At 46.7% G+C, this 288,358-nt stretch overlaps 1 protein-coding gene and 2 pseudogenes across 1 annotated transcript; all 3 read right to left on the reverse strand.

The window, feature by feature from the left end:
• Positions 1 to 236: 236 nt before the first annotated feature.
• LOC117193904 lies at positions 237 to 29,186 on the reverse strand (annotated as a pseudogene).
• Positions 29,187 to 29,274: 88 nt separating this feature from the next.
• LOC117193905 lies at positions 29,275 to 162,304 on the reverse strand (annotated as a pseudogene).
• LOC117192239 lies at positions 82,192 to 97,160 on the reverse strand. Its single transcript, XM_033396904.1, has 2 exons — positions 96,287 to 97,160; positions 82,192 to 82,779 (listed from the first exon to the last, which is right to left on the reverse strand). Exons 1-2 carry the CDS (start codon positions 97,118 to 97,120, stop codon positions 82,381 to 82,383), a joined length of 1,233 nt encoding a protein of 410 aa, XP_033252795.1. The 5' UTR covers positions 97,121 to 97,160; the 3' UTR covers positions 82,192 to 82,380.
• Positions 162,305 to 288,358: the final 126,054 nt, after the last annotated feature.

The raw sequence follows: 288,358 nt of genomic DNA on the forward strand, positions 1-288,358 counted from the left end.
GGGGCGCTGCTGCATTCCCCAGCACAACTGTACCCTTACATCTCTCTATATATCATTATATAATCCTGGTTTAAATTCACTTTTAAGGTAGAGCTTATCCGCTAAGATACTATCTAGAGTATTCGAATGCTGAATGCCATTAACTATGAGAGAGGGAGACAGCGAGAGACAGATAGTGAAAAAAGAGCTAAATTGTGTTTGGATATCCATTTCCATTTCGATATCCAAATCCTGGCCACGCCCACGTCATACGTAGACGACATGCGGCTTGCCAGCGGATGCCACAGCCTGTGGCACTGGAGAGCCACCGGCTGAGGAGAGAGCCGCCGCCTGCTTGAGCTGGCTCATGGTCTGAGTATCGGGATACTCCTAGTGATCGAACCGCTCGTACAGGTGCTCCGGCTCGTCGTCCGCCTCCTTGACGGGCAGCTCCCAGGGCTTCAGGGCCCGGTACTCGTTGGCAATCGTCTGGGCCGCCAGATACCGTTCCAGCTCCAGTTTGTCCAGCTGCGGCAGCGTCGTCTGCTGGTACTCGTGGACCCCGTGCCCGCCGTGCCCGCCGGCGCCATGGGCCTGCAGCGGCATCGCCTGGTGGTAGTGGTGGTGCGCCTGCAGGGTCTGCGCGTGGTGTGGATAGTTGAGGGCCATGCCCATGCCCCCGTTGCTGCCGCCGAGGGTCATGCTCATGCCCAGGCCCAGGCCCATGCCCAGCGGCTGGTGGCCCTGCAGGATGCGGTCGCGGACATTGATGATGCTCTTGCTGGTGCGCAGGGGCCCGCGCTCGTTCAGCAGCTTCCTGCGGCGCTTCACGAAGCGCAGGTAGTAGAGGACGCTCACCCCGATCATGGCCACCAGGAGGCACGTGATGACGGCGCACACCACCGTCACGATGTGGGCGGGGCAGGTGATCTCGCCCTCGCTCATGGAGAGCAGCTGCCGCCGGGTGCGCCGGTGCAGCCGATCTGCTGCCGGTCCATCCGCAGATACCCAGATCTGCGGCTCGAGGACGAGGCGGAGGTCGCCAGCTCGTAGGCACTCGGCTCGGTGGTGTGCAGGGCATTGGCGATGTGCTGCTCGGCTATGTAGGCGGCCAAAGCGGCCACTCCGTCTTCCGCCACAGCCGCCGTGCTGGCATCGTCCTCCTCCGCCTCCGCGTCCCTGTCGCCGGCCTCCTTGGCCAGAGCGGCCACGGCACCGCCCGCCGCATGCTCCAGCGGTGGATCGACGCCCTCGAAGTTGCCGGTGACGAGGCGCCAGAGCCACAGCAGCGAGCAGTTGCACTTCAGCGGATTGTCCCCCAGATAGAGATTCTGCAGCTGGTCCACCGGGAACTGGGCGGAGAAGAGCGTCTGCAGCCTATTGCTCTGCATGTAGACCTCCAGGATGTTGGGATTGCCCTGGAACAGGCGCATCGGTATGTCGCCCAGCTGCGGATTGTAGTTCAAATGCAACGTCTGCAGGTGGGTGTTGTCCACAAACGCCCTGCAAGAGATTGGGATTTAATTAGCGACAGTTTTGTAATCCCCCCCCTGCCAGGGTCCTGCCACCTAATTATGCATTCAATGTAGGAGCTTAAAACTATCCTCCAGGCATCAGGCAGCCCTCGTTGCACACATGACAACGTCAGCTTACAACTTACGAGTAAGCGTAAGTATTTTCAACTTAATAAAAAGATAGTGTGAGAGAGGGGAGGGCAGGATGAATGAAAGGGAATAAAAAACGAGGACTAAGACGAAGACGAAGGAGTAAAGTCTGCAGCTCTCCATGTTATTCGAGCTCCATGGAGCGTTGTCGTAAATCCCTGAGAAGTTAAGTCAACGCCGGGGCTTGCATGTGTGTGTGTACCCCGGTCCCCAGTCCCCAGTCGCAGACAGTCTCCGATGTTGAATGAAATAAGTGCAACGTGGCGTATGAGCAATACTGCGACTCCAACTCCATCTCCGACTTCTCCGCTGTGACACAAAGCGAATTTGTCGCTCTTTAGCGTTCCCTGCTCTGGAGAGAGTTGCATTCGCTGTTAAATGAACGTATTTATTTCCAGGACCAGCTTCAGGACTCTGCAGAGGGGCTGCGCCCTGCATTGATTTGATAAGTGGCTGCCACATTTTGTGGAACCCCTCTTCGAGCAGAGGCCAGGCAGGCAGTCATCTTGTGATGAATTCGAATTGAAATGGCAACGAGAGCCCGGCTTTTGTTTGTCATTTATTATGTTGAAGGACGAGTCCTTTTGAGGCGGAACAACGCTCAGAAGTAATTTTTGTGCAATTCATTTGTGTAACAAATGGAGGGACTCTAGAAGGCACCTCTTTTGCCCCTCTATCAGTCCATAGCTCAGCCCCCCAGCCCCCAACGTAGATTCCCAGCACACACACACATGTTGAGCTGGGAGCTGAGAGGAGACGACGCTGGTGATCAGCTTCCTCCTTGCTTGCCTTGGCCCCCTGTTGTTGAGCAGGATTCGCGAGAGTGCTCGGCAAGTCTGTGCGGCCTTTGTGTTGGCGTACTCCAAGTGCTCTCTAAATGAAAGCCTAGTGTCCAGCATTACTCCTAGGTATTTAAGAGCCCTTTGCGAAGTAATGTCGTGTCCGCCGACCGACACTCGGGCCGTCTCCACCTTCTTCCTGCTGCTAATCAGAACAGCCTCGGTCTTGTGGGCCGCCAGCTGTAATCCCGCTATGGCGAGCCACGTCTCCACGGCACGGATTGCCCCGTTTGCAGCTGTTTCAACTGCTGCAAGGTCCTTGGCTACCACTACGATGGCGACGTCATCGGCAAACCCGTCGACCGTCGTGCCCTCGGGAAGGCTCAGTCGCAGAACTCCATCGTACATCGTATTCCACAGGAGCGGCCCTGGCACCGACCCCTGCGGGACTCCAGCAGTCACTCTATATGATATTATCCCTTCGCTCGTCTCGTACAGCAGCACCCTCTCATTGAGGTAGCTGTCCACTATTCTCAGGAGGTATTCCGGGATCCGTAGCCTCCGTATGGCTTCCATCGTTTTACCCCAGTCCGCAGAGTTGAAAGCGTTTTTTATATCCAGGGTAACCAGCAGGCAGTACTGCTTTTGGCCCGCTCTCCAGCGAGTCCCACTTATTGCATTCTCCGCTATGTTGGTGACTATGCCAATGGCATCCAGGGTTGATCTGCCTTTCCGGAAGCCATACTGGTTGGGCGACAAGCCGCCGGCATCTTCAATGGCACGGCTGAGCCTACGTGCAATGAGCTTTTCGCATACCTTCCCCGCGTTGTCCAGGAGACAAATTGGTCTGTACGAGGAAGGCTCGCCTGGGGGTTTCCCTGGCTTGTTGAGCAGCAGTAGCTTTTGAATCTTCCACCTATCGGGGAAGGTACCTTCTAGCAGACACTTATTGAAGACCTCGGCGAAGGCGGATGGCTGTAGTGCCTGGGGCTTTTTTGCTGGGCAGGCTCCTACCGGCTTCCAGGATCTCCGCTTCCGTGATCATTTCGATGCCCGTGATCTCCTGTGTTGCTCGTTGGGGAACAGGGTGTGCACTATGTCCTCGAGGGTGCTGGGGTCCGTTGGCGCCTTGCTCCCGGCACTTAGCCGCTTCATAACGATGTTGTAAGCCCTGCCCCAGGGGTCTTGTTCCGCTGTGTCGCAGAGCTGTAGAAAGCATTCCCGCTTGCTGCTCCGAATTGCATGCTTCAGTGCCTTCCTGGCGGTCCTATACTCCTCATGCGATGTGACGAACCGAGTCGTGCGTCGCGCTCTCTGCATAGCTCGTCTGGCCCTTAGACACGTTGTCCGGAGCCTGTCGATGTCGGCGTTCCACCACACGATTGGCTCGTGGTGCCGCATGAATGGCTTCCGCTGTCTCATGCTCCTGTCACAGGCCTCCTCCATTCGCAAGGCGAGCTGATTGGCCGATTCGTTGGCACTTGTGTCCCCGAGGGCCTCCCACGTCTCGAGGCTACTAGCCAGAGCGCTGGTGTTGAGCGTGTCCACGATGTAGGCTTTGCTCCTCGCGCTTGATCTGCTGGGTCTGGGGCGTTCGCCAATGGTGCATACTATGGCTTCGTGGTCGCTACCGGTGTACACGTCTCCTATTCGCCACCTTGCATTGCGCAGCTGCGAAGGGCTCGCGAACGTTAGGTCAATGATTGACCCAGCGCTACCCCTGCAGAAGGTTTGCTGTGAGCCCTCGTTCAGCAGAGCTAGGTCTAGCGATGCTAAAGTTTCTAGCAGGATTCGGCCTCTTGCGTTGGTGACTTGACAGCCCCACTCGTGTGCCCACGCGTTGAAGTCCCCGGCGATTAGGACTGCCCCGCGGTTTCTTGCGTCTTAAGCTAGTTCCTCAATGATTCGGGCGAAGGACTCGAGGGGTAGACTGGGCGCTAGGTAGCAGGCAACCCATAGGTTGCCAGCTCTCGCGCGCACAAATCCGTCTCCTGCCAGCACATTGCTGAGTTTGCAGGGATCGCCTCCACATGCCCACAGGGATGCCTTCCCTGTTCTGTCGGTCGCCCAGGATTCGTTGTCACCTGATTTGCCAGTCTCGCTGAGTATGGCCAGGTCCGATTTGAGTTCTCTCACCGTCTGCAGGAGCAGGTCCTGTGCGGCCCTACAGTGATTCAGATTGAGCTATCCAGCTTCCCCCTATCCACTGCCGGCTTCCCGATTGATGGCCTCTGTCCTCTCAGCCTCTCCCAGCGCAGACGAAGCAGGTTGCCTTGTTTGGACAGTCTGCTATCTTGTGCCCATTGACGCCGCAGCGAATGCAGCACCCAGTTCGGTCCACCGCACTATGGCAGTTTGGCGCAATGTGCCCAATCTCCAAGCACTTGTAGCACCTAGGCTGCGAGTCCTTCTCCTTGATCTTACATACCGTCCATCCCACCTTGACCTTGCCCTTGCCGAGGACCACTTGAGCATCCTTGCTCGGCAGTCCAATTACGGCAGTCTGGGTGTCCCGGTATGATGGGCGTAGGCTTCTCACATTCACCGAGTCGGCTTTGATGGCAAATTGTTCCGCTAAGGACTTGACAAGGTCCTCCGCGGTTACTAGCGGGTCCAGGTCGCTGATCGATAGCACCCTCGTCCTCGTGTCTTCGGAAAGGGCTCGTACCTCCGCTACTCCATCCAGTACCGATTCGAGGCTCTCCTTAATCCTTGTTGCGCTTTCTTTATCGCCTCTGTTCAGCTCAAGGAGCAGGTTACCATTTGCGGTACGGCGGACCTTGTTGACGCTCGTACTCAGGTCCTGAAGCTGACCGTCTTCTCTCCGGGTAACCAGGGCCAGCACCTCGCTGTAGGTTTTTCCTTTCGCCTAGACGACCACGGCGTCCGGGCGGTGAGGTTTCCTAGCCGGCTTCTTGGCTGCCCTCGTCTTCTTGGCCACCTCCCTCCATCCGCTGACCGGAATCTCGGGGCTCTTAGTCTGGCTCATAACGCTGGGCGTCGCCACCTCTTCTTGTGGCGGCAACGGGGCTTTCTTCTGCGGCCTCCTGGTTGCGTTGGCGCCTTTTGACTGCCTTGATCGCGTGGGGGGAGGGGGGGACCCGGATCCACCAGTGGCTGGCTTAGCTTACGCCACGGCTCCGTTTGCGCCGCGGCATCCTTCTTCCAGACTGTCGTTGTCTGCTGCTCTTTGTCCATGCTCATGCTCTTGGTGCTCTGTGAGCATTTTGAGCACAGGACTGCGGCGTTGAGGCCTTCCTGCCTGGCGCTTCTGCCCGCTGCTGATGCTTGGCTTGCTTCATTGATGCTCGTGTGAAGCTCCTTCATTCGCACGAACATGTTTCTCGTCGCCATGTTGATGTGGCGCGTATTCTTATCCATCATTCTGCTATGGACTTCATCCAAGATATTTCCCAGCTCTTGGAGGTTTTCGAGGCAGGTTGCCTCCTGGCAGGCCTTACTTCTCTTAGGCGGCGTTTTTCTTTGCAAACTCTCTGGGCTGGCTGGGTCCCGTACCCTCTTGGGGGTCTCCCGGGCGTCCGGGTGCATGCTCTGTAACTCTGCTCCTGGAGCTGACGCAGCTGCTGGCGATCGGGCGAGCTTGCTGCCCTTCATGAAAGCCAGGTTTTCGTCCTCTTCCATTCCTTTGCTCGATGTTCCAGTTAATTCTGGGTCGATTTTAATTTGAAATTTCAAATTTCGTTTGGCGCGTAACTCTGCTCCGGCACTCCGGCAGCCCTGTTCCGTACGAGGCTGTCCGGCAACACCGTCCGAGCTGCCACCCTGCGCGATCACCTGACTGGCAGCTCAGTGATCAGCTGCTGAGGGGGAGGCTCCCGGCGAGAACCGTAAACAGAAAAAGAAAGAAAAATTTTAGTGAGAAAATTGTTTTGCTACAACTCCACCAACAATGTGTATAGCGGAAGGCGCCAAACAAGAGTTCACCCCTCTCCCCCTCCTGCACGGAGCGCACTGGATATGCCCCTGCAACAGAACGGGTGGTCGGCGAGGGCCGATTTCATAAGCAGTACGTACCGGTGCTTCAGTGACCTGCTCTTAACAGCTTTCCTTTCAGTTGCCAGGCGTGGCTCGGATTTTTTTGCCGGAAAACTTGGAGCTCGTGATAAACACAACCGCACTTGGAAAACACTCAATGGATGGACCTCTTGTGTGTGTGTGTGTGGCTTTAAATGCAACAAAAGAACGGATGGGCCCAACCTTTTTGCTGTTTTGGGGTCCTTCATTTTGCATGTCTCATGTTCCCCCCCCCCCCCCCCCCCCCACCCCAACCCCTTTCGGAGGCGGGTGTGGAGAACCGATCGATCTGTAAGGGGTATGGGCCCCTCTTCCCCTTTTGTTTTTTCCCGTTTGCTCTTAATTATACCCGATACTCAAAATGAGTATTGGGGTATATTAGATTTGTGGTAAAAGTGGATGTGTGTAACGTCCAGAAGGAATCGTTTCCGACCCCATAAAGTATATATATTCTTGATCAGCATCAATAGCCGAGTCGATTTAGCCATGTCTGTCTGTCCGTCCGTCCGTTTGTCCGTCCGTCCGTCTGTCCGTCTGTCCGTCCCCTTCAGCGCCTAGTGCTCAAAGACTATAAGAGCTTGAGCAACGATGTTTTGGATCCAGACTTCTGGATCTGGATGCCCAGATTGGCAATTTATTAATTATTTACATTAATGTTGGGGAGGGGACGGGGGGACCTCTGGTATATATTTACAAATTCTTTCAACTTTGAGTTTGTTAAGCTATTAAGCGTTTTTAACAACTGTTGCAATTTGAAGTTAATGAAACTCGAGAGGCTGTTTATAATTCACAATTTATTTGCATATGTAAACCAAATTATCGCGTATGTACATATGGGGATGATTGGGGCGAACGATTGATGCGAGGATGTTAGTCTAATAGCTGCGACGATTAGCTCAAGACTGCCCATGCAAGGGCTGACGGGCCAAATTGCCGGGCCCTATTCAGCAAGCTTAGACGCGAGCGAGAGCGTATGATAGCCCGAGAGCGTTAGAGCTGCTCGGGGACGCTGTTAAGCCGAGTCTGAGAGATTGCGACATAAGGAGACGAAAGAATTCCGCTGCATGCGCATATGCGGTAGCAAATGATCTTTGCAGTGGGGGCATTGGAAACGACAACACCAAAATGCATTTCCTTTGGGCCGCACCACTGGCAATAATGTAAAATATTTAAGCTGCTTGCCCCGACATACTCCCCCCGTTGGAAGCCTGACTTTCAACAGCATCTTTAAGGGGCAGCAGGCACAGCTTGTTGACGGCGCGCTTGGTGATTCCAGATGACGTCTTCAGCACAGCAACTCGGGCAACGCCATCTCGTCCAGGCAAAAGCTCGACCACTCTCGCCAGTGGCCACTTCATGGGAGGAAGATTCTCATCCTTGACAAGAACCAAATCTGCGACTGCTAAACTAGGCTTCGCAGTGCGCCTCTTTGAGCGCTGCTGCAGTGACGTTATGTACTCCTCCTTCCACCGGGACCAAAAGAGCTGCTGCAGGTACGAAACGCGCTGCCAGCCGTCCAGGCGATCGAAGTTTAGCTGCGTGACGTCAGGCTCAGCGAACGAAGCAGGAGGGCCACCATTCAAGAAATACGCTGGAGTTAGAACATCTAGATCGGCAGGGCTCTCTGAAATTGAAACTAAAGGTCTTGAATTAATCACTGCCGTGATGCGGCACAACAGCGTCCGCAGCTCGTCAAATCCAAGAACCGAGTTGCCTATCGCACGGTAGAAGTGGTACTTGGCCGTCTTCACTGCAGCCTCCCATAGACCACCAAAATGAGGGGAGCGCGGAGGAATGAAATACCAGTCTATAGCCTCGACCAAGCAAAAATCCAGCAGCGCCTTCTGATGGTCATCGCTGGGGACCAGGCGCTTTAATTCCATCAGCTCATTCTTAGCGCCGACAAAATTGGTTGCGTTGTCTGACCAAATTTGCCGCGGCTTCCGTCTGGTACATATGAAGCGCTTTAGTCCATGTAGAAAAGCAACTGTGGATAAGTCCTTTATAAGCTCCAGATGAACAGTCTTGGTAGCGAAACAAATGAAGACGCAGACGTAGCACTTGATTGGAGCCTTGTTGCGTGCCTCCGGTTTGTAGAAAAACGGCACACAGAAGTCCACGCCTGTGATCTCAAAGGCATGAGAACTATCGAGCCGCTCCTTTGGAAGATCCGCCATAATATGCTCCAATACCCTGGGCTTCAGTCGAACGCATCTTACGCACTTGTTTACTGCCTTGTTTACCGTCTTCCTCCCCCAATAGGCCAATATTGGGATCGAATTAGTCCAAGCAAAGCTCGAGGACCAGCGTGCAGATTCCGCTCATGAAAATGGGAGATTATTGCCAGAGTCAGTGGATGGCTGCTGGGCAAGATGATGGGATGACGGCCATCAAAATCCAACGAAGAGTTTTTCAGTCGACCATCTACCCTGAGAAGTCCAAACTAATCCATGAATGGCGATAACGATGCGATTGAGCTCGATGAGGAGACTGCTCCCCTTGGCCGCAGTGACTTCATGTCCTCCCATAGCTGAGTACGCTGGACTAGTCGTAGCAATACCTGGGTTCCATGTTCAATGTCTGAGACAGTGAGTCCGGGGCGCCGAATTCGGTTGCAAAACTTGTGAATGTATCCGAAAACGCGTTGCAAAGAAGCAAACGAATTCGCATACTTGGAATCAGCAATAATGTCCATGTAGGGCGATTTGACCAGAAGAGCCTTCCGACGAAGTTCAAGGGCTGGCTTATCAGGTAGCACAGTGGGTGGCCAGTCATCTGAGGAGCCGCAAAGAAATGGAGGACCATGAGCCCAATGAGGTGACTCATTCAGCTCAGTCGGATGAGCCCCTCGAGACAGAATGTCGGCTGGGCTTAAAGCTGTGGGAACATAGCGCCATTCCATTTTTTCGGTCATTTCCTGAATCGTTGACACTCTATTTGCAACAAAAATATTAAATCTTGACGGCTCGTCCCGAATCCAAGAGAGCGCAACGGCAGAATCACACCAACAGTAACACCTTCCCTTGAATACATTCATTCCAGCTATCTCAGATATGAGCCTAGCCAGCAACTCCGCTCCACAAAGCTCCAACTTTGGTACTGTAAGTGTCTTCAAAGGAGCCACACGAGATTTGGCACAAAGTAAGTGACTGCTGAAATGCTGACCCTTGGACACGACATAAATGCATGCACCATAAGCCTCGATGCTGGCATCGCAAATTCCGTGAATTTCCAGCGTAGAGTCTGGAAGGAGCACAAGCCGGGGAAATTCAAGTCGACGAATCTGACCAAAATTGGTGCATATTTCCTGCCACTCGGTGTTCAGTGCGACTGGAAGGCTTTCATCCCAGGACAACATCTCTTGGCACAAACGCTGGAGAAAGATTTTGGATTTAGGAATTACGGGACCAGCTAGTCCGAGAGGATCGTAGAATCGCGCTATGGATGACAAAACAGAGCGCCTGCAGGAATTCAAAGAAGATTGAAGGGCCGAGAACGAAAATAATAGTAGATCAGAAACCGGATCCCACGCAAGTCCTAAAGTTTTAGTCACATGGCTGCTGTTCGGAGCAGAACCCAGCCGATTAGCTGCTTGCCAAATAGCACCTAATTCTTGGCCCTCAGCCGCTTATTTTGTTTGTTACTTATGTCTATGTCACTCATTTGTTTGTTAAAGCTTTGCGCTTGCTTGCCCTGCTAAACGCTCTCTGCCAGCTCGCTCTTCGCTATCTCCGCTTTGCGTCTGCCTACCGACGTCGGCCGAGCGAAGCTGCGCTTAGCGATCGGAGCGGCAATGTAAAGGCCAGGCAAGCCACACTTGCAATTTGGATGTCACGCATTAAAGAACATATCGTAATTTTATTTCTGCGCCGAGTTTTGTTTAATTCGAAATAATTAGTCGGCCGATTGGGGATAAAAAACATTATCTCCACATAAAATTTGGTGACCCCGACGTGATCTCTGAGTTGCAGTGTCAATTAATAATCATTCGCGATCGACATTCGTTAGCCCTAGCAAATTTTCGGCGGTTAAGCACAATTCGGTGCTAAAACACACTTACATACACCTACATACACGCATTGCTGGCTATTAATTTCTCTGTCGCGACAATTCGGTCAGTGCAGTGCGGTAGGCAGGGCAGCGAACTCACAAATACACACAAGCGGAGTACAAAGCGGAATCGGACAGCTCGCACAGCCGCCCAGCTAAAGGCATTAGCTGTAATCCCTTTGCTTTCGGTTCCCACGTTTATACGTATACAGGGTGTGTTTTTCGGTCGTGCTGAGAGACTCTTTTAAAACCTCAACATGGCAGCACCTGAGACTACCAATGTCGCGAACGCAGCAATGCCGAGTGATGTAGATTTCTACAAGCACAAGGCCGAGTGCATCGCGCGCCAACTAAAGGCCATGGATCGCTTTCTTACCAAGGAAGAGCTTGCCGAGTTAGATGAGGCAGAACTTCAAGCTCGCTTAGAGCAAATCGGCTCGGCATACTCTCGAGGGGAATTCGTCGTTGTTCGCCTATAATAGTATAGGCCGTTCTCGAATGCCCGAGTTGCAGCTTCCGCGATTCGGTGGGAACTACATGGATTGGCCAGAATTCCACTCGATGTTCTCGACAATGGTGCACAAAGACCATCGTATACCAATCATCGAAAAATTCCAATATCTTCGTGGATGTCTAGATGGTGCTGCGCTGGATACGATTCGTTCCTTGGAACTTTCTGAGGAGAATTACGACAAGGCGTTGAATTTACTAATGTTGCGATTCGATAATAAACTGTTACATTTTCAGGCACACGTCAAGGCTATTTTCGGGCTGCAAGGGGTGGAGAAGGGCTCAGCTATCGGCTTGCGCGCGCTCAGCGACAAAATCAATTCGCACTTGCGTGCACTTCAGACCTTGGCGACCCCGCAGGAGATTTCGGATGGGTTGCTGATTTTCATCATAGGCACGAAACTGGACCACAAAACAAAGGAGAAATGGGAAGAGAACTTGCCGACGTCAGGATTGCCTCGGTGGTCAAGCATGGCCTCATTTTTGGAAGCGAGATGTCGGATGCTGGAGAATTTGGGATCAGCCATGGCAACAAGTCCTAGTCAACAGGTGGGAGAAGACAAACCTGTCACCCTTATCACCTCCAGTAACGACCATCCTAACCCCATATGTAACCATTGCAATTCCTCCGAGCATTACATATCTAGATGTCAGGCATTCCTGAATCTCTCTGCGTTTGAACGATACAAAGAAGCAATGAAGAGCCGCTTGTGCTTGAACTGCCTCAACAAAGGCCATGAATTGCAGAGGTGCAGGTCAGGACTTTGCAGGCATTGCCAGGCCAAACATCACACGCTACTCCACATTCCATCGGGAACTGGTGCTTCATCTTCCTCTTCACCGGCCGAGGAATCGATCCAGCAAGAGGCCGCGACTGTGCTTCTAGCAAGCGGGTGTTCTAGCCCTCCCCCCTCGATCCAGAAATCTCAGCCTAGCCAGAACGTGTTGCTACCTACTGCCCTCGTCCATGTAACAGATCGTTATGGAGCACTTATCCTATGTCGTGCCATTTTGGATTCTGCATCACAGGCAAACTTTGTAACATCTAGACTTGCTGATCAGTTGCAGTTGGATCATCGCTCGTCTTATGTTCACATCTCTGGAATCGGAGATTCCATTCTACATTCGAGCAAGTCTGTACATATAGTTGTACAATCCCAGGACGCAAGCTATCGAGCTTCCTTCGCTGCAATTGTCACCAACTCAATTACGGAAATGCAGCCTAACTTCGGCGTAGACGCAAAGGATTGGCCAATGCCGAATAATCTAAAACTAGCTGATCCTAATTTCTCCAAGCCCCAACGTATCGATCTGTTGATAGGTTCTGGTTTGTTCTTCGATTTAATGTGCGTCGGACAGATTCGACTATCAGCCCAATTGCCAACATTGCAGGAGACAAAACTTGGTTGGATAGTATCAGGAAGCATTGATAGCTCGGAGAATAAGCGTGCAGCTTTAACCGCTTTTGAAAATTCCTCGTGCATCTCTATTGACGATTTTCGACCCACAACGCTGGAGTACCAAAACTTAGAGCAGCAATGCAGGAAGCAGCTGCTCGAGTGCCAGGTGCAAGTGGAAAAACTGCGATCGGAGAATCAGGAACTGCAGCGCGAACTTTTCCATATATTAAAAACCTACATATCCACGCTAAATGAAATTCAACTTTCAACAATTTCTACATTGCCAAATTTCCTGCCATTCTATACAATTACAGAGGTTCCCGATGATCAAGACGTAATCACGACAAGCCGCCTTCGTAAAGAAGCGCCGATTGCTGCGTTCGACGATCATCCCAGCGTAGCCGCCAGCTGCGCCCAAGCAAGCATCTTCAAGAGGGCCGTTGGAAAAATAGCGGTTCTGCCCCTTCAGGATGGAGCTGTTGAAAGCCTGTGCCTTCCAACGGGGGGTGAATGTTCGGAGCAGAACCCAGCCGATTAGCTGCTTGCCAAATAGCACCTAATTCTTGGCCCTCAGCCGCTTAGTTTGTTTGTTACTTATGTCTATGTCACTCATTTGTTTGTTAAAGCTTTGCGCTTGCTTGCCCTGCTAAACGCTCTCTGCCAGCTCGCTCTTCGCTATCTCCGCTTTGCGTCTGCCTACCGACGTCGGCCGAGCGAAGCTGCGCTTAGCGATCGGAGCGGCAATGTAAAGGGCAGGCAAGCCACACTTGCAATTTGGATGTCACGCATTAAAGAACATATCGTAATTTTATTTCTGCGCCGAGTTTTGTTTAATTCGAAATAATTAGTCGGCCGATTGGGGATAAAAAACATTATCTCCACAGCTGCCATCGTCGAACTTCAAAAATGTTTCCTTGTCCTCTTCCGGAACTCCATCCAGCACAGCAGGGACGTTCGAACACCATTTCCTCAATCTGAACTGACCTCTAGACAAAATTCCAGTAGTTTGCTCCCTAATCCGGATAGCCTCCTCCTGCGAGCTGGCTCCAGATATCAAGTCATCCACGTAGAAGTCACGGCGAAGGATTTCAGCTCCAACTGGAAATGCCATCTGCTCGTCTATTGCCAACTGATTCATCGCTCGCACAGACAGATAGCAGGCAGGCTTCGTCCCATAAGTAACGGTGTCCAATTGAAACACACGCAAGTCTTCTTCCCTGGAGTTTCTCCACAGAATACACTGCAAGTTGCTATCCTCGGTCGAGACTCTTACACAACGATACATCTTACAGATATCTCCCGTAATCGCAACGGCGTATGACCGAAATCGAGCAAGAATATGAAACAGTTTGGGTTGGATTACGGGACCAGCCATTAAAACGTCGTTCAGGGAATATCCAGATGAGGTTAAAGCGGATCCATCAAAAACGACGCGAAGCTTGGTCGTAGAACTATCTTCCTTCATGACGCAATGGTGAGGCAAAAAATATCGGCAGTTGCTGATTGACTGGGTAGGAACCTGAGACATATGGCCTAAATCAAGGTAATCCTTTATAAATGCTGCATACTGAGATTTAACATCAGGGCGACGATCTAACTTTCTCTCAAGGGTCAGGAATCTACGAAGCGCTTGATTGTAAGATTCTCCAAGGAGATCCAAATTATATTTTGCTGGCAGCCAAACACAATAATCGCCTTTATGTAGTCGACGGAAATGCTGCACAAAGTGTGCTTCACAATCTAGCTCTTCTTTTGGTAGACTTTATTATTGGTTCAATGCAATTTTCTACCTCCCAAAACCTCCGAAGAAGCACCTCAAGCCGATCCTCTGGACTATTATCCTCAGCAGCTACGGCCCGAGCGCGAGAGACCATCAACGAGGAACCTTTTAATTGCGAACAACTTCCAGACACGACCCATCCCAAGCGCGTTTTCTGAATTTAAGGCAATCCTGGCAGTAGCTTGACCTGACCAACACACAGGAGCTCGAAAAACAGACTTGCGCCAATTAGCAGATCGACGCGCTGCGGCTTATAAAACTCCGGATCAGCTAGTGGTATGTTAGATGGAATGTTCCAGTTTTGAGTGTCAATTCCAAAGCTTGGCTGTCGATCGGTTATGCTAGAGGCTACAATGGCAGTGATGAGAGTTGAGTAATCCGATGAGCGAGAGTGCAGGCTAACGTTGACCGAAAATCCATCCGTGACGAAGCTAGAGTCGCCTATTCCCGAGACTGCAGTAGATGATTTCATTTTTCGAAGCTGAAGCTGATTCGCGAAACGAGAAGTTATTAGATGCAACTGGGAGCCGGAATCCAGCAACGCTCGGCAGGGAACTAAAGCTCCGGAACGATTTTTGACTAAGACCGTGGCCGTGGCAAGTAAAACAACACCATTCCTGAGATCTTGGGCAATAAGGGCAGACGAGGTAGCCGCTGAAGTAGAGGGCGCAGTGGTATGCTCAGACGGCGTAGACTCAGACAGTGCAGACTGAGATGGAGTATACGGCGCTGATTTCCCTTGGACTGCGGTATCTTCAGGGCTACCAAAATGAAGGAGGGTATGGTGTCTACCCCCGCAGGTACGACAGTTGCTCGAGGTGCACTGAGACAATTTATACACAACGTAAGCCGCTTGGCTTCTTTATGGCGATTTGGGGGGGACAGCGCTTTAAACTTCTGGCAGTGCTGGACCTCGTGAGCACCATCGTTGCACAGCGCGCAGCGTGCTACGGTTTGGTTCGTTGTAACCAATGTGGACCTAGAATTATTATGCTTTCTACTTCTGCCCACCTGATTGCTCAACGCATAGCTTGCCATAGAAAAGTCCATCGTCTCCAATGATCTGCATCGCTGCTCCAAGAACGAGGCCATAGATTCCCACGACGGAATTAAGTTTGCGAATGCGGGGTCGTTGAATCGTTCCTCCCACTTCTCTTGGCTCGCTGGATCCAGTTTTCGGAGAATTTCCTGCACGACGATGCATCCTGCGATCTGCTCAGTGGTGCCCAAACCCTGGAGCGCGCGCATATGTGAATTGAACTTGTCTGAAAGCTGCCGAAGCATGACCACTGACCCAGGTTCCACAGCCTGGAGCGCCAAGATCTCATTGATGTGTGCCTGAAAGACCAATCGCCGATTATTGAATCTGTTTTCCAACAAATCTAATGCCACAGCATAATTGCCATCTGAGATTTCCAGCGACCGAACAGTCTCCAATGCCGAATCCCGCAGACAGGAACGCAAATGCTGGAGCTTTTCTATGTTTGTTAAGTCCGGATGGCTGTCGATGATGGTGGCAAACATTGAATAAAAGTCCGTCCAGTTCGCATACCCGCCGCTAAACGTCGGCAATTGTATAGGAGGCAGGGATGGTACTTGTCTACGGTGAGGTAGAAATTGCGAGCCGGCAAACTCAACCGTAGTATTTCCTCCAGCCAAGGTAGAATGAAACGGCATGCGGCCGCTACTCTTAGCCATTTCCCTCATATTCGCCGCCTTCAGCGAGCTTGCAAGTGACTCAAAAATGTCACACAAACCACTGTGAATTTCGCTTCGATCCAATTCCTCAAGCTCGCCGTGAAACATCTCAAATTTGCTGATCAACTTCTCGACTTGCTCTTGCTTTACCACGAGCATGTAGTAGTCACAGTCTGACGACTCATTCTGCCAAGCGGTAGCTAACCCTTTCATTTTCTCGCATAATTCCGTTGACTTAAGCTTCAAAAAAGACACCCTGTTTTGCTCACTGGTCATTGGAACTTCGTTAGCAGCATTAATTTCCATGGTAGCGGCAGCGTTAGCAGAAAGACCAACGTCTCTAGCGGGAAGATGATCGCAAAGAGTAACACGAGAAATACACGACAAGAACCGAGCCCAGCAAGCGAACAGCTATGTACGAACTGTATATACTGTAACGAGTAACGAAGAGAATCTTCGCACGATGAAGCTGGTGGTCGGCTAACTGAGAAGGAGTACGCGCTCGCTTCCACGGCTGATCTCTGGTCGGAAATGGGGATGGGTTCTTTGGGGTAACCCTCCAGTTAGGTTGCTTCGCTCCTGCTGGTATTATTTTATTAAAATTCGCGTACTCTTTTTGGTAATGGAAGGGGGACAGACAAGGAAAGGATCGTTAGGGGTACGGAAAGTATAGTGGGGCAAAGATAGTGCAGAGAAGGAGTAGGGATCCACCACCGCGGCGGACATCTCTTTTTTGCTGCCCCGGAGTTGTGCCACGCCCACCCTACCATGATCCTGAAAGAGCCAATAATAATATCAGGATCCCTGGAGTGTCCGGTATTGGTCATCCTATTTCGCTCACGAGCGGCATGGTTCCCCCAAATGCGGTAACGTCTAGCACATATTCATCTTAACAATCATTTTATTAGAAACTATATTCAGATACTATATTCATGTTACAAGAAAAAAGAAACACTAACCGAGAACTCCAAGACAAGGATAAATGGACAAAAGGAGGAACGAAAAGCGTCACAAGAGATATAGCTATTATTACTAGGGAATATTTAGATAAATAAATACGATAAGTGTAAATAGTTATAAGTGCATATACGATATTTTATAGTGCGATATAAACTAATGATTTTTCCTTAGATAGAAAGATAATACTATAGCGCAATATAGGTACACATGTCCCAGCACATCGGCTTCAGGGAGTAGTTGGACATACTATTCGTTCTACCAAGCGTATTGTAAAGGCAGAAGGCCAATCAGCTGTGACTACTTTAAAAGTGTGAGGTCAACGACCGACAAACAGCTCTAGCAAAAAAGAACGAAGCTTTTGCCACGCTCGCGGAATTTTGGGAGGCAATAAAATGTAATGTTGTTGGTATATTATAAAGCTCACTCAGTTTTTGTTTGTGTTCCCGCGGCGAAAGATCTTTCGTAGCTGGGCGTGGGGCTGTGTGTGGGTGCATTAAACTTTTACCTGCAAACCAAAAACAAAATCGTACAGCGCGTGCTGCATGGCATAAGCTCGCGGAGGGGACACGGCCGAGCGGACGCTTTTAAGCTCAAACTTTTAAGCTTTTATCAAATGCATTTTCAAACTTTCCATGTGTTGGGGGGTTTTTTTTCTGGTTTTTTTTATGTTACAATTAACACTAAGTATATCCAACTACACAAAAACAGACATATCAACGGACTGCGAGGTTCAAGGGAATGCGAGTCACGGTGGGATCTTACTGGCCTCAGTGGCTTTCAGTGGGCGGTGTATACATATGTATGTGAGCACATCTCTTACAGTTTTCATTCAGCCTACATAATGACACTAACGTGCACATAAGACAAACGCTGGCCTCCACTGCACTTTAAATAAACGTTTGGAACAGTAAGGCCGAATCCCGAGAAGAACAAGAGAGGCGATACCACTAGGGGTCGCCGGGAGGTTATGTACACACGTGGTGCACTATTTTTTCCCGCCCGGTAGGAACATTTAAGCTTAAAGCTCGGGATGCAGCTTTTGGATAATTCCCAAACTAAGTGCCGATTCTAATGTGGAATTTGAAAATACTGATCAGGCTACTTTTTCTAACAGTTACTCCATGCACATATTTACCCGGTTGGAACTGGCACTGCGAAAATAGGGGGATGGGGTTGAGGTGCTAATTCCTTCTTTCTCCAGGTGTTTTTTTTTTTTTTTGTGTTGGTGCTGCTCACCTCCAAGCGGAAACTACAGAAAAAGTCGGAAAATCTAACTTCGAGGCTCCTAGCACTGTCGAAGGCCGGTACTCACGTTTTCGATTAGAGCCCAATCTGCTTTCTTGGGTTCTTTTTTCCCGATCGAGTGCACTTTGGTTTCACACCACGGTTATTTACGGCGGTTTAATTTTATTTTTATTATTTTTTTTTCTCACCGCGCAACTGAATGCTTGTACGGCCACGAGGAGAAAGAAAGATTTGGGCGGATCTACTGACCAACAAAAATTTTGTTCTCCGGATCTGCCTTTGCACGATCCTTCGCCATTCACCTTGAATGGTTATGGACATGGTGGGGAGATTTTTTGTTCGTTTTTAAGCATATTCTTAATGTCAACCCTAGATGGCGCTAGCCCTCACACGACCATTTAACATGTAACACCACAACAAGAAATTAAGCCAACCTAACTATACACTAACTATGGGGACTAAACTTAATAATTAATAAGTATCTCGGTGAGGTGTGATATATACTTGTATAAATAATACAATATATATAAATATATTTATATATATATTATATACATAAATATATAAATTGTACAAATACCATCGGGCATACTTTCAGGCGAAGAACACAAATATGCTTTCCTATCCGCCCGACAAGCGACCACTACAAATCCCCCCGGCCAAGATCACACTTTGGTGTTAATCACATCAAAGGGTGATAGACGCTTGGAGGAAAACCGTTAACCTGTATTAGGATGGTCACTGCTTTATGTCTTTAGCGTGGTATTTTCCGATAAGTCTACCTTGGGGATCTTCCAACTCGTAATAACTGTGACCAAGCCTACGTTTTATTCTAGCTTTTACAAAAGTAGGAGCTAGTTTTGCGCTGAAACCTTTAACGAAATTGCTCTGCTGAAAGTTGCGTCTGTAGACCTCCTGGCCAACTTTGAACGCCACTTCACGACTTCGAAGGTTGTACTGCTGTTCGTTTCGTTGGTGTTGTTTTTGTATTGTTCGTTGGGCTGTTTTTCGAATCACATCAAACGAATCTTCCCGGCCAAAACTCACGGTACGATCTTCTAAAACCTGCAAATTTCGTAAGAGCTGATAGGTGTCTCCATTGGTGATCATGTGCTGTCCAAATGCAACCCGATAGGGGCTGTCGTTTAGGGCTGAATGCAGACTAGATCGTAAGGCACAACTAATAGAACTAAGCTGCTCATCCCAATTAGTTTGATCTGGCTTGATGTAAGCTTTAATGGCGGCAATAACGGATCTGTTAACGCGTTCCGATGCGTTGGCTTGAGGTGCGTACACAGCCGTATAAAAATGCTGCACATTGTACTTTTTCAACAGCGAATTGAAGTGATGGGACTTAAATTGTACTCCATTGTCGGACACAACCACTTCGGGTACCCCGAAGCAATGGAATAGGTCCTCTTCCATGAATCGAGTTATCGCCTCCGCTGTAAATTTCTTTACGGGTTTTAAAAACGGATATTTTGAAAGATGGTCCAAAACAACGAAGATACCGATATTTCCGGATTTGCTTCGTGGATACGGACCCAGGAAATCCACAAACAACTTCTGAAACACTCGTTGAGTTTCCTTCACTGGAGCTAATGGGGGTCGTAACGAACGATTCGGGTACTTGGTGCACTTGCAGACCGAACAGCTGTTTATGAACGCTCTCACATCGGTTACTAAACTTGGCCAATAATAATAACGTCGAACTCTCTCCAACGTTTTATTAATGCCGCTATGAGCTGCTAGCGACTGTTCGTGACTCTGTTTTAGTACATCGGACACCAGCTCCGTTGGAACCCACAGCTTCCAACACAGGTCGTCAGCGATCTGATCAGCAGCCGCGTGTTCTGCTCGCCGATATATGAGATTATCGATCACCTTAATGTCTGGCATCTGTGTCTGGTTGCCTTTAGTTTTTCGAATTAGTTCCAAATATTCTGCCGACTTGAAGCAATCAGATTGCAAGACTACCAATCCATCGCAGCTGAATGCCGATAGATCTTCAGTGTGCACCCGCGACAGAGCATCTGGGACAACATTTTGGCTACCTTTGCGGTGGAAAATTTTGAAGATGGACCCCTGCAATTTGAGAGCCCATCTTGCCAATCTAGAACTTAGGTCCGATTGTGATATTAGCCACTTCAATGATGCATGGTCGGTATGGATGGAGAACTCGTGTCCTTCCACATAAGCTCGAAACTTCTTCACACACATTATGGCTGCCAAACACTCTTTCTCCGTGACTGAATAGTTTCGCTGACACTGATTCAGCTTGCGAGACATGAATGCGATTGGGATGTCATTACCATCGCTATCCGTTTGCATTAACACGCCGCCAACTCCGGTGTGGCTGGCATCGCAATGAATGGCAAATGGAATGGTAAAGTCGGGGCTATGTAGGACTGGTGCCTCGCACATTTGGTCTTTTAAACTTTCAAACGCCCTTTGCGCTTCGTTGGTCCATACAAACGATCGACGTTGCTTTAGTGTATCTGATATTGGGGCAGCAATTCCGGCATAGTTTTTAATAAATTTATGGTACCATCCAGTGGTTCCCAAAAATCGTCGCACTTGCTTCACCGATCGTGGCACTGGAAACTCCCGAATAGCAGCAACTTTTTCGGGATCCGTTTGTATCATCCCATACCCTATCACGTGGCCCAGGTATTTCACTTCCTTCAGGCAAAATTTGCTCTTCTCTACGTTTATCGTCAGTCCAGCTTGAGACAGTCGGTCGGCCAGCGCTTTCAACACGGACATGTGCTTCTCGAAAGACTCCGAAATCACCAATAAGTCGTCGAGATAAATGAAAATCTCATTTCGCAAAGATGGTGGGATAACTTTATCCATCAGTTTGGACATGGTCTGTGGGGCATTGCATAAACCAAACGGCATCACCGTGAATTGATATAGCGGCCTCCCAGGCACAGCAAAAGCCGTCTTCTCCCGAGCCCTTGGAGTAAGCGGAATCTGCCAGTAAGCATCTTTAAGATCGATGCTTGAAATGAACTGCGCTTTTGGAAGTCTACTTAAAATGCCATCAATGAGGGGCATAGGGTAAGCATTTTTGACTGTTACTCCGTTAACTTTCCGGCTATCAAGGCAAAGGCGAACCTTACCTGGCTTACGCACAATTACTACCGGGGAAGACCACGGGCTATCTGATTCTTCAATCACCCCAAGGCCTAACATTCGGTCCAACTCTTCGTATATACATTTTTCGACTGCAGGCGACACTGCGTAGTGGCGTTGTTTTATGGGCCGAGTCTCGGAAATTTCTATGTCATGTGTAAGCCAGTTTGTCTTTCCTAATCCTTTTTCGGCAAACGAAGGGAACATCTGTACTATCGCTACTAGTTCCTTCTGCTGTAATTCCGACAAAGGTATTTGCATCGGGTTGTCAAAGTTTATAGCCGCCAAACTGTTGTTATTCGCTTTGCTCATTAAGAATAACGGCAGTAGATTAAAGCTTCTCCAAAAGTCTATTCCTAGATATAACTCCTGCGATAACGATGGTACAAGATAAAGGCATATTCGTTTGGCATTTCCACGAAAGCAAATGAGTGTGGAGATCCTACCTAGAATAACTTGCTTTTTCCCATCTGCGGTTCGCACGGCTGACTTCATCGGCTTGACTTCAGGGTTTGTTCGAGATAACTCTTCTGCAAATTTACCCCCAAGGCAGCTGATTGAGGCGCCTGTGTCCATTAATCCACTTATCGTCTTGCCAAACAGAGTGACATTGGCGTAGGGTCGTAGGTCAGTGATATTACTAATAACAGAGGCTAATAATGCTCTGCGCGCATTTTTACTCTGCGTGCGGAACAGCTTCCTACGCTTACGGTCTCGAGTTTTGCTAGGCGCAGGGGTCGTTTCCTGATCGTCGTGCTGTACTGGTATCATAGTGGTCGTTATCATGTCAGGAGGTAGGGGGAGTGAGCTTGACGTAGCCCCGGTTACTCCGTGTTCGTTGCCTTCGACACTAACTTGCGTGCACTCGATATCGGTGCACGAGCCAACTCGTTTTTTGACGAGCTACATTTTTGGCACGATGGTTTATATGTGTCCCGCTTACCACATCCATAACAGAATACTTTACGCTCTGCTTCGCACTCTTGATATCGGTGGCCTTGCAATTCCAGCAAGAAAGCGTCATCGCGTCGATATCAAAAGCGTCAGCTTCTTCCGAATCGGCTTCTGCCAGACCTTCTGTCTGGATGGACATTTCGTTCACCTGATTGCGAGGAACAAATCGTCGAGTAGCCCGGATTGGCTTAGCAGTATTTTCGATGAACCTTTCACGCTTGCGGACCACTTGTCGCAACTGCACAATGTTCGGTATGGGCACATATAAAATCTCATGTTGTATCTCATTGAGCAGATTTGCTCGCAACACCTCTAACAAGGACTGCTCGGTCATCGGCTGCACGAGCTTGTCTGCAAGCGCCACTATGGCCGGATTGGCTTAGCAGTATTTTCGATGAACCTTTCACGCTTGCGGACCACTTGTCGCAACTGCACAATGTTCGGTATGGGCACATATAAAATCTCATGTTGTATCTCATTGAGCAGATTTGCTCGCAACACCTCTAACAAGGACTGCTCGGTCATCGGCTGCACGAGCTTGTCTGCAAGCGCCACTATGGCCTCATAAAAACTGTCAAACGGTTCGTTGACTTTCTGCTTCCTCTGGGTGATCGCGGTTCTGATTTCTAAATCTGTTCTGCCGTCCGAAAACTGCGATCTCAAAGCAATACAGAGATCAATCCAGCGCACTCTTGGTACGCTTTTATGATACCTCCAGTACCATTCACCCGCGCTTCCTTCGAACAGGTTGCTCGCGTAGCGAGCAATTCAAAATTGCTATCTAATGTCTGGCTGGTCAGAGCTTCGACGCGATACAAAAAATCATCTATTGACATAGAGGAGCGCCCTGAGAATCTCAACTTCCAGTTCGCGATTATCTGGCTAATCCGATCCGCGCGCAACTGATGTGATTGCTGCGACTCGGGTGGGGCTGACAAGTTAGTCGGTCGCTCGGACGCTGAGTTTGGAAATGCTGCGTTTTCCCTGGCGGATAACCTAAAGAGTTGCTCAAAGGATTGATTTGACCTAACGGGAGAGGACTGCCTATGGGCTGGGTGTACCCTTTCCGTTGGAACTGGAGCTGCATTCTGGAGCGACAATCTTTGAAACCCCGCTTCAATAGCGTTAGCTAGCATTTGAGTGTGCTGTGCTAGTGCGGCTGTGACTGCGTCCGCAATGGTCTGTTGCAAGCTACCATCCGTGGCTGGCAGACCCGTTCGAGCTGCTGAAGCTGACACCACTGCTGCCGCAGAATTTGGCGGTTGGCCTCTAGGACGATCTGGAGCGGCCATTGGACCGGACACACTAGGCCCTTCGGGTTGGCTAACACTTCGGACCCCACTCTGCATATTGGCTGCGGATAATTGGTTTTGCTGTGATTTAAGTGTTTTCGAACGGGATCTGGTCACTGCAACTGCCCCTGGTTGGCTGCCTGAGGCTTGAGCTGCTTCTAGTTCTTCTGCCAAATTAAGGGTCGATTTGCTCAGCGCAGTTCTGCACACTGGACAGACTTTCTTATTTCCTGAACGTGCACTAAAGCAGGTGTGATGGAAATAATGGTTACAGCTGGTAGCTAATAGTTGGCCTGGGTATTCGACTTCTTGCGTGCATACACAGCAAACGGTTTCGCTCTCTTTTGGCTGAATCCTATAATCCGGGCTTCGGTCTACCGGCATTGTAAAGTTATCCTATATATTAACTAGCTTTAAGCACGTTCCTATAAATCTAGTTCAGACAAATATTAACAAAAAAAACAATAATAACGGGGAAAGCAAAAAAAACGATCTTTGATAGAGAGATTTTTGGGGAAACCATGCAACCCTTTCCCTCCGAAAGGTTGCCAATAACTATGCGTGGTAGAGCGAAAAAGGGGGAAATAAAGAAAAGGTATCTTCGGCAATCGTGACCCAAGTAGTAGCTCTAGGCCCCTTCCTGTCTGCGGCGAACGCCTAAACATAGGGACGGACGACGTTCTTGCCCGCGTGCCCATACCAGGATCACGACGGTGTTCGTCAGCCGCCCATCGAGGAAACATTACCGAAGCGGTTACGGGGAGTTTGTAATAGTCTCTGCGTGCTACGACCTATACCTTTTTCGCAGCCATTATCGGTCCGGGCCGGAAGCGTAGCACGAAGAAACGCACCAGCACCAGGGGTACCACGTTCGGCCGGCGATAACCTGCTGTATAAATCGGCGCACGAATAGACCAATCACTAGAAAGTAGAGAGAGAAACAAAAGACGGAGGCAACCTAATAACCCCGATTCGAGTTGAGCGGCAACAAAAAATAATTTTGATTCTTCTAGCTGACTCCGGCGACAACTGAACCAAAGCTACCCAAGGTACCTGTCAATTTCCAAGGGATACGGGCGAATGTATTCACTAATATGCTTCTGTATAGCGGCAGGTCGTAGATTTACTCCACTAATAACCCTGTGTCCAGCCAACTTCCACATACCAGTGAATCCATCTAGATTTCACTGCTATGGCATATACTGCTCGGCAATAAAGCTATGGTGAAGCTATTATCGATTCCAGAGCAGCTTACCATCGAGCAAGGGTTAGGGATCATACTCCGATGCGGGCTAACCGTTATCGGAAACTAATAAGCATCCACCATCACAGGATCCAATTCCAGGACAAAAGGAAGGCTTTAAGGAAGGGGGGTGGGAAACAGGGAACAAAAGTCTTAAGCCAGTGCATGACTATGCACTGCTCGCAGGTGTTATGGACTTTCTCAACAATTTTTCTGCTTCGGGGTCAAGTTTGGCTGGGGTCACACACAACCATATAAGTTGATGTAACTCCGCTTTGTAACGCTTACAATTACGTCAACCCTGACCTTCAGGCCTTTCGGCCCCACGTTGGGCGCCAAATAAAATAATTATTACTGTAACGAGTAACGAAGAGAATCTTCGCACGATGAAGCTGGTGGTCGGCTAACTGAGAAGGAGTACGCGCTCGCTTCCACGGCTGATCTCTGGTCGCAAATGGGATGGGTTCTTTGGGGTAACCCTCCAGTTAGGTTGCTTCGCTCCTGCTGGTATTATTTTATTAAAATTCGCGTACTCTTTTTGGTAATGGAAGGGGGACAGACAAGGAAAGGATCGTTAGGGGTACGGAAAGTATAGTGGGGCAAAGATAGTGCAGAGAAGGAGTAGGGATCTACCACCGCGGCGGACATCTCTGTTTTGCTGGCACGGAGTCGTGCCACGCCCACCCTACCATGATCCTGAAAGAGCCAATAATAATATCAGGATCCCTGGAGTGTCCGGTATTGGTCATCCTATTTCGCTCACGAGCGGCATGGTTCCACCAAATGCGGTAACGTCTAGCACATATTCATCTTAACAATCATTTTATTAGAAACTATATTCAGATACTATATTCATGTTACAAGAAAAAAGAAACACTAACCGAGAACTCCAAGACAAGGATAAATGGACAAAAGGAGGAACGAAAAGCGTCACAAGAGACATAGCTATTATTACTAGGGAATATTTAGATAAATAAATACGATAAGTGTAAATAGTTATAAGTGCATATACGATATTTTATAGTGCGATATAAACTAATGATTTTTCCTTAGATAGAAAGATAATACTATAGCGCAATATAGGTACACATGTCCCAGCACATCGGCTTCAGGGAGTAGTTGGACATACTATTCGTTCTACCAAGCGTATTGTAAAGGCAGAAGGCCAATCAGCTGTGACTACTTTAAAAGTGTGAGGTCAACGACCGACAAACAGCTCTAGCAAAAAAGAACGAAGCTTTTGCCACGATCGCGGAATTTTGGGAGGCAATAAAATGTAATGTTGTTGGTATATTATAAAGCTCACTCAGTTTTTGTTTGTGTTCCCGCGGCGAAAGATCTTTCGTAGCTGGGCGTGTGGCTGTGTGTGGGTGCATTAAACTTTTACCTGCAAACCAAAAACAAAATCGTACAGCGCGTGCTGCATGGCATAAGCTCGCGGAGGGGACACGGCCGAGCGGACGCTTTTAAGCTCAATCTTTTAAGCTTTTATCAAATGCATTTTCAAACTTTCCATGTGTTGGTGGGTTTTTTTTCTGGTTTTTTTTTCTGTTACAATTAACACTAAGTATATCCAACTACACAAAAACAGACATATCAACGGACTGCGAGGTTCAAGGGAATGCGAGTCACGGTGGGATCTTACTGGCCTCAGTGGCTTTCAGTGGGCGGTGTATACATATGTATGTGAGCACATCTCTTACAGTTTTCATTCAGCCTACATAATGACACTAACGTGCACATAAGACAAACGCTGGCCTCCACTGCACTTTAAATAAACGTTTGGAACAGTAAGGCCGAATCACGAGAAGAACAAGAGAGGCGATACCACTAGGGGTCGCCGGGAGGTTATGTACACACGTGGTGCACTATTTTTTCCCGCCCGGTAGGAACATTTAAGCGGCTTCGGGCCTACGCTGACTGCCAGCACAGAATTCCTTTTCTTGGCCCGGTTTTGAATGCGAAACGGTTACGCCACTTCGCCGCACTAAGCCCGTTCAGACGGCTGTCCTCGTCTCGCGCAGCCAAAGTTCACTGCCCGCGACTTGGTGGATCAGCTGGTTCGTAGTGCGGGGGCTTAAAGCTCGGGCTGCAGCTTTTGGATAATTCCCAAACTAAGTGCCGATTCTAATGTGGAATTTGAAAATACTGATCAGGCTACTTTTTCTAACAGTTACTCCATGCACATATTTACCCGGTTGGAACTGGCACTGCGAAAATAGGGGGATGGGGTTGAGGTGCTAATTCCTTCTTTCTCCAGGTGTTTTTTTTTTTTTTTTTGTGTTGGGGCTGCTCACCTCCAAGCGGAAACTACAGAAAAAGTCGGAAAATCTAACTTCGAGGCTCCTAGCACTGTCGAAGGCCGGTACTCACGTTTTCGATTAGAGCCCAATCTGCTTTCTTGGGTTCTTTTTTCCCGATCGAGTGCACTTTGGTTTCACACCACGGTTATTTACGGCGGTTTAATTTTATTTTTATTATTTTTTTTTCTCACCGCGCAACTGAATGCTTGTACGGCCACGAGGAGAAAGAAAGATTTGGGCGGATCTACTGACCAACAAAAATTTTGTTCTCCGGATCTGCCTTTGCACGATCCTTCGCCATTCACCTTGAATGGTTATGGACATGGTGGGGAGATTTTTTGTTCGTTTTTAAGCATATTCTTAATGTCAACCCTAGATGGCGCTAGCCCTCACACGACCAGGAACATTTAACATGTAACACCACAACAAGAAATTAAGCCAACCTAACTATACACTAACTATGGGGACTAAACTTAATAATTAATAAGTATCTCGGTGAGGTGTGATATATACTTGTATAAATAATACAATATATATAAATATATTTATATATATATTATAAACATAAATATATAAATTGTACAAATACCATCGGGCATACTTTCAGGCGAAGAACACAAATATGCTTTCCTATCCGCCCGACAAGCGACCACTACAATACAAAGGCGACCGGTGTAAGAAACGTTTCTTGCGGGAAGATGACCGAAAAGAGAAGCGCAAGCCAACAGCTCCGTGCACTACCGAATATGCAGGGGAGGCCGGTGTATATATGTATGGATAACTTATGTGGTCGATGACACTGGTTGAGATGGCAATTAGTTAAGATCTTTGAATGCTATATTAGTTTGTGATTGCACTGATGGATTATTTATTGCACAATCACGTCGGGGTCACCAAATGTTAAGCTATTAAGCGTTTTTAACAGCTGTTGCAATTTGAAGTTAATGAAACTCGAGAGGCTGTTTATAATTCACAATTTATTTGCATATGTAAACCAACTTATCGCGTATGTACATATGGGGATGATTGGGGCGAACGATTGATGCGAGGATGTTAGTCTAATAGCTGCGACGATTAGCTCAAGACTGCCCATGCAAGGGCTGACGGGCCAAATTGCCGGGCCCTATTCAGCAAGCTTAGACGCGAGCGAGAGCGTATGATAGCCCGAGAGCGTTAGAGCTGCTCGGGGACGCTGTTAAGCCGAGTCTGAGAGATTGCGACATAAGGAGACGAAAGAATTCCGCTGCATGCGCATATGCGGTAGCAAATGATCTTTGCAGTGGGGGCATTGGAAACGACAACACCAAAATTCATTTCCTTTGAGCAGCACCACTGGCAATAATTTAAAATATTTAAGCTGCTTGACCCGACAGAGTTTATTACATTTATTCCATATAATACGCGTACATCTAGAATTATCATCATTTTCCTTTGTTTTATATTTTATTTTTAATGCTTTATATTTTATGTATTTGTATATAGTCACTTTAGATTTTTATTCTTTTGTTTTTTACTGAAGGAAAGATACATGGAGAGTGGCTCGATCTGGCTTATGGACAGGACAGGACTGGACTGGACTGGACTATTTGGTCCCCATTTGGGTTGTTTTCAATGCCACAATATGCTCCCCATGCATCTCTCCGAGTGGGGGTACAGTTGTGTCTGTTGCCAACCGAGGGGCGCTGCTGCATTCCCCAGCGCAACTGTACCCTTACATCTCTCTATATATCATTATATAATCCTGGTTTAAATTCACTTTTAAGGTAGAGCTTATCCGCTAAGATGCTATCTAGAGTATTCGAATGCTGAATGCCATTAACTATGAGAGAGGGAGACAGCACGAGACAGATAGTGAAAAAAGAGCTAAATTGTGTTTGTGTGTGTGTGTTATAGCCTATCGATTAGTATGTATCTGTATCTTTTAGTCGTATTCGTAGACATGTATATCCCTTGTTTCATTTGACGCTTGTTAAACTCTGTTGCCCTTTTAAACAAACCATAACCTCACATTCCCTGTTTCCATGACGTCGTTTCCACTCTGTTGCCCTTTTAAACAAACCATAACCTCACATTCCCTGTTTCCATGGCGTCGACGTCATCGCCGTCGTCGTCGTCGTCGTCGTCTTCGTCGTTGTGGGATCCGAGAGATCCCTCATTTCAGAACTGGCTCTGCACATAGCTCCGATAGTTGTTGTTGGTGAGACTGGGGCCCACCATATCCATTTCCATTTCGATATCCAAATCCTGGCCACGCCCACGTCATACGTAGACGACATGCGGCTTGCCAGCGGATGCCACAGCCTGTGGCACTGGAGAGCCCCCGGCTGAGGAGAGAGCCGCCGCCTGCTTGAGCTGGCTCATGGTCTGAGTATCGGGATACTCCTAGTGATCGAACCGCTCGTACAGGTGCTCCGGCTCGTCGTCCGCCTCCTTGACGGGCAGCTCCCAGGGCTTCAGGGCCCGGTACTCGTTGGCAATCGTCTGGGCCGCCAGATACCGTTCCAGCTCCAGTTTGTCCAGCTGCGGCAGCGTCGTCTGCTGGTACTCGTGGACCCCGTGCCCGCCGTGCCCGCCGGCGCCATGGGCCTGCAGCGGCATCGCCTTGATGATGCTCTTGCTGGTGCGCAGGGGCCCGCGCTCGTTCAGCAGCTTCCTGCGGCGCTTCACGAAGCGCAGGTAGTAGAGGACGCTCACCCCGATCATGGCCACCAGGAGGCACGTGATGACGGCGCACACCACCGTCACGATGTGGGCGGGGCAGGTGATCTCGCCCTCGCTCATGGAGAGCAGCTGCCGCCGGGTGCGCCGGTGCAGCCGATCTGCTGCCGGTCCATCCGCAGATACCCAGAGCTGCGGCTCGAGGACGAGGCGGAGGTCGCCAGCTCGTAGGCACTCGGCTCGGTGGTGTGCAGGGCATTGGCGATGTGCTGCTCGGCTATGTAGGCGGCCAAAGCGGCCACTCCGTCCTCCGCCACAGCCGCCGTGCTGGCATCGTCCTCCTCCGCCTCCGCGTCCCTGTCGCCGGCCTCCTTGGCCAGAGCGGCCACGGATCCGCCACATGCTCCAGCGGTGGATCGACGCCCTCGAAGTTGCCGGGGACGAGGCGCCAGAGCCACAGCAGCGAGCAGTTGCACTTCAGCGGATTGTCCCCCAGATAGAGATTCTGCAGCTGGTCCACCGGGAACTGGGCGGAGAAGAGCGTCTGCAGGCTATTGCTCTGCATGTAGACCTCCAGGATGTTGGGATTGCCCTGGAACAGGCGCATCGGTATGTCGCCCAGCTGCGGATTGTAGTTCAAATGCAGCGTCTGCAGGTGGGTGTTGTCCACGAATGCCCTGCAAGGGATTGGGAATTAATTAGCGACAGTTTTGTAATCCCCCCCACCCCCCCCCCCCTGCCAGGGTCCTGCCACCTAATTATGCATTCAATGTAGGAGCTTAAAACTATCCTCCAGGCATCAGGCAGCCCTCGTTGCACACATGACAACGTCAGCTTACGACTTACGAGTAAGCGACATGGATTTATTTAGCCTGCGTCTATTTTCAACTTAATAAAAAGAGAGTGGGAGAGAGGGGAGGGCAGGATGAATGAAAGGGAATAAAAAACGAGGACTAAGACGAAGACGAAGGAGTAAAGTCTGCAGCTCTCCATGTTATTCGAGCTCCATGGAGCGTTGTCGTAAATCCCTGGCAAGTTAAGTCAACGCCGGGGCTTGCATGTGTGTGTGTACCCCGGTCCCCAGTCCCCAGTCCCAGACAGTCTCCGATGTTGAATGAAATAAGTGCAACGTGGCGTATGAGCAATACTGCGACTCCAACTCCATCTCCGACTTCTCCGCTGTGACACAAAGTGAATTTGTCGCTCTTAAGCGTTCCCTGCTCTGGAGAGAGTTGCATTCGCTTTTAAATGAACGCATTTATTTCCAGGACCAGCTGCAGGACTCTGCAGAGGGGCTGCGCCCTGCATTGATTTGATAAGTGGCTGCCACATTTTGTGGAACCCCTCTTCGAGCAGAGGCCAGGCAGGCAGTCATCTTGTCATGAATTAAAATTAAAATGGCAACGAGAGCCCGGCTTTTGTTTGTCATTTATTATGTTGAAGGACGAGTCCTTTTGAGGCGGAACAACGCTCAGAAGTAATTTTTGTGCAATTCATTTGTGTAACAAATGGAGGGACTCTAGAAGGCACCTCTTGTGCCCCTCTATCAGTCCAGAGCTCAGCCCCCCAGCCCCCAAGGTAGATTCCCAGCACACACACACATGTTGCCCCCACTCGAATGTGCAATATTGTGGATGCAACAGATTTTCGTCTTTTGTGTGGGCGGAAGGGGGTGGGCCGAAATTTTGAGATATACGTTTTATAGTGAGATCTAACAGGAGTGCGGATACCAAATTTGGTTACTCTAGCGTTAATAGTCTCTGAGATTTGTGAATATCCCCAGATTTTCGTCCTTTGCGGGGGCGGAAGGGGTTGTGGCGAAATTTTGAAACAAACTTGTCTCGGTCCGATATGTTAGGAGTGTGGATACCAAATTTGGTTGCTCTAGCTTTTATAGTCTCTGAGATCTAGGCGCTAATGTTTTACTCTAAGCATAGCCACCTATGCTACGTGGGTGTTAGAGAGAGACAGGGCGAGAAAAAATGAAATTGTTTTCTTGATGCTGGCTATAATAATAATACGATCCAATTCAGATTCTGCAGTCTAAAAGATATGGTCATTCTCTACGATTCTACGTTTTTGGTTTATTTATATTTTTAAAAATGTGGATGCCACAGATTTTCGTCTTTTGTGGGGGCGGAAGTGGGCGGGGCGAAGTTTTGAAATATTTTTGTAGCAGTGACATATCACAGAAGTCTGGATCCAAAACATCGTTGCTCTAGCTCTTATAGTCTTTGAGCACTAGGCGCTGAAGGGGACGGACAGACGGACGGACGGACAGACGGACAGACGGACAGACAGACAGACAGACAGGGCCCAATCGACTCCGCTATTGATGCTGATCAAGAATATATATACTTTATGGGGTCGGAAACGATAACGTATCTTATCATCACTGGTAAATAATATTGGGGTAGCCAAACCTAATGCTAAATGCGAGAGGACTTACAAAAAATATAATATTATAATATTGGGAGGGAAACTTAGAGTTGGCCAATAGTTTTGGCAAAACCCAATCTCTTCAACCGCCTCAAAGGCCTGGCAGGTAGTAATCCTCTGGCGAGCATACTATGGTGTCTAATTAGCCTGTTACTGTATCTGCTGGTGTGCCTTCCAATCTGCTCCTCTACTGTATGCAGATTCAAATCCCGATGTAGGGTGGAGCCGCGCACGTACCAAGGGCAGTTCGTTATTTGCCTCATGGCGCGATTCTGCAAGACCTGTATCCGTTTATAGTTCGATTTGGCAGCTATACCCCAAATCTGCACACCGTAGAGCCAGATCGGGGCTACACAGTGTACATAAACTGCTCTTTTGGCTCTCAGTGACATGGTGCTTCTTCTGTTAATCAGCCACCCCAATTGCTGCATTCTTTGCCCACATTTACGAGCCGTAGCTTTCAAGTGTGGACCAAAAGTAAGACGCTTATCAAGGGTGATACCGAGATACTTTGCTTGCTCTGGTTGGTCCAAAGTTACGCCTTCAAACTTTATGGGTGGGGTGTGGTCTATGAGCGCTTTCAGGGTGAAGAATGGATTGGTGGTCTTCAGTGGGTTGACTTTTAAATTCCATCTTTTGCACCAAGCTGCCAAAGAGTAGAGGTACTCTTGGAGACCATCTGCTGCCTCAAGGCGGCACTTGGAGCTGTAGAGCAGTGCTATATCGTCCGCGTAGGTAGCAAGCAGAGCCTTACGGGGGGCCTCCATATGTTGCTCGCTGGGGGAGGGTAGATCTGCAGTATAGATAGAGTAAAGCAGCGGGCCAAGGACGCTGCCCTGTGGAACTCCAGCTCTCATTTGTCAAGGTGTTGAATGTGTGTTCCTGAACCTGACCATAAACTGACGTCCTTCCAAGTATGATCGTAGGACACCGTAGTATGGTGCTGGGAACAGTTTTTTAATTTTGCTCAGTAGGCCGATATGCCAAACTCTATCGAAGGCTTGCTGCATATCAATGAAGACTGCATTGCAGTATTCTAGATCATCATAGGCCTGTAGGATGTGTCCTGCCAATCTGTGGACTTGCTCCACTGTGCCGTGTCCCTCCCGAAAGCCAAACTTGTGATCCTGCAAGATACGGCATTCCTTGATTATACTACCAAGACGATTGGCAAGAAGCCTCTCCCATACCTTACATAAGGAAGACAAAAGACTTATTGGCCGATACGACTCAGGGTCGTCCTCCGGTTTTCCAGACTTATGGATCATCAGGATTGTTGCTATCTTCCACTGCTTAGGGAAAAACTGCATCCTTAACATGGCGTTAAAAATGAGCACTATGTAGAGTATCGCCCGAGTAGGCAATGATTTCAGTGTGGAATTGCACACTCTGTCAATGCCAGGAGCCTTCTTCCTCGGTAGGGACTTGATGACTTCAACAATCTCCTCAGCCCTGGCTGGTTTAATGGGTAAGGCCATTTGTAGAGGTGTTTGCAGACTATCTTTTGTCTCTTTGTACTGCGCCTCCGTGGCGAATTGGTAATGGGTGAACCTGTCCCCCAAATGATGTGCAAACGAATTGGCCTGCTCTTCTTCGTTTCTAGCAAGTTCACCGTTGGGACACCGGATGTGAATCTGTCTGAACGGTTGTCTCTTAAGAGTCTTAGTGGTCTTCCAAAGCGAATATCCAGCATCCACGGTGTAATCCATGGAAGCAAGCTTTTGTTCAAAGAAGTTGCTTCGAAGTTCTCTCAGGGTGTTTCGAAGTTGCTTGGCAGCCCGGTTCCATAGAATTCGGTCCCATGGGTCTTGAGATCGGATTGCGCGTCTGCGAAGTCTCCTTTTTTGTGACAAAAGCTCTCTGGCCTCTCTTGTAAGAACTATTCCATAGGCGGCGCTTGTCGGAGGATGCGAGGGCGTTGAGGCAGCAGCAGCCATGTGTATACTCTCTGTGATGTTATCTACAGCCATCTCGATATCTTCCTCAGAGTTTAGCGTGACGTTCAGTTGAATCGACCTCTCCAAATGTTGCCTAAACGCGAGCAGATCAGTGTGCTTGGTGACTAGATGAGGGCTTGGATTTTCTATAATGCCATCTGTTTTAATGCTGATGACTAAGGCCAGATGGTCGGAGTCCAGATCCCAGCTCTGACTTATTGTTGCTCGAGAATCCGGAATACCATGATGTACTGCGAAGTCTATGCAGGACGGCGTGTGATTGAGTACATATGGGTACCTGGTTGGTGATCCAGTTGCAAGGATCTTAGCGCCAGTAGCAGAGATGGCTTCCGCTAGCTCTCGCCCCCTAGGGGAATTGTAAGTGTCTCCCCACAGCCAGTGTCGGGCATTCCAGTCACCACCAACCAAATACCTTTGCCCGCAAGCACGGAGTGCATCGATGTAATGTCTTTCCTCAATCCTGACTCTGGGAGGGCAGTAAATGGCGCTGAACTCCACATCGCCCAGTCCTGTGGCTACTTTTACTGCTGACATTTGCATGCTGCGTGTCTCAATGACCCTTTGTGGAAAATGACGAAGCGAAGTCTTAACTAAAACCGCAACTCCACCAACGCTATTATTATTCCGCGATGGCTTGAAGGCTGGATAGAAGGCATATCCATATATTTTTACAGCTGCCCCTCTTTTAATTCTGATCTCCGTCAAAAGAAGAATGTCAACGCTATTCTTGTGCGCGAAGAGCTCAACTTCTTTTGCTTTCCCTGAAATGCCGTTAGCATTCCAGATGAGATCCTTTAGTGGGTTCATTGAGATGCTGAAACGTTGTTCTGGAGCTGAAGATTAGATCCAGCCCATTGCTTAATCGTGTTGGCCAATTCAAAAACCATTTTTTCAAGTTTTTCAAGGCGTTGATTGGCTTGACTATTATGCTGCTGCTGTTCTTGCTGCTGTTGCTGTAGCCACATAAGAAACTGCTGCTGCTGCTGCTGTTGGAGCTGTTGTTGCCATTGTTGAAATTTTGTCTGCTGTTGTTGTAGCAGTGCATAGACTTCATATGAATTCTGTTGCTGGTTATTCAATCCTTGTGGCTGATGCGCTTGTAGACTATGAAAACGACGCTGAGCAGGTGTAGCAGGTATTGCATTTGAATTACCATTTGCTACGGCAGCATAGGAGGCTCCTGTATTACTTCTAGTGCCTACCAAAGGTTGGTGCTGAACAATATTTCGCTGGTGCTGCTGTATTGTTGGTCTATTAGCCCCCTTTTTGTGACTAGACTGCAAGGTAGGAAACTGTTGCTGGTCTCCAAGAAGTGTGGTAGAGTAAGCATATGCCACTTGATTATTTAAGCGGACATGACCCGTCCTGTTCGTATTAATTGCCTTCTTTGCGGAGCCCATTGATCGGCGTAGAAACTCCTGATACCATTGGCATCCTTTGTAACTGGCCATATGGCTTCCAGAGTAGTGAATGCAGGTTGGCTGTGCATCTAGGGGGCGTGTGCATTGTGAGGTTTGGTGATTTTCACCGCATCTGGCACAGTTGTGATGTCGGCGGCAGTATTTGGCTGTGTGGCCGAAATCCTGGCATCGACGACATTGAGCAATCTCTGTGGATTTTCGCATCCTTTCAATCCTTATTTTTTGGCGGCAAAGGGTCTTGACTTGGTAAATTTCGTTAATTTTTGCACAAGGCTTAATATTAATAAAAAAAATAATAAGTTTTTCGTCCTTGTTAGTCCTTGAGCTTGGATTATGGATGTGAAGGACCTCGAAGCCCAACATTTTAAAATCGGCGGTAATATCATTGTTTAGGGTGCTATGATGTAGGTCTCTTACAACAATTCTATGAGGCTTTTCAGTCTGCAATTGGTATGTGGGGAATTCTATTCCAATTGCATCGAAACAATCCACAATTGCTCTATAGGTATCACTGTCTTTGGGAGGATTCTGACCGTTTCCCCCTGGTTAGCTTTGACGACAACGTTATTCAAATTTGCAACGTCCTTTATGACATCAAATAAGTCATTTAAGTTGCTAATATTGACAACTATTTGCGGTGGTTTTGGAGGGCCTTTAAGCTGATTACCAGAGCTCGTTGATTCTCCTTGAAGGCACTGGTCTGTATTAACTGCTTAATAAAAGTGTTCATCCAGTTGGTCAATTCCAGCGTCTGCATCTACATTCATCCGAACTTCCTCATTATTACTATCACTTGGGATGTTCGTGTCAAGAATGGAAAATCTGTTGTTGGTGTTTGCCTGTTGGCTTGTAGTGGGGGGCAAGCCCAGGTCCCGGCCGCCGCTCCCTCGTTTAGATTTAGATGACAAAGTCTGATCGTTTTTTCTTTTGCCCGTTCTCCGTTTTTGAGCATCCAGAAGTCGTTCGGCAGCAGTGCGAAGTGTTTTTGCCTCAGTGTCGTCGGGGCATGTGGATATGGAGTTTTCTTGGCTATCAAAGCTTAGTGCAGGGCAGATACTGCTTATTGTAGCAGTTGCCATGGTGTAGGTGGCGTTGTTGGTGGCACTAGTGAATGTTACTGTTGTTGTGGTTTCTGTGCATGTAGAGCGTTCAGCCTCTGAACGGTACTCAGAACGAATCTCAGAAGGTAATTTGTCTGATATTAGAAGCATTCTCTCATGATCAGTCCGCTTATTTCTAAGCCGAGAGTCAGATGAACTATTCGCATTCATTACACCGTAGCTGGTAAGCGAAGTTTTTATTGCCCCTCTTGTGCGGCTGTGCGCAGACTGAGGGGTATGTCTTGCCCGAAGGGCATTGAATACAGTTGTAAAAACGTTCACAAATGTGTTTTTTGTTTTTGTCCAATTGCCGACACCGCACAAAGCAGCACCCGAATTTACGATGTATGCTATTTTTAGCACACAAGAGAATGCTCCGCTAAAGCAGAATAAAGAAAACAACTTTGCACAAGCGCGACACAACCGATCTCTATGAAAGTTGATTCGAGACTTGTGTGTGTGTGTGTTTTTATACCCGATACTCAAAATGAGTATTGGGGTATATTAGATTTGTGGTAAAAGTGGATGTGTGTAACGTCCAGAAGGAATCGTTTCCGACCCCATAACCTATATATATTCTTGATCAGCATCAATAGCCGAGTCGATTGAGCCCTGTCTGTCTGTCCGTCTGTCCGTCCGTCCGTCTGTCCGTCTGTCCGTCCCCTTCAGCGCCTAGTGCTCAAAGACGATAAGAGCTAGATTAACGATGTTTTGGATCCAGACTTCTGTGATATGTCACTGCTCCAAGAATATTTCAAAACTTTGCCCCGCCCACTTCCGCCCCCACAAAGGGCGAAAATCTGTGGCATCCACAATTTCGACGATACGAGAAAACTAAAAACGTAGAATTTTAGAGAATGACCATATCTTTAAGACTGCGGAATCTGAATTGGATCGTATTTTTATTATAGCCAGCATCAAGAAAACAATTTCATTTTTTCTCGCCCTGTCTCTCTCTAACACACACGTAGCATAGGCGGCTTTGCTTAGAGTAAAACATTAGCGCCTAGACCTCAGAGACTACAAAAGCTAGAGCAACCAAATTTGGTATCCACACTCCTAATATATCGGACCGAGACGAGTTTGTTTCAAAATTTTGCCACACCCCCTGCCGCCCCCGCAAAGGACGAAAATCTGGGGATATTCAAAAATCTCAGAGACTATTTAAGCTAGAGTAACCAAATTTGGTATCCGCACTCCTGTTAAATCTTACTATAAAACGTGTATCTTAAAATTTCGCCCCACCCCCTTCCGCCCACACAAAGGACGAAAATCTGTTGCATCCACAATATTGCACATTCGAGAAAACTAAAAACGCAGAATCATAGATAATGACCATATCTATCAGATTGCTGAATCTGGATCAGATCAGATCATTTTTAAAGCCAATAGGAACAAATCAATTTGCAGTGGCTACGCAGCGCCCGACGTCACGCTCAGACTGATTTTCTGTCTCTCTCGCACGCACTCTTTGTCGTGTCGTTTAATATTAGCGGCGTCTGCCGGAGGAGAGCCATACTGACTTAGTATCGGGTATAACCATAGAGTTGCGGTGTCCGCAGCAACTCACAACGTTCCCCCTCGTTTTTTTTTATACCCGATACTCAAAATGAGTATTGGGATATATTAGATTTGTGGTAAAAGTGGATGTGTGTAACGTCCAAAAGAAATCGTTTCCGACCCCATAAAGTATATATATTCTTGATCAGCATCAATAGCCGAGTCGATTGAGCCATGTCTGACTGTCCGTCTGTCCGTCCGTCCGTCTGTCCGTCTGTCCGTCCCCTTCAGCGCCTAGTGCTCAAAGACTATAAGAGCGAGAGCAACGATGTTTTCGATCCAGACTTCTGTGATATGTCACTGCTCCAAGAATATTTCAAAACTTTGCCCCGCCCACTTCCGCCCCCACAAAGGGCGAAAATCTGTGGCATCCACAATTTCGACGATACGAGAAAACTAAAAACGTAGAATTTTAGAGAATGACCATATCTTTAAGACTGCGGAATCTGAATTGGACCGTATTTTTATTATAGCCAGCATCAAGAAAACAATTTCATTTTTTCTCGCCCTGTCTCTCTCTAACACACACGTAGCATAGGCGGCTTTGCTTAGAGTAAAACATTAGCGCCTAGATCTCAGAGACTACAAAAGCTAGAGCAACCAAATTTGGTATCCACACTCCTAATATATCGGACCGAGACGAGTTTGTTTCAAAATTTCGCCACACCCCCTTCCGCCCCCGCAAAGGACGAAAATCTGGGGATATTTAAAAATCTCAGAGACTATTAAGGCTTTAGTAACCAAATTTGGTATCCGCACTCCTGTTAGATCTTACTATAAAACGTGTATCTCAAAATTTCGCCCCACCCCCTTCCACCCACACAAAGGACGAAAATCTGTTGCATCCACAATATTGCACATTCGAGAAAACTAAAAACGCAGAATCATAGATAATGACCATATCTATCAGATCGCTTAATCTGGATCAGATCAGATCATTTTTATAGCCAATAGGAACAAATCAATTTGCAGTGGCTACGCAGCGCCCGACGTCACGCTCAGACTGATTTTCTGTCTCTCTCGCACGCACTCTTTGTCGAGTCGTTTAATATTAGCGGCGTCTGCCGGAGGAGATCCATACTGACTTAGTATCGGGTATAACTGTAGAGTTGCGGTGTCCGCAGCAACTCACAACGTTCCACCTCGTTTTTTTTTTTTTTTTTTTTGTTTTGTGACTACAGGAAAGCTTCATGCCGACTCAGCCGAAGCCGAAGTGAGGGACTCTAACCGCTCTAAAACCAACCACACCTATCCCGGATCCCGGCGGTACTGTCGCGAGATATTACTTCGCCGGGGGGAGATGCCCGTAGGGCTCTTCTCTTAATAATCTCCTTTATCCTTTATCTCCTTGCATTGCGTTCTCTTTCTTCGCGACGCAGTTTGGTAGCCATAGTTACGGCCATGAATCTAATCGAGGCCCAGTTTCCTTCCGACTCCAGCAGGCATTCTGCCAGGTTTGACACCGCTGGCATTCTTCCAAGCTTGTTGCTTAGATCCTCTCGTTCTTGCCGAAATCTTGGCCATTCGAAGAAGCAGTGCTCTGCGTCTTCGATGACCCCTGCGCAGACCACGCAGAAGGGGTCGTCCTCGTGCTTAAACCTATGCAGGTAGGCTTTAAAGCAACCGTGTGCTGTCAGCAGTTGTGTCAGGTGATACTCCACTTGTCCATGGCTACGGTTCAGCCAACTCTTCAGGTCTGGGATTAGCCTATGGGTCCATCGCCTTTTGCTGCTGTTATCCCACGAATCTTGCCATTGCAGGATTGTGCGCTGCCTTAAGGCACCTCTGGTGTCCTGGTCCGTAGTCCCCAGGGTTCGCTGTGCCCTGATTCCTGCGGATTCTCTTGCCAGCAGATGGATGGGAATCATTCCTGCTACCACAAGTGCGGCGTCTTGGGATACCGTTCTGAATGCGCAACACACCCTCAGGGCACACAGCCTGTGGACTGCGTTGCATTCTCGGGCATATGTTTTATGCTTCATTGCATCAACCCATATTGGTGCAGCGTACATTAGCGTTGAGCCAACTACGCTCGCTAGTAGCTTTCGCCTTGGCTGTTTCGGGCCTCCGGTGTTGGCCATGATGCGGGATAGGGCCACTGCCGTCTTTCCTGCTTTGCTGCTTGCATACGCCATGTGATGCTTGAAGCTGAGTCTGTGGACATTTATGACCCCCAGGTACTTCAGGCTTGGACTGGAGCTAATAGTGCAGTCTCCTACTCGGATCGTGGCCGTCTCCACTACTTTCCTGCTGCTTATGAGCACCGCCTCCGTTTTGTGGGTGGCTAATGAGAGATCCCTCCCTGATAGCCATGTTCTGGCTCTCTCTACCGCGTCGTTGCAGATTTCTTCCGCCGCTTCTTTCTGTTTTGCCACTACGACTATTGCTATGTCGTCGGCAAAGCCTATCACCGTGGCGCCCATTGGCATATCCATCTTGAGGATTCCATCATACATGATGTTCCACAGCAGCGGGCCGAGGACCGATCCTTGGGGAACTCCTCCAGTGATTTGGTGCTCACGTGTCCCCTTATCCGTCTCATATATGAGCACTCGGTCTCTTATGTAGTCCGCGATGATATTCTGCAGATACGGCGGTACATGAAAGTTTCTCAATTCTTCTAGTATGTGATCCCAATTGGCAGAGTTGAATGCATTTTGGACATCGAGTGTTGCCACTATGCAATACTCTTTGGTCCCGTACATCCATAGGGTGCCATCGATAGCTCGCTTTGCTATCTCACATACTTCGCCGATTGCGTCCACCGTGGACCTGCCTTTGCGAAACCCGTGCTGTCTCGGTGAGAGCTGACGCGTTACTGCCTTCTCCAGCCTGGTGTGGATTATGCGCTCGAGGATCTTACCCACTGCGTCGAGCATGCAGAGTGGTCTATAGGATAATGGCTCCTCGGTCGGCTGGTTCCCCTTGGGTAAGAGGACTAGCCGCTGTCGCTTCCATGGTCTGGGGAAGGTCCCTTCGGACATGCACGCATTGAATTAATCCACGTACATTTGTGGATTGGTCTCAATAGCCGTGCGCAGAACGGCATTTGGGACCCCATCAGGTCCTGGTGCTTTGCCGTTCTTGATCCGTTGTAGAGCTTCGAGGACTTCTGCTCCCGTGGTGGCTTCTATTTCAGGTGGCGGTATTCTATCCATCACCCTCTGGGCTGCCACTTTCTCTGGAAATAGGGTTTCTACTATGTTAACCAGCAGATCTGCACACATTGGCGGCGGGGGACTGAACACTCGCAGTCTCTTCATTACCAGCCTGTATGCGTAGCCCCAAGGGTTCGCATCTGCGTCATCGCAGAGCTTTTCGAAGCATTTGCGCTTGGCATCCTTGATCTGCCTCTTCAAGCAGCGTCTGCTTTCCTTATATTCTCCTTGGAGCCTCTCGAATTCCGGGGAACCTCTCGAACGCTGGTATAGTCGTCTTTTCCGCTGGCACTCCTGCTTGCATCACATGCTTCCAGCGTATGTATAGCCAGTTGGCTTGCTCTCTCTTCAGCCGTACCGTTGGTCTTGTAGTCCTCAAACATGGCCCGGACCATATCCGGCTCTAGCGTTTCGGTCTTATAACGGATCTGCTTGCCAATGAACGGGTTAGGTGCGCCCGCTTCCTGGATTTCACATATGAGGGCTTGGTGGTCACTCCCGGTGTATAAGCCACTAACTCTTCCCACGTTGTCCTGCGGCTGAGGCTGCTGCTCACGAACGTAAGGTCTATTATAGACCCCGTTCCAGCTCTGCCGAACGTCTGCTGTGTGCCTGTGTTCAGCAGTACGGCATCCAACGTCGCAAAGCATTCTAAGAGCGCCTGTCCCCTTGGGTTCGTTCTCGGGCATCCCCACTCCGTCGCCCAAGCGTTGAAATCGCCGGCTATGAGCGTAGGGTGTTTCTCCCGCGCATCTTCAGCAATCCTTTCCAGTGCCTGCGTCGCCTGCTGTAGGCTGAGGCTCGGCGGCAGGTAGCAGCTATATATGTGCACTCCATTTATCCGGGCTCTGGCGAATCCGTCTCCGACGCATGTTTGCAGTAGTTGCTGTGTGGGACTCGCACAGCTCCATATCGCTGCCTTCTTGCTCGAGTCAGCAATCCACTCTCCCGAGTTGCGATTCCGGTATTGCTCGCTTATGACTGCTACATCAATACGGTGCTCCCTTATGGTCTGGTTTAGCAGCTGCTGTGCCATCTCGCAGTGGTTGAGGTTTAGTTGGATGATTTTCATCTATCCTTCATTTGCTGCATCGCCTTTTGGAACTGCGGGCACCTCGAACTCGTCGTTTGGTGCTTCGGGTCCTTCACCCGGTGTGTGTGTGTGTGTGTGTGTGTGTGTGTGTGTGTGTGTGTGGCTTTAAATGCAACAAAAGAACGGATGGGCCCAACCTTTTTGCTGTTTTGGGGGTCCTTCATTTTGCATGTCTCATGTCCCCCCCCACCGCCCCCTCCCCCCCCCCCCTTTCGGAAGCGGGTGTGGAGAACCGATCGATCTGTAAGGGGTATGGGCCCCTCTTCCCCTTTTGTTTTTCCCCGTTTGCTCTTAATTATACCCGATACTCAAAATAAGTATTGGGGTATATTAGATTTGTGGTAAAAGTGGATGTGTGTAACGTCCAGAAGGAATCGTTTCCGACCCCATAAAGTATATATATTCTTGATCAGCATCAATAGCCGAGTCGATTTAGCCATGTCTGTCTGTCCGTGCGTCCGTCTGTCCGTCTGTCCGTCCGTCCGTCTGTCCGTCCCCTTCAGCGCCTAGTGCTCAAAGACTATAAGAGCTTGAGCAACGATGTTTTGGATCCAGACTTCTGTGATACGTCACTGCTACAAGTATATCTCAAAACTTTGCCCCGCCTATATCTTCTAGAGTGCAAAATCTGATCCAGATCGTATAATTATTATAGCCAGAATCAAGAAAACAATTTCATTTTTTCTCGCTCTGTCTCTCTCTAACACACAGGTTTCATGGTCGGTTTTGCCTATTGCAAAATATGAGTTCAAGGATCTCAGAACCTATAAGAGCCAGAGCAACCAAATTTGGTATCCACACTCCTGTGATATCGGACCTTGACCGTTTCGTGTCCAAATTTCGCCACACCCCCTTCCGCCCCCACAAAGGACGAAAATCTGTTGCATCCACAATATTGCACATTCGAGAAAACTAAAAACGCAGAATCATAGATAACGACCATATCTATCAGATTGCTGAATCTGGTTTAGATCAGATAATTTTTATAGCCAAAAGGAACAAATCAATTTGCAGTGGCTACGCAGCGCCCGACGTCCCGCTCAGACTGATTTTCTGTCTCTCTCGCACGCACTCTTTGTCGTGTCGTTTAATATTAGCGGCGTCTGCCGGAGGAGAGCCATACTGACTTAGTATCGGGTATAACTGTAGAGTTGCGGTGTCCGCAGCAACTCACAACGTTCCCCCTCGTTAGTGGTAAATTCAGCAGCATCCTGGATAGCGCTCCCGCGGTCCCACCGGCCTTCGTGTGGACGTATTCCAGATGCTCTTTGAAGGACAGGCGCGTGTCGATGAGGACTCCTAAGTACTTGATGGACCTCTGCGATTGGATCGCGGTCCCACCAAACTGCACGCTGGCGGTCTGTGTGTGTGTGTGTGTTTTTTTTTTTTTATTTTTATTCATAGTAAAAATAGGATATATATATATATAAAATATAAGAATATAAAAGTTAAAAATAAAAATATATAGCATATACATATATATATGGACCAGACTTGCGGGACTGCCGTGAAGCATTGCTTCGCAAGGCTGGCTAGCCTATTACGGCCGCTCGTTTCGTGTGCGTTCAAGCCGCCTCAATTCCGAAGCGATTTCTGATGCAAGACTGCATATCGCCGTCCAATTTGCTTGGTTTTCCAGCATCCTAGGTACCAAACTTTCCACTGTAATGGGCACCCCTAGGGTGCCTTCTGCTCGCCTGCGGGCCTCTGAGAATCTGGCGCATGCGGTCAGGACATGCTCAGCGTTTTCTATTTTTCCGCAGCAGCTGCACAGCCCATCTTCCTCGTGGCCAAAGCGGTGGAGGTACTCTTTAAAGCACCCGTGGCTGCTGAGAACTTATGTCAGCGAGAACGTAAGTTCTCCATGCCGCCGATTCATCCATGCTGCAATGTTGGGGATTAGTCGGTGGGTCCAACGGCCGGTTTCAGCATTATCCCATCTGAGTTGCCAGCTCTCAAGACATTCAGCCCTCGCCCTGGTCTTAACCGTTCTAGCGTCTGCCTGTGTGTTGGCGGCCTTTCTTCCCTTGTGGATTTCGCTGGCTTCCCTCGCTGCGAGCTCTACTGGTGGTATGCCGCTTATTACCATTATTGCCTCTGTGGAGACAGTACGGAACGCCGAGCTCACCCGCAGGGCTCCGATTCTGAAGTCCGACTCAATGCCCTTAGTGTAGCTCCTGGTCCTCGTGGCCTGGGCCCATATTGGCGCTGCGTATAGTATGGATGACTTGGCCACGTTAAATAACAGTCACCCTGTGTGTGTTTTTTTGTATTCTATTGCTTTTATTATGCTTTAATACTAGATCTTATATAGGGTTAGCAACTAGTTGTGGGGGTCTGGGACTGTGGTTTGTTGGTGGGGTAATGGGGCGTAGCTATGCGGTACGGCCGCAAAGCATTGCTTCGCACAGCCGTTCCTCCTTACTCCTCCGACACTTTCCTTTCCCTCTCCGCTCACCGTAGTTCCCGCATTATAGTGGCGGCGAACCTAGTGGTGGCATCCCACGCCTTGGGATTCGCTACCATGAGCGGCACGATCCCTCCGACGCTAATGCTGGTGGCTAGCTCATCCTCTAGCTGGCGCCTCTCGTACTCGAAACGGTGGCATTCAAAGAAGACGTGGTGAGCGTCCTCCACGATACCTCGACCAGTCCTCCGTTTCGTGCCCAAACCGCTTCAGGTACGATCTGAAGCATCCGTGGCCGCTCAGCATCTGAGTGAGGTGGAAGTCCACCTGTCCGTGCTTCCTCTCCAACCACAGCTTGATTTCCGGAATCAGCTGGTGGGTCCAGCGTCCTTTAGTCGAGGAATCCCACTTCATCTGCCACCTCCTGACGGTCTCGTGCCTGGGTGATTCTCTCTCGACTCCGGTGGGAGGATTGTGGGTGTCCCTGCGAGATAGCTCTTTCCCTCGCTTGCTCTGCTATTGGGACTAGTCCCACGATGACCAGTGCTGCGTCGTCAGATATGGTTCTAAACGCGCAGGCGATCCTGATGGCACATAAGCGGTGCGTTGCTTCGACTCCTCGCATATAGCTCGGCACCTTCGTCGCCTTGGACCACACTGCGGCAGCATACAGGAGCTGAGAGGAGACGACGCTGGTGATCAGCTTCCTCCTTGCTTGCTTTGGCCCCCTGGTGTTGAGCAGGATTCGCGAGAGTGCTCGGCAAGTCTGTGCGGCCTTTGTGTTGGCGTACTCCAAGTGCTCTCTAAATGAAAGCCTAGTGTCCAGCATTACTCCTAGGGATTTAAGAGCCCTTTGCGAAGTAATGTCGTGTCCGCCGACCGACACTCGGGCCGTCTCCACCTTCTTCCTGCTGCTAATCAGAACAGCCTCGGTCTTGTGGGCCGCCAGCTGTAATCCCGCTATGGCGAGCCACGTCTCCACGGCACGGATTGCCCCGTTTGCAGCTCTTTCAACTGCTGCAAGGTCCTTGGCTACCACTATGATGGCGACGTCATCGGCAAACCCGACGACCGTCGTGCCCTCGGGAAGATTCAGTCGCAGAACTCCATCATACATCGTATTCCACAGGAGCGGCCCCAGCACCGACCCCTGCGGGACTCCAGCAGTCACTCTATATGATCTTATCCCTTTGCTCGTCTCATACAGCAGCACCCTCTCACTGAGGTAGCTGTCCACTATTCTCAGGAGGTATTCCGGGATCCGTAGCCTCCGTAGGGCTTCCATCGTTTTACCCCAGTCCGCAGAGTTGAAAGCGTTTTTTATATCCAGGGTAACCAGCAGGCAGTACTGCTTTTGGCCCGCTCTCCAGCGGGTCCCACTTATTGCATTCTCCGCTATGTTGGTGACTATGCCAATGGCATCCAGGGTTGATCTGCCTTTCCGGAAGCCATACTGGTTGGGCGACAAGCCGCCGGCATCTTCAATGGCACGGCTGAGCCTACGTGCAATGAGCTGTTCGCATACCTTCCCCGCGTTGTCCAGGAGACAAATTGGTCTGTACGAGGAAGGCTCGCCTGGTGGTTTCCCTGGCTTGTTGAGCAGCAGTAGCTTTTGAATCTTCCCCCTATCGGGGAAGGTACCTTCTAGCAGACACTTATTGAAGACCTCGGCGAAGGCGGATGGCTGTAGTGCCAATGCCAGTTTTAAAGCCCTATTTGGGATTGCATCCGGGCCTGGGGCTTTTTTGCTGGGCAGGCTCCTACCGGCTTCCAGGATCTCCGCTTCCGTGATCATTTCGATGCCCGTGATCGGTGCGTCGCTTTCTAAGGGGCCTGGACGCCTCTGTTGCTCGCTGGGGAACAGGGTGTGCACTATGTCCTCGAGGGTGCTGGGGTCCGTTGGCGCCTTGCTCCCGGCACTTAGCCGCTTCATAACGATGTTGTAAGCCCTGCCCCAGGGGTTTTGTTCCGCTGTGTCGCAGAGCTGGAGAAAGCATTCCCGCTTGCTGCTCCGAATTGCATGCTTCAGTGCCTTCCTGGCGGTCCTATACTCCTCATGCGATGTGACGAACCGAGTCGTGCGTCGCGCTCTCTGCATAGCTCGTCTGGCCCTTAGACACGTTGTCCGGAGCCTGTCGATGTCGGCGTTCCACCACACGATGGGCTCGTGGTGCCGCATGAATGGCTTCCGCTGTCTCATGCTCCTGTCACAGGCCTCCTCCATTCGCAAGGCGAGCTGGTTGGCCGATTCGTTGGCACTTGTGTCCCCGAGGGCCTCCCACGTCTCGAGGCTTCTAGCCAGAGCGCTGGTGTTGAGCGTGTCCACGATGTAGGCTTTGCTCCTCGCGCTTGATCTGCTGGGTCTGGGGCGTTCGCCAATGGTGCATACTATGGCTTCGTGGACGCTTCCGGTGTACACGTCTCCTATTCGCCACCTTGCATTGCGCAGCTGCGAAGAGCTCGCGAACGTTAGGTCAATGATTGACCCAGCGCTACCCCTGCAGAAGGTTTGCTGGGAGCCCTCGTTCAGCAGCGCTAGGTCTAGCGATGCTAAAGTTTCTAGCAGGATTCGGCCTCTTGCGTTGGTGACTTGCCAGCCCCACTCGTGTGCCCACGCGTTGCAGTCCCCGGCGATTAGGACTGCCCCGCGGTTTCTTGCGTCTTCAGCTAGTTCCTCAATGATTCGGGCGAAGGACTCGAGGGGTAGACTGGGCGCTAGGTAGCAGGCAACCCATAGGTTGCCAGCTCTCGCGCGCACAAATCCGTCTCCTGCCAGCACATTGCTGAGTTTGCAGGGATCGCCTCCACATGCCCACAGGGATGCCTTCCCTGTTCTGTCGGTCGCCCAGGATTCGTTGTCACCTGATTTGTACGGCTCGCTGAGTATGGCCAGGTCCGATTTGAGTTCTCTCACCGTCTGCAGGAGCAGGTCCTGTGCGGCCCTACAGTGATTCAGATTGAGCTGGATCACTTCCATCCTCTTGTTCCGGCTACCTCTCCTAGCTTCGAGAAGGGACACTGCCGGCTTCCCGATTGATGGCCTCTGTCCTCTCGGCCTCTCCCGGCGCAGTCGAAGCAGGTTGCCTTGTTTGGACAGTCTGCTATCTTGTGCCCATTGACGCCGCAGCGAATGCAGCACCCAGTTCGGTCCACCGCACTATGGCAGTTTGGCGCAATGTGCCCAATCTCCAAGCACTTGTAGCACCTAGGCTGCGAGTCCTTCTCCTTGATCTTACATACCGTCCATCCCACCTTGACCTTGCCCTTGCCGAGGACCACTTGAGCATCCTTGCTCGGCAGTCCAATTACGGCAGTCTGGGTGTCCCGGTATGCGGGGTGCAGGCTTCTCACATTCACCGAGTCGGCTTTGATGGCAAATTGTTCCGCTAAGGCCTTGACAAGGTCCTCCGCGGTTATTAGCGGGTCCAGGTCGCTGATCGCTAGCACCCTCGTCCTCGTGTCTTCGGAAAGGGCTCGTACCTCCGCTACTCCATCCAGTACCGATTCGAGGCTCTCCTTAATCCTTGTTGCGCTTTCTTTATCGCCTCTGTTCAGCTCAAGGAGCAGGTTACCATTTGCGGTACGGCGGACCTTGTTGACGCTCGTGCTCAGGTCCTGAAGCTGACCGTCTTCTCTCCGGGTAACCAGGGCCAGCACCTCGCTGTAGTTTTTTCCTTTCGCCTCGACGACCACGGCGTCCGGGCGGTGAGGTTTCCTAGCCGGCTTCTTGGCTGCCCTCGTCTTCTTGGACACCTCCCTCCATCCGCTGACCGGAATCTCGGGGCTCTTAGTCTGGCTCATAACGCTGGGCGTCGCCACCTCTTCTTGTGGCGGCAACGGGGCTTTCTTCTGCGGCCTCCTTGTTGCGTTGGCGCCTTTTGACTGCCTTGGTCGCGTGGGGGAGGGGGGGGGGGACCCGGATCCACCAGTGGCTGGCTTAGCTTACGCCACGGCTCCGTTTGCGCCGCGGCATCCTTCTTCCAGACTGTCGTTGTCTGCTGCTCTTTGTCCATGCTCATGCTCTTGGTGCTCTGTGAGCATTTTGAGCACAGGACTGCGGCGTCGAGGCCTACCTGCCTGGCGCTTCTGCCCGCTGCTGATGTTTGGCTTGCTTCATTGATGCTCGTGTGAAGCTCCTTCATTCGCACGAACATGTTTCTCGTCGCCATGTTGATGTGGCGCGTATTCTTATCCATCATTCTGCTATGGACTTCATCCAAGATATTTCCCAGCTCTTGGAGGTTTTCGAGGCAGGTTGCCTCCTGGCAGGCCTTACTTCTCTTAGGCGGCGTTTTTCTTTGCAAACTCTCTGGGCTGGCTGGGTCCCGTACCCTCTTGGGGGTCTCCCGGGCGTCCGGGTCCATGCTCTGTAACTCTGCTCCTGGAGCTGACGCAGCTACTGGCGATCGGGCGAGCTTGCTGCCCTTCATGAAAGCCAGGTTTTCGCCCTCTTCCATTCCTTTGATCGATGTTCCAGTTAATTCTGGGTCGATTTTAATTTAAAATTTCAAATTTCGTTTGGCGCGTAACTCTGCTCCGGCACTCCGGCAGCCCTGTTCCGTACGAGGCTGTCCGGCAACACCGTCCGAGTTGCCACCCTGCGCGATCACCTGACTGGCAGCTCAGTGATCAGCTGCTGAGGGGGAGGCTCCCAGCGGGAACCGTAAACAGAAAAAGAAAGAAAAATTTGAGTGAGAAAATTGTTTTGCTACAACTCCACCAACAAAGTGTATAGCGGAAGGCGCCAAACAAGAGTTCATATATGTACTTATTTATTTGCTCTATAAAAATACTGTACAATTTATATTTAACTAAATTTAACGGACAAGAGTATGTTGGGACTAGGGGCCCCGCGGACTGCGGTACTGCCGCAAAGCATTGCTTCGCAGTGGCGTGGACACCTACTCCGTCTGCTCCTTCCGCCTTCTCTACAAGGATCTAAGCGTTCGCATCACGCTAGAGGCGAACTCCGCGGCCGCTTCCCACACCTTCGGGTCTGCCAGCATCAGCGGCACCAGAGTCTCGGTGCTGACCCTAGACCCTGCTGCTGTCTCCAATGTCTGACGCTCGAGGTCAAACCTGTGGCAGTCGAAGAGGACGTGGCGAGCGTCCTCCTCTATGCCTGTGCCACACTCGGGGCACCAGTCCTCTGTCTCGTGGCCGAAGCGCTTGAGGTAGCCGCGGAAGCAGCCATGTACGCTCAGTGCCTGGGTAAGGTAGAAATCCACCTGGCCGTGCTTCCTTTCAACCCAGCATGCTATGCTTGGGATGAGGGTGTGGGTCCATCGGCCTTTGGGTGAGTGGTCCCATCGAGTCTGCCATCTGTCTATGCTGGTCCTTCTGGCGGCGTCCTTAATTTCTGCTTTGGAGCGTACCTCGGCTGCACTGTCCGTCATGGCATCATGGATCTCCTTCCTCTCCCTTATCAGCTCCCTGAGCGGAACTTGCCCGTCAATGACTAACGCGGCTTCGTCTGAGATGGTCCGGAACGAGCACGCGATCCTAATGGCGCACAGTCTGTACGTTGCCTCCACTCCTCGCATGTAGCTCCTCACCTTCGCGGTTTCTGCCCACACCGGTGCGGCGTAGAGCATCTGCGACGTCACGACGCTCGTCAGCAGTTTCCTCGTTGCCTGCTTTGGCCCTCTGGTGTTTAGCAGCATCCTGGATAGCGCTCCCGCGGTCCCACCGGCCTTCGTGTGGACGTATTCCATATGCTCTTTGAAGGACAGGCGCGTGTCGATGAGGACTCCAAGGTACTTGATGGACCTCTGCGATTCGATCGCGGTCCCACCAACCTGCACTCTGGCGGTCTCGACCACTTTACGGCTGGATATCAGGACCGCCTCCGTTTTTTGGGCCGCCAGTTCCAGCCCCGCGGCGGCTAGCCACGCCTCGACTGCTTGTATGGCGACTCCAAGCTCCTCCACTGCGACAAGTTCCTTCGCTACCGCCACTATTGCGACGTCGTCAGCGAAACCCACCAGGTTATTGTTGGCTGGCATCGGGAGCCGTAGGACCCCGTCGTACATGGCGTTCCAGAGCAGAGGTCCCAAAACGGAGCCCTGCGGGACTCCGGCTGAGACTTCGTATGCCCTAGAGCCCTGACATGTGTCCATTGTCAACACCCTATTGCTGAAATAGCTGCGCGCTATATTCAGTAGGTAGCCCGGGATGTTGAAGGACCTCAGTGCCTCCAGCGTCCGGGTCCAGTCGGCCGAGTTGAAGGCGTTCCTTATGTCCAGTGTCACCACCAGACAATAGGACTTGGTTCCGCCTCTCCACCTAGTCCCAGCAATGGCTTCCTCCGCCGTTTGTACGAGCCTCAAGATGGCGTCCAGCGTCGACATCCCTTTCCTGAACCCGTATTGGTTCTGGGAGAGACCGCCTGCTGCTTCGATGGCTGCGCTCAGCCTCGCACCGATCACCCTTTCGAAGACTTTTCCCATGGAGTCCAGAAGGCAGATGGGCCTGTAGGAAGAGGCCACCCCTGGCGGCTTGCCCGGCTTGGTTAATAGTAGCAGCCGTTGCCTTTTCCACCTCTCGGGGAACGTCCCCTCCTGGAGGCATTTGTTGAAAAGGCCCGCATCTTCCCTCGGGAGTAGAAGAAGTGCCAGCTTCAACGCGCTGTTGGGGATCGCATCCGGACCCGGAGCCTTCCTAGGTATTAGGTTTCTGCCTGCCTGCAACACCTCGGCTTCCGTAACCTCGCAGATGTCGCTCGGGCTATGCTCGAACCGCAGGGAGCTAGGGATCTGCCGTCCACGAGGAAACAGTGCCCTGACTATACCCTCCAGTGCCTCTGGATCTGTTGGAGCTTTGCTGCCCGCGCTCAGCCTCTTCACCACCATCCTGTACGCGCCTCCCCAGGGGTCCTCTTCGGCGGCATCACACAGCTTAAGGAAGCATTCCCTCTTGCTGTTCCTTATGGCGGTCTTCAGATCCTTCCTCGCCGCTTTGTAGGTCTCGCTGCATCGGGATTGCGCGGTGTGCCTCTGGCTCGCTGGAGCAGCCTTCTGGCCCGGTGGCAGGTTTTACGGAGAACCGCAATCGCTTCGCTCCACCAGAAAACTGGATCCTTGTTCTTTCGGAACGTCCCTCTCGGTAGCATGCTCTGGTCGCAGGCGCCTTCAAGTGCGTCCGCCAATTTGGTCGCCATATCGTTGGCTCCGTCTGCTTCGTTTGCAGAGTAGCTCTCAAGGGCGCTTGCGAAGGCTTGGGCCCTCAGCGTGTCCTGGCGGTACGCCTTCCTATGCTGGAACGGGGTACCTCTCGATCGGGCAAGGGTGCCCAGGGTGCATAGTATGGCCTCGTGGTCGCTGGCAGTATATACGTCGCTGATCCTCCATCGGGCGTGCCGGGCCAGCGTGCTGCTGGCATAGGTGAGATCGATGATCTACACCTGCCCTGCTGAAAGTTTGTTGGGACCCTTCGTTCAGAAGGACGACGTCCAGAGAGGCAAAAGCCTCCATCACCGTGCGGCCTCTGGCGTTTGTACGGGAGGACCCCCATTCCAGGGCCCAGGCGTTGAAGTCGCCTCCGACTACGACGTTGTTCCGTCCTCGCAGATCGCAGCTCAGCTCGTCCATAATGCGGCTGAAGGTCTCCAATGAGAGGCTGGGTGCCAGGTAGCAGCTGTAGAACCATATGCCGCCTACATACCCTCGGACGAACCCGTCTGCCGACTTGGTGTCGCGCAATTGTGGCGCGTCGACGCCACAGAGCCACAGGGCCGCTTTGCCAGTAAGGTCCGTGGCCCAATCGCTGCTGCTGCCCACCTTATGTGGTTCGCTAAGGAGTGCCACCTCAGAGCCAAGCTCGTGCACCGTCTGCGTCAGGAGATCCTGTGCGGCCCTGCAGTGATTCAGGTTGAGTTGAATCAACTGCATGTCGTCCTGGTTTTGCCGACCCCGCTTCGCGTGGCTGGGCAGTTTTTAGTGCCTGCCTGGTGCGTGACCTCCTTCTTTCCAGCTGCTGAGCAGATGAAGCACGCAGGCTCTTTTTTGCATTCGGCAGCTTTGTGCCCTTTCTCCCCGCATTTGATGCAGCAGCCACTCCTGTCCACTGTACTCTTGCAGTTCCGTGCGATATGCCCGGGTTCCAGGCATCGGTAGCACCTTGGGAGTCCATCTCTTTCCCGGATCCTACATATGGTCCAGCCGATCCTCACGTTGCCGCCTTTCAGGACCGCTTGGCCCAGGGAGAAGGGCAAGCTGACCACCGCCAGCTGGGACTCCGCGTATCCGCGGCGCAGACTGCGGACTCTTACTCGAGCCTCGTCAATGTTGAATTGGCGAGTTAGAGCGGCACAGATCTTCTGCTCCGTCGCGAGGGAGTCGATGTCCCGTATCTCCAATATAACCACCTTCGAGTCTTCCGTCATTGCGCGCACAGACGCTCCATCGCCGAGGACACGTGCGATGCTGGCTTTCAGCATTCCCGGGGGCCTGAACTATGACCGCGTCTGGGCGAGCGCGGCGTGCTGCTCTCGGCCTCTTGGCCAACACGCTCCATTCGCTGTCCGGGATTCCGGGGCTCTTCGGCTGCCTCATGGCGCTGGTCGTCGCCACGTCTCCGTGTGGCCGCAACGGGGCCTTTTTAAGGGTCCTCTTGGTTGGGATAGCTCCTTTTCGCTGCCTTGGGCGCGTAGGTGGGGTTCCCGGCTCCCCCATTGGACCTTCGGCCACGGATGGCTGGCTAAGTTTACGCCACGGTTCGGTTTGCGCTGCGGCATCTTTCCTTGTCTGCGCTCCGCGTGCTCTGTGAGCATTTCGGGCACAGGCCTTGGGCGTCGGAGCATTCCTGCAGCGCGCTTCTACCCGCTGCAGCCTCTTGGCTCGATTCGATGATGTTCGAGTGCAGGTCCTTCATGCGCACGAACAGTGCTCTGGTGGCCATGTTGATGTGGCGCGTATTTTTGTCCATCATCCTGGTCTGAACCTCGTCAAGGATTTTTCCCAGCTCCGAGAGGTTCTCAAGGCAGGTAGCCTCCTGGTGGGCCTTGCTCTTCTTGGGCGGCGTTTGCCTCTGGGAACTTACCGGGCTGGCTGGGTCCCGAACCCTCTTGGGGGTCTCCCGACTCTGCGCCGCTGCTGCTGGAGATGGAGATGGCTCGGGTGCCGGCGATCGGGCGAGCATGCTACCCTTCCTGAAGGCGAGCTTTTCATCCTCCTCCATTCCTATTGTTTACTTTAGAATTTGAATTTCGAAATTAAAATCTCCCTCCGTTGGCGCGCAACTCCAGCTCTCTCCAACACTCTGGCAGCCCTGGGTCGATCGGGGCTGTCTGGCAGCACCGTCCGTGTGGCAACTCTACGCGATCACCTGTCTGGCGGCGCGATCAGCTGCTGTGTGTGAAGCTCCGGACGAGAGCTTGTGTGTGTGTGTGTTTTTATTTTTTTTTTTTTTTGGGAAAACAATATTAACAATAGTGGGTGGTGGTGGGGGGGGGATGGGTTGTTGGAATGGGAATGTTGAGGGTAGGTCCGCTCCGGCGGGACTGCCGCTAGGCATTACTTCGCGGTGCGGAGCTTGGTGTCTTCTATGGCTCTAGTAGGTTCGGCATCGCTCCAGCCTACGCAGCTCCCTTATGACGCTTGCTGCCATATTGGCAGCCGCGTGCCACGTCTGCTCGTCGGCTACCATCCGCTCGGTGACGGTGTCTGCGCTTACTCCTGGGCTCACCTCTCCTAGCATCTCTCGTTCCCGACGAAAGCGGGGACAGGAAAAGAAGACGTGCTCCGCTTCTTCATCTACTCCTGGCCCGCAGAGCTGCAGTACGGGTCATTGGCGTGCTTGAAGCGGTATAGGTATTTCTTGAAGCAGCCATGCCCCGTTAGCAGTTGTCCGAGGTAGTGGTCAATCTGGCCCCTCTTCCGCTGCATCCATGGTCTCAGCTGGGGGATTAGCCGTCTCGTCCATCTTCCATTCTCGGCTTGGTCCCATAGCCGTTGCCAGCGTGCTATAGTGCCCTCGCGGCGTTCGCTACCGACTGCCATGCCGCTCTGCCGCTCGTCCGCCAGGAGGTCCAGCGGGACCATGCCTGCCACCACAAGTGCGGCGTCCTCTGACACCGTCCGGAAGCAGCATGCAACCCTGAGGGCGCAGCGTCTGTATGCGCCACTGCTGTCCCTGCTGTATGACGGCACCCTCATTGCTGGTGCCCACACAACCGATCCATATAGAATTATGGAGGTGACAACTCCGGCGATGAGCTGTCTGCTGCGTTGTCTTGGCCCTCCAGTGTTGGCCATCATCCGCTGGCCATGGCCGCTGTTGCTGTGGCTGCCTTCGCGCTTGCGTACTCCAGGTGCGCCTTGAATGTAAGTCGCTGGTCGAGTACTACCCCTAAGTATTTTAGGGCGGGCTTGGTCCTGATGGCAGTGCTGCCAACCATCACGCACGCCTGTTCGACCACCTTCCTGCTACTTATGAGCACAGCCTCCGTTTTCTTCTCCGCTAGGGACAGTCCGTTCGCTGTGAGCCATGATGTTATTTTTCCCACTGCTGCGTTGCCTCTTGCGTTGGTGACTTGACAGCCCCACTCGTGTGCCCACGCGTTGAAGTCCCCGGCGATTAGGACTGCCCCGCGGTTTCTTGCGTCTTCAGCTAGTTCCTCAATGATTCGGGCGAAGGACTCGAGGGGGAGACTGGGCGCTAGGTAGCAGGCAACCCATAGGTTGCCAGCTCTCGCGCGCACAAATCCTTCTCCTGCCAGCACATTGCTGAGTTTGCAGGGATCGCCTCCACATGCCCACAGGGATGCCTTCCCTGTTCTGTCGGTCGCCCAGGATTCGTTGTCACCTGATTTGTACGGCTCGCTGAGTATGGCCAGGTCCGATTTGAGTTCTCTCACCGTCTGCAGGAGCAGGTCCTGTGCGGCCCTACAGTGATTCAGATTGAGCTGGATCACTTCCATCCTCTTGTTCCGGCTACCTCTCCTAGCTTCGAGAAGGGACACTGCCGGCTTCCCGATTGATGGCCTCTGTCCTCTCGGCCTCTCCCGGCGCAGACGAAGCAGGTTGCCTTGTTTGGACAGTCTGCTATCTTGTGCCCATTGACGCCGCAGCGAATGCAGCACCCAGTTCGGTCCACCGCACTATGGCAGTTTGGCGCAATGTGCCCAATCTCTAAGCACTTGTAGCACCTAGGCTGCGAGTCCTTCTCCTTGATCTTACATACCGTCCATCCCACCTTGACCTTGCCCTTGCCGAGGACCACTTGAGCATCCTTGCTCGGCAGTCCAATTACGGCAGTCTGGGTGTCCCGGTATGATGGGCGTAGGCTTCTCACATTCACCGAGTCGGCTTTGATGGCAAATTGTTCCGCTAAGGCCTTGACAAGGTCCTCCGCGGTTATTAGCGGGTCCAGGTCGCTGATCGCTAGCACCCTCGTCCTCGTGTCTTCGGAAAGGGCTCGTACCTCCGCTACTCCATCCAGTACCGATTCGAGGCTCTCCTTAATCCTTGTTGCGCTTTCTTTATCGCCTCTGTTCAGCTCAAGGAGCAGGTTACCATTTGCGGTACGGCGGACCTTGTTGACGCTCGTGCTCAGGTCCTGAAGCTGACCGTCTTCTCTCCGGGTAACCAGGGCCAGCACCTCGCTGTAGGTTTTTCCTTTCGCCTCGACGACCACGGCGTCCGGGCGGTGAGGTTTCCTAGCCGGCTTCTTGGCTGCCCTCGTCTTCTTGGACACCTCCCTCCATCCGCTGACCGGAATCTCGGGGCTCTTAGTCTGGCTCATAACGCTGGGCGTCGCCACCTCTTCTTGTGGCGGCAACGGGGCTTTCTTCTGCGGCCTCCTTGTTGCGTTGGCGCCTTTTGACTGCCTTGGGCGCGTGGGGGGAGGGGGGGGGACCCGGATCCACCAGTGGCTGGCTTAGCTTACGCCACGGCTCCGTTTGCGCCGCGGCATCCTTCTTCCAGACTGTCGTTGTCTGCTGCTCTTTGTCCATGCTCATGCTCTTGGTGCTCTGTGAGCATTTTGAGCACAGGACTGCGGCGTCGAGGCCTACCTGCCTGGCGCTTCTGCCCGCTGCTGATGCTTGGCTTGCTTCATTGATGCTCGTGTGAAGCTCCTTCATTCGCACGAACATGTTTCTCGTCGCCATGTTGATGTGGCGCGTATTCTTATCCATCATTCTGCTATGGACTTCATCCAAGATATTTCCCAGCTCTTGGAGGTTTTCGAGGCAGGTTGCCTCCTGGCAGGCCTTACTTCTCTTAGGCGGCGTTTTTCTTTGCAAACTCTCTGGGCTGGCTGGGTCCCGTACCCTCTTGGGGGTCTCCCGGGCGTCCGGGTCCATGCTCTGTAACTCTGCTCCTGGAGCTGACGCAGCTACTGGCGATCGGGCGAGCTTGCTGCCCTTCATGAAAGCCAGGTTTTCGTCCTCTTCCATTCCTTTGATCGATGTTCCAGTTAATTCTGGGTCGATTTTAATTTGAAATTTCAAATTTCGTTTGGCGCGTAACTCTGCTCCGGCACTCCGGCAGCCCTGTTCCGTACGAGGCTGTCCGGCAACACCGTCCGAGCTGCCACCCTGCGCGATCACCTGACTGGCAGCTCAGTGATCAGCTGCTGAGTGGGAGGCTCCCAGCGGGAACCGTAAACAGAAAAAGAAAGAAAAATTTGAGTGAGAAAATTGTTTTGCTACAACTCCACCAACAAAGTGTATAGCGGAAGGCGCCAAACAATAGTTCATATATGTACTTATTTATTTGCTCTATAAAAATACTGTACAATTTATATTTAACTAAATTTAACGGACAAGAGTATGTTGGGACTAGGGGCCCCGCGGACTGCGGTACTGCCGCAAAGCATTGCTTCGCAGTGGCGTGGACACCTACTCCGTCTGCTCCTTCCGCCTTCTCTACAAGGACCTAAGCGTTCGCATCACGCTAGAGACGAACTCCGCGGCCGCTTCCCACACCTTCGGGTCTGCCAGCATCAGCGGCACCAGAGTCTCGGTGCTGACCCTAGACCCTGCTGCTGTCTCCAATGTCTGACGCTCGAGGTCAAACCTGTGGCAGTCGAAGAGGACGTGGCGAGCGTCCTCCTCTATGCCTGTGCCACACTCGGGGCACCAGTCCTCTGTCTCGTGGCCGAAGCGCTTGAGGTAGCCGCGGAAGCAGCCATGTACGCTCAGTGCCTGGGTAAGGTAGAAATCCACCTGGCCGTGCTTCCTTTCAACCCAGCATGCTATGCTTGGGATGAGGGTGTGGGTCCATCGGCCTTTGGGTGAGTGGTCCCATCGAGTCTGCCATCTGTCTATGCTGGTCCTTCTGGCGGCGTCCTTAATTTCTGCTTTGGAGCGTACCTCGGCTGCACTGTCCGTCATGGCATCATGGATCTCCTTCCTCTCCCTTATCAGCTCCCTGAGCGGAACTTGCCCGTCAATGACTAACGCGGCTTCGTCTGAGATGGTCCGGAACGAGCACGCGATCCTAATGGCGCACAGTCTGTACGTTGCCTCCACTCCTCGCATGTAGCTCCTCACCTTCGCGGTTTCTGCCCACACCGGTGCGGCGTAGAGCATCTGCGACGTCACGACGCTCGTCAGCAGTTTCCTCGTTGCCTGCTTTGGCCCTCTGGTGTTTAGCAGCATCCTGGATAGCGCTCCCGCGGTCCCACCGGCCTTCGTGTGGACGTATTCCAGATGCTCTTTGAAGGACAGGCGCGTGTCGATGAGGACTCCAAGGTACTTGATGGACCTCTGCGATTCGATCGCGGTCCCACCAACCTGCACTCTGGCGGTCTCGACCACTTTACGGCTGGATATCAGGACCGCCTCCGTTTTTTGGGCCGCCAGTTCCAGCCCCGCGGCGGCTAGCCACGCCTCGACTGCTTGTATGGCGACGTTGGCAAGCTCCTCCACTGCGGCAAGTTCCTTCGCTACCGCCACTATTGCGACGTCGTCAGCGAAACCCACCAGGTTATTGTTGGCTGGCATCGGGAGCCGTAGGACCCCGTCGTACATGGCGTTCCAGAGCAGAGGTCCCAAAACGGAGCCCTGCGGGACTCCGGCTGAGACTTCGTATGCCCTAGAGCCCTGACATGTGTCCATTGTCAACACCCTATTGCTGAAATAGCTGCGCGCTATATTCAGTAGGTAGCCCGGGATGTTGAAGGACCTCAGTGCCTCCAGCGTCCGGGTCCAGTCGGCCGAGTTGAAGGCGTTCCTTATGTCCAGTGTCACCACCAGACAATAGGACTTGGTTCCGCCTCTCCACCTAGTCCCAGCAATGGCTTCCTCCGCCGTTTGTACGAGCCTCAAGATGGCGTCCAGCGTCGACATCCCTTTCCTGAACCCGTATTGGTTCTGGGAGAGACCGCCTGCTGCTTCGATGGCTGCGCTCAGCCTCGCACCGATCACCCTTTCGAAGACTTTTCCCATGGAGTCCAGAAGGCAGATGGGCCTGTAGGAAGAGGCCACCCCTGGCGGCTTGCCCGGCTTGGTTAATAGTAGCAGCCGTTGCCTTTTCCACCTCTCGGGGAACGTCCCCTCCTGGAGGCATTTGTTGAAAAGGCCCGCATCTTCCCTCGGGAGTAGAAGAAGTGCCAGCTTCAACGCGCTGTTGGGGATCGCATCCGGACCCGGAGCCTTCCTAGGTATCAGGTTTCTGCCTGCCTGCAACACCTCGGCTTCCGTAACCTCGCAGATGTCGCTCGGGCTATGCTCGAACCGCAGGGAGCTAGGGATCTGCCGTCCACGAGGAAACAGTGCCCTGACTATACCCTCCAGTGCCTCTGGATCTGTTGGAGCTTTGCTGCCCGCGCTCAGCCTCTTCACCACCATCCTGTACGCGCCTCCCCAGGGGTCCTCTTCGGCGGCATCACACAGCTTAAGGAAGCATTCCCTCTTGCTGTTCCTTATGGCGGTCTTCAGATCCTTCCTCGCCGCTTTGTAGGTCTCGCTGCATCGGGATTGCGCGGTGTGCCTCTGGCTCGCTGGAGCAGCCTTCTGGCCCGGTGGCAGGTTCTACGGAGAACCGCAATCGCTTCGCTCCACCAGAAAACTGGATCCTTGTTCTTTCGGAACGTCCCTCTCGGTAGCATGCTCTGGTCGGAGGCGCCTTCAAGTGCGTCCGCCAATTTGGTCGCCATATCGTTGGCTCCGTCTGCTTCGTTTGCAGAGTAGCTCTCAAGGGCGCTTGCGAAGGCTTGGGCCCTCAGCGTGTCCTGGCGGTACGCCTTCCTATGCTGGAACGGGGTACCTCTCGATCGGGCAAGGGTGCCCAGGGTGCATAGTATGGCCTCGTGGTCGCTGGCAGTATATACGTCGCTGATCCTCCATCGGGCTTCCCGGGCCAGCGTGCTGCTGGCATAGGTGAGATCGATGATCTACACCTGCCCTGCTGAAAGTTTGTTGGGACCCTTCGTTCAGAAGGACGACGTCCAGAGAGGCAAAAGCCTCCATCACCGTGCGGCCTCTGGCGTTTGTACGGGAGGACCCCCATTCCAGGGCCCAGGCGTTGAAGTCGCCTCCGACTACGACGTTGTTCCGTCCTCGCAGATCGCAGCTCAGCTCGTCCATAATGCGGCTGAAGGTCTCCAGTGAGAGGCTGGGTGCCAGGTAGCAGCTGTAGAACCATATGCCGCCTACATACCCTCGGACGAACCCGTCTGCCGACTTGGTGTCGCGCAATTGTGGCGCGTCGACGCCACAGAGCCACAGGGCCGCTTTGCCAGTAAGGTCCGTGGCCCAATCGCTGCTGCTGCCCACCTTATGTGGTTCGCTAAGGAGTGCCACCTTAGAGCCAAGCTCGTGCACCGTCTGCGTCAGGAGATCCTGTGCGGCCCTGCAGTGATTCAGGTTGAGTTGAATCAACTGCATGTCGTCCTGGTTTTGCCGACCCCGCTTCGCGTGGCTGGGCAGTTTTTAGTGCCTGCCTGGTGCGTGACCTCCTTCTTTCCAGCTGCTGAGCAGATGAAGCACGCAGGCTCTTTTTTGCATTCGGCAGCTTTGTGCCCTTTCTCCCCGCATTTGATGCAGCAGCCACTCCTGTCCACTGTACTCTTGCAGTTCCGTGCGATATGCCCGGGTTCCAGGCATCGGTAGGACCTTGGGAGTCCATCTCTTTCCCGGATCCTACATATGGTCCAGCCGATCCTCACCTTGCCGCCTTTCAGGACCGCTTGGCCCAGGGAGAAGGGCAAGCTGACCACCGCCAGCTGGGACTCCGCGTATCCGCGGCGCAGACTGCGGACTCTTACTCGAGCCTCGTCAATGTTGAATTGGCGAGTTAGAGCGGCACAGATCTTCTGCTCCGTCGCGAGGGAGTCGATGTCCCGTATCTCCAATATAACCACCTTCGAGTCTTCCGTCATTGCGCGCACAGACGCTCCATCGCCGAGGACACGTGCGATGCTGGCTTTCAGCATTCCCGGGGGCCTGAACTATGACCGCGTCTGGGCGAGCGCGGCGTGCTGCTCTCGGCCTCTTAGCCAACACGCTCCATTCGCTGTCCGGGATTCCGGGGCTCTTGGGCTGCCTCATGGCGCTGGTCGTCGCCACGTCTCCGTGTGGCCGCAACGGGGCCTTTTTAAGGGTCCTCTTGGTTGGGATAGCTCCTTTTCGCTGCCTTGAGCGCGTAGGTGGGGTTCCCGGCTCCCCCATTGGACCTTCGGCCACGGATGGCTGGCTAAGTTTACGCCACGGTTCGGTTTGCGCTGCGGCATCTTTCCTCCAGACGGTCGTTGTCTGCTGCTCCTTGTCTGCGCTCCGCGTGCTCTGTGAGCATTTCGGGCACAGGCCTTGGGCGTCGGAGCATTCCTGCAGCGCGCTTCTACCCGCTGCAGCCTCTTGGCTCGATTCGATGATGTTCGAGTGCAGGTCCTTCATGCGCACGAACAGTGCTCTGGTGGCCATGTTGATGTGGCGCGTATTTTTGTCCATCATCCTGGTCTGAACCTCGTCAAGGATTTTTCCCAGCTCCGAGAGGTTCTCAAGGCAGGTAGCCTCCTGGTGGGCCTTGCTCTTCTTGGGCGGCGTTTGCCTCTGGGAACTTACCGGGCTGGCTGGGTCCCGAACCCTCTTGGGGGTCTCCCGACTCTGCGCCGCTGCTGCTGGAGATGGAGATGGCTCGGGTGCCGGCGATCGGGCGAGCATGCTACCCTTCCTGAAGGCGAGCTTTTCATCCTCCTCCATTCCTATTGTTTACTTTAGAATTTGAATTTCGAAATTAAAATCTCCCTCCGTTGGCGCGCAACTCCAGCTCTCTCCAACACTCTGGCAGCCCTGGGTCGATCGGGGCTGTCTGGCAGCACCGTCCGTGTGGCAGCTCTACGCGATCACCTGTCTGGCGGCGCGATCAGCTGCTGTGTGTGAAGCTCCGGACGAGAGCTTGTGTGTGTGTGTGTGTGTGTTTTTTTTTTTTTTTTTTTTTTTGGGAAAACAATATTAACAATAGTGGGTGGTGGTGGGGGGGGATGGGTTGTTGGAATGGGAATGTTGAGGGTAGGTCCGCTCCGGCGGGACTGCCGCTAGGCATTACTTCGCGGTGCGGAGCTTGGTGTCTTCTATGGCTCTAGTAGGTTCGGCATCGCTCCAGCCTACGCAGCTCCCTTATGACGCTTGCTGCCATATTGGCAGCCGCGTGCCACGTCTGCTCGTCGGCTACCATCCGCTCGGTGACGGTGTCTGCGCTTACTCCTGGGCTCACCTCTCCTAGCATCTCTCGTTCCCGACGAAAGCGGGGACAGGAAAAGAAGACGTGCTCCGCTTCTTCATCTACTCCTGGCCCGCAGAGCTGCAGTACGGGTCATTGGCGTGCTTGAAGCGGTATAGGTATTTCTTGAAGCAGCCATGCCCCGTTAGCAGTTGTCCGAGGTAGTGGTCAATCTGGCCCCTCTGCCGCTGCATCCATGGTCTCAGCTGGGGGATTAGCCGTCTCGTCCATCTTCCATTCTCGGCTTGGTCCCATCGCCGTTGCCAGCGTGCTATAGTGCCCTCGCGGCGTTCGCTACCGACTGCCATGCCGCTCTGCCGCTCGTCCGCCAGGAGGTCCAGCGGGACCATGCCTGCCACCACAAGTGCGGCGTCCTCTGACACCGTCCGGAAGCAGCATGCAACCCTGAGGGCGCAGCGTCTGTATGCGCCACTGCTGTCCCTGCTGTATGACGGCACCCTCATTGCTGGTGCCCACACAACCGATCCATATAGGATTATGGAGGTGACAACTCCGGCGATGAGCTGTCTGCTGCGTTGTCTTGGCCCTCCAGTGTTGGCCATCATCCGCTGGCCATGGCCGCTGTTGCTGTGGCTGCCTTCGCGCTTGCGTACTCCAGGTGCGCCTTGAATGTAAGTCGCTGGTCGAGTACTACCCCTAAGTATTTTAGGGCGGGCTTGGTCCTGATGGCAGTGCTGCCAACCATCACGCACGCCTGTTCGACCACCTTCCTGCTACTTATGAGCACAGCCTCCGTTTTCTTCTCCGCTAGGGACAGTCCGTTCGCTGTGAGCCATGATGTTATTTTTCCCACTGCTGCGTTGCATCTCTGCTCTGCTCCGCTGATGTGCTTTGCTACCGTCACTAGCGCGATGTCGTCCGCAAAGCCCACTAGCGTGCAGCCTTCCGGTAGTTCCAGACGCAGGATGTCGTCGTACATCGCATTCCACAGGATCGGCCCTAGGACCGAACCCTGTGGAACGCCACCGGTGATTATGTGCTGCTTCGCTCCATCTTCCGTGTCGTACAGCAATACGCGGTCCGTGAAATAACTTCGGAGCGTCCGGACGAGGTATTGGGGTGTGCCTCTCCTCGCCAGTGCATCGAGGATGCTCTTCCAGCTGGCCGAGTTGAAGGCGTTCCGCACGTCTAGCGTGCACACTAGGCAGTATTCCTTCGAGCCTCCTGCCCATCGCGTTCCTGCAATGGCTTCTCTGGCCAAGCTCGTAACCATCTGGATGGCGTCGATGGTGCTCCTCTGCTTCCTGAATCCGAACTGGAGGGTGGAGGGGACATTCCGTTGCGTCAGCTCGGCCTCAAGTCGGTTGCATACCAGCCTCTCGACGATCTTACCCACACCATCTAGCATGCATAGTGGTCGGTATGCCGATGGGTCGCTTAGGTCCTTGCCTGGCTTGGGTACCAGGGCAAGTCTCTGGCGTTTCCATGCTAGTGGTACGTACCGCTCCTGGAGGCACTGGTTGTACATCCGTGTGAATACCTCTGGGTGGGCACTGACCAAGCATTTCAGGGCCGCGTTGGGGATTCCGTCGGGTCCTGCCGCCTTGCCGTTCTTCAGTTTGGCAGTGCCCTCCTGCACCTCCTTCACTGAGAAGGTGGTGGTGGCCGCCTGTGCCTGATCCTCGACGCTGTCTGCCTCCTGGAGTGGTGGTTGCCGGGGGAAGAGTGCGCAGACTATTTCCCTCAGCAGGGACAGGGGTGGGTTGCCTACAGAGCTTTCCCATGACCAACTTGTATGCCCCTCCGAAGGGTTCTGAATCTGCCGCCTCACAGAGCTGCTGGAAGCATTTGGCCTTGCTGCTTCTAGTGGCGTCTCTAAGGGCTCTCCGGTTTGCCTTGAATGCCGCCCCTTTGATCCCAAACTGTGGTGTACCTCTGGATCGCTGGTACGCGCGTCGCGCTGCGCAGCACTCCCTCCTTGCTTGGGCGATGTGCACCATGGTACTGGGCGGTGTCTACTTCCTCCTAGCTTCCTTCGCTGCATAGCTGCATCACATGCCGCTACGACGGTCCTGGAGATGGATCTCGCGCTTGTTTCGGCGTCCCCGGCGGCAGCTAGGTTCTCTGCTGCTGTTAGAAGCGCGTCTGTATCCAGCGTTGGTTCTTTGTAGCCAGTCAATTGCGCTCGTTGCCCCCTTGTTGCATTCCCGATGGCGGCTGTGTCCGTCATCACAGCCAGGTGGTCGCTGTGCGTGTACGTGCTCAGGACTTGCCACTTTCTATGATAGACAGTCGGCCTGCTTTGCTGTATGTCGGGGTGCTTCCTGCGTTCAGGAGACAGACGTTCAGGCTCGCAAATTCCTCCAATAGCGCTGTCCCTCGGGGCGTGTTAAGTGTGTGTGTGTGTGTGTGTGTGTGTGTTTTTTTTTTTTTTTTTTCATTGATGCGCCATGAGGAGTTGAAATCTTCATGAGGTACCAATGACCCGTGCCATTGGCATGCACGATTCCTTGCTCTAGTCAAGTCATACGTACTAAAACCACCCCACACACATACACACCTCTTCCCCCGCGGGATCACCGTTAGGTATTGCTTCGCGGGGAGGGGGGGCCTGTTCTAGGCCGCTACATGCCGCTCTTTCTCGCATCGTCTCAGGTCATCCTGGATGCGCTTGATGAGACGGTACACGTATATATAGTTATCCTCCGATGCTGTCATAAAGCTAACCAGCAACTCTGCTGGGGGGATATTCTCCGTCCATGCTGCGTATCTCTTACAGCCGTAGAGGGCATGCTCCGGGTCTTCGATTGCGGTTGGGCACGTAGGGCAGTATGGGCTGGTATCGTGTTTATACTTATATAGGTAGCTACGATAGCCCCCATGCGCGGTTAGGAATTGCGTTATGTGGTAGTCCGCGTTGCCTCTGCTCCTTCCGATCCACTCCTTCGCGCTACTGATCAATTTATGCGTCCACCTCCCTTTGACGCTCTGATTCCACCATTCCTGCCATGTTTCGATGGAGGCCTGTCGCGCTGTATTGCGGATGGCCGCAGTGCCGCCTATGGTTTCCTGCGCCGTACTCTTTTCGTACACTATTTTCATCTCCCTGCCCAGTATGTCCACGGGTATCATACCCGCTAGGACTAGTGCTGCGTCCTCGGACACAGTCCTGTAAGCCGAGATGACCCTCAGCGCGGCTAGCCTGTATGGAGCAGCTAACTTCCTTCGCAGGCTTTGGTTGTTTATGACCGCTGCCGCCCAGATTGGCGATGCGTAGAGAAGGATGGAGAACACTACGCTTGCCATCAGTCTTCGGCATCCAGTCTTTGGTCCACCAACATTTGGGAGCATGCGGGAGAGAGCTCCTTGCATCCTCGCTGCCTTCTGGCTAGCATACTCCACATGCGAGCGGAAGGTTATGCGGTTGTCCAACATCACTCCCAAATACTTGATGGAGTCTTGCGATTTTATCAAGTCTGCTCCTACTCGCACTACTGAGGACTGCTTCCGTCTTGTGGCCAGCCAGATCCAGACGGGCTTCCCGCATCCATCCAGAAATTAGATCAATAGCTGTATTGGCTACCAATTCGACTTTCTGGACCTCCTTAGCTACAACGACTAGGGCCAGGTCGTCAGCGAAACCGATTAGCTGGCAACCTGGGGGTATGAGGTTCCACAGGAGCGGCCCCAAGACTGATCCTTGCGGGACTCCTGCCGTAACCTCGTACGCTATCTCTCCTTGGTCCGTCTCGTAGCCCAGCACCCTGTCCGAGAAGTAACTGGAGATCATCCTCAGAAGGTATACCGGTACCCCGATTCGGTACAACGCCGTCTCGATCCTTGACCAGTTGGCCGAGTTGAAAGCGTTTCGGATGTCCAGCGTCACGATGGCACAGTACTCCTTGGTGCCCCACCTCCATCTTGTTCCTTCTATGGCCTTCGCTGCGATGCTAACCACCGCCATGATGACGTCCACGGTCGAGCGGGATTTCCGGAATCCATATTGCGCCTCTGAGAGTGCTTCTGTTTCCTCCACGAACTCTAGAAGCCTGTTGTACAGCCCTCTTTCAAGCAGCTTGCCCACCGTGTCCAACAGGCAGATTGGTCTGTACGCCGATGGATCGTCTGCTGGCTTGTTGCCTTTGGGCAGCAGAATTAGACGCTGCCTCTTCCATCGTTTTGGGAATGTTCCCTCCCTGAGGCAACTGTTGAAAGTCTCCGCAAAGGGTTCCGGTCGGGTGGCCACCGCGAGCTTTAGGGCCTTGTTGGGTATTCCATCCGGCCCTGGTGCCTTCCGGTCGCCAACTCTCCTGGTTGCTTCTATGACCTCCAGTGTAGATACTGGCTCGTATGGTGGCTCCTCCTGGTCCAGGTTAGTTTCTTCCTTCTGCGGGTGCCTGGGGAACAGCGCCGTCACAATCCTATGCAGCAGTTGCGGGCACGTCGGGGTAGGAGTGCTTATTCCTCTGATCCTTTTGGTGACTACTTTATAAGCAGTACCCCAGGGGTCTACCTCCGCTTCGTCGCATATGTGGCGGAAGCAGTCGCTCTTACTCTTCTTGATGGCCACCTTCAGCCCGGTTTCGAAGGCGTAGCGGCCTCTCGCTCTTTGGGCACGCCGTCGCGCTCGGAGACAAGCCCTTCTAAGCTCGCCTATTTCCTGCGTCCACCAGTAGCAAGGTCTTCCTCGTAGAGACGGCTTCCTCCTTGGCATGGACTGGTCGCATGCGTCGGCTATCCTCTGCGTCAGTTCCCGTGCCGCTTCCTCCGCTGAGATACCAGCTAGGTTCCACTCGCGTTGCCTGAAGGAGTCCGAGAAGGCTGCGACGTCCAGTAGACTATCCTTCCACTTTGGCTCCGTTGTTTTTGGCTTCCTGGGGACTCTGTTGCGCTGTCCGAGCTCAAAGTGTATCGCCTGGTGGTCGCTAAATGTGAATTCGTCACCCACTCTCCAGGTGGAATGTCTACATAGCGAACTGCTCAGAAAGGTCAGATCTATTATTGAGGATCTTCCCGCCCTGCAGAAGGTCATCTTTTTCCCGTCGTTTGCCAGTCCGACGTCGAGAGACGAGAACTGCTCCAGTAGGCAGTACCCTCTTGCGTTGGTCTCTTTGCTGCCCCATTCGACGGCCCACGCATTAAAGTCCCCTGCGATGACGAAGGGTGTCCTCCCACGAGTGTCTTCCGCAATGTGTTCCAACATAGTTTGGAAACGCGACAGGTCCCAACTCGGCGGTGCGTAACAACTGTAGAAAGTTACACCCTTGAGTCTAGCTCTTACAAAGCCCTCCTTTGACGAATCCACATCGAGCGGCGGGGGCTCGACGCCCCAGATCGCGGCCTTCCTGCCCTTACTTTGTGCCCAACCGCTGCCTGGCACCGGTTTGTATGGTTCGCATACGATGACCACGTCCGGTTTCCTCTCCCTGGCGTCTTGGCTCAGTAGTGCCTGTGCCGCCTCGCAGTGGTTAAGGTTCAGCTGCATGCACTTCATCCTATCCTCTTTGCAAGTGCCTGTCTATAGAGGGGGCACCTGCTGCTTCCTGCGATATGCCTCCAATCTTCCTTCTTTCCCTTGCGGAACATGCACTGGGGGTCCTTGTCGCAGTCTTTTGCAAGGTGGTCCTCCTTCCCGCATCTCCGGCACAGCTTAGAACGATCTACATCGCTCCTACACTGTCTGGCCATGTGGCCGAACTCCATGCAGCGGAAGCATTTGGTGACGCTGACCCTTTCCCTAAGTCTGCCTCTTACCCAGCCGACCTTCAGTCCTCCTATTTTGAGTGCCCTGCGGGCGTCCTCTGTCGGAAGTCGGACAGTTGCAATCTGCGTCTGTCCGTACCCTCTCCTTATTGATATGTCGTCCAGTGCCACGTTTGCCAACTGGACCTGGGACATGAGGGCGTCCCTTATCTCCTCCTTGGTGGTCACCTCGTCCAAGTCGCTGCATTCAACGATGACTCGTTGTTGGAGGGCGCGGACCTCTGCTGCGTCCCCTAGCGACTCGCCGACCAGACTCTGGAAGGACGACGTTTCCTCTCCTGATTTGCTGAGCTGGAGCAGGAGTTCCCCCTTTTGGGTGCGGCGGATTCTTGCCACCGCCTCTCCTAGCCCTTGTAGCTTCTCGTCTCCTTTTACCTTTCGCAGAATCTCTGCGTAGCTGCTCGGGTCTTTCGCCGCTATGATGATGGCATCCGGGCGTGCCTTCTCCGTCATCACCCTAGAAGGCTTGGGCTTCCTTACTCTCGGCCACTCCAACCGCGCAGGTTTTCGTCTGGGTGTCCACCCCTTTGCTCCTCTTGTTTTTCGGTGCTTTCCCATTTTCCTGCTTCCTTTTTGCCTCCACCGCTGTCCTAAACAACGGCGAAGTTTGGGAGGACTGGTGGGTACGGATCACCGCCTTTGCCCTATCGTCATGAAGCTGGATGGCCACCAGCTCGTAGAGCGCTCGGATGCTTTCAATGGAGTCCCTCATCGGCTGGTGGATGGAGCGCCTCTTCCCGTTTTCCAGCATCTCCAACAGCTTTTCAATTTCCTGCCCGAGATCGCGTAGCGCCGTGCTGCTCTGCCCCTTCTGGGTCTGCTCCGTTTGGGTCTGCCCTATCTGGGTCTGCTCCATCTGGGTCTGCTCCTTCTGTTGTAGCTCCTTTTTGTTTCGATCTTTTTGAGTCCGCTCCTGGACTGCTACTGCTGCTTCTCCCGCAGGTCTCACCTCCACAGGTGATCTTGCCATTCTTGCACTCCTCGTGAATGCGTTTTCGTCGTCTGTAATTATACCCGATACTCAAAATGAGTATTGGGGTATATTAGATTTGTGGTAAAAGTGGATGTGTGTAACGTCCAGAAGGAATCGTTTCCGACCCCATAAAGTATATATATTCTTGATCAGCATCAATAGCCGAGTCGATTGAGCCCTGTCTGTCTGTCCGTCTGTCCGTCCGTCCGTCCGTCAGTCCCCTTCAGCGCCTAGTGCTCAAAGACTATAAGAGCTAGAGCAACGATGTTTTGGATCCAGACTTCTGTGATATGTCACTGCTACAAAAATATTTCAAAACTTCGCCCCGCCCACTTCCGACCCCACAAAGGACGAAAATCTGTGGCATCCACATTTTTAAAGATACGATAAAACCAAAAACGCAGAATCGGTGAGGATGACCATATCTTCTACAGTGCAAAATCTGAACCAGATCGTATAATGATTATAGCCAGAATCAAGAAAACAATTTCATTCTTTCTCGCTCTGTCTCTCTCTAACACACAGGTTTCATGGTCGGTTTTGTCAATTGCGAAATATGAGTTCAAGGATCTCAGAACCTATAAGAGCCAGAGCAACCAAATTTGGTATCCACACTCCTGTGATATCGGACCTTGACCGTTTCGTGTCCAAATTTCGCCACACCCCCTTCCGCCCCCGCAAAGGACGAAAATCTGGGGCATCCACAAATCTCAGAGACTATTAAGGCTAGAGTAATCAAATTTGGTATCCGCACTTCTGTTAGATCTCACTATAAAACGTTTATCTCAGAATTTCGCTCCACCCCCTTCCGCCCCCACAAAAGACGAAAATCTGTTGCATCCACAATATTGCACATTCGAGAAAACTAAAAACGCAGAATCATAGATAATGACCATATCTATCAGATTGCTGAATCTGGATCAGATCGGATCATTTTTGTAGCCAAAAGCAAGAAATCAATTTTCAGTGGCTACGCAGCGCCCGACGTCAAGCTCAGACTGATTTTCTGTCTCTCTCGCACGCACTCTTTGTCGTGTGGTTCAATATTAGCGGCGTCTGCCGCAGGAGAGCCATACTGACTTAGTATCGGGTATAACTGTAGAGTTGCGGTGTCCGCAGCAACTCACAACGTTCCACCTCGTTTTTGGTTGTGATTGTGGTGTTTCCATTCTAATGGGTCCCAACTCCCGGGTCGTTGTTCCTGTTCGCTTGCGCAGTCGCGTTATTAATCCCATGGTTGTCTATGCAAGCAGTGAGGCCATGCTAGGGTTGACTCTTGCCTTCACGGGGTCAAGAGTTCAGAGCCGGATCCGCGCTAGTCGGGAGCGTTGCTCAACCGAGCCTGCACCACCAACTTAATGGCGACGAATCAGGAAGCGTACCTAGGAGAACTGCCAGTTTTTAACGGGACGGGGGCGGCCTCAGCCTAGAAGCTATTTCAGCAGGATTTCACTCCGCTTACTGAAGTTCTAGAATACTGACGCCGTCAGCCCAAAAACGTCTTTCCGTGCCGGTGCTTCCAGTTTTATAATCAAGGCTGTACTGGTCTCGGCCTTGATGCCGTGTTTTGTCGCCTCCTGCGACAGGCAGCGGCTCGCCGTGGTGGTTACTATTATTAGGTTCCACTACCTTTAGTACGACTGCCTCCTAGTACGTCCCATATCACCAATAGTACAGTGTCCAAAAACTTAATTTTGGCACTGTGTAGCCACCTTAATACAGTGGCGGCCTCTGGTGGGGGAACATAATCTATGCTACATGTAGGTGTAGCAGATGTAGGAGTAGATAATCCTAGATCAGCATGAGCACGCCCTCTGCCGGTGGCTCATTGGTTCCGCTGCAGTGCACTGGTCGGCAGCTTATATATCGATCAGCTGGCCTGACGAGTAACACTTGCAGTGAAGAACAAGAGCAAGACGGCCGGGCCAAAGAGTGAAAAGTTACAATTAAAACAACAAAGGATATCGAGTGCTGAAAGAGCAGGGAGAACAAGAAAGGAGGGCAAACTCACCACCCCCCTTGGCCAGGTGGACCAAGGGGGGACGCATTTCGCCTTCCTGCCGTCTGGAATACGTCATGCGGCCTCGCCTGCCTTGCAAATCTCCTCGGTATGTACCGGCCACACGTGTGGGTCTGTCTATTCACCGGTTTCGCTTTTTTTCCTGCAGACACTTGGCTAAATAGCCTTCAGCGCGGGAGCACCAGGAAAACGCGACCGCACTTTCTCACTTCACACTTCTTCTGTGTGTGTGTGTGTTTTTTTTTTTTTTTATACCCGATACTCAAAATGAGTATTGGGGTATATTAGATTTGTGGTAAAAGTGGATGTGTGTAACGTCCAGAAGGAATCGTTTCCGACCCCATAAAGTATATATATTCTTGATCAGCATCAATAGCCAAGTCGATTGAGCCCTGTCTGTCTGTCTGTCTGTCCGTCTGTCCGTCCGTTCGTCCGTCCGTCCCCTTCAGCGCCTAGTGCTCAAAGACTATAAGAGCTAGAGCAACGATGTTTTGGATCCAGACTTCTGTGATCTGTCACTGCTACAAAAATATTTCAAAACTTCGCCCCGCCCACTTCCGACCCCACAAAGGACGAAAATCTGTGGCATCCACATTTTTAAAGATACGATAAAACCAAAAACGCAGAATCGGTGAGGATGACCATATCTTTTACAGTGCAAAATCTGAACCAGATCGTATAATAATTATAGCCAGAATCAAGAAAACAATTTCATTTTTTCTCGCTCTGTCTCTCTCTAACACACAGGTTTCATGGTCGGTTTTGTCAATTGCAAAATATGAGTTCAAGGATCTCAGAACCTATAAGAGCCAGAGCAACCAAATTTGGTATCCACACTCCAGAGATATCGGACCTTGACCGTTTCGTGTCCAAATTTCGCCACACCCTCTTCCGCCCCCGCAAAGGACGAAAATCTGGTTTAGGTTTTCTGCTGCCGAGAGGAGCGCGGCTCTGCTCAGGCTTTCCTCCTTGTACCCGGCCTGGAGCGCCCGCTGTATCCTTGTTGTGTTCCTGGGTGCAAAGGTTTCCGTCATTACGGCTAAGTGGTCGCTATGGGTGTAAGCACTCAGCACTTGCCACTTCGCGTGGCGTGCGAGCTCTGGGCTTGCAAAGGTGAGGTCTATAATAGACTCCCGCCCTGCTTTGCTGAACGTTGGTGTGGTTCCTGTGTTGAGGAGACAGACGTTCAGGCTTGCAAACTCGTCCAGGAGCGATGTCCCACGGGGTGTGTTCTTGGCGCTGCCCCATGTCGTGGCCCAGGCGTTAAAGTCGCCCGCTATCAGGACCGGCGATTTGCCTCGTGCGTCGTTAGCGATGTTGCTGATGATCGCCTCATACTCCTGCTGCGTGAACCTTGGTGCTATGTAGCAGCTGTAGACAAAAGTCCCGCTGTGCTTAGCTCTCACATATCCCACTCTGGATGCTCTGTGGGTAAGCTGGCCTGGTTGTGGGCCACAGCTCCAGATTGCTGCTCCTCCGTCTGAGCTTTGCTGCCAGACTCCTTCGTGTTTTTTGCCGTACGGCTCGCTGAGTAGCGCTATGTCGATCTTCTGCTCCAGGACTGTTTGCGCCAACAGATCCTGAGCAGCTCGGCAGTGGTTTAGGTTGAGCTGCAGGAGCTTAACCATCAACCAGTTTTGCTAGTGCCTTCTTATACTCAGGGCAGCTGCGGCTGAGGGCCGAGTGGGCTGCTGAGCGGACGTCTCCTGGCTTGCCAGCGCATAGTATGCACATTGGCGGGTTGTTGCACTGGTTGTGCTTGTGCCCCTCCCCACCACATTTGTAGCATGCATTGCTTGACACAGGCCGCTTGGATCTGCACCTGGCTGCAGTGTGTCCATAGGCCATGCACTTGAAGCAGCGGGTTGGCGCAATCCGTTGCCGCACGCGGCAGACAACCCAGCCGATTCGAACTTTTCCGAGCTCCAGGAGCTTCTTTGCGAGTGCGGGCTGAAGGTTCAGCGTAGCTACCTGCGTTGCGCCATATGCTTTCCGCATGTACGGCACTGCTCCTTGTGCTAAGTCGCCGTCGATCGCTGCAGCTATGGCCTCACATACCTCGTCGCCTGTCGTGAGCTCGTCTATGTTGAGTACCTCAACCGCGACTGTCTCCTGCATGGCCTTCACGGCTGCCTTGTCCCCAAGCGCTGCCTGGATGGCCATCTGTAGCTCCTGGGTGGCGGGGTCTGAGGATTGTTGCATCCTTAGAAGCAGCTCGCCCGAGGCTGTCTTCCTGATGCCCTGAACCTTGTTTTTGAGGCTCTGGAGCGTTGGTGCTGCCTTCACCAGTTTGAGGATGTCGGCGTATGATGCCTCCTCGGTGCATTTGACCAGCACTGCGTCTGGTCGGCCTGTCTGCTTGCGTTTCGCACGCCTGCCTCTCACCTTACTCCACTTCTGTGTAGGGTTGGTGTCTTCCGCCTTGCCACCCTGCATCTTGGTTTCCTCTTGTCGAGTGGCGTCAGCTTGGTGTCCTTGCCTGGGCCTTCCGCGCGCGCTCTTCTCCTCAGTTCGGGGTGTTGCCTCGCTCTTGTGGGCTCCTGATGCCGTTTGCGTCGCCTTAGTCGCACTGGGCTTGGTCATCCTGGGTAGGGGGCCAGTTGGGCCTGCAGTGTGATCATGGCACTGGCATCCTCCTGGCGCTGCCCTTTTATCCTCTGGCGCCTGCAGATGGGATTTGACTTCCATTTGCAACTCCTTCATGCGTGCTACCATCTTCTTGATGGCCATGTTGGCCATCGACCTCTGGCCCTTCTCGTTCATCTGGTAGAGTAGGTCGTCCAGGATTGCGCCAATCTCGTCTATGTCCTGTAAGCAGTTCCTGCTTCGCTTGGGGGGGGGTTTTTCTCCCGCTACTCGATGGTGTAGGGGGGTCCCTCGGCCTCTTCAGAGTATCAGTGCCCTTGCCGCCGTCCTGCGTGGCCCCACTGGCAAAGCTGTGCAACGAGCTCTGCTTCATTGGCGGTGCTAAAGCTGCTTGTGGCGATGTTCGGGCCACCTTTGAGGCTTTTTGGAAAGCCATTGCTCCTTGGCTTGGCTCCTTGGCTCCACACGTGTGAATTTGGGATGTAACTTATGCGTAGGTGTGTGTGCGGCTTACAAGTGATCCCGCCTAGGAGTTAGGCAGCTCTTTGGCGCGTCCGCACTCGAAAAATTCGCGGGTGTTTTTTTTTTTTTTTTTTTTTTTTTTTTTTTTTTTTTTTTTTGTTGTTGTGTGACTACAGGAAAGCTTCATGCCGACTCAGCCGAAGCCGAAGTGAGGGACTCTAACCGCTCTAAAACCAACCACACCTATCCCGGATCCCGGCGGTACTGTCGCGAGATATTACTTCGCCGGGGGGAGATACCCGTAGGGCTCTTCTCTTAATAATCTCCTTTATCCTTTATCTCCTTGCATTGCGTGCTCTTTCTTCGCGACGCAGTTTGGTAGCCATAGTTACGGCCATGAATCTAATCGAGGCCCAGTTTCCTTCCGACTCCAGCAGGCATTCTGCCAGGTTTGACACCGCTGGCATTCTTCCAAGCTTGTTGCTTAGATCCTCTCGTTCTTGCCGAAATCTTGGACATTCGAAGAAGCAGTGCTCTGCGTCTTCGATGACCCCTGCGCAGACCACGCAGAAGGGGTCGTCCTCGTGCTTAAACCTATGCAGGTAGGCTTTAAAGCAACCGTGTCCTGTCAGCAGTTGTGTCAGGTGATACTCCACTTGTCCATGGCTACGGTTCAGCCAACTCTTCAGGTCTGGGATTAGCCTATGGGTCCATCGCCCTTTGCTGCTGTTATCCCACGAATCTTGCCATTGCAGGATTGTGCGCTGCCTTAAGGCACCTCTGGTGTCCTGGTCCGTAGTCCCCAGGGTTCGCTGTGCCCTGATTCCTGCGGCTTCTCTTGCCAGCAGATGGATGGGAATCATTCCTGCGACCACAAGTGCGGCGTCTTGGGATACCGTTCTGAATGCGCAACACACCCTCAGGGCACACAGCCTCTGGACTGCGTTGCATTCTCGGGCATATGTTTTATGCTTCATTGCATCAACCCATATTGGTGCAGCGTACATTAGCGTTGAGCCAACTACGCTCGCTAGTAGCTTTCGCCTTGGCTGTTTCGGGCCTCCGGTGTTGGCCATGATGCGGGATAGGGCCACTGCCGTCTTTCCTGCCTTGCTGCTTGCATACGCCATGTGATGCTTGAAGCTGAGTCTGTGGTCAATCATGACCCCAGGTACTTCAGGCTTGGACTGGAGCTAATAGTGCAGTCTCCTACTCGGATCGTGACCGTCTCCACTACTTTCCTGCTGCTTATGAGCACCGCCTCCGTTTTGTGGGTGGCTAATGAGAGATCCCTCCCTGATAGCCATGTTCTGGCTCTCTCTACCGCGTCGTTGCAGATTTCTTCCGCCGCTTCTTTCTGTTTTGCCACTACGACTATTGCTATGTCGTCGGCAAAGCCTATCACCGTAGCGCCCATTGGCATATCCATCTTGAGGATTCCATCATACATGATGTTCCACAGCAGCGGGCCGAGGACCGATCCTTGGGGAACTCCTCCAGTGATTTGGTGCTCACGTGTCCCTTTATCCGTCTCATATATGAGCACTCGGTCTCTTAGGTAGTCCGCGATGATATTCTGCAGATACGGCGGTATTTGAAAGTTTCTCAATTCTTCTAGTATGTGATCCCAATTGGCAGAGTTGAATGCATTTTGGACATCGAGTGTTGCCACTATGCAATACTCTTTGGTCCCGTACATCCATCGGGTGCCATCGATAGCTCGCTTTGCTATCTCACATACCTCGCCGATTGCGTCCACCGTGGACCTGCCTTTGCGAAACCCGTGCTGTCTCGGTGAGAGCTGACGCGTTACTGCCTTCTCCAGCCTGGTGTGGATTATGCGCTCGAGGATCTTACCCACTGTGTCGAGCATGCAGAGTGGTCTATAGGATGATGGCTCCTCGGTCGGCTTGTTCCCCTTGGGTAAGAGGACTAGCCGCTGTCGCTTCCATGGTCTGGGGAAGGTCCCTTCGGACATGCACGCATTGAATAAATCCACGTACATTTGTGGATTGGTCTCAATAGCCGTGCGGAGAACGGCATTTGGGACCCCATCAGGTCCTGGTGCTTTGCCGTTCTTGATCCGTTGTAGAGCTTCGAGGACTTCTGCTCCCGTGGTGGCTTCTATTTCAGGTGGCGGTATTCTATCCATCACCCTCTGGGCTGCCACTTTCTCTGGAAATAGGGTTTCTACTATGTTAACCAGCAGATCTGCACACATTGGCGGCGGGGGACTGAACACTCGCAGTCTCTTCATTACCAGCCTGTATGCGTAGCCCCAAGGGTTCGCATCTGCGTCATCGCAGAGCTTTTCGAAGCATTTGCGCTTGGCATCCTTGATCTGCCTTTTCAAGCAGCGTCTGCTTTCCTTATATTCTCCTTGGAGCCTCTCGAATTCCGGGGAACCTCTCGAACGCTGGTATAGTCGTCTTTTCCGCTGGCACTCCTGCCTGGCGCTACCTATTGCAGCGTTCCACCAATACGTTGGCCTGCGGTTGTTCAGGCTTCTTCTTTTCCTTAGCATGGAGGCATCACATGCTTCCAGCGTATGTATAGCCAGTTGGCGTGCTCTCTCGTCAGCCGTACCGTTGGTCTCGTAGTCCTCAAACATGGCCCGGACTATATCCGGCTCTAGCGTTTCGGTCTTATAACCGATCTGCTTACCAATGAACGGGTTAGGTGCGCCCGTTTCCTGGATTTAACATATGAGGGCTTGGTGGTCACTCCCGGTGTATAAGCCACTAACTTCCCACGTTGTCCTGCGGCTGAGGCTGCTGCTCACGAACGTAAGGTCTATTATAGACCCCGTTCCAGCTCTGCCGAACGTCTGCTGTGTGCCTGTGTTCAGCAGTACGGCATCCAACGTCGCAAAGCATTCTAAGAGCGCCTGTCCCCTTGGGTTCGTTCTCGGGCATCCCCACTCCGTCGCCCAAGCGTTGAAATCGCCGGCTATGAGCGTAGGGTGTTTCTCCCGCGCATCTTCAGCAATCCTTTCCAGTGCCTGCGTCGCCTGCTGTAGGCTGAGGCTCGGGGGCAGGTAGCAGCTATATATGTGCACTCCATTTATCCGGGCTCTGGCGAATCCGTCTCCGACGTATGTTTGCAGTAGTTGCTGTGTGGGACTCGCACAGCTCCATATCGCTGCCTTCTTGCTCGAGTCAGCAATCCACTCTCCCGAGTTGCGATTCCGGTATTGCTCGCTTATGACTGCTACATCAATACGGTGCTCCCTTATGGTCTGGTCCAGCAGCTGCTGTGCCATCTCGCAGTGGTTGAGGTTTAGTTGGATGATTTTCATCTATCCTTCATTTGCTGCATCGCCTTTTGGTACTGCGGGCACCTCGAACTCGTCGTTTGGTGCTTCGGGTCCTTCACCCGGTGGCGCTTGCAAAGAATGCAACTTGGTTCGTCTTTGCAATCTTTGGCCTGGTGGTCGGCTCCTGCGCAATTGTAGCAGCACTTCGTGAAGTCTTGGCTGCTCTTACAATTAGGCGCGATGTGGCCAAATTCCATGCACTTGTAGCATCTTCGGGGAGTTGACTTGGGTCGTATTCTGCAATACCCCCACCCCAGGCGAATTCTTCCTTTCTCCAGGAGGGGCTTTGCTATAGCCGGTGGAACTTTCAGAGTCAGGGTCTGCGTGCTCCTATAGGCTGGTCTGATGGAGATGGCTGCGGCCTCGCAGATTTCCACCCCTGCCTGCGCTTTGAGTTCCGCTAGGACTTCCTCTTGGGTGGACACTTCGTCTATGTCCCTTACCTCCAAGATGACAGTTTCGGTAAGACTCCTTACTTCAACCGTGCTTCCTAGCGCTTCCTTGACTGCTGCCTGCATCTCGTGGGTTCTCGGGTCCGCCGATTTTTCCAGCATCAGCAACAGCTCTCCTTTTGCCGTGCGTCGCACCCCTTGCACCGATTGCCCTAGCTTTTTAAGACTTGGCTCTGTCTTGACCTTCCTTAGAATGTCTGCATATGAGACAGTGCTGGTGGCGGCGATGACTATTGCATCGCTGCGTGGCGGTCTTGGTCGTTGCTGCTGCTTTGGCTTTGGCCTTTGCCTAGCTACGACCTTCACCCACCCCACATCTCGATCCTTTGGGGCGTCCTCCGGTCCCTTGCGAGCTACGGCGTCCCTCATTTGGCCTTCCTGCGGCTTCTTCTCCGTTTTTTTTGACTTTTTGGGTCCATGTTTTGGCTTCTTCGGCCTTGGGGACGGGGACGGGGACGGGTGGGTGGTGTTCCTGGGCTCTGGCCGTGCCCTCTTTCCCGCCCTCTCCGTCACTGCCGGCTGTGTAACCTTGGCTACAGCCTGCTCCGCAGAGATCGCCTGCCAGCACGATTCCAACTCTCGCTGCAGATATTCGATCTCATCCACCAGATCCCTCATTGGGTTCGTGATGGACCTCTTTGGGAGCACCATCAGCTTCCTCAACTCTCTGGCCTTTTGGCCCAAGCTCGCCAAATGCGCCATGGCCCTCTCCTTCTGGTCTGCTTGCTCCTCTTGGGGGCGCTGCAGCGTTGGAGGAGAGGATCTTGAGCGCTCCTCCACTGCTTCCGCCAGCTGGTTTGGCGATCGCGCCAGAGCATTTTTCCGGCGAAAGGGATTCTCCTCATCCCAGGCGAATGAGCTTGTCAGTGGAGTGCTGCAAGCCGCAGCTTGTTCCCGCTGATCGCTCATCTCCGATCTGGCCGTTGATCTGGCAACTCCGGTTGCTGTGGCCGCGCCCTCTATTGGCCAGACGCTGTCGTTTTCCCGCACTTAGCTCCGTGCCTTTAGTCAGCTGTTCTTCCGTCGTTATCCAACACCACTTGCGGTGTGCTTGGCCAATTTTGCCCAAAAACAAAAAGAAGGCAGCAACCAACAAGTGGCGCCAAGAATCACAGCGAAGAAGAGTAGGAAAACAGGCACTTACCTGCTGTTCCTTCCCCCCCCTTCGGCCTAGGGCTCGACGGCGTCCCACTGGGATTTCGGCCAGTACTATTTGCCAGGTGGCCGCTTCTCTGCTTGCGGACTTGCGATCCGCGCAGGTAAGTAACGCAGCACTACTATGGCTCGCGCTAACAACTCTTTGCCTCTTTTCCAGGCTAACTTCCGACGTTTTCCATTCGCGGGTGTGACTCCGTGTGTGTGTGTTTTTTTTTTTCCATGGATACGCCACGGTGGGTGAGAATCTCTAAGAGACGCGACCGGCCCGTACCAGTAAACGAACTGGACTACCCCTTCGGGGCTTCCCAGCTAAACTCACCACCACGCACAGCTGCACACCTCATTCCCCGCGGGATCACCGCAAAGTATTACTTCGCGGGGATGGGTTGCCTACGTTAGCCACTCTCCTCTACGCGTCGCTCCCTTTCGCATCTTCTCAGCTCGCTCTGGATGGCTATTAGGGTGTTGCTAACGCGCTGCCAGTTCTCGTCGGACTCCGTCATGAACGCCATTAGCTCCTCCTGTATCCTCCGTGACCCGTCAGGAATTGGGTGAGGTGGTAGTTCATCTCTCCGCTTCTCCGCCCTATCCATGACTCACCGTCCATTTGTGGCCGTGTCCCATCTTGCCTGCCATTTTTCTATCGACGCCCGCCTTTCCGCCGCACGGTGGTCTCTAGCGATGCATTAGTTCGCATCCCTGCGCGCGCTTCATATACATGCGTCATCTCGAGCGCTAGTATATCCACCGGTATCATGGCCGCGAGGACCAGGGCTGCGTTATCCGACACCGTCCTATATCCAGACACTACTCGAAGAGCGCAGAGCCGATATGGCACTGACATCTTTCTTCTAAGACTCATGTTGCCGGATAGGGTTGAAGACCACACCGGCGCAGCGTACAGTAGGATCGAGGCCACTACTCTCGCCAGGAGTAAGCGTCGACCTGCCTTGGGTCCACCAATATTGGGGAGCATCCTTGCGAGTGCTGCCTGCATCCGGGAGGCTTTTTGACTCACGTACTCGATGTGGGCCCGGTAGTTCAATCGGTTATCCAGCATCACGCCTAGGTACCGGATTGACTCCTGCGACTTAATAGTCGCATTACCCACGCGAAACGTCGCGTACTCCACCTCCTTCCGACTCGTGATAAGTACAGCCTCCGTTTTGTGGCCAGCCAGGTCCAATCCCGCGTTTTCCATCCAGTTGGATACGATCCGGATTGCCTCGTTGGCCGTCGCCTCGACATCTCGGAGCTCTTTGGCTACCACGACCAGGGCGAGATTGTCAGCGAAACCGACAAGCGTGCATCCCTGCGGGAGCTGGAGTCTCAGGACGTCGTCGTACATTATGTTCCACAGTAGAGGTCCTAAGACTGATCCCTGTGGAACTCCGGCTGTCACCCTGTAGAGCTTTGGTCCCTCCTCCGTCTCGTACCTCAGTACCCTACCCGACAGGTAGCTGGCTATTATCCGAAGCAGGTAGGTGGGAACTCCAATTCTCCCGAGCGCCTCGTTTATCCTAGACCAGTTCGCTGAGTTAAACGCGTTACGGATGTCCAGGGTCACCACCGCGCAGTACTCCTTTGTGCCAAATCTCCATCTTATTCCCTCGATCGCTCTGGATGCAATGTCGGTGACTGCCTTGATGGCGTCGACCGTTGATTTGGCCTTCCGGAATCCGTACTGAGACTCCGATAAGGCCTCCTTCTCCTGGATCACAACTTGCAGTCGGTTGTAGACGATTCTCTTCAGGGTTTTGCCGACCGTATCCAGCAAACATATTGGGCGGTATCCTGATGGTTCCTCCGGGGACTTATTTCCTTTGGGTAGAAGTATTAGCCGCTGCACTTTCCACTGCTCTGGAAACACTCCTTCCCGTAGGCATTTGTTGAACGTGTCAACAAATACTTCTGGTCTGGTGGTTGCTCCAAGCTTCAATGCCTTGTTTGGGATACCGTCCGGTCCTGGTGCCTTTTTATCCCCAATTCTCCTGGAAGCCGCTATCACCTCCTCAACAGAAATCTGTTGCCACAGCTCGGAGTCTTGGCTCGAGACGCTCTCCTCCCTATACGGGTGCTGTGGAAATAGGGCCTCCACGATGTTGCGAAGCAGGATCGGGCAGGTCACTTCCGGTGTTGACTGGCTCCTTATCCTCTTGGTGACGACCTTATATGCCGTCCCCCAAGGGTTGAGGTCCGCCTCCTCGCATATCTGCCTGAAGCAGGCTGACTTGCTCTCCTTTATGGCACGTTTAAGGGCTCTTTTTGCTGATCGGAGTTCCTCTCCCCTGGTTTCGAACTCAGGCCGACCTCGTGCTCTCTGGTAGCACCGTCTTGCTCGTAGGCAGGCTTTCCTTAGCTGGTTAACCTCCGCATTCCACCAGTAACAGGGCGCTCCTCTTTTGCAAGGCTTCCTTCTTGGCATTGCCACATCACATACCTCCTCCATGAGCTTCGCCAGTTTCTGAGCCAGGCCCTCTGCCGTTTCTCGCGCAGGGCTCCAGTTGGCGTTGCGCAGATATTCCGTGAAGGTGATCCACATCCAGGTGGTCGCCCTTCCATTTAGGTCCGGTAATTTTGGTTAGCTGTCTTTTCGTTGCTGCTCCGCATTCGAAGTGGATCGCCTGGTGGTCGCTGAACGTAAACTCCTCGCTTACTCTCCACGTAGATCCCCTATGGAGTGAGACGCTCATGAAGGTTAGTTCGATAATGGACCCTCGACCCGCCTTGAAGTAGGTTAGCTTCCTGCCATCGTTTGCGAGTATTACGTCCAAGGACGCAAATTCCTCGAGCAGACACGTGCCTCTGGCGTTGATTTCCTTACTGCCCCACTCTACGGACCACGCATTAAAGTCTCCCGCTATTATTACGGGGGCTCTTCCGCGCGCGTCTTCCGCTATATGCGCTAGCATACTTTGGAAGCGCGCTAGGTCCCAGCTCGGCGGGGCATAGCAGCTATAGAAGGTTACCTCTCTAAGCCTCGCTCTAACAAATCCCTCGTTGGCAGCGCATATCTCCTGGGGGTGGATTTGTACGGCCCAGATGGCCGCCTTGCCGCAACTGCTGCTGGTCCAACCGCTTCCTGGTATCGCCCTGAATGGCTCGCAGATGAGCACAACTTCGGTCTTCCTCTCCCTAACTGCTTGTCTCAGGAGAGACTGAGCAGCTTCGCAATGGTTTAAGTTCAGCTGAGTACACCTCATGCTGATCTTTTAGTCAGGGCGTTCCTAAGCTGGGGGCATCTACCGCTGCCGGCCACGTGCTTCCAGTCTGCGCTCGCTCCCTTGCAGAGCATGCACTGTGATTCCAGGCTACAGTCCTTTGCCAGGTGGTTCTCCTTTCCACATCTTCTACACAGCTTGGACCTATCTACTTTGCTACTGCACTGTCGTGCCATATGCCCAAACTCGAGACATCTGAAGCATTTGGTGACGCTGATTCGCTCACGCAGTCTGCATCTTACCCAGCCTACTTTTAGGACTCCTATTTTCAGAGCCTTTTGAGCGCTCTCCGCTGGCAGCCTGATTGTGGCCGTCTGGGTTCCGCCGTATGCCTTTCTCAGCTGGATGTCATCCGCAGACAGCTCCGCCAATTCCACCTGGCTTCTCAGAGCTTCGCATATATCCTCCGTGGTGGTTAATTCGTCCAGGTCCTTGCACTCTACGGTCCCCGGTGCGACAGGCTACGGACTTCTGCGTGCTCCTTCAGCGTATTGGCTACCAGGCTTTTAAACGTCTCCGTCTCCTCTCCCGACTTGTTGAGCTGTAGAAGTAGCTCTCCTTTTTGGGTCCTCCTGATCCTGGCGACCGCATCACCGAGTCCACGCAGGGTTTCGTCCGTCCTAACCTTGCGCAGTATCTCTGCATAGGTCTTTTCACCTTTGGTGGCAATGACGATGGCGTCTGGTCGCGTCTTGTCCGCGAGCACTCCAGTCGGCTTTTGCGGCCTCTTGGGGGTCTTGGGGAAATGGGGTCTCCTCCGGCTCCTTTCTCTCCCTTTCAGCGTGGGCGTCTTTTTCAACTGCTACTCCTGGTGTGGTCTGGACCTCGACCGCTGCCTTGGTCCTCTTTGTCCGGGGTGTTGGTGCACCTGCCGCCTGTTTCCTCTTAGGCTCCGGGAGAGGTCTGAAAATCGGTGACGTCTGAGAGGACTGGTGGGTCCTGATCACCGCCTTAGCTCCTTCGTCGTGCAGCTGGATAGCAACCAGCTCATACAGCACCCTTATGCTCTCGATCGAGTCCCGCATGGGTTGGTGTATGGATCGCCTCTTGCCATCCTCCAGCATCTCCACTAGCTGCGTGATCTCTCGTCCTAGATCGCGCAGCGCTATGCTGCCCTGAGCTTTTTGGTGCTGCTCCGGGCCAGGGAGGGCCGGCAGCGGGGCGTCGGTCCGCTCACCAGTTGGCGTTCTCGCCATTTTTTTGCTTTTATTGAAGCCTTCTGAGTCGTTCGTCGTTATGGGTGTAATATTTTTACTCATTTTGTTGGGTCCCAACTCGTAAGCCATTGTCCTTGTCTGTTGTACAGTCGCGTTATAATCCCATGGTTGTCTATGCAAGCAGGGAGGCCATGCGAGGGTTGACTCCCGCCCTTATGGGGTCGGGAGTTGAGAGCCGGATCCGCGCTAGTCAGGAGTGACTCAACTGAGCCTGTACGTCCAATTTAATGGCTACGGAACAAGGAGCGTGCTTAGAGATTTGCCAATTTTTCACGGGACGGGGGCAGAAGCAGCATTAACCTAGCAGCCATTTCGGCGGGGTTTCATTCCGCGTACTAAAGTGCTAGAATGCTGGCTTCCGTCAGCCCTGGGGTCATCAATCCAAAAAAGGGGGGTCCAGTTCCTATCCTAAGACTTTACTGGTCTCCGTCTTAGTCGCCTTCTCGTATTAGCTAGGTGTTTCACAAGTGTGTTAGACCTATCCGGGGGATACCTGGCATGTGCCGGCGGTTACGAGTTGCTTTAGTGCTCTTTAGAGGGAGCAGAACATCCCCGTGTCTTCTTAGTCGCCTCATACGACAAGCTGTGACATGCTGTGGTGGTATTCTACTGCCGCCTCACCACACGGGTGCGTGTGTGTTTGTGTGTTGTGTGTGTGTGTGTGTGTGTGTGTGTGGGGTTTTTTTTTTTTATTTTTTTATTGGGAAAACAATTTATATTTATAAAATAACAATTATGGCTGGGAAGGGGGGTGGGTCCGCTCCCGCGGGACTGCCGCTAGGCATTACTTCGCGGTGCGGGCTGTGGGGTCATCTTTCTGGCTTAGTTTGTCCGGCTTCGCTCCAGCCTGCGCAGCTCCTTGATCACGCTTGCTGCCATGTAGGCGACCGCGTTCCAAGATTGCTCATCGGCTAGCATCTGGTCGGTGAGGGTGTCCACACTCACTTCTGCAAGCGTCTCCCCTAGCCTCGTTCGTTCTTGCGAGAAGCGGGGGCATACAAAGAAGACGTGCTCTGCATCCTCGTCGACTCCAGGCCCGCAGCAGCTGCAATACGGGTCGTCAGCATGCCTAAAGCGATGCAGGTACTGCTTGAAGCAGCCATGCCCCGTCAGCAGTTGGCCCAAATAATGGTCCATTTGGCCGTGCCTTCTTCGCAGCCATGGGCTAAGCTGGGGAAGGAGACGTCTGGTCCACCTCCCTTTTGCCGCTTGGTCCCAGCGCCGTTGCCACTGGGCTATAGTGCGCTCTCGCCGCTCTGCCGCTCAGCTGCCAGGAGATCCAGTGGGACCACGCCTGCCACAATAAGTGCGGCGTCTTCAGACACCGTCCGGAGGCAGCATGTAACCCTCAGGGCACAGCGTCGGTATGCGCTTCTGCAGTCTCTGCTGTATGTGGAAACCATCATTGCTGGTGCTGGTGTTTTTTTTTTTTTTTTTTTCTCTGTATTAACTCTTAATTTTATTAAATTTTATAAGCCTGGGACTTAACTAAAGCTAGACAGGGAGCTGTATTGAGTTGGAGAGACCGGCAGGAAGTTCCGGGTCTCTGCGGGACGGCCGCAAAGCATTGCTTCGCAGGGACCATGGTTCCTCCTAGCCACTCTCGTTCCTACGGCGCTCGCACCTACGCAGCTCCTTCATGGCGCCGGCTGCAAAGTTGCTCCAGGCCGACCATACCATGGGGTCTTCCACAATCTTCTCGATCAGGTTGTTCGGCGTGAGCTGCCCGCCGGCGGCTCGCCACAACTCCTCCCTAATAAGTGAGAAGCGCCCGCATTGAAAAATGATGTGCTCAGCGTCTTCAGTGGCGTCGCCGCACCACGAGCAGTTCGGCGAGTTCTCGTGGCCGAACCTCCAAAGGTAATGGCGGAAGCAGCCGTGTCCGCTCAGAAGCTGTGTGGAATGGAAATTGACCACCCCGTGTCGCCTGCCGATCCAATATCGGACATCCGGAATCAGGCGGTGTGTCCACCGTCCTTTATCAGAGCCGTCCCAGCGGCTTTGCCATGCTCTGAGGCTTCCTTCACGGGCCTGCTTGCGCGCGTCTCTCCTTGCCGCGCCGGCCCGGATGGCCTCGGCCACGGCCCTCTCCTCAAGCACCAGAAGGTCAATTGGAAGGACACCCGCCAGGACTAGGGCAGCGTCGTCGGATATGGTCCGAAAGCCGCAGCAGATCCGGAGCGCGCAGAGGCGATGAGTGGCTTTTACGCCCCTAGCGTAGCTGGCAACTTTAATTCCATCCGCCCATACGTCTGCTGCATAGGTCATGGCTGAGCGGACTACACTGGTCAGCAGAATCCTCCTCTCCTGCTTCGGGCCACGGGTGTTCAGCAGTATTCGGAACAGCGCCCGACTCGTGTTTGCCGCTTTCTCCTGGACGTAGCTTAGGTGTTCACGGAAACTGAGCCTGGTGTCGATCATCACGCCCAGATACCGAATGGCTCGTTTCGACGATAGTCTCTGGTCGCCAACCCTGATGTGAGCGGTCTCCACAGTCGAACGGGTGCTCACAAATACTGCCTCGGGTTTATGAGCGGCTATCTCTAGTCCCGCAGAGCGGAGCCAGTCTGCAATCAGCTGGATTGCGGTGTCACAATTTGCTTCGACGACGTCCAGGTGCTTGGCCACCACCGTCAGGGCGACATCATCTGCGTAGCAGGTTAGCTGACATCCGCCTGGAAGAGCTAATCTCATGACTCCATCGTAGGCAATGTTCCATAATAGGGGACCCATCACTGATCCTTGGGGAACTCCTGCCGTTATGCCGTGAGTCTGCGCGCCGGCCTCCGTATTATACTCCAGCAGTCTTCCCGCGAAGTAGCTCCTTACGATTGCCTGAAGGTATTGGGGTACACCGCGCCGGTTAAGTGAGTCCAGGATGCACTCCCACTTCACCGTATTGAAGGCGTTCCTGATGTCTAGGGTGACAATCAGGCAGTATTCCTTCTTGCCGCCCTTCCATCGAGTTCCCTCCACTGCCTTGGAGGCTATGTCAACTACCCTGCCTATGGCGTCCACCGTTGACCTCCCACTACTGAAGCCGTATTGGTTTGGTGAAAGTCCCCCAGCATCCTCGACGGCGTTGTCTAGTCTTCTACGGATTATCTGTTCCAGAGTCTTCCCCAGCGAGTCGATTAAGCAAATCGGTCGAAACGAGGAGGGATCGTCCGGCGGCTTTCCTGCTGGTGCTGGTGTGTGTGTGTGTGTGTGTTGGGTTGCCTACAGAGCTTTCCCATGACCAACTTGTATGCCCCTCCGAAGGGTTCTGCATTTGCCGCCTCACAGAGCTGCTGGAAGCATTTGGCCTTGCTGCTTCTAATGGCGTCTCTAAGGGCTCTCCGCTGGTACGCGCGTCGCACTGCGCAGCACTCCCTCCTTGCTTGGGCGATGTGCACCATGGTACTGGGCGGTGTCTACTTCCTCCTCGCTTCCTTCGCTGCATAGCTGCATCACATGCCGCTACGACGGCCCTGGAGATGGATCTCGCGCTTGTTTCGGCGTCCCCGGCGGCAGCTAGGTTCTCTGCTGCTGTTAGAAGCGCGTCTGTATCCAGCGTTGCTTCTTTGTAGCCAGTCAATTGCGCTCGTTGCCCCCTTGTTGCATTCCCGATGGCGGCTGTGTCCGTCATCACAGCCAGGTGGTCGCTGTGCGTGTACGTGCTCAGGACTTGCCACTTTGCGTGGCGAGCGATCTCCGGGCTTGCAAAGGTGAGGTCTATGATAGACACTCGGCCTGCTTTGCTGTATGTCGGGGTGCTTCCTGCGTTCAGGAGACAGACGTTCAGGCTCGCAAATTCCTCCAATAGCGCTGTCCCTCGGGGCGTGTTTAGTGTGTGTGTTTTTTTTTTTAATTCCGTATTTTATTAGGTAGTGAAAGACGGAAGGGAAAAGCGTTTACATGATATATACAGCAGGATAGAATTAGTAGTATAGAAAGAAGTATTAGGTGTTTAAGTAGGTAGGTTTGGTTTGCCAGGTGCTCCTGCGGGACGACCGTCAAGTATTGCGTCGCAGGGCCCGGGCGGGCACTCTATGCCCCTCCTGTCTGCGTCTTCTGGCGCGCTCGGCCTCGCGTAGCTTACGCATTACTACGCACGCAAAGTTGCATACAGCCTCCCATTTGCGCGTGTCTTCCAGCATCGCTCTCACCAGTGTTTCCTTTGTCAGCCTTTCTCCACAGCAGTCCTCCATACTCTCTCTCTCCGCTGCGAATCTCGCGCAGTTGAAGAGTATGTGCTCCGCGTCCTCTGGCGTTCCGTCGCAGGCAGGACACTCTCCGTCTGTTTCGTGGCCAAACCTATGCAAGTATGCTTTAAAGCAACCGTGGCCGCTTAAAAGTTGCGTCAGGTAGAAGTTTACACTCCCGTGACTTCGCTTGCACCACTCTTCGACTCTTGGGATTAATGTGTGCGTCCATCTCCCCTTCGTCGACTCCGTCCATCTGCGCTGCCACTCGGCCATTGTTTGCTGCCGCTCCCGTTGTCCGATTGCGTCCCTATTTGGCTCCGCCGGCGCTATATCTCTTCGCTGCGAGTATATTTTGGCCGCCTCCCTTGCTAAAAGGTCGATTGGTGCCGTCCCAGCAATGATCAGAGCCGCGTCGTCGGATACCGTGCGGAAAGCACTGCATACTCGCAGGGCTCCCAGCCGATATGTTGCCTGAATTTTCCTCATATAGGCTTTTGTGTTGGCCGCCTTCGCCCAGACCGCTCCACCGTATTGTATGGTAGCCTTTAGTACGTTGTGTAGTAGGAGCCGCCGTCCTTGCTTCGGGCCCCTCGTGTTGAGCATTATTTTGTTTAGTGCCCTGCCCAGTGCCGCAGCTCTTATGCTCACCTGGCTGAGGTGCTCACGGAAGCATAGCCGTGTGTCAAGCATCACTCCCAGGTACCGTATGGCTCTCACGGACTCTATTCTGCAAGATCCCACGTTCACAAGCGCTGTTTCGGTTTTTTTTCGGCTGCTGATCAGGACTACTTCCGTTTTGTGGTCGGCCAGTTGTAGCCCAGCGGAGCCCAGCCCCCCTCTGATTCTCCTTATTGAGGCGTCACATTTGCCTTCCGCATCCTTGAGATTTTTTGCTACTGCCACTAGTGCCACGTCGTCGGCGAACCCTATCATTTTCGTGTCCTCGGGTACTTGCAGACGCAGGATGCCATCATACATAGCGTTCCAAAGTAGTGGCCCAATGACCGATCCTTGTGGGACGCCACCAGTTATCTCGTGTCTCTTAGTACCTTCTTCAACTCCAAAGCCCGTTAGCGCCCTCAGGATGCAATCCCAGTTGGCAGTGTTGAACGCGTTTCGTACGTCTAGTGTCACCACTATACAGTATTTTTTGGCACCGCCTTTCCAACGGGTGCCTTCGATTGCCTTTGCTGCAATGTCTGCCACCGTTGATAGCGCGTCTAGTGTGGAGTGGCCCCTGCGGAAGCCAAATTGCATTGGAGACAGGTCGCCCCCTCGCTGGATGTCTCGCTCTAGCCTTCTGCACATGATCTTCTCGAGGATTTTCCCCGCGGTGTCCAATAGGCATATCGGCCTGTAGGACGAGGGCTCGTCTAGCGGTTTGTCTGGCTTCGGGATCAGCACTAGCTTCTGTAGCCTCCACCGCTCCGGGAAGATTCCTTCCGCCCAGCATCTGCTGAACATCCTTGCGAACATTTCCGGGTGGAGCATAATGGCCGTCTTTAGTGCTCTGTTTGGGATACCATCTGGGCCCGGAGCCTTAGCGACTGGGATACTCCTAGCTGCGGCATTGACCTCTGCCTCGCTAATTTGCTCTAGCTCACTTTGGTTCTCCGCATTCTCCTGCCTTGGTGGGATGCCCTCCTGAGGCATACGGGGGAATAGAGTCTCCACGATGTTATTCATTTTCTCTGCTTCAACCGGTGCCTTCGGTTTCAGGGCATTCATTTTTTTTATTATCACCTTGTAGGCCCTTCCCCAGATGTCATGCTCCGCTGAGTCGCAGAGTTCCAGGAAGCACTTCCGCTTGCTATCCCGGATAGCTAGCTTCAGGTCCCTGCGGGCAGCTGTGTATTCGCCCTGGAGTTGCGTATAATTTGCCCGGCCACGCGCTCTCTGGTACTGCCTGCGGGCCTGCAGGCATTTCCGTCGCGAATCCTTAATCTGCTGGTTCCACCAGTAAACCGGCTGGTTGTGACTCCTGTACTCCGTCTCTCCATGCTCGCCCTGCAGGCGTGCAGCACTGCCTCCATCACTCTGTCCGCCTCGCTAGAGGCATCGGCCGCTGGCGGTGGGGTGACCAGGTTCGCGGAAAAGTCCGCTGTGTTGAATGATCCAGCTTTGAAGCCCATCCTTGCTACCTGGGGGTTCCTTGCCTGGCGGGCTCTGCTGCCAGTGGTTATTTCGCAACATATTGCAGAGTGATCGCTTGCCGTGTAGGTATCGCTCAGCTTCCACTCAGCCCGCGTATACAGGGAGCTGCTGACGAAAGTCAGGTCTATGCACGATCCGATGCCGCCCCTGTTGAAGGTGTGCTCGTTTCCTGCGTTCAGCAGGGCAATATCAAGTGAGGCCAGGCTCTCCAGTAAAATTCTTCCTCTGGCGTTTGTTGACGGGTAGCCCGTCTTCAGCCCAGGCGTTGAAATCCCCGCTATCACCACTCCAGAACGACCTCTTGCGTCCTCGGCTAGCTCGTCTAGGACGGCCGAGAACTCGTTGGCCTGCATGCTCGGCGGTAGGTAGCAACTGTAGACCCAGAGTTCCTCGATCTTAGCTCTGACGTAGTTATTTGCGGACTCCACTGATTCCGTCCGGCTCGGCCGTCTTCCGCAGACCCAGATCGCCGCCTTTCCTGAAACATCCACTGCAAAGTTAGCGTCACTCCTCGTCCTATACGGCTCAGTAAGGATAGCTTCGTCCACCTTTTCCTCCCTGGTCGTTTGGCTCAACAGATCTTGAGCTGCCGCGCAATGGTTTAGGTTCAGTTGAAGGAACTTCACTTTATACGCTGGGTACGAGCGCCTCCCTGCACCATTGGGCATCTCCTGCTGCCAACATAGTGCTTGGTGTCCTGCCGGTTTCCCTCTGTACATACAGAGCACTTTGGCTCCTTTTGGCACGTTGCTGCTTTGTGGCCGCTCTCGCCACACTTGAGGCAGCAGCCCGAGCGGTCAACAGCGCTTGTGCAGTTCGCCGCTATATGGCCGAACTGTAGACATTTATAGCATCTCCTTTGTGCTTGCCGTTCACTGACCCGGCATCTGGGCCAACCAATCCTCAGCCTACCCTCTTTGAGCAGTTCCTTGGCGACCGACGGTGGGAGGCAAACTATTGCCATTTGCGTGCCGGCGAAGGCCTGTCTAAGGCTTTTGACCGCACTGGGAACCACCTCTTGCCCCGCCTGTTTTGCAATTGCAGCAACAACATCCTCTTTTGTGACCAGGGTGTCGAGATCCCTTATCTCCACGCAGGATTCCTCTGACACGGCTCTGATGCCCACTTGGTTTCCCAACGCCAGCTGGATGTCTTCTTTCATCCTCTCGTTGCTGCTGCTGCACACGCCCTTCAGTTCAAGCAGAAGATCTCCTTTCGCTGTTCGCCTGACCCGGTTGACGTTTTCCTGACGGCCTTCAGCTTGTCGTTCTGCCGCCTGGTGACCATCCGCAGCATATCGCTGTATGTTAGGTTGCCCTGAGGTTGGATGATTATGACATCCGGCCTGTGTCTCCGCTTCGGTCCGCTCCCGCTTTGATTTTCTGTCGACGAGTTGCCACTTCTGCAGCTTACTACTGGGGGTATCCCCTCTGGTTACTGGTGCGGTTGTGGGAGTGCTCTCGCCGCCCGCTGTCGCATGTCCTTGACCTGGGTCTGGCAGCATCAGTTTGTGGGGGACTCGGATCTGCGGCGGTCCCTTGTGCCGCTTTGGTGAGAAACGCCTGCTCTTGTGTGACTCCTCTCGTACCCGCTTGTACACGCTTCCTCTCTTATCTGCCTCCCTCTCTGGCGAGGTCTGTGAGGCCCTCTCTACCATATGTGGGTTTCCCTTCAGCGTTTTCCCTTCATTTGAGGGTTACTCCTTGGTCGAGCTCTCCCAGCATTTAACCACCGTTGTTTGCAGGTCTGCTATTCCTGCCGCGAGATCCCTCATGGCAGTGTTCACGTGCCGCTGCTCGCTCATCATGGTTGTCAATTCTTTTACTCTCTCGCCTAGGCTGATGAGTGATTCCGTCATATTGGGCAGGGACTCCTGGGTCTTGCTCCCAGTCCTCTGTGCGATTCGAGCGACTCTTTCGGCCGCCGGGGCAGATTTAGTTGACGATCTTCCTATGATATTCCGTCTCCCGAATACCACGTCCTCTGAAATCTCGATTTGCTGAGAATTCAGCACATCCGTCAATTTGTTGATAGTTGAAGTCATTTCCTTTAGTGGGTCCCAACTCTAGTCCGTTGTCGACAGCTGTATTGCGTAGTCACCTTCATGATCCCATGGGTACCTTTCCGAGAGTGAGGTCCACGCGAGGGTTGACTCTGGGCCTTATGGGCTGCAGAGTTCAGTGCCAGATCGGTATTGATTGGGATGGAATCAACCAAACCTACGCAGCCAACTTAATGGTGCAGCTGCCGAGCGTTAGAAGAGGCCTGCCATGGTTTTAACGGGACGGGGGCGGCAAGGACATTAGCCCATGAGCCACTTTAGCAGCGTATCAAGCTGCCTATTGAGGTCATGGAATGCCGTTGCCGTCAGCCCTATAGCAGAAAAATTCTTAAGTGGCTTCCAGTATACCATACGGAGCACCTTACTGGGTTCGGTGCTACGGGCAGGTTGGTAGCCTGCCATTTCCCTTTTGCTGTCCGCTCGCGTGTGCTTTTCGCAGGATGCCCGTCGGTTGGAGCAGCCTTTTGCCCGTCTTTTGCGTCCGTTATAAAGCGCCCTCTGCCGGAGGGTAGTCGCCTGGCGGCTCCGGTAGATCTGCGCACTGCGCCCCTTGTAGGTAGCACTAATCGACCTTGTTGGATCGCCATCAGCGCCCTCTGTTGTCGTTTTTCGGCAACGCGTCAGGGCTGCTGCAGGGCTGCGAAGCACCGATCAGCAGCTGGCGGCTCGATCAGCTGGCATGACTTGTTACAATTTGCAACAAAGCAGACGGCACGTAACATAGAGTGACATTTGATTACAACACTAGTGGCATGCTTGGAATGAGAGACAAAGAGGGCAAAATCTCACCCCTCGCCCCTGGCCAACGACCGGGATTTTCCGTTTTCAGTGTCTGGATTATTACGCTGGGCTGAGTTTGTGCGCGCTATAGGTGACCATTTGGAACGTAGTCCTACCCTGTGTCCGCCTGTTTCCTGACCGAGCTTTTTTCCTGCAGGTTTTCCTGCTATTTGCCGTCCACACGGGAGCACCGGGAAAAACGCGTCCGCACCTTGATACTTTAACACACTCTCTCCTGTGTGTGTGTTTTTTTTTTCCATGGATACGCCACGGTGGGTGAGAATCTCTAAGAGACGCGACCGGCCCGTACCAGTCAACGAACTGGACTACCCCTTCGGGCTTCCCAGCTAAACTCACCACCACGCACAGCTGCACACCTCATTCCGCGCGGGATCACCGCAAAGTATTACTTCGCGGGGATGGGTTGCCTACGTTAGCCACTCTCCTCTACGCGTCGCTCCCTTTCGCATCTTCTCAGATCGCTCTGGATGGCTATTAGGGTGTTGCTAACGCGCTGCCAGTTCTCGTCGGACTCCGTCATGAACGCCATTAGCTCCTCTGGTCGTGGGAAATACTCTGCACTGGAGCGGTACCTCGTGCAGTGGTAGATCACATGCTCCGGATCCTCGCTCTCATTCGAACACTCAGGACACTCGGGAGTATCCTCGTGTTTGAACCTATGCAGATACTTCCTGTATCCTCCGTGACCCGTCAGGAATTGGGTGAGGTGGTAGTTCATCTCTCCGCTTCTCCGCCCTATCCATGACTCAATGTCCGGGATTAGTCTATGGGTCCACCGTCCATTTGTGGCCGTGTCCCATCTTGCCTGCCATTTTTCTATCGACGCCCGCCTTTCCGACGCACGGATGGTCTCTAGCGATGCATTAGTTCGCATCCCTGCGCGCGCTTCATATACATGCGTAATCTCGAGCGCTAGTATATCCACCGGTATCATGACCGCGAGGACCAGGGCTGCGTTATCCGACACCGTCCTATATCCAGACACTACTCGAAGAGCGCAGAGCCGATATCTTTCTTCTTAGACTCATGTTGCCGGATAGGGTTGAAGACCACACCGGCGCAGCGTACAGTAGGATCGAGGCCACTACTCTCGCCAGGAGTAAGCGTCGACCTGCCTTGGGTCCACCAATATTGGGGAGCATCCTTGCGAGTGCTGCCTGCATCCGGGAGGCTTTTTGACTCACGTACTCGATGTGGGCCCGGTAGTTCAATCGGTTATCCAGCATCACGCCTAGGTACCGGATTGACTCCTGCGACTTAATAGTCGCATTACCCACGCGAAACGTCGCGTACTCCACCTTCTTCCGACTCGTGATGAGTACAGCCTCCGTTTTGTGGCCAGCCAGGTCCAATCCCGCGTTTTCCATCCAGTTGGATGGAGTCCCTGCGGGAGCTGGAGTCTCAGGACGTCGTCGTACATTATGTTCCACAGTAGAGGTCCTAAGACTGATCCCTGTGGAACTCCGGCTGTCACCCTGTAGAGCTTTGGTCCCTCCTCCGTCTCGTACCTCAGTACCCTACCCGACAGGTAGCTGGCTATTATCCGAAGCAGGTAGGTGGGAACTCCAATTCTCCCGAGCGCCTCGCTTATCCGAGACCAGTTCGCTGAGTTAAACGCGTTACGGATATCCAGGGTCACCACCGCTCAGTACTCCTTTGTGCCCAATCTCCATCTTATTCCCTCGATCGCTCTGGATGCAATGTCGGTGACTGCCTTGATGGCGTCGACCGTTGATTTGGCCTTCCGGAATCCGTACTGGGACTCCGATAAGGCCTCCTTCTCCTGGATCACAACTTGCAGTCGGTTGTAGACGATTCTCTCCAGGGTTTTGCCGACCGTATCCAGCAAACATATTGGGCGGTATCCTGATGGTTCCTCCGGGGACTTATTTCCTTTGGGTAGAAGTATTAGCCGCTGCACTTTCCACTGCTCTGGAAACACTCCTTCCCGTAGGCATTTGTTGAACGTGTCAACAAATACTTCTGGTCTGGTGGTTGCTCCAAGCTTCAATGCCTTGTTTGGGATACCGTCCGGTCCTGGTGCCTTTTTATCCCCAATTCTCCTGGTAGCCGCTATCACCTCCTCAACAGAAATCTGTTGCCACAGCTCGGAGTCTTGGCTCGAGACGCTCTCCTCCCTATACGGGTGCTGTGGGAATAGGGCCTCCACGATGCTACGAAGCAGGATCGGGCAGGTCACTTCCGGTGTTGACTGGCTCCTTATCCTCTTGGTGACGACCTTATATGCCGTCCCCCAAGGGTTGACGTCAGCCTCCTCGCATATCTGCCTGAAGGAGGCTGACTTGCTCTCCTTTATGGCACGTTTAAGGGCTCTTTTCGCTGATCGGAGTTCCTCTCCCCTGGTTTCGAACTCAGGCCGACCTCGTGCTCTCTGGTAGCACCGTCTTGCTCGTAGGCAGGCTTTCCTTAGCTGGTTAACCTCCGCATTCCACCAGTAACAGGGCGCTCCTCTTTTGCAAGGCTTCCTTCTTGGCATTGCAACATCACATACCTCCTCCATGAGCTTCGCCAGTTTCTGAGCCAGGCCCTCTGCCGTTTCTCGCGCAGGGCTCCAGCTGGCGTTGCGCAGATATTCCGTGAAGGTTTCCCCATCCAGGTGGTCGCCCTTTCATTTAGGTCCGGTAATTTTGGCTAGCTGTCTTTTCGTTGCTGCTCCGCATTCGAAGTGGATCGCCTGGTGGTCGCTGAACGTAAACTCCTCGCTTACTCTCCACGTAGATCCCCTATGGAGTGAGACGCTCATGAAGGTTAGGTCGATAATGGACCCTCGACCCGCCTTGAAGTAGGTTAGCTTCCTGCCATCGTTTGCGAGTATTACGTCCAAGGACGCAAATTCCTCGAGCAGACACGTGCCTCTGGCGTTGGTTTCCTTACTGCCCCACTCTACGGACCACGCATTAAAGTCTCCCGCTATTATTACGGGGGCTCTTCCGAGCGCGTCTTCCGCTATATGCGCTAGCATACTTTGGAAGCGCGCTAGGTCCCAGCTCGGCGGGGCATAGCAGCTATAGAAGGTTACCTCTCTAAGCCTCGCTCTAACAAATCCTTCGTTGGCTGCGCATATCTCCTGGGGGTGGATTTGTACGGCCCAGATGGCCGCCTTGCCGCAACTGCTGCTGGTCCAACCGCTTCCTGGTATCGCCCTGAATGGCTCGCAGATGAGCACGACTTCGGTCTTCCTCTCCCTGACTGCTTGTCTCAGGAGAGACTGAGCAGCTTCGCAATGGTTTAAGTTCAGCTGAGTACACCTCATGCTGATCTTTTAGTCAGGGCGTTCCTAAACTGGAGGCATCTACCGCTGCCGGCCACGTGCTTCCAGTCTGCGCTCGTTCCCTTGCAGAGCATGCACTGTGATTCCAGGCTACAGTCCTTTGCCAGGTGGTTCTCCTTTCCACATCTTCTACACATCTTGGACCTATCTACTTTGCTCCGCCGATTCCACCTGGCTTCTCAGAGCTTCGCATATATCCTCCGTGGTGGTTATTTCGTCCAGGTCCTTGCACTCTACGGTCGCCCGGTGCGACAGGCTACGGACTTCTGCGTGCTCCTTCAGCGTATTAGCTACCAGGCTTTTAAACGTCTCCGTCTCCTCTCCCGACTTGTTGAGCTGTAGAAGTAGCTCTCCTTTTTGGGTCCTCCTGATCCTGGCGACCGCATCACCGAGTCCACGCAGGGTTTCGTCCGTCCTAACCTTGCGCAGTATCTCTGCATAGGTCTTTTCACCTTTGGTGGCAATGACGATGGCGTCTGGTCGCGTCTTGTCCGCGAGCACTCCCGTCGGCTTTTGCGGCCTCTTCCTTCTGCGCCGGTTGGTCACCGTCAGAAATGGCGTCCCCTCCGGCTCCTTTCTCTCCCTTTCAGCGTGGGCGTCCTTTTCAACTGCTACTCCTGGTGTGGTCTGGACCTCGACCGCTGCCTTGGTCCTCTTTGTCTGGGGTGTTGGTGCACCTGCAGCCTGTTTCCTCTTAGGCTCCGGGAGATGTCTGAAAATCGGTGACGTCTGAGAGGACTGGTGGGTCCTGATCACCGCCTTAGCTCCTTCGTCGTGCAGCTGGATAGCAACCAGCTCATACAGCACCCTTATGCTCTCGATCGAGTCCCGCATGGGTTGGTGTATGGATCGCCTCTTGCCATCCTCGAGCATCTCCACTAGCTGCGTGATCTCTCGTCCTAGCTCGCGCAGCGCTGTGCTGCCCTGAGCTTTTTGGTGCTGCTCCGGGCCAGGGAGGGCCGGCAGCGGGGCGTCGGTCCGCTCACCAGTTGGCGTTCTCGCCATTTTTTTTGCTTTTATTGAAGCCTTCTGAGTCGTTCGTCGTTATGGGTGAGATATTTTTACTCATTTTGTTTGGTCCCAACTCGTAAGCCGTTGTCCTTGTCTGTTGTACAGTCGCGTTATGATCCCATGGTTGTCTATGCAAGCTGGGAGGCCATGCTAGGGTTGACTCCCGCCCTTATGGGGTCGGGAGTTCAGAGCCGGATCCGCGCTAGTCAGGAGTGACTCAACTGAGCCTGTACGTCCAATTTAATGGCTACGGAACAAGGAGCGTGCTTAGAGATTTGCCAATTTTTCACGGGACGGGGGCAGAAGCAGCATTAACCTAGCAGCCATTTCGGCGGGGTTTCATTCCGCGTACTAAAGTGCTAGAATGCTGGCTTCCGTCAGCCCTGGGGTCATCAATCTAAAAGTTCAGTTCCTATCCTAAGACTTTACTGGTCTCCGTCTTAGTCGCCTTCTCGTATTAGCTAGGTGTTTCACAAGTGTGTTAGTCCTATCCGGGGGATACCTGGAATGTACCGGCGGTTACGAGTTGCTTTAGTGCTCTTTAGAGGGAGCAGAACATCCCCGTGTCTTCTTAGTCGCCTCATACGACAAGCTGTGACATGCTGTGGTGGTATTCTACTGTGTGTTTTTTTTTTTTTTTTTTCTATGGATACGCCACGGTGGGTGAGAATCTCTAAGAGCCGCGACCGGCCCGTACCAGTCAACGAACTGGACTACCCCTTCGGGGCTTCCCAGCTAAACTCACCACCACGCCCAGCTGCACACCTCATTCCCCGCGGGATCACCGCAAAGTATTACTTCGCGGGGATGGGTTGCCTACGTTAGGCACTCTCCTCTACGCGTCGCTCCCTTTCGCATCTTCTCAGATCGCTCTGGATGGCTATTAGGGTGTTGCTAACGCGCTGCCAGTTCTCGTCGGACTCCGTCATGAACGCCATTAGCTCCTCTGGTCGTGGGAAATACTCTGCACTGGAGCGGTACCTCGTGCAGTGGTAGATCACATGCTCCGGATCCTCGCTCTCATTCGAACACTCAGGACACTCGGGAGTATCCTCGTGTTTGATCCTATGCAGATACTTCCTGTATCCTCCGTGACCCGTCAGGAATTGGGTGAGGTGGTAGTTCATCTCTCCGCTTCTCCGCCCTATCCATGACTCAATGTCCGGGATTAGTCTATGGGTCCACCGTCCATTTGTGGCCGTGTCCCATCTTGCCTGCCATTTTTCTATCGACGCCCGCCTTTTCGACGCACGGATGGTCTCTAGCGATGCATTAGTTCGCATCCCTGCGCGCGCTTCATATACATGCGTAATCTCGAGCGCTAGTATATCCACCGGTATCATGGCCGCGAGGACCAGGGCTACGTTATCCGACACCGTCCTATATCCCGACACTACTCGAAGAGCGCAGAGCCGATATGGCACTGACATCTTTCTTCTTAGACTCATGTTGCCGGATAGGGTTGAAGACCACACCGGCGCAGCGTACAGTAGGATCGAGGCCACTACTCTCGCCAGGAGTAAGCGACGACCTGCCTTGGGTCCACCAATATTGGGGAGCATCCTTGCGAGTGCTGCCTGCATCCGGGAGGCTTTTTGACTCACGTACTCGATGTGGGCCCGGTAGTTCAATCGGTTATTCAGCATCACGCCTAGGTACCGGATTGACTCCTGCGACTTAATAGTCGCATTACCCACGCGAAACGTCGCGTACTCCACCTTCTTCCGACTCGTGATGAGTACAGCCTCCGTTTTGTGGCCAGCCAGGTCCAATCCCGCGTTTTCTATCCAGTTGGATACGATCCGGATTCCCTCGTTGGCCGTCGCCTCGACATCTCGGAGCTCTTTGGCTACCACGCCCAGGGCGAGATCGTCAGCGAAACCGACAAGCGTGCATCCCTGCGGGAGCTGGAGTCTCAGGACGTCGTCGTACATTATGTTCCACAGTAGAGGTCCTAAGACTGATCCCTGTGGAACTCCGGCTGTCACCCTGTAGAGCTTTGGTCCCTCCTCCGTCTCGTACCTCAGTACCCTACCCGACAGGTAGCTGGCTATTATCCGAAGCAGGTAGGTGGGAACTCCACTTCTCCCGAGCGCCTCGTTTATCCGAGACCAGTTCGCTGAGTTAAACGCGTTACGGATATCCAGGGTCACCACCGCGCAGTTCTCCTTTGTGCCCAATCTCCATCTTATTCCCTCGATCGCTCTGGATGCAATGTCGGTGACTGCCTTGATGGCGTCGACCGTTGATTTGGCCTTCCGGAATCCGTACTGGGACTCCGATAAGGCCTCCTTCTCCTGGATCACAACTTGCAGTCGGTTGTAGACGATTCTCTCCAGGGTTTGCCGACCGTATCCAGCAAACATATTGGGCGGTATCCTGATGGTTCCTCCGGGGACTTATTTCCTTTGGGTAGAAGTATTAGCCGCTGCACTTTCCACTGCTCTGGAAACACTCCTTCCCGTAGGCATTTGTTGAACGTGTCAACAAATACTTCTGGTCTGGTGGTTGCTCCAAGCTTCAATGCCTTGTTTGGGATACCGTCCGGTCCTGGTGCCTTTTTATCCCCAATTCTCCTGGAAGCCGCTATCACCTCCTCAACAGAAATCTGTTGCCACAGCTCGGAGTCTTGGCTCGAGACGCTCTCCTCCCTATACGGGTGCTGTGGAAATAGGGCCTCCACGATGCTACGAAGCAGGATCGGGCAGGTCACTTCCGGTGTTGACTGGCTCCTTATCCTCTTGGTGACGACCTTATATGCCGTCCCCCAAGGGTTGAGGTCCGCCTCCTCGCATATCTGCCTGAAGCAGGCTGACTTGCTCTCCTTTATGGCACGTTTAAGGGCTCTTTTCGCTGATCGGAGTTCCTCTCCCCTGGTTTCGAACTCAGGCCGACCTCGTGCTCTCTGGTAGCACCGTCTTGCTCGTAGGCAGGCTTTCCTTAGCTGGTTAACCTCCGCATTCCACCAGTAGCAGGGCGCTCCTCTTTTGCAAGGCTTCCTTCTTGGCATTGCCACATCACATACCTCCTCCATGAGCTTCGCCAGTTTCTGAGCCAGGCCCTCTGCCGTTTCTCGCGCAGGGCTCCAGCTGGCGTTGCGCAGATATTCCGTGAAGGTTTCCACATCCAGGTGGTCGCCCTTCCATTTAGGTCCGGTAATTTTGGCTAGCTGTCTTTTCGTTGCTGCTCCGCATTCGAAGTGGATCGCCTGGTGGTCGCTGAACGTAAACTCCTCGCTTACTCTCCACGTAGATCCCCTATGGAGTGAGACGCTCATGAAGGTTAGGTCGATAATGGACCCTCGACCCGCCTTGAAGTAGGTTAGCTTCCTGCCATCCTTTGCGAGTATTACGTCCAAGGACGCAAATTCCTCGAGCAGACACGTGCTTTTGGCGTTGGTTTCCTTACTGCCCCACTCTACGGACCACGCATTAAAGTCTCCCGCTATTATTACGGGGGCTCTTCCGCGCGCGTCTTCCGCTATATGCGCTAGCATACTTTGGAAGCGCGCTAGGTCCCAGCTCGGCGGGGCATAGCAGCTATAGAAGGTTACCTCTCTAAGCCTCGCTCTAACAAATCCTTCGTTGGCTGCGCATATCTCCTGGGGGTGGATTTGTACGGCCCAGATGGCCGCCTTGCCGCAACTGCTGCTGGTCCAACCGCTTCCTGGTATCGCCCTGAATGGCTCGCAGATGAGCACGACTTCGGTCTTCCTCTCCCTAACTGCTTGTCTCAGGAGAGACTGAGCAGCTTCGCAATGGTTTAAGTTCAGCTGAGTACACCTCATGCTGATCTTTTAGTCAGGGCGTTCCTAAACAGGAGGCATCTACCGCTGCCGGCCACGTGCTTCCAGTCTGCGCTCGTTCCCTTGCAGAGCATGCACTGTGGTTCCAGGCTACAGTCCTTTGCCAGGTGGTTCTCCTTTCCACATCTTCTACACAGCTTGGACCTATCTACTTTGCTACTGCACTGTCGTGCCATATGCCCAAACTCGAGACATCTGAAGCATTTGGTGACGCTGATTCGCTCACGCAGTCTGCATCTTACCCAGCCTACTTTTAGGACTCCTATTTTCAGAGCCTTTTGAGCGCTCTCCGCTGGCAGCCTGATTGTGGCCCTCTGGGTTCCGCCGTATGCCTTTCTCAGCTGGATGTCATCCGCAGACAGCTCCGCCAATTCCACCTGGCTTCTCAGAGCTTCGCATATATCCTCCGTGGTGGTTATTTCGTCCAGGTCCTTGCACTCTACGGTCACCCGGTGCGACAGACTACGGACTTCTGCGTGCTCCTTCAGCGTATTGGCTACCAGGCTTTTAAACGTCTCCGTCTCCTCTCCCGACTTGTTGAGCTGTAGAAGTAGCTCTCCTTTTTGGGTCCTCCTGATCCTGGCGACCGCATCACCGAGTCCACGCAGGGTTTCGTCCGTCCTAACCTTGCGCAGTATCTCTGCATAGGTCTTTTCACCTTTGGTGGCAATGACGATGGCGTCTGGTCGCGTCTTGTCCGCGAGCGCTCCAGTCGGCTTTTGCGGCCTCTTCCTTCTGCGCCGGTTGGTCACCGTCAGAAATAGGGTCTCCTCCGGCTCCTTTCTCTCCCTTTCAGCGTGGGCGTCCTTTTCAACTGCTACTCCTGGTGTGGTCTGGACCTCGACCGCTGCCTTGGTCCTCTTTGTCCGGGGTGTTGGTGCACCTGCAGCCTGTTTCCTCTTAGGCTCCGGGAGAGGTCTGAAAATCGGTAACGTCTGAGAGGACTGGTGGGTCCTGATCCTGTGTGTGTGTGTGTGTGTGTTGGGTTGCCTACAGAGCTTTCCCATGACCAACTTGTATGCCCCTCCGAAGGGTTCTGCATCTGCCGCCTCACAGAGCTGCTGGAAGCATTTGGCCTTGCTGCTTCTAATGGCGTCTCTAAGGGCTCTCCGGTTTGCCTTGAATGCCGCACCTTTGATCCCAAACTGTGGTGTACCTCTGGATCGCTGGTACGCGCGTCGCGCTGCGCAGCACTCCCTCCTTGCTTGGGCGATGTGCACCATGGTACTGGGCGGTGTCTACTTCCTCCTAGCTTCCTTCGCTGCATAGCTGCATCACATGCCGCTACGACGGTCCTGGAGATGGATCTCGCGCTTGTTTCGGCGTCCCCGGCGGCAGCTAGGTTCTCTGCTGCTGTTAGAAGCGCGTCTGTATCCAGCGTTTCTTCTTTGTAGCCAGTCAATTGCGCTCGTTGCCCCCTTGTTGCATTCCCGATGGCGGCTGTGTCCGTCATCACAGCCAGGTGGTCGCTGTGCGAGTACGTGCTCAGGACTTGCCACTTTGCATGGCGAGCGATCTCCGGGCTTGCAAAGGTGAGGTCTACGATAGACACTCGGCCTGCTTTGCTGTATGTCGGGGTGGCTTCTGCGTTCAGGAGACAGACGTTCAGGCTCGCAAATTCCTCCAATAGCGCTGTCCCTCGGGGCGCGTTCCTGGCACTGCCCCAGGTCGTAGCCCAGGCGTTGAAATCGCCCGCTATTGTGACCGGGGATCTGTCCTTGGCGTCGTTGGCTATGTCCCTGATGACCGCCTCGTATTCGCTCTGTGTGAATCGGGGGGCTATGTAGCAGCTATATAGGTACGTGCCATTATGTTTGGCTCTCGCAAATTCCACCCTAGCCTCTCTATGTGTGAGCTGGCCTGGTTGGGGGCCACAGCTCCAGATTGCCGCACCGCCGTCTGTGCTTTGGTGCCAGATCGCTTCGCTTCTTTCCTTATAGGGCTCACTGAGGAGCGCTACATCGATCTGCTGCTTCAGCACCGTTTGCGTTAGCAAGTCCTGGGCAGCTTGGCAGTGGTTGAGGTTCAGCTGAAGTAGCTTAACCATCTAGCAGCTGGGAAAGGGCTTTCTTATACTCGGGACAGCTGCGGCTGAGGACCGAGTGGGCTGTTGAGCGAGCGTCTCCGTTGTTGCCCACGCACAGTAGGCACTTTGGGGGGTTGGTGCATTTGTTTTGTACATGCCCCTCTCCGCCACACCTGAAGCAGGTATCCTTCGCCACTGTACGTTGGCTTCTGCATCTCGCTGCCGTGTGGCCATAGGCCATACACTTGAAGCAGCGTGTTGGCGCGATCCGTCGTCGCATGCGGCACACCACCCAGCCGATTCGCACCTTGCCAAGCTCCAGGAGCTTCTGTGCAAGGGCGGGCTGGAGGTTTAGTGTAGCCACCTGCGTGGCACCATACGCTTTCCGCATCCTCGGCTTTGTTGCTTGGGTCAAGTCCAGGTCGGTCGCTGCTGTAATTGCTTCCAATACCTCATCGCCTGTCGTGAGTTCATCTATGTCGAGCAATTCGACCGCGACTGTCTCCTGAATGGCCTTTACGGCTGCCATCTCTCCTATCGCTGCCTGTATTGCCTTCTGCAGTTCCTGTGTGGCAGGGTCAGATGGTTGTTGCATCCTGAGGAGCAGCTCGCCCGAGGCAGTCTTCCTTATGGCCTGGACCTTGCTCTTCATGGCCTGGAGCGTTGGCGCTGCCTTCACCACCTTCAGGATGTCGGCATATGACTTTCCCTCGGTGCACTTCACCAGTACCGCGTCCGGCCGGGCTGTCGGCTTGCGCTTCGCCCGTCGCCCTCTGACCTCGTTCCACTTCTTCGCGGGGTCAGTGTTTTTCGTGCTGGTCGTCGGCTTCTTTGTCGCATCTTGCCGGTTGGCACCGTTGTTTTGCGCTGTCCGGGGCTTATGGCGTGCGTTTTCCTTCTTCATACTGGGTGTTGTCCCCTTCCTGCGAACTCCTGGCGTCGTCTGCGTCTCCTTTGTCGATGTGGTCTTCGCATCGCCTGGGTGGGGGTTAACTAGCCTGGGGGTGGGTTCTGCGGTGTGGCAGTGGCATTGACATTCACCCATCGCTACCTTTCCTTCCGCTGGCGCCTTCAGCTGGGACCTTACCTCCAGTTTCAGCTCCTTCATGCGCGCCATCATCTTTTTGATGGCCATGTTAATGGACCTCTGTCCCTTCTCGTTCATTTGGTACAAGAGATCGTCCAGAATTGCGCCAATCTCATCAATGTCCTGCACGCTGGTCCTGCTTCTCTTGGGCGGCGTTTTCATTCTGCTACTCGATGGGGTAGGGGGGTCACGCTGCCTCTTTGGGGTGTCGGCATCTCTGTTGCCGTCCTGTGACGGCCCGCTGGCAACGCCGTGTATTTTGCTCTGCTTCATGTGCAGGGCTGGGGCTGCTGGCTGCTGTGGCGGTGTTCTTGCCACTTTCGAGGCTTTTTGGAAAGCTGTTGCTTCGATGCTTGTAGTCATACTTGCTTCGCCGGCCAAGTGTGCCACCGGCGTAGCAAGGTTGGGGGAAATGCTTCTTGGGGCCTCCAGAATCCGTGCCCCTTCCGCGGGATTGCTCCGCGCGGGTGGGTTTCCACCTGGAGTAGTTATGTTTTTCGAATACATTTCTTTCCATTTCATACGCATACCTACTGCCAGGCTGTTTGCATTTTATACCTTCTGCCAGGTTATTTAACTGCCGATCACTGTGATACAGACGCAGACCAAGCTGCTTGGGTTTGGTTGGATTGTAGGCCCTTTGGGGCGTCCATCGGTGGCCAAGAAGGGAAGTGGTTTCTTTCCTTCTTTCTGGTGCAAGCCCCGTTTTGGGGTGCGCCGCCTAGACGGTGGGGGTGTCTGTTGGCCTGCTCCATGACCTTTGACCCCTATTGTTCCGTGTGTTCCGCTAGGAGTAGGGAGCCTTTGAGACTCTGGCACGGGCCTTGCCCTGCACCGTAGTGACTGCTGGCGCCATCTGTTGGTCAGGTTGTTGGGAGAGGGAGCCGGGAGAGCGACCCTAAGTTACAGCAATTGTAAATGCAACAAGAAAGAAGAAGGCACGGATAGTGGGAGCGCAGAGGGCACTCTCAGAGAGGAAATTTCTCACCCCTCACACCTGGCCTTGGTCATCGTTCTGCATCAAGGGCCTCCGGAGCTCGTGGATGGTGTGTGTGTGTCTGTGTGTGTTTGTTTTTTGTATTCAATTACTTTTATTCTGCTTTAATACTAGTACTTATATAAGGTTATCAACTAGTTGTGAGGGTCTGGGACTGTGGTTTGTTGGTGGGGTAATGGGGCGTAGCTATGCGGTACGGCCGCAAAGCATTGCTTCGCACAGCCGTGGCAGCCTAGTGGTGGCATCCCACGCCTTGGGATTCGCTACCATGAGCGCCACGATCCCTCCGACGCTAATGCTGGTGGCTAGCTCATCCTCTAGCTGGCGCCTCTAGTGGCACGAAACGGTGGCATTCAAAGAAGACGTGGTGAGCGTCCTCCACGATACCTCGACCACGTGATGGGCACCAGTCCTCCGTTTCGTGTCCAAACCGCTTCAGGTACGATCTGAAGCATCCGTGACCGCTCAGCATCTGAGTGAGGTGGAAGTCCACCTGTCCGTGCTTCCTTTCCAACCACAGCTTGATATCCGGAATAAGTCGGTGGGTCCAGCGTCCTTTAGTCGAGAAATCCCACTTCATCTGCAACCTCTTGATGGTCTCGTGCCTGGGTGATTCTCTCTCGACTCCGGTGGGAGGATTGTGGGTGTCCCTGCGAGATAGCTCGTACACCTCGGCCCTTTCGTCGTCGGATATCGTTCTAAACGCGCAGGCGATCCTGATGGCACATAAGCGGTGCGTTGCTTCGACTCCTCGTATATAGATCGGCACCTTCGTCGCTTTGGACCACACTGCGGCAGCATACAGGAGCTGAGAGGAGACGACGCTGGTGATCAGCTTCCTCCTTGCTTGCTTTGGCCCCCTGGTGTTGAGCAGGATTCGCGAGAGTGCTCGGCAAGTCTGTGCGGCCTTTGTGTTGGCGTACTCCAAGTGCTCTCTAAATGAAAGCCTAGTGTCCAGCATAACTCCTAGGTATTTAAGAGCCCTTTGCGAAGTAATGTCGTGTCCGCCGACCGACACTCGGGCCATCTCCACCTTCTTCCTGCTGCTAATCAGAACAGCCTCGGTCTTGTGGGCCGCCAGCTGTAATCCCGCTATGGCGAGCCACGTCTCCACGGCACGGATTGCCCCGTTTGCAGCTGCTTCAACTGCTGCAAGGTCCTTGGCTACCACTACGATGGCGACGTCATCGGCAAACCCCACGACCGTCGTGCCCTCGGGAACGTTCAGTCGCAGAACTCCATCGTACATCGTATTCCACAGGAGCGGCCCCAGCACCGACGCCTGCGGGACTCCAGCAGTTACTCTATATGATCTTATCCCTTCGCTTGTCTCGTACAGCAGCACCCTCTCGCTGAGGTAGCTGTCCACTATTCTCAGGAGGTATTCCGGGATCCGTAGCCTCCGTAGGGCTTCCATCGTTTTACCCCAGTCCGCGGAGTTGAACGCGTTTTTTTTTATATCTAGGGTAACCAACAGGCAGTACTGCTTTTGGCCCGCTCTCCAGCGAGTCCCACTTATGGCATTCTCCGCTATGTTGGTGACTATGCCAATGGCATCCAGGGTTGATCTGCCTTTCCGGAAGCCATACTGGTTGGGCGACAAGCCGCCGGCATCTTCAATGGCTCGGCTGAGCCTACGTGCAATGAGCTTTTCGCATACCTTCCCCGCGTTGTCTAGGAGACAAATTGGTCTGTACGAGGAAGGCTCACCTGGTGGTTTCCCTGGCTTGTTGAGCAGCAGTAGCTTTTGAATCTTCCACCTATCGGGGAAGGTACCTTCTAGCAGACACTTATTGAAAACCTCGGCGAAGGCGGATGGCTGTAGTGCCAATGCCAGTTTTAAAGCCCTATTTGGGATTGCATCCGGGCCTGGGTCTATTTTTCTGGGCAGGCTCCTACCGGCTTCCAGGATCTCCGCATCCGTGATCATTTCGATGCCCGTGATCGGTGCGTCGCTTTCTAAGGGGCCTGGACGCCTCTGTTGCTCACTTGGGAACAGGGTGTGCACTATGTCCTCGAGGGTGCTGGGGTCCGTTGGCACCTTGCTCCCGGCACTTAGCCTCTTCATAACGATTTTGTAAGCCCTGCCCCAGGGGTCTTGTTCCGCTGTGTCGCAGAGCTGGAGAAAGCATTCCCGCTTGCTGCTCCGAATTGCATGCTTCAGTGCCTTCCTGGCGGTCCTATACTCCTCATGCGATGTGTCGAACCGAGTCGTGCGTCGCGCTCTCTGCATAGCTCGTCTGGCCCTTAGACACGTTGTCCGGAGCCTGTCGATGTCGGCGTTCCACCACACGATTGGCTCGTGGTGCCGCATGAATGGCTTCCGCTGTCTCATGCTCCTGTCACAGGCCTCCTCCATTCGCAAGGCGAGCTGGTTGGCCGATTCGTTGGCGCTTGTGTCGCCGAGGGCCTTCCACGTCTCGAGGCTTCTGGCCAGAGCGCTGGTGTTGAGCGTGTCAACGATGTAGGCTTTGCTCCTCGCGCTTGACCTGCTGGGTCTGGGGCGTTCGCCAATGGTGCATACTATGGCTTCGTGGTCGCTTCCGGTGTACACGTCTCCTATTCGCCACCTTGCATTGCGCAGCTGCGAAGGGCTCGCGACGGTTAGGTCAATGATTGACCCAGCGCCACCCCTGCAGAAGGTATGCTGGGAGCCCTCGTTCAGCAGCGCTAGGTCTAGCGATGCTAAAGTTTCTAGCAGGATTCGGCCTCTTGCGTTGGTGACTTGGCAGCCCCACTCGTGAGCCCACGCGTTGAAGTCCCCGGCGATTAGGACTGCCCCGCTAGATCCACAATGATTCGGGCGAAGGACTCCAGGGGTAGACTGGGCGCTAGGTAGCAGCTGTATACCCATAGGTTGCCAGCTCTCGCGCGCACAAATCCGTCTCCTGCCAGCACATTGCTGATTTTGCAGGGATCGCCTCCACATGCCCACAGGGATGCCTTCCCTGTTCTGTCGGTCGCCCAGGATTCGTTGTCACCTGATTTGTACGGCTCGCTGAGTATGGCCAGGTCCGATTTGAGTTCTCTCACCGTTTGCAGGAGCAGGTCCTGTGCGGCCCTACAGTGATTCAGATTGAGCTGGATCACTTCCATCCTCTTGTTCCGGCTACCTCTCCTAGCTTCGAGAAGGGACACTGCCGGCTTCCCGATTGATGGCCTCTGTCCTCTCGGCCTCTCCCGGCGCAGACGAAGCAGGTTGCATTGTTTGGACAGTCTGCTATCTTGTGCCCATTGACGCCGCAGCGAATGCAGCACCCAGTTCGGTCCACCGCACTATGGCAGTTTGGCGCAATGTGCCCAATCTCCAAGCCCTTGTAGCACCTAGGCTGCGAGTCCTTCTCCTTGATCTTACATACCGTCCATCCCACCTTGACCTTGCCCTTGCCGAGGACCACTTGAGCATCCTTGCTCGGCAGTCCAATTACGGCAGTCTGGGTGTCCCGGTATGATGGGCGTAGGCTTCTCACATTCACCGAGTCGGCTTTGATGGCAAATTGTTCCGCTAAGGCAAGGTCCTCCGCGGTTACTGGCGGGTCCAGGTCGCTGATCGCTAGCACCCTCGACCTCGTGTCTTCGGAAAGGGCTCGTACCTCCGCTACTCCATCCAGTACCGATTCGAGGCTCTCCTTTATCTTTGTTGCGCTTTCTTTATCGCCTCTGTTCAGCTCAAGGAGCAGGTTACCATTTGCGGTACGGCGGACCTTGTTGACGCTCGTACTCAGGTCGTGAAGCTGACCGTCTTCTCTCCGGGTGACCAGGGCCAGCACCTCGCTGTAGGTTTTTCCTTTCGCCTCGACGACCACGGCGTCCGGGCGGTGAGGTTTCCATGCCGGCTTCTTAGCTGCCCTCGTCTTCTTGGCCACCACACTCCATCCTCTGACCGGAATCTCGGGGCTCTTACTCTGGCTAACGCTGAGTGTCGCCACGTCTTCTTGTGGCGGCAACGGGGCTTTCTTCTGCGGCCTCCTGGTTGCGTTGGCGTCTTTTGGCTGCCTTGGGCGCGTGGGGGGAGGGGGGGGACCCGGATCCACCAGTGGCTGGCTTAGCCTACGCCACGGCTCCGTTTGCGCCGCGGCATCCTTCTTCTAGACTGTCGTTGTCTGCTGCTCTTTGTCCATGCTCATGCTCTTAGTGCTCTGTGAGCATTTTGAGCACAGGACTGCGGCGTCGAGGCCTTCCTGCCTGACGCTTCTGCCCGCTGCTGATGCTTGGCTTGCTTCAATGATGCTCGTGTGAAGCTCCTTCATTCGCCATGTTGATGTGGCGCGTGTTCTTATCCATCATTCTGCTATGAACTTCATCCAAGATATTTCCCAGCTCTTGGAGGTTTTCGAGGCAGGTTGCCTCCTGACAGGCCTTACTTTTCTTAGGCGGCGTTTTTCTTTGCAAACTCTCTGGGCTGGCTGGGTCCCGTACCCTCTTAGGGGTTTCCCGGGCGTCCGGGTCCATGCTCTGTAACTCTGCTCCTGGAGCTGACGCAGCTGCCGGCGATCGGACGAGCTTGCTGCCCTTCATGAAAGCCAGGTTTTCGTCCTTCTCCATTCCTCTTGTTCGATGTTCCAGTTAATTCTGGGTCGATTTTAATTTGAAATTTCAAATTTCGTTTGGCGCGTAACTCTGCTCCTGCACTCCGGCAGCCCTGTGGAAGGCGGAAGGCGCCAAACAAGAGTTCACCCCTCTCTCCCTCCTGCACGGAGCGCACTGGATATGCCCCTGCAACAAAACGGGTTGTCGGCGAGGGCGGATTTCATACGCAGTACGTACCGGTGCTTCAGTGACCTGCTCTTAACAGCTTTCCTTTCAGTTGCCAGGCGTGGCGCGGATTTCTTTGCCGGAAAACTTGGAGCTCGTGATAAACACAACCGCACTTGGAAAACGCTCAAACGGTTCCTCTTTTTTTATATTCATATACTTATTTATTTGCTCTATAATATATACTATACAATTTATATTTAACTTAATTTAACGGACAAGAGTATGTTGGGACTGGATATTGGGAGCCCCGCGGACTGCGGTACTGCCGCAAAGCATTGCTTCGCAGTGGCGTGGACACCTACTCCGTCTGCTCCTTCCGCCTTCTCTCCAAGGACCTAAGCGTTCGCATCACGCTAGAGGCGAACTCCGCGGCCGCTTCCCACACCTTCGGGTCTGCCAGCATCAGCGGCACCAGAGTCTCGGTGCTGACCCTAGACCCTGCTGCTGTCTCCAATGTCTGACGCTCGAGGTCAAACCTGTGGCAGTCGAAGAGGACGTGGCGAGCGTCCTCCTCTATGCCTGTGCCACACTCGGGGCACCAGTCCTCTGTCTCGTGGCCGAAGCGCTTGAGGTAGCCGCGGAAGCAGCCATGTCCGCCTCGGCCCTTTCCCTCGCTTGCTCTGCTATTGGGACTAGTCCCGCGATGACCAGTGCTGCGTCGTCAGATATGGTTCTAAACGCGCAGGCGATCCTGATGGCACATAAGCGGTGCGTTGCTTCGACTCCTCGCATATAGCTCGGCACCTTCGTCGCTTTGGACCACACTGCGGCAGCACACAGCAGCTGAGAGGAGACGACGCTGGTGATCAGCTTCCTCCTTGCTTGCTTTGGCCCCCTGGTGTTGAGCAGGATTCGCGAGAGTGCTCGGCAAGTCTGTGCGGCCTTTGTGTTGGCGTACTCCAAGTGCTCTCTAAATGAAAGCCTAGTGTCCAGCATAACTCCTAGGTATTTAAGAGCCCTTTGCGAAGTAATGTCGTGTCCGCCGACCGACACTCGGGCCATCTCCACCTTCTTCCTGCTGCTAATCAGAACAACCTCGGTCTTGTGGGCCGCCAGCTGTAATCCCGCTATGGCGAGCCACGTCTCCACCGCACGGATTGCCCCGTTTGCAGCTGCTTCAACTGCTGCAAGGTCCTTGGCTACCACTACGATGGCGACGTCATCGGCAAACCCGACGACCGTCGTGCCCTCGGGAAGATTCAGTCGCAGAACTCCATCATACATCGTATTCCACAGGAGCGGCCCCAGCACCGACCCCTGCGGGACTCCAGCAGTCACTCTATAGGATCTTATCCCTTCGCTCGTCTCGTACAGCAGCACCCTCTCACTGAGGTAGCTGTCCACTATTCTCAGGAGGTATTCCGGGATCCGTAGCCTCCGTAGGGCTTCCATCGTTTTACCCCAGTCCGCAGAGTTGAAAGCGTTTTTGTATTTTTATTTATTTATTTATTTATTAAATTAACAAATTATCTGTTAATAATGGTACTTAGTTACTAAAGGCGGAAAAAGATAAGTTAAAAGTTAGCTAAATTTAAATGATTATAAATATTGCATGCAATTAGTTTAAGAGACAGTTCAGGGGATAGGGTTTGACATAGGGAGTTATAATTATGGCATAAAACCCTAAAAGGTTCATGATCAGCATAATTAGACCTACATATGGGTAGACGGATAGGCCTAAAAGTACGGGTAGGTCTGGATGGAACGGCCAATCTGACCCAAGAGAGTTTGGGAGTCAACAGTCCCAAGAAGGAGCTTGTGCACGAACATTACGCCATTGCATATTCTGCGATGGTGCAACGACGGCAGGTCAATAAGATTTAGCCTAGACCGGTAGGGTGGCAAGATTCTACCCGAGTCCCAGTTAAAGTTCCGAAGGGCAAAAATTTAAAATTGCTTTTGCACGGATTTAATAACAGCCTGCTGCTCTTTATACTGCGGGCTCCAATATAGGACGTACTAACGAGATGTACAGTTGTTTCGTAACGTACGCGTCGTCAAACTCCTTGGACCAACGCTTGATGAACGCTAAAACACCCTTAGCTTTATTTACAGTTGCAGCTATATGGGTGTTGAAACACATCTTATGATCAAAAAGGACTCCGAGGTCATTTGAACTCGAAATTCGCTCAAGGACATGATTTCCTAGAACATATGAGACAAAATGAGGAGCGCGACGGTAAAATGTCATAAGTTTGCATTTGGAAAGGTTCAGAAAAAGAAGATTAGTTGAACACCACAATAGTAGTTCACTTAGATCAAGTTGAAGGCGTGTGTGCAAATACCAATCAGAGTAAGAAAGACAGATTTTGACATCATCAGCATACATTAGTGTAGTAGAGTATGTTATAACTTCAGGAAGGTCGTTCACAAATAAAATAAACAGAAGCGGGCCCAGATGACTTCCCTGTGGCACACCTGAAGTAACATTAACAGTATTTGACAACACGTTAGAAAACAAAACACGTTGAGTACGGTTAGAGAGATAGGACAAAATCCAATCTAGAAGATTCGTTGGGAGCCCTAATAAAGAGAGCTTTTGAATAAGCAGAGCATGGTTCACAGAATCGAATGCCTTGCTGAAGTCCGTAAAAACTACATCCGTTGAAGAGAAAGGTCAAGGGTTTGCAAAGGGACTGGGCACAGTGTTTTAAGATGCAACTTGGTACCTTATCTGGACCCGCAGAAAACGATATGTCCATAGATGAAAAACCCTCCAGAACAACGCTTTCCTCGAAAAAGGGCAGAAAAATGCTGTTAGCTTGAGGTAGCTGGTACGGATACGGAGTGGATGCGTTGTAAATATGAGACGAGTACGTTGTTTGGAAAAAGTTAGCGAATAAATTTGCAATACCAACAGCAGAAGCTTCTGTTTTGTTCTGGTAATGAAGAGACGGAGGAAAAACGTTTGACTTGCGCTTAGAATTAACGAACGAATAGAATTTTTTAGGATCACTACGAAAGTTACTACTACATTGTGAAAGGTAATGATTATAACACTGGCTATTGACGGCAAGGAACAGAGAGCGAGCGGAGGAGTATAGAGCTAAGGCCAACGTGGAGCCCGACTTCTGGTACTTTTTATAGAGCCGGGATTTATTATTTTTTAAGTATGACAAATACTTGGAGAACCAGGGAGGCTTGGACGATACAGGTACAGTGATATCTGGAACAAACGTATTAAGGGCGGAGTAAATAGAACTATAAAACGAGTTAACAGTTGCATCTATGTTCGGTAATGAATAAAGAAACGACCAATCAACACGCGAGAGATGTAGATCTAAATCAATAAAGTTTGTTTTGCGAAAACACTTTATGTGACAAGGAGCCATGGAACTGTCAGCACCTCCAGATTGTGTACACTCCAGTGATATCAACAAAGTTGGATGGTAAGGATCTTCAGGGAGAGATATTGGGCTTGCTCTAGATACAGTAGCAAGAGAACCATCGTTAACAAAAACGAGGTCAAGAAGTCTGTCCCTAATGTTTTTAACGGCATTAATTTGGACAAGGGAAATATCCGTTAGCCCATTGATAAAGTCATTATGGCAATTGGGAAACAACAGGTTAGCGTCATTACAAGGCAGCCAAGAAAGAAATGGGAGGTTAAAGTCCCCCATGATAATAATTCGATCATTGCACCCTAATGTAGAAACAACAATATTAATTGCTGAAAGGTGGTGTAAGTAAGAGAACCGATTCTTTCGTAGTGATCAGACGTGTTTTTGTTTTGCGCTCCGCATTTTTTCCTTTTGTTTTGAATAAACAGCCGGTGTTTTCCTAACTAAATTCTAATTATACTTCCTAACCAGACAACAATCTGGAAACCTATTCTATTACGCGAGTGCATGCCTTTTGATTTGTGTTAAAACATTATTTAACTTTTTATTTTTCGGCGTCGGCTTGTGCTTGTGCTTGTGTTTGTGTTGTTGCAGTGAGTGAGTACGCATTACATTGCATTGCAGTCCGCTCTCGTCTGGTAGCTTTTGTTGTTTGATCACTCTCTCGCTATCACCTCAACTTCAATAACTGTTCTTTCTCTCTCGCTCTTCAAACTTTCCGAGCAATAGCGCTCTCTGCTTAGTAGCTCTCGCTATAACCGCTCTCCACTCTGCTCTCTTTTTTGTACCAATTCCGCTTTGAGCGTTGTCTGGCACATTGGTCTGATACCAATTTGTTTTGCAAATAATAGTATATAAATAAATAATAAAATGGAATACGCTGTGGTCTGTGCCAAAAAAAGCTGTAAGAAGCAGATCACCCACGATCAGCCGAATGTCCCCTGCTGGCTCTGCGACAGCGTAGTGCACGCAAAATGCGCTGGATTTTCTGGCCTCGTGAGTGATGCTATAGCCAAACGTAATGGCTTGCATTACAGTTGCGAGGCATGCCGTGCGGGGGAGAAAGACATGGTGGCTTTCATGAGGCAGACGCGGAGTGGCTTTAAGGAGCTGACCGTTGGTTTTAAAAACCAATACGATCGGCTCCTAGCCATGGAGGCTCAGTTTAGCGGTTTAAAACTGCTGAATGAGTCTCCGAGGCGCAAAAAGGTCACTCCGCGGGATCTGCAATTGCCAATCGTCACTCAGCCGTGCGCCGCCGAAAAACTGACTCCGACCACTCCAAGTGTGCAGCAGTTGATCTCGTTTGCCACTCCAAGGGCAACGACAGCTGCTGGCGATGCAGATTCGGTAGCCGAATTCATCGCCTCGGAGAATGTGCAGCCAAGTACGTCTGCAGCGTCCGTGTCCGTGGTGTCCGCAAGTTCGCTAGTTGTCCCGTCTATCCCGATCCCACCAGTAAATAGACGTTCCGGACCTTCGGATATTGCCACCACAGGTACTAGGCCTGTGGTGACTAAACCACTGGTGGGAGTCCCACCAAAACGACAAGTTTTTGTTTCACGGCTGGCCCCTGACCTCACATCTAATGATGTAATTGCTTTTATTCAAAGCAAAATAAAAGCCGTTGGTTTAAAGGTGGAGAAATTTAACTTCTCTTATGCCAGGGAGATAGCCTCGTCTAAGATAAGCATCTCCCCAATTCAATTTGACACCATTTGCTCCGCCAAATTTTGGCCGGAGCATTTGGTGGTGAAGGAGTTTAAGGCTAAGAAGAAGAATAGGCCCCCCATATCCCTTTCAAATCTTTCCAGTGTGCCACCCTCAACCTCAACTTCCTCTTCCTCAACTTCCCGTCTTGCTTCCACCTTTCCAAAAAACTAACTTCTCTTTTAGTAACCTATCAGAATGTAAGAGGCTTGCGTAGTAAGCTCAGCATTCTTTTCCGGGATAGTGTTGCATTTGCTTCCCACGTTATTGTGTTTACTGAAACCTGGTTAAGGCCGGACATTCTTAGTTCCGAGGTTTTGGCAGGTCGGTACACAACTTTTAGAAAGGACCGTTCGTCTCGACGGGCAGGGGGGGTTCTAATTGCAGTGGACTCTTACTTCACGTCGGAACACTTCACAGTCCAAGTTCAACAGGAACTGGAATTCCTGTGTGTAAAACTGATTCTTCCCGCTTTCGCTATATTCATTACTTGCTCGTATATCCCACCTTCTTCGGATATTTCAATTTATGAGCAGCACTTGTCCGCTTTAACCGCTGTTTCTTCCTCGCTATCTGATAAAGATCGTATGATGGTTCTTGGTGACTTCAACTTGCCAGGAACTGTTTGGTCTTCGGTAAACGAGTCTAGTATCCTAGTGCCCATGTCACGACATGACTTTGTTGACGGCTTGCTTGACCTATCCCTGTCTCAAGTCAACCATGTGAAAAATTCCTTGGGTCGATTGCTTGATCTGTGCTTTGTATCGGATCCGACCATAGTGTTGTTAACCCGAGCCCTTCCGCTCACTATACCTGAAGACGCCTACCACCCTACTTTCGAGGTGTCGCTAGATATAGGACCAACTGTATTGGATCGGTCGAGTAGGCTGCCCGAACGTGTCCGCTGCTTTCGTAAAGCCGAGTTTGCGAAGCTTAATAACCTCATTAGGGATTTTGATTGGTCCGCTTTGTACTTGTGCACTGATATCATAAAAAGCACAAACAATGCTCTTGGCACATTTTTCGATTCTTGTGTCCCGCTTTCTTGTCCGACTAGATCTGGAAATCCCCCTTGGTTTACCAAAGAGTTATCCAGTCTAAAAAACTTAAAATCAAGACCTTATAAAAAATTTCAAGAAGTGGGTTCTCCTACTTCTCACTCTCGTTATGTAATAGCTCGGTCAAACTTTTCAGTTCTTAATGCTCAATGCTATAAGAACTACCTATCTCGATGCAGGATACGTTTTTCTCAGGACCCTAAACAGTTTTACAGCTTCGTAAACAGTAAGCGTAGAACGTCCGCACACCCATCCTCGCTATCATTTTGTAATACGTCGGCAAATAATGATCAGGCAATTGCCGATCTTTTTGCCCAATTCTTCCAAACCACCTATTCTGAGGAAAGCTACTCTGGTCATCCGTACCCATACGGTTTACCGAGGTCGAACGGCATTTTCAGTCCCTTGTTAAATGAATGTTCCCTACTTCATGATCTTCGACTAGTTAAGCCGGTGTTTTCACCGGGTCCAGACGGGGTTCCAGGTTGTGTACTCAGGTACTGCGCCGAGGCTCTGTGTGGACCTTTGCTTAAACTATTCACCCTATCCATTGATTCTTCTTGCTTCCCCCCGATCTGGAAGGAATCGTTTATAATTCCCTCTCCATAAAAAAGGTAGCAAGTCTGATGCAAAAAATTATAGAGGTATAGCAAAGTTATCCGCTATTCCTAAAATGTTTGAGAGGGTTTTAACTCCGCACTTGCAACATCTCTGCAAGTCACTTATATCTCCAACTCAGCATGGATTTATAAGGCGGCGATCAACCACCACGATCTTGTTAGAGTTTACCTCTTTCATTATTAAAGGCTTTCAATGTAACTCACAGACGGATGTTATTTACACCGACTTTAGTAAAGCATTCGACTCTGTAAACCATTCCCTTTTAGCGCATAAACTTGACCTTTTAGGGTTTCCGCCCAACCTCCTGAGATGGATTTCTAGCTATCTTTGTTCTAGGTCTCAAAGAGTCCTCTTCAAAAACTCCCTCTCTTTACCAGTAAAGGTTTCTTCGGGAGTACCACAAGGCAGCCATCTAGGCCCCTTACTCTTCACACTCTTTATTAATGACTTACCTTCAGTATTAACATACTCTCGAGTACTTATGTATGCGGATGATGTTAAACTCTGTGTCCAGTACAAGGACATTTCATTTCATTCTCGCTTGCAATCCGATCTCAATAACTTTCAGTCATGGTGTTGTGCAAACTTGTTACACCTTAATGCCTCGAAATGCAAAGTTATGACATTTCATCGTTCTAGCCCTTTGTTGGCTCCCTACACCCTATTTGGTGGTTCTCTTGAGAGAATTACCCTGGTGGATGATCTGGGTGTTATGTTAGACCCCAAGTTAAAGTTTTCCGAACACATTTCTACCATGGTGATATTTATGCACAACTTGATCAGGGGTGACATAGACAGCCCTGATCTGTTGAGCCGCATAAACTTCACGATTCCTATTAGACTGACTAGAAATTTTATACCGTTGTTCCTTCCACTTTGTAGATCGAATTATTCCTTGCATGAACCGTTTAGGGTCTTATGCTCGGATTATAATTCCCTCTACCATATTATATCCACCACTAATTCTCTTCCTCTTATTAAATTATTAATCCTTACACACCTTTCTATTAATTAGTAACTGTAGTGGTATTTGTACTTTGATTGCATGCTTAGTTTCTTAGTAAGTTTAGTACTAATTTTCCTCGAATGTTAGTCTAATAGCTATCTTTCTTGCATGTTCGCGTTTGGTTCGGCTACGCACCGCGCGTCATGCGGCAGCGCCCCTCGGTCGGTTGGGCGGGAGGAGGGCTGCGTTTTGCCTGGGATCCGCGCGTAACAGCCTTCTGCTGGTGTCACACGGGCCACTTGACGGTGCAGTAACTACATCGCCTCTTGAAAGATGCAGTCATTGCATGTCAACGTCCACAAAATATAAAAAAAAAGTAAAGCTCAGCATCAGACCTGGGAGGAATGTAAGAGCAGGTTAAATAGAAAAATGCGAGGCCACCACGAACTTTGACTGCAACAAATTCAATTCCATGAATGTTATTGAATGGGAATAACTCAGATGAGTAAACAGATTTAACTGCAATCAGAACCCCACCTGCAAAAGATGGGCGGTCCATTCTATAAATAGTGTAACTATCAATGAAAATTTCGTGATCATTGACAGAGGAGTTAAGCCAGGTTTCGGTAAACGCGATGGCATCGAAATCAAAGGTCGCGCTATTAGTATGAATTTGACGCAATTTTCCCAGCAAACTGCGAAGGTTCTGATAGTGCATGGAAAAAAAGTACATCAGTTTTTTGGAGCATGTTCGGTAATTCTTGGATTCGAGTTCGAATCTTTGAGAAGGAACTCATGCACAATTGTATGCTCAGGCCATATTGACGGTTCTAGAGAACAGGATAGTAGAGAATCAGGGAGAAGAATTTTAAAGGATGATATGTTGCGCTTATGTTTAAATGTAAATTTAGTCACAACTATATCAACAGGCGAAGTGTTAAGTTTAGCGGCAAGATGTTGTTTAACATCCTCCGTTGTAGCCTCAGGAATAAGACGAGAAACAAATATTGCTTTCCGAGGGACCACTGCTTTAAGTTGAAGTCCCGAGCGAGATCGAGATGGTGGAGCCACTCCTAAAAGAGATCTCGGTACAAGGGCAGAGGAATTGGCAGCAATGGCTGTAGCAGGAATTGGAGTAGGAATTGGAGCAAGTATTGGAGCAGGAATTGGAGCAGGAATTGGCAAGACGTCGTCAGCAACCAGCACACCGCACTAGGAGCACTCACCGCGTCAGAAGTGACGGCCACAGAAACTGCAGGGATGGGATTGATGCTGTTGGGGAGTAGGGTGTTCGAAGGAAGCACATTGCTCGGTGTAAAGAACTCCGGAGCCACCGTTGGCGGATTTACAGACAACGGCGTGGCATGACTACACGGAAATGCGTACCAATCGGATTAGGTTGCAAGAGATTGGTATCATTATGCGGAATTTTCCGTCTAGGCGATTCGCTCAAGAGTTTGAGCCCAAGAAACTGTGATTCAAGGGCAAGAAATTTCTTGTTGAGAGCCACAAATTGTTTCCGGACATCCAGAAACCCAGTTCGAGTCTGTCTCATAAATGTGCGCATTTCGGCCTCAATCTCCCGACAAGCCAGACATGGCCAAGACAGGCCCATGCGTTTCGATATCAGATCATTCAGCCGGCCAAAATATCCACCACCAGCACATTTTATGTGGGCAAAATTGTCGCACAGCCAGCAGCTAAGAAATGAATCACCAATGATAACACCACCGAATTCACATTTCTTTGCACTACAAACGATTGCCATTATTGACAGCAGTAGAATCACTGTGCACGAATAATAAGAGAACGGAGTGAGATCGCAGGTAAAGTAGGAGAGCAGACAGCAGAGCGAGCCAGACAATCAGCTGCAGCGGCAATAATTCAAAGCAGATGATCCAACGAAGTGCAGAAAACGAGCAGTAAACTCACCAAAGCAGAGACACAAAAGAAAAGTCCACAGAGAGGGAGAGTATAGGCAATCCAGAGAGAGTGAGAGCAACAATGCGATGCAAACGCTGATGCGCGAGAACAGTGCACACCGAAGAAGCGATAACGAAAAGCAGACTGGGCAAAAAAAAAACAATAACAAATTGCCTGCACGAGTCCGATGTGTTACATTGCAATATTGAATTTATATTAAACACTTGTTTACAAACAAAACACTGGTGGTTAACACAAAGTAGAATCAAATTAAAGAGATGCGATAATAAATCAAAACAAAGACACAACAATGTTGTATGATATTTAGGCAAAGGGCGGAGAATGCGGGAGCAAGAAAAAAACACAACCGGCTTAAGCAAGAGCTAGAAGCGAATCCAGGGGTCCTTTCCAGCGGGTCCCACTTATTGCATTCTCCGCTATGTTGGTGACTATGCCAATGGCATCCAGGGTTGATCTGCCTTTCCGGAAGCCATACTGGTTGGGCGACAAGCCGCCGGCATCTTCAATGGCACGGCTGAGCCTACGTGCAATGAGCTTTTCGCATACCTTCCCCGCGTTGTCCAGGCGACAAATTGGTCTGTACGAGGAAGGCTCGCCTGGTGGTTTCCCTGGCTTGTTGAGCAGCAGTAGCTTTTGAATCTTCCACCTATCGGGGAAGGTACCTTCTAGCAGACACTTATTGAAGACCTCGGCGAAGGCGGATGGCTGTAGTGTGTGTGTGTGTGTGTGTGCGTGTGTGTGTGTTGGGTTGCCTTCAGAGCTTTCCCATGACCAACTTGTATGCCCCTCCGAAGGGTTCTGCATCTGCCGCCTCACAGAGCTGCTGGAAGCATTTGGCCTTGCTGCTTCTAATGGCGTCTCTAAGGGCTCTCCGGTTTGCCTTGAATGCCGCACCTTTGATCCCAAACTGTGGTGTACCTCTGGATCGCTGGTACGCGCGTCGCGCTGCGCAGCACTCCCTCCTTGCTTGGGCGATGTGCACCATGGTACTGGGCGGTGTCTACTTCCTCCTAGCTTCCTTCGCTGCATAGCTGCATCACATGCCGCTACGACGGTCCTGGAGATGGTTCTCGCGCTTGTTTCGACGTCCCCGGCGGCAGCTAGGTTCTCTGCTGCTGTTAGAAGCGCGTCTGTATCCAGCGTTTCTTCTTTGTAGCCAGTCAATTGCGCTCGTTGCCCCCTTGTTGCATTCCCGATGGCGGCTGTGTCCGTCATCACAGCCAGGTGGTCGCTGTGCGTGTACGTGCTCAGGACTTGCCACTTTGCGTGGCGAGCGATCTCCGGGCTTGCAAAGGTGAGGTCTATGATAGACACTCGGCCTGCTTTGCTGTATGTCGGGGGCTTCCTGCGTTCAGGAGACAGACGTTCAGGCTCGCAAATTCTTCCAATAGCGCTGTCCCTCGATGCGCGTTCCTGGCACTGCCCCAGGTCGTAGCCCAGGCGTTGAAATCGGCCGCTATTATGACCGGGGATCTGTCCTTGGCGTCGTTGGCTATGTCCCTGATGACCGCCTCGTATTCGCTCTGTGTGAATCGGGGGGCTATGTAGCAGCTATATAGGTACGTGCCATTATGTTTGGCTCTCGCATAACCCACCCTAGCCACTCTATGTGTGAGCTGGCCGCCACAGCTCCAGATTGCCGCACCGCCGTCTGTGCTTTGGTGTCAGATCGCTTCGCTTCTTTCCTTATAGGGCTCACTGAGGAGCGCTACATCGATCTGCTGCTCCAGCACCGTTTGCGTTAGCAAGTCCTGGGCAGCTTGGCAGTGGTTGAGGTTCAGCTGAAGTAGCTTAACCATCTAGCAGCTGGGAAAGGGCTTTCTTATACTCGGGACAGCTGCGGCTAAGGACCGAGTGGGCTGTTGAGCGAGCGTCTCCGTTGTTGCCCACGCACAGTAGGCACTTTGGGGGGTTGGTGCATTTGTTTTGTACATGCGCCTCTCCGCCACACCTGAAGCAGGTATCCTTCGCCACTGTACGTTGGCTTCTGCATCTCACTGCCGTGTGGCCATAGGCCATACACTTCCGCAGCAGCTGCACAGCCCATCTTCCTCGTGGCCAAAGCGGTGGAGGTACTCTTTAAAGCACTCGTGGCCGCTGAGAACTTGTGTCAGCGAGAACGTAAGTTCTCCATGCCGCTGATTCATCCATGCTGCAGTGTTGGGGATTAGTCGGTGGGTCCAACGGCCGGTTTCAGCATTATCCCATCTGAGTTGCCAGCTCTCAAGACATTTAGCCCTCGCCCTGGTCTTAACCGTTCTAGCGTCTGCCTGTGTGTTGGCGGCCTTTCTTCCCTTGTGGATTTCGCTGGCTTCCTTCGATGCGAGCTCTACTGGTGGTATGCCGCTTATTACCATTATTGCCTCTGTGGAGACAGTACGGATCGCCGAGCTGACCCGCAGGGCTCCGAGTCTGAAGTCCGACTCAATGCCCTTAGTGTAGCTCCTGGTCCTCGTGGCCTGGGCCCATATTGGCGCTGCGTATAGTATGGATGACTTGGCCACGTTAAATAACAGTCTCCTACTCGTTGCCTTTGGGCCTCTGTGGTTCAGCATCATGCGTGAAACCGCCATGACTACGCCGCGTGCCTTCTGGTGTGTCTGCTGCAGGTGCTCTCTAAACGACAGCCTGGTGTCCAGCATAACTCCCAGGTATCTAATCGCTCGTTTTGAGGTAATTGAGGCTCCTCCTACGGTTATCCTCGCCGTCTCCACCTGTTTCCTGCTACTTATGAGAACCGCTTCCGTCTTGTGCTCGGCTAGCTTGAGCCCTGCCAGGTCTAGCCAGTCGCTTATGATTCCGATTGCCTCGTTCATACAGCTCTCGGTCTGCGCCAGGGTTTTCTTTGTGACCGTCACCGCGACATCGTCAGCGAATCCCACGATTTCGACTCCTTGCTGGAAGTTGAGGCGAAGAATTCCATCATACATGGTATTCCACAGTAGAGGTCCCAGTACAGATCCTTGTGGGACTCCTCCCGTGATGGAGTATGACCGAGGGCCATCTTCCGTGTCGTAAATCAGCCATCTGTTATCCAGGTAGTCACTGACCATCGCCAGTAGATATCCGGGGATTTCGAGTGTGCGCAGGGAGGACATTATCCTGCTCCAGGATGCCGAGTTAAATGCGCTTTTCACGTCCAGTGTTGCCACCAGACAGTATTTTTTGGCCCCGCCGAACCATCGTGTGCCTTCCAAGGCCTTTCTGGCAGTGCCGCACACCTTGTCTAGCGCATCCAAGGTAGAGCGAGCCTTCCTAAAGCCGTACTGGCTGTCGGAGAGTCCACCAGCGGCCTCGATTGCCTCCGTTAACCTTGCGCTGATTATGCTTTCCAGCATCTTACCTGCGCCGTCCAGGAGGCAGATAGGCCTGTATGCCGATGGGTCCTCCGTGTCTTTCCCAGGTTTTGGTATCAGCACCAGCTTCTTCCATCTTCCAGGAAAGCATCCATCTGTGAGGCATTTGGTATAGGTCTGAGCAAAGATCATCGGGTGCAGGCTAATAGCCAGCTTGAGGGCCCGATTTGGGATGCCGTCTGGTCCTGGTGCCTTGCAGTTTGGCACTCTCTTTACTAGTTCTGCCAAGCCAGGAGAACATTTCCTGGGCGATCAGAAGCTTTAAACCCTAGAAGTCCGCGGGGCCAGACGGCATTTTCCCTGCCCAACTGATTCACGCGGAACATAAAGCCATTAACTGGCTCAAAATAATTTACGAGGGAATCTTCTCCCACGGGTGCATTCCTGACACCTGGCTTCAGACCAAAGTCGTATTCATACCCAAGGCAGGCAAGCCCCCGCACACTGCCCCAAAAGATTTCAGACCCATAAGTCTATCGTCTTTGCTTCTAAAGGCGATGGAGCGGCCCCTGGGGCTGCATCTAACGGTGTGCATTCCGTCCAGTCTGATCTCAGACTCCCAGCATGCCTATCGGAAGGGAAGATCCACCGAAACGGCCCTACACTCGATCACATCGATCATCGAAGCGTCCCTTAATTTTAAGGAGTACACCCTAGTAGCCTTCCGCGACATAGAAGGCGCCTTTAACAACATCCTTCCGACCGCCATCACGGGCGCACTGACGGATCTGGGCGTTGACTCCAGGACGGTGAGCCTGATCGATCAGATGCTACAATGCAAAACGGTTGAGGCATCACTGGGGACGTCAACGTGTACCAGATTTGTCAGCAGAGGCACACCTCAGGGCGGAGTCCTCTCGCCCCTCCTATGGAACGTGGCAGTGAACACACTGCTGCGGGAGATAGAGGGGGTGGCTGCCGTGTGGTGGCGTACGCGGACGATGTTGCCATAGCATTCTCCGGAAAATTTCCGCAGACGTTGTGTGAGTGCATGACAAGTACTCTCACGAAAATGTCGAAATGGGCAGACAAATGCCGGTTAGGCGTCAACCCGTCTAAAACGGAACTGGTGCTTTTCACTAGGAAGTACAAAGTTCCGGTACTGATTCCCCCAAGACTATGTGGGGAAACGCTAGTCTTCAGCAACAACGCCAAGTATCTTGGCCTAATCCTCGATAGAAAGCTCGATTGGAAATTGAGCATAGAGGATAGAGTAAAGAAGGCCACAGTGGCCCTCTATACTTGCAGGAAAGCCATCGGACTAAAATGAGTGAATGACCCCTATATAGTTCGGTGGCTCTACACCGCCATCATACGACCAATCATGCTCTATGGAGTGGTGGTATGGTGGCCAGCCTTGGACAGAAGGGCATGCCTCAATAAACTCAGCAGAGTTCAACGCATGGCAGAGCTATGCATAACTGGCGGGCTACGCACTACTCCAGGGGAAGCCCTGGATACTGTGCTGGACCTCCTCCCTGTGGATCTCATGGGAAAGAAGGTGGCAACACTTTCCGCCCTCAGAATGAGAGAAGCCAGACTGTGGAAAGCATCCGCGGTTGGGCACTCGGGAATCCTGATGAGACTCCCGCAATTACCAGAGAGGACATATTACTGTATCCCCAGTGATCACCTCTCGACGCCCTTCCAGGTATCAATCCCATCTAGGGAGGACTGGGAGATGGGCGAACCTGCAAATGCGGTCCACTGATGGCTCAAAGCTAGACGGCCGCGTGGGAGGCGGAGTCTACTGCAGCGAGCTGAACATCAGTCATTGCTTCAGGCTCCCGGATCACTGTAGTGTGTTCCAAGCGGAGGTTGAAGCCATCAAGGAGGCCATTTCGATCGTCTCCAAACTACTTCTAGATACGCACTTAGTGTGCGTCTTCTCGGACAGACAAGCAGCTATCAAAGCTCTAGGCTAAATATCGTCGAACTCAGCGACTGTAAATGACTGCCGCAGGTCTCTGCACGAGATCGCAGAGCAGTTAGATCTCTTCCTTATATGGGTCCCCGGCCACAGGGACATCGAGGGGAATGACGCCGCCGACGAGCTAGCCAGGCAGGGTACTACGATTCCTCTCCTATCGGAGAGGGAGCAAGTAGCGATGCCCTTGGCTACGTGCAGGCTCCTAACGCACGAATTGTTCGAGCAAAATGCCAATAGGAGATGGCAGCAAACCGTTTCCTGTAAAGTCTCAAGATTGATATGGCCATATCGATCGAAGAAGCGCTCAGCAGAGCTGTATAAACTCAGCAGAGCACAGTGCTCTGCAGTTACTAGAGCCATTACGGGACACTGGCAGATCGGCACCCACGCCTCTAGACTGTCAATCCCTCATAACGACTTCTGCAGGAGTTGTCGCGACGAGGAGGAGGAGGAATCGGTCCCCCACTTCTTCTGCCACTGCCCAGCCCTTGGAAATCGTCGTCTTCGTATTCTCGGGGCCGCTTTCCTCACGGACATTTCGGACCTGTCCGTAATCAAACCAGGGACCTTGTCCAAATACATCCAAGCCACCTGATGGGACTGCCCTTAACCTGCAGTAGTATGCTCTCACGGTTCGGGCAACGCGAAGGGGCACATGCCCATGCGGCAACACAACGGACCTTTTATAGGTCCAAGTGAGCTTGGGGGCGGGAGGCTCTTATCCCCCCCCTCCCGGCTACCGCCTTAACCTAAGGCCTATAACCTAACCTACTAGTTCTGCCAACTCTTGCGGGGTCACTGGGGGTACTTGGTGTCCCGTACTCGTGATCCTGTCTACCTGCGTGTCCTGCGCTGGGAATAGGTGCTTGACGATTGCCTCCATTTTTTCCGCTCCCGTTGGTGCCGCGTGCTTGAATGCGCCGGTCTTCTTCATGACCACCTTGTAGGCCTTACCCCAGAGATCGTTTTCGGCTTCGTCACAGAGATCTAAGAAACTTCGTTTTTTACTATTTTTGATTTCCTTCTTCAGTGCCTGCCTTCTTCGGGTGTAGATTTCCTTGAGAGCCTGAAAGTCTGCTGTTCCGCGGGATCTGTGGTATGCTCTTCTGGCGCCTATGCATGCGTGGCGGGCCTCCTCGATTGCCTGGTTCCACCAGTGTACCGGCCTATGGCCTTTAAATGGTTTGCTGCGCTCCATGCTAGCTTTGCACGCTCTTTCGAGTTGTCCCATGACTTGTGCCACTAGATCGTCTTCGCCTTCCACGTCGGCTAGTCCTGCTAGGGCTGCCCTGAAGGCTGGTGTGTTCAGCGTGTTTTCTTTGTAGTGCCCCCTCGTAGCGATACCCTGGGTGGCTCTTCTGGTCTGGATACTGCAGAGGATAGCGTTGTGGTCGCTCGCGGTGTACTGCTCGCTGATCTGCCATAACGTGCTCGCTGCAAGTCGAGTACTTATGTAGGTGAGGTCTATGATGGATGTGGTACCTGCTCTGCTGAATGTTGGGTTGGAACCAGCGTTTTTTAGGACTATGTCCAGGGAGGCAAAAGCCTCCACTAAGACACGGCCCCTGGCATTCGTTGTTGCTGACTCCCATTCCGTTGCCCAGGCGTTGAAGTCCCCAGCTACTAGCGATGGCGAGTGTGCTCTGATGTCATCTGCCAAGTTGTCGATTGTGTCGCTGAACTCTTCGAGTGACCAGCTGGGTGGTAGGTAACAGCTGTATACCCATAGGTCTTTCAGCCTCCCTCGTACGTATCCTTTGGATACACGCTTTTAACTTCGTCTAGGTGCTGTGCCGGTTTGCCGCACATCCAGATTGCCGCTTTCCCCGATTGATCCATGACCCACGTGTTGGATCTCACGGTCTTGTAGGGCTCGCTCAGCAGTGCCAGGTCCGTGTTGAGCTCTGTAACGGATTGGGCGGTACGCTGGGCACTTAAAACCCTTCGTGTGGGTCCTTGCTGCAATTTCTGGCCTCATGGTCTCTGCCTCCACATCTAAAGCAGGCTCCTCTGTGGTCCTTTACTCCGGTGCAGTTTACCGAGATGTGCCCGAACTCCAAACACTTGTAGCATCGTTTTGGCGACACCATTTGCTTGATACGCCAGTTTACCCAGCCGACCCTTATCTTCCCCATTGCAGCGAGTTTGTTGGCGGCGACTGCATGGAGGGATAGGGTGGCTATCTGCATCCCGCTTCTGGTGGCTCTTAAGGACCTTACCGCGTCCTCGGGGATTTCGGTTACCCCTGTGGCACGCTTCAATGCTTCCAATATCTCTGCCTTCGTTGTTATCTCGTCTAGATGTGTGTGTGTTTTTTTATATTCATATACTTATTTATTTGCTCTATAATATATACCATAAAATTTTTATTTAACTTAATTTAACGGACAAGAGTACTGTTGGGACTAGGGGCCCCGCGCACTGCGGTACTGCCGCAAAACATTGCTTCGCTGTGGCGTGGACACCTACTCCGTCTGCTCCTTCCGCCTTCTCTCCAAGGGTGTTTTTTTTTTGTATTCTATTACTTTTATTATGCTTTAATACTAGTTCTTATATAAGGTTAGCAACTAGTTGTGGGGGTCTGGGACTGTGGTTTGTTGGTGGGGTAATGGGGCGTAGCTATGCGGTACGGCCGCAAAGCATTGCTTCGCACAGCCGTTCCTCCTTACTCCTCCGACACTTTCCTTTCCCTCTCCGCTCTCCGTAGTTCCCGCATTATAGTGGCGGCGAACCTAGTGGTGGCATCCCACGCCTTGGGATTCTGGTGGCTAGCTCATCCTCTAGCTGGCGCCTCTCGTACTCGAAACGGTGGCATTCAAAGAAGACGTGGTGAACGTCCTCCACGAAACCTCGACCACATGATGGGCACCAGTCCTCCTTTTCGTGTCCAAACCGCTTCAGGTACGATCTGAAGCATCCGTGGCCGCTCAGCATCTGAGTGAGGTGGAAGTCCACCTGTCCGTGCTTCCTCTCCAACCACAGCTTGATATCCGGAATCAGCTGGTGGGTCCAGCGTCCTTTAGTCGAGGAATCCCACTTCATCTGCCACCTCTTGACGGTCTCGTGCCTGGGTGATTCTCTCTCGACTCCGGTGGGAGGATTGTGGGTGTCCCTGCGAGATAGCTCGTACACTTCGGCCCTTTCCCTCGCTTGCTCTGCTATTGGGACTAGTCCCGCGATGACCAGTGCTGCGTCGTCAGATATGGTTCTAAACGCGCAGGCGATCCTGATGGCACATAAGCGGTGCGTTGCTTCGACTCCTCGCATATAGCTCGGCACCTTCGTCGCTTTGGACCACACTGCGGCAGCACACAGCAGCTGAGAGGAGACGACGCTGGTGATCAGCTTCCTCCTTGCTTGCTTTGGCCCCCTGGTGTTGAGCAGGATTCGCGAGAGTGCTCGGCAAGTCTGTGCGGCATTTGTGTTGGCGTACTCCAAGTGCTCTCTAAATGAAAGCCTAGTGTCCAGCATTACTCCTAGGTATTTAAGAGCCCTTTGCGAAGTAATGTCGTGTCCGCCGACCGACACTCGGGCCGTCTCCACCTTCTTCCTACTGCTAATCAGAACAGCCTCGGTCTTGTGGGCCGCCAGCTGTAATCCCGCTATGGCGAGCCACGTCTCCACGGCACGGATTGCCCCGTTTGCAGATGCTTCAACTGCTGCAAGGTCCTTGGCTACCACTACGATGGCGACGTCATCGGCAAACCCGACGACCGTCGTGCCCTCGGGAAGGTTCAGTCGCAGAACTCCATCATACATCGTATTCCACAGGAGCGGCCCCAGCACCGACACCTGCGGGACTCCAGCAGTCACTCTATATGATCTTATCCCTTCGCTCGTCTCGTACAGCAGCACCCTCTCACTGAGGTAGCTGTCCACTATTCTCAGGGGGTATTCCGGGATCCGTAGCCTCCGTAGGGCTTCCATCGTTTTACCCCAGTCCGCAGAGTTGAAAGCGTTTTTTATATCCAGGGTAACCAGCAGGCAGTACTGCTTTTGGCCCGCTCTCCAGCGGGTCCCACTTATTGCATTCTCCGCTATGTTGGTGACTATGCCAATGGCATCTGCCTTTGATCTGCCTTTCCGGAAGCCATACTGGTTGGGCGACAAGCCGCCGGCATCTTCAATGGCACGGCTGAGCCTACGTGCAATGAGCTTTTCGCATACCTTCCCCGCGTTGTCCAGGAGACAAATTGGTCTGTACGAGAAAGGCTCGCCTGGTGGTTTTCCTGGATGGTTGAGCAGCAGTAGCTTTTGAATCTTCCACCTATCGGGGAAGGTACCTTCTAGCAGACACTTATTGAAGACCTCGGCGAAGGCGGATGGCTGTAGTGCCAATGCCAGTTTTAAAGCCCTATTTGGGATATTTGTGTGTGTGTGTGTGTGTTTGTTTTTTTTTGTTTTCTTTTTTTTTTTTTGTTGTTGTGTGACTACAGGAAAGCTTCATGCCGACTCAGCCGAAGCCGAAGTGAGGGACTCTAACCGCTCTAAAACCAACCACACCTATCCCGGATCCCGGCGGTACTGTCGCGAGATATTACTTCGCCGGGGGAGATGCCCGTAGGGCTCTTCTCTTAATAATCTCCTTTATCCTTTATCTCCTTGCATTGCGTGCTCTTTCTTCGCGACGCAGTTTGGTAGCCATAGTTACGGCCATGAATCTAATCGCGGCCCAGTTTCCTTCCGACTCCAGCAGGCATTCTGCCAGGTTTGTCACCGCTGGCATTCTTCCAAGCTTGTTTCTTAGATCCTCTCGTTCTTGCCGAAATCTTGTACATTAGAAGAAGCAGTGCTCTGCGTCTTCGATGACCCCTGCGCAGACCACGCAGAAGGGGTCGTCCTCGTGCTTAAACCTATGCAGGTAGGCTTTAAAGCAACCGTGTCCTGTCAGCAGTTGTGTCAGGTGATACTCCACTTGTCCATGGCTACGGTTCAGCCAACTCTTCAGGTGTGGGATTAGCCTATGGGTCCATCGCCCTTTGCTGCTGTTATCCCACGAATCTTGCCATTGCAGGATTGTTCGCTGCCCTAAGGCACCTCTGGTGTCCTGGTCCCTAGTCCCCAGGGTTCGCTGTGCCCTGATTCCTGCGGCTTCTCTTGCCAGCAGATGGATGGGAATCATTCCTGCTACCACAAGTGCGGCGTCTTGGGATACCGTTCTGAATGCGCAACACACCCTCAGGGCACGAGGGTTTGTGTGTGTGTGTCTGTGTGTGTGTGTGTTTTTTTTTTATATTCATATACTTATTTATTTGCTCTATAATATATAATATACAATTTATATTTAACTTAATTTAACGGGCAAGAGTACTGTTGGGACTAGGGGCCCCGCGGACTGCGGTACTGCCGCAAAGCATTGCTTCGCAGTGGCGTGGACACCTACTCCGTCTGCTCCTTCTGCCTTCTCTCCAAGGACCTAAGCGTTCGCATCACGCTAGAGGCGAACTCCGCGGCCGCTTCCCACACCTTCGGTTCTGCCAGCATCAGCGGCACCAGAGTCTCGGTGCTGACCCTAGACCCTGCTGCTGTCTCCAATGTCTGACGTGGGGGACGAAGAGGACGTGGCGAGCGTCCTCCTCTATGCCTGTGCCACACTCGGGGCACCAGTCCTCTGTCTCGTGGCCGAAGCGCTTGAGGTAGCCGCGGAAGCAGCCATGTCCGCTCAGTGCCTGGGTAAGGTAGAAATCCACCTGGCCGTGCTTCCTTTCAACCCAGCATGCTATGCTTTGGATGAGGGTGTGGGTCCATCGGCCTTTGGGTGAGTGGTCCCATCGAGTCTGCCATCTGTCTATGCTGGTCCTTCTAGCGGCGTCCTTAATTTCTGCTTTGGAGCGTACCTCGGCTGCACTGTCCATCATGGCTTCATGGATCTCCTTCCTCTCCCTTATCAGCTCCCTGAGCGGAACTTGCCCGGCAATGACTAACGCAGCTTCGTCTGAGATGGTCCGGAACGAGCACGCGATCCTAATGGCGCACAGTCTGTACGTTGCCTCCACTCCTCGCATGTAGCTCCTCACCTTCGCGGCTTCTGCCCACACCGGTGCGGCGTAGAGCATCTGCGACGTCACGACGCTCGTCAGCAGTTTCCTCGTTGCCTGCTTTGGCCCTCTGGTGCTTAGCAGCATCCTGGATAGCGCTCCCGCGGTCCCACCGGCCTTCGTGTGGCCGTACTCCAGATGCTCTTTGAAGGACAGGCGCTTGTGATGGACCTCTGCGATTGAATCGCGGTCCCACCAACCTGCACTCTGGCGGTCTCGACCACTTTACGGCTGGATATCAGGACCTCAACGGCTTGTATGGCGACGTTGGCAAGCTCCTCCACTGCGGCAAGTGCCTTCGCTACCGCCACTATTGCGACGTCGTCAGCGAAACCCACCAGGTTAGTGTTGGCTGGCATCGGGAGCCGTAGGACCCCGTTGTACATGGCGTTCCAGAGCAGAGGTCCCAAAACGGAGCCCTGCGGGACTCCGGCTGAGACTTCGTATGCCCTAGAGCCCTGACACGTGTCCATTGTCAGCACCCTATTGCTGAAATAGCTGCGCGCTATATTCAGTAGGTAGGGATGTTGAAGGACCTCAGTGCCTGCAGCGTCCGGGTCCAGTCGGCCGAGTTGAAGGCGTTCCTTATGTCCAGTGTCACCACCAGACAATAGGACTTGGTTCCGCCTCTCCACCTAGTCACAGCAATGGCTTCCTCCGCCGTTTGTACGACCCTCAAGATGGCGTCCAGCGTCGACCTCCCTTTCCTGAACCCGTATTGGTTCTGGGAGAGACCGCCTGCTGCTTCGATGGCTGCGCTCAGCCTCGCACCGATCACCCTTTCGAAGACCTTTCCCATGGAGTCCAGAAGGCAGATGGGCCTGTAGGAAGAGGCCACCCCTGGCGGCTTGCCCGCCTTGGTTAATAGTAGCAGCCGTTGCCTTTTCCACCGCTCGGGGAACGTCCCCTCCTGGAGGCATTTGTTGAAAAGGCCCGCAACTTCCCTCGGGAGTAGGGCTGGCAAAAACCCTCTAGCTGAACCCTCCACGAGGGTGCCGGCTGGGCAATGGACACTGCATTATCCCGGGCGAGGATAATGCACTGTCGCTTGCCTTGCCCGGGGTAATGCAGTGTCTAGCTAAGGCTATGGTCCATCGTCTTCTCGATCTAAAGTCGGGGGAACTGAACCAAGGCCATGGCTAGACGTGCCTGGCGGCCAGGCATAAAACGCTAGGGGGTGGTCCCCCCGAAAAACATTAACCGGTATGGACCTTCGGGCCAAATATGGAGGTAGATAAGGAGCAAACACGGGTTGGGATGTCAACCCAAACGTCGGTGGAAAGCGTGACTGCTACCACCGGCGGGCACGGGGAGGAGCAATCCTCTCTGCGTGTTGCCAGCGGTCACACCTCGGGCATGAGTAGTTATTATATAGGCATTTTGCTATGGGACAGTGTTAGGTACACAAAGGAGGAATATAAATTATAGAGAAAGTAGAAAGGTTCAAGGGCATCGAATCCGTTTTTCAGGAAGCACTTAAAAAATACCTCTAAACTATCACATTAGATTCATTGCAAAGGGATGACCTACCTGTTTGAGGGTTGTTTGAATCGCAACACGGGACCAATCGTAAAAACAGGTTCATTGACAGTAAGAGGGAGGAGAGAGAATATAAATGAGCGAAGGATCGATTTGAGAGGATTTTACATGGTTGAGAAACAGGATTGAGATCGAAGTTAGTTCACATTATCACCGATAGGTGGCGCCACCAAGTAGTAAAGGATAAGGGACGGTCATATTTTAGACTGAATTACCAAATTCGCAGCATGTTGCAGCAACATATGCTTAAGAATGTGCAGCTTGGCAACATGTTGAATGTAAATGTGCATCATACTGCTATGTTATTACGTGATCATGTTAAATAAATACTTATAAGATATTTTATTAACATTGAATTGGGAAACAATTTCTGCTATGTTATTAACTGGTCAAGTTAAATAAATACTTATAGGATATTTTATAAGTATAGAGGGTTGAATGGTAAGAGAACACAAATTAATGGAGATATATACAGGAGCACACAAAGAATAAAATTATAATAGGAAGACATAAAAATTAATTAAGCTACTTATATTAAATATACGGCCGTCCCTTATCCTTTACTACTTGGTGGCGCCACCTATCGGTGATAATGTGAACTAACTTCGATCTCAATCCTGTTTCTCAACCATGTAAAATCCTCTCAAATCGATCCTTCGCTCATTTATATTCTCTCTCCTCCCTCTTACTGTCAATGAACTGATAAGGACAACGAACCGCTTTGGATATTTTTACCTAAAAGTTATGTAACCAAATTTTCCACAAAAACGGCTTTTAAGATGTTGAAGGAGCATGGAATCTCACATCTTATATATAAAGGAAAAGAGATGAATAGATATAGCACTGCCCATTTCCAATTTATATGTAAAGAGTAAATAAAGATTTCCCATTATATATATATGTAAGAGAAGAAGAGACAACTATACATGTAAGGACAAAAATAAACAAAAAGGTTAAGAATATACATATGTAAAAAAGAGATGGCTAGATATAGTACTTATCATTTCCAATACATGGGTAAAGAAAAATATAAGGGAAACAGAGCAAAGACGTGGATATAAAGAGTCCTGCTCTTTGAATCATTATCAGTAATAGAGTCAAGAAGACAGCTGCAAGATGCATGCCAAACAAATACAACTTTTTTTAGTGCAGTTCGAGGAGATGATCTTCGAGGAGCACGTACAAATTCTTGAAAATTTGATGAGCATTTTGGAGGATCTGGAGGAAAAGGAGCTTCAGTACTCCAAATTTGGCTTTCATTATAAGCTATGCCCCTGGAGTGATGACGATGCAACGGACGGACCTGACACATGTCTGTGTCATACCCTACCAAATAAGAAAGCAGAAGCTATAGACCTAATGTTAAAGTACTATAACTTAAATAAAAGATTGTATCCCAGCTCAAGAAATCAATAAACATCTTAAATGTCTCTGAAATAATATTGTGTTTTATTTTAAACGAATTTTTTTAAACATTTGTATTATTAACTTATCATTATAGTTAAAATCATTTTTCTTAAATTGTTTTAAAAAACAATTTAATGTTTTTTTGCTGCTTTTAAATATTCCATATAGGATACAGTAATGACCGCATGTATTTGAAAAATAAGCTTGCAGTGGTTGTTTATTAAATGTAAACTTTGTGGAATTTTTCCTTAATATTTTTAAAAATTCTTTATTTTGGCGATATTGACCATATGAATCAAAAAATTCTGCTGAATATTTGTTTTCAAAGTAAAAAGCAACCCAATGAGTTCCTGAATGGCTTGAAGAATCTGTGTTTGCTATTATTAAAGCAGGATATTTCGAAATTACTTGAGGCAGCTGATCAGAGGGATAAACTCCTTTAAAAATTGTTTTTGTTTTTGAATGCTTGGAAAGCAACTTATCGATTTGCAATGTATTCATTTTTACAATAGAACTCGAATATTTCTATGTTTATCAATATCAATCATTGAGTCATATTCACAGTATACCAGACAAGTAACTGCTTCTGTAAGAGGCTCCGAAAATCGTCCTTCAATTCGGATGGCTCCTTGTGATATTAAATTTGAGCATACAGTTGAATTGTGATGGTCTGCAGTTAGGTCAAATGCTAATATAAAACTATTTTTATCAAACATTTCCTTTGTAATTTGTAAGCCTCGATCATAATGTTTTATTCCACTTGATCTGAATAGCATATTATATCCTCTAGAGCTTTGAGCATTTTCAGAGTTCGAGAAATCAAACTCAAGTGCCTGCGATGGTACTTGTACTCCATTAACCAATAGATTAAAGCGTTGAATTTTAAAATGATCAAAATGGAAGGGGTTTAATGCCCGATTTCCAGAATATGATTTGTTTTTTACCATGCAAAAAGCCAAAAAATTGGGAAGCTGTCCAATAACTGCATTGTCAATTGATAATGTATTATTTCCTGGATATATTGTAAATGATTTTACTTGAACTTTGCTGTATGGATAAATGGCATTTTTAGTTTGTTAAACATGATGATGAGCCAATAAAATGCTCGGATTAATAGTTATGTGGTTCATGAATAGTTGGGCCTCCAATATTTTAAGATTTGATTCAGTTTCAGATTCCATTAAATAAAATGCTGTTTTTTCAATGTTAAAAGTAATCCTCAAATCTACATTATTTATAAGCAGTTTTGGTTGATTAAATATATCTCCATGAACTTTTCCGAATAGTTCAACCTTATTACTGTTTTGAAAAATATTTTTGAGCATAATGGATCCATCGGTGTTAACGTATCTACCAGATATTAATTTACCATAATTAGGATAATAACCTTGAGTGGCTAAGTGACTTTCACTGGCATCACTACCATAGTTTAAAATCGTTTGCAAATACGATCTATAATGATAGTTATTATCACTCTGAGAAACCAAAATATTATTTAAATATACGGACGAACTTCTAAACATTGAATGCAAAATATTATTCACTACTCCAACATCGTTTCCTTCAATGTTGGTATTATCACTTTTTCTTAGTTGCACAACAAGTCTTAAGTAAACACTTGACAGGTCTCGATATGTTTCCCCATTTCCTAAGCAAACGAATTCAATTGAAGAAGCACTGTCCAACGAAGCTATGGGGTTATATGAAACTTCTTTTGTTCTCAGAATAGAGCTTTGTGTAGGATGTGGCTCAAAGAGATCCAATTCGCTTTTCATACATTCAATATGGGTGGTCATTTTGATTTAGAAAAAATGTCTCTTATAGTTAATTTCTTTGTTGGTTTTTTTTTTTTTGGGTCTCGACTGAGTATGTTTGCTTCCTTCTTTAGATGATAAATGAGATAGATTTTTCCTAGACCTTCTCTTTTTATTCTTTTTACCTGCCCCATTCTGGAATCGGGTGGCTTTAATGGTGGTTATTAATGGCTTTAATTGACAGCTTTTGCAAAGCAATTTTACTTTGTTCTTGGATAATAGTTCTTAAAGGTTTTCGACCAAACTCATTTATTACTGCCTTTCCAGTCTCAGAAGCTTGGTTTTTAATAGCGTTTATCCCCGAAAGGAATAGTGGTTTTATGTAATTAAAAAGACCACTAAAAAAATTCCCAATTCCTCTACCTTGTTGGATAACTCTGGGTGAAACATAAAGACTTCCTATATGATTCAACCCTCCTCCACACTGATTTAAATAATATTGTTGATAAGATTTCGTCATGGTGGTTATTTCTACTCTGAATAAATTTCCATCTTTACAGTATTATTTATAGCATTTCTTTTCGTTTTTTAAAGTGAAGGGTAACAAAAATTGGAATTGCTGAAGATTCAAATGGTACTTTATACCCTTTGGAATCGGTAATTAAGATCGAAATTTCTTTTGGAGACCATATTTCAATGGGATAATATTCAATATTGTTGAATTGTATAAGTTGCTCTTTTCCATTATAATGTAATACTCGAAGACATCGAGGTCTTTTATTTCCAACACATCTTGGTTTGATAATGTCAGTGTAAACAAAAATCAACCCATTTTGAAACTGTTCAGACTCTATTGACTCATTTTCATATCGAAATGTTTCTCCATTTACTAAGCTAATAACGAATTCTGTTGTTTCTTCAGATGCGATTGAGGTATTCTCAGGCCTGCTTTTTATACATTTATTTAGATATAAGTCTGTAATTCCTACTTCCCAGTCATCGTTCATGTTTTCAGGAATATTTACAATGTTTGTAAATGCACACTTAACGTTATCATGATATACATTTAACGAATCATTACTAAGTACTGTCACGAAAAACTCTGTTACATTTACCATTTTTAGTTCTACGTTCTTTGCAGTTTATTAATTATAGGAAAACCAATTAATTTTGTTTTTTCCAATTTGCACGGCCTTACTGTTTCTAACAGCCCTCATCAACTTTTCTCGTCCACTTACGTATTTCAAGTCTTGAAATGGATTTGGTTCACATTTATACCTCTTAAGTTTTACTCTTAGCTTTCGCTGTTTATCAGTAAGCTTCACTTTAGTCAATGCTGATTTTTTTGATGCTTGAGTGTACAAAAATGAAGTATCCTCAACTTTACGCTTATTAGGTTTTGAGTTGAAAGATTTTTCGGTCAGAAAATCTTCATCATCGATGTCGTTAGGTAAATCAGAGAACTCATTTGTGATAGAGAGTTCCTTTTTTGAGGACTCATTATTTGAATTGTTAAGAATGGAAGTGTTAGGTTTTACATCTAACCAAACTGACTCGTCTTGTGTGTGTATTCCAATGCTTTGAGGTGGTGAAAGTCGTTTGTTCTGCGTAGTTCGTATATCCATTGTCTTATTTCTTTTTTTATTTTGATAGTAACACAATTCTTGACGTATTTTAATCCATTTATTAAAGTCACTAGTTTTTTTATCATTTAAAATAGGCAAAAACGTTATATTTATTAAATCGTTTTTCTGGGCATTATTTACCAATTTTTGATATGCATTCGGATGAATTAAAATAACTTTGGTTAATTGATGCTTATTTTTAAGCATTGTTCAATATTTTTCCAAAAATCCCCGAAAGCAATGAACTTATTAAAACAGGTAAAAATCCTCCTTTTTGGATGAGAACTTTTCTCTTAGAATTTATTGACCGTTTTGGACATGAAATAAGACGTAATGCATTTTTATACTTTTTTAGAGCATATAGTTGCTTTTTTGATATCTTATGATTTCCTCGTAGAGTATTCAACACTATCTCCACTAATGCTTTTACTAACTCAATGTCACAATTACTTATAATTGCATTTCGAACTTTATTATTTGCCCTTTTGAGCACATACAATAAATGTTTGTTCGCTTTCAGTCGATTTAGATTCTTTTTGTAAACCATTTTCATCTGAAAAGCAACTGTATACTCAGAATTAAAAATATGTGTACGAAATCTAAGGAGATCATTTATTCCCTGAGTAAGATCAATAAGTAAATAACCATGTGGTTCATCTGTCACCTCCTTATATATTCTGAAGAGCTCCTGAGAATTTTCAGGATAAATTTGTCTTGCTAAGCATTGAAATTGTAGCTTATCTCTAGGATTTTTGAACGCAACGATGTATTTTGTGTTTAGTGAAATATCTCGAGTATGTGATGATTTATGAAATATATTTTGTGTAACCACTATTACGGATAAATTCCTGTGGTGTGATCTTTTTCTAAATAGCTCACAGACATTTTTATTAAATGCACCCATCATTAAGTCATCTAGTATTAAAAGAATAGGCTCATGATTTTCATTTTCAATTGTTTCGGGAACTCCTTTATAGTATTCGATGGTATTAAAATTTGGCTTAGCATGCTCCTCTCCATAACACCAAATTATTCGATTAATTGAAATGCTCAGCAAATCATTCCTTTTGTTTATTAAATTTTCTAAAAACGTTGTCTTACCAGATCCTAAAGGTCCGCCAATAAGCATTGTAAAAGGATGTATAAATTGCTTAAACATTTTTGGGTTATGTTTTATTTATTAATATTTTATAAATGTTTTCTAACATCTAAGATATTCTAATTACGCGTCTCCTGATCGCGCTTTTGGGGCAGTTTTTTTCTAAGTGAGTATCAGATCCGCAATAATTACAATAAACAACTTGTGTGTATCCGCTTTTGTGAGGATCCTTTTCAAACAAACGCTTAAATGAATCCATTTTAAACAACTAGCTACTACAAGTGCTGAATATAAACTGAAAATCTAAACATATGAGTCACTATTACAGTAGATAGCGTAGTTAGAATTTTCCAAGATAACAAGTAGCTTAAATAAATTATTTAGAGCACATCTCAGAGGAATTTTTTTGTGGATTCTACAGTTTGTAAAAAAATTTGGATAAAATGTGAGACTTTTTCCTATATCGATATCAATAATATTATTTGTTAAATACTTAGATAAAAACTTTTTTTTAATTTCACCACGTATAATAACGGTGCTAAATCTATTTAGTGGTGAAAGTATTTCACCTAAACTTAAATATGATATTTCACCATCTGACCATTCCAATACATTTATGATTTGACGATTAATATTTTGTTGTTTAATCATTTCATTATCCAATTCATTCAGATGATATGGTGGTTTGAAATGAAAGAAGTTTGGTGTTACTGTTCCGGTTTGCATAAACGCCAAATCCTTAATAAAAAGTTGTTTATTATTTCCAAAGAGATATTGAAAATCAACTATAACGCTTGAATTCCTGTCGATTGTGTTCATGTTGGGTTGAGATTTTGTAATAAACTGAATGAGTCGTTGATTCCTATCTCCTTTATATACAGCCCAATTTAGTAAGAGTTCTTAGTTTAACAAAAGCATTCAACCCAAATGGACACGCTTCAATCAAAAAGAATTAGGTCCACTAGAAAGAAGCAGGATCACGAAGTCATTTTCGGTCTCGAATATTATGTAGTACATAATTTAAAACTTAAATGCGGTTTTTCAACTACAAGAAAATTCACTCCAATGATATGGATGCAGCAAAGCAAAAACAATTTCGTCGGTTTAGATAAAGATGAATGGATGCAATTGGTTACATACAAGGAGTATATCCAATTGAAACTTGATCAGTATGATTTTTTGATGCCTGATACAATTATAGACCATCCATTATTGCCCACAATTAAGTGTAATTTTAGATTTCGAAAATCAGATAAGCAGTATGTGTTTATAATAAATCAGTTTGGAAATAAAATTGAATTTGATAGTGAGTCCTGGAGATCGTTTTTAAGATTAGGCATTTTTTTTACCACATTTTTATGTTGGAGTACGATACTTAAGCAACAAATTATATACCTCTTGTTCGGAGCAGAACCCAGCCGATTAGCTGCTTGCCAAATAGCACCTAATTCTTGGCCCTCAGCCGCTTATTTTGTTTGTTACTTATGTCTATGTCACTCATTTGTTTGTTAAAGCTTTGCGCTTGCTTGCCCTGCTAAACGCTCTCTGCCAGCTCGCTCTTCGCTATCTCCGCTTTGCGTCTGCCTACCGACGTCGGCCGAGCGAAGCTGCGCTTAGCGATCGGAGCGGCAATGTAAAGGGCAGGCAAGCCACACTTGCAATTTGGATGTCACGCATTAAAGAACATATCGTAATTTTATTTCTGCGCCGAGTTTTATTTAATTCGAAATAATTAGTCGGCCGATTGGGGATAAAAAACATTATCTCCACATAAAATTTGGTGACCCCGACGTGATCTCTGAGTTGCAGTGTCAATTAAAAATCATTCGCGATCGACAATCGTTAGCCCTAGCAAATTTTCGGCGGATTAGCACAATTCGGTGCTAAAACACACTTACATACACCTACATACACGCATTGCTGGCTATTAATTTCTCTGTCGCGACAAATCGGTCAGTGCAGTGCGGTAGGCAGTGCAGCGAACTCACAAATACACACAAGCGGAGTACAAAGCGGAATCGGACAGCTCGCACAGCCGCACAGCTAAAGGCATTAGCTGTAATCCCTTTGCTTTCGGTTCCCACGTTTATACGTATACAGGGTGTCTTTTTCGGTCGTGCTGAGTGACTCTTTTAAAACCTCAACATGGCAGCACCTGAGCCTACCAATGTCGCGAACGCAGCAATGCCGAGTGATGTAGATTTCTACAAGCACAAGGCCGAGTCCATCGCGCGCCAACTAAAGGCCATGGATCGCTTTCTCACCAAGGAAGAGCTTGCCGAGTTAGATGAGGCAGAACTTCAAGCTCGCTTAGAGCAAATCGAGCTAATGAATGCGGATTTCGATGCCGCTCAAACGAGCCTTGAAAGGCTGGATTTCCTGCAGTTAGCCCATGATGCCCGGCTGGACTTTTCGAATGTTTATGTCAAGGTTAGGTCCAGGCTGTCGCGGGAGTTGATGGCTGCTCGCACGGTAAATGTTGCCAATTCAACGGCTCGGCATACTCTCGAGGGGAATTCGTCGTTGTTCGCCTATAATAGTATAGGCCGTTCTCGAATGCCCGAGTTGCAGCTTCCGCGATTCGGGGGGAACTACATGGATTGGCCAGAATTCCACTCGATGTTCTCGACAATGGTGCACAAAGACCATCGTATACCAATCATCGAAAAATTCCAATATCTTCGTGAATGTCTAGATGGTGCTGCGCTGGATACGATTCATTCCTTGGAACTTTCTGAGGAGAATTACGACAAGGCGTTGACTTTGCTAATGTTGCGATTCGATAATAAACTGTTACATTTTCAGGCACACGTCAAGGCTATTTTCGGGCTGCAAGGGTGGAGAAGGGCTCAGCTATCGGCTTGCGCGCGCTCAGCGACAAAATCAATTCGCACTTGCGTGCACTTCAGACCTTGGCGACCCCGCAGGAGATTTCGGATGGGTTGCTGATCTTCATCATAGGCACGAAACTGGACCACAAATCAAAGGAGAAATGGGAAGAGAACTTGCCGACGTCAGGATTGCCTCGGTGGTCAAGCATGGCCTCATTTTTGGAAGCGAGATGTCGGATGCTGGAGAATTTGGGATCAGCCATGGCAACAAGTCCTAGTCAACAGGTGGGAGAAGACAATCCTGTCACCCTTATCACCTCCAGTAACGACCATCCTAACCCCATATGTAACCATTGCAATTCCTCCGAGCATTACATATCTAGATGTCAGGCATTCCTGAATCTCTCTGCGTTTGAACGATACAAAGAAGCAAAGAAGAGCCGCTTGTGTTTGAACTGCCTCAACAAAGGCCATGAATTGCAGAGGTGCAGGTCAGGACTTTGCAGGCATTGCCAGGCCAAACATCACACGCTACTCCACATTCCATCGGGAACTGGTGCTTCATCTTCCTCTTCACCGGCCGAGGAATCGATCCAGCAAGAGGCCGCGACTGTGCTTCTAGCAAGCGGGTGTTCTAGCCCTCCCCCCTCGATCTAGAAATCTCAGCCTAGCCAGAACGTGTTGCTACCTACTGCCCTCGTCCATGTAACAGATCGTTATGGAGCACTTATCCCATGTCGTGCCATTTTGGATTCTGCATCACAGGCAAACTTTGTAACATCTAGACTTGCTGATCAGTTGCAGTTGGATCATTGCTCGTCTTATGTTCACATCTCTGGAATCGGAGATTCCATTCTACCTTCGAGCAAGTCTGTACATATAGTTGTACAATCCCAAGACGCAAGCTATCGAGCTTCCTTCGCTGCAATTGTCACCAACTCAATTACGGAAATGCAGCCTAACTTCGGCGTAGACGCAAAGGATTGGCCAATGCCGAATAATCTAAAACTAGCTGATCCTAATTTCTCCAAGCCCCAACGTATCGATCTGTTGATAGGTTCTGGTTTGTTCTTCGATTTAATGTGCGTCGGACAGATTCGACTATCAGCCCAATTGCCAACATTGCAGGAGACTAAACTTGGTTGGATAGTATCAGGAAGCATTGATAGCTCGGAGAATAAGCGTGCAGCTTTAGCCGCTTTTGAAAATTCCTCGTGCATCTCTATTGACGATTTTCGACCCACAACGCTGGAGTACCAAAACTTAGAGCAGCAATGCAGGAAGCAGCTGCTCGAGTGCCAGGTGCAAGTGGAAAAACTGCGATCGGAGAATCAGGAACTGCAGCGCGAACTTTTCCATATATTAAAAACCTACATATCCACGCCAAATGAAATTCAACTTTCAACAGTTTCTACATTGCCAAATTTCCTGCCATTCTACGCAATTACAGAGGTTCCCGATGATCAAGACGTAGTCACGACAAGCCGCCTTCGTAAAGAAGCGCCGATTGCTGCGTTCGACGATCATCCCAGCGTAGCCGCCAGCTGCGCCCAAGCAAGCATCTTCAAGAGGGCCGTTGGAAAAATAGCGGTTCTGCCCCTTCAGGATGGATCTGTTGAAAGCCTTTGCCTTCCAACGGGGGGTGAATGTTCGGAGCAGAACCCAGCCGATTAGCTGCTTGCCAAATAGCACCTAATTCTTGGCCCTCAGCCGCTTATTTTGTTTGTTACTTATGTCTATGTCACTCATTTGTTTGTTAAAGCTTTGCGCTTGCTTGCCCTGCTAAACGCTCTCTGCCAGCTCGCTCTTCGCTATCTCCGCTTTGCGTCTGCCTACCGACGTCGGCCGAGCGAAGCTGCGCTTAGCGATCGGAGCGGCAATGTAAAGGGCAGGCAAGCCACACTTGCAATTTGGATGTCATGCATTAAAGAACATATCGTAATTTTATTTCTGCGCCGAGTTTTATTTAATTCGAAATAATTAGTCGGCCGATTGGGGATAAAAAACATAATCTCCACACCTCTACTATAATAATATTATTCCTAAGTGTGCAGCCTTACAAAAATTTGATGTTCAACTAGCTGATTTAGACGGTACTTATGATAGAAATGTGCAAATAGATTTAACCCGTTTATGCTTTGAAATTTCCAAAAAAATGTGTAATCAAATAATACGCGATGTTCTTGAGTATAAGAAAACACATTTAAATAAGCAATCATCCCAACATAACAATAGAAAATAAAAATTATATTAAAAATGAGTAAGCAACAAGTTGTTAATGAAATACATAAGCCTGCTAGAAGAAATTTCATTCGTCGTAAATTCGTACAAAAGGGAATTAATGACACGTGGCAAATCGATTTAGTTGAAATGATACCCTTTTATAAGGAAAACAAAGGATATAGGTACTTGCTGACAGTAATTGACACGTTCTCGAAGTATGCATATGCAGTTCCCGTTAAGTCTAAAACAGCTTTAGATGTTTTATCAGCATTGAAGAAAATATTAAAAATATATAAACATAAACCTAAAAATATTCAGTCTGATCAAGGAAAGGAGTTTTTTAATGTAGCCTTCGGAGAGTTAATGAACAAGAATAACATTAACCATTACCACACATATACACACCTTAAGGCATCTATTTGTGAACGTTTTAATAGAACATTAAAAAATCGTATGTGGAAAATCTTTAGTATGCAGGGTAATCATACGTGGATTTATACCTTGCATGACTTACTAAAAGATTATAATAATTCATATCACCGTACTATAAAAATGAGGCCTATAGATGTAAACAAACAAAATGAAGAGTTTATTTTGAAAACAGCTTATAATATTTGTAAGGTATTTCCTAAACACAAGTTTTCCATTGGTGATCCTGTTAGAATAAGTAAATATAAAGGTATTTTTACAAAGGGCTATGATCCAAACTGGACAACCGAAGTTTTTAAAATTTTAAAAGTAAAGTCTACTAATCCTGTAACATATGAACTGGAGGACTATAAGGGGGAAATGATCAAAGGCTCATTTTATGATCAAGAACTCCAAAAAGTTAAAGATGAAAATGCTTTCTTAGTGGAAAAAATACTCAGAAGGAAAAAAGAACAAGTTTTTGTTAAATGGTTAGGTTTCGATAAAACACACAATTCGTGGATAGATAAAAAGAGTATATTAAAATAATTAAGCACGCAAAATATTTATCAGATTTAATTTATTTTTATGTATTTTTTACATTGAAATATAGTTTTAATTATACACAAATTAAAAAATAATAATCATATAATGTTTAATTTACTTATACCATGTTTTGTGTATTATTACTAGCACCTAAAATATTTTTAATTTCATAGTGATTATGAGCTTATGTTGAAATATTATCAGGTAATATAAATCTTTTGTCATCCTTATAATTTAGACTTATCTTATTTACAATTTCAGTATAAATTTTATGACCTCTACTTCTAATAACTCTCTGTTGCCCATAATAAGTTTTTTTATGTTTAATGCATTCAATATAATGAGTATGAGTTAATCATTTCACTACTGACTTTTTTACGCCTTTAACCTTTTTATACCCGATACTCAAAATGAGTATTGGGGTATATTAGATTTGTGGTAAAAGTGGATGTGTGTAACGTCTAGAAGGAATCGTTTCCGACCCCATAAAGTATATATATTCTTGATCAGCATCAATAGCCGAGTCGATTGAGCCCTGTCTGTCTGTCCGTCTGTCCGTCCGTCCCCTTCAGCGCCTAGTGCTCAAAGACTATAAGAGCTAGAGCAACGATGTTTTGGATCCAGACTTCTGTGATATGTCACTGCTACAAAAATATTTCAAAACTTCGCCCCGCCCACTTCCGCCCCCACAAAGGACGAAAATCTGTGGCATCCACATTTTTAAAACGCAGAATCGGTGAGGATGACCATATCTTCTACAGTGCAAAATCTGAACTAGATCGAATAATGATTATAGCCAGAATCAAGAAAACAATTTCATTCTTTCTCGCTCTGTCTCTCTCTAACACACAGGTTTCATGGTCGGTTTTGTCAATTGCAAAATATGAGTTCAAGGATCTCAGAACCTATAAGAGCCAGAGCAACCAAATTTGGTATCCACACTCCTGTGATATCGGACCTTGACCGTTTCGTGTCCAAATTTCGCCACCCCCCCTTCCGCCCCCGCAAAGGACGAAAATCTGGGGCATCCACAAATCTCAGAGACTATTAAGGCTAGAGTAACCAAATTTGGTATCCGCACTTCTGTTAGATCTCACTATAAAACGTATATCTCCGAATTTCGCCCCACCCTTTTCCGCCCCCACAAAAGACGAAAATCTGTTGCATCCACAATATTGCACATTCGAGAAAACTAAAAACGCAGAATCATAGATAATGACCATATCTATCAGATTGCTGAATCTGGATCAGATCAGATCATTTTTATAGCCAAAAGGAACAAATCAGTTTGCACTGGCTACGCAGCCCCCGACGTCACGCTCAGACTGATTTTCTGTCTCTCTCGCACGCACTCTTTGTCGTTTCGTTTAATATTAGCGGCGTCTGCCGGAGGAGAGCCGTACTGACTTAGTATCGGGTATAAATTTGGAGTTGCGGTCTCCGCAGCAACTCACAACGTTCCCCCTCGTTTACGTTATAGTCAGTGTTATCATCTTTAGCAATTAAATATGAGTATGCTTTCGCTTTTAATCCTGCAAACGACGTCATTATTTTTCCTGCATTTTCGTCTTTCATTAATCCAAGCTCTTTGTTATTAGCGAGATTGATACCGAATCTGTTTGAGGCTAGGTAATTGGTTGTATCAAAGCGATTAGGATTGAATTTAATTAAATCATAAAAATCTTCTTCTGATGATATAATAAATGAATCTGTATCCATATAGAGTATTTTTGATGATGGACATTTTACAGAATGAAAATTATAGAAATAGTCATACATTAACCATTTTGAAAGTTCTAGTACACTAACTCCAATGTATATAGCCTTATCATAAAAAATTCGTGACTTAGTTGATTCAATGGCAGCCAAATTATCTCCAAAGATTTCAACACTGTGGAAATTATGTCTTGCTATGCGTTGTCTAAACCCTGCTGAGTTTTGTCTTGAATCATAATGCTTAACTAATGCAACCTCACGACGTTTTTCTACATTCTCCATTGTTTTACCGTAAACGGCATTAACCATTAATTTGTAAAAGTTTATCTCAAAGTCATTGCTAGCTAATTTTCTAAGAGATGTATTGAGGTCAATATAAGGTTTCAGCCAACAGGACTGATTAAATGATAAAACTTTAGAAATTTTAGGTAAAATCATACCTTGCTCTATACATAACTGTAGCTACTTCAAATGGATTATATAGTTCTTTTTATCACTTAAGTCAGCTATTAGTTTTGTCTGCTTTCCTCCTGGTGGAATCTTATTTTCGGGGCAAAAAGGTAAGCTATTATGCTTATTATGAATATCATCAGGATATCGCATATCTACTTCTAAAATATATCCAACATCACTAGATGCCGATATGCTAAGAACGTTGAAAGATGAAATTTCATCGTTACTTAGAAATTTAAAATTAGAAAATGGAAGGGGTTGACTCATAGCCCATCCATATAAGTTGTTGGCGTCAATATATGAAAGGAAATTTATGGGTTCGGTAGGCTTAAATTTATTATTTAAATATTTGTTATTTGCTGTTGCAATCCGTTGAGTACATTGGGTCAACCCTCCACGAACAGAAGTTTTTAAAAAATTATAAATGTCAGGATCACTAACAAGTTCCAATTCTACCCTTGTGTATTTTAACATGGCATCCCATGAAACTGAAGGAGCAGTAACATAATTAATGGGGTCCAACCTGTACACTCGGGAACAAAGACTCCTAAAATTCTCAAATACATCAGCAAGAATTAAAACATCGCTTTCCAAATATAATTTTAAAAAATCTCTAATAGATTTGAAATTAAATGCGCTCCAAACCTTCTGTGCAAAGTTGTAGTCTTTAACACTACATTCCTCATCATTCACTGAATTATAAAAATTATCTCGCGAAGGAAGCAGGGATTCATCAAATTTTTTCTAACTATCCAAATAATCATAGGGAAATACTCCCTTTCGTCGTAGCATATCAATTTTTTCACCTTGATATTTAGTTTTCAAAATTTTAAAATTCGCTATGTTCATATAACTAGCGAGTTTTTCTAAGCTTGAATTTAAAAATCTATTTGAATCTATATATCTAATTTTATATTGATGAAGATAAGATTCATCGAGCTTACAATTTTGAGTTAACGCAATATATAACTCTTTATTGCAAGGAATAGGTCTTAGTTCATCTTTTATTGACGTAACAAATAAATGTATATCATAACGAGACAAGTTATGAAAAACTACCGGGAAAAAGGGATCGCTTAATCTAAATGTCTGTTTACACAGCTTATGAATAGGACCTACATATTGTCCTGTAAACTGATCAAAGAATTTTTCTCGATCATCATCAGAAATTTGTTTCTCGCAGGCATAGCAATCACCGTGTTCCTGATAATCCTCATCCAAATGTTAAACTGATAGATTGGTTTTTTATAGGACTTCCAGTACTTCTCATAAAGTCCATCGGTTTTCATCCTAAGTGCTTGACAAAATTTTTGGATACCATCCGGTCCTGAAATAACGAAATCATAATTTTTATGAGTTTATTGCCTTTGCTGGAATGTTAAAATATTTACCTTCGTATTTACCACATCTCATTTAGATGTTCATTGTATTTATGTACAATATAAAATGATGCTGCACATGCTGTATGCCTCTGTGCCATAGTAGTTGATGATTTTGATGGATCATTTAGATTTATATGGTAATTTTCCAAAACTGCTTCGATGTCAGCATAAATTACTACTGGTGGAGATAGTTTCTTAGAAAAACTTTTGAATACAGTTTTGGTATTAGGTTCAGGATACAAAGCAGCAACTTATCCACACTCTTTAGTGTCATGTATAGTATTTGTTGTACTATAAAATTGCAAGCAGTTCTCGCAAAAATATGCAGTATTATGGGATTTACTATGTTGTGAATAACATAATTTTCTCATGCACGTCATATATGCATAATGCATCATTTGCATATTATCACTATTAATTCCAAGCAAGTTTATGTGGTGAGTCCGAATATTCTTAGTCCTCACTGTGGGTCCCACAACGTTTTTTCCATTCTCATCGACTTCATAAACATTGATGCTAAAATCCTCATTTGCTGATTCGAATCGCTTGATTCCTTTGCTTGTTATTGGAAACTCAATTCCGGAAAAATTTAATCTTACTCCTTCATAATAAATGATGTCTTGCCGTATGTTTCCGCATCGATAGGATGATGGTATTGTTAACTTATCTCGGGAAATTTTTTTTAATGCTGCTGTTTGATATATAGTGTTAAGGTGTTTTTCATAGGCCAATGATGCTAAAACACACCACTTGAAAATGATTTTTGTGTCATTTTTAACATTTATGAGTGCATTTCGTGACTTAATTTTTTTGGGAGCTTGGATAAACCTGTTTGCAGCGATATGCTCTAGTTTTATCATGGTAAGTTCAAAATATTTAAAACACTTTATTGCCCAACCTGAATCCTTCTCCTGGAATTCACTGCTGAGAGTTATCAAATTTTCTATGGTATCATTTAGATGATCATCAATCAGCTCGTTTTCATATATTGGTTTGTATGGAGTAATGAAATGCTTCATTGTTTCTGTTAAGCTTTCATCATCAGTGTTTTTAACGTATAATCCATATACTTTTAAATTGTATTTTATGGATCTGTACTCACTCATGCAGTGACGCAATAAATTGATAATATCATTTTTGCAATCATGAAAAAACTCTTTTAAATCATTCTGTTCACTTTTATTTGAGTGAACACGATATGATTTTAAAGGAAATCGCGACTCCGTTGAAATTAAAATGACGTTTTCATTTTCCTCTACTTGAGCTGCTCTTGCATTCTTATGTTTGTCCGACATCATATGGCGTCTTTCCCTAGACGGAGGGTAACTTTTACCGCAAATTGAACAGTCAATCAATGTGTAATCCTCACTTGGAAGAAACCTGTTTCAAACGAATCCTATGATTCTCTTGTAATAAGAGGAAGTAAAATTCAACCAATCAAACAGAAAATATAAACAGAAAAAATAAAATAGAAAACATCGAAAATAAATAGTGTTTAAATGTGTTATATTTATTATATACATATGTATATATATTATTTTTAGAAAAATACATAAAATATTCTTATTATATAAATATGTATTCGTATTATTAAAATTTCGCCTCAGCTAATTTTACCGCAGCAATTAAGTCATCATCATCTTCATCCCGAAGTAGTTCCTGGAGTTGAGATCTTTTATCATCATCCTGATTATCTACTAAATCGAAAATGTTGTCATCATCCGGGAAAATGTATGATGGATTATAATTATTAGGCGTTGCATTCCTTGGGTCATCGTCGTCATCATCCCATTTAATGTCACTTAACCAGGTCAAGTTGCTCTCGAGATAGGTTTGGGTCTTAATCCCAAAAATCAAGGACAGGTCTACGGAGCTCGGCTGAGAGTCCAGATTTATGGTTGATTCCGGTTGGGAATCGATAAAAATGATTTCAAGGTCATCCATCGTTGTTGAAAGATTACTAGTTTATGTACTAGCTGTTAGCTGTGAGTAGTTATTATATAGGCATTTTGCTATGGGACAGTGTTAGGTACACAAAGGAGGAATATAAATTATAGAGAAAGTAGAAAGGTTCAAGGGCATCGAATCCGTTTTTCAGGAAACACTTAAAAAATACCTCTAAACTATCACATTAGATTCATTGCAAAGGGATGACCTACCTGTTTGAGGGTTGTTTGAATCGCAACACGGGACCAATCGTAAAAACAGGTTCATTGACAGTAAGAGGGAGGAGAGAGAATATAAATGAGTGAAGGATCGAATTGAGAGGAGTTTACATGGTTGAGAAGGAGGATTGAGATCGAAGTTAGTTTACATTATCACCGATAGGTGGCGCCACCAAGTAGTAATGATAAGGGACGGCCGTATATTTACTACAAAAAGCTTTAATTAATTTTTATGTCTTCATATTATAATTTTATTCTTTGTGTGCTCCTGTATATATCTCCATTAATTTGTGTTCTCTTACCATTCAACCCTCTATACTTATAAAATATCCTATAAGTATTTATTTAACTTGACCAGTTAATAACATAGCAGAAATTGTTTCCCAATTCAATGTTAATAAAATATCTTATAAGTATTAATTTAACATGATCACGTAATAACATAGCAATATGATGCACATTTACATTCAACATGTTGCCAAGCTGCACATTCTTAAGCATATGTTGCTGCAACATGCTGCGAATTTGGTAATTCAGTCTAAAATATGACCGTCCCTTATCCTTTGTTACTTGGATCGACCTATCGGTGATAATGTGAACTAACTTCGATCTCAATCCTGTTTCTCAACCATGTAATATCCTCTCAAATCGATCCTTCGCTCATTTATATTCTCTCTCCTCCCTCTTATTGTCAATGAACCTGTTTTTACGATTGGTCCCGTGTTGCGATTCAAACAACTCTCAAACAGGTAGGTCATCCCTTTGCAATGAATCTAATGTGATAGTTTAGAGGTATTTTTTAAGTGTTTCCTGAAAAACGGATTCGATACCCTTGAACCTTTCTACTTTCTCTATAATTTATATTCGTCCTTTGTGTACCTAACACTGTCCCATAGCAAAATGCCTATATAATAACTACTGGCATGGCGGGAGCAGGTCATGTCAGGTGTAATACTACTGCCACAAAAACGACGCGTTGCAGGGTGAGCCACGCGGGTGCCGTTGTCGATGCAGACTCGGACCTGGAGAGCGTGCTATCCCTTAGCAAGACCGAAGAGGAAAGCCTTCTCCGCTCGCCGGAACCAGGTACCAGCTCCCTGCGTAGGGAAGGGCCGAAGCGTTCCAGGGAGGGGATGAAGGCAAAAGCTCAGTATAAGGCGGCCCTCAAGTTACTGAGCCGGCTCCAGGGCAAGGCGGATATCTCCCAAGAGGAGAAGTCCAAGCTACGCGTCCAATACTACGCGCAGTTGCCGCAGATTAAGGCAACAAACGGTGGATTCGCCAACAAGGTGGAGGAGATGTTGGCCACCAAGAGGCAACGCTCGATCGAGAGTGCTGCCAAAGACACTCCGGCGAGCAAGCGGCAACGCGGGCCCAAGGTGGCCACCCCCAGCCGAAGACGAGGAAGCCGAGGCAGAAGGCCATGAGCGAGGTGTCCAAGAGACATCTCATTGTGGCCTTGATCGATCGCAGCGATGAGAACGGGAAGATGACGGAAGTTAGTCCACGCGCAGCTCGTCGAGGCACTGTTCTCGCGAATGGAGGAGGACCCTAGCGCTCCCATGACCCACGACCCAAGTTCGGGAAGATGGCGTGGGGCGAAGGTAGCGTATACCTACGGCTGAAAAAGTGCCACCCCGAGGATAAAGATGCGCACACCCTCCAGGCATGCGAGGTCGAGAAGGACCTAGGTCTGGAGACCATAGTGGAGGCCGCCCAGGGTCTTGCGCTGGACGACTCGGAGGAGGAGGAGGACGGTGACGGTGACCTGACAATCATAGTCAACCCGTCGTGCGAGGTTGAGTTAGCCACCCATGACACTAAGGGTGCTGCAACTCAATCTCCATAAAAGCAAGGTAGCGTCGGCGGAGCTCCTCATCGCCATGGAGCAAGGGCTCGCCGACATAGCTCTAGTCCAGGAGCCCTGGATTGCGACAGGCAATTCAGTGGCCGGACTAAAGTCCTCAAATCATAACCTGTTCTACTCAACATCGGTAAGCAGGAACAGAACCGCCGTACTCGTACGGAAGGGAATCCATGCTCATCTTATGTCTCATTACAGCTCGGATGACCTGACGGTGGTGATGCTGGAGAGCGAGGAAAAGCGCCTAATGGCAGCTTCCTGCTACATGGCACACGACAGGCCCGCCCCGCCGGAAGAACTTAGGAGTCTGGTGACAGAAGCCGGCTCCAAAAATCTCCAACTCCTCATCGGTGCAGACGCCAACGCCCATCACAATGTGTGGGGAAGCCCTGACACCAACGATAGAGGTGAGTCACTCCTAGACTTTATCTTATACACTAACTTAGATGTAGCAAACGTGGGGGAGGAACACACCTTCGTGGGTCCCACCTCGTCAAACGTGCTAGACCTAACTCTTGTCACGGGAAAGAGTACCTTGGTATCTGACTGGAGAGTCCTCGAAAGACCATCCTTCTCAGACCATAAGTACATTCAGTTCAAGTGCGAATTCAAACACTCTTCGAAGATAACAGTCTATAGAAACCCCCGAAACACAAACTGGGTAAAGTTGAAAAAGACTGTTACTTCGAAGCTCGCGAATCCGGGCTCAGTGAAATCCGCGGAGGATATAGAGAAGTCCCTAAAGACCCTATCCAACGAGTTACTGAACGCCTACCATGCATCGTGCAAACCATCGAGAACGAAGAGGAGGTCCAAGCCACTCTGGTGGAACCAAGATCTCTCTCTCCAAAGTAACAACCTCAAGGAATTCTTCAAGATCGCCAAACAAGCGAACGAAGAGATTGTCAATGGGGAATATAAAATCCTACTTAGGAGTTACAAGAAGGAAATACGTAAGGCACAAAGGAACTCGTGGAGAAACTTCTGCTCCAACATTGAGAAAGTGCCCGAAACCGCTAGGCTCCGGAAGCTGCTCTCAAAGCAGCCCACAGTACAGAGCCAACTAAAACTAGACAACGGACAGTGGACAGAGGGCAGTAAAGAAGCCCTAACAGCAATAATGGAGGCGCACTTCCCTGGATGCACCGAGGTCACTGACGCCAAGGAGCATCAGGACCTAGCAACTAAGGAACAGCACCCCCCAATAGGTCTGTTAACCACTAAGAGAATCCACTGGGCCATAGACTCCTTCGCGGGCATAAAAGCACCAGGACTGGACGGGATATTCCCAGCCATGATGCAGTTGACCAAAGAGGTTATTACCCCATGGCTCTTCGCAATATACTCAGCATGCCTAAGTACGGGCTATATCCCCATCCAATGGAGAACCTCGAGGGTTGTCTTCCTCCCTAAGGCAGAAAAGTTCAGCCACGTGAGTCCCAAGGATTACAGACCGATAAGCCTTACCTCCTTTCTACTAAAAACACTAGAAAAGCTGTTGGATTTACACATCAGGAATGAGGTAGGGGGACTGAAGTCAACAAACCAACACGCCTACACCAAGGGGTAATCAGTGGAGACGGCACTACACTCGCTAGTAGCCACCATCGAGAGCGCCCTTCACAACAAAAAGTATGCTTTGGGAGCATTTGTGGACATCTCAGGAGCATTCAACAACGTGGCAACAACCGCAATAACAAGTCGCCTAGAAGCGAATAACATACACCCTGCAATCAACGTCTGGATCAAAAACCTCCTAAGTTGTAGACGGGTGCAATCGGAGTGGGGCACCGCTTCCATGGTAAGGGGGCACACAGAGGCACACCTCAAGGTGGAGTCCTATCGCCACTACTGTGGAATTTGGTGGTCGACGACCTCATTAAGAGATTTGAAAGGAAGGCCCCAAAAATAACAGCCTATGCAGATGACAAAAGCATACTTATTACGGGTGTATGTCCATCGACCCTCAGCTCCATAATGGAACGTACACTCAGGGAGATACGTGAGTGGGCGGAAGAGGTAGGACTACGGCCATGAATCTAATCGAGGCCCAGTTTCCTTCCGACTCCAGCAGGCATTCTGCCAGGTTTGACACCGCTGGCATTCTTCCAAGCTTGTTGCTTAGATCCTCTCGTTCTTGCCGAAATCTTGGACATTCGAAGAAGCAGTGCTCTGCGTCCATCGCCCTTTGCTGCTGTTATCCCACGAATCTTGCCATTGCAGGATTGTGCGCTGCCTTAAGGCACCTCTGGTGTCCTGGTCCGTAGTCCCCAGGGTTCGCTGTGCCCTGATTCCTGCGGCTTCTCTTGCCAGCAGATGGATGGGAATCATTCCTGCGACCACAAGTGCGGCGTCTTGGGATACCGTTCTGAATGCGCAACACACCCTCAGGGCACACAGCCTCTGGACTGCGTTGCATTCTCGGGCATATGTTTTATGCTTCATTGCATCAACCCATATTGGTGAAGCGTACATTAGCGTTGAGCCAACTACGCTCGCTAGTAGCTTTCGCCTTGGCTGTTTCGGGCCTCCGGTGTTGGCCATGATGCGGGATAGGGCTACTGCCGTCTTTCCTGCCTTGCTGCTTGCATACGCCATGTGATGCTTGAAGCTGAGTCTGTGGTCAATCATGACCCCCAGGTACTTCAGGCTTGGACTGGAGCTAATAGTGCATTCTCCTACTCGGATCGTGGCCGTCTCCACTACTTTCCTGCTGCTTATGAGCACCGCCTCCGTTTTGTGGGTGGCTAATGAGAGATCCCTCCCTGATAGCCATGTTCTGGCTCTCTCTACCGCGTCGTTGCAGATTTCTTCCGCCGCTTCTTTCTGTTTTGCCACTACGACTATTGCTATGTCGTCGGCAAAGCCTATCACCGTGGCGCCCATTGGCATATCCATCTTGAGGATTCCATCATACATGATGTTCCACAGCAGCGGGCCGAGGACCGAACCTTGGGGAACTCCTCCAGTGATTTGGTGCTCACGTGTCCCTTTATCCGTCTCATATATGAGCACTCGGTCTCTTAGGTAGTCCGCGATGATATTCTGCAGATACGGCGGTATTTGAAAGTTTCTCAATTCTTCTAGTATGTGATCCCAATTGGCAGAGTTGAATGCATTTTGGACATCGAGTGTTGCCACTATGCAATACTCTTTGGTCCCGTACATCCATCGGGTGCCATCGATAGCTCGCTTTGCTATCTCACATACCTCGCCGATTGCGTCCACCGTGGACCTGCCTTTGCGAAACCCGTGCTGTCTCGGTGAGAGCTGACGCGTTACTGCCTTCTCCAGCCTGGTGTGGATTATGCGCTCGAGGATCTTACCCACTGTGTCGAGCATGCAGAGTGGTCTATAGGATGATGGCTCCTCGGTCGGCTTGTTCCCCTTGGGTAAGAGGACTAGCCGCTGTCGCTTCCATGGTCTGGGGAAGGTCCCTTCGGACATGCACGCATTGAATAAATCCACGTACATTTGTGGATTGGTCTCAATAGCCGTGCGGAGAACGGCATTTGGGACCCCATCAGGTCCTGGTGCTTTGCCGTTCTTGATCCGTTGTAGAGCTTCGAGGACTTCTGCTCCCGTGGTGGCTTCTATTTCAGGTGGCGGTATTCTATCCATCACCCTCTGGGCTGCCACTTTCTCTGGAAATAGGGTTTCTACTATGTTAACCAGCAGATCTGCACACATTGGCGGCGGGGGACTGAACACTCGCAGTCTCTTCATTACCAGCCTGTATGCGTAGCCCCAAGGGTTCGCATCTGCGTCATCGCAGAGCTTTTCGAAGCATTTGCGCTTGGCATCCTTGATCTGCCTCTTCAAGCAGCGTCTGCTTTCCTTATATTCTCCTTGGAGCCTCTCGAATTCCGGGGAACCTCTCGAACGCTGGTATAGTCGTATTTTCCGCTGGCACTCCTGCCTGGCGCTACCTATTGCAGCGTTCCACCAATACGTTGGCCTGCGGTTGTTCAGGCTTCTTCTTTTCCTTAGCATGGAGGCATCACATGCTTCCAGCGTATGTATAGCCAGTTGGCGTGCTCTCTCGTCAGCCGTACCGTTGGTCTCGTAGTCCTCAAACATGGCCCGGACCATATCCGGCTCTAGCGTTTCGGTCTTATAACCGATCTGCTTACCAATGAACGGGTTAGGTGCGCCCGTTTCCTGGATTTCACATATGAGGGCTTGGTGGTCACTCCCAGTGTATAAGCCACTAACTTCCCACGTTGTCCTACGGCTGAGGCTGCTGCTCACGAACGTAAGGTCTATTATAGACCCCGTTCCAGCTCTGCCGAACGTCTGCTGTGTGCCTGTGTTCAGCAGTACGGCATCCAACGTCGCAAAGCATTCTTAGAGCGCCTGTCCCCTTGGGTTCGTTCTCGGGCATCCCCACTCCGTCGCCCAAGCGTTGAAATCGCCGGCTATGAGCGTAGGGTGTTTCTCCCGCGCATCTTCAGCAATCCTTTCCAGTGCCTGCGTCGCCTGCTGTAGGCTGAGGCTCGGGGGCAGGTAGCAGCTATATATGTGCACTCCATTTATCCGGGCTCTGGCGAATCCGTCTCCGACGTATGTTTGCAGTAGTTGCTGTGTGGGTCTCGCACAGCTCCATATCGCTGGCTTCTTGCTCGAGTCAGCAATCCACTCTCCCGAGTTGCGATTCCGGTATTGCTCGCTTATGACTGCTACATCAATACGGTGCTCCCTTATGGTCTGGTCCAGCAGCTGCTGTGCCATCTCGCAGTGGTTGAGGTTTAGTTGGATGATTTTCATCTATCCTTCATTTGCTGCATCGCCTTTTGGTACTGCGGGCACCTCGAACTCGTCGTTTGGTGCTTCGGGTCCTTCACCCGGTGGCGCTTGCAAAGAATGCAACTTGGTTCGTCTTTGCAATCTTTGGCCTGGTGGTCGGCTCCTGCGCAATTGTAGCAGCACTTCGTGAAGTCTTGGCTGCTCTTACAATTAGGCGCGATGTGGCCAAATTCCATGCACTTGTAGCATCTTCGGGGAGTTGACTTGGGTCGTATTCTGCAATACCCCCACCCCAGGCGAATTCTTCCTTTCTCCAGGAGGGGCTTTGCTATAGCCGGTGGAACTTTCAGAGTCAGGGTCTGCGTGCTCCTATAGGCTGGTCTGATGGAGATGGCTGCGGCCTCGCAGATTTCCACCCCTGCCTGCGCTTTGAGTTCCGCTAGGACTTCCTCTTGGGTGGACACTTCGTCTATGTCCCTTACCTCCAAGATGACAGTTTCGGTAAGACTCCTTACTTCAACCGTGCTTCCTAGCGCTTCCTTGACTGCTGCCTGCATCTCGTGGGTTCTCGGGTCCGCCGATTTTTCCAGCATCAGCAACTGCTCTCCTTTTGCCGTGCGTCGCACCCCTTGCACCGATTGCCCTAGCTTTTTAAGACTTGGCTCTGTCTTGACCTTCCTTAGAATGTCTGCATATGAGACAGTGCTGGTGGCGGCGATGACTATTGCATCGCTGCGTGGCGGTCTTGGTCGTTGCTGCTGCTTTGGCTTTGGCCTTTGCCTAGCTACGACCTTCACCCACCCCACATCTCGATCCTTTGGGGCGTCCTCCGGTCCCTTGCGAGCTACGGCGTCCCTCATTTGGCCTTCCTGCGGCTTCTTCTCCGTTTTTTTTTGACTTTTTGGGTCCATGCTTTGGCTTCTTCGGCCTTGGGGACGGGGACGGGGACGGGTGGGTGGTGTTCCTGGGCTCTGGCCGTGCCCTCTTTCCCGCCCTCTCCGTCACTGCCGGCTGTGTAACCTTGGCTACAGCCTGCTCCGCAGAGATCGCCTGCCAGCACGATTCCAACTCTCGCTGCAGATATTCGATCTCATCCACCAGATCCCTCATTGGGTTCGTGATGGACCTCTTTGGGAGCACCATCAGCTTCCTCAACTCTCTGGCCTTTTGTCCCAACCTCGCCAAATGCGCCATGGCCCTCTCCTTCTGGTCTGCTTGCTCCTCTTGGGGGCGCTGCAGCGTTGGAGGAGAGGATCTTGCGCGCTCCTCCACTGCTTCCGCCAGCTGGTTTGGCGATCGCGCCAGAGCATTTTTCCGGCGAAAGGGATTTTCCTCATCCCAGGCGAATGAGCTTGTCAGTGGAGTGCTGCAAGCCGCAGCTTGTTCCCGCTGATCGCTCATCTCCGATCTGGCCGTTGATCTGGCAACTCCGGTTGCTGTGGCCGCGCCCTCTATTGGCCAGACGCTGTCGTTTTCCCGCACTTAGCTCCGAGCCTTTGGTCAGCTGTTCTTCCGTCGTTATCCAACACCACTTGCGGTGTGCTTGGCCAATTTTGCCCAAAAACAAAAAGAAAGCAGCAACCAACAAGTGGCGCCAAGAATCACAGCGAAGAAGAATAGGAAAACAGGCACTTACCTGCTGTTCCTTCCCCCCCCTTCGGCCTAGGGCTCGACGGCGTCCCACTGGGATTTCGGCCAGTACTATTGGCCAGGTGGCCGCTTCTCTGCTTGCGGACTTGCGTTCCGCGCAGGTAAGTAACGCAGCACTACTATGGCTCGCGCTAACAACTCTTTGCCTCTTTTCCAGGCTAACTTCCGACGTTTTCCACTGAATTATACGGAACGATTTAAAAACACGACCGCACTCACTAGAATACACAATGTGTGTTCCATGTGTGTGTGTGTGTGTGTGTGTGTGTGTGTGTGTGTCTCTTTCTCTGCCGCTTTTTATGGCCATTCGGGAAAACAAATAGTTTCATTATCCGCTGACCCACATTCTGTTTTCGCGAGTCCTGTGGCCGTGGGGAAAGTTGCCCCAGAACTTACCTCGAATCGATGCGCTGCAAATAGTCGAGGCGGCTCAAGTGCAATTCGCGCAAATGAAACAAGTTGAGGAACGCCACGGCCGGCAGGTGGGCGAACCGATTGCCTCCGAGGTTCAAATAGGTGAGATTCGAAAGTTTCGCCAGCTGCTGTGCAGGCACCACCTGCAATGGAAAATTAAATAAAATATATAGTACAAGTGAGTCTTCTGTTTAGAGAGCATTTAAAAAAATTCAGAAATGTTTTTTGGAGGAGTCGGAGGAGGCCCATCAAACATTAATGCCGGCCACTCAGCTCTGAAAACGTTTTGTGGTTCTGCACTTTACAGATGGTTTAGAGTGGCAATCAGAAGGGAAGAAAGGAGAGGAGCCACGACTTGATTGATACCCCTTGAAGGGCTTTGATCGAGACTCAAGGAACTACAGGGCGTTGGAGCCTGTCTTTTCCCACGAAGCCTGCATTTCCGAAGTCTGCGCCCTCCGAAGTGCCTGCTGAAACTTGTAGGACCCTTTTGGAGGGTGTACGAGGGTATCTGCCCCTTGTCAGATTGCGGACTCCTCCCCACCCCCCTTTGCCAATCACTCGCTGTTCCGTTCCGTTTCGTTTTCTTTTTGACCAACAAATTCGTCTGTGGCGCTTTTTTTTTGGGCAGGCAATAAAATCAAGCTTGCAGCGAATTTGTTACAACAACTCGGACAGCTTCGAGTGTGGCATGCATAAAAGAAAAGGTTGCCACTGGCAGCAGAAGGGGTGCAAAGGCTTTTGTGTGTGAGGGGGTGGGTGGCCACCAAAGCTCTCTCATAAGGCAATGAAAATGGTTTGAAAATTCAAAGGCGGGGCAATTGTTTAACCAAATGGCAACACTCCCCCCCTCTCCCTCCCACAATCTACCCCACTTTCACTTTCACCTCTCTCTCTCTCCCTCTCTGTTGATGTTTGTGCTGCGCTCAAAGGAAAAGCAGCGACTAATTAAAAGCCTTTTGCCCCTTGTCCGGTTTTTCCTTTTCCTTTCTTCCCTATTACCCCCTCCTGCTGGCCGCAGTACAGCGTGAAAAAATAACTTTGGGCGTGCAAAGTGGGTGGCAGGAGAGGTGGGCGTGGGCGTGGGTGCACCAAAGAAAGTGAAAATTATATTGACTTTGATTTTTCGCATTAATTTCCTTTTTATGACCAACCCCCTCGGTTTTCTCTCGGGTTTTCGGTGGGAAAGGGGAGGAAAATGTGAAAATTAAAGCAAATTTTATTCGAAAAAGAGAAAAATTGAGATTGTATCGGAAATATCACATTCTTTGAAGGTCTTTGAACATTGGTTCGTATTAAAACTTTTTCCCCACTCGTACACGCATTTTTGCAATTATTTTTGATCTGCCGGCAGATGAGTAAATATTTTTGTTAATTTATGGAATACGAGCTTGTAAACAAACTCTAATGAAACATCAATGGTCCGCGAGGGAATGCAGAAAATAATCAGTCAATTGTGCGTATTGTTCCAGGTTTTTGCTACTCTCTAAAATGGAAAATCAAGTGAATCGGATGGGAAATATCCCTGGCCTCCTATCGACCAGGAGACGAACACATGGCGCACATAGAGATGTCTCGGACGACTGAGGCCAGGCACTCCATAAGTCATATTCATGGCTGTTGCGGTGTGTGTTGTTCCAGGCGTAGACATAATGCCATTGCAGGCTCTCCCCCCGACTCCCGGTGCCCGGAGGAAACTATGCACAATTTCATGCACTAGCCGCATGCCAAAGGAGCGGAGGAGCCACACTGGAGGCGGGTCTAGTAGTGCATAATAAAACAACAATCTGTCCAATAGGAAAAAGAATGCCATTCGAGAATACCGAAACGATCCCCAGCCAGAGACCAGGCAGCGAAGGGGTAGGGCTAGGGGTAGGGGTAGGGCTTGGGCCGGTGCCGTACCATATTTCAACTACAAAATGTCAAAAGGTATTTTAAGTAGTTTCGAACTGATTCCTAGCGCCATAAATTCCAGCTACGTTGAGTACGCGCGGTTTGCTCCTGGTTGCTGGTTGCTGTTTGCTGGTCGTGTTTCTGCTGTGGCACCTGCTTAGGATCCAGGATGCAGGCAGGACCAGACAGTAAGCAGCAGGACCACACTCTCCCGCACGTTACAGCCTTCTAACGACCAGAACTCGGATATACAGGCCGCTGGAGAGCGGGGATTAAATCCATCCAGCTTGCATAAAAGGATGCGGACGAGGCTGCCGCATCCTGGCCGTAGTCTGGCGTAGTCTGTGATTGCATGAAAACGAAACGCATTTCGCATTTCGCCTCTCTCTCTCCTGGCGGGCACTTCTCCTCCGAACAGAGGATTTACACAGCCAGAGAGAGCACTGCCGGTGAGATGTTTCCTAATGATTTGGTCTGTGCTAACTTTAAGACACCAGCGTTTGCCAACAAGCTGCGATTAAACCTTCTATATTTAGTCACCTTTCACGCGAGAGACAGTCAGAAGCCAGAGTGGGCTGAAGCTCCTTAAAGGCATACTTTTTGAACGGGGTTTGCAGCAGCTTTAAGTCTGTCCTGTTCCAAGGATATGCATAACTCGGGCAGAGACGCAGAGGCAACATTTAACAACAAAAACCCAGAGAAATGTTGGCCAAATGGCCGGGGGCCTAAGCAAAGGGGAATGGACGGACATGTTTGCATGCATAAATAGCAGGAAAGGACCAGAAAGGACTCTCTGCGAAAGGAGTGCGTATGTGATATGTGTGTGTGGGTGTGTGGGTGTTACTGTTATTAATTTTGCGTATGCAAAATGCCAGCAAACTCCAGGAAGGGCCCTGAAATCCGCTTTTGCAAAGTGTTGGTCACAGGATTCCGTCCTGACAGAGTGTCTAAATTTATGAGGCAAGCAATGAAGCTTCCTGCGCCTGCCCCCTGCCCCTGCCCCTCTGCTTCAACTCACCGTTAGATTGTTATCCGCCAGATCCAAGTGCTTCAGCGAGATGAGCCCCTCGAAGGTGCTGCCATCCAGCTCGCTCATCACATTCCCCCTGAGGCTGAGGGCCAGCAGATCCTTCAGTCCCTCGAAGCTGTCGTTGCGCACAAACTCCACCAGGTTGTCGGACATGTCCAGGCTCTTGAGGGCGTGCAGATGCCACAGATTGCTGGCCGGGACGTCGAGCAGGCGATTGTTGCGAAACACGAGCACCTTCAGCGCGGCCATGCCCTTAAAGCAGTTGTCCTCGAGACTCACAATATTGTTGTTGGTGAGGTCGAGCTCCACCAGCGAGGCCAGGTCGCCGAGGGCCGTCGGATGCACCGTCTCGATGCGGTTGTAGCCGAGGTCCAGAAGCAGCAGATTGGTCAGTCCCTTGAAGGCGTGCTTGTGCAGGGAGCTGACCAGGTTCCTGCTCAGGTTGAGCGTCCGCAGCTCCGACTGGTACTCGAAGTTCTTCGAGCCCAGCGTCTCGATGATGTTCTGCGAGAGGTCGAGTATCTCCAGCTTCATGTAGAACGGCAGCGAGAACTCCAGGTTGCGTATCCGGTTGAGCGTCAGATTGATGTACTTGGTCTCGGGATTCAGCTGGATGGGCACATCCTCCAGGGCGGCATCCACGCACAAAGCCCGGCTGTTGGCCTCGCCGCCCAGGCACTTGGAGGGGCAGAAGGCCCGTATCGGCTGTGGCAGTGGCAGGAGCAGCACCAGCAGAAGGAGCAGCCGCACCGGCACGGGTCTGCTCCTTCCTGTCGCTGTCGCTGTGGTTGCGGTGGTGTGTGTGTGGTCAGCCATTTTGTATGCGCTGCTAATAGACGACGCTGCTTCCGGTTGCTGCTTGGGTTCGATAATTATTTGTTGTCCTGCGTGCGGCGAGTGCGGTGTTACCACCAATTATTGCACATCTTGGCTGCTTAATGGGTTTCTGCAACGAAAGGGGAGGCCTGTAGTGAACCCATGCATGTACATATGTAATACTCTGTTATATATATAAACTCATATATAAGCGCGTATATAAACGCAGTGACATAAACAACTATTGTTTATGTTACACATTCCATCTGAACAGTTACATGATCTGCCTCTTGAGCGCGGATCAGCTAGCTGATCAATCTTTTCCCTAAAACACAGGCAGAACCCCAACGCACTCATACTGAGGCTAAGGGTCTCTTTCAATAATCCACTTAATGCTGATCATGCATTAATATAGACTCAGGCAGAGACCCCTCGCACTAATACTAATGCAGTGGTACTCTCTTCATAAGATGCATGGGAGAACTCTCGCTCTCCGATAAACATAAGAACAATTGTACCCAAGGCTAAGACTCAAAAATATTCCAATAAACATTCACTTATCAGAACTCAAACACAACGGACCTTCTTCTATCAAATAAAAGTCTTTACAGGCCAAAGGGGCGGCTGATTAATAATTTGTAAACCAAAATTCCTCCATTCGCCTCTAGAGGGGGGGGAGGGGATATCTTTATTCTACTGAAAATTAGCGAATATTTTAATGAAGATACTCCTGCAGGATATCTAGGAGTTTTCGCACCTTTTTTTCGGGTGGAAAACTTTTGCGGCCCAGAGGTGGAGACAGTGCCAAGATTTATGTGCATAAGTTGGTGGCTAATATTTCATAAAAGTCGAGACGCAGACACAGCCAAAACTGAGAAGAGAACCGAAGAGGGAGCCAGAGAGAAATGGAGAAGCCAGCCTGTCGCTTCAGTTTAGGTCGGGATAACTTTTCTTTTTATACCCGATACTCAAAATGAGTATAGGTGTATATTAGATTTGTGGTAAAAGTGGATGTGTGTAACGTCCAGAAGGAATCGTTTCCGACCCCATAAAGTATATATATTCTTGATCAGCATCAATAGCCGAGCCGATTGACCGCTGTCTGTCTGTCCGTCTGTCCGTCCGTCCGTCTGTCCGTCCCCTTCAGCGCCTAGTGCTCAAAGACTATAAGAGCTAGAGCAACGATGTTTTGGATTCAGACTTCTGTGATATGTCACTGCTACAAAAATATTTCAAAACTTCGCCCCGCCCACTTCCGCCCCCACAAAGGACGAAAATCTGTGGCATCCACATTTTTAAAGATACGATAAAACCAAAAACGCAGAATCGTAGAGGATAACTATATGTTTTAGAATGTAAGATCTCAACCAGATAGTATAATTAATATAGCCAGAATCAAGAAAACAATTTCATTCTTTCTCGCTCTGTCTCTCTCTAACACACAGGTTTCATGGTCGGTTTTGCCAATTGCAAAATATGAGTTCAAGGATCTCAGAACCTATAAGAGCCAGAGCAACCAAATTTGGTATCCACACTCCTGTGATATCGGACCTTGACAGTTTCATGTCCAAATTTCGCCACACCCCTTTCCGCCCCCGCAAAGGACGAAAATCTGGGGCATCCACAAATCTCAGAGACTATTAAGGCTAGAGTAACCAAATTTGTTATCCGCACTTCTGTTAGATCTCACTATAAAACGTATATCTCAGAATTTCGCCCCACCCTTTCCGCCCCCACAAAGGACGAAAATCTGTTGCATCCACAATATTGCACATTCGAGAAAACTAAAAACGCAGAATCATAGATAACAATCATATCTATCAGATTGCTGAATCTGGACCAGATCAGATAATTTTTATAGCCAAACGGAACAAATCAATTTTCACTGGCTTCGCAGCGCCCGACGTCACGCTCAGACTGATTTTCTGTCTCTCTCGCACGCACTCTTTGTCGTGTCGTTTAACATTAGCTGCGTCTGCCGGAGGAGAGCCATACTGACTTAGTATCGGGTATAACTGTAGAGTTGCGGTGTCCGCAGCAACTCACAACGTTCCCCCTCGTTTTATGCTGACAACTTTGCATTTTGAAAGTTGCCGAGTTGCCAGCCAGCCAGTCGGTGGTGGGGGTGGGGGGACGGTGATTCTAGGCCCAGTCTGCTGCATTTTATAGTTTATAAGTTTTGCATAATGCAGTCCATCCAGACCGTCTAATAGTTATGGCCATGATGAGCTCTGTCCAACGAAGAGAGGGCGGAGGAATGCATATTCATGAAACCCGAAAAAGAGAGAATCCAGGAGAATCGAAGGGGAGTAGCCACTGAAAACAGTTCCTTGAACTTTGAATGCGATTTGGAGTCACTTGGGTACATATTTGGCCAGCGGCAGCACTCAATTAAGTAATTAACATATTACATATGCAGGCGGGCCTGTGGCATGTGGCATGCGGCATGTGTGTGTGTGTGCCCCATTCAATTCTGTTTACCTCTTCTGATTTGCATACAAAACGACAAACAATGGAGGCCACAAGCAGCCCTTGATTGCTCTTCTCTTTGGGGCACACACACACAATGGCCTTAACTAGCTGTAAAACAAATAATAAAGACCAAAACGCCAACTTTAGAGGTTTCATAGTGTCAACAAAAGTTGAAAGCTCAAACGAGAGGCCACAGCCTCCTCCATCCCATCTCTGGCATCGCTGCTCCTCTCCAGCCACTCTTTCGTTCTGATTGTGGTTCATATTTTACGTTACAAAAAAAGCCATATACCACTCTCCCACTCTCTTTCTCTGGCTGCTCGCTTTCGGGAAAATTGTGAAAAATTCACTGCCGTGTGAATTATTAACTTCCACTTTTCCGTCTTTCGTTGAGGCTCTTTTCAGATACCCTTTTCTGCTCCTTTGGGGGCTGCCTGTTTGTAGCGCAAATCTTTGATTGGAATCGACTATATCTTGTAGCTTTTTAAAGGGTATCCGAAAAGTGTTTTATTTCTTTATATTCCCAAGTTGAAAGTTGTTGGCTGCACTTTTTCTGAGAGAGCGGTGGGCGGTGGTGGGGGGAGAGGGGGTCAGAACAATCGAAGAGTATCCATCATTTATCAGCCCCTCAAGAGGGGCTTCCTTAAGGCGGAATCTGCCCCACAGGCGGCACATTCGTGACTCCTGATTCCTTGGGCCACCATTAAACGGATTACAGCTTTAAGCTTATTTTAATATTGGATTTGGGCGGCACTTTCTCATTTCATTTGGGCATATTTCGTTCCTATTTCCTGCTCCTTTTCTCTCTGCCTGTGCTGCTCGCCCTCATTCGCTTTATGACTGGAGCTAAACCAAACGAGGGGGAACGTTGTGAGTTGCTGCGGACACCGCAACTCTACAGTTATACCCGATACTAAGTCAGTATGGCTCTCCTCCGGCAGACGCCGCTAATATTAAACGACACGACAAAGAGTGCGTGCGAGAGAGACAGAAAATCAGTCTGAGCGGGTGCTACGGTTCTGCGTTTTTGGTTTTCTCGTATCGTCGAAATTGTGGATGCCACAGATTTTCGCCCTTTGTGGGGGCGGAAGTGGGCCGGGCAAAGTTTTGAAATATTTTTGTAGCAGTGACATATCACAGAAGTCTGGATCCAAAACATCGTTGCTATAGCTCTTATAGTCTTTGAGCACTAGGCGCCCCGCCCACTTCCGCCCCCACAAAGGACTAAAATCTGTGGCATTCACAATTTTAAAGATACGAGAAAACCAAAAACGCAGAATTGTAGAGGATGACTATATGTTTTAGAATGTAAGATCTCTAACAGATCGTATAATTATAATAGCCAGAATCAAGAAAACAATTTCATTCTTCTCGCTCTATCTCTCTCTAACACACAGGTTTCATGGTCGGTTTTGCCAATTGCAAAATATGAGTTCAAGGATATCCGAACCTATAAGAGCCAGAGCAACCAAATTTGGTATCCACACTCCTGTGATATCGGACCTTGACAGTTTCATGTCCAAATTTCGCCACACCCCTTTCCGCCCCCGCAAAGGACGAAAATCTGGGGCATCCACAAATCTCAGAGACTATTAAGGCTAGAGTAACCAAATTTGTTATCCGCACTTCTGTTAGATCTCACTATAAAACGTATATCTCAGAATTTCGCCCCACCCCTTTCCGCCCCCACAAAGGACGAAAATCTGTTGCATCCACAATATTGCACATTCGAGAAAACTAAAAACGCAGAATCATAGATAACGATCATATCTGGACCAGATCAGATAATTTTTATAGCCAAAAGGAACAAATCAATTTGCACTGGCTACGCAGCGCCCGACGTCACGCTCAGACTGATTTTCTGTCTCTCTCGCACGCACTCTTTGTCGTGTCGTTTAATATTAGCAGCGTCTGCCGGAGGAGGGCCATACTGACTTAGTATCGGGTATAACTGTAGAGTTGCGGTGTCCGCAGCAACTCACAACGTTCCCCCTCGTTTTTGGATTGGCTTTTAAGCAGCTTCTAAAAGATGCAGTCGTGGGTCGCCCATCTCCATCCTGGTCTCTCTCTCTCCCTCCCTCCGCCTCCCCCGCGGCGCATTGCTAATGAGCTGTTAAAACAAGACAGAAATTAAATTTTTCCCTGGGAAACTAAAAAGAAAAGAAGCTTCTTTCTCTTCGAATCTCTGGAGTGCCATAAATAGTAGTTTCATTAGCAGCACTCATTGGGGCCTCGTAAATGCAATTTTCTGATTGAATTTCAAGTTTATAGGAAAGTTTCCATCTTAATTAGCGCCATTGAGGGCAGATTTGTTTTATTTCGAGGCACAATTTGATAGAGACAGGTGCGAAAGCCTCGGCTTCCTGGGAATATCTTCTTCAGATTGTATTTTGAAAGAATTGCATCTATAAAACGACGAAGAGATCTTAAATTTTTTTTTACGAATTTTTTTTTTTTTTTTATATAATATAATTTTTAACTTTTTGGGAGAACGTACTCTTAGTATTAATTATTGCACGATATAACATTTACTATATATAATTTTTTTTTTATATTTCAGGCAAAGAATCATCGCTTTAAGGAATCATCATCAGGAATCATCAGTACCAGGCGGCAATTAAAGGATTGGCAATTTGTGTGTGTAGTGGAGTGTTGTGAAGTGTAGTGCAGTGTTGTGAAGTGCAGTGTTGTGCAGTGTTCAGTAAATGAGCGTACATTATGGAGAAACCTTAGTCTCTTATTTCCAACGAAAAAACATTTTTAAAATTAAAAAAAAAAAATTAAATGTGTTTTTATTTTTTTGTGTGATAAAAATGAAAAGGATTTATATTTGCAATGCCAAAAATGCAGGTGTGTGAAAAAATTGTTTTTTTAATAAAATACCAAGAGCCAAAAAATTCAATGAAAAAAATTTCTTTCTAATGTAAAACAATGCAAGTGTGTGTAAAAAAATAAATGTGTGTTTTTTTAAGGTGTACCAAATGCCAAGATAGCCAATTTAAGGAGTGCCTTTTTAATGCAAAAAAATGCAAGTGTATGTAAAAAGAAAAAATTAATTTAATGTGGTAAAAATTTCCAATGGCCAGAAAATCGAATGAATAGAAGGTCACTTTAATGTAAAAAATGCAAGTGTGGTAAAAAAAAGGAAGCAAAAATTGTGAAAAAAGTGTTTGTTTTTTTTATTTGGTAAAAATTACCAAGGGCAAAGAAAAAGTTAAAGTGTGTGTAAAAAAAAGTAAGAAATAAATGTGTTTCTTTTTATTTGGTAAATATTACCAAGGGCCAAGAAATCCAATGGGATAGTGGAAGTGCAAGTGATATGCCAAAAAATATGGAATAATCCCAGAATCCAGCGTCCAGCATACATCATCAGACCAGGCAGCATCACAGAATCGGAATAGCCGCTGCCAATGAGCGTATCTTTAAAGATGCGCTTCACCGCTACCAAAAATCTACTAAGAATCATAGATGCCGATATTTTGATGCGACAAATGCGCGGTGCACAGAAATTCCAGTTAAGACAAATATCAAATATATCAATGGATATTTTACAGCACTAGTACCCGTTGGTTTCTGGGTCTTTAATCTATAGAATCTATAGAAGAATCTGCCAAGAAATTCTGGTAAATGCTGAACACACAAAAATTTCAACACAAAATGCAACTTATCGACCCTTTGCTCCTGTCTGTCTCTCTGGCAATACACCCTTCTTGCACCATCTCCCATCCCCCCCTCCCACTGAAACATCAGCCATGTGTCACCTTAGGGCGGAATTTATTTTCCAACTCAAATGTATCCCGCCCTCGGGCTGACGGAGACAAAAACAAGCATAAACGTGTCTCCTCTCGTTTCGCTCGGAAAAAAGAAGAAATATTCTTTAATGGCGCCAAATACTTGTAAGCCAAGATGTGCCCCCGAAAGATGCTTGTGTGCGGGGGCAAGGTGCAGAAGTTGACACCAAAAATGAAGTGGGATACCCGGCACCAGATGCATTTCCTGTGGGGCATGTAGCGTGCAGGTGTGGGATAGCTGTCGTTTACCCATACTAGTATGAAGAGATTTCGTGTGCACCTCTAGCTATGCTCTGACTAAGCTCGCCGGATTGTCGGGGTTCGTTCTACTCTCTCCTATCACATACTGACACACACTCGCATAATGTTTTAGGTGCACATTTAAAAATTTAAAAAAAAAAGAAGAACCAAACATAAAACTAACAACAGAATCCAGGTTTAGCCGGAGCAAGGAATTGGTTATGGGACTAACAAGTTGGTTGTGGAAAGTGTGGACATACTTATAAATTACTCTACTCAAATGATGAGAACTCCGGTGTCATTATATCATATCAATATCATTATATATATATTTCAATAAATCCCTAATCATATAATTAAATTCTTGGAGGGGGTTTTCTTAACTTATAATTAAATTCATTTTTTTGCTGTGTCTCGATAGCTTAATATATTAGTAAAGAATTGAGAAGAAATATTAGGAAAAATAAAGATTTAAAAATGACCATCATATATGGGTAACAGATTCTAAAGGGGTGAGAGGTACCAATATATTATGGTTACGGATATATAAAGGTGATATCAATAGAAAAATATATGTAACACGCAGGTTACTTCCCAGCTCAGTGCATATATGTACTTGTTCTTATTTACAAACTCACAGCGCTTTTGGTAGGCTAGTACCGTTTATTCCATCCGTGATCGTTGAGCTCAATGATGACGTTGGTGTATACTTCTAAGGAAAAGAAAAGATATTTAATACGAGGATATATGCACGTGAGCGTACTAGAGTGTACTGCTTTGTAATCTCAAGAAAAATTAGTGTTGCACTCATACCCATTAGATTCCAAAAACCATTATGTTGGCTAACTATAACTATAACCATATATAACCATAACTACCTATAAAACTGTATACATCGTGTGACGAAAGAGAATGGTTTTAGCCTGGCACATGAAATCTAGAGGAAAAAGGGGCGTGTGATACATCAACGAGTAACTACGATCCTCTATTGACGTGGTCGAGAGACATGACAGCCAGGCTGAGTAGGACTGCGCCGCCGGAAGTATCCAACAATAATGCAATCAATTCGAGTTCATTATTGGGTGTCGCTGGCGCAGCTAAATCAGTTGACGATGGGGTACATTAGCTCCTTAGCTTGACTTCAGGTTGCCGATCCGATTCGACGTCGGTCTGCGGACTACACTTTCATTGGAGGCTCGATAACGGGTGGCATCAATGACGCCAAAAATAAAGTTCCGGAGGCGCCTCTTGGTTTTCGCCGTGCATCCACACGGTTGTTGAGGCTTTCGACAGACAACGCCAAGCTGCAGGTCTCGCTGTTCTCGTTGTCTTTTCGATCCGCCCCACAACTCTCGTAGACCACACCGTATATGCACTCCTATGCAACGGATGATCGCACGAGCAGTACCGTGGTTACGGGCCGCCGTCCTATAACACAAATTCTTATATATATATATTACCACGAACACTTTCCAAACTAATCACGGACATACCAGCTAGGTTTTTCTTTACACTGCTTTCCTGGGTAAATCTCCTGATTCTCGGTCTTAATTGAAACTCAACTCAAGAGGTATGGCGTAGATGCCAGAACTGTTCGTTGGCTAAATATATATATATAGTGACATATCTATAGTCCATGCTCCGCATACCCTTGTCTATGTCTATTACCCTGCACCCACAATACTATAAACAATACGACACCCTCAGCTTCGAACCCTCATAAACAATCTCACGCTCGAAATGGACCACGCGCAGCCGATTGCAGGCAATGTAAACAAACACCCTAAACTGGAAGTTGAACATAAAACAATAGATGCCGCCCTAGAATCCAGCCGCACTAGAATCCAGCCGCACCAGAATCACGCCACTCTTCAGAGATCAATTACGAATCGATTCTCAATCACACCATCCTAGCTGACCAATCAGAGGCCCTATTCTCAGCCACCCCCAAGTAATGCAACACCGATCATACGCAGCGGAAGCCTTTCATCAAAAGCCGCCTTTCCCACATATCGATCGAGTCACGTACTCCATCTCCGAAGCCGAAGTCGAAGCCAACGCCTCCGAATCCAAATCCGAATCCCAAACCGAGCATCATAATATAAATAGTCTGCATCTAAGAAGCCAACTCAGTTCTGTTCAAGACAAACGTCAATCGCGACACCGTCGGAGAATTCAACCAAAGTTAATTCCGTTCAAGACTTCAGCCCTCAGTCATCGTCGGGGAAATAACTAACCAATGTACGCTAAGTTTAAGTGAAAGAATAAAACCTTTTTTAAAACGTAAACTGAAGTGTCGCATATTTAATTGGCGCAGCCGGTAGGATCTCAGTTAAAAGTGAATCCCTTTTTTTAAGACGATCAATTGGCGTAGTGACAGTTACAGTGCGTAATAACCTACAGTGATCAGAGGAAAAGTAACGCTAATACTAAAGAGATCCGCCAAAGAATCTACACACGATTGAAACTCAATTAATATCAGAGAAAAAATAAATAAATAAAAAGAAATCAACATGCCGCTAACAGAAATACACCTGAACCAAGCCTTGAAGTCAATCAGGCAAATTCCACCATACGACGGATGCCAAGAACGCCTAAGCTCGTTCATAAGTAGGATCGAGTACATCTCCGAATTGTACTCAACAGAAGACATCCGGCAACAAAGCATCATGTACGGAGCCACTGAGGGTCAACTGTGCGGACGAGCACAACTTTTATCACAAAGCCTTCAACCCAACACCTGGACCGATCTAAAAGCAGCCCTAATCAGCAAATTCAACAACCACACTCCATACGAGACGCTGCTACAACAATTACACGACACCAAATTCAATGGGAATATTCGTAAGTTCGTAGAAGAACTAGAAATTAAGTCAAATGTTATAGTAAGTAAACTAAATCTGGAGACTAGCCCAGAAAATAAGATAATCTTTAAAAACGCTCTGGCAAATGCCACCAGACATACCATAGAAGATGCTCTACCCAATAAACTATTCATCATTTTAGCAAAAAAAGACATTTCTACTATGGCTAATCTAGAAAAATCAGCTCAAGAGTTAGGAATCTACGAAAATTTCTTAACTGATAACAAGAATCACGAACATTCAAGAAACGGAAATAACAATCGTAGGAATGTTGGAACTTATTACCCTCGCTATAGTAGTAACGATTATAACAATCAAAACCCAAGTACTTCCAGAAAAAATCTTGGATCGAATCGAAATAATTCAGGAAATAATGCCGTAAACAATAAAGGATTATTTAACGAATTTAGAAATTCCTTAAACCAGGGCAGAGTCCAGAATCCCACAAACTATCAAATCAATCAGACACCGGCAGGTAGCAGTGCACCAAATCAGCCAGTCAAACGATCTAGGGAAAGCCAAAGCGGACAAATGAAAATGGATGTAAATTTTCAGCAGAGTGCCTCGGAAGAAATCGAGGAAGACCATATATAGAAATAATCGTAAATAATAAAAAATTAAGAGGTATCGCGGACTCGGGATCGTCAATAAATATAATAAAAGAAAACTATACAGATTCCAAAGTCGATAGCGACAACCTCACCGTCCATACCATCAATGGACCCGTCCGTCTGACTCAGAGCATTACAGGCGATGCAACCAAAAACTGTCCGACAAAACAAAAATTTTTTATTCATAATTTTTCTGAAAATTATGACATACTCTTAGGCAGAGAATATTTGATGGCCAGCAAAGCCGTCATCGATTACCGAAATGAAACGGTAACGTTAGGAGAAAGGTCATACCCAATCATCCAAAGTGGAGAAGCAATTGCCGTCGGCAAGACCGCACACAAAGTTGTTAAGCCATCTTCAAAGGAAGATATATCTACACCTAAGTGCCTTGACCCATCTCCTGAAGGAGAGCAATACTTCGCTTCCGCATTAGAGAATGAATTAAGGGAATGCAACCAGCTAAGGTTGGAACATTTAAATGACGAAGAAAAGGAGAAACTAAAGAAAGTTCTCTATGAATTTAAGGACGTGCAGTATAAAGAAGGTGACATTTTGACCTTCACTAGTACTATAAAGCACGAAATTAAAACCCATCACGAAGATCCTGTATATCGTCGACCATATAAATATGCTCAAATACACGATCAAGAAGTGACACAACCAATCAAAGATATGATTAGACAGGGAATCATTCGTAAGTCGAACTCTGCCTATTGTGCACCCATCGCTATGATACCAAAGAAAATAGATGCTTCAGGAAAGCAGAAATATCGTATGGTAGTAGATTATAGAAGTCTAAACGAGGTGACAATAAAGGATAAATTTCCTACACCCAGAATGGACGAAATACTAGATAAACTAGGTAGGTGCCAATATTTCACAACAATCGATTTAGCTAAGGGATTCCATCAAATTCCTATGGAACCTAGCTCAATCCCAAAAACAGCTTTCTCCACGAAGCATGGTCATTACGAGTTCACTCGTATGCCATTTGGGATAACCACTGCCCCCGCTACCTTCCAAAGATGTATGAACAATCTGCTAGAAGAGTTAATCTTCAAAGATTGCCTCGTATACTTAGACGACATCATTATATTTTCCACTTCATTGGAAGAACACCTGTTGTCACTAAGGAGAGTATTAGGAAAGTTGAGAGACGCCAACTTAAAGCTACAAATGGATAAGTGTGAATTCCTGAAGAAAGAAACGGAATTCCTAGGCCATGTAGAAACAACTAACGGCATAGTTCCTAATCCAAAGAAAATATCTGCCATAATAAACTTCCCAATACCCAATACAACCACAAAAATAAAATCATTCATAGGTTTATGTGGATTCTATAGGAAATTCATTCCCAACTTCGCTAATATAGCAAAACCTATGACACTCAAATTAAAGAAACGAGCAGTCATAGACCCAACAGAGGAAAAATACGTCGGGGCCTTCGAAAAATTGAAAGTACTTATCACCTCAGACCCCATCCTCGCATTCCCAGATTTCAACAGAATGTTCACGGTAACAACCGATGCAAGTAACATTGCATTAGGAGCAGTGCTGTCGCAAGACCACAAACCAATCTGCTATGCAAGTAGAACCTTAAACGAACACGAAATCAATTATTCAGCAATAGAAAAGGAATTACTAGCTATAGTTTGGGCAACTAAGTATTTCAGATCATACCTGTTTGGTAGAACGTTTGAGATATTAAGTGATCACAAACCCTTGATTTGGTTGAATAACCTCAAGGAACCAAATATGAAGCTACAACGATGGAAGATCAAATTAAATGAATTTGACTTCAAAATAAAATATTTACCCGGAAAGGAGAACCATGTAGCCGATGCGCTATCAAGAGTAAAGATTAACGAAATCCTACTCGGGGAAACCATTAATAGTGATTGTGCAACGGTCCATAGCGCGCAAGAAGATAATACAAATTATATTCCACTTACAGAGAGACCAATCAATTACTATAATAGGCAAATAGAACTGACTAAAGGTAATGAGGATAAGGTAGAAACATCCCACTATTTCCACAAGATACTGATAAAAATCACATATACCGAAATGACAGAATCATTAGCAAAAGATATAATAAAGGAATATGTGTGTACCAAAAAGAGTGCACTATATTTCCATAACGAAGTAGACTTCCCACTGTTCCAAAGGGCATTCCTGGAGATAATCAGTCCAAATCACTTCACTAAACTGATTAAATCCAGTACCAAACTCATAAATATTCCCAACTTCTCCGAATTCAAAGAACAAATATTGAAGAATCATAAAGAGCTACTTCACCCAGGTATCGAAAAGACCACTAATTGGTTTAAAGGAAAATTCTACTACCCCGATTATCAAAAGTTAATCCAAAATATTATCAATGAGTGTCCTACGTGCAACGTTGCTAAAACTGAGCATCGTAACACCAATCTAACCTTCGAAATCACCCCTGAAATACAAAATATCAGAGAAAAGTATGTCATGGATTTCTATTTGGTAGGCAATCAACAATTCCTATCATGCATTGATGTATATTCTAAATTCGCTACCCTTGTAGAAGTTAAGAGTCGTGACTGGTTAGAAACCAAGAGAGCCATCATAAAAGTCTTTAACGAAAGGGGCAAGCCACAGGGAATTAAAGCCGACAAAGATTCAGCCTTTATGTGCGCAGCATTGCAAGCATGGTTGAATGCGGAAAATGTGAAAATCGAAATCACCACCAGTAAAAACGGAGTTTCTGATGTAGAACGACTACATAAAACGATCAATGAAAAATTAAGAATCATTTCAAGTGAGGATAACATAGAAAACAAGCTCACAAAATTCGAGTTAATTCTATACACTTATAACCATAAAACGGTTCATAATACTACAAAAAGATCCCCAGCTGATATCTTCCTGTACGCCGGACTACCAGATTATAACACTCAACTGAATAAAGTTAGGAAGATCAATCATTTGAATAACGATAGAATCGACTTTGAAGTAGACACACGCTACAAGAATGCACCCCTAGTTAAAACAAAAACAACCAACCCGTTCAAAATAACAGGGGAAATTAGGCAGGTAGACGAAAAGCACTTTGAAGAGAAAAATAGAGGGAGGAAAATCACCCACTATAAAACGAAATTCAAAAGAAAGAAAAAATCTAATAAAAGTAAATACGATAATTGCAGAGTACCCGAAGAGAGTACTGGGAATCCGGAGCTACAACATGATTAAGATTATAATCTTACTAATGTTCACCGTCCTACAGTCTTCCGGACAGAATATAGAGATAGATCCCATCAACTCAAGGAATGGATATCTCATATTCAAAACAAATACCATTAACATACCCATTAATTATGAATACCATTATCTAACAATTAATATAACAAGAACAGATGAAACATATCAGAGTTTACTAGAACAGGCAACCCAATTTAATAACGAAATCCAAGTTCAATACTTAGTCGAGAAATTGCAACGTGAATTCAACGGCATCAAAATAGCCAAAAAAACAAAAGAGGCCTTATAAATGCAGTAGGCACAGTATATAAATATCTATTTGGAACATTAGATCAAGATGATAAAGTCGAATTAGAAGGGAAAATAAACAATCTGGCTAGCCACATTGTTCAAGCTAACGAATTAAACTTAGTAATTCAAGCAGTAAATTCTGGCATAGAAGTTGTCAATAAATTAAACAAGGATAATGATAGAAATAAGCAACTAGAGATATTAATATTTAACCTTCAACATTTTACAGAGTACATAGAGGATATTGAATTAGGCATGCAGCTAACAAGATTAGGGATCTTTAATCCAAAATTATTGAGGCAGGATTAACTGAAACACATCGATTCAGAGAAATTATTAAATATCAAAACATCTACCTGGTTGAAAACAGACACTAACGAAATACTAATAATTTCCAACATCCCACGAGAGATCAGAAATATTCCTATACTTAAAATTGTCCCATATCCAGATGAAGATAATAACATCCTCACTGACCTAACGCAAAACAATTATTACGTTCTAGAAAACGAGGTATATGAAAAAGAATCAAAACGAAAAATAAATGACGAATGTATGTAGTAGTTTAAGTTGCTTGATGGCAACGAGTAACATTTATTTGATAAGTATGTTGGACTTAAAATTATAACAGCTCCAAGTTTTACAAGTATGTTTGTGAATAATTATATGCGTGTACGTCTGATGCGTGGCTGAACTGACAACTGACTGATCTCTCTCTCTTGCTATCGGCTCTCTCAGAGCCGATTACTGCTCTATCCCGACGACACGCCGAAAACACGACCGCTTCGTGTCTCTCTCTTTCCTTCGTTTCCTACATTCGGCTGTCCTGACGGACCATTCGCCTCGGATGGGTCTAGCCAAGGTTTCATATATTCTGAAACTGTAGAGGTCTTATAGGGACCCTCAGTATCCCCAATCTTCTCGACTTCGTACCTTCCATGATTCTTTACCCTAACCACCTTATACGGCCCTAGATACTTTCCTTTTAGCTTTAATCCAGTACCATACTGAGTACGCTTGATAGCTACTAGCTCATTAACCTCATACTGTCTATCTAGTTTCCTTTTTAAGTCAAAACTCTTCTTGTTTTCCTGCTGTAACCGTGCAATGTTTTCAACTACTTCCTTTCTAATTTTTTCGCGGTCCTTGTTCAACTCTTCGATAAGTGATTCTTCCAATATTTCTTTTATTTTTGGATCCATTCCTATACGCATGTCTAGCCCAGTCAATATCTTGAAAGGTGTTACCTTGGTACTTCGCGGCTCAACACTGTTGATCATTTGCTGTACTTTTCCTAGATGCTTATACCAACTACAGGAATTACCCTGACACAATTTCGACAACATAGGCACCACTATCTTGTGCATCCTTTCGACTTGACCATTCCCACGTGGAACGCCTGTGGCAATCATTAAATGCTGTATTTTCTCTCTCTCACAATATTCACGAAACAAATTGGACATAAACGCTGCACCCCTATCCGTCACTATTCTGTTCGGATTACCAAAACTAGTCCCCTGAATTTCCAAACACTTAACGACCTCTTCAACACCTGTACTACGTGTAGAATATAACCAAACAAACTTAGAAAATCCATCAACGACAACCAGTATATAATTGTACTGTTTTTTAGTCATTTCCATTGGTCCAACGTGATCAATGTGATACGTTTGTAACGGCCTATCACCCTTGTCTATTGGTTGCAAATAACCCTCACGTTTTCCTGTCTTTTCATTGACAATGATACACTCGACACAACTATTTATTACGCGCCATACTTTGTCTTTTAACTTCGGAATATAATACGACTTTTCAATGATATCTTGTGTCTTTTTAACTGAAAAATGTCCTTGCTTATGTGCTATTGATATAATCTCATTTTCCAACTGAGCTGGTACTACGATAAGCTCCTTATCCGGATCCTTAAACAAAATCTGATTCTGAATATAATAATCCTCATATTCCTTGTCCTCCACAATACTTTTAACAGCCTTAACCCAATCGTCGGTTAGCTGAGCTTCTTTCAAACGATGAGCTATACTTTCGGTCACCATAAAACAAGATACACGACTCAACGCGTCAACGTGCCTCATCTTCGTTCCTGAGCGATGTTCTATAACATAATTAAAATCTTGTAGGTACATGGCCCAACGTGCTACTCTCAAAGGAACGTCTTTCTTTTTGATCGTCATTGTAAATGCATTACAATCTGTGACAATTTTGAACTTTATACCCAAAACGTATACACGCCATTTCGCTAAAGCTTCGATAATTGCCAGAACCTCAAGGTCATAAGCAGGATATTTCTCTTCACATGGCTTAGTCCTACGGCTCATATATTGAACTGGATGGAATTGGCTGTCTTCCAAACTCTTTTGCAGTAACACGGCTCCATACCCCCATTTTGATGCATCAGTATGGATTTCTGTCTCCAACTTCGGGTTGTACATTTCTAAAACAGGTCTACTAATCAATGCTACCTTTAGTTGTTCAAACGCAACCTGATGTATCTCCTTAAATTCAAATTTAACATCCTTCCGCAGCAGATCTGTCAATGGTTTTGCAATAACAGCATAACCCTCAATAAACTTTCGGAAATAAGAAGTCAATCCTATGAAACGCTGCACTGTTTTTTTATCAACTGGCACTGGGAACTTTTCGACTGCCCTCGTCTTCTCATCACTTGGTCTTATCGTGTTCTTTTCTATTATATACCCCAGAAAATTAACCTTTTGTCGTAACAGCTGACACTTTCTCCAATTTATACGTAGCCCATTCATTTCCGCTATCTTCAGTACTTTTCTCAACTTTAACAAACCCTCTTCTATATCTTGACTACAAATAATAACGTCATCCATATAGACTGCTGCTTCATTATTCTTTACCAAATCTCTCAACACAGCCATTATAAATCTGGTAAACACCGCTGGAGAATTTGAAATTCCAAATGGTACATATAAAAATTCGAACTGACCATTCTGAGTCACAAAAGACGTAAATTTTTGAGACTCGACTTCTACAGGCACATGGAAAAAACCATTCGTTAAATCCAACGTGGTGAAATACTTTGCACCCTGCAGTTTCTCCAACACTGTATCCATATGTGACATTGGAAAGTTATCGCGAACTATTTTCTCATTCAGCTTTCGGTAATCACAGCATAGTCTCTTGCTACCGTTCTTTTTCGGTACCAACACTACTGGTGATGCATACTCCGATGTACTTGGCTCGTCTCGGATGCTGGAAAACTGGTATCTCATCCACTAATACAATTTTCATTTTTATCGGCGCATCTACATTTCTCTGAGGTTGGTACTTTCCTACCATACCCCTAACCTCTCTAGCATGTGCTTCACTGCGATGACCAACATCAATTGAAAACTCCTTCTCAACTTCGTCAATACTTGACATGCAAATGCCTTTATATTCATTAAACAATTCCACGCATGAGGACGATGCTACCTGATCAAGTTTCTTATCTTTATCCTCGCCACAAACTCTACGAACAAATCTTGTTCCTGTCTTAGAAACTTGCATGTCCACATGATCCAGAATAGTCCTTCCTAAAATGGCTTCAAAACCAATATCCTCGTCTGGAATGACATGAAATTCTACCTCCATTCCAATCTCATCGATTTTCACTGGTATCGAAAAGCTACCAAAAGTTACAACTTGACTATCTCCAATACCTGTTAAACATTTCTCCTGGCCGATCAGTTCAAGATTTCCAAATTTCAAAAATACCCTCCTGCGAATTAAACACAAATCTGCTCCAGTATCAATCAAACCTTGGAATACCAAATTCGCGTACTTAATATCCTTTAATTCCAAACCTGATGGAGTGAAAATACCTGACGGCTTATTGACGACTTTCTTATCTCGAATAATGTTCGTATTCGATCTCTTTTCTTGTCTGGTTTCGACCTTGACATTACAGCTTGCAGCACGGTGTCCTGGTTGGCCACATTTGAAACAACAAAAATCATTTTTGGGACAATCTTTCCTCAAATGCGATTTGTCTCCACACTTAAAACATTTCCTAAAATTCTCTGCCATCGACCCTTTCACCGAACTCTCACTTTTATTACTCAGCGGCCAATTCTTACTCATCGGCTTGGATCCGCCCCTAGCTTTCTGGTAAACATCGATCTGAAATTTAAGCTCCTTTAAGTTTCTAGCTTGGTACAGCATTGCCTTACTTGCCCTAGCGTCTGGTATACCATCCACAAAATATTCGATTAAACTCTCATCATCTAGTTTAATTGGCTTTGCTATCTCCATTAACGCATACAAAAACTCATGCAACGACTCTCCTTTTTTCTGCTGGCGCTTTTGCAACATTCTATGTACTTCTACGGACGACAGTTTAACACTAAACTCATCCAACAGAGCTGCCTTCAACGAATTCCAGTTACGAATATCACGCAAACTACGAGCGAAAGATTTTGATGCACCAACTAACAACTGCTTGGCATAAATGAATAATTGTAATTGACTCCATTGAACAGTAGCTGCGCATTCTTCTAATTCCTCTATCCATTGATTGATGTCGGGGTTATTAGAACCAGAAAATTGTGACACACTACCTTCCACGTCTTTTAGCGTAAACCAAGATTTATACTCTGCCTGTCGCGTACCTGGTTGAACTGCTACGGTATCATCCACTGCTGTTACTACGGACTCATTCTCTGACTCTTCTTCATCCTCAACTGGAAAGCCGTGATGTATTAATAGTCTTCTTGCAAATCGCGCTTTCGTCCCGTCGTCTGCAACGCAAGCTCTCTTAACTTCTCTCGCAAATCTGCGACTCTCAGTGTCATTATCTCTTCAACTTGCATCGTGACGATTTAAATACAAAATAATTGATATTAGCTTATATCTAAGAAAATGTAATTAAATCAACTTAAACAACCTTATTACTGCTGGCCTGTTAACAATTTTCCAGTTAACATCGATTTCGAAAACGCCTTTAAAGTCGTCACTGTTAACGATCGCTTCTCTGTTAACGCTCACCTTACTATGGGTTTACCCTTGTTAACTCTCGCTTCTGCGCAGAACTTTCCAGACTCCAAATTTGACGCACACACACCACCACATCCAGATCTCGCTTGCCTGTCGATGTCGCTGTTGCCGTCCTCTCTTTGTTGCCTTGCCTTGCTCTCGCCGTTCGCCGATAACTCGTTGTCGCTTCCCGAATGCTGCTTGTCTTTTCTTGTAGTTGTAGTCTCCGTCCGACGCAGTGCAACTCAACAACAATCAATGTTCTTTGATTCTTGCTGTTTGCTGCCGTCGTTTTGTCGCTTCTGCTTCCTTTGGAACGAACGCACTCAGATTGTCGTCTCTGTGCCGCTTGTCTCCTTGTAGCTCTAGCCTCTCAGACGCAATGCACAACAACAACAACGAAGGTTTTGATTCTTGCTGTGTTTGCTGCCGTCTGCCGTCGTTTTGTCGCTTCTGCTCTCTTTGGAACGAACGCGCTCAGATTGTCGTCTCTGTGCCGCTTGTCTCCTTGTAGCTCTAGCCTCTCAGACGCAATGCACAACAACAACAACGAAGGTTTTGATTCTTGCTGTGTTTGCTGCCGTCTGCCGTCGTTTTGTCGCTTCTGCTCTCTTTGGAACGAACGCGCTCAGATTGTCGTCTCTGTGCCGCTTGTCTCCTTGTAGCTCTAGCCTCTCAGACGCAATGCACAACAACAACAACGAAGGTTTTGATTCTTGCTGTGTTTGCTGCCGTCTGCCGTAGTTTTGTCGCTTCTGCTCTCTTTGGAACGAACGCGCTCAGATTGTCGTCTCTGTGCCGCTTGTCTCCTTGTAGCTCTAGCCTCTCAGACGCAATGCACAACAACAACAACGAAGGTTTTGATTCTTGCTGTGTTTGCTGCCGTCTGCCGTAGTTTTGTCGCTTCTGCTCTCTTTGGAACGAACGCGCTCAGATTGTCGTCTCTGTGCCGCTTGTCTCCTTGTAGCTCTAGCCTCGTGTTCGCCAAAATTTCCAAATACACGCACAAATCTCACTTGCAAATGTTGTTGTCTTGGGCTTATTTTCGGACGAGCCCCCAATTTGTAGTAGTTTAAGTTGCTTGATGGCAACGAGTAACATTTATTTGATAAGTATGTTGGACTTAAAATTATAACAGCTCCAAGTTTTACAAGTATGTTTGTGAATAATTATATGCGTGTACGTCTGATGCGTGGCTGAACTGACAACTGACTGATCTCTCTCTCTTGCTATCGGCTCTCTCAGAGCCGATTACTGCTCTATCCCGACGACACGACGAAAACACGACCGCTTCGTGTCTCTCTCTTTCCTTCGTTTCCTACATGTATTTCAGGAATAGTCAAACAAGTAGAAACAAAATGTCCATAAACCAAAGCACACCAAAACTTTCAAATAAGTTTCATAGAACCCAATATATTGTTAACTTGGAAATTACCAAAAACCATATTAAACCAAGATTGCCTAAACCAAGAAATAAAAGTAGAAGGTAACGCATTAATAAAAATACATAATTGAAGTGTACAGTTAAACGAATTCTTAATATCCAACTCCATACCAGAATTTGCACAAAGCATCTACATCACCAATAACGTAACAAAAATTAAACCATTGTCTTATTTGCAAACCAAAGAAATCGTAATAGAAAATACGCGATTAAATAATGTATTACATGTAAGCTTAATACTACTATTTGTCATAATCATAATAGGATTAAGCTACAAATTGTTTAATCTAAGTAAAAGCAATAAGCCTAAAACCGACCCGCACATAGAAACACCTTCAGACGAAGACGAGGAATCCCCAGCAGGCACAGTTTTAGACGCACCCGAACTATATCCAAGGATAATCGCCTGAGGACAGGCTTAAATCTAACAATGGGGGAGTGACATATCTATAGTCCATGCTCCGCATACCCTTGTCTATGTCTATTACCCTGCACCCACAATACTATAAACAATACGACACCCTCAGCTTCGAACCCTCATAAACAATCTCACGCTCGAAATGGACCACGCGTAGCCGATTGCAGGCAATGTAAACAAACACCCTAAACTGGAAGTTGAACATAAAACAATAGATGCCGCCCTAGAATCCAGCCGCACTAGAATCCAGCCGCACCAGAATCACGCCACTCTTCAGAGATCAATTACTAATCGATTCTCAAGAATCACACCATCCTAGCTGACCAATAAGAGGCCCTATTCTCAGCCACCCCCAAGTAATGCAACACCGATCATACGCAGCGGAAGCCTTTCATCAAAAGCCGCCTTTCCCACATATCGATCGAGTCACGTACTCCATCTCCGAAGCCGAAGTCGAAGCCAACGCCTCCGAATCCAAATCCGAATCCCAAACCGAGCATCATAATATAAATAGTCTGCATCTAAGAAGCCAACTCAGTTCTGTTCAAGACAAACGTCAATCGCGACACCGTCGGAGAATTCAACCAAAGTTAATTCCGTTCAAGACTTCAGACCTCAGTCATCGTCGGGGAAATAACTAACCAATGTACGCTAAGTTTAAGAGAAGAATAAAAATATGTGGGAAAGGCGGCTTTTGATGAAAGGCTTCAGCTGCGTATGATCGGTGTTGCATTACTTGGGGGTGGCTGAGAATAGGGCCTCTGATTGGTCAGCTAGGATGGTGTGATTCTTGAGAATCGATTCGTAATTGATCTCTGAAGAGTGGCGTGATTCTGGTGCGGCTGGATTCTAGTGCGGCTGGATTCTAGGGCGGCATCTATTGTTTTATGTTCAACTTCCAGTTTAGGGTGTTTGTTTACATTGCCTGCAATCGGCTACGCGTGGTCCATTTCGAGCGTGAGATTGTTTATGAGGGTTCGAAGCTGAGGGTGTCGTATTGTTTATAGTATTGTGGGTGCAGGGTAATAGAGATAGACAAGGGTATGCGGAGCATGGACTATAGATATGTCACTCCCCATTGTTAGATTTAAGCCTGTCCTCAGGCGATTATCCTTGGATATAGTTCAGGTGCGTCTAAAACTGTGCCTGCTGGGGATTCCTCGTCTTCGTCTGAAGGTGTTTCTATGTGCGGGTCGGTTTTAGACTTATTGCTTTTACTTAGATTAAACAATTTGTAGCTTAATCCTATTATGATTATGACAAATAGTAGTAATAAGCTTACATGTAATACATTACTTAATCGCGTATTTTCTATTTCGATTTCTTTGGTTTGCAAATAAGACAATGGTTTAATTTTTGTTACGTTATTGTTGATGTAGATGCTTTGTGCAAATTCTGGTATGGAGTTGGATATTAAGAATTCGTTTAACTGTACACTGCAATTATCTATTTTTATTAATGCGTTACCTTCTACTTTTATTTCTTGGTTTAGGCAATCTTGGTTTAATATGGTTTTTGGTAATTTCAAAGTTAACAATATATTGGGTTCTATGAAACTTATTTGAAAGTTTTGGTGTGCTTTGGTGTATGGACATTTTGTTTCTACTTGTTTGACTATTCCTGAAATACATTCGTCATTTATTTTTCGTTTTGATTCTTTTCCATATACCTTGTTTTCTAGAACGTAATAATTGTTGTGCGTTAAGTCAGTGAGGATGTTATTATCTTCATCTGGATATGGGACAATTTTAAGTATAGGAATATTTCTGATGTCTCGTGGGATGTTGGAAATTATTAGTATTTCGTTAGTGTCTGTTTTCAACCAGGTAGATGTTTTGATATTTAATAATTTCTCTGAATCGATGTGTTTCAGGTAATCCTGCCTCAATAATTTTGGATTAAAGATCCCTAATCTTGTTAGCTGCATGCCTTGTTCAATATCCTCTATGTACTCTGTAAAATGTTGAAGGTTAAATATTAATATCTCTAGTTGCTTATTTCTATCATTATCCTTGTTTAATTTATTGACAACTTCTATGCCAGAATTTACTGCTTGAATTACTAAGTTTAATTCGTTAGCTTGAACACTGTGGCTGGCCAGATTGTTTATTTTCCCTTCTAATTCGACTTTATCATCTTGATCTAATGTTCCAAATAGATATTTATATACTGTGCCTACAGCATTTATAAGGCCTCTTTTGTTTCTTTTGGCTATTTTGATGCCGTTGAATTCACGTTGCAATTTCTCGACTAAATATTGAACTTGGATTTCGTTATTAAATTGGGTTGCCTGTTCTAGTAAACTCTGATATGTTTCATCTGTTCTTGTTATATTAATTGTTAGATAATCGTATTCATAATTAATGGGTATGTTAATGGTATTTGTTTTGAATATGAGATATCCATTCCTTGAGTTGATGGGATCTATCTCTATATTCTGTCCGGAAGACTGTAGGACGGCGAACATTAGTAAGATTATAATCTTAATCATGTTGTAGCTCCGGATTCCCAGTACTCTCTTCGGGTACTCTGCAATTATCGTATTTACTTTTATTAGATTTTTTCTTTCTTTTGAATTTCGTTTTATAGTGGGTGATTTTCCTCCCTCTATTTTTCTCTTCAAAGTGCTTTTCGTCTACCTGCCTAATTTCCCCTGTTATTTTGAACGGGTTGGTTGTTTTTGTTTTAACTAGGGGTGCATTCTTGTAGCGTGTGTCTACTTCAAAGTCGATTCTATCGTTATTCAAATGATTGATCTTCCTAACTTTATTCAGTTGGGTGTTATAATCTGGTAGTCCGGCGTACAGGAAGATATCAGCTGGGGATCTTTTTGTAGTATTATGAACCGTTTTATGGTTATAAGTGTATAGAATTAACTCGAATTTTTTGAGCTTGTTTTCTATGTTATCCTCACTTGAAATGATTCTTAATTTTTCATTGATCGTTTTATGTAGTCGTTCTACATCAGAAACTCCGTTTTTACTGGTGGTGATTTCGATTTTCACATTTTCCGCATTCAACCATGCTTGCAATGCTGCGCACATAAAGGCTGAATCTTTGTCGGCTTTAATTCCCTGTGGCTTGCCCATTTCGTTAAAGACTTTTATGATGGCTCTCTTGGTTTCTAACCAGTCACGACTCTTAACTTCTACAAGGGTAGCGAATTTAGAATATACATCAATGCATGATAGGAATTGTTGATTGCCTACCAAATAGAAATCCATGACATACTTTTCTCTGATATTTTGTATTTCAGGGGTGATTTCGAAGGTTAGATTGGTGTTACGATGCTCAGTTTTAGCAACGTTGCACGTAGGACATTCATTGATAATATTTTGGATTAACTTTTGATAATCGGGGTAGTAGAATTTTCCTTTAAACCAATTAGTGGTCTTTTCGATACCTGGGTGAAGTAGCTCTTTATGATTCTTCAATATTTGTTCTTTGAATTCGGAGTAGTTCGGAATATTTATGAGTTTGGTACTGGATTTAATCAGTTTAGTGAAGTGATTTGGACTGATTATCTCCAGGAATGCCCTTTGGAACAGTGGGAAGTCTACTTCGTTATGGAAATATAGTGCACTCTTTTTGGTACACACATATTCCTTTATTATATCTTTTGCTAATGATTCTGTCATTTCGGTATATGTGATTTTTATCAGTATCTTGTGGAAATAGTGGGATGTTTCTACCTTATCCTCATTACCTTTAATCAGTTCTATTTGCCTATTATAGTAATTGATTGGTCTCTCTGTAAGTGGAATATAATTTGTATTATCTTCTTGAGCGCTATGGACCGTTGCAGAATCACTATTAATGGTTTCCCCGAGTAGATTTTCGTTAATCTTTACTCTTGATAGCGCATCGGCTACATGGTTCTCCTTTCCGGGTAAATATTTTATTTTGAAGTCAAATTCATTTAATTTGATCTTCCATCGTTGTAGCTTCATATTTGGTTCCTTGAGGTTATTCAACCAAATCAAGGGTTTGTGATCACTTAATATCTCAAACGTTCTACCAAACAGGTATGATCTGAAATACTTAGTTGCCCAAACTATAGCTAGTAATTCCTTTTCTATTGCTGAATAATTGATTTCGTGTTCGTTTAAGGTTCTACTTGCATAGCAGATTGGTTTGTGGTCTTGCGACAACACTGCTCCTAATGCAATGTTACTTGCATCGGTTGTTACCGTGAACATTCTGTTGAAATCTGGGAATGCGAGGATGGGGTCTGAGGTGATAAGTACTTTCAATTTTTCGAAGGCCTCGACGTATTTTTCCTCTGTTGGGTCTATGACTGCTCGTTTCTTTAATTTGAGTGTCATAGGTTTTGCTATATTAGCGAAGTTGGGAATGAATTTCCTATAGAATCCACATAAACCTATGAATGATTTTATTTTTGTGGTTGTATTGGGTATTGGGAAGTTTATTATGGCAGATATTTTCTTTGGATTAGGAACTATGCCGTTAGTTGTTACTACAGGGCCTAGGAATTCCGTTTCTTTCTTCAGGAATTCACAGTTATCCATTTGTAGCTTTAAGTTGGCGTCTCTCAACTTTCCTAATACTCTCCTTGGTGACAACAGGTGTTCTTCCAATGAAGTGGAAAATATAATGATGTCGTCTAAGTATACGAGGCAATCTTTGAAGATTAACTCTTCTAGCAGATTGTTCATACATCTTTGGAAGGTAGCGGGGGCAGTGGTTAGCCCAAAGGGCATACGAGTGAACTCGTAATGACCATGCTTCGTGGAGAAAGCTGTTTTTGGGATTGAGCTAGGTTCAATAGGAATTTGATGGAATCCCTTAGCTAAATCGATTGTTGTGAAATATTGGCACCTACCTAGTTTATCTAGTATTTCGTCCATTCTGGGTGTAGGAAATTTATCCTTGATTGTCACCTCGTTTAGACTTCTATAATCTACTACCATACGATATTTCTGCTTTCCTGAAGCGTCTATTTTCTTTGGTATCATAGCGATGGGTTCACAATAGGGAGAGTTCGACTTACGAATGATTCCCTGTCTAATCATATCTTTGATTTGTTGAGTCACTTCTTGATCGTGTATTTGAGCATATTTATATGGTCGACGATATACAGGATCTTCGTGATGGGTTTTAATTTCGTGCTTTATAGTACTAGTGAAGGTCAAAATGTCACCTTCTTTATACTGCACGTCCTTAAATTCATAGAGAACTTTGTTTAGTTTCTCCATTTCTTCGTCATTTAAATGTTCCAACCTTAGCTGGTTGCATTCCCTTAATTCATTCTCTAATGCGGAAGCGAAGTATTGCTCTCCTTCAGGAGATGGGTCAAGGCACTTAGGTGTAGTTATATCTTCCTTTGAAGATGGCTTAACACCTTTGTGTGCGGTCTTGCCGACGGCAATTGCTTCTCCACTTTGGATGATTGGGTATGACCTTTCTCCTAACGTTACCGTTTCATTTCGGTAATCGATGACGGCTTTGCTGGCCATCAAATATTCTCTGCCTAAGAGTATGTCAAATTTTTCAGAAAAATTATGAATATAAAATTTTTGTTTTGTCGGACAGTTTTTGGTTGCATTACGTGTAATGCTCTGAGTCAGACGGACGGGTCCATTGATGGTATGGACGGTGAGGTTGTCGCTATCGACTTTGGAATCTGTATAGTTTTCTTTTATTATATTTATTGACGATCCCGAGTCCGCGATACCTCTTAATTTTTTATTATTTACGATTATTTCTATATATGGTCTTCCTCGATTTCTTCCGAGGCACTCTGCTGAAAATTTACATCCATTTTCATTTGTCCGCTTTGGCTTTCCCTAGATCGTTTGACTGGCTGATTAGGTGCACTGCTACCTGCCTGAGTCTGATTGATTTGATAGTTTGTGTGATTCTGGACTCTGCCCTGGTTTAAGGAATTTCTAAATTCGTTAAATAATCCTTTATTGTTTACGGCATTATTTCCTGAATTATTTCGATTCGATTCAAGATTATTTCTGGAAGTACTTGGTTTTGATTGTTATAATCGTTACTACTATAGCGAGGGAAATAAGTTCCAACATTCCTACGATTGTTATTTCCGTTTCTTGAGTGTTCGTGATTCTTGTTATCAGTTACGAAATTTTCGTAGATTCCTAACTCTTGAGCTGATTTTTCTAGATTAGCCATAGTAGAAATGTCTTTCTTTGCTAAAATGATGAACAGTTTATTGGGTAGAGCATCTTCTATGGTATGTCTGGTGGCATTTGCCAGAGCGTTTTTAAAGATTATCTTATTTTCTGGTCTAGTCTCCAGATTTAGTTTACTTACTATAACATTTGACTTAATTTCTAGTTCCTCTACGAACTTACGAATATTCCCATTGAATTTGGTGTCGTGTAATTGTTGTAGCAGCGTTTCGTATGGAGTGTGGTTGTTGAATTTGCTGATTAGGGCTGCTTTTAGATCGGTCCAGGTGTTGGGTTGAAGGCTTTGTGATAAAAGTTGTGCTCGTCCGCACAGTTGACCCTCAGTGGCTCCGTACATGATGCTTTGTTGCCGGATGTCTTCTTTTGAGTACAATTCGGAGATGTACTCGATCCTACTTATGGACGAGCTTAGGCGTTCTTGGCATCCGTCGTATGGTGGAATTTGCCTGATTGACTTCAAGGCTTGGTTCAGGTGTATTTCTGTTAACGGCATGTTGATTTATTTTTATTTATTTACTTTTTTCCTAATATTAGTTGAGTTCAATCGTGTGTAGATGCTTTGGCGGATCTCTTTAGTATTAGCGTTACTTTTTTTCTAAAAACTGTAGGTTATTACGCACTGTAACTGTCACTACGCCAATTGATCGTCTTAAAAAAAGGATTCACTTTTAACTGAGATCCTACCGGCTGCGCCAATTAAATATGATTAGTTATTTCCCCGACGATGACTGAGGTCTGATGTCTTGAACGGAATTAACTTTGGTTGAATTCTCCGACGGTGTCGCGATTGACGTTTGTCTTGAACAGAACTGAGTTGGCTTCTTAGATGCAGACTATTTATATTATGATGCTCGGTTTGGGATTCGGATTTGGATTCGGAGGCGTTGGCTTCGACTTCGGCTTCGGAGATGGAGTACGTGACTCGATCGATATGTGGGAAAGGCGGCTTCTGATGAAAGGCTTCCGCTGCGTATGATCGGTGTTGCATTACTTGGGGGTGGCTGAGAATAGGGCCTCTGATTGGTCAGCTAGGATGGTGTGATTGAGAATCGATTCGTAATTGATCTCTGAAGAGTGGCGTGATTCTGGTGCGGCTGGATTCTAGTGCGGCTGGATTCTAGGGCGGCATCTATTGTTTTATGTTCAACTTCCAGTTTAGGGTGTTTGTTTACATTGCCTGCAATCGGCTGCGCGTGGTCCATTTCGAGCGTGAGATTGCTTATGAGGGTTCGAAGCTGAGGGTGTCGTATTGTTTATAGTATTGTGGGTGCAGGGTAATAGACATAGACAAGGGTATGCGGAGCATGGACTATAGATATGTCACAATATATATATATATATATATATATTTATTTATTCCCGAGTAAACACGTCCGCTTTAATCAATCGATTCTCAGTCAATAACTCCAGCCCAACTTCTGCAAGTTCAGCTAAGCAGCACCGAACCAAAAGCTCGAAGATCGGATGATATTTGGAAACTTTAACTGCATAATCGGATGATCTTAGGAACTTTAACTGCATAATCGGATGATCTTTCGCCCATTTGAGCGATTTTTTGGTCAAGCTTTTAATCTATGCTCTCCCTACGCTAAGCTACTCTCTTGGGTCAAGGTAAACGTGACGTCTTTCGCTTAAATGCGTGCGCTGCGCGACGACTCTCTTTAGAAAGCTTTTCGGAATGCTTGCAGCTTACGATCCACTTTCGGAGTTACTATGTATCTGCACTAGTTAGCATTACCAAAAGAAAACTGTGCTTATCCGTGATGTTCCATACTCTTTCCCTAAATTCGGCCCTACACCACAGTTGAAGACGTAATTGTTCTTACAATGAGACTTAAACTGAAGAAGGCCATTTACTAAGGTTTAAGCTGAATATCTTTTAAGTGATAGACTCCTAAGTTTTTCTTATCTTTGCTAGCTAATTGGTAATACATTGTCCCCACTCGGCGAATAACCTTGGCTGATATAAACACAGACGCCAGCTTAGCGCTGAACTTTTTTAAAGCGTTGCTCTGACAAAAATTCCGGTCATACACGACGTCTCCAACTTTAAGTTGACGGACCCGGCTACGTAAGTTGTATGTCCTCGCATTCTGCTTGTGTGATTCAGCTGCCTTTTGCTGAGCGGCTTGTCGACATACTTGTACTACATCTGGATTTTCGGCTCTGGTGTCATCCGATAGGAGATTTAGTCGTCTGAGTAGTTCATAATCCTTTCCGTTAAGAATCATATTCTGCCCAAATGCAAGAAAATACGGCGAATACCCTGTGCTTCTATGGATATTGGCTCGTAACGCCGCACTAATTTCAGGTAACTTGTTGTCCCAATTAGTATGATCTTTGCCGACGTACGCTCTTATAGCCGCTAACCCGGATCGGTTTAAGCGTTCACTGGCATTGGCTTGCGGTGAGTATATTGCAGTGCAACGGTGAGTTACCCCGAATCTGGTAACAAATGACTTGAAATTCCCAGAGACAAACTGCGAACCATTATCGGTGAGTATAGTCTCAGGGACCCCGAAAGTACTAAATAACATATTTTCTAGGAAGTCACACACCTTACTTGAGGTAAAATTCTTGAGCGGACATAAGAAATGAAATTTGGTGTTGTGATCTACGATTATTAAGATACCAATATTCCCTTGCTTGGAACGCGGATACGGGCCCAACAAATCCAAATCTTTTGAAAAGGTCTTTCTGAATTCATTGGCTTACCCATTGGTGGTCTTAAGACGACATTAGCACTTTTGGTCTGGCGACAAACGTCGCATTGTGATACATAGGCTCGTATTTGTGTAACCATTTTTGGCCAAAACAAGTACCTTTTCACTTTTTCAACGGTTTTCCCAATACCACTGTGGGAAGCGTCTGGGGGTCATGAGCCCTGGAAATTATATCGCTGGTAAGACCTGATGGAATCCAAAGCTTCCAAGTTTGTTTATCTGCTATCGCGTCCCCTGAGGATGGTTCGGTTCTTTTATACACCAAATTATCGTCAACCTTCAAATCGGGTAACTTAAGTTGATTAAGCCTTATGTGTTCTATTAGATCCATGTATTCTTTCGATTTAAACTCTGTAGAAGTAAGGTCGACTATGGGTCCGTTGCCGTTCAACTCTCGTACCTCGGGCTCATCTTGGCGTGACAACGCGTCGGCCACTACGTTTTAGGACCCTTTACGATGTGATATTTGAAAATTAAATCCCTGTAATTTTATAGCCCAGCGGGCCAAGCGACCTGACAAATCTTTTTGCCTCATAAGCCATTGTAGGGACGCATGGTCCGTTATAACTTGGAAATCCTGTCCTAAACTTCTTTATTCCTTTAATCACTGCCAAGCACTCGAGTTCGGTGACCGAATAGTTTCGTTGCGCCGTGGAAAGTTTCTCGGACATAAAAGCTATAGGTAACTCTATCCCTTCCTCGTTTAATTGAGCTAGTACGCAGCCCAAACCAAAAGTGCTTGCGTCACATATTAACAAAAAGGGTTTCTTAAAATCGGGGGTGGCTAGGATTGGAGAAGATGTTAAGCAGGATTTGAGTTTATTGAAAGCTTCTTCGGCTGATGCGTTCCACTTAAGTGGTTGATGCTTTTTTAGTAGTTCCGTTAAGGGGTAGCTGACGGTGGCATAGTTATCGACAAAGCGTCTGTACCATCCAGAAAGTCCTAGAAATCTCCTTATCTGTTTCACGGTTTTTGGGATCGGGAACTCCATTATGGATTTTATTTTCCCCGGATCTGTCTTTAACTGACCATAACCTATTATGAACCCCAGATATTTAATCTCCCGTATACAAAAGTTTGACTTGGCTATATTAATCGTGAGATTTGCCTTACGCAAATGCATCGCTTTTCAAATGTTCGCATACGCACGTATTATGAAATCGGTGGTGACAAGGCGTGGTAGCTATCAACTGGTCTTGCCGCAAATTTCCCTGGAAAATAACGCAAAACGAGTCTGGTTGATCAATGCCGAAGCTAAATTTTGATTACTACGGTGGACCGCCATGATTTGTATGAATTTCTTAATAATAATAAATAAAAAAAAAAATAATATTAATGAAGATAAAATTATGAAACTAATATGCAAATATGAGTTAGTGAATATGAAATTTTTCTTATTTCCGTCGGTAAATAATTAATATGTTCGCCCTCTCCAGGCATGATCTAGGTGGCCTACTACTAACTGTACGTTTCGATTTGAATAGTTGAGTAATTAAGTTGGGTATGTTGGCCAGTTCTATTACCAGCTTCGAAGGTATAAGTCCGGATAATGGACAGTCTCTACTTATCATAAATAGACGATCGTGATTCCTAAAATCTGTGACTTTTTGCTAACACAAACTAGAATTTGATAAGGGAATCTCTACAGCCAAGCTCGAGATAATTTAATGAATATAAATTTATGTAGCGTGCAGGTGTGGGATAGCTGTCGTTTACCCATACTAGTATGAAGAGATTTCGTGTGCACCTCTAGCTATGCTCTGACTAAGCTCGCCGGATTGTCGGGGTTCGTTCTACTCTCTCCTATCACATACTGACACACACTCGCATAATGTTTTAGGTGCACATTTAAAAATTAAAAAAAAAGAAGAACCAAACATAAAACTAACAACAGAATCCAGGTTTAGCCGGAGCAAGGAATTGGTTATGGGACTAACAAGTTGGTTGTGGAAAGTGTGGACATACTTATAAATTACTCTACTCAAATGATGAGAACTCCGGTGTTGGTGAGAATCTCTATCTTCTCTACCCTCCCAACCTATGCTATAAGGGTAACCTGACCGTATAGACCCTTGAATAACGTTAAACAGTTATCATCCCACCACCTTGATCATGCCTTTCTGAGGACGGACTCCTGAATTTAGAACATATTATGGTTGTACTTCAAAATCAATATCATTATATATATATTTCAATAAATCCCTAATCATATAATTAAATTCTTGGAGGGGGGTTTTCTTAACTTATAATTAAATTCATTTTTTTGCTGTGTCTCGATAGCTTAATATATTAGTAAAGAATTGAGAAGAAATATTAGGAAAAATAAAGATTTAAAAATGACCATTATATGGGTAACAGATTCTAAAGGGGTGAGAGGTACCAATACATTATGGTTACGGATATATAAAGGTGATATCAATAGAAAAATATATGTAACACGCAGGTTACTTCCCAGCTCAGTGCATATAAGTACTTGTTCTTATTTACAAACTCACAGCGCTTTTGGTAGGCTAGTACCGTTTATTCCATCCGTGATCGTTGAGCTCAATGATGACGTTGGTGTATACTTCTAAGGAAAAGAAAAGATATTTAATACGAGTACTGCTTTGTAATCTCAAGAAAAATTAGTGTTGCTCTCATACCCATTAGTTTCCAAAAACCATTATGTTGGCTGGGTTACATAACTAACTATAAAACTGTATACATCGTGTGACGAAAGAGAATGGTTTTAGCTAGAGGTGCACACGAAATCTCTTCATACTAGTATGGGTAAACGACAGCTATCCCACACCTGCACGCTACAATTGCTCTTCTCTTTGGGGCACACGCACACAATGGCCTTAACTAGCTGTAAAACAAATAATAAAGACCAAAACGCCAACTTTAGAGGTTTCATAGTGTCAACAAAAGTTGAAAGCTCAAACGAGAGGCCACAGCCTCCTCCATTCCATCTCTGGCATCGCTGCTCCTCTCCAGCCACTCTTTCGTTCTGATTGTGGTTCATATTTTACGTTACAAAAAAAGCCATATACCACTCTCCCACTCTCTTTCTCTGGCTGCTCGCTTTCGGGAAAATTGTGAAAAATTCACTGCCGTGTGAATTATTAACTTCCACTTTTCAGTCTTTCGTTGAGGCTCTTTTCAGATACCCTTTTCTGCTCCTTTGGCGGCTGCCTGTTTGTGGCGCAAATCTTTGATTGGAATCGACTATTTATTTATTTATTAAATTAACAAATTATCTGTTAATAATGGTACTTAGTTACTAAAGGCAGAAAAAGATAAGTTAAAAGTTAGCTAAATTTAAATGATTATAAATATTGCATGCAATTAGTTTAAGAGACAGTTCAGGGGATAGGGTTAGACAGAGGGAGCTATAATTATGGCATAAAACCCTAAAAGGTTCATGATCAGCATAATTAGACCTACATATGGGTAGACGGATAGGCCTAAAAGTACGGGTAGGTCTGGATGGAACGGCCAAGTCAATCTGACCCAAGAGAGTTTGGGAGTCAACAGTCCCAAGAAGGAGCTTGTGCACGAACATTACGCCATTGCATATTCTGCGATGGTGCAACGACGGCAGGTCAATAAGATTTAGCCTAGACCGGTAGGGTGGCAAGATTCTACCCGAGTCCCAGTTAAAGTTCCGAAGGGCAAAAATTAAAAATTGCTTTTGCACGGATTCAATAACAGCCTGCTGCTCTTTATACTGCGGGCTCCACACACAAGAACAATACTCCAATATAGGACGTACTAACGAGATGTACAATTGTTTCGTAACGTACGGGTCGTCAAACTCCTTGGACCAACGCTTGATGAACGCTAAAACACCCTTAGCTTTATTTACAGTTGCAGCTATATGGGTGTTGAAACACATCTTATGATCAAAAAGGACTCCGAGGTCATTTGAACTCGAAATTCGCTCAAGGACATGATTTCCTAGAACATATGAGACAAAATGAGGAGCGCGACGGTAAAATGTCATAAGTTTGCATTTGGAAAGGTTCAGAAAAAGAAGATTAGTTGAACACCACAATAGTAGTTCACTTAGATCAAGTTGAAGGCGTGTGTGCAAATACCAATCAGAGTAAGAAAGACAGATTTTGACATCATCAGCATACATTAGTGTAGTAGAGTATGTTATAACTTGAGGAAGGTCGTTCACAAATATCTTGTAGCTTTTTAAAGGGTATCCGAAAAGTGTTTTATTTCCTTATATTCCCCTCCACAAATTGTGGCAAATATTTGGAAAGCAAACTTACTGCCCAAAGAGAGAGGAACGGCAGGGGGTGGAGGCTGAGGCAGGCAGTTGATTGTTGTGCAAAGGGGTGGGGGAGGGTGATCCTGAGTCAAAGGCCAACTAGTTGAAAGTTGTTGGCTGCACTTTTTCTGAGAGAGCGGTGGGCGGTGGTGGGGGGAGAGGGGGTCAGAACAATCGAAGAGTATCCATCATTTATCAGCCCCTCAAGAGGGGCTTCCTTAAGGCGGGATCTGCCCCACAGGCGGCACATTCGTGACTCCTGATTCCTTGGGCCACCTTTAAACGGATTAGAGCTTTAAGCTTATTTTAGTCTTGGATTTGGGCTGCACTTTCTCATTTCATTTGGGCATATTTCGTTCCTATTTCCTGCTCCTTTTCTCTCTACCTGTGCTGCTCGCCCTCATTCGCTTTATGACTGGAGCTAAACCAAACGAGGGGGAACGTTGTGAGTTGCTGCGGACACCGCAACTCTACAGTTATACCCGATACTAAGTCAGTATGGCTCTCCTCCGGCAGACGCCGCTAATATTAAACGACACGACAAAGAGTGCGTGCGAGAGAGACAGAAAATCAGTCTGAGCGTGACGTCGGGTGCTGCGTAGCCACTGCAAATTGATTTGTTCCTTTTGGCTATAAAAATTATCTGATCTGATCCAGATTCAGCAATCTGATAGATATGGTCGCTATCTATGATTCTGCGTTTTTAGTTTTCTCGAATCTGCAATATTGTGGATGCAACAGATTTTCGTTCTTTGTGTGGGCGGAAGGGGGTGGGGCGAAATTTTGAGATATACGTTTTATAGTGAGATCTAACAGGAGTGCGGATACTAAATTTGGTTACTGTAGCGCTAATAGTCTCTGAGATTTGTGGATGCCCCAGATTTTCTTCCTTTGCGGGGGCGGAAGGGGGTGTGGCGAAATTTGGACACGAAACGGTCAAGGTATGATATCACAGGAGTGTGGATACCAAATTTGGTTACTCTAGCTCTTATGGGTTCTGAGATCCTTGAACTCATATTTTGCAATTGGCAAAACCGACCATGAAACCTGTGTGTTAGAGAGAGACAGAGCGAGTGTTTGAGATGCCAAGCTTTTTTGGCACCTATGTGTTTCAAAAATGAAAAGAGATTTCGGGTTAAACTTTATAATTCGTATTTAATCTTGGTGGCTTAGCGGAAGCCGATTGCTTGCTATTGCCAGATAAACCTTATGCGAGATCGATATGCAACCAATGCGCAGAGGGGTTAGCATAGAACTAAACTATAGACGACGGCGTTAGATCAAAGTGATTGCCGAAGTGGCGGCAGCAGATCAAAGTAGTTGCCGAAGTGGCGGCGGCAGAGAGCCCCTTTAGCGGGAGAGCGCAGCAGCTCTGCAGAACGTCAACGTTTTACAACATAGGCGGCTCTCTCTGCTCATACAATAATAATGTTAAAGTTACGGTTATTCTTCAGCGGCTGGCCCAAACATACTCCCCCGTTGGCAGCTAGTCTCTCAACAGATTCCTTAAGGGGCAGCAAACATAGCCGAGTGACGGCCCTCCTGATGTTTCCTAAGGATGTCTTCAGGTCAGCGACGCGACACACTCCGTCCTTGCCCAAAACGACATCGACCACTCTAGCCAGTGGCCAACGCATTGGAGGAAGATTTTCGTCCTTCACCAGAACGAGGTCGTTCTTGCAGATGTTTGGCGCGGGGGGACGCCACTTCGCGCGCTCTTGCAAAAGAGTGAGATACTCTTCGCGCCAACGGCTCCAAAATATTTGCTGTAGTTGGGTGACCCGCTGCCAGCCATCCAGACGATTGTAGTTCAGCTTCGTTAGGTCAGGCTCGAGGATTTCCTCATGGGGGCCGCCTAAAAGCAGATGAGCAGGAGTCAAAACGTGTAAATCATCAGGATTTTCTGAAAGCGAGAGCAAAGGGCGAGATTTAACAATTGCAGTGATCTGACAGATCAGAGTGCGCAGCTCGTCGAAGCTAAGCACAGATGGTCCAACTGAGCGGTACAGGTGATATTTTGCGGTCTTCACGGCCGCTTCCCACAACCCGCCAAAATGCGGAGAGCGAGGTGGGATGAAACGCCAGTCGATCGAGTCAGCCAAGCAGGATTCGTGGACCTCCTTCATATGCGGTTCGCTCAGACAAAGATTCTTTAGCTCCAGAAGCTCGTTCTTGGCCCCAACGAAGTTTGTCGCATTGTCCGACCAAATTTGACTTGGCCTTCCTCGAGTGGAAGTAAAACGCTTTAGTGCGCCTAGAAACGATGCGGTGGTCAAATCCTTTACGAGCTCCATGTGTATAGCCTTAGAAGTGAAACAGATGAATACGCCAATGTAGCACTTGATCGGAGGCCTCGTGCGGATTTCTGATCGGTAGAAAAAAGGTCCACAGTAATCTACTCCAGTGACTTCAAAAGCTCGAGATCCTTCCAAACGTTCCTTAGGTAGGTCTCCCATGATGTGTTCGACCATGCGCGGCCTAGTCCTGAAGCAACTCACACATCTGCTGACGACCCTTGACACTGCCTTAACACCTCCAATGGGCCAATTTTCCAGCCGAATTTTGGATAGCAAGGCGCGAGGTCCGGCATGGAGGTTTCTTTCATGATAATATCTTATCAGCGCAAAAGTAATGGAATGTCCCTTTGGCAGAATGAGCGGGTGCTGAGCGTCAAATCCTAGCGATGAGTTGCCAAGACGACCTCCAACTCTAAGTAGTCCAGAATGATCGGTGAACGGGTTGAGCGAACTAATAGAACTGGATTTCATGACTTGACCATTGCGCCGAATCTCCTTTATGTTCATCCACAAATTTGCCAGCTGAATGTGTCGAATTAGAAGATGCGTTCCTTGCCGATTATCAAAAACGGTGAGTCCTGGATGCCTAAGACGATGTATAAATTTATGCATGTAGGCGAATGTGCGCTGCATGCGAAAGAATGAATTCGCAAATTTGCATCCGGACGTGAGATCGGCATGTGGAGACGTGATTAGCAATCCTCTCTTGCGAAGCTCCAAAGTTGCTATGTTGTTAGATGGAGATACAGGCCACTTATCCTTGGAGTCTAGCAAAAAGGATGGGCCGTGAAACCATAGCTCTGACTGGATAAGATGGTTGGGAAGCGAGCCTCTCGAGAGAGTATCAGCAGGATTTAACGATGTGGGAAAATAGCGCCATTCCATGGCTGCCGTCAACTCCTGAATTGATGCCACTCGATTTGCCACGAAAACTTGAAATTTAGCTGGCTTGTCCCTAATCCAAGATAATGCTGTTGACGAATCCGACCAGCAATAGAACCGACCTGTAAAGATTCCCATGTCCTTTACATTCTGCATGATTTTCGCAAGCAAATGGGCTCCACTTAATTCCAGCTTAGGAATCGATATAGTCTTTAGCGGCGCCACTCGCGACTTTGAGCACAAAACGTGGCTCAAAGACTGGGCTTCCCTGGACACGACATACACGCAAGCGCCATATGCTTCTAAGCTGGCATCACAGAATCCGTGAACTTCTGTAGCCACACTAGAACGAAGAACCAAGCGAGGAAATGAGATCCGAGAAATGCTTGCCAAACTATTTCTCAAGTCCATCCAAGTTGAATGCAACGCTGAGGGTAGGCTTTCATCCCAATCCAAATTTTCTCTCCAAAGCTGCTGAAGGAAGATTTTGCACCTGACAATGACTGGATTTATCAATCCAAGAGGGTCGTAGAACCGCGCAATCGTAGATAAAACCGACCGCTTTGATGGCTTTGAGTTTGTGTCCAGTGCGGACAAGGCAAAAAGCAGCTGATCCGAAGCAGGGTCCCACGCTAACCCGAGAGTTTTGGCAATGTCGCTTCCATCTTTAAACTTTATGAACTTCTCTATGTCATCTTCAGGGGTTCCCTCAAGTACTTCCTGGTGACTGGAGCACCATTTCCTAAGTCTAAAATTACCACGGGACAGTAAAGCTGATGTTTGGTGCATCTTGTCCATGACCTGTGCGACCGAATTACCGCCCGAAATAAGGTCATCCACGTAAAACTCCTGCCGCAGAGCAGCTGAGCCAAGAGGGTAGGACTCACCCTCGTCGATGGCCAGCTGGTGCATTGCGCGGACCGCTAAAAGTGATGCAGCCCTCGTCCCGTATGTGACGGTGTCTAATGTGTAGACTTGAACCTCGGACTCGATGGAATCTCGCCATAGGATGCACTGATACAAATTGTCGGGTGGAGAAACTCGTACGCAGCGGTACATTTTACAAATGTCCCCAGTGAGAGCGACTGGATATGTTCGAAAGCGAATCAATATGTTAAACAATGCAGGCTGAATAACAGGGCCTGTCATCATCACATCATTTAGAGAATATCCAGTTGATGTAGCTGCGGATCCGTCGAAAACGACACGGAGTTTTGTCGTCGTACTGTCCTCCTTTAGGACACAGTGATGAGGCAAGAAATATTTGCAGAGACTACGGGAATCAGGGTTGACTTGGTGCATATGATGCAAATCAATGTACTCCCTCAAAAAGGGGGAATACCGCTCCTTGAGTGTAGGATTACGCTCCAGTTTTCGCTCCAGACTGATGAACCGTCGATAAGCCTGAGCATAAGATTCTCCTTAACGATCAGTATTGTTATTTAGCGGCAGACGAACTGCATACTCCCCGGATGGCAACCGTGAAAGGTGGCTTACGAAATGTGCTTCACAATCGTCTTCTTCTTTGGTATTCAACCCAGCCTCCACACAATTCTCGACTTCCCAAAACATACGAAGAGTTTTATCCAACCTTGCTTCCATCTCAGCTATCGAATCTGGACAATTGTGCGTAGCCAAAAACGCCGAGCTTGATACCTTCTGTCCACCGCCAGATACGATCCACCCAAGCCGGGTCTTCTGCAGAAGAGGCAGTCCATCGGTGAGTTTGATTTTCCCTACGCAGAGGAGATCATAAAAAACGCTCGCACCAATGAGAAGATCAACCCGTTGAGGATTGAAAAATGCAGGATCAGCGAGCTGAATGTTAGATGGAATACGCCAATCGGATACATTTACTGTCATACTTGGTTGAGAATCGGTAATCGTGGGGGCGATGAGAGCAGTAAGTATAGTTGTGTAAGCAGAGGTGCGAGAATGCATACAAATGCTTATGGTGGATCCCTCAGTAGAAACGCTGGTATCGCCCAGCACAGACACAAGTGCAGACGATTGAGTTCTCCTAAGCTGAAGCTGCTGGGCGAACCTGGATTTGACGAGATGCAGCTGCGATTCTGAATCTAAGATGGCACGACAAGGAACTAAAACGCCAGACCGATTCTTTACGAGAACCACGGCTGTAGCCAGAAGCACGACATCAGAGTGAAGACCTTGGGCAGCAAGAGAGGTAGACGAAGGTAGAGACGAGCTGCTAGCAGAATTTTGAGCAACGGAAAGAGTGTCCGGTTGAACGGCCAGATCGGGAGGAGTAATACCTGGGCAGCCTTGTGTTGTGGGCTGTATACTATCGAAGTGCAACAAACTATGATGCCTACCGCCGCATACTCGACATTTTCCACTATTGCATGCGCGGGTCCGGTGCCCCGGCTTTAGGCAATTGAAGCATAGGGAAAGCTTCTTCACTTCTATGTGGCGCAGCAACGGTGAGAGATTTCCGAATATCTTGCACGAGTATATTCCATGGCCCGCTGAGTGGCAAAAGACGCATACAGACGGCTCGGCGGAAGAGTTGGAAGCTACAAACGTTTTCTTAACCTGCGTATAGGAATGGTTTTTTCCCACCTGATCGCTACTAGCGTGTGTCGCTGTAGCATATTCCAACCGCTCCATTTTCTGGCAGCGTTGCTGCAAGAATTCGAAGAATTCCTCTGCGGTAGGTATAGCATCCGACGATGTGTGCTCCTCCCATTTGGTTTGCGTCTTCGAATCCAACTTCTGCAGCAGCATGTTGATGACCATGAATCCTGAAATCTCCTCAGCAGTTCCCAATGTCTGCAACGCTCGCATGTGTAAATTGACTGCATCCAAAAACTCCCGAAGCCTTTTAGCAGAAGGCGAGTCTACCCTCTTTAGCCCATGAATTTTCTTGATGTGTGCCTGGAAAACAAGTCTTTTGTTATTAAAGCGTTTATTAAGTATATCCAGAGCCGCACGATAATTGGCACTGGAGAGCTCTAACGATCGAACCGAATCCAAAGCCGCATCAGCGAGGCAAGAGCGAAGGTGCTGGAATTTCTCGATGTCACTGAGATCCGCATCCGCTTCAATCACCGATTTGAACATTGCCATAAAATCCGAGAACTCGACGTATCCACCAGAAAATTTAGGCACCTTCAGCTCAGGAAGTCGCTGCTTGTGAGCCATGATGATGGTACTATGTCCGGAATGGCTTGGCAGAGTCGTAGAATGGGCAGCGGCGTGTGACTGGCTTACTTCAACAGCAGCCAGCAACTCAGCTTTCAACGATATGAAAAGAGTATCGAAGATTTCGCGCAGCTCACTCCCAATCTCGTTTTGATCGAGAGCCTCCAACTCATTATGTGCCTTATTAAATTCCTCTCGAATTTCTGCCAACATATCAAGGCGCACCTCGACTTCCGCGGCGGTCAGCTTATCGATTTTATTCCCCGCGAAAAATTCGCCAAGCCTGTGCAAGCGATCATATAATGACTGACTTTTACGCTTATACAGACTCAGTCTGGAATCAGCCACCACAATATTTCCGCCCGCGCCTGTATTCGGATCGTTGTCCATGTTAACCGTTGTGCAATTCGACACAGCAACGGAAAATGAAATACCGCTTAAGCGACGATGTATAGACGCGAGAGCGAGAATGCAAGACACGAAAAGTCAAGAACCGCGGCTGCAGCTGCGCAGAGAATGAGAGATTCGACGCTTAAAGTACCGGAATTTGTCTATAAATATTCCAGCCGCACTCTCACTGAATTTGCACTTTAAACTGTTTTTCAACGTGCACCCAAATGTATTTGTTGGTAGTTAAACTACCCAACAACAAAATATTGTATAAATAATAAGTGTTTTAACGGAACGCGATTAAGCAATGGTTTTATATCACGTCGGGGTCACCAATGTTTGAGATGCCAAGCTTTTTTGGCACCTATGTGTTTCAAAAATGAAAAGAGATTTCGGGTTAAACTTTATAATTCGTATTTAATCTTGGTGGCTTAGCGGAAGCCGATTGCTTGCTATTGCCAGATAAACCTTATGCGAGATCGATATGCAACCAATGCGCAGAGGGGTTAGCATAGAACTAAACTATAGACGACGGCGTTAGATCAAAGTGATTGCCGAAGTGGCGGTAGCAGATCAAAGTAGTTGCCGAAGGGGCGGCGGCAGAGAGCCCCTTTAGCGGGAGAGCGCAGCAGCTCTGTAGAACGTCAACGTTTTACGACGTAGGCGGCTCTCTCTGCTCATACAATAATAATGTTAAAGTTACGGTTATTCTTCAGCGGCTGGCCCGAACAGCGAGAAAGAATGAAATTGTTTTCTTGATTCTGGCTATAACAATTATACGACCTGGTTCAGATTTTGCACTCTAGAAGATATAGTCATCTTCTACGGTTCTGCGTTTTTGGTTTTCTCGTATCGTCGAAATTGTGGATGCCACAGATTTTCGCCCTTTGGGGGGGCGGAAGTGGGCGGGGCAAAGTTTTGAAATATTTTTGTAGCAGTGACATATCACAGAAGTCTGGATCCAAAACATCGTTGCTATAGCTCTTATAGTCTTTGAGCACTAGGCGCTGAAGGGGACGGACAGACGGACAGACGGACGGACGGACAGACGGACGGACAGACGGACGGACGGACAGACGGACAGACAGAGATGGCTCAATCGACTCGGCTATTGATGCTGATGAAGAATATATATACTTTATGGGGTCGGAAAGGATTCCTTCTGAACGTTACACACATCCACGTTTACCACAAATATAATATACCCCAATACTCATTTTGAGTATCGGGTATAAAAATCCAATCAACACACAGATTCCCCCAGACACACAGAGGTTCCCCTCTTTGACTCCCCCCGCTTTGGCTCCCTTCTTTGGCTCCTCTTTGGTGTTCAGTTTTTATAATCTTCATTTAAATATATTGACATTGTTTGAGCTTTCCTTTTGCTTTCTCTTTGCAGGTAAGCCGCCGGAAAAGCAAAAGGAAATCAAGCTCAAGGAGTGGGACACCCGAAAGGAGTCCTAGTGCGAGTCCTTATCCCACGTTCCTCATTTGAACTTAAATGCCATAAAAATGGAAAAATAATGTCTGTGGAGAGTGGAGAGGAGCAAGAACTGATGATAATAGAAAGAGCTAGAGAGGAGACTCTACGGAAGAGGACCTTAGCTACGCCCCCTGCCCTTCTCTCTGCCATGCATAAAGTTTGCACATAAAATTCGTCCGGGATGGCCCCATCGACTTTAAAGGCCAAAAATGGGGTGGTCAGGGTTCCCCCCAGTCGTGCCACCGCATGCCCCATGCCCCATGCCCCTCGCCCCAAGTCAAGTGAAGCAATCAAAGCTGAAAAACTGTTGTGAACTATGCGAAGGGCACACAAAGTCAATATTAATATTCACTTAGTCGTGGAGACTGGCAATGGTCAGAAGGAGGTGCAGAACGAGGGGCAAAACGAGGGGCCGAACGAGGGGCAGAACGAGGGGCAGTTTTTGTTACGTTATTGTTGATGTATATGCTTTGTGCAAATTCTGGTATGGAGTTGGATATTAAGAATTCATTTAACTGTACACTGCAATTATGTATTTTTATTAATGCGTTACCTTCTACTTTTATTTCTTGGTTTAGGCAATCTTGGTTTAATATGGTTTTTGGTAATTTCCAAGTTAACAATATATTGGGTTCTATGAAACTTATTTGAAAGTTTTGGTGTGCTTTGGTGTATTTTTTTTTTTTTTTTTTTTTTTTTTTTTTTTCATATGGAAAATTTGTATTTTATTGTAAACAAGTTTACTGCTACCTTTCGTGGCAACTTAATCTAGTTTTACATTTGGTGTATTACATTTTGTTTCTATTTGTTTGACAATTCCTGATATACATTCGTCATTTATTTTTCGTTTTGATTCTTTTTCATATACCTCGTTTTCTAGAACGTAATAATTGTTTTGCGTTAGGTCAGTGAGGATGTTATTATCTTCATCTGGATATGGGACAATTTTAAGTATAGGAATATTTATGATCTCTCGTGGGTTGTTGGAAATTATTAGTATTTCGTTAGTGTCTGATTTCAACCAGGTAGATGTTTTGATATTTAATAATTTCTCTGAATAGATGTGTTTCAGGTGTTCGGAGAAGAACCCAGCCGATTAGCTGCTTGTCAAATAGCACCTAATTCTTGGCCCTCAGCCGCTTATTTTGTTTGTTACTTATGTCTATGTCACTCATTTGTTTGTTAAAGCTCTGCGCTTGCTTGCCCTGCTAAACGCTCTCTGCCAGCTCGCTCTTCGCTATCTCCGCTTTGCGTCTGCCTACCGACGTCGGCCGAGCGAAGCTGCGCTTAGCGATCGGAGCGGCAATGTAAAGGGCAGGCAAGCCACACTTGCAATTTGGATGTCACGCATTAAAGAACATATCGTAATTTTATTTCTGCGCCGAGTTTTGTTTAATTCGAAATAATTAGTCGGCCGATTGGGGATAAAAAACATTATCTCCACATAAAATTTGGTGACCCCGACGTGATCTCTGAGTTGCAGTGTCAATTAATAATCATTCGCGATCGACATTCGTTAGCCCTAGCAAATTTTCGGCGGTTAAGCACAATTCGGTGCTAAAACACACTTACATACACCTACATACACGCATTGCTGGCTATTAATTTCTCTGTCGCGACAATTCGGTCAGTGCAGTGCGGTAGGCAGTGCAGCGAACTCACTAATACACACAAGCGGAGTACAAAGCGGAATCGGACAGCTCGCACAGCCGCACAGCTAAAGGCATTAGCTGTAATCCCTTTGCTTTCGGTTCCCACGTTTATACGTATACAGGGTGTCTTTTTCGGTCGTGCTGAGTGACTCTTTTAAAACCTCAACATGGCAGCACCTGAGCCTACCAATGTCGCGAACGCAGCAATGCCGAGTGATGTAGATTTCTACAAGCACAAGGCCGAGTCCATCGCGCGCCAACTAAAGGCCATGGATCGCTTTCTTACCAAGGAAGAGCTTGCCGAGTTAGATGAGGCAGAACTTCAAGCTCGCTTAGAGCAAATCGAGCGAATGAATGCGGATTTCGATGTCGCTCAAACGAGCCTTGAAAGGCTGGATTTCCTGCAGTTAGCCCATGATGCCCGGCTAGACTTTTCGAATGTTTATGTCAAGGTTAGGTCCAGGCTGTCGCGGGAGTTGATGGCTGCTCGCACGGTAAATGTTGCCAATTCAACGGCTCGGCATACTCTCGAGGGGAATTCGTCGTTGTTCGCCTATAATAGTACAGGCCGTTCTCGAATGCCCGAGTTGCAGCTTCCGCGATTCAGTGGGAGCTACATGGATTGGCCAGAATTCCACGCGATGTTTTCGACAATGGTGCACAAAGACCATCGTATACCAATCATCGAAAAATTCCAATATCTTCGTGGATGTCTAGATGGTGCTGCGCTGGATACGATTCGTTCCTTGGAACTTTCTGAGGAGAATTACGACAAGGCGTTGAATTTACTAATGTTGCGATTCGATAATAAACTGTTACATTTTCAGGCACACGTCAAGGCTATTTTCGGGCTGCAAGGGGTGGAGAAGGGCTCGGCTATCGGCTTGCGCGCGCTCAGCGATAAAATCAATTCGCACTTGCGTGCACTTCAGACCTTGGCGACCCCGCAGGAGATTTCCGATGGGTTGCTGATCTTCATCATAGGCACGAAATTGGACCACAAGACCAAGGAGAAATGGGAAGAGAACTTGCCGACGTCAGGATTGCCTCGGTGGTCAAGCATGGCCTCATTCTTGGAAGCAAGATGTCGGATGCTGGAAAATTTGGGATCGGCTATGGTAACAATTCCTAGCCAGCAGGTGGGAGAAAGTAAACCTAGCACCCTAATCACCTCCATTAACGATCATAATAGCTCAACATGCAAGTATTGCAAATCCTCCGATCACTACATATCCCGATGCCAGGCATTTATAGATCTCCCTGTTTTTTCTCGATACAAGGAGGTGAAGAAGCGCCATTTATGTCTAAACTGCCTCAACAAAGGCCATTCATTACAACGCTGCAAGTCAGGGGCATGTAGAAATTGCCAAGCCAAGCATCACACACTGCTCCACATGCAGTCGGGCGCTGACGCTGAGTTGCCGTCGCCGAGCACGGAATCGACCCAGCATGATCCTGCAAGTGCCCTAGTAGCAAGCAAATATATTAGCCCTCCCCCCTCGAGTCAAAAATCTCTGCCTAGCCAAAACGTGCTGCTAGCTACTGCAATCGTATATGTCAGGGGCCGTTTTGGATCGCTTATTCCATGTCGTGCCATTTTAGATTCCGCTTCTCAGGTTAACTTTATAACATCGAGACTCGCCAATCAGCTGCAGTTAGATCCTCACCCGTCTCACGTTAAAATCGCCGGTATTGGAGAGTCAATTCTACCATCCAGCAAGGCTGTGGACATCGTCCTGCAATCTCAAGACGAAAGCTATCGCGGTTTCCTCTCTGCAATTATCACTGCCTCAATCACAGGAATGCAGCCTAACTTCGGCCTAGACGCAAAGGATTGGCCAATGCCAAATAACCTAAAACTAGCTGATCCTAATTTCGCCAAGCCCCAGCGTGTCGATCTGTTGATAGGTGCTGGTTTGTTTTTCGAATTAATGTGCGTTGGACAGATTCGACTGTCAGACCAATTGCCAACATTGCAGAAGACGAAACTTGGCTGGATAGTGTCAGGAAGTATTAAAAACTCTGAGAAAGCCCGTGCGGCGCTAGCAGCCGTTGAAGATCCCCCTGTCATCTCCGCTTGCGAGACTAATTTGTGCGATATTGTAAGGCGGTTTTGGGAAGTCGATGGAGATTATTCGCCCTCATCAATTTCGGAGGAAGATGTTCATTGCGAACAGCATTTCGTCACAAACTGCATTCGCCTAGAGTCCGGAGCTTACTCCGTGCGTTTGCCAACCAAATTCAGTCTAGAGGAATTAGGAGAATCGTATCAGCAGGCGCTACGTAGATTTCTCAATTTGGAGAGGAAGCTAGCAAAAAATGCACAGCTTAAGGCAAAATATATGGAGTTTCTTCAGGAGTATCGTGATTTAGGACACATGTCGCCAGCTTCGCGGCAGTCAGACCTCCCGCAGTACTTCTTGCCTCACCATTGCGTCCACAAGCAGGATAGTACAACCACCAAATTACGCGTAGTGTTCGATGGATCTGCCAAAACAGCGTCTGGAGTATCACTGAATGATGCGCTTATGGCTGGACCCACCATCCAACCTAAAATTCTGATAACTCTGCTTCGTTTCCGCTTTTTTAAAGTCGCCTTGTGTGGCGATATCTGCAAAATGTACCGCTGTGTACGCGTTTCCCATCCCGATACGCACGTGCAGTGCATCCTATGGCGCAATGACCCGAAGGAGGAGATTCAGGTGTTCAAGTTGGAGACTGTTACTTACGGAACCAAACCTGCCGCTTTCTTAGCAATTCGTGCTATGCATCAATTGGCAAATGATGAAGAGTTGCGTTTTCCGCTTGGCGCTGATGTTGTTCGAAGAGATTTCTATGTCGATGATCTCATATCTGGAGGGGACAGCATTGATTCTGTCATCAAAATTCGTCAGCAGGTAAAGGAGCTACTTTCGAAAGGATGTTTTCCCATACGTAAATGGTGTTCCAATGAACCCGCTGCTTTGGAAGGCGTATCGGAGGCGGATCGCGAAAAGTTCCTTACCTTTCATGACGGGACTGAAGTAACCAAGGCGCTTGGTCTAGTTTGGGATCCCACCACGGACAATCTTCTGTTTAGCTTCGCTCACGTCGGAACCGCTGCAGGCCCAATATCGAAGCGTTCGGTCCTGTCTACACTAGCTAGGTTCTACGATCCTCTAGGGCTCATCTCTCCCATCATCACAAAAGCTAAAATATTTATGCAGTCGCTATGGAACGAAAGCCTAAAATTGAATTGGGACGAAAGCCTGCCCCAGGATCTACATACGACTTGGATTGAGCTGACTTCGCAGTTGTCGATGGTTAAAAACTTTAAGTTTCCACGTTACGTGCTTCGGCAGCAAGCCAGATTAGAAATGCACGCGTTTTGTGATGCGAGCCAAGCAGCATATGGCGCCTGTGTATACATGCGTTCGGAAGCTCTTGGCATTGTGCAAAGTCATCTCTTATGCTCTAAATCCAGAGTCGCGCCCTTGAAAAGTATGACTATCCCCAAGCTTGAGCTGTCCGCTGCCCTCGTATTAGCCGAACTAGTGTCCACCATAGTTAAGGGATTATCAGCTCCATGCCAAATACATTGCTGGTCGGATTCGTCCATAGCCCTTGCCTGGATTCGAGAATCACCATTGAATTTTAATATATTTGTTTCTAATCGAGTTCAGCGGATTCAGGAGCTCACCGCTGGAATGACTTGGCATCACGTGCCCACAAAGTTGAATCCTGCCGACATCATATCACGTGGAGCCACGCCCGCTGAACTAATGGATAGCAGCCTTTGGATCTCTGGACCACCATTCTTGCGTCTTGAGAGCTCAGAGTGGCCTGCAGGCTTGCAATTGCCGACCGATGTACCAGAACGTCGTCATGCAGCATTGGTTGTTTCAAACGAAAGGGATGTATCGTACGATTGCAAATTTCAAAACTCATTCGGATCCATGCAGCGCGTCTTTGCTTACATATATCGATTCTACATTCTCAAGGACAAAGGCATAGCGCGGTCGAAGGGTCAACTTACCGTAATCGACATCAAAAATGGTACGCATTTGCTCATAAGGGCAATACAGCAGCAACAATTTTCGGAAGAGATAAGGGCCCTCGCCAGCAAACAGGCCCTACCCCCAAAAAGCACGATGGCCTCACTGAATCCATTTCTGGATAGCTTTGGATTGCTGCGTGTTGGAGGCCGCCTCCAAAATGCCGAATTGGACTACGACGCGAAGCACCCGATCCTGCTTCCTAAGGGACATCCTGTCACTGTCTCTATTATTATCTTCTTTCACGAAAGGTTTCTCCACGCAGGAGCTCAAGGATTGCTCGGACTGCTTCGGCAAAAATTCTGGCCTATTGGCGGACGCAAATATGTTGCGGGAATCATTCGCAAATGTGTTAGATGCTTTCGTTTGAAGCCAGTGCTGAGGGAACATATCATGGGAAACTTGCCTGCGGATCGCGTAAGGACTAATCCAGCATTCCACACAACGGGCGTTGATTTTTGCGGACCCTTTTATCACAAGTCGGAAGTCAGAAGCAGGCCTCCTATCAAATGTTACATCGCTGTCTTCGTATGCTTTAGCACCAAAGCAACTCATTTGGAAGTCGTTCGGGATCTATCTACAGAATCCTTTCTGGCAGCATTAAGGCGTTTTATAAGTCTACGTCCCAAACCTCGAATCATCTGGTCAGACAACGCTACAAATTTTGTAGGAGCAAAAAATGAGCTTTTGGAGCTTCGGCAAATGTTCCTCAGCGATCCTCATACGTCGGCTGTGTCACATCTCTGCGTTTCTAGTGGAATCGACTGGAAATTCATCCCCCCTCGCTCACCTCATTTTGGGGGTTTGTGGGAGGCGGCTGTTAAAGCAGCTAAATATCATTTTCATCGCATCGTCGGGACCTACATTTTTACTCTTGATGAAATTCAGACCTTGGCTTGTGAAATCTCTGCTTTGTTAAATTCCCGTCCGCTTTATGCAATTACAGAAAGTCCCGATGATCTAGATGTGCTCACGCCAAACCACTTTCTCAATGGAGCCCCGAAAGCTGCATTCGACGAGCCAGATGTGGCGCATCTCCGGGTCAACCTACTTAGTCGATGGCAGCGGCTGTGTCAAATGAAGCAGGCGTTTTGGAGAAAATGGAGCACGGCGTATCTTTCGATTCTTCAGGAGCGGAGCAAGTGGCGGTCATCGTCTCCAAACATCAAGCTAGGAGCGCTCGTCATGATCAAGGAGGAAACGCTGCCACCATTAAGGTGGCCGCTTGGCCGCATTGAGAGCGTCATCCCAGGAAAAGATGGAACCATCAGAGTAGCCGTCATCCGCACTCAAAAAGGCCTTTTCAAGAGGGCCGTTGGAAAAATAGCGGTTCTGCCCCTTCAGGATGGATCTGTTGAAAGCCTTGGCCTTCCAACGGGGGGTGAATGTTCGGAGCAGAACCCAGCCGATTAGCTGCTTGCCAAATAGCACCTAATTCTTGGCCCTCAGCCGCTTATTTTGTTTGTTACTTATGTCTATGTCACTCATTTGTTTGTTAAAGCTCTGCGCTTGCTTGCCCTGCTAAACGCTCTCTGCCAGCTCGCTCTTCGCTATCTCCGCTTTGCGTCTGCCTACCGACGTCGGCCGAGCGAAGCTGCGCTTAGCGATCGGAGCGGCAATGTAAAGGGCAGGCAAGCCACACTTGCAATTTGGATGTCACGCATTAAAGAACATATCGTAATTTTATTTCTGCGCCGAGTTTTGTTTAATTCGAAATAATTAGTCGGCCGATTGGGGATAAAAAACATTATCTCCACATCAGGTAATCCTGCCTCAATAATTTTGGATTAAAGATCCCTAATCTTGTTAGCTGCATGCCTAATTCAATATCCTCTATGTACTCAGTAAAATGTTGAAGGTTAAATATTAATATTTCTAACTAGCCAGAATGTCTATTTTCCCTTCTAATTCGACTTTATCATCTTGATCTAACGTTCCAAATAGATATTTATATATTGTGCCTACTGCATTTATAAGGCATCTTTTGTATCATTTGGCTATTTTTATGCCGTTTAATTCACGTTGCAATTTCTCGACTAAATATTAAACTTGGATTTCGTTATTAAATTGGGTTGCCTGTTCTAGTAAATTTTGATATATTTCATCTGTTCTTGTTATATTAATTGTTAGATAATGGTATTCATAATTAATGGGTATGTTAATGGTATTTGTTTTGAATATGAGATATCCATTCCTTGAGTTGAGATTATAATCTTACTAATGTTCACCGTCCTACAGTCTACCGGACAGAATATAGAGATAGATCCCAATCTCTATATTCTGTCCGGTAGACTGTAGGACGGTGAACATTAGTAAGATTATAATCTTAATCATGTTGTAGCTCCGGATTCCCAGTACTCTCTTCGGGTACTGAATATTCCCATTGAATTTGGTGTCGTGTAATTGTTGTAGCAGCGTCTCGTATGGAGTGTGGTTGTTGAATTTGCTGATTAGGGCTGCTTTTAGATCGGTCCAGGTGTTGGGTTGAAGGCTTTGTGATAAAAGTTGTGCTCGTCCGCACAGTTGACCCTCAGTGGCTCTGTACATGATGCTTTGTTGCCGGATGTCTTCTGTTGGGTACAATTCGGAGATGTACTCAATCCTGCTTATGAACGAGCTTAGGCGTTCTTGGCATCCGTCGTGGAATTTGCCTGATTGACTTCAAGGCTTGGTTCAGGTGTATTTCTGTTAGCGGCATGTTGATTTCTTTTTATTTATTTATTTTTATACCCGATACTCAAAATGAGTATTGGGGTATATTAGATTTGTGGTAAAAGTGGATGTGTGTAACGTCGAGAAGGAATCGTTTCCGACCCCATAAAGTATATATATTCTTGATCAGCATCAATAGCCGAGTCGATTGAGCCATGTCTGTCTGTCCGTCTGGCCGTCTGTCCGTCCGTCCGTCTGTCCGTCCCCTTCAGCGCCTAGTGCTCAAAGACTATAAGAGCTAGAGTAACGATGTTTTGGATCCAGACTTCTGTGATATGTCACTGCTACAAAAATATTTCAAAACTTCAAAGCCAGAATCAATAAAACAATTTCATTCTTTCTCGCTCTGTCTCTCGCTAACACACAGGTTTCAAGGTCGGTTTTGCCAATTGCGAAATATGAGTTCAGGGATCTCAGAACCTATAAGAGCCAGAGCAACCACATTTTGTATCCACACTCCTGTGATATCGGACCTAGACCATTTTGTGTCAAAATTTCGCCCCACCCCCTTTCGCCCCCACAAAGGACGAAAATCTGTTGCATCCACAATATTGCAGATTCGAGAAAACTAAAAACGCAGAATCATAGATAATGACCATATCTATCAGATTGCTAAATCTGGATCAGATCAGATAATTTTTATAGCCAATAGGAACAAATCAATTTGCAGTGGCTACGCAGCGCCCGACGTCACGCTCAGACTGATTTTCTGTCTCTCTCGCACGCACTCTTTGTCGTGTCGTTTAACATTAGCTGCGTCTGCCGGAGGAGAGCCATACTGACTTAGTATCGGGTATAACTGTAGAGTTGCGGTGTCCGCAGCAACTCACAACGTTCCCCCTCGTTTTTTGTTGGTTAAACAGTTTTCAGGCCGTGGCTTAAACCTTTTGAACGCTTTACCACCGTCCGACAAATCCTAATGATTATATTACAACCTTTCAGCTCTCCCCTCAGCCAACGATAAGCAAAAGGTGGCCTACAAATTGCTCCATTTGCCCCACCATCGCAGGGGGGGGGGAACTAAAGCCCGCAAATATTTATGTTAAATTTCATGTTGGACGTTGGGCAAACAATTGAAATGGCGCTTAATTTTGGCGCTTAATTATGGCCATCGCAAACACTCGAGTCGCAGGACCTCCACGGTGGAGTATCCTTGACACAGAAGGAAACAATTTCCTACCTGTGGGGCGGGGCAGGGGGAAATTCTTTTCCAACCGCCACAATTTTGCGGTTTGTAAAACTTTTCCTCGTTCATCCCATTTCTTTTTATACCCGATACTCAAAATGAGTATTGGGGTATATTAGATTTGTGGTAAAAATGGATGTGTGTAACGTCCAGAAGGAATCGTTTCCGACCCCATAAAGTATATATATTCTTGATCAGCATCAATAGCCGAGTCGATTGAGCCATGTCTGTCTGTCCGTCCGTCCGTCCGTCCGTCTGTCCGTCTGTCCGTCCCCTTCATCGCCTAATGCTCAAAGACTATAAGAGCTAGAGCAACGATGTTTTGGATCCTTCTGTGATATGTCACTGCTACAAAACTATTTCAAAACTTCGCCCCGCCCACTTCCGCCCCCACAAAGGACGAAAATCTGTGGCATCCACAATTTTAAAGATATGAGAAAACCAAAAACGTAGAATTGTAGAGAATGACCATATCTTAAAGACTGCGGAATCTGAATTGGAACGTATTATTATTATAGCCAGCATCAAGAAAACAATTTCATTTTTTCTCGCCCTGTCTCTCTCTAACACACACGTAGCATAGCCGGCTTTGCTTAGAGTAAAACATTAGCGCCTAGATCTCCGAGACTATAAAAGCTAGAGCAACCAAATTTGGTATCCACACTCCTAATATATCGGACCGAGACGAGTTTGTTTCAAAATTTCGCCCCACCCCCTTCCGCCCCCGCAAAGGATGAAAATCTAGGGATATTCACAAATCTCAGAGACTATTAAGGCTAGAGTAACCAAATTTGGTATCCGCACTCCTGTTAGATCTCACTATAAAACGTTTATCTCAAAATTTCGCCCCACCCCCTTCCGCCCCCACAAAGAACGAAAATCTGTTGCATCCACAATATTGAGAATACGAGAAAACTAAAAACGCAGAATCATAGATAATGATCAAATATATCAGATTGCTGAATCTGGATCAGATCAGATCATTTTTATAGCCAAAAGGAACAAATCAATTTGCAGTGGCTACGCAGCGCCCGACGTCACGCTCAGACTGATTTTCTGTCTCTCTCGCAAGCACTCCTTGTCGTGTCGTTTAATATTAGCGGCGTCTGCCGGAGGAGAGCCATACTGACTTAGTATCGGGTATAACTGTAGAGTTGCGGTCTCCGCAGCAACTCAAAACGTTCCCCCTCGTTTTATCTGCTTCCAGTCTACTATGCAAATGAGCCCCGGACAATTTGGGTCAAAGTTCAGGATGTAGGCGTGTCTGCCTGGCTGAATATTTATGGGGCCACGAAGAGGCGTGTGGGACTACCTCAAGCGGGGCAAAATGTGGCAGAAAATTAAGTTTTTAAACAGAATCTAGTGTATAATTTATTCTCAAAGAAATATTCAAGTCTTTCACAACTTTTTCCTGTCCCAACATCGATCCCCTCGAAAAGTTCCCAAATTCCGAATATATCAAAAGGGTTAAGGGTCCACCGCACCCCTCCCCTTTCTACAGCAAAATATGTTGTAAAAATTTAACAGTCAGCAAACATAAATTAATTTAACAAATGAACAGTACAGAAAGGGAAAACGACACGAAAGAATCCCAGGAATTTAACCTGAGAACATAAATTTTCTTCCACCCCACACACACTTTCCTCCCTTTTTAGAGGGGGAAATGCAAATGTTCATTAATATGCGAGACACATTTGGAGCAAAGGAGTGGGGGGAGGGGGAAGTTTTGGGGGAACAAAGAAAATGGAAAAGAAAAACATTTGGGGGAATATGGAATTTTCGAAAATTTATTAATTGCCCGCCAAATAAGCTGCAAGCATTAACATGTTCATAATTTTTATTGCCCAACAGAATGGCAGGGAGGAGGATTCGAAAATGTGGAAATCTTGGGCAAAACAAAGGAAAATCCCAGGGGGAGGGCAGAGCATAGACGAAGATCTAGATGCCCCTGAAGATTCATCTTTTTATACCCGATACTCAAAATGAGTATTGGGGTATATTAGATTTGTGGTACAAGTGGATGTGTGTAACGTCCAAAAGGAATCGTTTCCGACCCCATAAAGTATATACATAAATTCTTGATCAGCATCAATAGCCGAGTCGATTGAGCCATGTCTGTCTGTCCGTCCGTCCGTCCGTCCGTCTGTCCGTCTGTCCGTCCCCTTCATCGCCTAATGCTCAAAGACTATAAGAGCTAGAGCAACGATGTTTTGGATCCTTCTGTGATATGTCACTGCTACAAAACTATTTCAAAACTTCGCCCCGCCCACTTCCGCCCCCACAAAGGACGAAAATCTGTGGCATCCACAATTTTAAAGATATGAGAAAACCAAAAACGTAGAATTGTAGAGAATGACCATATCTTTAAGACTGCGGAATCTGAATTGGATCGTATTATTATTATAGCCAGCATCAAGAAAACAATTTCATTTTTTCTCGCCCTGTCTCTCTCTAACACACACGTAGCATAGCCGGCTTTGCTTAGAGTAAAACATTAGCGCCTAGATCTCCGAGACTATAAAAGCTAGAGCAACCAAATTTGGTATCCACACTCCTAATATATCGGACCGAGACGAGTTTGTTTCAAAATTTCGCCCCACCCCCTTCCGCCCCCGCAAAGGATGAAAATCTAGGGATATTCACAAATCTCAGAGACTATTAAGGCTAGAGTAACCAAATTTGGTATCCGCACTCCTGTTAGATCTCACTATAAAACGTTTATCTCAAAATTTCGCCCCACCCCCTTCCGCCCCCACAAAGAACGAAAATCTGTTGCATCCACAATATTGAGAATACGAGAAAACTAAAAACGCAGAATCATAGATAATGATCATATATATCAGATTGCTGAATCTGGATCAGATCAGATCATTTTTATAGCCAAAAGGAACAAATCAATTTGCAGTGGCTACGCAGCGCCCGACGTCACGCTCAGACTGATTTTCTGTCTCTCTCGCAAGCACTCCTTGTCGTGTCGTTTAATATTAGCGGCGTCTGCCGGAGGAGAGCCATACTGACTTAGTATCGGGTATTACTGTAGAGTTGCGGTCTCCGCAGCAACTCAAAACGTTCCCCCTCGTTTTATCTGCTTCCAGTCTACTATGCAAATGAGCCCCGGACAATTTGGGTCAAAGTTCAGGATGTAGGCGTGTCTGCCTGGCTGAATATTTATGGGGCCACGAAGAGGCGTGTGGGACTACCTCAAGCGGGGAAAAATGTGGCAGAAAATTAAGTTTTTAAACAGAATCTAGTGTATAATTTATTCTCAAAGAAATATTCAAGTCTTTCACAACTTTTTCCTGTCCCAACATCGATCCCCTCGAAAAGTTCCCAAATTCCGAATATATCAAAAGGGTTAAGGGTCCACCGCACCCCTCCCCTTTCTACAGCAAAATATGTTGTAAAAATGTAACAGTCAGCAAACATAAATTAATTTAACAAATGAACAGCACAGAAAGGGAAAACGACACGAAAGAATCCCAGGAATTTAACCTGAGAACATAAATTTTCTTCCACCCCACACACACTTTCCTCCCTTTTTAGAGGGGGAAATGCAAATGTTCATTAATATGCGAGACACATTTGGAGCAAAGGAGTGGGGGGAGGGGGATGTTTTGGTAGAACAAAGAAAATGGAAAAGAAAAACATTTGGGGGAATATGGAATTTTCGAAAATTTATTAATTGCCCGCCAAATAAGCTGCAAGCATTAACATGTTCATAATTTTTATTGCCCAACAGAATGGCAGGGAGGAGGATTCGAAAATGTGGAAATCTTGGGCAAAACAAAGGAAAATCCCAGGGGGAGGGCAGAGCATAGACGAAGATCTAGATGCCCCTGAAGATTCATCTTTTTATACCCGATACTCAAAATGAGTATTGGGGTATATTAGATTTGTGGTACAAGTGGATGTGTGTAACGTCCAAAAGGAATCGTTTCCGACCCCATAAAGTATATACATAAATTCTTGATCAGCATCAATAGCCGAGTCGATTGAGCCATGTCTGTCTGTCCGTCTGTCCGTCCGTCCGTCTGTCCGTCCCCTTCAGCGCCTAGTGCTCAAAGACTATAAGAGCGCGAGCAACGATGTTTTGGATCCAGACTTCTGTGATATGTCGCTGCTACAAGAATATTTCAAAACTTTGCCCCGCCCACTTCCGCCCCCACAAAGAGCGAAAATCTGTGGCATCCACAATTTCGACGATACGTGAAAACTAAAAACGCAGAATCGTAGAAGATCTTTATATCTGCTAGAGTGCAATATCTGAACCAGATCGTATAATTATTATAGCCAGAATCAAGAAAACAATTTCATTTTTTCTCGCCCTGTCTCTCTCTAACACACACGTAGCATAGCCGGCTTTTCTTAGAGTAAAACATTAGCGCCTAGATCTCAGAGACTATAAAAGCTAGAGCAATCAAATTTGGTATCCACACTCCTAATATATCGGACCGAGACGAGTTTGTTTCAAAATTTCGCCACACCCCCTTCCGCCCCCACAAAGAACGAAAATCTGTTGCATCCACAATATTGAGAATACGAGAAAACTAAAAACGCAGAATCATAGATAATGACCATATCTATCAGATTGCTGAATCTGAATCAGATCAGATCATTTTTGTAGCCAAAAGGAACAAATCAATTTGAAGTGGCTACGCAGCCCCCGACGTCACGCTCAGACTGATTTTCTGTCTCTCTCGCACGCACTCTTTGTCGTGTCGCTCAATATTAGCGGCGTCTGCCGGAGGAGAACCATACTGACTTAGTATCGGGTATAACTGTAGAGTTGCGGTCTCCGCAGCAACTCAAAACGTTCCCCCTCGTTTTATCTGCTTCCAGTCTACTATGCAAATGAGCCCCGGACAATTTGGGTCAAAGTTCAGGATGTAGGCGTGTCTGCCTGGCTGAATATTTATGGGGCCACGAAGAGGCGTGTGGGACTACCTCAACTAAAAACGCAGAATCATAGATAATGATCATATATATCAGATTGCTGAATCTGGATCAGATCAGATCATTTTTATAGCCAAAAGGAACAAATCAATTTGCAGTGGCTACGCAGCGCCCGACGTCACGCTCAGACTGATTTTCTGTCTCTCTCGCAAGCACTCCTTGTCGTGTCGTTTAATATTAGCGGCGTCTGCCGGAGGAGAGCCATACTGACTTAGTATCGGGTATAACTGTAGAGTTGCGGTCTCCGCAGCAACTCACAACGTTCCCCCTCGTTTTGTGATTCGATTTTGAGGGAAGAATATTCTTGAGAAAGAATATATTTAGGTATTTCCATAGATTCCATAAAAATATGCCATTTCTGCAGAAAAGTCCTCCAAAGGATGACAAAAATATCTCCAGAAAAAAGCAGAAGCGGGTATAGGTCAAGGATATGTCTGCCGTTTCCAATGAAACATTTTGTCAGAGCAATAATTTACCAAATAAAATGGATAAATCGAGTGAGCCCACGACACACATCGCTTATGGCCAGCTGTTGTGTGCCACTCGCTTTCCAGGCCACGCCCACAGGGATGGGGGCGGAATCAAAGGAGGAGAAGAGCTGAAATTCATGGCCTTTTAATTGCAGTTGGCAGCGCGAAGGCAGAGGAGAGAGAGAGAGAGAATGGAAGGCAGCAGTCGATGAAGCATTTTTGGGTTTGTCCTTTCGTTCGATGGAGGGATTTACTCCACCTCCCTTCTACATATATATAGTTAAATATGCGACACTTCAGTTTAAGTTTTAAAAAAAGGTTTTATTCTTTCACTTAAACTTAGCGTACATTGGTTAGTTATTTCCCCGACGATGACTGAGGTCTGATGTCTTGAACGGAATTAACTTTGGTTGAATTCTCCGACGGTGTCGCGATTGACGTTTGTCTTGAACAGAACTCAGTTGGCTTCTTAGATGCAGACTATTTATATTATGATGCTCGGTTTGGGATTCGGATTTGGATTCGGAGGCGTTGGCTTCGACTTCGGCTTCGGAGATGGAGTACGTGACTCGATCGATATGTGGGAGAGGCGGCTTTTGATGAAAGGCTTCCGCTGCGTATGATCGGTGTTGCATTACTTGGGGGTGGCTGATAATAGGGCCTCTGATTGGTCAGCTAGGATGGTGTGATTCTTGAGAATCGATTAGTAATAGATCTCTGAAGAGTGGCGTGATTCTGGTGCGGCTGGATTCTAGTGCGGCTGGATTCTAGTGCGGCATCTATTGTTTTATGTTCAACTTCCAGTTTAGGGTGTTTGTTTACATTGCCTGCAATCGGCTACGCGTGGTCCATTTCGAGCGTGAGATTGTTTATGAGGGTTCGAAGCTGAGGGTGTCGTATTGTTTATAGTATTGTGGGTGCAGGGTAATAGAGATAGACAAGGGTATGCGGAGCATGGACTATAGATATGTCACTCCCCCATTGTTAGATTTAAGCCTGTCCTCAGGCGATTATCCTTGGATATAGTTCAGGTGCGTCTAAAACTGTGCCTGCTGGGGATTCCTCGTCTTCGTCTAAGGGTGTTTCTATGTGCGGGTCGGTTTTAGACTTATTGCTTTTACTTAGATTAAACAATTTGTAGCTTAATCCTATTATGATTATGACAAATAGTAGTATTAAGCTTACATGTAATACATTATTTAATCGCGTATTTTCTATTACGATTTCTTTGGTTTGCAAATAAGACAATGGTTTAATTTTTGTTACGTTATTGTTGATGTAGATGCTTTGTGCAAATTCTGGTATGGAATTGGATATTAAGAATTCATTTAACTGTATACTGCAATTATGTATTTTTATTAATGCGTTACCTTCTACTTTTGTTTCTTGGTTTAGGCAATCTTGGTTTAATATGGTTTTTGGTAATTTCCAAGTTAACAATTTATTGGGTTCTATGAAACTTATTTGAAAGTTTTGGTGTGCTTTGGTGTATGGACATTTTGTTTCTATTTGTTTGACTATTCCTGAAATACATTCGTCATTTATTTTTCGTTTTGATTCTTTTCCATATACCTCGTTTTCTAGAACGTAATAATTGTTGTGCGTTAAGTCAGTGAGGATGTTATTATCTTCATCTGGATATGGGACAATTTTAAGTATAGGAATATTTCTGATGTCTCGTGGGATGTTGGAAATTATTAGTATTTCGTTAGTGTCTGTTTTCAACCAGGTAGATGTTTTGATATTTAATAATTTCTCTGAATCGATGTGTTTCAGGTAATCCTGCCTCAATAATTTTGGATTAAAGATCCCTAATCTTGTTAGCTGCATGCCTTGTTCAATATCCTCTATGTACTCTGTAAAATGTTGAAGGTTAAATATTAATATCTCTAGTTGCTTATTTCTATCATTATCCTTGTTTAATTTATTGACAACTTCTATGCCAGAATTTACTGCTTGAATTACTAAGTTTAATTCGTTAGCTTGAAAACTGTGGCTGGCCAGATTGTTTATTTTCCCTTCTAATTCGACTTTATCATCTTGATCTAATGTTCCAAATAGATATTTATATACTGTGCCTACAGCATTTATAAGGCCTCTTTTGTTTCTTTTGGCTATTTTGATGCCGTTGAATTCACGTTGCAATTTCTCGACTAAATATTGAACTTGGATTTCGTTATTAAATTGGGTTGCTTGTTCTAGTAAACTCTGATATGTTTCATCTATTCTTGTTATATTAATTGTTAGATAATCGTATTCATAATTAATGGGTATGTTAATGGTATTTGTTTTGAATATGAGATATCCATTCCTTGAGTTGATGGGATCTATCTCTATATTCTGTCCGGAAGACTGTAGGACGGCGAACATTAGTAAGATTATAATCTTAATCATGTTGTAGCTCCGGATTCCCAGTACTCTCTTCGGGTACTCTGCAATTATCGTATTTACTTTTATTAGATTTTTTCTTTCTTTTGAATTTCGTTTTATAGTGGGTGATTTTCCTCCCTCTATTTTTCTCTTCAAAGTGCTTTTCGTCTACCTGCCTAATTTCCCCTGTTATTTTGAACGGGTTGGTTGTTTTTGTTTTAACTAGGGGTGCATTCTTGTAGCGTGTGTCTACTTCAAAGTCGATTCTATCGTTATTCAAATGATTGATCTTCCTAACTTTATTCAGTTGGGTGTTATAATCTGGTAGTCCGGCGTACAGGAAGATATCAGCTGGGGATCTTTTTGTAGTATTATGAACCGTTTTATGGTTATAAGTGTATAGAATTAACTCGAATTTTGTGAGCTTGTTTTCTATGTTATCCTCACTTGAAATGATTCTTAATTTTTCATTGATCGTTTTATGTAGTCGTTCTACATCAGAAACTCCGTTTTTACTGGTGGTGATTTCGATTTTCACATTTTCCGCATTCAACCATGCTTGCAATGCTGCGCACATAAAGGCTGAATCTTTGTCGGCTTTAATTCCCTGTGGCTTGCCCATTTCGTTAAAGACTTTTATGATGGCTCTCTTGGTTTCTAACCAGTCACGACTCTTAACTTCTACAAGGGTAGCGAATTTAGAATATACATCAATGCATGATAGGAATTGTTGATTGCCTACCAAATAGAAATCCATGACATACTTTTCTCTGATATTTTGTATTTCAGGGGTGATTTCGAAGGTTAGATTGGTGTTACGATGCTCAGTTTTAGCAACGTTGCACGTAGGACATTCATTGATAATATTTTGGATTAACTTTTGATAATCGGGGTAGTAGAATTTTCCTTTAAACCAATTAGTGGTCTTTTCGATACCTGGGTGAAGTAGCTCTTTATGATTCTTCAATATTTGTTCTTTGAATTCGGAGTAGTTCGGAATATTTATGAGTTTGGTACTGGATTTAATCAGTTTAGTGAAGTGATTTGGACTGATTATCTCCAGGAATGCCCTTTGGAACAGTGGGAAGTCTACTTCGTTATGGAAATATAGTGCACTCTTTTTGGTACACACATATTCCTTTATTATATCTTTTGCTAATGATTCTGTCATTTCGGTATATGTGATTTTTATCAGTATCTTGTGGAAATAGTGGGATGTTTCTACCTTATCCTCATTACCTTTAATCAGTTCTATTTGCCTATTATAGTAATTGATTGGTCTCTCTGTAAGTGGAATATAATTTGTATTATCTTCTTGAGCGCTATGGACCGTTGCAGAATCACTATTAATGGTTTCCCCGAGTAGGTTTTCGTTAATCTTTACTCTTGATAGCGCATCGGCTACATGGTTCTCCTTTCCGGGTAAATATTTTATTTTGAAGTCAAATTCATTTAATTTGATCTTCCATCGTTGTAGCTTCATATTTGGTTCCTTGAGGTTATTCAACCAAATCAAGGGTTTGTGATCACTTAATATCTCAAACGTTCTACCAAACAGGTATGATCTGAAATACTTAGTTGCCCAAACTATAGCTAGTAATTCCTTTTCTATTGCTGAATAATTGATTTCGTGTTCGTTTAAGGTTCTACTTGCATAGCAGATTGGTTTGTGGTCTTGCGACAACACTGCTCCTAATGCAATGTTACTTGCATCGGTTGTTACCGTGAACATTCTGTTGAAATCTGGGAATGCGAGGATGGGGTCTGAGGTGATAAGTACTTTCAATTTTTCGAAGGCCTCGACGTATTTTTCCTCTGTTGGGTCTATGACTGCTCGTTTCTTTAATTTGAGTGTCATAGGTTTTGCTATATTAGCGAAGTTGGGAATGAATTTCCTATAGAATCCACATAAACCTATGAATGATTTTATTTTTGTGGTTGTATTGGGTATTGGGAAGTTTATTATGGCAGATATTTTCTTTGGATTAGGAACTATGCCGTTAGTTGTTACTACATGGCCTAGGAATTCCGTTTCTTTCTTCAGGAATTCACACTTATCCATTTGTAGCTTTAAGTTGGCGTCTCTCAACTTTCCTAGTACTCTCCTTAGTGACAACAGGTGTTCTTCCAATGAAGTGGAAAGTATAATGATGTCGTCTAAGTATACGAGGCAATCTTTGAAGATTAACTCTTCTAGCAGATTGTTCATACATCTTTGGAAGGTAGCGGGGGCAGTGGTTAGCCCAAAGGGCATACGAGTGAACTCGTAATGACCATGCTTCGTGGAGAAAGCTGTTTTTGGGATTGAGCTAGGTTCAATAGGAATTTGATGGAATCCCTTAGCTAAATCGATTGTTGTGAAATATTGGCACCTACCTAGTTTATCTAGTATTTCGTCCATTCTGGGTGTAGGAAATTTATCCTTTATTGTCACCTCGTTTAGACTTCTATAATCTACTACCATACGATATTTCTGCTTTCCTGAAGCGTCTATTTTCTTTGGTATCATAGCGATGGGTGCACAATAGGGAGAGTTCGACTTACGAATGATTCCCTGTCTAATCATATCTTTGATTTGTTGAGTCACTTCTTGATCGTGTATTTGAGCATATTTATATGGTCGACGATATACAGGATCTTCGTGATGGGTTTTAATTTCGTGCTTTATAGTACTAGTGAAGGTCAAAATGTCACCTTCTTTATACTGCACGTCCTTAAATTCATAGAGAACTTTGTTTAGTTTCTCCATTTCTTCGTCATTTAAATGTTCCAACCTTAGCTGGTTGCATTCCCTTAATTCATTCTCTAATGCGGAAGCGAAGTATTGCTCTCCTTCAGGAGATGGGTCAAGGCACTTAGGTGTAGTTATATCTTCCTTTGAAGATGGCTTAACACCTTTGTGTGCGGTCTTGCCGACGGCAATTGCTTCTCCACTTTGGATGATTGGGTATGACCTTTCTCCTAACGTTACCGTTTCATTTCGGTAATCGATGACGGCTTTGCTGGCCATCAAATATTCTCTGCCTAAGAGTATGTCAAATTTTTCAGAAAAATTATGAATATAAAATTTTTGTTTTGTCGGACAGTTTTTGGTTGCATTACGTGTAATGCTCTGAGTCAGACGGACGGGTCCATTGATGGTATGGACGGTGAGGTTGTCGCTATCGACTTTGGAATCTGTATAGTTTTCTTTTATTATATTTATTGACGATCCCGAGTCCGCGATACCTCTTAATTTTTTATTATTTACAATTATTTCTATATATGGTCTTCCTCGATTTCTTCCGAGGCACTCTGCTGAAAATTTACATCCATTTTCATTTGTCCGCTTTGGCTTTCCCTAGATCGTTTGACTGGCTGATTAGGTGCACTGCTACCTGCCTGAGTCTGATTGATTTGATAGTTTGTGTGATTCTGGACTCTGCCCTGGTTTAAGGAATTTCTAAATTCGTTAAATAATCCTTTATTGTTTACGGCATTATTTCCTGAATTATTTCGATTCGATTCAAGATTATTTCTGGAAGTACTTGGTTTTGATTGTTATAATCGTTACTACTATAGCGAGGGTAATAAGTTCCAACATTCCTACGATTGTTATTTCCGTTTCTTGAGTGTTCGTGATTCTTGTTATCAGTTACGAAATTTTCGTAGATTCCTAACTCTTGAGCTGATTTTTCTAGATTAGCCATAGTAGAAATGTCTTTCTTTGCTAAAATGATGAACAGTTTATTGGGTAGAGCATCTTCTATGGTATGTCTGGTGGCATTTGCCAGAGCGTTTTTAAAGATTATCTTATTTTCTGGTCTAGTCTCCAGATTTAGTTTACTTACTATAACATTTGACTTAATTTCTAGTTCCTCTACGAACTTACGAATATTCCCATTGAATTTGGTGTCGTGTAATTGTTGTAGCAGCGTTTCGTATGAAGTGTGGTTGTTGAATTTGCTGATTAGGGCTGCTTTTAGATCGGTCCAGGTGTTGGGTTGAAGGCTTTGTGATAAAAGTTGTGCTCGTCCGCACAGTTGACCCTCAGTGGCTCCATACATGATGCTTTGTTGCCGGATGTCTTCTTTTGAGTACAATTCGGAGATGTACTCGATCCTACTTATGAACGAGCTTAGGCGTTCTTGGCATCCGTCGTATGGTGGAATTTGCCTGATTGACTTCAAGGCTTGGTTCAGGTGTATTTCTGTTAGCGGCATGTTGATTTATTTTTATTTATTTACTTTTTTCCTAATATTAGTTGAGTTCAATCGTGTGTAGATGCTTTGGCGGATCTCTTTAGTATTAGCGTTACTTTTTCTCTGATCACTGTAGGTTATTACGCACTGTAACTGTCACTACGCCAATTGATCGTCTTAAAAAAAGGATTCACTTTTAACTGAGATCCTACCGGCTGCGCCAATTAAATATGATTAGTTATTTCCCCGACGATGACTGAGGTCTGATGTCTTGAACGGAATTAACTTTGGTTGAATTCTCCGACGGTGTCGCGATTGACGTTTGTCTTGAACAGAACTGAGTTGGCTTCTTAGATGCAGACTATTTATATTATGATGCTCGGTTTGGGATTCGGATTTGGATTCGGAGGCGTTGGCTTCGACTTCGGCTTCGAAGATGGAGTACGTGACTCGATCGATATGTGGGAAAGGCGGCTTCTGATGAAAGGCTTCCGCTGCGTATGATCGGTGTTGCATTACTTGGGGGTGGCTGAGAATAGGGCCTCTGATTGGTCAGCTAGGATGGTGTGATTGAGAATCGATTCGTAATTGATCTCTGAAGAGTGGCGTGATTCTGGTGCGGCTGGATTCTAGTGCGGCTGGATTCTAGGGCGGCATCTATTGTTTTATGTTCAACTTCCAGTTTAGGGTGTTTGTTTACATTGCCTGCAATCGGCTGCGCGTGGTCCATTTCGAGCGTGAGATTGTTTATGAGGGTTCGAAGCTGAGGGTGTCGTATTGTTTATAGTATTGTGGGTGCAGGGTAATAGACATAGACAAGGGTATGCGGAGCATGGACTATAGATATGTCACAATATATATATATTTATATATATTTATTTATTCCCGAGTAAACACGTCCGCTTTAATCAATGGATTCTCAGTCAATAACTCCAGCCCAACTTCTGCAAGTTCAGCTAAGCGGTACCGAACCAAAAGCTCGAAGATCGGATGATATTTGGAAACTTTAGCTGCATAATCGGATGATCTTAGGAACTTTAACTGCATAATCGGATGATCTTTCGCCCATTTGAGCGATTTTTTGGTCAAGCTTTTAATCTATGCTCTCCCTACGCTAAGCTACTCTCTTGGGTCAAGGTAAACGTGACGTCTTTCGCTTAAATGCGTGCGCTGCGCGACGACTCTCTTTAGAAAGCTTTTCGGAAAGCTTGCAGCTTACGATCCACTTTCGGAGTTACTATGTATCTGCACTTTTAAGCATTACCAAAAGAAAACTGTGCTTATCCGTGATGTTCCATACTCTTTCCCTAAATTCGGCCCCTACACCACAGTTGAAGACGTAATTGTTCTTACAATGAGACTTAAACTGAAGAAGGCCATTTACTAAGGTTTAAGCTGAATATCTTTTAAGTGATAGACTCCTAAGTTTTTCTTATCTTTGCTAGCTAATTGGTAATACATTGTCCCCACTCGGCGAATAACCTTGGCTGATATAAACACAGGCGCCAGCTTAGCGCTGAACTTTTTTAAAGCGTTGCTCTGACAAAAATTCCGGGCATACACGACGTCTCCAACTTTAACTTGACGGACCCGGCTACGTAAGTTGTATGTCCTCGCATTCTGCTTGTGTGATTCAGCTGCCTTTTGCTGAGCGGCTTGTCGACATACTTGTACTACATCTGGATATTCGACTCTGGTGTCATCCGATAGGAGATTTAGTCGTCTGAGTAGTTCATAATCCTTTCCGTTAAGAATCATATTCTGCCCAAATGCAAGAAAATACGGCGAATACCCTGTGCTTCTATGGATATTGGCTCGTAACGCCGCACTAATTTCAGGTAACTTGTTGTCCCAATTAGTATGATCTTTGCCGACGTACGCTCTTATAGCCGCTAACACGGATCGGTTTAAGCGTTCACTGGCATTGGCTTGCGGTGAGTATATTGCAGTGCAACGGTGAGTTACCCCGAATCTGGTAACAAATGACTTGAAATTCCCAGAGACAAACTGCGAACCATTATCGGTGAGTATAGTCTCAGGGACCCCGAAAGTACTAAATAACATATTTTCTAGGAAGTCACACACCTTACTTGAGGTAAAATTCTTGAGCGGACATAAGAAATGAAATTTGGTGTTGTGATCTACGATTATTAAGATACCAATATTCCCTTGCTTGGAACGCGGATACGGGCCCAACAAATCCAAATCTTTTGAAAAGGTCTTTCTGAATTCATTGGCTTACCCATTGGTGGTCTTAAGACGACATTAGCACTTTTGGTCTGGCGACAAACGTCGCATTGTGATACATAGGCTCGTATTTGTGTAACCATTTTTGGCCAAAACAAGTACCTTTTCACTTTTTCAACGGTTTTCCCAATACCACTGTGGGAAGCGTCTGGGGGGTCATGAGCCCTGGAAATTATATCGCTGGTAAGACCTGATGGAATCCAAAGCTTCCAAGTTTGTTTATCTGCTATCGCGTCCCCTGAGGATGGTTCGGTTCTTTTATACACCAAATTATCGTCAACCTTCAAATCGGGTAACTTAAGTTGATTAAGCCTTATGTGTTCTATTAGATCCATGTATTCTTTCGATTTAAACTCTGTAGAAGTAAGGTCGACTATGGGTCCGTTGCCGTTCAACTCTCGTACCTCGGGCTCATCTTGGCGTGACAACGCGTCGGCCACTACGTTTTCGGACCCTTTACGATGTGATATTTGAAAATTAAATCCCTGTAATTTTATAGGCCAGCGGGCCAAGCGACCTGACAAATCTTTTTGCCTCATAAGCCATTGTAGGGACGCATGGTCCGTTATAACTTGGAAATCCTGTCCTTCTACGTAAGCTCTAAACTTCTTTATTCCTTTAATCACTGCCAAGCACTCGAGTTCGGTGACCGAATAGTTTCGTTGCGCCGTGGAAAGTTTCTCGGACATAAAAGCTATAGGTAACTCTATCCCTTCCTCGTTTAATTGAGCTAGTACGCAGCCCAAACCAAAAGTGCTTGCGTCACATATTAACAAAAAGGGTTTCTTAAAATCGGGGGTGGCTAGGATTGGAGAAGATGTTAAGCAGGATTTGAGTTTATTGAAAGCTTCTTCGGCTGATGCGTTCCACTTAAGTGGTTGATGCTTTTTTAGTAGTTCCGTTAAGGGGTAGCTGACGGTGGCATAGTTATCGACAAAGCGTCTGTACCATCCAGAAAGTCCTAGAAATCTCCTTATCTGTTTCACGGTTTTTGGGATCGGGAACTCCATTATGGATTTTATTTTCCCCGGATCTGTCTTTAACTGACCATAACCTATTATGAACCCCAGATATTTAATCTCCCGTATACAAAAGTTTGACTTGGCTATATTAATCGTGAGATTTGCCTTACGCAAATGCATCGCTTTTCAAATGTTCGCATACGCACGTATTATGAAATCGGTGGTGACAAGGCGTGGTAGCTATCAACTGGTCTTGCCGCAAATTTCCCTGGAAAATAACGCAAAACGAGTCTGGTTGATCAATGCCGAAGCTAAATTTTGATTACTACGGTCGACCGCCATGATTTGTATGAATTTCTTAATAATAACAAATAAAAAAAAAAATAATATTAATGAAGATAAAATTATGAAACTAATATGCAAATATGAGTTAGTGAATATGAAATTTTTCTTATTTCCGTCGGTAAATAATTAATATGTTCGCCCTCTCCAGGCATGATCTAGGTGGCCTACTACTAACTGTACGTTTCGATTTGAATAGTTGAGTAATTAAGTTGGGTATGTTGGCCAGTTCTATTACCAGTTTCGAAGGTATAAGTCCGGATAATGGACAGTCTCTACTTATCATAAATAGACGATCGTGATTCCTAAAATCTGTGACTTTTTGCTAACACAAACTAGAATTTGATAAGGGAATCTCTACAGCCAAGCTCGAGATAATTTAATGAATATAAATTTATGTAGCGTGCAGGTGTGGGATAGCTGTCGTTTACCCATACTAGTATGAAGAGATTTCGTGTGCACCTCTAGCTATGCTCTGACTAAGCTCGCCGGATTGTCGGGGTTCGTTCTACTCTCTCCTATCACATACTGACACACACTCGCATAATGTTTTAGGTGCACAATTAAAAATTAAAAAAAAAAGAAGAACCAAACATAAAACTAACAACAGAATCCAGGTTTAGCCGGAGCAAGGAATTGGTTATGGGACTAACAAGTTGGTTGTGGAAAGTGTGGACATACTTATAAATTACTCTACTCAAATGATGAGAACTCCGGTGTTGGTGAGAATCTCTATCTTCTCTACCCTCCCAACCTATGCTATAAGGGTAACCTGACCGTATAGACCCTTGAATAACGTTAAACAGTTATCATCCCACCACCTTGATCATGCCTTTCTGAGGACGGACTCCTGAATTTAGAACATATTATGGTTGTACTTCAAAATCAATATCATTATATATATATTTCAATAAATCCCTAATCATATAATTAAATTCTTGGAGGGGGGTTTTCTTAACTTATAATTAAATTCATTTTTTTGCTGTGTCTCAATAGCTTAATATATTAGTAAAGAATTGAGAAGAAATATTAGGAAAAATAAAGATTTAAAAATGACCATTATATGGGTAACAGATTCTAAAGGGGTGAGAGGTACCAATACATTATGGTTACGGATATATAAAGGTGATATCAATAGAAAAATATATGTAACACGCAGGTTACTTCCCAGCTCAGTGCATATAAGTACTTGTTCTTATTTACAAACTCACAGCGCTTTTGGTAGGCTATTACCGTTTATTCCATCCGTGATCGTTGAGCTCAATGATGACGTTGGTGTATACTTCTAAGGAAAAGAAAAGATATTTAATACGAGTATATATGCACGTGAGCGTACTAGAGTGTACTGCTTTGTAATCTCAAGAAAAATTAGTGTTGCTCTCATACCCATTAGTTTCCAAAAACCATTATGTTGGCTGGGTTACATAACTAACTATAAAACTGTATACATCGTGTGACGAAAGAGAATGGTTTTAGCTAGAGGTGCACACGAAATCTCTTCATACTAGTATGGGTAAACGACAGCTATCCCACACCTGCACGCTACAATTGCTCTTCTCTTTGGGGCACACACACACAATGGCCTTAACTAGCTGTAAAACAAATAATAAAGACCAAAACGCCAACTTTAGAGGTTTCATAGTGTCAACAAAAGTTGAAAGCTCAAACGAGAGGCCACAGCCTCCTCCATCCCATCTCTGGCATCGCTGCTCCTCTCCAGCCACTCTTTCGTTCTGATTGTGGTTCATATTTTACGTTACAAAAAAAGCCATATACCACTCTCCCACTCTCTTTCTCTGGCTGCTCGCTTTCGGGAAAATTGTGAAAAATTCACTGCCGTGTGAATCATTAACTTCCACTTTTCAGTCTTTCGTTGAGGCTCTTTTCAGATACCCTTTTCTGCTCCTTTGGCGGCTGCCTGTTTGTGGCGCAAATCTTTGATTGGAATCGACTATATCTTGTAGCTTTTTAAAGGGTATCCGAAAAGTGTTTTATTTCTTTATATTCCCCTCCACAAATTGTGGCAAATATTTGGAAAGCAAACTTACTGCCCAAAGAGAGAGGAACGGCAGGGGGTGGAGGCAGAGGCAGGCAGTTGATTGTTGTGCAAAGGGGTGGGGGAGGGTGATCCTGAGTCAAAGGCCAACTAGTTGAAAGTTGTTGGCTGCACTTTTTCTGAGAGAGCGGTGGGCGGTGGTGGGGGGAGAGGGGGTCAGAACAATCGAAGAGTATCCATCATTTATCAGCCCCTCAAGAGGGGCTTCCTTAAGGCGGGATCTGCCCCACAGGCGGCACATTCGTGACTCCTGATTCCTTGGGCCACCTTTAAACGGATTAGAGCTTTAAGCTTATTTTAGTCTTGGATTTGGGCGGCACTTTCTCATTTCATTTGGGCATATTTCGTTCCTATTTCCTGCTCCTTTTCTCTCTGCCTGTGCTGCTCGCCCTCATTCGCTTTATGACTGGAACTAAACCAAACGAGGGGGAACGTTGTGAGTTGCTGCGGACACCGCAACTCTACAGTTATACCCGATACTAAGTCAGTATGGCTCTCCTCCGGCAGACGCCGCTAATATTAAACGACACGACAAAGAGTGCGTGCGAGAGAGACAGAAAATCAGTCTGAGCGTGACGTCGGGTGCTGCGTAGCCACTGCAAATTGATTTGTTCCTTTTGGCTATAAAAATTATCTGATCTGATCCAGATTCAGCAATCTGATAGATATGGTCGCTATCTATGATTCTGCGTTTTTAGTTTTCTCGAATCTGCAATATTGTGGATGCAACAGATTTTCGTCCTTTGTGTGGGCGGAAGGGGGTGGGGCGAAATTTTGAGATATACGTTTTATAGTGAGATCTAACAGGAGTGCGGATACTAAATTTGGTTACTGTAGCGCTAATAGTCTCTGAGATTTGTGGATGCCCCAGATTTTCTTCCTTTGCGGGGGCGGAAGGGGGTGTGGCGAAATTTGGACACGAAACGGTCAAGGTATGATATCACAGGAGTGTGGATACCAAATTTGGTTACTCTAGCTCTTATGGGTTCTGAGATCCTTGAACTCATATTTTGCAATTGGCAAAACCGACCATGAAACCTGTGTGTTAGAGAGAGACAGAGCGAGTGTTTGAGATGCCAAGCTTTTTTGGCACCTATGTGTTTCAAAAATGAAAAGAGATTTCGGGTTAAACTTTATAATTCGTATTTAATCTTGGTGGCTTAGCGGAAGCCGATTGCTTGCTATTGCCAGATAAACCTTATGCGAGATCGATATGCAACCAATGCGCAGAGGGGTTAGCATAGAACTAAACTATAGACGACGGCGTTAGATCAAAGTGATTGCCGAAGTGGCGGCAGCAGATCAAAGTAGTTGCCGAAGTGGCGGCGGCAGAGAGCCCCTTTAGCGGGAGAGCGCAGCAGCTCTGCAGAACGTCAACGTTTTACAACATAGGCGGCTCTCTCTGCTCATACAATAATAATGTTAAAGTTACGGTTATTCTTCAGCGGCTGGCCCGAACATGCTCCCCCCGTTGGGCGCTAGTCTCTCAACAGATTCCTTAAGGGGCAGCAACCATTGCCGAGTGACGGCCCTCCTGATGTTTCCTAAGGATGTCTTCAGGTCAGCGACGCGACACACTCCGTCCTTGCCCAAAACGACATCGACCACTCTAGCCAGTGGCCAACGCATTGGAGGAAGATTTTCGTCCTTCACCAGAACGAGGTCGTTCTTGCAGATGTTTGGCGCGGGGGTACGCCACTTCGCGCGCTCTTGCAAAAGAGTGAGATACTCTTCGCGCCAACGGCTCCAAAATATTTGCTGTAGTTGGGTGACCCGCTGCCAGCCATCCAGACGATTGTAGTTCAGCTTCGTTAGGTCAGGCTCGAGGATTTCCTCATGGGGGCCGCCTAAAAGCAGATGAGCAGGAGTCAAAACGTGTAAATCATCAGGATTTTCTGAAAGCGAGAGCAAAGGGCGAGATGTAACAATTGCAGTGATCTGACAGATCAGAGAGCGCAGCTCGTCGAAGCTAAGCACAGATGGTCCAACTGAGCGGTACAGGTGATATTTTGCGGTCTTCACGGCCGCTTCCCACAACCCGCCAAAATGCGGAGAGCGAGGTGGGATGAAACGCCAGTCGATCGAGTCAGCCAAGCAGGATTCGTGGACCTCCTTCATATGCGGTTCGCTCAGACAAAGATTCTTTAGCTCCAGAAGCTCGTTCTTGGCCCCAACGAAGTTTGTCGCATTGTCCGACCAAATTTGACTTGGCCTTCCTCGAGTGGAAGTAAAACGCTTTAGTGCGCCTAGAAACGATGCGGTGGTCAAATCCTTTACGAGCTCCATGTGTATAGCCTTAGAAGTGAAACAGATGAATACGCTAATGTAGCACTTGATCGGAGGCCTCGTGCGGATTTCTGATCGGTAGAAAAAAGGTCCACAGTAATCTACTCCAGTGACTTCAAAAGCTCGAGATCCTTCCAAACGTTCCTTAGGTAGGTCTCCCATGATGTGTTCGACCATGCGCGGCCTAGTCCTGAAGCATCTCACACATCTGCTGACGACCCTTGACACTGCCTTAACACCTCCAATGGGCCAATTTTCCAGCCGAATTTTGGATAGCAGGGCGCGAGGTCCGGCATGGAGGTTTCTTTCATGATAATATCTTATCAGCGCAAAAGTAATGGAATGTCCCTTTGGCAGAATGAGCGGGTGCTGAGCGTCAAATCCTAGCGATGAGTTGCCAAGACGACCTCCAACTCTAAGTAGTCCAGAATGATCGGTGAACGGGTTGAGCGAACTAATAGAACTGGATTTCATGACTTGACCATTGCGCCGAATCTCCTTTATGTCCATCCACAAATTTGCCAGCTGAATGTGTCGAATTAGAAGATGCGTTCCTTGCCGATTATCAGAAACGGTGAGTCCTGGATGCCTAAGACGATGTATAAATTTATGCATGTAGGCGAATGTGCGCTGCATGCGAAAGAATGAATTCGCAAATTTGCATCCGGACGTGAGATCGGCATGTGGAGACGTGATTAGCAATCCTCTCTTGCGAAGCTCCAAAGTTGCTATGTTGTTAGATGGAGATACAGGCCACTTATCCTTGGAGTCTAGCAAAAAGGATGGGCCGTGAAACCATAGCTCTGACTGGATAAGATGGTTGGGAAGCGAGCCTCTCGAGAGAGTATCAGCAGAACTTAACGATGTGGGAACATAGCGCCATTCCATGGCTGCCGTCAACTCCTGAATTGATGCCACTCGATTTGCCACGAAAACTTGAAATTTAGCTGGCTTGTCCCTAATCCAAGATAATGCTGTTGACGAATCCGACCAGCAATAGAACCGACCTGTAAAGATTCCCATGTCCTTTATATTCTGCATGATTTTCGCAAGCAAATGGGCTCCACTTAATTCCAGCTTAGGAATCGATATAGTCTTTAGCGGCGCCACTCGCGACTTTGAGCACAAAACGTGGCTCAAAGACTGGGCTTCCCTGGACACGACATACACGCAAGCGCCATATGCTTCTAAGCTGGCATCACAGAATCCGTGAACTTCTGTAGCCACACTAGAACGAAGAACCAAGCGAGGAAATGAGATCCGAGAAATGCTTGCCAAACTATTTCTCAAGTCCATCCAAGTTGAATGCAACGCTGAGGGTAGGCTTTCATCCCAATCCAAATTTTCTCTCCAAAGCTGCTGAAGGAAGATTTTGCACCTGACAATGACTGGATTTATCAATCCAAGAGGTTCGTAGAACCGCGCAATCGTAGATAAAACCGACCGCTTTGATGGCTTTGAGTTTGTGTCCAGTGCGGACAAGGCAAAAAGCAGCTGATCCGAAGCAGGGTCCCACGCTAACCCGAGAGTTTTGGCAATGTCGCTTCCATCTTTAAACTTTATGAACTTCTCTATGTCATCTTCAGGGTTCCCTCAAGTACTTCCTGGTGACTGGAGCACCATTTCCTAAGTCTAAAATTACCACGGGACAGTAAAGCTGATGTTTGGTGCATCTTGTCCATGACCTGTGCGACCGAATTACCGCCCGAAATAAGGTCATCCACGTAAAACTCCTGCCGCAGAGCAGCTGAGCCAAGAGGGTAGGACTCACCCTCGTCGATGGCCAGCTGGTGCATTGCGCGGACCGCTAAAAATGATGCAGCCCTCGTCCCGTATGTGACGGTGTCTAATGTGTAGACTTGAACCTCGGACTCGATGGAATCTCGCCATAGGATGCACTGATACAAATTGTCGGGTGGAGAAACTCGTACGCAGCGGTACATTTTACAAATGTCCCCAGTGAGAGCGACTGGATATGTTCGAAAGCGAATCAATATGTTAAACAATGCAGGCTGAATAACAGGGCCTGTCATCATCACATCATTTAGAGAATATCCAGTTGATGTAGCTGCGGATCCGTCGAAAACGACACGGAGTTTTGTCGTCGTACTGTCCTCCTTTAGGACACAGTGATGAGGCAAGAAATATTTGCAGAGACTACGGGAATCAGGGTTGACTTGGTGCATATGATGCAAATCAATGTACTCCCTCAAAAAGGGGGAATACCGCTCCTTGAGTGTAGGATTACGCTCCAGTTTTCGCTCCAGACTGATGAACCGTCGATAAGCCTGAGCATAAGATTCTCCTTAACGATCAGTATTGTTATTTAGCGGCAGACGAACTGCATACTCCCCGGATGGCAACCGTGAAAGGTGGCTTACGAAATGTGCTTCACAATCGTCTTCTTCTTTGGTATTCAACCCAGCCTCCACACAATTCTCGACTTCCCAAAACATACGAAGAGTTTTATCCAACCTTGCTTCCATCTCAGCTATCGAATCTGGACAATTGTGCGTAGCCAAAAACGCCGAGCTTGATACCTTCTGTCCACCGCCAGATACGATCCACCCAAGCCGGGTCTTCTGCAGAAGAGGCAGTCCATCGGTGAGTTTGATTTTCCCTACGCAGAGGAGATCATAAAAAACGCTCGCACCAATGAGAAGATCAACCCGTTGAGGATTGAAAAATGCAGGATCAGCGAGCTGAATGTTAGATGGAATACGCCAATCGGATACATTTACTGTCATACTTGGTTGAGAATCGGTAATCGTGGGGGCGATGAGAGCAGTAAGTATAGTTGTGTAAGCAGAGGTGCGAGAATGCATACAAATGCTTATGGTGGATCCCTCAGTAGAAACGCTGGTATCGCCCAGCACAGACACAAGTGCAGACGATTGAGTTCTCCTAAGCTGAAGCTGCTGGGCGAACCTGGATTTGACGAGATGCAGCTGCGATTCTGAATCTAAGATGGCACGACAAGGAACTAAAACGCCAGACCGATTCTTTACGAGAACCACGGCTGTAGCCAGAAGCACGACATCAGAGTGAAGACCTTGGGCAGCAAGATCCCTCACTCAAGTGCAGACGATTGAGTTCTCCTAAGCTGAAGCTGCTGGGCGAACCTGGATTTGACGAGATGCAGCTGCGATTCTGAATCTAAGATGGCACGACAAGGAACTAAAACGCCAGACCGATTCTTTACGAGAACCACGGCTGTAGCCAGAAGCACGACATCAGAGTGAAGACCTTGGGCAGCAAGAGAGGTAGACGAAGGTAGAGACGAGCTGCTAGCAGAATTTTGAGCAACGGAAAGAGTGTCCGGTTGAACGGCCAGATCGGGAGGAGTAATACCTGGGCAGCCTTGTGTTGTGGCCTGTATACTATCGAAGTGCAACAAACTATGATGCCTACCGCCGCATACTCGACATTTTCCACTATTGCATGCGCGGGTCCGGTGCCCCGGCTTTAGGCAATTGAAGCATAGGGAAAGCTTCTTCACTTCTATGTGGCGCAGCAACGGTGAGAGATTTCCGAATATCTTGCACGAGTATATTCCATGGCCCGCTGAGTGGCAAAAGACGCATACAGACGGCTCGGCGGAAGAGTTGGAAGCTACAAACGTTTTCTTAACCTGCGTATAGGAATGGTTTTTTCCCACCTGATCGCTACTAGCGTGTGTCGCTGTAGCATATTCCAACCGCTCCATTTTCTGGCAGCGTTGCTGCAAGAATTCGAAGAATTCCTCTGCGGTAGGTATAGCATCCGACGATGTGTGCTCCTCCCATTTGGTTTGCGTCTTCGAATCCAACTTCTGCAGCAGCATGTTGATGACCATGAATCCTGAAATCTCCTCAGCAGTTCCCAATGTCTGCAACGCTCGCATGTGTAAATTGACTGCATCCAAAAACTCCCGAAGCCTTTTAGCAGAAGGCGAGTCTACCCTCTTTAGCCCATGAATTTTCTTGATGTGTGCCTGGAAAACAAGTCTTTTGTTATTAAAGCGTTTATTAAGTATATCCAGAGCCGCACGATAATTGGCACTGGAGAGCTCTAACGATCGAACCGAATCCAAAGCCGCATCAGCGAGGCAAGAGCGAAGGTGCTGGAATTTCTCGATGTCACTGAGATCAGCATCCGCTTCAATCACCGATTTGAACATTGCAATAAAATCCGAGAACTCGACGTATCCACCAGAAAATTTAGGCACCTTCAGCTCAGGAAGTCGCTGCTTGTGAGCCATGATGATGGTACTATGTCCGGAATGGCTTGGCAGAGTCGTAGAATGGGCAGCGGCGTGTGACTGGCTTACTTCAACAGCAGCCAGCAACTCAGCTTTCAACGATATGAAAAGAGTATCGAAGATTTCGCGCAGCTCACTCCCAATCTCGTTTTGATCGAGAGCCTCCAACTCATTATGGGCCTTATTAAATTCCTCTCGAATTTCTGCCAACATATCAAGGCGCACCTCGACTTCCGCGGCGGTCAGCTTATCGATTTTATTCCCCGCGAAAAATTCGCCAAGCCTGTGCAAGCGATCATATAATGACTGACTTTTACGCTTATACAGACTCAGTCTGGAATCAGCCACCACAATATTTCCGCCCGCGCCTGTATTCGGATCGTTGTCCATGTTAACCGTTGTGCAATTCGACACAGCAACGGAAAATGAAATACCGCTTAAGCGACGATGTATAGACGCGAGAGCGAGAATGCAAGACACGAAAAGTCAAGAACCGCGGCTGCAGCTGCGCAGAGAATGAGAGATTCGACGCTTAAAGTACCGGAATTTGTCTATAAATATTCCAGCCGCACTCTCACTGAATTTGCACTTTAAACTGTTTTTCAACGTGCACCCAAATGTATTTGTTGGTAGTTAAACTACCCAACAACAAAATATTGTATAAATAATAAGTGTTTTAACGGAACGCGATTAAGCAATGGTTTTATATCACGTCGGGGTCACCAATGTTTGAGATGCCAAGCTTTTTTGGCACCTATGTGTTTCAAAAATGAAAAGAGATTTCGGGTTAAACTTTATAATTCGTATTTAATCTTGGTGGCTTAGCGGAAGCCGATTGCTTGCTATTGCCAGATAAACCTTATGCGAGATCGATATGCAACCAATGCGCAGAGGGGTTAGCATAGAACTAAACTATAGACGACGGCGTTAGATCAAAGTGATTGCCGAAGAGGCGGTAGCAGATCAAAGTAGTTGCCGAAGTGGCGGGGGCCGAGAACCCCTTTAGCGGGAGAGCGCAGCAGCTCTGTAGAACGTCAACGTTTTACAACATAGGCGGCTCTCTCTGCTCATACAATAATAATGTTAAAGTTACGGTTATTCTTCAGCGGCTGGCCCGAACAGCGAGAAAGAATGAAATTGTTTTCTTGATTCTGGCTATAACAATTATACGACCTGGTTCAGATTTTGCACTCTAGAAGATATAGTCATCTTCTACGGTTCTGCGTTTTTGGTTTTCTCGTATCGTCGAAATTGTGGATGCCACAGATTTTCGCCCTTTGGGGGGGCGGAAGTGGGCGGGGCAAAGTTTTGAAATATTTTTGTAGCAGTGACATATCACAGAAGTCTGGATCCAAAACATCGTTGCTATAGCTCTTATAGTCTTTGAGCACTAGGCGCTGAAGGGGACGGACAGACGGACAGACGGACGGACGGACAGACGGACGGACAGACGGACGGACGGACAGACGGACAGACAGAGATGGCTCAATCGACTCGGCTATTGATGCTGATGAAGAATATATATACTTTATGGGGTCGGAAAGGATTCCTTCTGAACGTTACACACATCCACGTTTACCACAAATATAATATACCCCAATACTCATTTTGAGTATCGGGTATAAAAATCCAATCAACACACAGATTTCCCCAGACACACAGAGGTTCCCCTCTTTGACTCCCCCCGCTTTGGCTCCCTTCTTTGGCTCCTCTTTGGTGTTCAGTTTTTATAATCTTCATTTAAATATATTGACATTGTTTGAGCTTTCCTTTTGCTTTCTCTTTGCAGGTAAGCCGCCGGAAAAGCAAAAGGAAATCAAGCTCAAGGAGTGGGACACCCGAAAGGAGTCCTAGTGCGAGTCCTTATCCCACGTTCCTCATTTGAACTTAAATGCCATAAAAATGGAAAAATAATGTCTGTGGAGAGTGGAGAGGGGCAAGAACTGATGATAATAGAAAGAGCTAGAGAGGAGACTCTACGGAAGAGGACCTTAGCTACGCCCCCTGCCCTTCTCTCTGCCATGCATAAAGTTTGCACATAAAATTCGTCCGGGATGGCCCCATCGACTTTAAAGGCCAAAAATGGGGTGGTCAGGGTTCCCCCCAGTCGTGCCACCGCATGCCCCATGCCCCATGCCCCTCGCCACAAGTCAAGTGAAGCAATCAAAGCTGAAAAACTGTTGTGAACTATGCGAAGGGCACACAAAGTCAATATTAATATTCACTTAGTCGTGGAGACTGGCAAAGGCCAGAAGGAGGGGCAGAACGAGGGGCAAAACGAGGGGCCGAACGAGGGGCAGAACGAGGGGCAGTTTTTGTTACGTTATTGTTGATGTATATGCTTTGTGCAAATTCTGGTATGGAGTTGGATATTAAGAATTCATTTAACTGTACACTGCAATTATGTATTTTTATTAATGCGTTACCTTCTACTTTTATTTCTTGGTTTAGGCAATCTTGGTTTAATATGGTTTTTGGTAATTTCCAAGTTAACAATATATTGGGTTCTATGAAACTTATTTGAAAGTTTTGGTGTGCTTTGGTGTATTACATTTTGTTTCTATTTGTTTGACTATTCCTGATATACATTCGTCATTTATTTTTCGTTTTGATTCTTTTTCATATACCTCGTTTTCTAGAACGTAATAATTGTTTTGCGTTAGGTCAGTGAGGATGTTATTATATTCATCTGGATATGGGATGGATATGGATGGATATGCATGCCTAATTCAATATCCTCTATGTACTCAGTAAAATGTTGAAGGTTAAATATTAATATTTCTAACTAGCCAGAATGTCTATTTTCCCTTCTAATTCGACTTTATCATCTTGATCTAACGTTCCAAATAGATATTTATATATTGTGCCTACTGCATTTATAAGGCATCTTTTGTATCATTTGGCTATTTTTATGCCGTTTAATTCACGTTGCAATTTCTCGACTAAATATTAAACTTGGATTTCGTTATTAAATTGGGTTGCCTGTTCTAGTAAATTTTGATATATTTCATCTGTTCTTGTTATATTAATTGTTAGATAATGGTATTCATAATTAATGGGTATGTTAATGGTATTTGTTTTGAATATGAGATATCCATTCCTTGAGTTGAGATTATAATCTTACTAATGTTCACCGTCCTACAGTCTACCGGACAGAATATAGAGATAGATCCCAATCTCTATATTCTGTCCGGTAGACTGTAGGACGGTGAACATTAGTAAGATTATAATCTTAATCATGTTGTAGCTCCGGATTCCCAGTACTCTCTTCGGGTACTGAATATTCCCATTGAATTTGGTGTCGTGTAATTGTTGTAGCAGCGTCTCGTATGGAGTGTGGTTGTTGAATTTGCTGATTAGGGCTGCTTTTAGATCGGTCCAGGTGTTGGGTTGAAGGCTTTGTGATAAAAGTTGTGCTCGTCCGCACAGTTGACCCTCAGTGGCTCTGTACATGATGCTTTGTTGCCGGATGTCTTCTGTTGGGTACAATTCGGAGATGTACTCAATCCTGCTTATGAACGAGCTTAGGCGTTCTTGGCATCCGTCGTGGAATTTGCCTGATTGACTTCAAGGCTTGGTTCAGGTGTATTTCTGTTAGCGGCATGTTGATTTCTTTTTATTTATTTATTTTTATACCCGATACTCAAAATGAGTATTGGGGTATATTAGATTTGTGGTAAAAGTGGATGTGTGTAACGTCGAGAAGGAATCGTTTCCGACCCCATAAAGTATATATATTCTTGATCAGCATCAATAGCCGAGTCGATTGAGCCATGTCTGTCTGTCCGTCTGGCCGTCTGTCCGTCCGTCCGTCTGTCCGTCCCCTTCAGCGCCTAGTGCTCAAAGACTATAAGAGCTAGAGTAACGATGTTTTGGATCCAGACTTCTGTGATATGTCACTGCTACAAAAATATTTCAAAACTTCAAAGCCAGAATCAATAAAACAATTTCATTCTTTCTCGCTCTGTCTCTCGCTAACACACAGGTTTCAAGGTCGGTTTTGCCAATTGCGAAATATGAGTTCAGGGATCTCAGAACCTATAAGAGCCAGAGCAACCAAATTTTGTATCCACACTCCTGTGATATCGGACCTAGACCATTTTGTGTCAAAATTTCGCCCCACCCCCTTCCGCCCCCACAAAGGACGAAAATCTGTTGCATCCACAATATTGCAGATTCGAGAAAACTAAAAACGCAGAATCATAGATAATCACCATATCTATCAGATTGCTGAATCTGGATCAGATCAGATCATTTTTATAGCCAATAGGAACAAATCAATTTGCAGTGGCTACGCAGCGCCCGACGTCACGCTCAGACTGATTTTCTGTCTCTCTCGCACGCACTCTTTGTCGTGTCGTTTAACATTAGCTGCGTCTGCCGGAGGAGAGCCATACTGACTTAGTATCGGGTATAACTGTAGAGTTGCGGTGTCCGCAGCAACTCACAACGTTCCCCCTCGTTTTTTGTTGGTTAAACAGTTTTCAGGCCGTGGCTTAAACCTTTTGAACGCTTTACCACCGTCCGACAAATCCTAATGATTATATTACAACCTTTCAGCTCTCCCCTCAGCCAACGATAAGCAAAAGGTGGCCTACAAATTGCTCCATTTGCCCCACCATCGCAGGGGGGGGGGAACTAAAGCCCGCAAATATTTATGTTAAATTTCATGTTGGACGTTGGGCAAACAATTGAAATGGCGCTTAATTTTGGCGCTTAATTATGGCCATCGCAAACACTCGAGTCGCAGGACCTCCACGGTGGAGTATCCTTGACACAGAAGGAAACAATTTCCTACCTGTGGGGCGGGGCAGGGGGAAATTCTTTTCCAACCGCCACAATTTTGCGGTTTGTAAAACTTTTCCTCGTTCATCCCATTTCTTTTTATACCCGATACTCAAAATGAGTATTGGGGTATATTAGATTTGTGGTAAAAATGGATGTGTGTAACGTCCAGAAGGAATCGTTTCCGACCCCATAAAGTATATATATTCTTGATCAGCATCAATAGCCGAGTCGATTGAGCCATGTCTGTCTGTCCGTCCGTCCGTCCTTCCGTCTGTCCGTCTGTCCGTCCCCTTCATCGCCTAATGCTCAAAGACTATAAGAGCTAGAGCAACGATGTTTTGGATCCTTCTGTGATATGTCACTGCTACAAAACTATTTCAAAACTTCGCCCCGCCCACTTCCGCCCCCACAAAGGACGAAAATCTGTGGCATCCACAATTTTAAAGATATGAGAAAACCAAAAACGTAGAATTGTAGAGAATGACCATATCTTTAAGACTGCGGAATCTGAATCGGATCGTATTATTATTATAGCCAGCATCAAGAAAACAATTTCATTTTTTCTCGCCCTGTCTCTCTCTAACACACACGTAGCATAGCCGGCTTTGCTTAGAGTAAAACATTAGCGCCTAGATCTCCGAGACTATAAAAGCTAGAGCAACCAAATTTGGTATCCACACTCCTAATATATCGGACCGAGACGAGTTTGTTTCAAAATTTCGCCCCACCCCCTTCCGCCCCCGCAAAGGATGAAAATCTAGGGATATTCACAAATCTCAGAGACTATTAAGGCTAGAGTAACCAAATTAGGTATCCGCACTCCTGTTAGATCTCACTATAAAACGTTTATCTCAAAATTTCGCCCCACCCCCTTCCGCCCCACAAAGAACGAAAATCTGTTGCATCCACAATATTGAGAATACGAGAAAACTAAAAACGCAGAATCATAGATAATGATCATATATATCAGAGTGCTGAATCTGGATCAGATCAGATCATTTTTATAGCCAAAAGGAACAAATCAATTTGCAGTGGCTACGCAGCGCCCGACGTCACGCTCAGACTGATTTTCTGTCTCTCTCGCAAGCACTCCTTGTCGTGTCGTTTAATATTAGCGGCGTCTGCCGGAGGAGAGCCATACTGACTTAGTATCGGGTATAACTGTAGAGTTGCGGTCTCCGCAGCAACTCAAAACGTTCCCCCTCGTTTTATCTGCTTCCAGTCTACTATGCAAATGAGCCCCGGACAATTTGGGTCAAAGTTCAGGATGTAGGCGTGTCTGCCTGGCTGAATATTTATGGGGCCACGAAGAGGCGTGTGGGACTACCTCAAGCGAGGCAAAATGTGGCAGAAAATTAAGTTTTTAAACAGAATCTAGTGTATAATTTATTCTCAAAGAAATATTCAAGTCTTTCACAACTTTTTCCTGTCCCAACATCGATCCCTCGAAAAGTTCCCAAATTCCGAATATATCAAAAGGGTTAAGGGTCCACCGCACCCCTCCCCTTTCTACAGCAAAATATGTTGTAAAAATTTAACAGTCAGCAAACATAAATTAATTTAACAAATGAACAGCACAGAAAGGGAAAACGACACGAAAGAATCCCAGGAATTTAACCTGAGAACATAAATTTTCTTCCACCCCACACACACTTTCCTCCCTTTTTAGAGGGGGAAATGCAAATGTTCATTAATATGCGAGACACATTTGGAGCAAAGGAGTGGGGGGAGGGGGATGTTTTGGTAGAACAAAGAAAATGGAAAAGAAAAACATTTGGGGGAATATGGAATTTTCGAAAATTTATTAATTGCCCGCCAAATAAGCTGCAAGCATTAACATGTTCATAATTTTTATTGCCCAACAGAATGGCAGGGAGGAGGATTCGAAAATGTGGAAATCTTGGGCAAAACAAAGGAAAATCCCAGGGGGAGGGCAGAGCATAGACGAAGATCTAGATGCCCCTGAAGATTCATCTTTTTATACCCGAAACTCAAAATGAGTATTGGGGTATATTAGATTTGTGGTACAAGTGGATGTGTGTAACGTCCAAAAGGAATCGTTTCCGACCCCATAAAGTATATACATAAATTCTTGATCAGCATCAATAGCCGAGTCGATTGAGCCATGTCTGTCTGTCCGTCCGTCCGTCCGTCCGTCCGTCCGTCTGTCCGTCTGTCCGTCCCCTTCATCGCCTAATGCTCAAAGACTATAAGAGCTAGAGCAACGATGTTTTGGATCCAGACTTCTGTGATATGTCACTGCTACAAGAATATTTCAAAACTTTGCCCCGCCCACTTCCGCCCCCACAAAGAGCGAAAATCTGTGGCATCCACAATTTCGACGATACGAGAAAACTAAAAACGCAGAATCGTAGAAGATCACTATATCTGCTAGAGTGCAAAATCTGAACCAGATCTGTCTCTCTCTAACACACACGTAGCATAGCCGGCTTTTCTTAGAGTAAAACATTAGCGCCTAAATCTCAGAGACTATAAAAGCTAGAGCAATCAAATTTGGTATCCACACTCCTAATATATCGGACCGAGACGAGTTTCTTTCAAAATTTCGCCACACCCCCTTCCGCCCCCACAAAGAACGAAAATCTGTTGCATCCACAATATTGAGAATACGAGAAAACTAAAAACGCAGAATCATAGATAATGACCATATCTATCAGATTGCTGAATCTGAATCAGATCAGATCATTTTTGTAGCCAAAAGGAACAAATCAATTTGAAGTGGCAACGCAGCCCCCGACGTCACGCTCAGACTGATTTTCTGTCTCTCTCGCACGCACTCTTTGTCGTGTCGTTCAATATTAGCGGCGTCTGCCGGAGGAGAGCCATACTGACTTAGTATCGGGTATAACTGTAGAGTTGCGGTCTCCGCAGCAACTCAAAACGTTCCCCCTCGTTTTATCTGCTTCCAGTCTACTATGCAAATGAGCCCCGGACAATTTGGGTCAAAGTTCAGGATGTAGGCGTGTCTGCCTGGCTGAATATTTATGGGTCCACGAAGAGGCGTGTGGGACTACCTCAACTAAAAACGCAGAATCATAGATAATGATCATATATATCAGATTGCTGAATCTGGATCAGATCAGATCATTTTTATAGCCAAAAGGAACAAATCAATTTGCAGTGGCTACGCAGCGCCCGACGTCACGCTCAGACTGATTTTCTGTCTCTCTCGCAAGCACTCCTTGTCGTGTCGTTTAATATTAGCGGCGTCTGCCGGAGGAGAGCCATACTGACTTAGTATCGGGTATAACTGTAGAGTTGCGGTCTCCGCAGCAACTCACAACGTTCCCCCTCGTTTTGTGATTCGATTTTGAGGGAAGAATATTCTTGAGAAAGAATATATTTAGGTATTTCCATAGATTCCATAAAAATATGCCATTTCTGCAGAAAAGTCCTCCAAAGGATGACAAAAATATCTCCAGAAAAAAGCAGAAGCGGGTATAGGTCAAGGATATGTCTGCCGTTTCCAATGAAACATTTTGTCAGAGCAATAATTTACCAAATAAAATGGATAAATCGAGTGAGCCCACGACACACATCGCTTATGGCCAGCTGTTGTGTGCCACTCGCTTTCCAGGCCACGCCCACAGGGATGGGGGCGGAATCAAAGGAGGAGAAGAGCTGAAATTCATGGCCTTTTAATTGCAGTTGGCAGCGCGAAGGCAGAGGAGAGAGAGAGAGAGAATGGAAGGCAGCAGTCGATGAAGCATTTTTGGGTTTGTCCTTTCGTTCGATGGAGGGATTTACTCCACCTCCCTTCTACATATATATAGTTAAATATGCGACACTTCAGTTTAAGTTTTAAAAAAAGGTTTTATTCTTTCACTTAAACTTAGCGTACATTTCCCCGACGATGACTGAGGTCTGATGTCTTGAACGGAATTAACTTTGTTTGAATTCTCCGACGGTGTCGCGATTGACGTTTGTCTTGAACAGAACTCAGTTGGCTTCTTAGATGCAGACTATTTATATTATGATGCTCGGTTTGGGATTCGGATTTGGATTCGGAGGCGTTGGCTTCGACTTCGGCTTCGGAGATGGAGTACGTGACTCGATCGATATGTGGGAGAGGCGGCTTTTGATGAAAGGCTTCCGCTGCGTATGATCGGTGTTGCATTACTTGGGGGTGGCTGATAATAGGGCCTCTGATTGGTCAGCTAGGAGGGATCGTTTCTTGAGAATCGATTAGTAATAGATCTCTGAAGAGTGGCGTGATTCTCGTGCGGCTGGATTCTAGTGCGGCTGGATTCTAGTGCGGCATCTATTGTTTTATGTTCAACTTCCAGTTTAGGGTGTTTGTTTACATTGCCTGCAATCGGCTACGCGTGGTCCATTTCGAGCGTGAGATTGTTTATGAGGGTTCGAAGCTGAGGGTGTCGTATTGTTTATAGTATTGTGGGTGCAGGGTAATAGACATAGACAAGGGCAGGCGGTGCATGGACTATAGATATGTCACTCCCCCATTGTTAGTTTTAAGCCTGTCCTCAGGCGATTATCCTTGGATATAGTTCAGGTGCGTCTAAAACTGTGCCTGCTGGGGATTCCTCGTCTTCGTCTAAGGGTGTTTCTATGTGCGGGTCGGTTTTAGACTTATTGCTTTTACTTAGATTAAACAATTTGTAGCTTAATCCTATTATGATTATGACAAATAGTAGTATTAAGCTTACATGTAATACATTATTTAATCGCGTATTTTCTATTACGATTTCTTTGGTTTGCAAATAAGACAATGGTTTAATTTTTGTTACGTTATTGTTGATGTAGATGCTTTGTGCAAATTCTGGTATGGAATTGGATATTAAGAATTCATTTAACTGTATACTGCAATTATGTATTTTTATTAATGCGTTACCTTCTACTTTTGTTTCTTGGTTTAGGCAATCTTGGTTTAATATGGTTTTTGGTAATTTCCAAGTTAACAATATATTGGGTTCTATGAAACTTATTTGAAAGTTTTGGTGTGCTTTGGTGTATGGACATTTTGTTTCTATTTGTTTGACTATTCCTGAAATACATTCGTCATATATTTTTCGTTTTGATTCTTTTTCATATACCTCGTTTTCTAGAACGTAATAATTGTTTTGCGTTAGGTCAGTGAGGATGTTATTATCTTCATCTGGATATGGGACAATTTTAAGTATAGGAATATTTCTGATCTCTCGTGGGATGTTGGAAATTATTAGTATTTCGTTATTGTCTGATTTCAACCAGGTAGATGTTTTGATATTTAATAATTTCTCTGAATCGATGTGTTTCAGGTAATCCTGCCTCAATAATTTTGGATTAAAGATCCCTAATCTTGTTAGCTGCATGCCTAATTCAATATCCTCTATGTACTCTTTAAAATGTTGAAGGTTAAATATTAATATCTCTAGTTGCTTATTTCTATCATTATCCTTGTTTAATTTGTTGACAACTTCTATGCCAGAATTTACTGCTTGAATTACTAAGTTTAATTCGTTAGCTTGAACACTGTGGCTAGCCAGATTGTTTATTTTCCCTTCTAATTCGACTTTATCATCTTGATCTAATGTTCCAAATAGATATTTATATACTGTGCCTACTGCATTTATAAGGCCTCTTTTGTTTCTTTTGGCTATTTTGATGCCGTTGAATTCACGTTGCAATTTCTCGATTAAATATTGAACTTGGATTACGTTATTAAATTGGGCTGCCTGTTCTAGTAAACTCTGATATGTTTCATCTGTTCTTGTTATATTAATTGTTAGATAATGGTATTCATAATTAATGGGTATGTTAATGGTATTTGTTTTGAATATGAGATATCCATTCCTTGAGTTGATGGGATCTATCTCTATATTCTGTCCGGAAGACTGTAGGACGGTGAACATTAGTAAGATTATAATCTTAATCATGTTGTAGCTCCGGATTCCCAGTACTCTCTTCGGGTACTCTGCAATTATCGTATTTACTTTTATTAGATTTTTTCTTTCTTTTGAATTTCGTTTCATAGTGGGTGATTTTCCTCCCTCTATTTTTCTCTTCAAAGTGCTTTTCGTCTACCTGCCTAATTTCCCGTTATTTTGAACGGGTTGGTTGTTTTTGTTTTAACTAGGGGTGCATTCTTGTAGCGTGTGTCTACTTCAAAGTCGATTCTATCGTTATTCAAATGATTAATCTTCCTAACTTTATTCAGTTGGGTGTTATAATCTGGTAGTCCGGCGTACAGGAAGATATCAGCTGGGGATCTTTTTGTAGTATTATGAACCGTTTTATGGTTATAAGTGTATAGAATTAACTCGAATTTTGTGAGCTTGTTTTCTATGTTATCCTCACTTGAAATGATTCTTAATTTTTCATTGATCGTTTTATGTAGTCGTTCTACATCAGAAACTCCGTTTTTACTGGTGGTGATTTCGATTTTCACATTATCCGCATTCAACCATGCTTGCAATGCTGCGCACATAAAGGCTGAATCTTTGTCGGCTTTAATTCCCTGTGGCTTGCCCATTTCGTTAAAGACTTTTATGATGGCTCTCTTGGTTTCTAACCAGTCACGACTCTTAACTTCTACAAGGGTAGCGAATTTAGAATATACATCAATGCATGATAGGAATTGTTGATTGCCTACCAAATAGAAATCCATGACATACTTTTCTCTGATATTTTGTATTTCAGGGGTGATTTCGAAGGTTAGATTGGTGTTACGATGCTCAGTTTTAGCAACGTTGCACGTAGGACATTCATTGATAATATTTTGGATTAACTTTTGATAATCGGGGTAGTAGAATTTTCCTTTAAACCAATTAGTGGTCTTTTCGATACCTGGGTGAAGTAGCTCTTTATGATTCTTCAATATTTGTTCTTTGAATTCGGAGTAGTTCGGAATATTTATGAGTTTGGTACTGGATTTAATCAGTTTAGTGAAGTGATTTGGACTGATTATCTCCAGGAATGCCCTTTGGAACAGTGGGAAGTCCGCTTCGTTATGGAAATATAGTGCACTCTTTTTGGTACACACATATTCCTTTATTATATCTTTTGCTAATGATTGTGTCATTTCGGTATATGTGATTTTTATCAGTATCTTGCGGAAATAGTGGGATGTTTCTACCTTATCCTCATTACCTTTAATCAGTTCTATTTGCCTATTATAGTAATTGATTGGTCTCTCTGTAAGTGGAATATAATTTGTATTATCTTCTTGAGCGCTATGGACCGTTGCAGAATCACTATTAATGGTTTCCCCGAGTAGGTTTTCGTTAATCTTTACTCTTGATAGCGCATCGGCTACATGGTTCTCCTTTCCGGGTAAATATTTTATTTTGAAGTCAAATGCATTTAATTTGATCTTCCATCGTTGTAGCTTCATATTTGGTTCCTTGAGGTTATTCAACCAAATCAAGGGTTTGTGATCACTTAATATCTCAAACGTTCTACCAAACAGGTATGATCTGAAATACTTAGTTGCCCAAACTATAGCTAGTAATTCCCTTTCTATTGCTGAATAATTGATTTCGTGTTCGTTTAAGGTTCTACTTGCATAGCAGATTGGTTTGTGGTCTTGCGACAACACTGCTCCTAATGCAATGTTACTTGCATCGGTTGTTACCGTGAACATTCTGTTGAAATCTGGGAATGCGAGGATGGGGTCTGAGGTGATAAGTACTTTCAATTTTTCGAAGGCCTCGACGTATTTTTCCTCTGTTGGGTCTATGACTGCTCGTTTCTTTAATTTGAGTGTCATAGGTTTTGCTATATTAGCGAAGTTGGGAATGAATTTCCTATAGAATCCACATAAACCTATGAATGATTTTATTTTTGTGGTTGTATTGGGTATTGGGAAGTTTATTATGGCAGATATTTTCTTTGGATTAGGAACTATGCCGTTAGTTGTTACTACAGGGCCTAGGAATTCCGTTTCTTTCTTCAGGAATTCACAGTTATCCATTTGTAGCTTTAAGTTGGCGTCTCTCAACTTTCCTAATACTCTCCTTGGTGACAACAGGTGTTCTTCCAATGAAGTGGAAAATATAATGATGTCGTCTAAGTATACGAGGCAATCTTTGAAGATTAACTCTTCTAGCAGATTGTTCATACATCTTTGGAAGGTAGCGGGGGCAGTGGTTAGCCCAAAGGGCATACGAGTGAACTCGTAATGACCATGCTTCGTGGAGAAAGCTGTTTTTGGGATTGAGCTAGGTTCAATAGGAATTTGATGGAATCCCTTAGCTAAATCGATTGTTGTGAAATATTGGCACCTACCTAGTTTATCTAGTATTTCGTCCATTCTGGGTGTAGGAAATTTATCCTTGATTGTCACCTCGTTTAGACTTCTATAATCTACTACCATACGATATTTCTGCTTTCCTGAAGCGTCTATTTTCTTTGGTATCATAGCGATGGGTTCACAATAGGGAGAGTTCGACTTACGAATGATTCCCTGTCTAATCATATCTTTGATTTGTTGAGTCACTTCTTGATCGTGTATTTGAGCATATTTATATGGTCGACGATATACAGGATCTTCGTGATGGGTTTTAATTTCGTGCTTTATAGTACTAGTGAAGGTCAAAATGTCACCTTCTTTATACTGCACGTCCTTAAATTCATAGAGAACTTTGTTTAGTTTCTCCATTTCTTCGTCGTTTAAATGTTCCAACCTTAGCTGGTTGCATTCCCTTAATTCATTCTCTAATGCGGAAGCGAAGTATTGCTCTCCTTCAGGAGATGGGTCAAGGCACTTAGGTGTAGTTATATCTTCCTTTGAAGATGGCTTAACACCTTTGTGTGCGGTCTTGCCGACGGCAATTGCTTCTCCACTTTGGATGATTGGGTATGACCTTTCTCCTAACGTTACCGTTTCATTTCGGTAATCGATGACGGCTTTGCTGGCCATCAAATATTCTCTGCCTAAGAGTATGTCAAATTTTTCAGAAAAATTATGAATATAAAATTTTTGTTTTGTCGGACAGTTTTTGGTTGCATTACGTGTAATGCTCTGAGTCAGACGGACGGGTCCATTGATGGTATGGACGGTGAGGTTGTCGCTATCGACTTTGGAATCTGTATAGTTTTCTTTTATTATATTTATTGACGATCCCGAGTCCGCGATACCTCTTAATTTTTTATTATTTACGATTATTTCTATATATGGTCTTCCTCGATTTCTTCCGAGGCACTCTGCTGAAAATTTACATCCATTTTCATTTGTCCGCTTTGGCTTTCCCTAGATCGTTTGACTGGCTGATTAGGTGCACTGCTACCTGCCTGAGTCTGATTGATTTGATAGTTTGTGTGATTCTGGACTCTGCCCTGGTTTAAGGAATTTCTAAATTCGTTAAATAATTCGGCATTATTTCCTGAATTATTTCGATTCGATCCAAGATTATTTCTGGAAGTACTTGGGTTTTGATTGTTATAATCGTTACTACTATAGCGAGGGTAATAAGTTCCAACATTCCTACGATTGTTATTTCCGTTTCTTGTGTGTTCGTGATTCTTGTTATCAGTTACGAAATTTTCGTAGATTCCTAACTCTTGAGCTGATTTTTCTAGATTAGCCATAGTAGAAATGTCTTTCTTTGCTAAAATGATGAACAGTTTATTGGGTAGAGCATCTTCTATGGTATGTCTGGTGGCATTTGCCAGAGCGTTTTTAAAGATTATCTTATTTTCTGGGCTAGTCTCCAGATTTAGTTTACTTACTATAACATTTGACTTAATTTCTAGTTCTTCTACGAACTTACGAATATTCCCATTGAATTTGGTGTCGTGTAATTGTTGTAGCAGCGTCTCGTATGGAGTGTGGTTGTTGAATTTGCTTATTAGGGCTGCTTTTAGATCGGTCCAGGTGTTGGGTTGAAGGCTTTGTGCTAAAAGTTGTGCTCGTCCGCACAGTTGACCCTCAGTGGCTCCGTACATGATGCTTTGTTGCCGGATGTCTTCTGTTGGGTACAATTCGGAGATGTACCCAATCCTGCTTATGAACGAGCTTAGGCGTTCTTGGCATCCGTCGTATGGTGGAATTTGCCTGATTGACTTCAAGGCTTGGTTCAGGTGTATTTCTGTTAGCGGCATGTTGATTTCTTTTTATTTATTTATTTTTTTCTAATATTAATTGAGTTTCAGTCGTGTGTAGATTCTTTGGCGGATCTCTTTAGTATTAGCGTTACTTATTCTCTGATCACTGTAGGCTATTACGCACTGTAACTGTCACTACGCCAATTGATCGTTTTAAAAAAAGGTTTTATTCTTTCACTTAAACTTAGCGTACATTGGTTAGTTATTTCCCCGACGATGACTGAGGTCTGATGTCTTGAACGGAATTAACTTTGGTTGAATTCTCCGACGGTGTCGCGATTGACGTTTGTCTTGAACAGAACTCAGTTGGCTTCTTAGATGCAGACTATTTATATTATGATGATCGGTTTGGGATTCGGATTTGGATTCGGAGGCGTTGGCTTCGACTTCGGCTTCGGAGATGGAGTACGTGACTCGATCGATATGTGCGAAAGGCGGCTTTTGATGAAAGGCTTCCGCTGCGTATGATCGGTGTTGCATTAATTGGGGGTGGCTGAGAAAAGGGCCTCTGAGTGCCTTGTGGGTGCAGGGTAATAGACATAGACAAGGGTATGCGGAGCATGGACTATAGATATGTCACTATATATGTGTATATATATAGACACAATTGTTAATTGAATTAAAGGCCAAGCTGAAAAATGGGGCTGACTCTCGCCCCAACGACAACCTGTGGCTTCTGCCGCTTGAGTGATTTATGGTTAAGAACTGTGACTCGAATGAGACCGAAATTCAGGCAGTGGGGGGGCCAAGCGTTGCCCCAATTTTGGTACTGGAATATGGACCCAAATTGAAGGCAACTTTTGCCATAGATCGACTGCTTTTAAGCTTGTTTTGGCTTCCCTTCTTGTGCTGCCTCCTCATCGAACGCCATAAATATCGCCCATCAACAGAGACAAAAAGGAAAGACTTTTTTTCGGGGTAAAAATAAATCAAACGAGGGGGAACGTTGTGAGTTGCTGCGGACACCGCAACTCTACAGTAATACCCGATACTAAGTCAGTATGGCTCTCCTCCGGCAGACGCTGCTAATGTTAAACGACACGACAAAGAGTGCGTGCGAGAGAGACAGAAAATCAGTCTGAGCGTGACGTCGGGCGCTGCGTAGCCAGTGCAAATTGATTTGTTCCTTTTGGCTATAAAAATTATCTGATCTGGTCCAGATTCAGCAATCTGATAGATATGGTCGTTATCTATGATTCTGCGTTTTTAGTTTTCTCGAATGTGCAATATTGTGGATGCAACAGATTTTGGTCTTTTGTGGGGGCGGAAGGGGGTGGGGCGAAATTTTGAGATATACGTTTTATAGTGAGATCTAACAGGAGTGCGGATACTAAATTTGGTTACTCTAGCGTTAATAGTCTCTGAGATTTGTGGATGCCCCAGATTTTCGTCCTTTGCGGGGGCGGAAGGGGGTGTGGCGAAATTTGGACGTGAAACGGTTAAGGTCCGATATCACAGGAGTGTGGATACCAAATTTGGTTGCTCTGGCTCTAATAGGTTCTGAGATCCTTGAACTCATATTTTGCAATTGGCAAAACCGACCATGAAACCTGTGTGTTAGAGAGAGACAGAGCGAGAAAGAATGAAATTGTTTTCTTGATTCTGGCTATAATAATTATACCATCTGGTTGAGATCTTACATTCTAAAACATATAGTCATCCTCTACGATTCTGCGTTTTTGGTTTTTTAATCTTTAAAAATGTGGATGCCACAGATTTTCGTCCTTTGTGGGGGCGGAAGTGGGCGGGGCGAAGTTTTGAAATATTTTTGTAGCAGTGACATATCACAGAAGTCTGGATACAAAACATCGTTGCTCTAGCTCTTATAGTCTTTGAGCACTATGCGCTGAAGGGGACGGACAGACGGACAGACGGACGGACGGACAGACGGACAGACGGACAGACAGACATGGCTCAATCGACTCGGCTATTAATGCTGATCAAGAATATATATACTTTATGGGGTCGGAAACGATTCCTTCTGGACGTTACACACATACACTTTTACCACAAATCTAATATACCCCAATACTCATTTTGAGTATCGGGTTTAAAAACAAAATCAATGAAATTCAATGAAGTGGCTCCTCCACACGAAAAATTGCTTTACCAATTTATTTATAACCGAAACGTGGTGCGTGGGGTGCGGGGTGGTTTGACGGAACCGCAAAGAGGTTTCCCGAAGGTGGGTGGCGTAGGGGCTGTACATATGTGGGGGCATGCCTATAATTGAATTATTTTTACGCATACAATTTATTTATTCATGATTCCCACGTGTGTGTGTGTGTGTGTGGGGGTGTGTGGGGTCCTGGAAAAAGGAAGACCGCACTTGAGGCACGTAAAAGTGATTTAAATGTATTTGGTACAAAGGAAGCCAGGGTTGCCAGGGCAAGAAAGGAATAGAAAGAACAAAACAAAAGTCGGATTACATGACGGAGCAACAGAGTTGCCACCCGATGCAAGTATTTATGGGTATATGAGGACCTTTTGGGACATCGTTTCCCTAATTTTCCACTCAAAACAAAACCGTTTAGGAAGTACAGTTTGCTCTTGGCAAAACCAACAGAGTTGTCACCACCTGATGCTGGCGTTTAGAGGAGAGTTTGTTCCCGATATGTACGCACTTCCTGTTTCCTATTTATTCCCATTTCTACGGTCTCGTTTGGTGTGTTCTGACTTTGACATGGATTTAATTAAATTTTTGCGCTTTCCCCAAAAGTTTCGCCTAAGAACTTGTGAGTGGGAGAGGGGGACTCCGAGAGGGGGACTTGGAGTGGGAGAGCGAACAAACTGTTGACTGCTGCCTGCTTTTGGGGCTTGCTCGAAAGCGGTTTAGAAGATTTCACATTGTTGGTGCTTGGACTTTTACTTTTCTCTCTCTTTCTCTCTCTCTCTCTCTGCGACCCACTTACTTTTCTAAGTTCCTCTTACTTTGCTCTCTTCACTCTTCAGTTTTCGCTTTTGGCAGATTTTGCATTTTTACGGAAATGGAAAGAACTTTTGCCGAGAGAGCAGAGAGCATTTCCGACTTGCATTAAAGTCCCTCCAATTCCCTCCAATGTTGCCTGCTGCCTGCTGCCTCCTCTCTCTCTCTCTCTTGGCAATTTGATTAAAACCCATCGTTGGCAATCGAATTATGCTGGAAATTGAGCGAAGCTTGAGGGAAGCTTTTTAATGATTTTAATCATAATTTATTCTAATTACACAAATAATTATCCTTCGTAGCAATTGAAAATGTTTCCAAGGCTCTGGCTGGCCTATGACACTAGCATTTATGTGATTTAATTGGATATCTCTGAAACAGATACATGTACATATCGATTGCTAAAACTCGAGGAAAAGAAATGCTTCTAAGTGCATGATTAAATGTGTTTCAATTCAATTCAATTCAAAACAGTGAAAGCCGAGTGAAAGCGGAGTAAAAGCCGAGTGAAAGCCCTGGCATTGACAACTAATATTAATTATTAAATCCATAATTTAATGAGAATCCAAAGCAGTATTATTAGTCTGTATTATTATGCAGTTATCCGCCATGGCAAAATTTACAGTCAAATCGCAAAATTGCGTTCTCCGGTTTTCGTTAATCATAAGATTTCATAAATAAATATACAAATATTTGCTAATTTTTTAATTTTAAATTTATTGTAGTCGAAATTTATATTTGTTTTACTTTAAATATTTAATACATTTATTTCTAATTACACCTACAATTAGATAAATATTCCCGAAAAACTCCAAAAAAAAATTTAAAAAAAAAGTAAAAAAAAAGTATTTTTAAATTTTAAAAAAATTTAAAAAATAAAATGTTTGAACATTTTTTTTTTAAATTAAAAAAAATGTTTAAAATCTTAATACCGAAATTTCTGCTTTACAAAAAATATAATATTCTTTTAAATTAAAAAAAAAGTTTAAAATCGTAGTACCAAAAGTGGTGCGAAAGCCGGAGCATGGCTGTATGTTTCGGCCTTAAATCATGAGAAAGAATCCATAAAACACCTGCAATGCACTCCATACATTTTTGGGTATTATTTTTTCTCCTGAATTCAAGGAAAAAGGTCAATCAAAGTTTTTCATTAACCGCTAAACAGAAACCGACTTGTTATTTTTTTATATTTCAGGCAAAGCATCATCGCTTTAAGGAATCATCATCAGGAATCATCAGTACCAGGCGGCAATTAAAGGATTGGCAATTTGTGTGTGTAGTGGAGTGTTGTGAAGTGTAGTGCAGTGTTGTAAAGTGCAGTGTTGTGCAGTGTTCAGTAAATGAGCGTACATTATGGAGAAACCTTAGTCTCTTATTTCCAACGAAAAAACATTTTTTAAATTAAACAAAAATTATTAGTGTTTTTATTTTTTTGTGTGGTAAAAATGAAAAGGATTTATATTTGCAATGCCAAAAATGCAGGTGTGTGAAAAAATGGTGTTTTTTTTTTTAATAAAATACCAAGAGCCAAAAAATTCAATGAAAAAAATTTCTTTCTAATGTAAAACAATGCAAGTGTGTGTAAAAAAAATAAATGTGTGTTTTTTTAAGGTGTACCAAATGCCAAGATAGCCAATTTAAGGAATGCCTTTTTAATGCAAAAAAATGCAAGTGTGTGTAAAAAGAAAAAATTAAGCGCTTTTTTAATGTGGTAAAAATTACCAATGGCCAGAAAATCGAATGAATAGAAGGTCACTTTAATGTAAAAAATGCAAGTGTGGTAAAAAAAAGGAAGCAAAAATTGTGAAAAAAGTGTTTGTTTTTTTTTATTTGGTAAAAATTACCAAGGGCAAAGAAAAAGTTAAAATGTGTGTAAAAAAAAGTAAGAAAAAATGTGTTTATTTTTATACCCGATACTCAAAATGAGTATTGGGGTATATTAGATTTGTGGTAAAAGTGGATGTGTGTAACGTCCAGAAGGAATCGTTTCCGACCCCATAAAGTATATATATTCTTGATCAGCATCAATAGCCGAGTCGATTGAGCCATGTCTGTCTATCCGTCTGTCCGTCTGTCCGTCCGTCCGTCTGTCCGTCTGTCCATCCCTATTAGCACCTAGTGCTCAAAGACTATAAGAGCTAGAGCAACGATGTTTTGGATCCAGACTTCTGTGATATGTCACTGCTACAAAAATATTTCAAATATTTCGCCACACCCCCTTCCGCCCCCGCAAAGGATGAAAATCTGGGGATATTCGCAAATCTCAGAGACTATTAAGGCTAGAGTAACCAAATTTGGTATCCGCACTCTTGTTAGATCTCACTTTAAAACGTATATCTCAAAATTTCGCCCCACCCCCTTCCGCCCCCACAAAGAACGAAAACCTGTTGCATCCACAATATTGAGAATACGAGAAAACTAAAAACGCAGAATCATAGATAATGATCATATCTATCAGATTACTGAATCTGGATCAGATAAGATCATTTTTATAGCCAAAAGGAACAAATCAATTTGCACTGGCTACGCAGCCCCCGACATCACGATCAGACTGATTTTCTGTCTCTCTCGCACGCACTCTTTGTCGTGTCGTTCAAATAAGCGGCGTCTGCCGGCTCTCTCTCCTACTGACTTAGTATCGGGTATAACTGTAGAGTTGCGGTGTCCGCTGCAACACACAACGTTCCCCCTCGTTTTATTTGGTAAATATTACCAAGGTTCAAGAAATCCAATGGGATAGTGAAAGTGAAAGTGATATGCCAAAAAATATGGAATAATCCCAGAATCCAGCGTCCAGCATACATCATCATCATCATCATCAGACCAGGCAGCATCACACAATCGGAATAGCCGCTGCCAGTGAGCGTATCTTTAAAGATGCGCTTCACCGCTACCAAAAATCTACTAAGAATCATAGATGCCGATATTTTGATGCGACAAATGCGCGGTGCACAGAAATTCCAGTTAAGACGAATATCAAATATATCAATGGATATTTTACAGCACTAGTACCCGTTGGTTTCTGGGTCTTTAATCTATAGAATCTATAGAAGAATCTGCCAAGAAATTCTGGTAAATGCTGAACACATAAAAATTTCAACACAAAATGCAACTTATCGACCCTTTGCTCCTGTCTGTCTCTCTGGCAATACACCCTTCTTGCACCATCTCGCAGAAGTTGACACCAAAAATGAAGTGGGATACCCGGCACCAGATGCATTTCCTGTGGGGCATGTAGCGTGCAGGTGTGGGATAGCTGTCGTTTACCCATACTAGTATGAAGAGATTTCGTGTGCACCTCTAGCTATGCTCTGACTAAGCTCGCCGGATTGTCGGGGTTCGTTCTACTCTCTCCTATCACATACTGACACACACTCGCATAATGTTTTAGGTGCACATTTAAAAATTAAAAACGAGGGGGAACGTTGTGAGTTGCTGCGGACACCGCAACTCTACAGTTATACCCGATACTTAGTCAGTATGGCTCTCCTACGGCAGACGCCGCTAATATTGAACGACACGACAAAGAGTGCGTGCGAGAGAGACAGAAAATCAGTCTGAGCGTGTCGTCGGGCGCTGCGTAGCCACTGCAAATTGATTTCTTGCTTATGGCTACAAAAATGATCCGATCTGATCCAGATTCAGCAATCAGATAGATATGGTCGTTATCTATGATTCTGCGTTTTTAGTTTTCTCGAATCTGCAATATTGTGGATGCAACAGATTTTCGTTTTTTGTGTGGGCGGAAGGGGGTGGGACGAAATTTCGAGATATACGTTTTATAGTGAGATCTAACAGGAGTGCGGATACTAAATTTGGTTACTCTAGTGTTAATAGTCTCTGAGATTTGTGGATGCCACAGATTTTCGTCCTTTGTGGGGGCGGAAGTGGGCGGGGCGAAGTTTTGAAATATTTTTGTAGCAGTGACATATCACAGAAGTCTGGATCCAAAACATCATTGCTCTAGCTCTTATAGTCTTTGAGCACTAGGCGCTGAAGGGGACGGACAGACAGACGGACGGACAGACGGACAGACGGACAGACAGACAGACAGACAGGGCCCAATCGACTCGGCTATTGATGCTGATCAAGAATATATATACTTTATGGGGTCGGAAACGATTCCTTCTGGACGTTACACACATCCACTTTTACCACAAATCTAATATACCCCAATACTCATTTTGAGTATAGGGTATAAAAAAAAGAAGAACCAAACATAAAACTAGCAACAGAATCCAGGTTTAGCCGGAGCAAGGAATTGGTTATGGGACTAACAAGTTGGTTGTGGAAAGTGTGGACATACTTATAAACTACTCTACTCAAATGATGAGAACTCCGGTGTTGGTGAGAATCTCTATCTTCTCTACCCTCCCAACCTATGCTATAATGGTAACTTGACCGTATAGACCCTTGAATAACGTTAAACAGTTATCATCCCACCACCTTGATCATGCCTTTCTGAGGACGGACTCCTGAATTTAGAACATATTATGGTTGTACTTCAAAATCAATATCATTATATATATATTTCAATAAATCCCTAATCATATAATTAAATTCTTGGAGGGGGGTTTTCTTAACTTATAATTAAATTCATTTTTTTGCTCTGTCTCGATAATATATTAATATATTAGTAAAGAATTGAGAAGAAATATTAGGAAAAATAAAGATTTAAAAATGACCATCATATATGGGTAACAGATTCTAAAGGGGTGAGAGGTACCAATACATTATGGTTACGGATATATAAAGGTGATATCAATAGAAAAATATATGTAACCACGCAGGTTACTTCCCAGCTCAGTGCATATATGTACTTGTTCTTATTTACAAACTCACAGCGCTTTTGGTAGGCTAGTACCGTTTATTCCATCCGTGATCGTTGAACTCAATGATGACGTTGGTGTATACTTCTAAGGAAAAGAAAAGATATTTAATACGAGTATATATGCACGTGAGCGTACTAGAGTGTACTGCTTTGTAATCTCAAGAAAAATTAATGTTGCTCTCATACCCATTAGTTTCCAAAAACCATTATGTTGGCTGTGTTACATAACTAACTATAAAACTGTGTACATCGTGTGACGAAGAGAATGGTTTTAGCCTGGCACATGAAATCTAGAGAAAAAAGGTGCGTGTGTTACATCAACCAGTAACTACGATCCTCTATTGACGTGGTCGAGAGACATGTCAGCCAGGCTGAGTAGGACTGCGCCTCCGGAAGAATCCAACAATAATGCAATCAATTCGAGTTCATTATTGGGTGTCGCTGGCGCAGCTAAATCAGTTGACGATGGGGTACATTAGCTCCTTAGCTTGACTTCAGGTTGCCGATCCGATTCGACGTCGGTCTGCGGACTACAATTTCATTGGAGGCTCGATAACGGGTGGCATCAATGACGCCAAAAATAAAGTTCCGGAGGCGCCTCTTGGTTTTCGCCGTGCATCCACACGGTTGTTGAGGCTTTCGACAGACAACGCCAAGCTGCAGGTCTCGCTGTTCGGTGTTTTCCCGCGGGTTCACTACTTGTCTTTTCGATCCGCCCCACAACTCTCGTAGACCACACCGTATATGCACTCCTATGCAACTGATGATCGCACGAGCAGTACCGTGGCTACGGGCCGCCGTCCAGCTAGGTTTTTCTTTACACTGCTTTCCTGGGTAAATCTCCTGATTCTCGGTCTTAATTGAAACTCAACTCAAGAGGTATGGCGTAGATGCCAGAACTGTTCGTTGGCTAAATATATATATATATATATTGTAGTGTATTGACACTCAGACTTAAGCACGCGTTGTCTTCAAGATTCTCTTTTATTCTATCTCCTCTGGATGGTGTGACCGTATATAGATATTAATATAATACCTAACACGCCTCTCCTTAGATGTTTAATATCCATGTCATTTACAAATCTATTTTCTTATAACAATTTGATTTGTGTACTTAATCTAATTAGCGTATATAAAATTTATGTGATTTCGTATTTTTCTTTCTTCTTAATCTGTTTAGTATTTGTTTCAGTGTTTAATTTGTACATAATTTGATTTCATAATTCCTTTCTTTATATTATTTTATTGTTAAATACGCTTTACTACCTTCCCTGCCTCACGTGGTCTCAACTCTCTCCTGGTGGGTGTTGGTTGAGAAACTATTTGTTCATTGTTGGTTTTGGAATTGTCATCTACTGAACAATTGCTTTCGACATCAGGTGTTTTCGCATTAGGCGATGTATGATTGTTAGTGCTTTGGTTTCTAATTTGATCCAGGTGACGTTTTATTTCTCTGTTATTGTTCGCCAAAATACAACAATACGAACGCGGGCCCAGTTGTTGTTTTACAGTTGCCTGAGTCCAGCTTGCTTTGTTAGGATTTTTGTAGTCCCTAACCATAACTTTTTGACCCTTTAAAAATTCTGTGCTTCGTCTACCTTTGTGATTTACAACACACTCAGTCTGTTTTTTATTTATTATGCTTTCGACCGTAGGTGGTTTTAACAACGAAAATCTTGTTTTTAGTGTACGACCAAAAAATAATTTAGCAGGAGATTCGCCCGTAGTACAATGAATCGTATTTCGGTAATCGATCAAAAATCGATTTAAAATTGTATTAAAATCTTGTCTTTCATTAGCCTTTATGTTTGCATATAGTGATTTCTTAACAGTCTTTACAAAATTTTCTGCTTGACCATTAGTCGCTGGATGTCCTGGAGCAGTAAAAATGTGATTAACACCATTGTTTTTCATAACCGTTTTAAAATCATCAGAAGTAAACTGTCGTCCATTGTCACTAACTAACACGTCTGGTAAACCATATCGACAAAATACTTCTCTAAGCTTGTTGATAGTAAACAATGAAGTTATTTCCTTCGTTTTGAATACTTCTGCCCATTTTGTATAAGAATCTATAATAACCAATAAATGAAAACCTCTAATTGGTCCTGCAAAGTCTATGTGTACTCGACTCCAAGCCTTTCCTGTGGATTTCCACGGTATTAACAGACTCTTTTCTGGACTTGATTGTAGTTCCTGACAAGGAATACAATCTCGAATTAATTTCTCAATTTCAGAATCCATGCAAGGCCACCACACATAAGAACGTGCTAACATTTTGGTTTTTACTATTCCCAAATGCGATGCATGAAATTCTGCTAAAATAGCTTGTCTCAGTTTGGTTGGAATTACTACTCTGTGTCCCCATAAGATACAATCATATTCCACTGAAAGTTCATTTGTTTTAGAGATGTAGGCAGAAAACTCGCTGCCTTTTAATCTTGTCTTCGAACCAGTGTTAATTGCCTCACAAACTTTTGATAATATTGGGTCACGTCGTGTTTCACGAGCTATTTCTTTGAAGCTAATTTTGAACACCTTTTCGGACTGTATAAAATGTATGTAATTATAGTCTTCGTTTGGTACAGCCGTTTCCCATTGAGGCATTCTTGAGAGTCCATCTGCTATATTTAAGGTCCCCTTTATGTGTTCAACTGTATATTGAAAACCTGACAAAGTCAGTGCCCATCTTTGCATTCGTGCAGAGGCCATCAATGGAAGTCCTTTCAGGTCTCCAAATATGCTTAGTAATGGTTTGTGATCTGTTCGAAGGATGAACTTGTTTCCTAAAAGATACTGTCTTAATTTACTCACACAGAACACTATAGCCAGGGCCTCTTTCTCGATTGTACTGTAATTATGCTCGCTTTTGGATAATGCTCTTGATACAAATGCTATTGGTTTGATATCTTCATTGCATTTATGTGATAAAACACCTGAAACTGCATGACTGCTAGCATCAGTCGTTAATACTAACGGTTGATCTGGGTTGTAGTGAACTAAAACTTGTTCAGAAGTTACTTCTTTCTTTACCTCTTCATATGCACTCTGACATTCGCGTGTCCAATTAAATTTTGTATTTTTCTTTAATAATGCATATAAAGGACTCATTATCTGAGCGAAATTATTGATAAACTTTGAATAATAATTTACCATGCCTATGAAAGCTCTAAGCTGTGATACGTTTTCCGGAGCCGGTGCAAACAATACACTCGCAACTCTATCATTGTTTTTGCTCAGTCCTATCCTGTCAATTGAAAATCCTAGGTAACAAATTTTGGATTTAAAGAACTCACATTTCTTGTCATTTAATTTAAGTCCAACTGATTTCAGTTTTCTAAGTACAGCTTTTAGGTTTGAAATATGTTCTTGAAGATCTCGTCCTGTAACTGTTATGTCATCTTGATAAACCACAACTCCTCGCATACCCTGAAACAACCCTTCCATTGTTTTTTGAAAAATAGCTGCTGCAGTTTTTATACCAAATGGTAAGCGTTTAACTTTCAATAGTCCAATATGTGTGCTCCAAGTACACAAATTTTGAGATTGCTCATCTAAATTTAGCTGATTGTAAGCATTTGACAGGTCAAGTTTTGAATACAGTGTACCCCCTTCAAGCGCTGCAAAAATGTCGTCTATTCGAGGTAGTGGATACTTTACGTCGACTAAAGACCGGTTTAATGTAACCTTATAGTCACCACAAATTCGTATGTCACCGTTTGGTTTTAAAATCGGTACCAAAGGTGTTGCCCATTCAGAACTAACAACTTGCTCTAAAATTCCATCATCTATGAATTTTCGTAACTGCACTTCAATCTTTTCTTTCCATGCTAATGGTACTGACCTAGGCTTGAAAAATATTGGTTTTGCATCTTCTTTTAATAGTAACGATATCGTATTCGTAGTATATGAACCTAAACGAGGCTCAAAAACTTCAGCAAACTCCGATTTAATCTGTTCTGTAATTACAGAATTTGGTTCATTTACGTACACATTGTTCACCTGCATTAACTCAAAATTAAAAGCTCTCAAAAATGTTCTACCTAGCAAAGGTGGACTCACTGCATTGGTTACAACAACAACAATTTGTTTTTTTAGACCTCGATATTCGATCGTTGCATCGTACTCACCAATAACTTTGATTGAATCTCCATTGTAATCTACATATGGAACTAGACATTTTCTAAGTGGTCTGCTGGTATTTAAGCTTTCGTAAAATGTTTTTGGAACCAATGTGCACGGTGCACCAGTGTCGCAAGCAATTTTCGTTATGTTTCCATCAATTTTTACAGGTAAATAATATACTCCATTAGTTGAGGTTGTATCAACGCTATAGATAGAAAAGTTATAATTATCATTATCAAAATTATTATCAGAATAGGTGTCATGTTTTGTTTGAGATACATAATTTACGGATTTTTTTGATTTATTTTTACAAATGCTCGCCAAGTGACCTATTTTTCCACAGCTGTGACATTTGCATGCCTTATACTTGCAATTGTTTGAGTTATGATTTCGCCAGCCACAGTGTGTGCATGGCTGCTGCTTCTTTTCTCTGCCAGCGTCGCAGTCGTTTTCGCCGTCGCCGTCACCGTCGCTTCTGCCGCCTCTGTAACTCACGTTTCGGTTGCCCTTGAAATGACTTCTGCCGTTGCTCTTTGCTTGATATCTGTTCTCGCCTCTTTGCCTCTGCCATTGACTAGTCCCGTTCTTTTGATGCATGTAGTTGACGTTGTGTTCTGTCTTCCTTGTGCTGATCTTCGTCTCCATTATCATCGCCTTCTTGAGTGCATCAGCCAGAGTTAGATTTTCGTCTTCTTCACATATTCTTTCATATATAGGGTTGGGAAGGCTCATCACAAATTGGTTTAATACAAACGCTTCCAGATTTGAGCCAAATTTGCATTCCAATGCCAATTGTTTAACTCGAGCATACCACTCCGCTACAGTCTCATCTTCACTTTTTGTGGACATGTGAAATTTTTTTCTTTCTCTGAATATGAGTGTAGGTGGTGTGTAGTGTGTTTTTAAAATTTCACATAATTCTTTGTATGCTTTTGATACGGGTGATACCGGATTGCACAAACTATGTAGTACAGTGTAAGCCGCTGTACCGATCGACTTCAACAAAACTGCCTTTTTTGTGTTTTCCTCTTTCACATTCAATTCGCACAAATGTATGTCGAATTTTTCCTTCCAAATGCAGAACGTTTCTTGGTGGGGCGAAAACTCAGCAATTGTTGCCATTTGATAGAATGTTGGTGCTTCATTTTTCGTCATGTTGCTATTCATATATTATATGCACTTTTAACATGTGTATGTATATTAATACGTTTTATTTTATGCTCGTCGCCAATTATGTAGTGTATTGACACTCAGACTTAAGCACGCGTTGTCTTCAAGATTCTCTTTTATTCTATCTCCTCTGGATGGTGTGACCGTATATAGATATTAATATAATACCTAACATATATATATATAGTGACATATCTATAGTCCATGCTCCGCATACCCTTGTCTATGTCTATTACCCTGCACCCACAATACTATAAACAATACGACACCCTCAGCTTCGAACCCTCATAAACAATCTCACGCTCGAAATGGACCACGCGCAGCCGATTGCAGGCAATGTAAACAAACACCCTAAACTGGAAGTTCAACATAAAACAATAGATGCCGCCCTAGAATCCAGCCGCACTAGAATCCAGCCGCCCCAGAATCACGCCACTCTTCAGAGATCAATTACGAATCGATTCTCAAGAATCACACCATCCTAGCTGACCAATCAGAGGCCCTATTCTCAGCCACCCCCAAGTAATGCAACACCGATCATACGCAGCGGAAGCCTTTCATCAAAAGCCGCCTTTCCCACATATCGATCGAGTCACGTACTCCATCTCCGAAGCCGAAGTCGAAGCCAACGCCTCCGAATCCAAATCCGAATCCCAAACCGAGCATCATAATATAAATAGTCTGCATCTAAGAAGCCAACTCAGTTCTGTTCAAGACAAACGTCAATCGCGACACCGTCGGAGAATTCAACCAATGTTAATTCCGTTCAAGACTTCAGACCTCAGTCATCGTCGGGGAAATAACTAATCAATGTACGCTAAGGTTTAAGTGAAGAATAAAACCTTTTTTAAAACGTAAACTGAAGTGTCGCATATTTAATTGGCGCAGCCGGTAGGATCTCAGTTAAAAGTGAATCCTTTTTTTAAGACGATCAATTGGCGGAGTGACAGTAACAGTGCGTAATAACCTACAGTGATCAGAGGAAAAGTAACGCTAATACTAAAGAGATCCGCCAAAGAATCTACACACGAAACTCAATTAATATTAGAAAAAAATAAATAAATAAAAAGAAATCAACATGCCGCTAACAGAAATACACCTGAACCAAGCCTTGAAGTCAATCAGGCAAATTCCACCATACGACGGATGCCAAGAACGCCTAAGCTCGTTCATAAGTAGGATCGAGTACATCTCCGAATTGTACTCAACAGAAGACATCCGGCAACAAAGCATCATGTACGGAGCCACTGAGGGTCAACTGTGCGGACGAGCACAACTTTTATCACAAAGCCTTCAACCCAACACCTGGACCGATCTAAAAGCAGCCCTAATCAGCAAATTCAACAACCACACTCCATACGAGACGCTGCTACAACAATTACACGACACCAAATTCAATGGGAATATTCGTAAGTTCGTAGAAGAACTAGAAATTAAGTCAAATGTTATAGTAAGTAAACTAAATCTGGAGACTAGCCCAGAAAATAAGATAATCTTTAAAAACGCTCTGGCAAATGCCACCAGACATACCATAGAAGATGCTCTACCCAATAAACTATTCATCATTTTAGCAAAAAAAGACATTTCTACTATGGCTAATCTAGAAAAATCAGCTCAAGAGTTAGGAATCTACGAAAATTTCGTAACTGATAACAAGAATCACGAACATTCAAAAAACGGAAATAACAATCGTAGGAATGTTGGAACTTATTACCCTCGCTATAGTAGTAACGATTATAACAATCAAAACCCAAGTACTTCCAGAAATAATCTTGGATCGAATCGAAATAATTCAGGAAATAATGCCGTAAATAATAAAGGGTTATTTAACGAATTTAGAAATTCCTTAAACCAGGGCAGAGTCCAGAATCCCACAAACTATCAAATCAATCAGACACAGGCAGGTAGCAGTGCACCAAATCAGCCAGTCAAACGATCTAGGGAAAGCCAAAGCGGACAAATGAAAATGGATGTAAATTTTCAGCAGAGTGCCTCGGAAGAAATCGAGGAAGACCATATATAGAAATAATCGTAAATAATAAAAAATTAAGAGGTATCGCGGACTCGGGATCGTCAATAAATATAATAAAAGAAAACTATACAGATTCCAAAGTCGATAGCGACAACCTCACCGTCCATACCATCAATGGACCCGTCCGTCTGACTCAGAGCATTACACGTAATGCAACCAAAAACTGTCCGACAAAACAAAAATTTTATATTCATAATTTTTCCGAAAATTATGACATACTCTTAGGCAGAGAATATTTGATGGCCAGCAAAGCCGTCATCGATTACCGAAATGAAACGGTAACGTTAGGAGAAAGGTCATACCCAATCATCCAAAGTGGAGAAGCAATTGCCGTCGGCAAGACCGCACACAAAGGTGTTAAGCCATCTTCAAAGGAAGATATATCTACACCTAAGTGCCTTGACCCATCTCCTGAAGGAGAGCAATACTTCGCTTCCGCATTAGAGAATGAATTAAGGGAATGCAACCAGCTAAGGTTGGAACATTTAAATGACGAAGAAAAGGAGAAACTAAAGAAAGTTCTCTATGAATTTAAGGACGTGCAGTATAAAGAAGGTGACATTTTGACCTTCACTAGTACTATAAAGCACGAAATAAAAACCCATCACGAAGATCCTGTATATCGTCGACCATATAAATATGCTCAAATACACGATCAAGATGTGACACAACAAATCAAAGATATGATTAGACAGGGAATCATTCGTAAGTCGAACTCTCCCTATTGTGCACCCATCGCTATGATACCAAAGAAAATAGATGCTTCAGGAAAGCAGAAATATCGTATGGTAGTAGATTATAGTAGTCTAAACGAGGTGACAATCAAGGATAAATTTCCTACACCCAGAATGGACGAAATACTAGATAAACTAGGTAGGTGCCAATATTTCACAACAATCGATTTAGCTAAGTGATTCCATCAAATTCCTATGGAACCTAGCTCAATCCCAAAAAAAGCTTTCTCCACGAAGCATGGTCATTACGAGTTCACTCGTATGCCCTTTGGGCTAACCACTGCCCCCGCTACCTTCCAAAGATGTATGAACAATCTGCTAGAAGAGTTAATCTTCAAAGATTGCCTCGTATTCTTAGACGACATCATTATATTTTCCACTTCATTGGAAGAACACCTGTTGTCACTAAGGAGAGTATTTGGAAAGTTGAGGGACGCCAACTTAAAGCTACAAATGGATAAGTGTGAATTCCTGAAGAAAGAAACGGAATTCCTAGGCCATGTAGTAACAACTAACGGCATAGTTCCTAACCCAAGGAAAATATCTGCCATAATAAACTTCCCAATACCCAATACAACCACAAAAATAAAATCATTCATAGGTTTATGTGGATTCTATAGGAAATTCATTCCCAACTTCGCTAATATAGCAAAACCTATGACACTCAAATTAAAGAAACGAGCAGTCATAGACCCAACAGAGGAAAAATACGTCGAGGCCTTCGAAAAATTGAAAGTACTTATCACCTCAGACCCCATCCTCGCATTCCCAGATTTCAACAGAATGTTCACGGTAACAACCGATGCAAGTAACATTGCATTAGGAGCAGTGTTGTCGCAAGACCACAAACCAATCTGCTATGCAAGTAGAACCTTAAACGAACACGAAATCAATTATTCAGCAATAGAAAAGGAATTACTAGCTATAGTTTGGGCTACTAAGTATTTCAGATCATACCTGTTTGGTAGAACGTTTGAGATATTAAGTGATCACAAACCCTTGATTTGGTTGAATAACCTCAAGGAACCAAATATGAAGCTACAACGATGGAAGATCAAATTAAATGAATTTGACTTCAAAATAAAATATTTACCCGGAAAGGAGAACCATGTAGCCGATGCGCTATCAAGAGTAAAGATTAACGAAAACCTACTCGGGGAAACCATTAATAGTGATTGTGCAACGGTCCATAGCGCGCAAGAAGATAATACAAATTATATTCCACTTACAGAGAGACCAATCAATTACTATAATAGGCAAATAGAACTGATTAAAGGTAATGAGGATAAGGTAGAAACATCCCACTATTTCCGCAAGATACTGATAAAAATCGCATATACCGAAATGACAGAATCATTAGCAAAAGATATAATAAAGGAATATGTGTGTACCAAAAAGAGTGCACTATATTTCCATAACGAAGTAGACTTCCCACTGTTCCAAAGGGCATTCCTGGAGATAATCAGTCCAAATCACTTCACTAAACTGATTAAATCCAGTACCAAACTCATAAATATTCCCAACTACTCCGAATTCAAAGAACAAATATTGAAGAATCATAAAGAGCTACTTCACCCAGGTATCGAAAAGACCACTAATTGGTTTAAAGGAAAATTCTACTACCCCGATTATCAAAAGTTAATCCAAAATATTATCAATGAATGTCCTACGTGCAACGTTGCTAAAACTGAGCATCGTAACACCAATCTAACCTTCGAAATCACCCCTGAAATACAAAATATCAGAGAAAAGTATGTCATGGATTTCTATTTGGTAGGCAATCAACAATTCCTATCATGCATTGATGTATATTCTAAATTCGCTACCCTTGTAGAAGTTAAGAGTCGTGACTGGTTAGAAACCAAGAGAGCCATCATAAAAGTCTTTAACGAAATGGGCAAGCCACAGGGAATTAAAGCCGACAAAGATTCAGCCTTTATGTGCGCAGCATTGCAAGCATGGTTGAATGCGGATAATGTGAAAATCGAAATCACCACCAGTAAAAACGGAGTTTCTGATGTAGAACGACTACATAAAACGATCAATGAAAAATTAAGAATCATTTCAAGTGAGGATAACATAGAAAACAAGCTCACAAAATTCGAGTTAATTCTATACACTTATAACCATAAAACGGTTCATAATACTACAAAAAGATCCCCAGCTGATATCTTCCTGTACGCCGGACTACCAGATTATAACACCCAACTGAATAAAGTTAGGAAGATTAATCATTTGAATAACGATAGAATCGACTTTGAAGTAGACACACGCTACAAGAATGCACCCCTAGTTAAAACAAAAACAACCAACCCGTTCAAAATAACGGGAAATTAGGCAGGTAGACGAAAAGCACTTTGAAGAGAAAAATAGAGGGAGGAAAATCACCCACTATAAAACGAAATTCAAAAGAAAGAAAAAATCTAATAAAAGTAAATACGATAATTGCAGAGTACCCGAAGAGAGTACTGGGAATCCGGAGCTACAACATGATTAAGATTATAATCTTACTAATGTTCACCGTCCTACAGTCTTCCGGACAGAATATAGAGATAGATCCCATCAACTCAAGGAATGGATATCTCGTATTCAAAACAAATACCATTAACATACCCATTAATTATGAATACCATTATCTAACAATTAATATAACAAGAACAGATGAAACATATCAGAGTTTACTAGAACAGGCAACCCAATTTAATAACGAAATCCAAGTTCAATATTTAGTCGAGAAATTGCAACGTGAATTCAACGGCATCAAAATAGCCAAAAGAAACAAAAGAGGACTTATAAATGCAGTAGGCACAGTATATAAATATCTATTTGGAACATTAGATCAAGATGATAAAGTCGAATTAGAAGGGAAAATAAACAATCTGGCTAGCCACAGTGTTCAAGCTAACGAATTAAACTTAGTAATCCAAGCAGTAAATTCTGGCATAGAAGTTGTCAATAATATAAGCAAGGATAATGATAGAAATAAGCAACTAGAGATATTAATATTTAACCTTCAACATTTTACAGAGTACATAGAGGATATTGAATTAGGCATGCAGCTAACAAGATTAGGGATCTTTAATCCAAAATTATTGAGGCAGGATTACCTGAAACACATCGATTCAGAGAAATTATTAAATATCAAAACATCTACCTGGTTGAAAACAGACACTAACGAAATACTAATAATTTCCAACATCCCACGAGAGATCAGAAATATTCCTATACTTAAAATTGTCCCATATCCAGATGAAGATAATAACATCCTCACTGACCTAACGCAAAACAATTATTACGTTCTAGAAAACGAGGTATATGAAAAAGAATCAAAACGAAAAATAAATGACGAATGTATTTCAGGAATAGTCAAACAAGTAAAAACAAAATGTCCATACACCAAAGCACACCAAAACTTTCAAATAAGTTTCATAGAACCCAACATATTGTTAACTTGGAAATTACCAAAAACCATATTAAACCAAGATTGCCTAAACCAAGAAATAAAAGTAGAAGGTAACGCATTAATAAAAATACATAATTGCAGTGTACAGTTAAACGAATTCTTAATATCCAACTCCATACCAGAATTTGCACAAAGCATCTACATCAACAATAACGTAACAAAAATTAAACCATTGTCTTATTTGCAAACCAAAGAAATCGTAATAGAAAATACGCGATTAAATAATGTATTACATGTAAGCTTAATACTACTATTTGTCATAATCATAATAGGATTAAGCTACAAATTGTTTAATCTAAGTAAAAGCAATAAGCCTAAAACCGACCCGCACATAGAAACACCTTCAGACGAACACGAGGAATCCCCAGCAGGCACAGTTTTAGACGCACCCGAACTATATCCAAGGATAATCGCCTGAGGACAGGCTTAAATCTAACAATGGGGGAGTGACATATCTATAGTCCATGCTCCGCATACCCTTGTCTATGTCTATTACCCTGCACCCACAATACTATAAACAATACGACACCCTCAGCTTCGAACCCTCATAAACAATCTCACGCTCGAAATGGACCACGCGCAGCCGATTGCAGGCAATGTAAACAAACACCCTAAACTGGAAGTTGAACATAAAACAATAGATGCCGCCCTAGAATCCAGCCGCACTAGAATCCAGCCGCACCAGAATCACGCCACTCTTCAGAGATCAGTTACGAATCGATTCTCAAGAAGCACACCATCCTAGCTGACCAATCAGAGGCCCTATTCTCAGCCACCCCCAAGTAATGCAACACCGATCATACGCAGCGGAAGCCTTTCATCAAAAGCCGCCTTTCCCACATATCGATCGAGTCACGTACTCCATCTCCGAAGCCGAAGTCGAAGCCAACGCCTCCGAATCCAAATCCGAATCCCAAACCGAGCATAATAATATAAATAGTCTGCATCTAAGAAGCCAACTCAGTTCTGTTCAAGACAAACGTCAATCGCGACACCGTCGGAGAATTCAACCAAAGTTAATTCCGTTCAAGACTTCAGACCTCAGTCATCGTCGGGGAAATAACTAATCAATGTACGCTAAAGTTTAAGTGAAGAATAAAACCTTTTTTAAAACGTAAACTGAAGTGTCGCATATTTAATTATATATATATTTATTTATTCCCGAGTAAACACGTCCGCTTTAATCAATCGATTCTCAGTCAATAATTCCAGCCCAACCTCTGCTAGTTCAGCTAAGCGGTACCGAACCAAAAGCTCGAAGATCGGATGATATTTGGAAACTTTAACTGCATAATCGGACGATCTTAGGAACTTTAACTGCATAATCGGATGATCTTTCGCCCAATTGAGCGAAATTTTGGTCAAGCTTTTAATCTATGCTCTCCCTACTCTACGCTACTCTCTTGGGTCAAGGTAAACGTGACGTCTTTCGCTTCAATGCGTGCGCTGCGCGCCGACTCTCTTTAGAAAGCTTTTCGGAAAGCTTGCAGCTTACGATCCACTTTCGGAGTTACTATGTATCTGCACTTTAAGGCATTACCAAAAGAAAACTGTGCTTATCCGTGATGTTCCATACTCTTTCCCTAAATTCGGCCCCTACAGGCATGGGGCATGTAGCTCGAGGACTGCCTTCCGAAAGTCTCTACCCCGTTTCGATTTCATGTTGCGTTGCGTTGCGTTGCGCTGCGTAGGTGTGAAAATTTCCCTTTTGGCAAAAAAAATACCCCACTGCCCCTTGCCCGGGGCCATGGGGCCCCTGCCATGTCTTTTCATATTTCTCTGGGCGTTGACATGATTGCTTATAAATGCAATTTTGTATATCATATCAATCTCGAGTCAAGTGGAATATCTAGAGAGGGATCACGTATACGGTATGAATGTAGATGAGATGCGAGCTGAAGCTGCCACCAGTTGAGGCTTTTGCTTTTGATGATTATTATTACAAACAGATTTTGTTGCTGCTTAAGTGAATGCACTTCTTGTCCCCCACGGGCCACTTGAAGACATCTGTCTCTTGAATAAATATTAAATTTCGCTCTTTTGGGGGCTCTTAAGGACTGCTTGAAGGTATATTTTGTGTGAATCTCATTTCCTTAATCCCTGTGGGTTTTTCTTTAAGGGGACTCTCATGGTTTTCTTCTTCCTTGCAAAAGCTTAAAGTTCTTGGGGAATATTTTCCTCATTTTCGCCGCATAAAAATGCTAATGGCCCACATAAGTCATTAACTTGGCTCCGTTAAACGTTAAACAAACGAATGAAAATAATTTTCGCATTCGAAAAAGGAAATTCTTCAATGGGGAAGTGGAGGGAGAGCGAGAGGGAGCCTCATCATCATCAACAGCAGTAAAAGACAAACGCCTGCACATCCTGCCGCCACGCCCCTTCAACACCCACTGTCTTGCCCTCCTGCCCGCTTTATCCCCTACCACCCTCTGCGGGACGTCTGTCAGCTGCTCATCAAATTGCGTGCCGCCTGCAGGAAATTAAATAATTTTGTGTAATGAAAAAAAGACACACACACACACACAGACAGTAAGAGCGCCTTGAGAGAGGCATGGACTGAGGGATACCTTCTATTTCACATAGATCTGTCCTTAAATATTTCATGCCATAAAATTTAATGAGCTCCAGAGGCTTTTTTTGGTCCGGCCTTCTCTCTCTCGCTGGAACAGTACTACCCTTCGACAACAGGGTATTAAAAGCGAGCAGCGGCAGCAGCAGCGGCATTAATGTAAATGCATTTTTATACCCGATACTCAAAATGAGTATTGGGGTATATTAGATTTGTGGTAAAAGTGGATGTGTGAAACGTCCAAAAGGAATCGTTTCCGACCCCATAAAGTATATATATTCTTGATCAGCATCAATAGCCGAGTCGATTGAGCCATGTCTGTCTGTCCGTCTGTCCGTCCGTCCGTCTGTCCGTCTGTCCGTCCCCTTCAGCGCCTAGTGCTCAAAGACTATAAGAGCGAGAGCAATGATGTTTTGGATCCAGACTTCTGTGATATGTCACTGCTACAAGAATATTTCAAAACTTTGCCCCGCCCACTTCCGCCCCCACAAAGGGCGAAAATCTGTGTCATCCACAATTTCGACGATACGAGAAAACTAAAAACGCAGAATCGTAGAAGAGGACTATATCTTCTAGAGTGCAAAATCGGAACCAGATCGTATTATTATTATAGCCAGAATCAAGAAAACAATTTAATTTTTTCTCGCCCTGTCTCTCTCTAACACACACGTAGCATAGCCGGCTTTGCTTAGAGTAAAACATTAGCGCCTAGATCTCAGAGACTATAAAAGCTAGAGCAACCAAATTTGGTATCCATACTCCTAATATATCGGACCGAGACGAGTTTGTTTCAAAATTTCGCCACACCCCCTTCCGCCCACACAAAGGACGAAAATCTGTTGCATCCACAATATTGCACATTCGAGAAAACTAAAAACGCAGAATCATAGATAATGACTATATCTATCAGATTGCTGAATCTGGATCAGATCAGATTATTTTTATAGCCAATAGGAACAAATCAATTTGCAGTGGCTACGCAGCGCCCGACGTCACGCTCAGACAGATTTTCTGTCTCTCTCGCACGCACTCTTTGTCGTGTCGTTTAATATTAGCGGCGTCTGCCGGAGGAGAGCCATACTGACTTAGTATCGGGTATAACTGTAGAGTTACGGTGTCCGCAGCAACTCACAACGTTCCCCCTCGTTTTTTTTGGCTCCTCCATAGATCCATAAAAAGCGAGCGCAAAAACAAAAGCAAACACTCAAAATGATTGTCATTTTCTTTTGGTGGCAGGGAAACGCCGCCCGAGGGTGTGTCCGATGTGTGCCAATATATACACGTAAATATATGTATATAAATATATCTTTTAGGCACATAAAACATAAAATACGGCAATAAATTATAGCATAAATCCGCACTTCTTTCGCTGCAAATGTGCGCACATTTTTCAATTGAAATGCCAAACACGGAAAATACGAAAACCTACCTGATGTTCGGGTGGGGGGTGGGGCGGGGAGGGGTGGCACTTACAATACGAGGTAGCAAGTGCAGAGGCCGCCACGGATGCGCCCGTGTCGCATATTTGATTTACGAGTGTGTACAGTCGCTCTCACTATCTTTCTCTCCCTTTCTCTGTTATGTTTTATGGCGTGAATTAACAAATATGCAAACACCGTTTGGGATTTATTTGAAAATAAACACTGAATGGTTTTTGAAGGGCAGAGTATCAGGGATATATAAAGCTCCCCCCTCCCCCTCCCCCTACTGGGAATATTTTTCTTAATTTTCGCGCCTTTTTTTTGCGGTGCAACATTTGCAGGCAAAATTAATTTTGACAGCAGACGCACCCAGCCGCAAGCCCCCCACCCGCCCCTGGCCGACGAGCATTTTGACCATTCGGAGGGGGGGTGGGGGAGGGCCACAAACACGCAAGGCCCCCAACACAGACGTAAATTATGGCCCCAAATGTTTTGAAAATAGCAGCTGTAATTTGTTTGCCAACACACAGACACGTACGGTGGCTGAGGGAGGTGGGAGGTCCACCACCATCTTGGTACCCAACCACTCCCTGCAACATATGCGCACATTTTTCCATGATGATGGGGGACTGTGTGGGTGGGTGGTGCTACAGCGACAATTAGACAAAAGCTAAGGGGACACACACTCAGACACAGAGCACAAGCCTCTGTTGGACTCAATTCCCTGTCATTGTCAGGACAGAGCAGACGGCAGACAGGACTAGAGGTGGAGCTGCTGGAGCTTTTGTTTTGGAGGGTTTTTATTATACCCGATACTCAAAATGAGTATTGGGGTATATTAGATTTGTGGTAAAAGTGGATGTGTGTAACGTCCAGAAGGAATCGTTTCCGACCCCATAAAGTATATATATTCTTGATCAGCATCAATAGCCGAGTCGATTGAGCCCTGTCTGTCTGTCCGTCTGTCCGTCCGTCCGTCCGTCCGTCCGTCCGTCTGTCCGTCCCCTTCAGCGCCTAGTGCTCAAAGACTATAAGAGCTGGACTATCAGCGCCTAGTGCTCAAAGACTATAAGAGCTAGAGCAACGATGTTTTGGATCCAGACTTCTGTGATATGTCACTGCTACAAAAATATTTCAAAACTTCGCACCGCCCACTTCCGCCCCCACAAAGGACGAAAATCTGTGGCATCCACATTTTTAAAGATACGATAAAACCAAAAACGCAGAATCGTAGAGGATGACTATATGTTCTAGAGTGTAAAATTTCAACCAATTTCATTCTTTCTCGCTCTGTCTCTCTCTAACACACAGGTTTCATGGTCGGTTTTGCCAATTGCAAAATATGAGTTCAAGGATCTCAGAACCTATAAGATCCAGAGCAACCAAATTTGGTATCCACACTCCAGTGATATCGGACCTTGACCGTTTCGTGTCCAAATTTCGCCACACCCCCTTCCGCCCTCGCAAAGGACGAAAATCTGGGGCATCCAAAAACCTCAGAGACTATTAAGGCTAGAGTAACCAAATTTCGTATCCGCACTTCTGTTAGATCTCACTATAAAACGTATATCTCAGAACTTTGCCCCACCCCCTTCCGCCCCCACAAGGGACGAAAATCTGTTGCATCCACAATCTTGCACATTCGAGAAAACTAAAAACGCAGAATCATAGATAATGACTATATCTATCAGATTGCTGAATCTGGATCAGATCGGATCATTTTTGTAGCCAAAGCAAGAAATCAGTTTGCAGTGGCTACGCTGCCCGACGTCACGCTCAGACTGATTTTCTGTCTCTCTCGCACGCACTCTTTGTCGTGTCGTTTAATATTCGCGGCGTCTGCCGGAGGAGAGCCATACTGACTAAGTATCGGATATAAATGTAGAGTTGCGGTCTCCGCAGCAACTCACAACGTTCCCCCTCGTTTTGGGTTAATTTGGGCTTGAAGTGCGAAATGGAAAGTGAGATCGAGCGAAGATTTGGGGCATACCAGAAAAGGGAAGAAGAGCCGAAGAATTGGGGCACAGAATGGAAGGAAGAAGATCCGAAGAAGCAGCTAAGTTGTGGAGCAAAAATATGGATAGAACTAGATTAAAGAGGAGGATGAAAAGGGCTTAGAAGCCTCAAAGGAAGGTATCACTAGGTTCAAGGTTTACCTTCAAATGGAAGACAATTCTTCTAGCAAAAGTGCTCCCCCCTCCCCCCCTTCAAGTTTTCAATTTCCAGACCCAAAAAGAGACATTCCAGAAATGACTTTAGCCAAACGCTGGGATCTCCCTTCCCGCCCCGCCACTTGGGCCCTGTTTATGCGTTGCTTTTAGATTTTACAACTTAAAGAGAAGCAGTTAGCCCTTAGATTGACCAGCATGTGTCCACGGGATCTTTGGTTTCAGTTTCGAAGCAGATAATGACCCCCAACCCGGGGCATGGCGAGAAGAGGGATAATCAGAGACACACGCCGCCACAAGCCAACAACAAGGGGGCAAGGAATCGAAAAGGGAATGGGAATAGGAAGGGGAAGAGAAGTTAACTTTTTCTCATTACACTTTGATGGGTTTTCGCTTGATGGCAACGGCAATGCGAATGCGAATGGGAATGGCCCAGAGACCGAGCCGGGTTCTACTCGTAATCTACGCTTATTTTCATTGGCAATTTTAGTTGCGCCCCGAGCGAAGCTCTCGCACATTTCCGTTGACTTTTGTCTTTGTCCCTCTGTGGAGCGATGGAGCTCTGATGGCACCAAATTCACACTTACTAAACTTAACCCTTAACCCCGGGCCAAAATGCTTCCCTTTCGCATCTCCCGAGATGCCTCTCTGGTACCAAGGCCAGGCCTTGGCTCACCTTGCCACGCATCTTTCCGCTTGCTAGAGCTGCAGGAAGTCACACCCACGCGTAGCCCTTGTGGAACTATCTTAATCTCTGGTTAGTCGCTTTTTGATGTGCTCTCACACGCTCTCTCTCTCTCCCTGTCTCTCTCTGGCAGCTTATTAGCAATTTTGCAAGCGATTAATTTTATTTAAAGAATATTAGCAAAAATTGCAAAGCATTACAGGACTTTCTGTGGCTTAAAGGAGGGAAAGGAGCAGGAAAATTCGAAAGATTTCCAGAAACAAAATTTTAGTTAAAATATCTATCGATCAATCGATTATTACGCAAAAATCGATCAACAAATTTACGAAAGTAAAAGATTTGACTTCTTCTGCGCCTGAAATAAGATTTGATCGTTATTAGCACATCGATGGCTGTCATTAGAATATTCCTCCTTCAATATGCCACATTATGCAACCATCTGCTTTCATTGCTGCATCATTTATCGATTACCCAATGAGATGGCCATATAAATCCCCTCAAATAACCATTAAAGCCAGAGACAACTTGCAGAAGTCGTTGGGTTAGGGAGACCCTCCAGTCTCTGCTTGACCTCTCAAGCATTCAGCATTCCCTATACCAAATGTGGCACTTTAAGTGGACACTTTAAGCAGCAGCAGCAACGTTGCAACAGCAACACCGCACCACGAAACAATTGAAATTGGCAAAAGGTTCAACGCACAGCTGCATTCCGACCGAAAACCAAAAACGAAACAAAAGAAACACATTAGAAGTTGACCCAGAGCCATGGCCAGACGCAGGGGCAGGGGCAGGGCCAAGAGCAAAGAGCTCCAGAAGCCGTCAGCGTCAGCACGCGGGTTCATGGCCAAAAGAAAAACAATTTTGCACGCCGAATGAACGAAAATTGCAGACAGTCGTCGGGTGGCGGGACTGCGAGAGATGCGACCAGAAGGAAACCAGCTCGAAAAATTTATTATTGAAATCTATAAGAGGAGCAGCCGGGACTGGGACCGGGACCAGACCCGATCCGATTCGACCAGGCCAGAAGCGGCGGGAGCACGAGGGAGGAGTAGGGCGACCACTGACCATCTCTGCTTGATTCCTGGCCAAAGGAAGGTTTGTTTAAGAGTTTCTATATACATTTTTAATAAGGCCAAATGCTCTCTCGCTCTCCCTCTCCCTCTCTCTGGGCCCTGTTGTCTGGCTAACTAACTTGGCCCATAGAGGGGTCGAAACAGGCAGATTGCGAACCGATAAGACTATTAAGAAGCAAATGCTGTTTTTTTGGTAACAGGAGAGCAGGGGCAGGGCTTAGGCCAGAGGTGAAGTTCAGGGCGTTGTCAGTTCACTGATGCATTGGTAACAGCAGCAGCAGCAAAGAACGAGGGGAAACGTTGTGAGTTGCTGCGGACACCGCAACTCTACAGTTATACCCGATACTAAGTCAGTAGCAGTGACATATCACAGAAGTCTGGATCCAAAAAATCGTTGCTCTAGCTCTTATAGTCTTTGAGCACTAGGCGCTGAAGGGGACGGACAGACGGACCGACGGACAGACGGACAGACGGACAGACGGACGGACGGACAGTCGGACAGACGGACAGACGGACAGACAGACATGGCTCAATCGACTCGGCTATTGATGCTGATCAAGAATATATATACTTTATGGGGTCGGAAACGATTCCTTCTGGACGTTACACACATCCACTTTTACCACAAATCTAATATACCCCAATACTCATTTTGAGTATCGGGTATAAAATGCAACAGATTTTCGTTCTTTGTGAGGGCGGAAGGGGGTGGGGCGAAATTCTGAGATATACGTTTTTTAGTGAGATCTAACAGAAGTGCGGATACCAAATTTGGTTACTCTAGCCTTAATTGTCTCTGAGATTTGTGGATGCCCCAGATTTTCGTCCTTTGCGTGGGCGGAAGGGGGTGTGGCGAAATTTGGACTCGAAACGGTCAAGGTCCGATATTACAGGAGTGTGGATACCAAATTTGGTTGCTCTGGCTCTTATAGGTTCTGAGATCCTTGAACTCATATTTTGCAATTGGCAAAACCGACCATGAAACCTGTGTGTTAGAGAGAGACAGAGCGAGAAAGAATGAAATTGCTTTCTTGATTCTGGCTATAATCATTATACGATCTGGTTCAGATTTTGCACTCTAGAAGATATAGTCATCTTCTACGATTCTGCGTTTTTGGTTTTATCGTATCTTTAAAAATGTGGATGCCACAGATTTTCGTCCTTTGTGGGGGCTCATTTTGAGTATCGGGTATAAAAAGGAAAATCGGGAGCGCACGAGCATGGAAAAATGGTATAGGAAAGCGGAAAGGCAGGAGTGATGGATGTGGAACGATTGAAGGAGTTACGGGGGAGGTATTACTTGTGCTTTTTGTGTATCAAATCTCTCTCCTTGAAAATCTGATAGCGGCGGCAAGAAGCAAAGGCAGTGCAAAAGAGATGGCTAACGGAGCAAAGGAGTCGGCCAGCAGAGCAGAAAAGAGATAGCCACCGACGGACCCTCAAAATGCGAACCCAAGACATCAGCTCGAGGGGGATGCCCCTTTTCAGCTGCAGCAGAAACCCCGAAGAAGGAAATTGATGATGTGGATGAATGAACATTGGGCAAAGTGATTAAGATTACGTTAGAATGATAACGCAGAAAGAACTACTGCGGCTGCCTCCCTCTCTCTCAAATATATACACAATAAATTGAAGTACGCTGAAGCCATGGATGGGGCAAAGAAAATGAGGGAAAATGCAATGAAATGACATTCAAAAGGGAAACTCCAGGATGGTCATGGCTCAGCGGACAAGCAATCTTTGGAAAGAACTGCATTAATTAGAGTTGCCTGAAAAAGGTTTTAAATTTAAATAAATCTAAGCAAAAGGGACCCGAAAAAAAAATCCATATAATTTTACAATGCCCTCCGCCAAAGAAAGCAAGCCAAGAAGGCCAAGCCAGGCACACACTTGCCCCACACAGGGGGCAATGGAGAAGCCAGAGCCAAGTGAATGAATGACTGACTGACTGAGTGACTGACAGAAGCGACAGAACCGACTTTCGACTTTGAATCTTGGCCTTTTCGAGCGCATTTTATGCACTTTTAGTTAACATAAACTCTGGTTCCCATGCATATATTTCTATACGTATATTGAACACTTGACTGCCCCGACTGACACCTAACAGGAGAGCCAGCCCCAGAGCCCTGTCCTTGCCGCCTGCCTGTTGCCCCCCTCTGGCATCCAGAAGCCATTGTATTGCCCTGCCACTCTGACAGGCAATCAACACAAATCGATCAAATCAACAGTCAGAAGCAGCAGCAGGCGGCAGGAGCCACAGACCTCTTTTGTGGTTGCAGCCAATTTAGGAAGAGGTCTTTCAGAGATCTACCGATCGCTGCGGCTGAGTGACAAACAGACAGCCAGGGGACAGGAGACAGAAGACAGAGACACAGCCAGATATATAGACAGGACAGGGACCATGAGAGCCATCGACATGACCAGGGCATGGGCTTGCAGATCAAATAAATCAGCGTAAATTGCATGTGAAATTAATGCAAAAGCAACGATCGCTTCACTGACTCCCTCTCTCTCGTTGGCACTCTTTTTGCATCTCTTTCGCTTCCTCCATCGCACTCTGTCGCTGCCACCAAGTGCATTTAATGATCTCCAAAGAATACTTCAAGCCGCGAATTGCCTTGGGCTCATATCAACGCTCATTCCGTTGAATATACTTCCATGCATGCTTCTAATTTATTGCCCACTCGCCCCACAAAAAGCACAAAAAAGCACCAAAATTACCATTTTAATTTACATTTCATGCAGAAATTTTCCTCAAAATGTAATTAAAATTTATCGGTTCTTTGTTTTTTATACCCGATACTCAAAATGAGTATTGGGGTATATTAGATTTGTGGTAAAAGTGGATTTGTGTAACGTCCAGAAGGAATCGTTTCCGACCCCATAAAGTATATAAATACTTGATCAGCATCAATAGCCGAGTCGATTGAGCCCTGTCTGTCTGTCCGTCCGTCCGTCTGTCCGTCTGTCCGTCCCCTTCAGCGCCTAGTGCTCAAAGACTATAAGAGCTAGAGCAACGATGTTTTGGATCCAGACTTCTGTGATATGTCACTGCTACAAAAATATTTCAAAACTTCGCACCGCCCACTTCCGCCCCCACAAAGGACGAAAATCTGTGGCATCCACAATTTTAAAGATATGAGAAAACCAAAAGAGCAGAATCGTAGAGAATGACCATATCTTTTAAACTGCAGAATTTGAATTGGATCGTATTATTATTGTAGCCAGCATCAAGAAAACAATTTCATTTTTTCTCGCCCTGTCTCTCTCTAACACACACGTAGCATAGGTGGCTTTGCTTAGAGTAAAACATTAGCGCCTAGATCTCAGAGACTATAAAAGCTAGAGCAACCAAATTTGGTATCCATACTCCTAATATATCGGACCGAGACGAGTTTGTTTCAAAATTTCGCCACACACCCTTCCGCCCCCGCAATGGACGAAAATCTGGGAATATTCACAAATCTCAGAGACAATTAACGCTAGAGTAACCAAATTTGGTATCCGCACTCCTGTTAGATCTCACTATAAAACGTATATCTCAAAATTTCGCAAAACCCCCTTCCGCCCCCACAAAGGACGAAAATCTGTTGCATCCACAATATTGAGGATATGAGAAAACTAAAAGCGCAGAATCATAGATAATGATAGATGTGATCAGATTGCTGAATCTGGATCAGATCAGATCATTTTTATAGCCAAAAGGAACAAATCAATTTGCAGTGGCTACGCAGCGCCCGACGTCACGCTCAGACTGATTTTCTGTCTCTCTCGCACGCACTCTTTGTCGTGTCGTTCAATATTAGCGGCGTCTGCCGGAGAGAGCCATACTGACTTAGTATCGGGTATAACTGTAGAGTTGCGGTGTCCGCTGCAACTCACAACGTTCCCCCTCGTTTTTATACCCGATACTCAAAATGAGTATTGGGGTATATTAGATGTGTGGTAAAAGTGGATGTGTGTAACGTCCAGAAGGAATCGTTTCCGACCCTATAAAGTATATATATGCTTGATCAGCATCAATAGCCGAGTCGATTGAGCCCTGTCTGTCTGTCCGTCCGTCCGTCCGTCCGTCTGTCCGTCTGTCCGTCCCCTTCAGCGCCTAGTGCTCAAAGACTATAAGAGCTAGAGCAACGATGTCTTGGATCCAGACTTCTGTGATATGTCACTGCTACAAAAATATTTCAAAACTGCGCCCCGCCCACTTCCGCCACCACAAAGGACGAAAATCTGTGGCATCCACAATTTTAAAGATATGAGAAAACCAAAAACGCAGAATCGTAGAGGATGACTATATGTTCTAGACGCCACACCCCCTTCCGCCCTCGCAAAGGACGAAAATCTGGGGATATTCAAAAATCTCAGAGACTATTAAGGCTAGAGTAACCAAATTTGGTATCCGCACTAATGTTAGATCTTACTATAAAACGTGTATCTCAAAATTTCGCCCCACCCCCTTCCGCCCACACAAAGAACGAAAATCTGTTGCATCCACAATATTGCACATTCGAGAAAACTAAAAACGCAGAATCATAGATAATGACCATATCTATCAGATTGCTGAATCTGGTTTAGATCAGATAATTTTTATAGCCAATAGGAACAAATCAATTTGCAGTGGCTACGCAGCGCCCGACGTCACGCTCAGACTGATTTTCTGTCTCTCTCGCACGCACTCTTTGTCGTGTCGTTTAATATTAGCGGCGTCTGCCGGAGGAGAGCCATACTGACTTAGTATCGGGTATAACCGTAGAGTTGCGGTGTCCGCAGCAACTCACAACGTTCCCCCTCGTTTGCATTGGAATTTGTATATATATACCCGATACTCAAAATGAGTATTGGGGTATATTAGATTTGTGGTAAAAGTGGATGTGTGTAACGTCCAAAAGGAATCGTTTCCGACCCCATAAAGTATATATATTCTTGATCAGCATCAATAGCCGAGTCGATTGATCCATGTCTGTCTGTCCGTCTGTCCGTCTGTCCGTCCGTCCGTCTGTCCGTCCCCTTCAGCGACTAGTGCTCAAAGACTACAAGAGCGAGAGCAACGATGTTTTGGATCCAGACTTCTGTGATATGTCACTGCTTTAAGAATATTTCAAAACTTTGCCCCGCCCACTTCCGCCCCCACAAAAGGCGAAAATCTGTGGCATCCACAATTTCGACGATACGAGAAAACTAAAAACGCAGAATCTTAGAAGATGACTATATCTTCTAGAGTGCAAAATCTGAACCAGATCGTATAATTATTATAGCCAGAATCAAGAAAACAATTTTATTTTTTCTCGCCCTGTCTCTCTCTAACACACACGTAGCATAGGCGGCTTTGCTTAGAGTAAAATATTAGCGCCTAGATCTCAGAGACTATAAAAGCTAGAGCAACCAAATTTTGTATCCACACTCCTAATATATCGGACCGAGACGAGTTTGTTTCAAAATTTCGCCACACCCCCTTCCGCCCCCGCAAAGGATGAAAATCTGGGGATATTCACAAATCTCAGAGACTATTAAGGCTAGAGTAACCAAATTTGGTATCCGCACTTCTGTTAGATCTCACTATAAAACGTATATCTCAAAATTTCGCCCCACCCCCTTCCGCCCCCACAAAGGACGAAAATCTGTTGCATCCACAATATTGAGGATACGAAAAAACTAAAAACGCAGAATCATAGATAATGATCATATATATCAGATTGCTGAATCTGGATCAGATCAGATCATTTTTATAGCCAAAAGGAACAAATCAATTTGCACTGGCTACGTAGCACCCGACGTCACGCTCAGACTGATTTTCTGTCTCTCTCGCACGCACTCCTTGTCGTGTCGTTTAATATTAGCGGCGTCTGCCGGAGGAGAGCCATACTGACTTAGTATCGGGTATAACTGTAGAGTTGCGGTCTCCGCAGGAACTCACAACGTTCCCCCTCGTTTTTTGTATATCTTGCATTTTTATACCCGATACTCAAAATGAGTATTGGGGTATATTAGATTTGTGGTAAAAGTGGATGTGTGTAACGTCTAGAAGGAATCGTTTCCGACCCCATAAAGTATATATATTCTTGATCAGCATCAATAGCCGAGTCGATTTGAGCCCTGTCTGTCTGTCCGTCTGTCCGTCTGTCCGTCCGTCCGTCCGTCCGTCCGTCCGTCCGTCCCCTTCAGCGCCTAGTGCTCAAAGACTATAAGAGCTAGAGCAACGATGTTTTGGATCCAGACTTCTGTGATATGTCACTGCTACAAAAATATTTCAAAACTTCGCCCCGCCCAATTCCGCCCCCACAAAGGACGAAAATCTGTGGCATCCACATTTTTAAAGATACGATAAAACCAAAAACGCAGAATCGGTGAGGATGACCATATCTTCTACAGTGCAAAATCTGAACCAGATCGTATAATGATTATAGCCAGAATCAAGAAAACAATTTCATTCTTTCTCTTTCTGTCTCTCTCTAACACACAGGTTTCATGGTCGGTTTTGTCAATTGCAAAATATGAGTTCAAGGATCTCAGAACCTATAGGAGCCAGAGCAACCAAATTTGGTATCCACACTCCTGTGATATCGGACCTTGACCGTTTCGTGTCCAAATTTCGCCACACCCCCTTCCGCCCCCGCAAAGGACGAAAATCTGGGGCATCCACAAATCTCAGAGACTATTAAGGCTAGAGCAACCAAATTTGGTATCCGCACTTCTGTTAGATCTCACTATAAAACGTATATCTCAGAATTTCGCCCCACCCCCTTCCGCCCCCACAAAAGACGAAAATCTGTTGCATCCACAATATTGCACATTCGAGAAAACTAAAAACGCAGAATCATAGATAATGATCATATCTATCAGATTGCTGAATCTGATTCAGATCGGATCATTTTTGTAGCCAAAAGCAAGAAGTCAATTTTCAGTGGCTACGCAGCCCCCGACGTCACGCTCAGACTGATTTTCTGTCTCTCTCGCACGCACTTTTTGTCGTGTCGTTTAATATTAGCGGCGTCTGCCGGAGGAGAGCCATACTGACTAAGTATCGGGTATAACTGTAGAGTTGCGGTGTCGGCAGCAACTCACAACGTTCCCCCTCGTTTTTATACCCGATACTCAAAATGAGTATTGGGGTATATTAGATTTGTGGTAAAAGCGGATGTGTGTAACGTCCAGAAGGAATCGTTTCCGACCCCATAAAGTATATATATTCTTGATCAGCATCAATAGCCGAGTCGATTGAGGTCTGTCTGTCTGTCTGTCCGTCTGTCCGTCTGTCCGTCCGTCTGTCCGTCCCCTTCAGCGCCTAGTGCTCAAAGACTATAAGATCTAGAGCAACGATCTTTTGGATCCAGACTTCTGTGATATGTCACTGCTACAAAAATATTTCAAAACTTCGCCACGCCCACTTCCGCCCCCACAAAGGACGAAAATCTGTGGCATCTACATTTTTAAAGATACGATAAAACTCTGTCTCTCTCTAACACACAGGTTTCATGGTCGGTTTTGCCAATTGCAAAATATGAGTTCAAGGATCTCAGAACCTATAAGAGCCAGAGCAACCAAATTTGGTATCCACACTTCTGTGAAATCCGACCTTGACCGTTTCGTGTCCAAATTTCGCCACACCCCCTTCCGCCCCCGCAAAGGACGAAAATCTGGGGCATCCACAAATCTCAGAGACTATTAAGGCTAGAGTAACCAAATTTGGTATCCGCACTTCTGTTAGATCTCACTATAAAACGTATATCTCAGAATTTCGCCCCAAACCCTTCCGCCCCCACAAAGGACGAAAATCTGTTGCATCCACAATATTGCACATTCGAGAAAACTAAAAACGCAGAATCATAGATAATGACCATATCTATCAGATTGCTGAATCTGAATCAGATCGGATCATTTTTGTAGCCAAAAGCAAATTTGGTATCCACACTCCTGTGAAATCGGACCTTGACCGTTTCGTGTCCAAATTTCGCCACACCCCCTTCCGCCCCCACAAAGGACGAAAATCTGGGGCATCCACAAATCTCAGAGACTATTAAAGCTAGAGTAACCAAATTTGGTATCCGCACTTCTGTTAGATCTCACTATAAAACGTATATCTCAGAATTTCGCCCCAAAGCCTTACGCCCCCACAAAGGACGAAAATCTGTTGCATCCACAATATTGCACATTCGAGAAAACTAAAAACGCAGAATCATAGATAATGACCATATCTATCAGATTGCTGAATCTGGATCAGATCGGATCATTTTTGTAGCCAAAAGCAAGAAATCAATTTTCAGTGGCTACGCAGCGCCCGACGTCACGCTCAGACTGATTTTCTGTCTCTCTCGCACGCACTCTTTGTAGTGTCGTTTAATATTAGCGGCGTCTGCCGGAGGAGAGCCATACTGAATTAGTATCGGGTATAACTGTAGAGTTGCGGTGTCCGCAGCAACTCACAACGTTCCACCTCGTTATACCCGATACTCCAAATGAGTATTGGGGTATATTAGATTTGTGGTAAAAGTGGATGTGTGTAACGTCCAGAAGGAATCGTTTCCGACCCCATAAAGTATATATATTCTGGATCAGCATCAATAGCCGAGTCGAT

Source organism: Drosophila miranda (genome assembly GCF_003369915.1).
Source record: "Drosophila miranda strain MSH22 chromosome Y unlocalized genomic scaffold, D.miranda_PacBio2.1 Contig_Y2_pilon, whole genome shotgun sequence".
NCBI classification, from domain to species: Eukaryota; Metazoa; Arthropoda; class Insecta; order Diptera; family Drosophilidae; genus Drosophila; species Drosophila miranda.

Coding starts and splice junctions, on each gene's coding strand:
- LOC117192239 (XM_033396904.1), bottom strand. CDS start 97,120: ATGGCGAGAACGCCAACTGGTGAGCGGACCGACGCCCCGCTGCCGGCC. Junction 82,780..96,286: donor GCGAAGCTCTGAGAAGCCAG/GTGGAATCGGCG, acceptor CTGAGAAGCCAG/GTGGAATTGGCGGAGCTGTC.